Source organism: Ixodes scapularis, unplaced genomic scaffold (assembly GCF_016920785.2).
Source record: "Ixodes scapularis isolate PalLabHiFi unplaced genomic scaffold, ASM1692078v2 PGA_scaffold3__209_contigs__length_174095766, whole genome shotgun sequence".
Taxonomy (NCBI): Eukaryota; Metazoa; Arthropoda; class Arachnida; order Ixodida; family Ixodidae; genus Ixodes; species Ixodes scapularis.
The window spans coordinates 128,064,707-128,353,064 of NW_024609868.1; the positions used below are offsets into that span (position 1 = coordinate 128,064,707).

At 46.4% G+C, this 288,358-nt stretch overlaps 3 protein-coding genes across 7 annotated transcripts; 2 read left to right on the forward strand and 1 right to left on the reverse strand.

The window, feature by feature from the left end:
- The first annotated feature begins 473 nt into the window (after positions 1-473).
- LOC115330913 lies at positions 474-38,637 on the forward strand. 5 transcript variants are annotated; one of them, XM_040206035.2, is made up of 7 exons: positions 474-1,031; positions 6,772-6,810; positions 16,580-16,689; positions 24,304-24,369; positions 29,420-29,461; positions 35,692-35,748; positions 38,526-38,637. In XM_040206035.2, exons 3-7 carry the CDS (start codon positions 16,582-16,584, stop codon positions 38,601-38,603), a joined length of 351 nt encoding a protein of 116 aa, XP_040061969.1. In that variant the 5' UTR covers positions 474-1,031; positions 6,772-6,810; positions 16,580-16,581; the 3' UTR covers positions 38,604-38,637. The 5 variants fall into 5 exon arrangements, with proteins under 5 accessions (XP_040061969.1, XP_040061971.1, XP_040061968.1 ...); XM_040206037.2 differs by lacking the exon at positions 16,580-16,689; XM_040206034.2 differs by lacking the exon at positions 6,772-6,810.
- A 59,202-nt stretch (positions 38,638-97,839) lies between these two features.
- Positions 97,840-243,194, reverse strand: LOC115324315 (complement factor B). Its single transcript, XM_040206040.2, has 18 exons — positions 243,086-243,194; positions 227,545-227,595; positions 222,197-222,400; positions 191,777-191,956; positions 181,788-181,988; positions 177,581-177,769; positions 171,995-172,183; positions 171,290-171,469; positions 168,305-168,493; positions 159,730-159,965; positions 154,429-154,567; positions 150,788-150,907; positions 150,166-150,372; positions 137,668-137,819; positions 126,058-126,178; positions 122,490-122,663; positions 110,755-110,952; positions 97,840-98,242 (listed from the first exon to the last, which is right to left on the reverse strand). Exons 1-18 carry the CDS (start codon positions 243,093-243,095, stop codon positions 97,995-97,997), a joined length of 2,988 nt encoding a protein of 995 aa, XP_040061974.1. The 5' UTR covers positions 243,096-243,194; the 3' UTR covers positions 97,840-97,994.
- Positions 243,195-282,071: 38,877 nt separating this feature from the next.
- LOC120836930 lies at positions 282,072-285,085 on the forward strand. Its single transcript, XM_040206030.1, has 3 exons — positions 282,072-283,277; positions 284,745-284,895; positions 284,993-285,085. Exons 1-3 carry the CDS (start codon positions 282,139-282,141, stop codon positions 285,083-285,085), a joined length of 1,383 nt encoding a protein of 460 aa, XP_040061964.1. The 5' UTR covers positions 282,072-282,138.
- The last annotated feature ends 3,273 nt before the right edge of the window (positions 285,086-288,358 follow it).

Below are 288,358 nucleotides of genomic sequence, written 5' to 3' on the forward strand. Positions count from 1 at the left end.
ACAGTCTCTTGAGCTTTTGCTTGGGGTTCACTGATGTCTCGAACATGCCTTGTATCGGAATTGTATCGAGGTACAAGGCGTGCACCAAAAATGTATTTTGATACTGAAATACAGATACTGAATGAAAACTTGTATCGCGACACAGGAATATACATACTAAAACTATTACTGAAATACTATCGCGATGCCGCCAAACACTGCAAGTTACGACGACAAAACTTCGCACCTTAAAATAGAACGTCTTTAAAATATGCGGACTTCTATGTCCAAACCATATATTACATATAATGTAATTGAATGTTTCAGATCATCCCAAGGGCACTTCATGCAAAGAAAAAAAAAAAAGGAAAATTAGAAATGGTAATTTTTAAGAAAATTCACGTTAAAATCAGTACTGGAGTTTTTTCTTTTTTTTTTCTGGTTCTTCGCGGTGTTTCTGGATGATATAACTTTTCTGGATGATATAACGCAGACCAGCGGAATGCATCGCCACGAAAACTAAGTTTTCAATTTTTGTAGGCGCCCATCTGCCCGCAAAACGAACGAGACGGCCGATCCTGGATTCAAGCGACGATATCAAGAGATAGCTGCACGTCGACGGCCACCGCATCGATACCCAGTTATCAGCGGATGATTGCTCGGGCCTGCTGGCAGACAGCGCATCGGGACAGCCTATCGTCGGAATCTCTGGGCTATAAAAGCGGCAGTCGCTGAACAACTCTTCGCAGACCAGCGGAATGCATCGCCACGAAAACTAAGTTTTCAATTTTTGTAGGCGCCCATCTGCCCGCAAAACGAACGAGACGGCCGATCCTGGATTCAAGCGACGATATCAAGAGATAGCTGCACGTCGACGGCCACCGCATCGATACCCAGTTATCAGCGGATGATTGCTCGGGCCTGCTGGCAGACAGCGCATCGGGACAGCCTATCGTCGGAATCTCTGGGCTATAAAAGCGGCAGTCGCTGAACAACTCTTCGCAGACCAGCGGAATGCATCGCCACGAAAACTAAGTTTTCAATTTTTGTAGGTAAGATTTCATATTCACTCGCTTACTATTTGTAAGTGCGCGGGTGTGCATTTCGCTGGTCTGCTTTTTGCTTTTTGCTTTTTGCTTCTTGTTTGGCGTTTTCACGAAAATGGCTGAAAAAGGTGACTGTCTTTCTTGCCTGAAAAAAATTGGACATGATGCTGCATGTATTAAGTGTTCGGAGTGCACAAATTAATACCACATGGGCAAGTGTTCTGGAATGACAAAAAATGTAATGAAGTCAATGAACGACGTAGAAATTTCCGAATGGCAATGCAACACCTGCAGGTTGCATTCCCAACGACAGTCTGCGACTCCCGAGGCATCTCAAGGGGCGTCAGAGCTGACCCCAAATGAGGAAAAACTTGAAAGGTTACTCAAACAAAATGAATCTATCAGTGCAAAGTTGACCTCCGTCCTTAATAGGATGTCTTGCATTGAGAGGTCTCTCGAGGCGCAGACTGCGAGGTCCGACGCGATGATGCTCAAAATAGAAAATCAGAGTAAAACAATAGCAGGAATCGAGGCAGCCATGAATGATCTGACAGCAAGGTATGAGGAATTGAACGTTCATTTGGATAACCAAGACAAAACAATAAATGAACTACAGCGGAAAATCGGTGAACTAGAGGGAAGGATTTCACAAAGGGATGAAGAGGTTGGTGAACTAAGAAAGGCTATCGACAATGCAGAGCTGTACTCTAGACGGCAGAATATTGAAATCCATGGTATTGTCCAACGACCGAATGAAGATGTTATGAGCGTAATCAACACAGTGGCAACGAAGCTGGACCTAGCACCAGTGACTTCGAACGACATCGAGGCTGCCCACAGGCTAAAAGCTAAAGAAGGAAGAATCACACCTATATCGGTGAGATTCACCGAGAGGCGTACACGGGACTTGTGGGTGAGAAAAAGAACTACTCTTAGAAATGAGAACATTTTTATAAATGAAAACTTGACTAGAGCGCTGAAAAGTTTGTTGTGGTCCACCAAGGCACGTGCGAAGGAAAAAGGATACATGTATACTTGGATGAAGAACGGAAAGATATTCGTAAGGCAGAAGGAGGGAGCGGCAGTGATTCAGATTGAGAGCGAACGGGACTTAATCAAAATTAGGTAACCATGGAATCGCTTTTTGAATCGTTCCGTGAGTGGGACGGATATACGAAAAGTTCCAGAGCTGAGGGAAGTAACGCTGACACTAAACTAAGCTTAATTCATGTAAATGTTAGGAGTATTTACAGGCATTGGGATCAATTAATGTTAATTTTATCTACGCAACTACCAAGTTTGGATGTGCTTATTTTGAGTGAGGTCAGTGCTGATGAGGCAGGTTGTGCTACATTTTCCTTGCCAGGCTTTCATTTTTTCTGCTTGTGCCGAGAACAAAGGAAAGGTGGCGGAGTTATGATGTACATAAATGACAAATGCTTATCAGAAAAAATAGATGTTTCATTTGTACAAGCAGAAGTGTGTGCTGCTATTGTTCACAAAATGAATTTTTCTTATGTTGTGTGTGCTGTATACAGGCCACCCAGTTCAAATATACCTATATTCTGTGATGAATTGGAACAATTCCTTCAAAAATTTAATAACAACAAGTACCTAGTTCTGGCAGGAGACTTCAATATTGATGTTCTGAATGAGAATAAACAGGGAGTACCGCGTTATCTTGATACCCTCGCTTTATTTGGTCTAGAAAATGTCATTCAAAATTATACGAGGGAGGAATATTATGGTAATAAAATTACAAAATCATGTATTGACCACATAGTTGTAAGAATTAGTAATTTGAAAACACTGTCTGGAGTCATTAAGCAAAAGGTAGCTGACCATTACATTACTGTACTTTCAATATTGGGCGAACTTACTGCTGAAAATGTAGATTTAGAAAATGGGTACAAAGTTATACTAGATGCTAAAAAAATCGATAATTTAATACAATCGTTCGATTGGAATTCTTTATGCGAGTTCGATCATATTGTAGCCTATGACAAACTAGTGGACACGTTTCAAGATATTTATTCTAAAGGTGCTAGAAAAATAAAGTTGAAGAAACGAAAACCTGAGAATGTTTGGATAAACGAGGAAATATTAGAATTGTGTGATCAAAAGGAAAGGCTTTGGAGCAGATGTAAGCAAAATCCCGAAAACACAGAACTAAGAAATGAATTTCGTGCAGTGCGCAATAAAGTGACAGCAAAAATACGTTTAGAAAAAGGGAAACATTACTTAGATCAATTCACCTCTTCGAGAAGAAATATAAAAAAGACATGGAACCTAGTAAACCAATTAACTGGTAGAAAGTCTAAAAATAGCGTGGATGATACAATTAAAAAAAACTTTCCTGGATTAGATTCTTATTTAACGTTATCGGAATCATTTAATAAGTGTTTTGTTGACTCCGTAAGAAGCATAAAAAATAACATTTCACTGAATGGTCCCAATCCCGTCACTTCACAGGTCAGATGCTCTAGTTCGGCGTACTTACCTCAGATGACGGAGAGCGAACTTTTGAGGATTATAAATGCTATGCCAATAACTAAAACACCAGGATTTGATAATATTAGAGTACGAGATATTCGGTATAATTTTGATAAATTAAAACACGTTTTAATGAAAATAATTAATGACACCTTTCATACCGGAAGAATTCCTAAGGGCTTGAAGATATCTATTATACGTCCACTGTATAAAAAGGGTAAAAAACAGGAATTGGAGAGCTACAGGCCCATTTCCATTCTGCCTACATTAGCTCATATAATCGAGAAGTGGGTACAACTAACAATGACCAATTTTTGTGATAAATTTAATTTATTTTCTAGTACGCAATATGGTTTTCGACAACAAAAAAGTACTATTACACTTTTAGAAGATTTTTCTGACTGTGTTAATCAAGCACTAGACAATAACAAGATTGCCCTGGCACTTTTTATAGATCTATCGAAGGCTTTTGATACCATTGATCATTCTCTGTTACTTGAAAAGCTTTACAGACTGGGCTTCAGGGGACAGTTTTATAACTTTTTTCAGAATTACTTTAACGACAGACAACAAATGGTTAAAATTATCAATAATATAAGTAGTACAGTTAAAGTCGAATGTGGTGTACCACAAGGTAGCACTCTGGGACCAATTTTATTTAACGTTTACATAAATGATTTGGGTATTCTACCTCTACGATCTAAGCTATTTCAGTATGCTGACGATACGGTGCTAGTTTTACCTTATGAAAACTATGATGATGCTGTTTTAGTCTTCCAAAGAGATATAAATGAACTAATAGGTTGGTTTAACTCAAATGCCATTTCCGTTAATTTTGCCAAAACTAAGTTACTGTGTTTCCGAAATTCTCATAAACGTATTGATATGTCACCTAAAATTTTACTTCATTCGACACCGTGTAATAATTGTACTTGTAAACCTTTGCCATACGATAATTGTGTAAAATATCTAGGATTATACGTCGACGAACATTTATCATGGAATCAACATGTGGAATTTGTGACTAAAAGACTACGTGCCGTTTCAGCATATCTGTACAGAATAAGAAGCTTGTGCAGCGTAAAGATAAGACTACTGGTGTACAGGTCGTTAGCTGAATCAATTCTACGATATGGAATCACTTTATATGGTCACTGTTCTCCATACAAGACAAATGCAATAAACAGAATTTTAAAACATATGGTTAAAAACATCACATACGGAACTACATACGGAACATTAGATATGGAAGATAAAGCAAAGAAGCTCCAAATTTTATTCTTTAAAAATTTTCATAGATACGTTACGTTTATAAATTATTACTACGATGCAACGTTCAAGGTTCCAGTGGACAAGCCTAGGGACCTAAGGCGCAAAGAAAGGTTTATAATCCCCAGAATTTACACGCGATACGGAAAAAGATGCAGAGCTCACTTTATTCCCACCTTATTTAATGAGCTCACTGAGCCTTTAATGAAAATAAATTCGATAAAAGTACTAAAAAAAGAAATAAAAAACTGGTGCCTCTCATTACCTCCATAAACACTGCTTTACTCCCATCACTGTATACTTGCCTCTTGATGATTTCGATAGTTGTGTTCATTTTGTTTTGTGCCGAATTGCTGCTTTGTTTTGTATTAATGTTGGTATCAATGGCCACATTGCACCCGTTCGATTTTTTTTTTTTTATTGCACTCGTTTGATTTTTTTTTTTTTTTTATCATGATGTATTAATATGTATTTCGCTGGATTGTCTGGTCCTACGCACAAGCAGAATACTGCTTTTGTAGGCCAGCATTATTTGTATGTATTTGTAAAGGGAATAAAACACATTATTATTATTATTATTATTATTATTATTTGACGATAACCACATGGCTTTCATTTGATATACTTTCTGTCGTAAAATTGAACGTAACTAAAGTTATCATCACCCCAACAAGGTAAATTATTGTCAAAAAAGCAAGGTTCTAGATTTCTTACAAAAAACAACAAAAAGTATTTTTTTAAGACTTGGCGTCTTTTCTATAATTTACAGAACCGTCTAAAAACATTATTTGTCCTAGAAAAGGTATGTGAGCCTGTAGAATCTCCCAATATGTGACGTGTGACGATTGCCCAAATCCCCAAAATCCGCTTTTCGTCTTTTAGAACTCGAAAACTCGAAAACTAAAAGTAATATTAAACAAAAACGGTTTTTATTTTTTCCTACTGAAGACTTTTGTCTGCGTCTATAGAGTTTTTTTGGTAAAAGCTTTTAACATATTTTTTTTCCCCTTCACGATTTGAAATTAAATCGCCCCCAGACCTCCTCCAGGCGGGCATGAGCAATCTTGATTAGTGGAACTTCCGATATGCAGGAAGACAGCGCATCCCCCCCCCCCCCCCAACTCCTTCCCCCCCCCCCCCCTTTTCCCCAGCGCCTTTACTGGAATGTGTCAATGTTTTTACAGCGACTGCCAATCCTTTCTTTCTCTTTTCTTCTTTTTTGACTCTCTTTTTTTTTCAGGTTGGAATGTTTTACCTTTTTTGTCACTCATACCAGACGTGTAAACTGCGTGGCTGCTGACAAAAATGAGTGGAAAATCTCTATAGACCAATGGTTATCCCAATTCCGCCCATAAATGGACAGAGGCGTTCGTCCGAAAAAAGAAAAAACATGCTTCTCTTTTCTAGCTACTACGCATTGCGTTCCATCATAGGGTTCAGCGCCAGCTTTGTCCTCGGTACGGCCGGAGGCACGCACTCAATCTTTCGAATTTATCCGTCTTACACCGGAGCTTCAGTCACTGGTAGAGAACAGTTCAATCTTCTCTCTGAAAAGGGAGGGCATGCAAGCAGCTGAGACAGGGTCGGCCCAGGAGCGCCTTCTGACGTTTCTGAGCCCAAGGAACGGAATACGCGATTCACGTAAATATTTCTACACCTCCGGAGCCTTTCCTAGCTTTCGGCAGGCGATATGCTGGCCTCACGCATCTCGAGAAGACGGATAATGCATGCAAACTCCCTTTGAACTGGAACGCTGTGCTGATGTGTTTCCTCCAAATCAGTCATCGTCGCTGAAGCCGCCTGCGCAAATACGAAGGCGAGCGAAGTAACGTCTCTTTGGACGAGAATAAGGCAGCTTACGAACGGAACAATTTAGACTTTACAACTGTGTCCTGCCTGTCATACCTGTTGGGCTCGTTGTGGGGGCATTGGCCAGCCATGGCCTATTTCCGTGCGTTGATCTTGCTGATTTTGTTTTCTTCAGACTCTTATGCTGACTACTGTACCGTCGACAAGCGAACGGGTAAGGGACAGTAATAGCAAATACCGCTTGATCATTCAAACAAGTTTAATTAATACAAGCATGGTCACTGACATGATGAAAATGGCTGGGCGTATCTTACGGCTACGCCCAGCCTCCAGCACGTGCTCGTTCTCTCCCGCTGTTGTTTGAGTGCGCATGCACGCCCGAAGCTCAGGAGACGCCGAGGCACCATCGAAGGCAGGAACGCACAATGGAGACTGTTAAAATTGAAATACCTCCCTGCCGTTTTTATCCCATCAAGGAATATAGATGAAACGATAAATCAGCATGAACAGAAGGCCTGTGTTTTCGAGACCTGTGGCAATTGTTTTTATTTCGCACAAACCTAACTCGGGCGTCTATCCAACAAACATGGGGGCTCGCCAATCGTGTTTTATGGCTACGCCTTCGATTCATGAATGAATCAAGATACTTATAAATGTCACGTCTGCCTGATGAGTCAAATGTTGTTGTTGTTTTTTTTTTCTGCAAACAGCATTTTTACTGAAAAATATATGGGGGGAGTATGTATAACATCTTATTCATTAAAAAAAATAATTTGTAGCGGTCATTATTAGTCATCCGGAACATGCGAATCACATAAGACGAATCAGATGTGACAAAGCTTAACTCTTGCGATGTTCTTGCAAAATAAAAACAGCTGAAAAACGGGAGTTAATGCCACATATCGAAAGCGCTTCATGTTTGGCGCCGTTGTGCGAGTGTGCTGCCCGACTCTGTTGTCCCTACTGTTGGTGAATGCTCCACACCCGGTGTAAAATATCTCCGTAGCTACAGGGCAACACAATGTATGCTCCCTGAAGGACACGCCGCCATCACTGTTTCGAAGTTTAGTATCGCGTCAAATTCGCAAGGGGCCACTTTAGAACAGTGCCGCCAGGGGGTGAAATTCGTCACCTGATTTGCGAAATCTGGTGAAAGTATTGTGTTCTTGGGGTCCTACCAAATGAAACACCAAACCAGACAACATCGAGTGAATTCTGGAGAAAAATCTCTCGCGACCCATAGCAGTTACAAGCAGGCAGCATATCGTCCAGCACTGTGCTTATGTCGGCCACTGCCGGGAACTGGACTTCAACATGTCGCCCCGCTCTTCCCTCCGGGTCATGGTGACTACGTTGCATTCGTGTTTTTCGTTGATTTTTAGAGCGGGTTTTTGCCTCTCGCTGTAAGCCTGTCCGGCAATGATTATCTTTAGTACCTAATAGCATTTCGTCTTTATGAACAAAAGCCTCTTCCACTTCCTTTCATAACACATTTTTACTGTTTGCACTGCCGCCATAGTAGATGCATATGAGGAAGCTAGAGGAGGCACAGGAATCAGCTTTAGCAGTGCAGCATATTGAGTGTGTAGAGGACCCTCTAATGCTTAATTCCCTTGGTGACTTTAAAGTGGGTTTGGTGTCTTTTTATTTTTGTTTTATCTTCTTGGGCGTGCGAACGCGCACCGGCATCTATACCTTTCTAATGGCGTGAGCATAGAGCACTTTTTATCGCTCCATATCCACCGAAGAACTCTAATATATGACAGCAAGAGGATGAGAGGTCAATTACTTGTGACAACGTAGATTTCCTTAGTGATAGTGCAGAGCATTTGCAATCAGAAGCGCGAAGTTCATTTATGGTTCTTTTTCTGAATTAAAAAAAAAAAAAAAAGAAGGCCGCAAGTAGTCAACGGAAGGGGGTCACTCTGTGTGTTTCTCGAAAGCATCGTGCTCTGTATTTATAAAAAAAATCTAAAACATTTGCTATCATTTTATGGGGGATCAATTTTTGCGGTATAAACACTCGCTTGAAGCCACGATCGTCCTATTTATTAATTTAAAAACACTTTACATTGTGCCCGGCCTAATCTCGGTAGTCACTCAAAGTGCTTTAATGATTCTCTTTAAATACCTAATTCAATTATTTTATTTTATTTTATTTACACATAAAAGGTGGGCGTGTTTGGATAAAAAAAAGGGTCACAGACAGCTTTCGAGTACCTGAGGTACTCAATACGTAAAGCCGAAAAGAAGCCGTCTGCATAGAAATCATCTGAGTGCAGTATCTTAGATTATGCATTTAGTATTTTCGGCTGCTGGCAACGCCACTGAAAGCAGAAACCGCATTTGTTCAAACAAATGAAGATATGCATAAACAAATCATTCGACTTCAGCTATACTTGCCGGAGGTCACGCACCCTTTCATTACATTTCGTATATTTTACGTAATACAGATATAAGATCTCACTTGACAGTCTGTCACATTTCATATCCCGAGTACGTCGCAAGCAATTAAATGTCTGTGTAATAAATCATTTATTTTCCAAGGTCAAAAATGCGAAACGCGGTTCAATCATATTTATCCGAGTTGATAGTTGAAACACTTTCCTAGTCGGCGATGAACCATTAAAACCATCTTGCGAATACTTAATTTCGTTAAAAAAAACAGCCGATGCAATGTTGTTTTATTTTTGCGTTGTATGCGTCAACAGGGAGGTTCTTCAGAGAGCGATGTTAAGAAAGTGTCGGTGTCTGAAAATCAAAGAGTGAGCACAAAACTTGCAATGTGATCCGTTCTCTGGAATTCAATGCATTGCTAAACAGGTTGTCAATTGGCCTTATCGCTAAGCATTCAATATTTAGTCTTGTTGTTAGTTTATTTTTTTAGAATCTAGTGTCGGTGGGTACGGCGGCAGTAAAAGTGATCCTCCTCCTGCATCAGTTCAGTCGTTTCGCCGCGAAATCTGACCGAACGATGAACATTACCAGATGAAAGTCTCAGTAAAATCGTCTGCTATTTAGGTTCATAACCACATCGTAGCTCTCAAATTGGCCCAGTACCGCAGTAGAGTTTGTGGTGCACCACAGGGGACACATTTGTATCACAAAATTAAGCGAACACTACGTAACACACCAACACAGCCGCGGACGCGCCGAAACCGAAACCAACCAGATTAAAGCTACCCTATGTCGGTGAGTGCTTCAGCGCCTTTCATACTCCGAACATCTAACTGCTGAGGATGCCACTCGTCGATGGGATACATCAACACATGATTATCACCGGAAGACGGACGAAAAAGGATACAAGAGACAAACAAACACACTTCAATCAAGCAACGCCAAAAGCGAAATGTCACGGCGTTAGTAATATTTACGTGCTCGTGCAACGATCAGCTAAACTAATCAAGAGCAGTGAATATGCCATCAACCTTAGTTTTAGAGCGCAGCTCTTAGGCGCCCGTTTCCGGCTTGAGCGGCGTCGGCGTCGCCGTCGCCGTCGGCGTAACCAAGGTCACCCCAAGGTCACGTGACCCCCAGGACACGTTACCCCCAAGGTCACCCCAAGGTCACGTGACCCCCGAGGTCACGTGACCCCTCCCAAGGTCACGTGACTCTCAAGGTCTCGTGACCCCCCCAGGTCACGTGATCCCTCCCATGGTCACGTGATCCCTCCCAAGGTCACGTGACCCCCGAGGTCACGTGACCCCTCTCAAGGTCACCCCAAGGTCGCGTGACCCCCGAGGTCACGTGACCCCTCCCAAGGTCACCCCCCCGGTCACGTGACTTCCAGGTCACGTAACCCCCAAGTCATGTGACCCCCCCGGTCACGTGACCCCCAAGGTCTCGTGACCCCCAGGTCACGTGACCCTCCAAGGTCACGTGACCCCCAAGGTATCGTGACCCCCAGGTCACGTGATCCCTCCCAAGGTCACGTGACCCCCAAGGTCTCGTGACCCCCGAGGTCACGTGACCCCCGAGATCACGTGGCCCCCAGGTCACGTTCCCCCCCTTCCCGAGGTCACGTTCCCCCCCTTCCCGAGGTCACGTGACCCCTCCCCCCGAGGTCACGTGACCCCTCCCCCCGAGGTCAGGTGACCCCCCCGAAGCATATTAAAGAATGATGGGAGGAGGAGGAGAAGGGGTCTACCCTCCCCTCAGTACCCTTCCCTCCTCCTCCTCAAGATCTGCGCTCCACGTCGGCGTACAGGGAGTTGTAAACGGCTTTCACTTTTTTTTAGTGTGTCACTTTCAATCCCTTCGATACATTCGTCTGCCCTCGCACGTCTACCTCGTCCACCTCCTTTTCACGCCTGACCTCTCTCTGAACTTGGGTTATGGCGGAGGCGTGATCACGTGGCCAAAGATCGACACACGACTAGTGGTCTACCGGGAACCATTGTTGGCAAAATTACTTTCAAAAAGTGATTAAATTACATTAATAATTACTTTTCAGAAACCTGCGAAAATGCAATTTAGTTACATTACAAATTATCGCAGACTAAAAGTAATGACATTACATAAAATTACTTTCCAAAAGTAATGACATTACTTTGACATTACTTTTCAGCACTTTGAGGCAGTAATTTGTGTTAATTATAATTACAGTATATGTACCAAAACTCACATCTTCCTGTTTACAGCACACCATCCATATGCGCCTTAAAGTGAACCATGCTTAACAATTGTTTTGCTGGAGCACACGACATAAATATTAAACATGGTTAACAGCTTCCTCTTTAGATGTGACTCAAAGACAGTTGACTCACCGGTTTCGCTGTTCATTCAACGGTGATGATCCTTAGTTAAAAAGAGAGATGTTTCCAACCTGAAACGTTTCCCTTCCGCCTCGGGCGCAATCCAACCCCATTTTCCCACGAGCACTAGTTGACGTATCTCCGGTCATCCCTGTCAAGGAGTCTTGTTCCCAAACATCCAAAGAGCCCAAGTCGTTGCGCGTTGTCACAAAGGGGGCTGGATATTGGCTAGGCAGAAGCGTCGCCAGTTGAGAAGAGGAATGGCGCGAGCTTCCTAAGATGTGTACTTTCCCAACAAACCGGTGGCGGCGTCTGCTCGTAGGCTTATTACCGAATAAACTTCCCAAAGAAAGGCAGCGAGGCATACCGCGACTAACATCTGCTTTGCTCAACTGTCGTCTTTTCCGACTACAAAAAGCACTTTTAGTGCCAAGGATATGGACAAAACGTTCTGGGTCTTTGACAAGGCATGTGGGATTAACAATTCATTCATGTCGTTTGTTGTTCACTATGGTCGAAGCTTACGGTTTGACCTTGCTTGACGAAAGAGCAATAAGAGTGGGTGTTTGTTTGTCCTCTCCTCTTGGGTTTTGAAATAGGCTGACCTCACTGGTGATGTGCCCTTCGCCTTGTAGCATATGAGCCGTTCATCCCGCAGCTAAGAGCGCGGTAGAAGCTACGTGCTCGTTGGAACAGTCACACGTCTATCTTTCGCCGCCTAACCACACTCTCGTTCCTACACCCCCGCAGAGAAAGGGACGGATCAGGGGATGAAAGGAAGGTGGTTGATTGACTCTGGTGAGCTCTTAACTCCCACTGCACTGTCAGCTTAGTGGTGTACGAAGTATAGTATCATAGTGACGGCGTGACGACGTGACGACGTGAGGATGCCTTGCCTGGAGTTAGTGAGCTGGGGTTTTCCAGCAATGTCCTTACACGTAAGCTATTCTCCTCCGCCTTTCGAGCCCGCCTTTGTGCGTCTGTCGAGTTCTTCGTATGAGGATTTGCGCTCAAATGGCCCTCATTTATTTGATCCGATGTCTCTTTCACAACATTTCACCATGCAAAATATTTTTTTTTCTTAAAGCTCGCAAAAAAACTCTCTAATTTGGCAGAAAAGTAATTTCAAGAGTAATGAGTAATTTTCTCGAAATTACTGCCTGAAAGTAATTCATTACATTACTATATTACCAGCTTAAAAAGTAATTCATTACATTACTCATTGCCACGAGAAGTAATTTATTTACAGTAATTCCATTACAGTAATGTCATTACTGCCATCTCTGCCGAGGATTTAGCTTCCACCCCACTTCCTATTCTCTCCCGCGTCGAAGATTTCCTCTGTCCTGCCGGAATAAGGTAGACCAGGAGCGGAGGTGGGGAGAAAATGAGGACCGGCAACGCGCAGTGCGGATTGCAGAAATAAAAACTAGCGTATTTTCCGGACTGCAGTCCGCACCAACACGTGGCTTGCACGTGTTGATTGACAGTGACAGTGTGTTTGTTTTCGTTTTCCTTCTTTTGCCGGTCTTAGTGTTTTGTTTTCTTTTCATTAAATGTTTCACTTCGGCGTCAGCGCTCGTCCTGTGTTCTTCTATTTACTCTGTGATCGTCTTCTGCGCGCTGTGTTACAATTTTTGAAGATATGTACCAACTAGCCTGCATCGCCACCTTAATTCCCGCTAAATTTAGCGGGGAAATTCGCGGTTACGCTTTTTGAGGCTTACTTACTCTTAAAACCTCACCTATAAGCGTTTCACGTTAAAAAAAATATAGTGTTTTCCGCATACGGACATAGTCCGGAGAGTGCGCTGGTCGAGTTTGGGACGAACTTATGAAGCCATTTCCCCGACTCCGCTTATGAATATGAAGTCGGAGGGAACGATGCCCCAATTACATCATGTTCGTGTTCAAAATTATACACTACTTTATGAAACACAAATTGAGCATCCCTGGTTTTAATTCGTACTTACCACTTACCCCTACTATTGTTTACAGGTAGAGATATCGCAGTTAAAAATCTCTGGTCAACTAGATATAGCTCAGATATGCTACTCTGGGCACGCCATGCACATACAATCAAAAATTTGCATTAGTTGTTTTGAATGGGAACGGCTGCCGGTGCGAAGGTATAGCACAGGGTCATACGTATCTAATGCGCGAGGGCATACTTCATTTCATTTCACTGTACATTTGGCACGCCATCGAGCTTTAGGCTTTTGCAGATTAGCGCAACCTGGCCTGTCTCGTTAAGCCAGTTTCTCGAGGTACGGGACCTAGCACATTCGTCCACATCCACGCACAGACTCGCTCATTTGAACGCACTGACGTGAAATATGAACTTCAAAACAAAATCACCAGAAGACAAGACTGATCAGCGATAACAGCACGCGACACGCCACGATAACTGCACAAGGACGACGTCGTGCCCGGGTCGGGCCGGGATTATGGTCTCGGGTTCCGACAACCCCGCCTTACTAAATCTAAAATTTTAATTTTAGGAACTGCGGTAGAAGCTACCAGAGCCGTATATGGGGAGAGTTTGGTCAGTCTATGATCTCACCGCCGTAACGCTCTCCTCCCAAGTGAGCCAATCAGCACGCGGCGTAGAGCGAGAGGCATGAGCGCATGCGCGTGAACTCCCGGCTGCTCCCACCTGAGTGGGGAAGGCCGCCATCGTCGATCATTCTACCGCCGGAATGCGTGGGATCGGCATCTAAATCTCGATTATTGCCTTTTATATCGCTGGCTCTGGCAAGAAAACGACATTCTGTTATTCCTCGGTGGGTTGAAAAGCTAATAAATGAAGATTTTTCGGCGTATGGCCACAAACTTTTATTCAGGCGAAAAAGAAGTCGGCCCGTAGCAGACGACGCGTAGCCTCAGCAGTGCTCTTCTCCGACAGCGTTGCTAAAAAATGGCGGTCGTCTCCTCTCTGCTCCCTTTTTTCTCTCTCGCTCCTTCGGCGCTCTCCTTCCTTTCATTTACTTTTCTCCTCTCCGACGCCTTTGTCGCCACACCCACAGGCCAAACTCTCCAATATACGGCTCTGGAAACTACCTCATAACATCTTTGAACCTGCAAAAAGTAGCGGAAAAGTAGTGCAAGCTATAACTTATGGGGATGATAACGCAGAACATGCCCATGCAGGTTGATGATGGTGGCATGTAAATACAATAATTTATATAGCATATAGCAAGTTTCATCTTCCGCCATCAATTTTGCTCTGTAATTGATTGTTTGTCGCGAGCCAGTTTTTTTTTCTCCTATTTGCCATAATTCGAGTTTTTGACTTGATTAGAAGAAATTACAAATGATGTCAACTAAACTTTTCTGCATTTACCAATTTTCCCTTTCCCAAAAATGTACTTACATGTGAAATAAATTGCTGTATGTCGTTTAATTTGGTTGAATAAGTTCTGAAATTTCATTAACCACGCGTAAATTTTCATATTCACACGATCACTCACGATCACTTAAACACAGTTTCTGAGCGGAAATAATACAGGTCATCGTTGAAACCTCAGTAAAAAGGAACATCATTCTAGGCGGAGGCGTAGAGAAAAACTAACGCTTGTTGGTTAGTCATTAACTTCAAGGATCAACTTTCATCTATATTTATTCAATGTGAGAGAATTGTTGCATCGGCTTTTTAAGGTAGATAACTTGCCGCCTCAATGTGAGAGAATTGTTGCATCGGCTTTTTAAGGTAGATGACCTTGCCACCTCAATGTTAGAGAATTGTTGCACTGGCTTTTTAAGGTAGATGAACTTGCCGCCATCTACATTTCTTTACTGCCAGCTTCGCTCTCTTTAGGCGTCCGCAGTTATAGTCGTTTGACTGCTCGTTGACGAAAATGTGTGAAGTGAAGCAATGATAAGGACATATAGTAGGGGATAATGGCCTTGGCAGCCTAGCCACACAGCTTGGAATAGACATCGCAGAGACTAACCGGCCCGCCCAGAAGGCGTGAACGCCTTTCTGATCCCAACAAGTTGCGAATAATATCCAGCGCTTGGCCATAAAACGAATCCCTTAAAATCTGCCAAAGTCAGAGTTCATATTAAACTGCACTTACGGCAGCCGCGGCCAACCACGAGTGTCCATCGCCTAGTCGAATTCCGCCCTCTTTCCGATGTCTCGTATAACTTTGTCGTAAGCGTCGTTGGACCCCCGCGAGGACGTTTGAATTTTGACAGTTGCCGACAACAGATGCACTGCTTGATTGGATTCCTCGGGTTAAGCATACCTACACACTGTCTCTTGTATTCTATCTGACCACAATGAAAACAAATTAGCAATATTACACTGAACTTGCTGACCGTCAGGTATATTACCTAGGTTTTCTGCGTCTGGCACACGCGAATCTATTGTACGCCTCGATGGATACGTCGCACCGTGTAAGAGCATCTTATACAATCTTGTGCGCAACAAAGACGAGGACAAAAGCAGAGAAGAGGACACAACAAGGCGCAACTTTCAACTGAATTTTATTGAAAACGTGTTCCGGTATATATATAGTCTCAACCATCGTTACAATGACAACAAAAAAGACAAAAGTAAAGGAAAAAAAACACCATGACAGAGCATAACTGGGAAACAACACTATCTCGTTCTCAGGAAAAACAATTCCTTCTCCGATAATGCGATCGACGGCATAGCAACACACATGTCTCCTAAATAATCAATGTGCTCGGCTTCTATGATTTCGCGTGTTACCGCTGACTTGCATTTCCCAATTTTTACGCATTCATCCAACAGTGGGGTGCAACCGCATGTCCTGCAATGCAAGTCAAGAAAGCCACCGTTCTTTTTTTGCACGTTGTTGTTGTGCTCGCGAAGCCGATCATTTAGGCAGCGCCCCGTCTGCCCGACGTAGTGGCTGCCACAGGACAACGGAATGCGGTAAACCACGCCATCTGTACAGTCGACAAATATTTCCTGAGAACGAGATAGTGTTGTTTCCCAGTTATGCTCTGTCATGGTATTTTTTTTTTTCCTTTACTTTTGTCTTTTTTGTTGTCATTGTAACGATGGTTGAGACTATATATATACCGGAACACGTTTTCAATAAAATTCAGTTGAAAGTTGCGCCTTGTTGTGACCTCTTCTCTGCTTTTGTCCTCGTCTTTGTTGCGCACAAGATTGTATAAGATGTCAAACCAACTCGCCCAAACAACCACTCTTCGTGTAAGAGCAACCTACATTGTACTCTTTTTGTGTTTCAGAGATGTTTTTGGCGCGCGATCTCGGCCGAATCATTCAACGCTTCTTGAAAAAATGTTCCGCACTGATTCCGAAACTATCCTTCAAGGCTGATGACGGTATGATCAGAAGAGTAAGAATAACTTTTGGAAACACTATATTGTATTAAATAAAAAAAAAAAATTAAAAAAACGAGGCGCAAGTTTTATGGTTATTTCCTGCAGGAATCGCATCTAAATTTTTTTTTTTAGCTTATTGCTTTCTCGTTTTTGGTTCATATTATATTCGCAAACACCTGCAACGAACATCATTTTAGCGAAGAACCTTGTTTTCGTCCACATTTATAATTACTCGTGACAGGTTAAATATGCTGATGTACAACGGTTGTAAAACACACGTTAAGAATGCGACAAAGAAACATTAGGAAGCTCCAGTCACGACATAGAATCGCTCCACGAGCCAACCATGAAAGCCAGTAGCCGTGGTGAACATAGATAGAATCAGGAGAGCGTGTTGTTTAAACATCTTGGTATCCGAACGGAAAAGGAGTCAAGGGACGCACAAAAACACATCAGACACGGACATCGTTCAACTCGCAACAAGTGCAATATTCCCCCTTCCGGCGTCCGTAGCTCGCGTGGTCTTGGAAGGTCCCCTGCCGGCAAAAAGTTAATGGAGAAGGTACTGGCATAGAAAACAAGTGCGAAAAGAAACAAAAAAAAAACTTTTTAAAATGCGAAGAGAGAGAATTATACTCGATTGCACTGTCTTGCGGCAATACTTACACTGGGCAGACAGGGCGGTGCATAAACGATAGATTAAATTAACTCAAATATAAACTTTCAGTAACAGGAGAGCTTCCCTTAAAAGCGCACCTCAATAGCTGCGAGGGATGTAGGCCCATCTTTAACGAGGCGGCGGCTATCAAAAAGCACCCTGACCGGTTGGGACGAAAAATAGTCGAGGCCTTCCTCATACAGAGAAGCGACAACAATGTGGGTCACATATTCCTTTATTTTAGCAGAAAGAATGACGGGATCTTCGAGAAGGCGATAGGGAGCCTCTGTCGGGGAAGGGGGGGGGGGGGGGGGGGGGGAGGGCTGGGCACGTATGAGCATGGCCTTGAGCCGGCAGGGGAGCTGTCAAGATCACGCAGCTATGCACACCGGAAGAGAGAATAAACTCGTTGCGAGTTGAACGCTGTCCGTGTCTGGCGTGTTTTTGTGTGTATCCTTTTGCGTTAACATACCCAGAAGTTATGGCGAGCTATGCGACGTCAGCACGACGTGCACCTCGATACGGGACTATTTCACAATTGCGTAGGAACACTCACTGGAGTTCTGGGAGGAGCTTCTGGCGCATTCTTAACTTGTGTCTGAATATTAGTAAACCAGTAAAATGCTTCGTCGCTCGCAGTTGCGCGTTTCGCTTCTCGCTACGCGAAAGTAAAGTTGAATATGAACCGGTTTTGTTGATTCGCCAGAAAAAGAACTGGTTGAACCTTTAGTTCATGAATTGTGAGCGAAGCTTCATTGGACAAGTCGGCATTTGCTCAAGTAAACTACGCCAATTATTTTTTAAACATTTGTTTAATATTACTTTTAAGAAGCGGTTCAAAACAATCGAGCGTTGTTTATTCATTTGTCGGAAGCCATGATGCAGTGGTGGCTGTTCCAATCTGGTTGGATTTTTCTTCTCTTTAGGTCACAACTTTTTAATAACGCAACTTCTGAAAAAAAAATATTACTTGCTTTTTTGCTTTTGGTAAGCAAAGCGAGATAGAAAATATAACGAGTTCGACTTTTCTTCATCGTATATTTAACGTTTTGTAAATATTCATGTTTCAAAAACATTAAATAAATTCAAATAAAAAAGTAATTTCTTTTTATAGGGAAGAAACGTAGAGAAAAGTTGGCCATTATGTTAAGTTTTCAAGTTGTATAATTTGAAAACGTCCACCAAATTAGTTGGGCTCCGGCAATTAATATCTTCCATTAATAGTCTGCTATAGTGTTGAATCTATGAGTGATGCGAACAGGTGCCAGGATGTCACCTTGTTGCGTCGTTCCTTCTTAATCTAAATGGGTTATATTGTACACAACGTAATATTCCCGAAAACCTAATTTTTTTTCAAAATGTTGGTCTTAAAATTTAGCACTAACATCTCTTCACTTCATCATGTTTCCCCCTTCTAATCAATAAATAGCATGCTACTCCCAATAGTCAAATTTTGTGACAGGGAAATATTCTCGAAATTTAAACCTTATCAAATTCGCAAAATATTGATTACGCGAAAAAGAAAAAAAGAACTAATTTACAGTACACCTTCATTATAAGAGTTTCTCGCCGCACAAGCACTGTAAACATGTTATGATAGCCGAAATAAAAAGTTTTCTTATTTGAGTGATTTCAGATAAGATCGACAAAAAAGGTGGCTGGTCGACATTTTCAAATGAACTGATGTTTTTTATGCTGTCGTCTAGTGTCTGGTATAAACAAATCCAAACTTAATTTTGACCAGAAAACATATTTGGGGACAGGAAAAATCGTAAGGCATGAAGAGGTTGACAGTTGCATTGACGCGCACTGATGGAGGGGGCACGTTTGAGAGTAAATAACTAAAACGGTAAAATACTTTTCAGACGCAAACTATGAGTACAGCTTGCTTGTAATATAAAGTAATAATATTTATTTAAGTTTTATTCATTTTTCTAAAAATTGCCAAACATGCCTGCTCAAACAATGATTGGCACAAATTGGAAGCCTGGATCTCATGGAATAATTTAATCATTATCATATAACTTTGAGATAGTATTCTACTTATATATGGCTATTATTTGAAAAAAATAAATAAGGTATTTGAATGATACGATAGTCGGCATATATTTAGGCAAACACGGGAAAAAATCAAACAACGAAACATTCCGATGCAAATAATAATAAAAAAAAAAAACACTTTCGATTTTTCTTAAATTTAGGCACCCTGTTATACCCTATTTTGTCATTCATTTCTATTAAAACATGTTGCATTATTTTATTGAGAAAGAAGAAACAGCCCTCCAATATAGGGTCCTTTTTCAAAGCCCACAGTTAGCAGTGCCCTATACAAGAAGTGACCCTGAGTTCCAGTTTGATAAGACTAACACACATTTTGTTATATATTTTTATTCAAATGAAGCCATTGATAACTATAGAAATCGTTCACACACTAAAATTGAGGATAAACTACTGTGTACAAAGCGGTATCATATTATGGACTAGTGATCCGAGAAAAGATCCTGCAGCCATCGGCCACTGGGAACTTTGTTTACTTTTATTTTTCTACGGCACGATATGCTCATCTCTCTTTTCCGCTATCTCCTCTCTCTTCTATATATATCCCTGAATTATACGTGGAATAAAAACATATTCCAGCATTCCCTTTCTGCGTAATTAGTGTCCTGTGACTAGCAACAATTATTTCCTCGCGAAGATCACGATTATGGCGCAATAATTGACAGAAGTAGCAGACGATACTCATCGCTAGTTGTGGCAAAACGGCCGATACAATCTTTTTTCGCATTTCCCCACTCTTTTTCAAGGATGAAAGGGTTCGCTTCAACCAGCAAAATATGGCCGCCGATGCCTGTTTACTGAGCAGTCCTTCCTGTCGCCATCCCACTTACTGGCTTGGCGGGCGATAATATCAGGCGCAAAGAGGCACACCGACAGAGAGCAGAACCCCCAAATACTCCAGCCCCCCTAAATACAAAAGAGCGTAAACACTGTCGCCATGTTAACCTAGGAAAGGTTCACATGGCGACAGTGTTTACGTTTTAGGTAAGGAAAAGCATGGCGTGTGGTATGAGCCGGATCCTTGCACGAGGTGCAAGGTGAGCCCCGAGGACCTGTCTGCTGACCTAGAGTACTTCACGCGAGACGAGCTACAATGTTCGCGCCAAGGTCCCAACCAGAAGGAATTGATCTCTGTCATGCTCGACGGGGAGAAAACATCATGTTAACGTAGCAGCTTGGGCGAGTTGGTAGCTCATATTAACACACACTACAATGCACGATTGCAAACATACACTCACTCCTTACAAGCGAAAAAGAAAGCAAAATTTAAACGAACCGCGCTGTTCGTGCCAAAACGTTCGTGCCAAAGCGCTTTCTGACATGCTCAATCCGAGAGGACTTTCGTGTATACAAAGGCAATCTTCCTGATTCCGGCGTTGGGCTAACGAAATTTTATTCCTTGCGCCCTAGATGAGTCAAATGTATTTCACACCAGGAAGTGTGTGTTTATGTGCGCTACGCCAAATATTATATTTGTATTGCAGCTGTAGACAACGTCACAGGCTCAACATTCAACACTGGTGAAATGACTCAGCATTTTTGTGCGACCCACTAACAAGTCTGTGTCTTTAAGGAGACTGCGATCACTGCCCAAAAGGCCAGTCTCTTACATTTGAGGAACCTCATATCCCAGAGGATGAAGAGATTCTGCTTACAGCATAAAAGTCCGGCGACATTGTAAAAAAAAAAAAGACAATGGATTTAGAGATTTTTCTAAAAGTCGTTTAAGTAACGGTTGAAAGTTGAATATTTCACAACCATATCGAACAAAGGAAAGATAAAGCTATCTACGATGAAAAGCAGCTGCATGCAACGCGGGAGCATTGTCTTTCATTTTGACTTTTCTGAAAACTGGACCATCGTGCTTCCAGACAAAGTTAAAGCGTACCACTGCAGAAGAAAAATTACGATGTTTACATGTGTAGTGACGACCAGGAAATTTACAAACAGCGTTGATCATCAGTGAAGACCTGTGTGACGACGTCGCTCTCACGTGCTTGGCTCTACAAGAAGTGAAGAGTCGGTTGAAGGCAACGTTGCTGTATACTTGCACGTGACGTGCGTAAGTGACGGGGCCGCCAGTCATTTTAAGAATCGCTCCGAGCTTCACCAGTTTGCACAGAATGATTGCCCACAAGCCCAGTGGTTATTTTCTGCATCTGGACATGGGAAAATGCATGCGACGGAGTTGGCGGACTCGTGAAGCACCAGGCCACTCTGAACAACCTGAGAGAACGTTCAATAAACGCAATTCAGACGGCCAGGACAATGGTGAGCATTCCATTTGAGAAACTAGGTGCATCTTGCGTTTCTGAACGAAAATAAGCTTGTTCTGTATCGCAAAAAAAAAAAAAAAAGAGGGGCTGACGGTGCGCGTTTTTCCTGTCATTCAGTCTTGGCACGCATGGCGGCTGTGCAAGTCATCAACAGAAGGAACCTGTGACATATATGTAGCACGGTCAGTCGGATCTGGTTAGAGAAAACTTTATTAAATGGGTACATCGAGGAAAGCCTTAGTGTAAAGTGCGGAATTTATGCCTCAAGGACTGCTAATTTTGAATGCAGGGACATCTTATTTATCACAGTTTTCTTCGCGGGGTATTTAACCTACTATTTTACTTGGTTATAGCTTATATAACGTTTATCTGACCACCATATAAGAATCACGAAACGTTATCCTCGCGCAGGATAAAATATCGCGGCTTGCCACGATCCATTCGTTCACCGACAGTGTCGAAGCTCTTACAGTCCGGCGCGGGGCACCGCTCACCTGAAATGGTTTGTCCCCGGAGATACATAACTAACCTAAACAATTTCAGTGTTCTATCTTTAATTTTGTGTGTGAAAGTAAAGTTCTTTCTTTTATTTTAAATATGAATTATACCGGAAAGAAAAACTTCACACTGCATCGTCTTTTCTCGAATCACTAGTCTCTGATATGATACATCTTTATACGCTGTATGTAAAATGCTGTATATAGTTTCTGCTCACTTTTAGTGCGTGAGCGATTACTCTAGTTGTAAATAGCTTCATCTGAATAAAAATGTATGAAATATGTGTGTTAGTTTCCCTAAACCGGAACTCAGAGTCACTTCTCGTATAGGGCACTGCTAAGTGTAGGCTTTGGAAAAGGACCCTAATTTGGGAAGTTGTGTCTTCTTTCTCAATCAAATAATGCAACATGTTTTAATAGAAATGAATGCCGAAGTAGAGTATGACAGGGTAACCAAATTTGAAAAAAATCGAAGCCGGTGTTGTTGTTTTCTTTTGTATTAGCATGGGAGTTTTTCGCTGTTTCATTTTTTCCCCATGTTTGTCTAAATATGTCCCGACTATCGCAGCACTGAGATATCTTGTTTATTATTTAAGTAATTGTAATATATAATTAAAATACTACCTGCAAATTATATTATAATTATTAAATTATTTCATGAGATACAGGCCTCCAAATATTGCCGTTTGTCGTTCGAGCAGGAATGTTTAGCAATTTATAATAAAAATAAATAAAACTTAAATAAATATTATTACTTTGTATTACAAGCAAACTGCACTCATAGTTTGCATTAAAAAATATTAGAATTCTTCTAACTTTATCCTTTTAGTTATTCACTCTCAAACGTGCCCCCTCCAACAGTGCGCGTTAATGCGACTGTCCACCTCTTCATGCCTTACGACTTTTCCTGTCCTCAATTATTTTTTTCTAGTCAAAACTAAGTGTGGATTTGATTGTACCGGACACTACACAATGATATATAGAAACGTAAGTTTATTTAAACATGGCGACCAGCCACCCTTTGGTCGATCTTATCTGAAATCACCCATTTATCTACAAACATCTTGAGTGTTATTCTCCTCTCTTACCACTTGTATTTGGCGCCTCATATCTCATTCTGTGAGTATACCTATATAAAAATAGCATCTACACTCTCGACACTATGACCTAGTGGTCGTTCTAGGCCATGATTCAAATAAAGCATTATTATTATTATTATTATTATTATTATTATTATTATTTACACTTATTCTATATTTGAGGACCTTACAGAAAAAACTTAAACACATATTTCAAAGCAAATTAAACTGGAATAAAAAAAATAAAAGACGTTTACAATCCCCTGTAATTCCTAATTAGAGCGCAGCTCTAGAGGAGGAGGAGGGGAAGGCACGGAGAGGAGGGTATGCCCCTCCTCTTCATCCATACTCTTCACTCCTCCTCTCCTCCTCTCCTGGTCCCCTACCATTTAGCGGGGAAGTTTCGCTGAATTCCCCGCTAAATTTAGCGGGCAATTTTTCCCACTAAATTTAGCGGGGAATTTTTCCCGCTAAATCGGGCGGGTAATTCTTTCCGCTAATATTAGCAAAGAATTTTTTCCTCTGAATTTAGAGGGGAAATATTTCCGCTAAATTTAGCGCAGAAATTTACCACAATGCAAAGCGCGGTGACGTTACTAGTGACGTCACACCTGACATCACGTGTGACGTCATTATGGGAAACGTTCCACAATGCAACGCGGGGTGACGCCGACGCCGCTCAAGCCGGAAACGGGCGCCTAAGAGCTGCGCTCTAAAATCGAGTGCCAACACTCAGCAGGCTATCATGCAGGTTGGAGAATCAAATTGTGTAAGTGTGTTTATTGTAAGATGTCCACTGAACAATGTGTTCATCCGCTAGACGCAGCTTCCAAGATAAGAGATTGTGACCCAAGCCTTGCCCGAGTACACCTTTAAATTAGAGAATTTATTTATTTCTAATACGCGTACCAAAGGACCGTTAGATGGGTCCTATAAACCATTTATATATAAATATATTCACGTGTCTACATTATTGAATGTCGCATTCGGAGTAACTACCAAAAATACAACTGACGGCTTAATCTGTGGGACTTTTTTCCCATTAATATCTCGATTTCAGTTTTTCGACCACACTTGTTCTATAATGGAGTCCTGCGAACAAAGAATGGGCAAGACAGTTGAAGCGGTGAGTTGAAGTTTTGAACATCGATCACTAACATCTGAAATAGCTTCGAACTGTTCAAAGGTGCAGTTGGGATTACTCGACCGACAGCACCCATGTCGCGCCCATGTCGCGTCTCTGTCCCAACAAGCAACTTTCCACGACCCTCAAATATAGTCAGTGAACCTGTTCTAGACTCGTATGTTCCGCGTGAAAAATGATCGAGTATATACAACCTACTTTTTTTTTTTTACTTTTTTTCAACACGGAGCAAAGAACAAGGTAAAATGATGTAAAGAAAGACCATCGCACGCATGTGCGTCAGCGCTCGGTTAGAACTCGTATACTCACTGATTTAAGACGAGTCTCAGCCGAACGCTAATGCAGCACCCTTGTCCAAAAGTACAACAAATTAGTCAGGTGATTAGAAAGCGGGAGTTTAGTCTGCCAGAGTATGGCCACATTGTTACCCTCTCTAGATGAGCAATGTAGCCGCTGCAGTACGACTCCTGTCCTGGGGTCTTTAACGTACATCACGTGGTAGTGATACGCGACAGCACGCCGGTGTGATGCTCGTCCAGATCGAAACGGAAAAGGGCGAGAATCACACAGAATTAAAAAAAAGAAAAACGAGTTTAACGTTCGTGGTTGGACAGCGTAGGGTCGGTCTGCCTTGTAATGTGCGGCGAGGCTGGTTTACGCTGTAGATGAGAAATTTAGCTTGTTCTGTACACACTAGAATTAACATGCATCACTCAGGGTTGATAAAGCCAGGATTACTCGAGTTCAACTTGTGCTCAACGCTGGCCTCCGGTAAGTGAAGTAGTAAAGGAGGAAGTAAACTCGAAATCACCATAATTTGCATAGTCGAATGCTACGACAATGTGAAATACGGGACATTTTAAAGGTTTTGGTATTTCTTGCGAGACGCGGGACACGAGCCCTCAATGCGAGACGGTCCCGCGAGTCGCGGGACGGGTTGTCACCCTAACGCACACACACACACATGTACACACACTCACGCACACACACACACACGCACACACGTACACACACACGCACACAAACACACGAGCTCACTCACCAAAAGAAAAAAAAAAGATTTTCGGTGGGCATTCCGCTCAATTTCCCGATCTCCAAACGAACCGCAGCGAGAAGGACGAGCCATCCCAGCCATAATTTGTACTTCACAGCGCATAAACGTCTCACAATAGCAAGCACTCACTCGAGCACAGTCCGAAAAACATACACACAGCACTGACTAACAACTCTTTGTATTTGTGTTCGTTTTCGTCTACATCGTATTAAAACAAAGTCTGGAAATTGTTTTGTCATGTTTTCTTCTGCTATTAAAACGAATTTGTAAAATAGTCCGCGGTTATCATTTTAAGGTTAGATAAGGCGATTCTTTTGCCGATAAGGTGAAAGATGGGCTGCTCACACATCCATCGTCAAGTCTGGAATATGCTTTGCTTCAAGAATCTCTCTTGTTAGCTGGTTGTTGCTTCGGTCAAGCACGGTACAGCAACGTAGTTTTGCCGCACACCCGCAATTCCAGCAGTGCAGACCTAAATGTTCTGAGTTGGCTCTTGTGATGCTATTCCGGTGTTCGCGAAGTCGATCATTCAGGCACCGTCCAGTCTGGCCGATGTAGCGTTTCCCACAGGAGAGAGGAATGGAGTACACGAACTTTTCGGTGCACTGTACAAAGCTGGTTTTGTGCTTCTTAGAGCAGCTCTATGATGGGCTCGAAGAAGCGTTCACTTTCTTGCACAAGCTGGAGAGCTTGTTCGGAGCTGAGAATATCACCTCAACATTGACTTTTTTAGTTACTTTTTTTCAGTCCGCGGGAGAAGTTGTGAATATAAGGCACAACAATGGGCCACGTAGACCTCTCTTAATGAAGGTTGAGTGACCTCCCGTCCTTTTATATGTTTCAGGAGGTGTTCTGCAGATGACGTTAATTGGACACTGTGGTATCCTGCTGCTGTTAACCGAGAGATTAGCGCATCGAAGCTTGTTTTGATCAAATGTTTCCATGACTTGTTAAGAGAGTTTTTGAGACAGATTCACGATGCCTCTTTTGACCAGTTTTGAATGAGCGGAGTTGAAGTGAAGTTGCGGCTTTTTACGCCGCGGCTCATATGACCAGCATACGTGATCACTCGATAAAAATATCATTAAATCCGGGAATCTGATCGATTTCATTACTGAAAGCTCGTGGGTAAGCTCCAACGGATTCATGCAGCCTTTGAATATAGATAGAACGTCGGCCAACGTCGTTGGGAACTTGCAGGTCTCCACTGCTAGGAAGATCAAATAATCATCTGCGTATCTAAATATTTTCGCTATGTTTGAGGTGTCTAAGCTTCATTGCAATAATCTATCGTGGTAGGCAAGATAAAGGTCGCTGAGTATCGGGGCGATACACGACCCTATGCATACGCCCTTTTTTTTGCAGGTATGTTTTTCCTTCCCACGTGGCAAAAGCGGTGCAAATACAGGGAAATTAAGTCGATGAACTTGTCTTGGGCGATACCCGCGGTGTTCTGGAAGGCGATGGTACCAAAGTAGTCTATGTTCTCTTCAATGCACTGTAAAAGACGGTCTTGTGGCAGCGAGTAGTAGAGGTTTTTGACGTCGATTGAAAACGCGTTCAGGTTGTTGTCACCATTCTCTATTAAGAACCTTTTTGCTTCGTTTGAGCTCCTAATTAAATAAGGAGCGTCAATCGTGAGAAGGGTTAGCCTTTCTTGGAGTATGCGACCGACTTCTGCCAGGTTCCTTTTTCCGAAACAATAACTTTGAGTGGGCATTCGGTTTTATGTGTTTTTGCACTGAAAAATAATTCCAGGCTTAAACGTTTGCTGCGGTCTATGTAGAAGCAAAGCGTTTTAATTCCAGCGACTGACACAGTTTTTTAGTTTCACTCTTGATCTTATTTAAAGAGACGTCGTTACGGTGTTGGAAGACGGACTCAATTGCCTGAAAGAGCTTTTGTTCCAAAATATCGAGGTGCATCAGCACAAAGCCCCCATCTTTATCCGCTGGCATTAGAGACAATCAGTGCTCTTTAAGGTAGGCACCACCTTCTTTGTTGGTAGGGGTGAAGCCGGCAATTTTCGTCGCAAAAGTATGTCAACTCCTTCAGAGGTGACGCGATCAGATTCAGATTCTGGAGCTAGGTGGGACACTTGCCTGACCATCGACAGTAACACTGGTGCCGACTTTTTTGGTTGTACAGCGAACTTGGGACGAAGGCTGAAGACGCGCTCCACCAAATGTATGTCTCCGATAGTGTGCACAAGGTTACTCGGTGCCCACACTTTTTTTGGTGTTAAGTTACGGAGGTGCCGTAAGGTGAGACGCCATAAGTGTTCTGTCAATCTATTTATTGGGTACGAGTACCCACGCCATGTGCGTCCACTGTGCGTCCACGAGTTTTTAGGCCCACAGGTGGGCGTAAAGGCTTGTCCTGGTTTGTCTGTGCCACTCAAACTGAAGGATCTTGCATATTCTTCTGCCGTGAGCGGCGGAAGAGGCGAAGCCACCGAAAACGGGTTTGACTTTAGGCGGAACCAGTTTAACTCGAATGCAGTATCCGTGTGTCCGCGCTTGGCAGACGCAAATGGTGATCCAGGTGACCAGGAAGCTTGGGTTCAGGGGAAGACATGGACTGGGGCCAGATGTACTAGAAATAAAGCTTGTTAACACCGCAGCTTGAGCTAGGTGGTTTTCCATAATTTGTACTTCACAGCGCATAAACGTCTCGCTATAGCAAGCACTCACTCAAGCACAGAAAAACATACACACGGCGCTGACTCACAACTCTTTATATTTGTCTTTGTTTTCGTCTACATCGTATTAAAACAAAGTCCCGAAATTGTTTTGTCATTTTTTTCTTCTTCTATTAAAACGAATTTGTAAAATAGTCCGCGGTTATCACCCTAAGGTTGTGAGTTGTGAGTCAGCGCTGTGTGTCTGTCTGTGCTTGAATGAGTGCTTGCTACTGTGAGACGTTTATGCGCTGTGAAGTACAAATTATGGGAAACCAACTAGCCTAAGCTGCGGTGTTACCCCCCCCCTCCTAGCCAATCCAGTACTACTCCAGTTGGGCGGAGCGACACGCGGAGACTCCGAGTCACATGCCACTCTCCCAGCGCTGGACTGGCTAAGACGCTTCCAGCATCCACTAAGGTTCATTTAGGGTGAAACGGAGTAAAGCAGCATCCAGATCCAGACTTCCAGCCTCGAGGCTGCCCCCGGGCTCCACACTGTCCAGACGTGTTAAGAGAACAAACCCGCTTCTCTCGGGCGAGGCGAGAGGGGGAGAAAGCAAAGGCGCGGTGAGAAATAGAAAGAAGGATGATGCGTATGCGTGGGGAAAAGCGGGAAGGGCCTTCTACTAGAACGAAGGCGCCGTTTGTGCCTTGGCTTAAAGGCGTAAAGAAAAAAACGATGATGTTTGTGGTGTATCTCTGGAAAGAGATTGGAGCAGCCTGTTGCCATGCGTCGCAGCAAGATTAAAAATGGTTCGCTTGAAATTAAAACTAAACAGAACAAGGTTTTATTTTTTTTTCAGTAGCAAAGCAAGAAAAGTAAAAAAATGGGCATTCATATACGGGAAACGGTAATTTAGGCTCAAACATCAAAATGGGTATTAAAAACCACTATAATCCCACTCTTAAAACACTTCTTAACTAATGATTCGTGCTCATATATAGAAAAGGCACGATAGGGACCAAACGAACAATTTAGGCTTTTGCCTAAAGATCCGGCCACACAATTGTGTGACCAGCCCCTTGTTAGGGGCTGGCCGCAAAATTCCCAGGATTAGTTTATGAGCAAAGAAGTCATTGTGCAGGCTTATGCGCCATTAGGGCAGAAATTATTTGCGAAAAACGAGCAGAGATTCGGGGATTCGCAGTATCTGTTCTGAAAATCGCGCATAAATCGGTTAAAAACCGAGTCACTCTCAACGCTAACCGCTATGATCGCGAATACCTTTTTTTTTTATTCCCAGATTTTTTATCTGTGCAGGGAGTTGTGACTATTATTAATCGCTTCTTTTTAGATGATCTTGAGATGCGCCATGCCAGAAGGATTTCAACAATGGGTAAGAACTTCCTTATTAATGTTACAAAGAATGTTATTCCAGCAAATAAAAATAATTTAAGAGACGTCATTGGAAATGAAGAAATGGTCCTTCCCGGATTAGTTTATTGGCCGCGGCGCGTGACGTGGCGTGAGTGTAACATGATTATCAGCGAGCTCATTTTGTGAAATTTATTCTACTCACGTTTTCCTTTAATATTAATCTTTGCCCGCGCATCCAAGGCGAAATGTGTGTTTCGTCGTCAGAAGTCGAAATACGAAAGGAGCTGTTATATGTAAGAAAATAAATTTCTGCTTTGGGCTTTTTACTGAAGGATTTCAGATGTGGAGGGCTAGCCACGCCAAAACTACACAAGCAAGGGAAGTCCCGCTCAGAGGAAACACCGCCTGTAGTCAGTGACAGACGGCAGTCGTTAACGGGCAAAGGGGCCAGTATACGCTCCGCCTTCGGCACGAGTTTTCTGCCTTCGGTAACACTTTGACGAGCTCGCAGTCAAAGGGCAGTGGAATATCACAAAGTCTGGCAGTTCGACGACGGAGCCATAGAGTGCCCGGTCGCAGACTTGGAGCGCGAGGATCTGGTAGCACAGAGCATCAAAGAGCCATTTCTCGCAGAACCTGGACGTGAGCGCACAGCTTTTGCAGCGGTGGGGACCCGAAACACACTTGTTCGCTCGGGAGAAGTGTGTTTCGGCGTCTCGCCGCAGCGGGCAACCAGTCATGTGGCTCTCCTTTTATCCGTTGCCTGCCGTTCCACCTTATCCACTTAGGCGGCCGCTTCTCGTGGCGATCTGCCAGGCTTTGTAAGTATATAGGAGGGCTATAGCGGTGGAGGCTATAGCGGGCTAAGTTCGTCTGCTTTTTGTGCAGGGGTTGCGGTGACGTCGGAAAGCCGAGCTCTGATTAGCCCTGATTGTAAGGATACTGGGTAGACTTCAAGGCAGCTAGCCATGCGGTCTACCTCGTATCCTTTGAGTCAGAGCCCATTTGAGATCGGCGTTCAGATGTCACCGCAACAGCTGCGCAAGAAGCAGACGGACTTGCTGTCCGCATTTGGTTGTTGGGCTCTTTTTCGTGTACCTGGCCTCCAGCAAGCTCACGATTCTTTCCCCCTTGCTTTTGCTGGGCCTGCACGCTTGAGGGTCATCGGGTGCGGAATCGTCGTCGAAGGAAGGAAGCTCGCGCTCGAGGAGTGGCAACTGAGACTCCCTCTTGCCTTTCTCGTCACGTCAGTGATTGGAAAATAATTGAGTAGAAGCTCTGACTCTAGTATGCGCCGGTTGCTTTTCGTCGGGATTCAGCTGTGGTTTCAAAGGAAAAAAACCTCGTACGGGAGTGACGAAAATAATCCCCCGAGAAGGGAAACAAAAGGGGCAAAGGACGAACACGAATCTCCAAACACAGCTATGTGACTGGCGCGAGACCGAAAAAATCCGCCTGGTCCGGGTATGGAACCCGGGACCTCTCCATATCCAGTGGAGCGCTCTACCAACTGAGCTAACCAGGGGTTAGACGTCAGTACAGCAAACAGCTTTTATCAGCTGCCACCACCAACAAGAGTAAAGGGCTTGCATCTTAAGGTTATGATTATAATGCAATTAAATGGAAAGGTGCAAGCGACCGAAAAAACCGCAAAGGCGTATTTTTCGGTTGTGCAGCAGTCACCTGGCGATGTTTGGAGATTTGTGTTTGTCCTTTGTTTCTCTTGCACCAGGGATTCTTTTCGTCATTCTTGTCCAGCTCGCATGCACCTTTGCATTTAATTGCATTATAATCATAACCTTAAAATGCAAGCCTTTCACCCTTGTTGGTGTTTGACTGGTGGCAGTTAATAAAACCTGTTTACTCAACTGTCGTCTAACCCCTAGTTAGCACAGTTAGAACAGCGCTGCAGTGGAAATTGAGAGGTCCCGGGTTCGATACCCGAGCCAGTCGGATGTTTTCGGTCGCGCACCAGTCACATAGCTGTGTGTGGAGATTTGTGTTTGTCCTTTGTCCCTCTTGTTCGCCTTCTCCAGGCATTATTTTCGTTGTGAGGGATAGCGCGGCACCGACGGTGGCGCCTCAAGTGGCAAAGCGCGGAAAGTGAGCCAGAGCGAGGGGACTTCCGCGGATGCGCGGGAGAACGGGTGCGAAGAGGAAGAAACGGGAGGGAAAGCAAGCGTACGCGGTACTGGCTGCAGGTGACTCGGAGGGCTCTCGAACGGTTTCGGAAGCGGCGTTATGTGGATCGGGGCAGTATAACTTAGACAGAATAAACCAGTGTTATATTGGACCAGAGTACATAACAAGTCGGGGCTCGTCCGTTGCTTAAAATGAATCACCGTCGGTGTTCATGCGACAGGAGCTTCTTCTGACACTGCTGCAAGAAACATACGGGACACCGCTACAGCGGGAGAAGATGGCGGCCCACGTTCGTGAGCTCTTGTTTGTTACTCCGATACGAGACGCGGAAGAGGAAGCGCCGCCCTTCATCGCGGCGGCTGTCACTGAGGCCAGCAGAAAGGATGACCAGGACTCGGCGCGCCCGCGGCTGGTCCCCGTTCAGCCCCCGAAGTTCATCGGTATCGGAGACTTGCAGTCACCAGATGAGTTCCTGGACCACCTGGAGAACGTTTGCCTCGTTCATGGCGTGAAACTCGGGGGCCGGCTCAGCCGGGTCGGGTCGTAGCTGCAGTCCTCCAGAGAAGCGCGAAACTGTGGTTTCGGTTCACAGAGGATTTCGCCGACTGGTCAACGTTTGCTACCGCTTCTCGAAGGGAATTCGCACCCGTCGACGAAAAGGAACGCCTAAAAGAAGAACTGAGGCTCCGAACTCTTCCCAACCGGAGGAGAACCTGAAACAGTTCGTTTATGTTTTAACCTCGTACCATAAGAAGATCGGCGGTACTGTGACTGAGGTCGAAAAAGTCGAGGGGGTGTTGGAGCAAATGCACCCTCAGTTTCAAGACTTCTGCGCAGGCAAGACCTTCGCGAGCCTGAAAAAGCTCGCGTAGGCAGCGGATGGGTTAATGGAAAGAGTATGGCGGCGGGTGCAGTATGTTCCCCCGCCACAGCCCACCAACCAATTTGCGCGGGACCTGGCCTTCTACAGCAAGAGTGCAACGACTCATGCACCTGCTCAAAGTGCTGCGGTGGCAGCGGCACCAGTGCCACCACCAGTTGCCAGCCAGGCCTGGCCCCTGCATCCGGCATCCCTCCAGCCATCATACTATCGAAACCAGCTGAGTGCAGTGGGAGAAGTGAGAATGCTCGGCCAGACTGGCCTGCACAGTAGTTTTCACCAGCACCCAGCAACCAACCAGCCACCACAGTCCCAGTGCCAGCTTTGTGGTGGCATCGGACATATACAACGACAATGCCCCACAGCTAGACGCCTGGGCTCACCACGCTGTTTCAAGTGTGGCCAGCTGGGCCACATGCAAGAGAGGTGCCAGGGAAGCTCTAGGCAGTAGAGGCCACTCCGGCGGGCCAAAACGGTACCATAGTGCGGGTAGCTGCAACAGCCGGCGGCAAGGAGCCAGTGTTAGAGCTTCGTATTGGGAAATTCACAATCAAGGCGCTTTTGGACACGGGGTCGAGCGTCGGCTAGGTGGGAGATGAAGCAATGGAGGCAGCCATAGCTACTGGTGTGGGCGTCAAGGAGGAACGACGAGGCCTACGTCTCGCAGCGGGCTGGTCCCAGATTACGCGTTCAACTAGGTGCAGAATACACTGGGCCGGAGGATCCAGGAAGCAGCGATTCCTGCATATGCCAGGCCTCTGTGGAGACATTGGACTCTAGGGATTTTCTGGATGCCACTGGCATCTCGGTTCATGTGTCCCTGAACTCCTGGACTCTGGACAATTAACCACAAACCCTAACCCCTTTGTCCGGGACGTTGGCTCGAGGGCGCCAGCTGGTCCCGGCTGCTTGTGGAGGTGTACAGCCTGCAGGAGTTGCGAGCTGGGCCATTCTTGTCCAGCTCGCTTGCATAATTGCATTTAATTGCAATATATTCATAGCCTTAAAATGCAAGCTTTTGACCCTTGTTGGTGTGAGACTGGTGGCAGCTGATAAAACCTGTTTACTCTACTGACGTTTAACTCCTGGTCAGCTCAGTTGGTAGAGCGATCCACTGAAAATGAAGAGGTTCCGGGTTCGATACCCGGACCAGGCGGATTTTTTCGGTTGCGCACAAGTCATCTAGCTGTGTTTCAAGAATTGTGTTTGTCCTTTGTCCCTCTTGTTCCCCTTCCCCAGGGATTATTTTCGCAATTCTTGTCCAGCTCGCTTGCACCCCTGCATTTACTTGCATTGTAATCGTAACCTTAAAATGCAAGCCTTTACCCTTGTTGGTGTTAGACTGGTGGCAGCTGATAAAACCTGTTTACTTTACTGACGTCTAAGCCTGGTTAGCTCAGTTGGTAGAGCGCTCCACTGGAAATGAAGAAGCCCGGATTCGATACCCGGAGCAGTCGGATTTTTTTGGTCGCGCACAAGTCATCTAGCTGTGTTTCAAGAATTGTGTTTGTCCTTGGTCCCTCTTATTCCCCTTCTCCAGTGATTATTCTCGTCGTTCTTGTCCAAGTCGCATGCACCTTTGTACTGAATTGCATTATAATCATACGGGAGGCTGGCTATCTACTCAATTCTTAACCTGTTGCCTATAGTAGGATGATCTACTGAATTCTTACCCTGTTATTTGATTTTTTTTTTTAAAGCAAAAATGTTTTTTTTTTTTTTTAACGGATTTCTTCCTTGTCCCAAACTTTTATCGGTTCGGCCGTCCGTTCGTGCATTTCCCACAAACTTTAGCAGGCAATTCACGTCACCTCACCTATGTGCCATTTTAGCGCCCCCCCCCCCCCCCTACTAAATTTAGGGGCCAACTTCACGTAACGAGTCCAATGCACCATTCAGTTCCCTGGCTAAATTTAGCGGGCAAATTGACGTTACGTGATCCGACGCCAGAAATTTAGTTTGCACCTAATTATGGCTCAGAAAGTACTGTCACGTGAGCTATGCACCGTCAGTTTTCATGCAAAATTGAGGGGATGAAATTGTTAAAAATATACGTTTCTTTTTCGTCCCCGAAACGATGGTTTACTGTCTTTTAAACAAAATTTTAACGATCGCTTTTTAAATCCCGCATTTTTTTTTTTTGCATTTGAAGCAAAAAGTCTTTTTGCACTTTGAAGCAAAAAGTCCCTGCCAATATTTTTATGAAAACGCCATTAGACTATACGATAGTGCGAGCCTTGTTCGAGAATAAGACCGTAGTCCCAGATTTTCTACGTCAACCACCCGATACCAGTACGAGGTCGAACGCAAGCGCTGCTTTAATGTTTGGCTGAAATTCGAGTTCTTTCTGATTGAAGACAAGTGCCGGTCGAACGTGGGCCTCGCATTCCACGACGCAGAACGCCCAGGTCTTGTTACGATGAGGTTTTTATTGATAAAAAAAAAAACACCGGCGGGCTAGAAAGATAGGCAGAATGACGATTCAAAGGTAATCTGAAAGCTTGTGTGAAGGATGAGTGGACGGTCGTGGCAAGTGACGTCAGAAGAGGGGACCCGATTTGGGCATTATAGGCGCACCGTCTAACGAAAACGAGCACAGCAGAATCCAGCACTTCACTAGCGAATACATTTTACTCCTCAAAGATTCCATGGCCTCGAAGCCGACAGCCCTTGCGTAGTTGGAACGGCTGGACGCGCGCAGCCATGGGAGGCGTGACTGACGCCATATATTGCCGTGAGCAGCCTTCTCCCTTGTCCTCTCCCTTGGCGCAGCACGGAAGCGCGACGGCGTGGACAGTGCAATGGGCATACTGTCTCTCGGACGCGGACTGACCACGCAGCTAGGCGCGCTGTTCAATGCAAATGAACGGAGTAGAATACAGTCTTCCCAGACAAGTATTTGCCGCCACCTTTTTTTTTAATTTCGTTCTCCCCAGTGTAACATTGTAGATTCTGCGGGAATTAGGAGTAGCATACACTACGTTCCCATAATCCATTGCGCGTCCAGCGCGCGACCTTTTGAGATTTTTACAAATTGTCAATAGATCTCCAGCTTTTTTCACACGAGTCACTAAAGAACAGGGCTTACGAATAAAAACCATGCTCTTGCGTTGTTATCTATTAGTGTGGTTGAAATTGTGCAATGTTAGTGGGTCGAAGTCGTTCGCCTACACGGATGTGAGCAAGGCTGCCGGTTCTTTTTTTATTTTTATTTTTTTTTGTTACAGGTTGAGATGAATCCCCAGCTTACACCAAAGGACGTTGAAGTACTCCAGAGATTTTTCGTAAGTGTCACGGCTATGGTATCAAAACCATCGGTAAAGCATTGACCTAAATCCCAGGATTTCAGGAAAATTATTTAACACCGCCAGACTTGGGAGGAACCCGAACTTGGTCCTCCCGCGAATTTAATCGATTGCAGCGCAAATTTGTTTGTACGACCAGCTTTTTCTAATTTATTTAAACTGTTTTTTAAGGATATCTTTTTGATAATAGCACGACATATATGATTGTATGGAGTACAACGCAATATGCCTAGCATGGGAGAACGTAATGTTAAACATCTTACACGTCAAATATTTCAAGGTACTATACTAATAACCAAAAACTATACAGAGGTCTTCGCCACTTTTTTTTTTTTGTATCAATTCATACAGCCCAATAACTTGTCTCTGGAAAATGTTTTGATCCGGCGACGGTGAAAAAATTAGCACAACCGTCAAGATCATGACGATTTGCAGTCATAGCCGTCGTACATCACCGATATTAAGCCAGTAATTATTTATTTCTTTATTGCATTACTTTCGAGGCCCATAGGAAACTAGAGAAGGAAATGGAAAGTATACAAAAATACAAAAAAAAATTGGCAAATACATCAAAGGAAAAACAAATGTAATTTGCAAGGAAAAACTATAACTTTTAATAGCGAATTTCAACACTGATGCGTTGTTGATTGTGGTGATTAAGGTGGGCAAGTGGTTTTATTCAGCACTGTTATTTTATATTTATGAGTAAAAAATGAAAGCCGTGTACAACTCCCTGTAACACCGAATAAGAGCACAGCTCTTGAGGAGGAGTAGGGAAGGGTGCTGAGGGGGAGGGGGGGAGGGGTCACGTGACCTCAAGGGAAGGGGGGGGGGGTTATGTGACCTCGGGGGGGGGGGGGGGGGGTTGCGGTTACGCCGATGGCAACGGCTACGCCGCTCAAGCCGGAAACGGGCGACTAAGAGCTGCGCTCTAAGACATGTTAGTGCGACATTGAGGGACATCTCCTTTATGGTGGTAATTTGTACGTGACGAGAGTTGTGATGGCTGATAATATTGGTAAAATGTGTGAAAGAAAAATGGTCATTCCACTTTTCCACGTAGGACAAGATAAGCGCCATTTAATATAGTTTTCATTGAGGACACACTTTATAAACGAGAGTCGTTAGAATAAATGAAACGCGTACTGCTATTGTGTACTGCTTCCAGGTAATTAACTAAAAACTCAAGGTCTGGATTATACACTGATTATATATATTCAAGTTCAGTTTGAACTAACGGTTTGTAGAGTAAAGGGTTTAAAGATAAAGACGCCATAGAGAAGTTACGATGGAAATATCCAGCATTTGAGTTGCGTTATTAATTACATAATTGATGTGTGTCTCCCAGAAAGGTTGGACAGTTAAATTAATGCCTAGGTACTTACAAGATGTAACAACCTCTAGGGCAGAACCTGCAATGTGGTACGTGCCAACGTTACACCTGAATGTATGCCCCGAAATTCGCATTCATCTAACAGGAATTAGCCATGAGCTACACCAATTAGAAACTTTGTTTGGCTCACATTGAAGTAAGGAGGTATGTGCACCAGAGGAGATAACACAAAAAAACGACATAATCCTCGGCAAAAAAAACAAAACTAAATTGATAAGGTGATAGAGTTAGGTAGATCATTTGTGTATAAGAGAAATAGCAGGGGGCAAAGAACGGAGGCCTGAGTCGCACCAGAGTTAACCGGACAAGTGAGAATTTGAAATCGTTAGCTGTTACAAATTGTGTTCTGTTACATAAAAAGTGCTCGATCCAACAGAGATTTTCCGGTCAATGTCTAATTTGCTTAACTTCGAAGAGACGCGTTCTTCAAGAATTATCGCGACCCTTGAACAGACATAGAAAGTATGTGGGATGCACGAGATAACACCTTTGACAAACTTCTACAGGGCAGAAGTTTCAAAGAAAATAGTCGTCGCTATATTAAGATAGTCAGTCGGTCGAGTTGGTACTGATTCAACATGGTTGTAGCGCGTTCGACGTTGAGGACGGAAGAGATGTTGCGGCCGACTCCGAGCTTAGGTGAAAGCGGTCTGTTAATTCCCTCGTGTCGCCAGGCTCGTATCGACGAGTGACGTTGTCGTCTTTTAACGGCGGCCTGGCAGGCCGATGGACCACCACAATGGTTTAATGTTGTGGACAAAAAGATAGGGTTTGAGCAGAGAAACACGTGCGGTGTTCACTTGCCTGTCGTATTCGTATTTATCTCCTCTGCCCCTGCCCTTTGTGAGTAACTTTAGCCACGTTTAAGCCGTAGCTAGGGCGGAAAATTACACGACGGTGACTGTTTTTTTTTGTTTTTCTTTCGGTTTTAATTGATTTTGCATTTTACTTGCCGGTAGATTTTTATTGGTGTTCTTTGGTTAAAACCGGAAATTGCACATCCTACTTATCTTTTGGCGTCCGTACTACACAACCCCGCACTAAGCGCTAAGGGGACCACAATGAGCTAAATAATACCTAGCTCCTTAAAAATGAGGTACAGTGGTGAGCACCCCAAGCCAAAGGAAACGCATTCGCGAATAATTGATATTCTTTCCTGCTCTTGCTAGTTTATATGTTTGTGCCTAGGACGCCACACGTTTTAAAACAAAAGAGTCAGAAGAGATGTAAAACTTGAGAAAAAAAATTAAACTTAGACATAATGCTTTAGAATATATCTGTGCGCTCAGATCAAAACCAGAAAGGCTATCCGAAAGAAAGCAAGTGTCGAAGTTTACAAACAATTATCCTTCTTCAATTTCAGATGTGTTCCCTAGAAGGCGTACCCAACGTTGAAGTAATTAAACATGTCATAACCTTCGGACGAAAAGTGGCTGGGTAGCCGCATGATTAGATGAGCAAATAAACAAGTTCACACCACAAACAGTCCGTGTCTTCACTGAGCCTTTTCCGTTTCTTCGCACTGTCCGAAGCGTTGTTTTCGCAATTGTGAATCCCCGGTTTATAGGATAATCCTCGAAAGTGCCTGAAGGTGTTGAAAGAAGAAGAGCGGGGGGAGGGGGGGGGGGGGGGGGGGAGGGGAGAGATAGAATGACGACTTTCGCGTATTGGAGAGGTGCAATAAGCAGAAACTAAGGGCAGTATAATGTTTCATATTCTTTATTTGCGAAAGATTAGAGCCACTCCAGTGACTTCCCGTTCGCCTCATCGGAGCGCTAAGCAAAGGCGTCGGGCACGGTCGAATGGTCCGGTGTTCCCTTCCCGTTGCGCCACTTGGGAAGTCTCGTTAATTATGATTAATTATGCATAATTATGCGTAGGGTTCTGTGTTTATGGTAAATACCAATAAACCCTGAAAATGAACCATCAAGCAGGATTTATCAAAATCGGGGTAAACCATAAGACCAAGAACGAAAGCTGTCCTCGAAGATAAACAAGCCTAAGCTTTACGGAAAACACTTTGTGCGTGTGTGCGTGTATGTGTGCGTGCGTGCGTGCTTGTGCGCGCGTGTGCGTGCGTGCGTGCGTGCGTGCGTGCGTGCGTGTGTGCGTGCGTGTGTGCGTGTATGTGTGTGAGTGTGTGCCTGTGTGTTTTATTTTCGTTTACCCTGCCTGTACACAGCTCCCAATGCACTGTTCGGGAACCTTCTTCATGCAACCGCACATCCTGTCTCCTTTATTTTTCTTTTCGGTACCGGGACGTTCTTCAAGTAATCGGGTCACAATAAGTTACCTGGAAGTTAAATATTGTTATGCCCGTGTCTATATTTTCGTCAATATAAGTGCCGATAAACCTTTCGTTTTTATCCAAAACCAAAGCTTGTTACTGAAAAACATCGAAGTTATGGTAAACGCCGAGAAAACACCCCCGAATTCGTTGAAAAAAGTAAAGCCTCGAAAACACGGAACCATAATTATGATTGCGTGTTCTTATCGTCGAAGCTTAGTCAAAGGCCTCGTTCGGTCGGGTTCCGTCCTCAATTTCTAATGGCCCCATTCTCATACCCATAATATTCTCTCTTTCTTTGTAAATTCATCCGTGCCGTGGTCTTCAACAACACTATTCTCCTTTTTGCAGAAGACCTCTTCGCGTGGTCTGTGTAAATGCTCATTTTGGTGGCGGCGCCACATTCACGTTTCATGGTTATAAAAGACCTTAGAAAAGAACAATACACTGTTCCTCACCGGTAATGGAGCAGCGTTACTCCAGATGCTTCGGCAGCAACACAGCAATAGTGATCATGAGCCCCGAGGTGCCGTTCCCATTGCTGCCTGCTCCCGGATGACCTGCTATTCCGTGGAGGCAGCGAAAACGTGTGTTTAACAATTACTTGCTTGCTACAGGAGGTGACATCCACGGACCTGCTCGGCAAAAGGCCCTACTGCTACACTGCCTAGGGGAGGGAGGCCAACGAATCTTCTACATCTATTCCCTATTGAAAATCGCTTTGATGGGACTTCAGGATTTTTAAATGGTGTGAAAGGGACTTCAGGAATTTCTGAGATGTTTGAAGGGGGCACCGATATTTCCTGGGGGGTTCGCTGACCCCGCAAGAGGCTCTCCTGAAATGTCTGAAGTGCCCTTTACAATGCCTTGAAATGTCTGGAAGCCTCTCGAGAACTTTTTTAGTGGGGTCGGGAAAACCTTCAGGCTTCTTGGGATGTCTGTGGGGCCACGGCTTAGATGAAGAAAACACAATTCGCGGAATTAGAACACAGCTGCTTATTGTTCGCGACGGGGTAAAAAAATAAGTATTTGGAGAATGCCGATAGTATGTGTGTACGGTCAAATTTTTATTACTGCTCGTCTATCGAACACGAGTAGGCTCCTGGACCCGTCCGTCACTGCCCGGGTGTTCGGTCGCAAGGGAGGCCACTGGGGGCGACCGCCCCATGTAGTGAATGGCTGAGCCGCGGGCCGAGTGGTGTTGGCTGAGCGGTGTTTTGAGGCGAACGCCATCTTGCCTGCTCGAGGCGAAATCTGTGCAACCATGAATAATAAAAATAATTTTAAAAAAAAACAAGCCTAGAGCAGTGCGCGCTTTCCAGAAACAGGGACGCACGCGGGAGCGACTCGTTCCGGAAACCGGTTCCTTCACGGGGACGGCCCCAAAAAGCAGCCAACACTGCGCGTCTCTCCGCCCGCCGATAGGGTGCAGGGCTGCCAGGCCAGCGGTCGGCGGGAGAGGGTGGTGTGTGCAAGCGGGGGAAACCAGCCGCCAGTATAGCCATTTTCTCTCTGCTCGTGGGCGGTTCCGGTTAGTCCACGAGCCGCCGCGGATGTTTGGAGCGGAAGGTGAACATGCATGGCTTTGAGGGCTCGCCCCTTGGTTTGTTTTGATCCGTGCAGCTTCTTCCTTGGTTTCGCAGGTGAACCATAGTTCGGCGCTGGCCGCCTTCAGCACCGCTCGAGCGCCATCGTGCTCAGCGCATTCAAGAAGATGGTGGCCGGTGTCAGCTTACTCGCTGCAAAGCCTGGCAGTCGGGGTCAGCGTCCCACCGCATGTTGTGCCTGCGCACCGGGATTATGGCAGTGTGGGTCCTGAGACGGTGGATGACGACTGCTGTCCGGACTTGTTCCTTGCGCCTCTTCGTCCGTCCAACTCCAGAAGCATCCAGCGAGCGAAAAATACGCCGAAGACGCCAGCGCGACGTCATCATGGACGAAACCGTGACTGTGCTTGGGATTTCTCTATGGCGGTGGATGCTGCTTGCGAGTTCGTGGTTTTCGCTAAACGTGCTTACTGAGACTGTTTATGTGTCCGTGAGGTGCACCTGGTCTGTTTTTTTAGCTGAACTACCGTGCTTCAGAAATATACCCAGCGGCATTGTGAGTACTTTAAAAAATATTTTTCTTTGTGATAAAGAAGTCAGTTGTCCCTGTTCGATGTGATCTCTTTCGTCTACAGCTCCTTGCGCCGGGTTTGAACAAACGTTGATTTTTATCACCTTTTTGAGTTATAATGTGCATGTAAAACTAAATATCTGCAATATTTTCAATAATGTTTTGAACTCCATTTTTGTCTATGGTTCACAGCCATTTGGGCGTCTAAAGGGTTGACGGGTTGAAGAGCTGTGGGGCTAAAGGGTTTTTCTATGGAATATCCCTGTCGGGTTTTTCTGTAGGGTATTTTTGAAGGGTCTTGAAGGCCTGTGAGGTCCCATAATCCTTCAAGGCTGACGGGCCCTTTAGAAATGTTTTCAATAGGGTTAGGAGAAGCGCCCTCCGGTACCAGAAACGCATTAACCAGCTGAGGGCCAAATGACACATACTGCACCGTACGAGTACAATTTCGGTCTGGCGGTCCTGGAGAGCCACTTCTTGCCGACTTTAAAAGGGGTCGTTGTGCGACATCGCCTCTGGAAGCGAACGCAGCTACCCGTGGAATTTATAGACTCATTTGTTCCAAAATTACCGGATCTGTTGTAAAACTGCGAGTTTAGATTCACGGTGAACGAGTTCATCCGAGACCAGCTGGCCGGAAGTGATACGTCGACCCAGCAACCATCAAAACGGCCGCTCCTGAAAGGCACTTCAGGAGCAGCCTGAAGGGTCTGGACCGTGCGTCGGTCATCGGTCATCTTGTCGAACAAACAGTTCACTACTCTAAAGAGCTCTATCGTCTCCAGCAATGCAAACGATGGACACTAAGCCTTCACTGAGCGCCGAGCCACGAACGTGCCCACGGAAATGTGAGCCTTTGCCTTCCTCTGAAAGAAAGTGCCATCTTTGCGGGTCGCCGGGACATCTTGCAATTTCGCTGTATGTGAAGAAATAAAAAAAAAAAAGAACGAACGTGTGTTGATTTTTGAAAAGTGGGAAATTTCTGTGCTGCCTACAGCAGTACCGCCGGTCGCGTTAACTACGGCAGCGCCATCAGAAAAGTTGCCTGTCTGGATAAGTGCGGAAGATGTGGGCGAAAAACAGAAAAGTGATACATACATTCCTGTCCTCGACGGAAGGGCGCTATCCTTTTTTAATGACATCGGGTCAGCGGTCTTGGTTATCTTCGACGATATGTATCAGAAAAAAAAAATTATTTCTTCTCAACGGCTGCTGAACTCGGCTGATAATTCGTCTGATTTTTCGCAGTGGACGATTCCGTTGACGCGTTGTTTTGTTGGGAGGCTATTTTAAGCTTATACGTCATACCGAAGGGTACGAACATACCTTATAATTTGAAAATACTGCGACCTAATGTAAGGTCATTGCAGGAGTGAAAATTAAAAAGAAATTGTATACAAACAATTAAGTATCAAGTGCACACCCTACGGCATAACACCAACAACAATTTAACAAAGGGGGAAAAAGGCAGAACTAATAAATTGGTTGTGTACACTGCATACTCAATTGTGACACAACAAACAATACCATACAAAAAGAATATATTGAACTTACCGTTTAAGTTTCTCACTCAAGTGAAGAAATTGCTCCATCATTATTATTCCAATTTTAGATAGTTCTAGGAAGAACAACTTTTAAAACCATTGATTTGACATTGATTCAGTACAATACTCAATAGATAAAAACTTCGGGTACATGATTTAGTAATTAAAGCCATATACTTTTCAAAATGAAGTACGCAGTTTTTGTTTGTTTTTTTGTGTAGGAGATTCGAACGTTTCGGGTAGCGCGTTTGGAATTCAAGAGCTCAAGCCCAATGTCCAACAATAAGGATGTAGGAGAGAAGTTGCGACCGTCACGATAGTAATAAGCCTTGTCGCCTTAGCTTGTATTGCTTCGAGCGCCTTAATGTCACCTTTTAGAGACAGGTTCCAGGCCACACAGCCATACCTAAAGATTGGTCTGACTAAGGTCTTGCATGCGGTAATCTTGACTTCCCTAATTGAACATTTTAAAGTTATTTTAATATATCACAGCCCTTCAGTGCACGAGAGAAATAGAACTAATGTCTCATTCCCATTGAGGACTTGAAGTGAAGAAGATTCATAAATACTCGTAAACCTGACGAAGGATTACATTCCTTTTACCATAGCTTAAAAGACAGGTTTTCTCCTTATTAATGAAAGTAATTAACACAGATTTCTAAAAAAAATTCCATCTGCCATTTTTTGCTTTAATTTAGGAACTGTACTAGTTAGACACTTAACAATGTTTGATCATCAATCCAAATATTATCGTTATGCAAAACACAATCATCAACAAACATATAGTCGAATTTTCCCGGGAAGATGGTCTACAACGTCATTAACATCAGCAGAAATAAAAAAAGGTCCTAAAACTAACCCTATCGAGACACCGGAACCCACCAAGACGTTACTGTAATGAATATCGCCGAAGGAAACAAAGTGAGATCTATCTTTAAAGTAATTAGCGATCGAGTTAATATGCGATTTGTTTCTTAGTTTCATCAGCAGTTTTGAAGGAGTTTAAGGTGTGGAACTTTATCGAAAGCCTTAGAATAATCAATAAAACTGGCGTCTATTGTCCTTTTTTTTCATCTGAGGCAGTAGGAATGTCGTGCTTGAATTAAAATAGTTCGGTGTGTGTAGAATAGCCACGACGAAAATCACGTTGTTGTGAACAAAGGATTTGATAAATATCGAGGTAATGACCTATATGTTTCTAGATGATATGTTCCAGAAGCTTACAGAAAGTTGATGTCGGGAAAATAGCTCTGTAGTGCGTGACCACCTACCTGTCAAGCGGTTTTTCATAGCCGGGATAGCACCATCGAATTCACTATAAGAATGTGCGGGGGAACGGCCGACCGTATTCCATGGAATGAACTTTATTGTGATTTGAAATGATGCACTCGTCTATGTTCCGTCCTTTCTACGCTTTATTCTTTCTGTTTTCTAGTTGAAATCTAAACTTTGTCAGAAGCCTGGTCGCCTCGTTTTTTCTCCCTGCGTCCTCTCCGATCCTTGTGGGTTTCGGCTTGGATTCCCGGTGCTGCAGTACTGCCCTCGATCTGTTCTCAAGTCACAAGTCAAGGAAACCCGATAAAGATATGTCGAAGTATTTCTGTTTATGGTTGGGTTAACTGTGGCTTCAAAAAGTGTTTTTAGTTCAAACGCGTGCTGGAGCTTGCAAAGCGCGCAATGCTAAATTCTTGGCACCATGGGTGCTGCTTTTAACACGATAGCGTTTAGGATGGATGTCGTGCCGCAAAAAAAATCAGGCGTCGGCGTCGGTGGGACAATGGTCCCACCGACGCCGACCGCTTTCCGAACGCTGGACAGCGCGCGCGAAATAGAAAACACCAGTCTTAATGCAATCTTCACGTTGTGTGGCTGCGTTTTCTCTCTTGTCCGCTGCCATGCCAACATTGACATCTGATCATTTCTTTAAAAATACTGGTGCCGCACGCGATCAAAAGCTTTTTCAAGGTCGATCTGAATAATGGTCATTTGACGGTCTTAAGTCTGCGCAGCTTTTACTTTGTCCTACATGAACCTTGGTTCACATGGACCGAAGTTTTATGCCAAGCGTTTGGTAATATCCGATGAATTTGCTCATAACACTCTAAAACTGCTGCGTAAGAATTTTAGAGAAAAAATTATAGTCAACATCAGAGAGCGTTATTGGTTTGTAAACTTTGAAGGCATCTCAACTCCGATTCCCTCAGACCGTGTCCCCGGATGAACATTACACGGCAACACTTCGCTCGTGGCAAAAGGGTTTATTCACTCACTTAAAGGGCAACTCCGCTTCTTTTCCAGTAGTGCAAAACTATACTGTTCTCTTTGTTATCATCTACAAAACCCCCATGGCAAATATTACGACGGAATTCCGCCTAGAAGTTCATTAAAATCGCTGTCAAAGTTTGACAAGCACGAATCCGCTGGTTTTGGATGAGACGTGCGGGCCAGACAACACTGCCCGGCTGCATTTCCGCTTCCTCCAAATTCCTTCTCCCGGCACGTCCGCGACGTCATCAAGCATGTACATCTTTTTTCTTTTTTTTTTCAATTTTGTTTTTTTTTCCCGGGGAGAGCACGGGTGGTGCCTGCGCCGTGAAAGACGTGAGTGACGCGCTCGGCCGGCCCGACGCTCGACTATTGATACTACTGATAAGTCGATCGCCTCGTTGAGCGTGGCTTGTGTTACATCGCATACTTTTGAACACCAAGTAAAAGGAGGAGACGGAAGCTGCTTTTGTAAGAATTTTGAGTGATAGGTTAATCTTCTATAATCTTCTGGGAGGAGAATAGCGACGCCTGTGCTAATCCAGGAGGCACAAAGGAGGATCCTGATAAGAGGGGAGCTCCTTCTTTCCCTTGTATATCACGTGGGTGTACATGCTTAGTGATGCCGAATATACAATGTTGTCCGGCTTTGCCACCGTTTCGGTTTCGATTTGTGATCATGGCTAGAGTAAAATTACAAGAAAAATATTTTATTTTTCGCGAAACAAAGGATTGGGGATTGTTTTTGAGGGCTTCAAAAAGCAAAATCGGCCACTATCTCAAAATTTTTGAAATTAAGCGGAGTTGCCCTTTAACGCCTGGGGGGTTTATCGGGGAACGGTCATCAGCGAGGCCTTGGGGAGGTCCGCCGCCACTGCAGCTGCTCCTAGTGCCAGCGATGGTCGTCCACACCGCGTCTTGGGACGTCGTCGTTTAGGGTCGCTGTCCGGTCCGTTCGCTACTTGACACCGCACTCGCACTTCTTCGCGGATGTCCGCCTTCCGCCGATTCCCGTGACAGCGTCTTCCTTCTTTCCGGTCACCGCTGGACTCTCCTTCGTGACCGCCGCTCGAGAGAACCCCTGTTTCGTCCCGCGTCCCCTTTTAAAGGGCAACTCCGCTTCATTTTTGATATTTAGAAAACTATGTAGCCCTCTTCAGTATCATATAGGAAGACCCCATGTTAAATATCACGATCTAATTCCGTCTATATATTTAATAAACTGGTTAGAAAACTTTCAAATGAGCCAAGTCGCCGAAATCTGCCAACTGTAGCCTGCGACGTGAGGCGCAATCGTCAGCGCAGTCAATTTGACGGAGTTGGAGCGGCCAACGCTGAGCCACTACGTCAGAGGCATGACTAGGTCATTCTTACGTTTAGTTTGTTTTTACTTCTCAGAGCGAAATTGAACGATGACGTCATGAGTTTCTCCTCCCGGTGTTGGCTGACAGAGCATTCACGTGATCACCGTAACGCGGATGCGCTAGTTTGCGCTGCCCTCCGCGCTTATCAGTCTGTTTTTCTGCTCCCCTTCTCTTTCGTCTTCGCCCCTTCCCCCTCTCCCCAGGGCCACCACCGTCCACGCCACGCGAAGCGACCTGCCAGCGTCGCTTGTCCTGTCCCTCGCCCCCACGAGCGCCACAAGACCACGTGGTTCGACGTGACGTGGCCATGACTAGTGATGGGACGAATCTTTGTCCGAATCGAGATTCGGAAAGATTCGGAAAAGTAGCCGAATCTCAAGAGATTCGGAAAAGTTCGTAAAAATTCGGAGCATTGCCATGGTGTCCAGATCACTTTTATGAGTGTTTCAACTTTTCGTGATACCAAATTCACTAAGTTCTACAAAGTGCACAAAATATTGTTGTAATATAATGTCATAGTAATAAATAAACTTTTTCGCTCTGTCTCTAATATTTCGGATGTTTGTCGAGAACGGTAACCAGACATCGCGGGAAAATTGGTTTCGCTTCCGGATTGCGACCAAAATAGGCGTGCTTGGTGCACGTGGAAATATAAGCGCATGTTTTCATCGCCCCGGCGGTTCGGCCAGTTCTGTGACAGTCGGTTGTGGGGCAGGCGGGTTGACGAGAGTTTCTTGGGCACCAGGAACCTCCGGCGTTATCGGCGGGGTGATGGCAGTGACCACCGCGGCTGCTCTTGCGGCGAAACGCAAGCGCGATAAGTTCCTCGTGGATGTCGTCAGGCTTGGCGTGGCCACCCCAGCCCCACCAGCCCGGCTGGATTCGGCGGACGTGCAGCCGGTGCTGCGGCGGGTCGACAGAGCGAGGTGATGTTTTGGCGAAGATCACGTTGTCGTACTCCGGGATTCCAGCAGACCGAAGACGTCCACCGTGCTAGTCCGAGGTTCGCAGCAGTCCCCCCCCCCCCCCCCCCCCCCCCCGCAAGGGATCGATGCCGTACGTGCGTGGTCCAAACCACGACCGGGTTCAAACACATTTCGTGCCTATAATTACGGTCATAGTAGCAGATTGTCTTCAACGTGTGTGCACTGCGGTATTGTTTTCGGAACACGGGAAGCAATCTAAAACTTCTTGCGCTGTACTATTCCCCTGTACTGCATTTGTACCTTTCTGTTTAATGATACGGTATCTGAATTAGTTAGTGTCTGTTTCTAAACAATAACGCTGCGTTGGACACCCCAGTATTGTTTCTTTTTCATCAAATAAAGTTTTCGTATACAGAACTTGCTGCCGAGAACGGAAAAACGATAGTGCGGCGTTTTTCTTCGGCGGTGTCGGTACGCGGTCGAAGTTGGGATGAGCAACACTTTTCATCGCACTTGCGTCTTACGCAGCTTTGGAGAAGACGAACCATTTCCTTGCCTAAATATATTTATTGCGCGTTGCGCCACATACTACACAGCATTTTGCTTCATTTTACTTTACCGATCACCGCGAAATCGCGCAGAAACCGAGACCGTGCATTGATAAGGCCTACGCCAACCACACCGTAGACACACCGATCAGCTCAGCTGGACCTGGGCGCGTGCCAGGGTTTAGAATGACAGTACAGTACATGCCATGTATACGTTGAAGTAAACAGGAGAAATCTGGTTATGTGCAGTAACAGTACCTAAAAAAAACGCAACTGACCGCATTCGCGAGGTTTACGAATGGATTCACGCTGCCGTCTGCAACCAGCGACGAACCTGACGAATCTCCGAATCTGCCGAATATTCGTCGCGAGCAGTTCGGAAATTTCCGAATCTGTCCGAATTCGATTCTCCGGTGATTCGTCCCATCACTAGCCATGACTCTGTTGACACGAGATCAAGGCTTGCCTAACGCAACCGAAGTTTCGGTTTCGGTCTCAGCTGATGTTTAAATTAAAATTACACAAATAATATTCCACATTTTGCAAATCCGAGGACGTAGAGCTGTTTAGTAATGCTTTGTAAAATGGAATCTCATGTGGGCCTAAATTTTTCGGAATTGAGCGGAGTTGCCCTTAGAAAGGTTCCTTCTGCCGGGTACTCCGATCACAGATGGCCTGATGGTAGCACCCGACCTTAATCTCTGTTAGCGACATGACGACGAGTTGTTTAGTGGGTTGATTTAATCAGAAGTCTTGGGTAACATTAGTGCAAAAATGAGTCCGGTTCTCAAGTCCGTCCGTCCTCGTCTCCCCCCTGTTAAAAAAAACACCCCTCGGGAATTATCGCTGTCCTCCTTTCCCTCGGTGCTGTCCCCTTCCCATTCCTCCCTCGCGCTGCAGGTCCGTCCACTACACTCTCGCCTGGTCGTCCCGTTCGCAGCTGCACGTTGCACGCGGCACCGAGGGCGCACCAGCCCCGAGGCGCCGCAGCATACCCAGGCGTCGTGTTGCCGCAGAGGTCGCATTCCTCGTTCCAGAACACTCGGCCTTGCCGGAGTCAAACACTCACACACAACACTAACTCACACTGGCAAAAGGGGTGGGGGTTCTCGCTTCGGCGTAGTTGCCCACGCCTTCCGGTCTCTGGTGTCCCGCCTGGAGAAGAGTCGGCCGCGTCTGTTTTCTTTGCCGATAACAGGCACGGCACTTGAAAAAGCAACAAATCACGTTTCGGCGGGGTCCTCCTCGGCAGTGTGTTCGGGGGTACCCAGGCCATGGGGAGAACAATCGCCCCCCCACCCCACGGCGGCGTCGCGAGACGGCCCGTTTGAATTTTCGCCCTGTCAGTGTCCAAGAACGCCTGACACCCTTTAAAGGGATACTTCAACGAAATTTGAAATATTCCCGTCGTGTTTAAAAATAGGTTGAATATGATCCACAATATCCGTAAATAAACAATTGCACGTTTGTATATTGAGCCTGGTGGCTGTATTTTTCGTTATAAACGGCCCACTCTGGCAAGCGCTCGGAGAAGGCCCAGCGGAGGCCACGTGACATCCAACGCAATCGTGACGTAGGTTGTCTCAGGACGAGCAAAGTTACGGCGAGGCTGACGTCGAGAGGATGGCCTAGTCGTTCCAGCCACCGAGCCGGCTGCTTTTGTACGAATTTTGAGTGACGGGTTAATCTTCTGTAATCTTGCAGGGGGACAATAGCGACTTCTGCGACACACAAAAGGCATTCTCGAGAAAAGGGGAATTCCTCCTGCCCCTCTTCTCTCGTCATGGACGGAGGCGAGACAACGTCCGTCACTAGCTGTCAAGGTTCCTAGACGGGCATTACAAGCGAGGCGTTAGCGACATCCACCAGGTGCTCTTTGCTAATCGTTTAATTCGTTTTAAAATTCCTTTTCGTGACTTTTTGAACAAGATATTGGTATGTTCGATGTGATGCTGCTCCTTTGAACACATATAGACTACAAAATGAGCTCCGAAATTTCGTTGTAGTATCTCTTTAAGGAGTTCCTCCTTAATCCCTCCCTGGCGTGACGTCAGTTGGCTTACGCGCGGTTCAAACAGACTCGGAATACGGAAACCGGGAGCCGGAACCCGTACTGACGTAATCACTTCCGGCTCCCGTTTACGGGAGCTGACGTCACGGTTTGATTTGAACCGCGCGCGGCACGGGTCTCCGTACACGGGAGCTGACGTCACGGCGGTTCCCCAGGCAACGAATCAGCGGCTGTCGTCAAGCCGGGTCGTCGCCCGGGCAGCCGGGTCGTCGCCCGGGCAGCCCGGGCGCGCGGCGCGCTCCGTCTAGACCGGCACTCGCTTTGTTTCGTGATGGCGTCGTCTCGGCAGGATCCCGGCTACGAAGCTTGAATTGCCTCACTTATGAACCTTCGTGTAGAGAGGTGCATCACAAATGCAAGAACTATCAACTGGCGTCGGCTGACTACTTTCGCGGCTGCGTGTGAGCAGTACCTACGGAGCGTGAAGAAAACGAAGATGCGAAAGGGCCGTCCGCGAGCTCCTGAAGCCTCGAAAAATGCTCGAGTATGTCACCATCGTGAGATTACAGTGTTGCGAGACAGATGTTCGAAGACCCCGACGGCCGTGAATTCTTTGAGTGCTTCCGAATGTCACGAGCCAGGTAGGGTGTGCTGCTTTTTATTTTGGATTATTTTCAGGTTATATATCGAGTGGCGTTCCACATGGGCCCGCGCGTCGCTCGCAGGAATACTCACCTGGAGCGTGCGCTCCCGCAGTGAAAGCACGTCTATATCATTTTTAACGCGGCAGGACCACGAGAGCAGCTTTCGTAACAGTCACATGCTTGTCAAATTTTACTGCGTCTGTGCTATAAAAAAATAGCAATGGCATGCACATGTGCAGCGCGTACGAGTACGACACACTCTTTCGGTCCACAAAATCTGGTCACGGTGTTGTGCTCCTTTGAATGCATGTATGAGGGAAGCCCGTTGTGCTTCCTTGTCCTTTGTGCTAGCTAGGGTGTGTGCTTACAAGCTGCTTATGAGTGAATTCTGCACGAAAGCTCGCGCTGCAGAACCCAGGAATCTTGGGTTCAATCCCCACCCCTGCCCGTTTCGATCTGGATGAGCATCGTATCAGCAGACGTTCGTGTTTCACTACTGCGTGACGGGTGTTAAAGACCCTAGGCTACCGGTCGTACAGTACTGCCTAAAAACTGGTCTACAGCGCGTACCAGTGTCGTTGACCTTTTTAACCTTTTAAGTGTCAGGTGTAGCTCGCACGCACAATGGTTGCAGCTAGGCACGTAGCCAGGATTTTGTTTCGGGGGGGGGGGGGGGGGGGGGGAGATTTTGTCGGTCGCAGAGTGCCCGAGGCTGGTAAAACATTGTGTATAAAAAAAAATGAACAAAGGAGTTGCTTCATTACAAATGTAGTGAAAACAAGCATGCCCTCAAAGCTGGAAGCTTGGCAAATTTGCTTATTAATAACATCCCACTGCCTTTCCGGTCTCTTTGCAGCAGCAAGCCAGCCACTGCCTTCCTCTACAAACGGCCTTTCTAAAGGCCACTCATATTTGCATTGAAGATGCCGTTTCACCGGGTTGCAACCACCTCCCGTGTCTCCAAAACCGTGTCAATAAATTATTAAAAGCAGTATCGAGTTCTTTCACTTGTCCCGGTTTTTGTGGTCGCTACGATACCTGTCGTAGATACAGGGGTACCGCTGAACTAGCTAACTAATCCATAGGCTTTCTCGGGTACGTCAAACGCAGCGGCACTCTCCTTTGCAGCTTGAGCTGCTTTCGTCGCGTCGGAGACGGGCGGAAAGTTCATCGCCGGAGCTTTTCTTGCAAGCAAGCACGGAGCGACTGGGACAGTCGCACGCGGAACCACGTGAACGCCGGTGGCAAGGAGGGCGGAGGAGGGAAGCGCGCCTCGCTGATTGGCCGCGGAGAAAATACGGAAACCTACGTCACGACCCGGGAAGGAGAAAGTTGAAGGGACACCGGCGCTGAAGTCAGTATCATTCCTCCTACGCTGGAGGATAGTCGGCACCGACAACAAAACCAACCACTCCAGGCGGTAAATGGATCGGCGATAAAAACGTATGGACACAGATCCCTAACCTTCGATCAGGGACTCCGGCGCGTGTTCCGCTGGGTATTTCTGGTGGCAGACGTGCGTTTCGCAATCATTGGGGCAGACTTCCTCCGAAATTTTGCCCTCATCGTGGATGTCAAGCGCCGTCTTCTTCTTGACTCTACAACACAGCTCAGTATCCGAGGCGTACTATCAAAGGCACTATCGTTAAATTCTACGTTACAACCCCTCATAATGGCTGCTCCATGGGAAAACCTTTTAAAGGAATTCCCAGCGCTAACGCAGCCATGCAACACCGAGGCACCAGTCAATCACAACATCACACATTGCATCGACACCAAAGGCTCTCCAGTCTTCGCCAAGCCACGCCGCCTCGCCCCGGACAGGCTAAAAATCGCTAAATATTAATTTGAACACATGCTGGAACTCGGATTCATTCGTCCATCGTCCAGCGTGTGGTCTAGCGCCCTGCACATGGCACCAAAAAAATCTGGTGACTGGTGTGGTTCTCCTTAGGGCCACTGCCTTTGGGAGTACCACGTTCGCGGCGAGACGCTCTACCGCGAAGCGGGTTCGTACTCGCGTGGCATGCTGCTCGTTGAGCGCAAACAGACACCAGTCACGTTGGTAACGGTGATAAACTGTGTATTTACAATGAAACAAAATAACAACAACACAGCGGCTATAAGCTGGTGAACGCCGTCGGTGTGCAGATCGCCCACGGCCGAACGGTCGTTCACAAATGTACAAAGGACGGGGTAAACGCTCACCGGTGCGCCGGAAGGTTCCCCGTTGTCGCCGCCGCCGAATTCCAGGAAGAAGCGACCAGCGAGACTCCTGTCCGCTGGTTTTAAGATAACGGCGGGGGCGAAGAGGCCAATCAAGGAGCGACACGTCGATCTCCTTTGTGGGGGGTTCGTTACGGAAATCGCCCCAAGGGGGGAGAGGAGGAAGCCACCGGATGGATGGATGGATGAATACGGCTGAGCCCTTTGGATCGGGCGGTAGCTTACGCCACCTAGCCATTTTGTTTTACCATTTAAGCTTAGAATATTTAAATGTGAAATCTATATTCACTCCGCAGTGCAAATAAAGTGAGGCTATGAAGCCACCAGTGAATAAGAAAATACCTAGTTTTCTCTTGATTTCTGCCACCATTCACTTAATCTTTGCTTGGTAATCTCTACAGTCTTGAAATCCACTCTCCCTTCGCTGTCTCTAAAACCCAATGACTTTATTAAATCTATGCTGTCTTCGGTAGGCATAGGGTGAAGCCCCTTACAGTTGAGTATCAAGTGCTCAGCCGTCTCGTCCTCCTCTCCACAAGCAGTGCACACTGTATCGATTTCCTGGTACTTCACTCTGTATGTTCTGGTTCGCAGAACACCCGTCCTCGCCTCAAACAGCAATGAGCTTCCCCTAGAATTGTCATAAATGCTTTCTTTGGCAATAACTCTTTTGTTTAATCTATAGCTTTCCAGAGCCGTCTTTGTCTGCATTCCCTCTAGCCACCGATCTCTTTCTGTGGCCTTAAGTTTCTTCTTAACTGAGACTTGCTCTTCCGTATCTTCGCTATAGCCCAAAAACTTTCCTCTTAATTTCCTAGTGCGCTGTCTCCACTTTGTGTCTACACTCCTCATGTATAAATAGCTGAAAACCTTTCGTGCCCATTGCTCCCCGTCCATTTGCCTCAACCTATCCTCAAATTCTACCTTGCTCACCGCTTCCCTGCTCTCAAATGATGCCCATCCCATGTCTCCTTGTACTCCCTGGTTTGGCGTTTTGCAATGTGCCCTCAAAGCCAGTCTACCTACTCCGCGCTGTTTTATTTCAAGTCTCGCATGCACTTCGGATTTCATGCATAGCACTGCGTTTCCAAAAGTCAAGCCAGGCACCATGACCCCTTTCCAAATCTCTCTCACCACCTCGTACCTGTTGTAATTCCAAAGTGCTCTATTTTTCATTACAGCTGCATTTCTGTTGCCCTTACCTATTATATACTTTTCATGGTCTCTGAGATATTCTGCACCATCGCATATCCATACTTCTAGATACTTGTATTTACTAGCTCTCTCAACTGTAATATTCTGTATCTTCAGCCTCTCAACTTCATCCTCGTTAAAAATCATGACTGCCGATTTTTCGCTACTGAATTCTAAACCTAATTCCTCTCCTTCCCTACCACAGATGCTCATTAATTCCTGCAACTCTGTCCTGTTGTTAGCCATTAGTACAATATCATCCACATACATCAATCCCGGTAAGGATTGCTGAATGTTTTGGCCTAGCTTACTGTAAGAAAGGTTGAATCCAAGCCCACTCTTCTCTAGTCTATCCCCCAATCCTCTCAGATACAACATAAACAGCAAAGGCGATAACGGGCACCCCTGCCTAAGGCCTCGTCTTATCTCTATTTTCCCTGTCGCCTTTCCTTCCCATGTTATAATCACCTTGTTATCTTTGTAAATGTTCCTTAATAGTGCTGTTAGTCCTTCATCTAGGTTTAAGTTCTCCATTATGTCCCACAGGTTTCTTTGGTTCACATTGTCATAGGCACCCTTGATATCCAGAAATGCCAGCCAGAGCTGTCTGTTTTCTTTTTGCGCTATTTCTATACACTGTGTTAGAGAAAATAAATTGTCCTCCAACCTTCTTTGTTTTCGAAACCCGTTCTGTAACTCGCCCAGTATGCCCTCGCAATCTACCCATTCCTCCAGTCTGTTCTTTATAATCTGCATTACCAACCTGTAAATAACCGGTGTCACGGTCATAGGACGATAATACCTAATATCAGACTTATCTCCCTTTCCCTTATATATCATACTCATCCTACTAAGCCTCCATTCATCTGGAATATTTCCTTTTGTTATCATGGTATACCATGATAACAAAAGGAAATATTCCAGATGAGTATACTCACTACCTCCCTTAGTTTTGCCTTAGATTTAGGACCCAAATGTGCATTACCAACCTGTAAATAACCGGTGTCACGGTCATAGGACGATAATTCCTAATATCAGACTTATCTCCCTTTCCCTTATATATCATACTCATCCTACTAAGCCTCCATTCATCTGGAATATTTCCTTTTGTTATCATGGTATACCATGATAACAAAAGGAAATATTTTAGAAAAGTATACTCACTACCTCCCTTAGTTTTGCCTTAGATTTAGGACCCAAATTCTTCACCAGCCTGATAGGGATACCATCTGTGCCTGTCGACGTGCCACTAGGGACTCTTCGTTCCGCCTTTTCCCATTCTCTTTGTCCAAAATCCGCGATGTCACAAACTGGACAGCTACTTCCTTCGGTTCTCCTATCTTCCACATGTACCCGTTCCCGAAATTTCTCCTCCATCACTGCTCCTATATATTGTATCGCATCATCTCCCTCTAATTGATCTCCCTGATGCGACAGTATGAACCTCTGTCTAGCTTGCGTTGTTTCACCGAGTGAGTTCAAGTGCTCCCAAAACTTCTTGGCAGCGTTTCTATCTTTCTTACTTACATTACTCATCCATTCCTCACCCTTTCTCTGAATTTTCGCATTGATCAAACTGGATGCCTCTCGGCGACATGTTATAAAATTGTCCCATTTTCTTTTTACTTCCGTTTCTGACTCCCCACTACGCTTGGAATACCTGTGTTCTCTAGAGGCTTCCTGACGTTTTTGTATCGCTTGCTTCACTTCTTTGTCCCACCAACTTTTTGGTCTATGTCCTTGCTTCCCCTTTCGTTTACTCTTGGCGGGAAGAAGACGAGGCATGGAAGTAAGACGTTTTGACGTCGAGCTCCGTTACCCGTTGTTTTTCACCATAAAAGCACAGATCAACGTACCAAACTTTGGTACCAGAAAACGCCGCAAGGTAAGAGGTCAACGCAGAGACCGCTACCACCGTGGTCACCCCCGAATCCCGGGAGACAGGTCACTTTGTGCGGCTCCGCTGCGGCGGCCGCGCTAAGCCTAACGGCGACTTCGGCAAGCGGGCTCATTAGGATCGGGGCTGATCCTTGGGACGGCAACCAGAGACCGATGAACATGGAAGCAGGTTCCAGTTCAACCCCGCCGCAATGCGGCGACCAACGAAACACTACCAAGGAGGAGACGCCCCATGGTGCCGTGGACCTTCCAGCACTCAGCCGCAAAGCCGATGACACGAGCCATCCCTACAGCCACGGTGGAGAGCTTGTAGAAGCTTCGGACCTTGCCAGTGACGCAGGCTCCCGCAGCAGCTCAGTGGACCGAAGGCAAGTCACGCTTTCATCAGTTAAACCGTCCGAAACCGGAGCGGGACTAATCAGCGCCCCTATAAACGGGGTGGAAGGCATTATGGCTGACATCGCTCAAGGGAGCCCCTTTTTTAATGGCGGCCACACCGAAGTTATGGAAAATTCCCCATCGTCCAGGGAATTCGAAATGACGACAGACGACGGTTGGACACTGGTGGGTAGGAGGAAACGAAAAAAGCTTGCCCCCCCTGGCGGCACCGCGAGCAAGCCCTCGAGGAGACTTACGCAGAACGTGACAACACAGCGTCGAACGTTTATCTTGAGACCTCAGCAACGTGTCCACGTTGCCGAAATAGCACCTCAGAAGATCCTGGAAGCCGTACACAAGGCAGTGGACAGCGGCTGATTTCCACTGGACCTTCGAATTCGTACCAAAGAGGACGCCAATACAATCGCCATCGACGTTTAGAACCCGGCCCTGGCGGACAGAATTCTCGCGGCGACTGACGTTCTCGTCCAAGTTGGAAAGAGCTCCGTGGGCTTTCAAGCCTATGATGCCGCCGGCCCAAACCAAGTAAGGGGCGTCATTTACACGTCTGGCTTGGATGAATCGCCGGAAGTAATTTTGGCCAACTTGAAGTGCCGAACACACGGGATCATATCAGCCCGACAGTTAGGAAAAAGCGGCAAGACCGGAGTCATCACTTTTGAGGGCAACAAGTTTCCATACCAAGTCACATATTTCCACAAGGTATGCAAAGTCGCCCCATACCGACCCAGGGCGGTCGTCTGTTACCAGTGTCACCAAATAGGACACAAAATGGATGTGTGCCCTGACGACTCACAATGGTGTGGACGCTGCGGGCGCCCTCACAATGAAGAGATGTCTGATTGCCAGAACCAGACCCCGCAGTGCCGAAATTGTAGGGGTGAACACGTGGCCACCGATGCTACGTGTCCCAAGACAGTTAAGGCTACACAAAAAATGCGGCGGAAACTAAAGCCCAAGAACAGAAGGCTTAAGGAGGTTCCCAGGTCTCAGTCCCGGGACCGGGCACCCAACAAGAATCAACACGACCAAGGAAGAACGTCGGGTTTTCAAGGTCGACACCGTCCGAAAGAAAAAACGTTGCCGCCCCCCCTACTTGGTGCGGAGGACTTTCCCGCACTCGACTCTGGACGTCCAGATTCGGAGAGGGCGCCCACGCTCGGCTCAGTAGTTGCCGAGCACAACAAAGCGGCGAGGGACCAGACATATGCCAAAAAGGTCAAATCCTCAGCACGGCGAAAGGGGCCCCCAAAGGATAGTTCCCCTCCAGAGGGGACCAGGTGTCAGCCCTCTCTACGAGACCTCACGATCGCCATCGAAAAGCTTCTGGGAGAGGTTTCCGCACTCCGAGATCAACAGGCGATAATGCAGCAGCAAGTACAGACACAGCAGCAGCTGATTGAACAGCAAGCTCTGATAATAACCCGCCTATCGGGAACAAGTCAGGCCATCACGGGAAACCTCACGCGAAAGCAAATGGCATTCGCCCGCCGTCACAGCGGTGGTGACAGTAACCCGAGAAACAACCAACACCACGGCGCAGTGTAGCAAAATGGGAAGGCGCGGGCGAGGTGGCGTAGGGAAGTCCACGTGGATTCTGCAATGGAACTGCAGGGGCTTCACCGGCCGCCTCGCCGAAATTCGACTCCGCCTTGAGAGAGCAAGCAAGACACCGAAGGGCAGACCCCTCGCTCTCCTCCTCCAAGAGACGGACAATGACGCCATGAAACTGCAAGGGTATTACACCTACACTGCACCTACGATAGCCAGAACCCGAAGAGGGGTTCGCAGAAAAGGAAAACCACCGGTTAAAGATATCAAGGGCCAGGCGGCAATCTTCGTGGATAAAGACGTACCTCACGCACAACTGGACACAGCCCCCTTTTGCAATCCGGGCAGGGAGGTAGTAGATGTTAAGGCGAGTGTTGGGAAGACGAAGATTAATCTTGTATCAGTGTACTGTAAACCCGGGGTTAAGCAGTGCGAAAAAGCGGACTGGCTCCGGGACCTCTGCTCAGCGATCCCCTTGGATGAACACATTTATATAGGGGGTGATTTTAACGCCGCCCACACTATGTGGGGTTACGTTCGGGATACTCCTAGGGGAGTCAACCTGGCGCGAGCCGCATCAGAAGCCAAGCTCAAGCTACTAAACGAGTATGACGTTTGTACCAGGATTGGAACGCACAACAAGCAACATGACACTTCCCCGGACCTCTCATGGGCCTCATCGAAGCTCCAGGGAACCTGGAAGGTGCTACCAGACTCTATGGGTAGCGATCATCTACCCATTGAAGTCACCTTCAACGCATTGCGCAGGTCCCAGGCGCCGAAACGAGCGACTTATATAATCAATTGGGACTTGTTTCGGGAAGCACTGCAAAAGGATCAGCGGGAGCACGAACAGCCCAGCCTCACAATACGGATACAAGCAGCTGTTAGCCTCGCGACAAAAACCCGGGAAATCAAGGTGGGCACGCCGACCCCCGACTTACACCTATTAAACCTCTGGGCGTCAAGATTACAAGCCCTGCAGCGGTACTGCAAAAACGGTAAGACATTGCCGCTACGAGTCAAACTAAACTGCGCCACGGCGAAAGCGAAAAGGTACACCCTCGAGCTATGCCGACGAAGGTGGAGAAAACACTGCACCTCCTTTGGAGTCAAGACCGGACTTGCTCGACTTTGGGGCACCTTCCGAGGAATGCAAAATCGTGGCAAGACACGCACGGCAGGACAGAACTTGGCAATCCGAATGGGCCTTACGGAAGAAGAGCTAGCCATCGTAGCGGGAGCGCACTTCTTCCCACAACCAAGTGGCACCAACAGGGGAGCACCGGGACCGGACATCGAGGCTGAAAGACCGGAGGGCGGTGCAGTTTCCGGACGCTCGCCCATGGATTCCCCCTTCACGCTCGTGGAGTTGCTCTCGGCTCTCCATGAGGCCAAGGCTGGAGGAACCCCTGGACCAGATGGGATCTCAAATACGGCCCTTCGAAACCTACCCGAAGACCGGAAACATGAGCTCCTGGACTGGATAAACGAAATCTGGGAGACAGGCCGGGTCCCAGAGGAGTGGAAGGAGTCCTGGGTTGTGCCTATACCAAAGCCCAGAAAGCCCCCTACGGAGCTCGCCAACATGCGGCCCATATCTCTCACATCAAACCTGTGCAAGTTAATGGAGCGGCTTGTCTTGGACCGCATCCAGTGGTACGTAGAGGCAAATAACGTCCTGGACCCACGCCAGACGGGTTTCAGACCCCACCTCTCCACCCAGGACAGCCTTCTTCGGTTGCATCAGGACGTCCTAGCAAAGAAGCCCAAACTAGATCCGAAGGTAATCGTCACAGTCGACGTTAAGAAAGCATTTGACTCGGTGCCGCACCACTCGATAATCGAAGGAGCACGAAAAAGCGGTCTCAGCGGCAGAGTCATCGCATTCATTCGCTCGTTCCTCGATGGACGTCACTATAGAGTCAGAGTGGGCTCTACGTTGGGCCCAACAATGACGAACGGCATAGGAGTCCCGCAAGGGGCCGTTCTATCACCGATGCTATTCAACCTCGCGATGGCAGGCCTTCCAGCGAGGTTGGCCCAAATTGAGGGTATCGGCTTCACCATATACGCCGACGATATTACGCTTTGGACTTCAGGCGGCCCACCAGGCGCCCAGGAACAAGCCCTGCAGGATGGTTTGAACACCGTGGCGGATTATCTGAGAGAAGTCGGAATGACTCCCTCTCCCGAAAAGACGACCTACGTCGTGGTGGCGGACGCAAGTAACAGGAAAAAGGGCGTGAAGAACCTCTTCAACCTATGCCTCGACGGCCGTCCCATTCAATGTCAACACAGCATCCGTGTTTTAGGACTCCCCATCGACGAGGACGGCGGAGAGAGCACCTGGCTTGCACAAGTCACCAAAACGTGGAGACAGACCCTGGGACTCATCAGAAGGGCCACCTCCAAATCGTGGGGGGCAAACGAATGCACCCTCCGCATGTTAGTACATGCCCTCCTCACGTCCAAGGCAATGTACGGTATAAACTACCTACGTGTCACAGGAGCGCAAAAGCGCAAACTAGAGGTGCTGAACAGGGAGGCAATGAGGGTGGTCACCGGCCTCCCCAGATTTGCCCCAATTGAGGAGCTCCACAAACACTCCAAAATCAATACTCTGGAAGATAGGGCCGAAATCCATCGCATCGCACAAGTCCAGAGACTCGAGCGAACCAGACCCGGAAGGGCCATTCTCCAGCTGCTTGGGTATCAGCTAATGGGCCGCCCCGCGATCTCTCCTCCTCCACCCCGGTGGGAGGACGAGGCAGTGGTGGACCATCGCCCCATGAAGCAGAACGTAGACAAAAACCAGAAGGGCAGAAGGAACAACGCAGCCAAAAAACACGCGGAATCCGTACAGGACGTCCGTCCCGGCTCCGAAACAGTACACGTCTACACCGACGCAGCTGTCACAGAAGACGGAGGCGGCACAGCCATTGCATGGTTTTGTCTTAATACAGAATCTAAGGCAAACTTTGCGTTTCACAAGAAACACTCAACCAAAGAAGCAGAGCTAAGAGCCATATTATTCGCCGTGGAAGACGAGTCCCTGACTCCAGAGGGGTCCAAGCACCTACGGGTGTACACGGATTCGAAAGAGGCCCTAGCCACTTGCCGGAAGCGAAACTCCCCCAGCAAAACGGTAAAAAAAATAAAAGCTAGAGCAAAGACCCTCAAATCCAGAGGAGTTAAAATCACCATCTCCTGGGTCCCGGGCCATGCCGGGATCGAGGGGAACGAGAGAGCACACGAAGCCGCGCGGGAGCTCATTCCTTCTCCCTACCCCCCCGCAACAGGCCAAAGTGCAATTCTCGACAACCCTCCGCCCGCACTTATTCAAGACGACTCTGATGACGAAGAGGAGCCTGACTGGGACGAGGAGGCGACCCTTGCCCGCCTCGAGCGGAGAAGGGTCCTGCGCAATAAGCTACCTGAAGACGATGACCCACTGCCAAACGGGTACGGTCGGTGGGCTACAGTGCGTCTTCGGAGACTCCGAACCGGAACGGCCGTCTCCCCAGCAGTCCGGGCTAAGTTCGAGAGATGTGCGTTCAAGACAGATCTAGAAAGAGAACACGCCGACGATGGATCATGCAGACGATGCGCAGCTGGACAACAAGCCACAAGTGCCCATCTCTTATGGGACTGTGTAGAGCTCAGCCGGACGCGGGAAGAAGCCATCCGAAAACTGCAACCTAAGCTGCGGCCGGCGTGCCTTCGGGACTGGATACACCCGAGGGGCGCACCGCAGCACCGCAAAGCCATATTAGACTCGCTTCTTGACTTTGTCGCGACAGCAAGCATCCAGGACTCCATCTGAATAGAGACATTTCTGGTACCCCCCCCCCCCTATCCACACCCCATTCCCCCACCCCCTTCTCTCTCCGATGTCAGTGGACAATTGATTAGAGAGAGTCGTACGCGTTTTACTTCTTTTTTATTAATAAAACATGTTCAATCAATCAATCGTTTACTCTTAACTTTGTCTAGTTCTAGAGCAAAAAGCCTAGTTAGGCTCTCATAGGTCCAATCTGTATACCGTTGCCTTGAAACTGCTGCCTCTATTTTTTCAGCAACTATTTCCAACTCTTTGTCGCTGCAGGAAGTTTGCTTTGAATTATGTTGTCTAGTTTCAGCATTTACTTCTCTGGCAAAATTCAGCTTAATACGTTTGTGATCACTACCAAGACTTTTGGAACCTTCTTCATCTATTTTCATTACTTGTAACTTACCATATATTTTGTGTGACATGAGTACGTAATCTATAGTTGAATGCAGATTGCCAGTTTCCCAAGTTATGTGCCCGTCACACTTCTGACTGGTATACATAAAACTAAGTCATGTTTTTCCACCAGTTCTAGTAATATGCTTCCAGTTGAGTCCGTATACCCATCCAGACCCTCAATATGGGCATTCATGTTTCCCATAATAATTATTTCGGAGCCTTCCCCTAGTTCACTAATGTCTCTTGATATGCAATCAATCATTTTTCTGTTTTCCTCTTTAGCACCTGTCCCTGTCCATAAGTAAACCACTCCAAGGACTGTTGATTCCCCAGCGACTTTTCCTTTCAGCCACAAATGTTCGGCGCACTCCTTTCTGATCCTTTGAAAGTTCATATTCTTCTTAATAAATGCTCCAATTCCACCTCCCTTCCTCGTTCCCTCCATTCTGTTGCATTCTTCCCACACATAGTCAGGGTTGCAAGGTGGCTGCTCCATGTCTCTGAGATGTGTTTCCACAAACCCATACACCATTAAATCCTCCTTTCTTAGTTGCTCCTCTACCTCTTCCCATTTTAACCTGTTTCTACCACCCTGCATGTTAATATATCCAATGTCTGATTGTGCTGTTTTTTTATACCTGTTCTTACGTTTTCTCCTCTTTTTAACCCTGGGTGCCTCTCCTGACTTCGATGGGTTTTCAATTACTTCAGTGCCCCCAGGGCCCTCGGTCCCCCCAAAAAAGCAGTCACCGTGCGGCCCATCCTATCCCCCACCCTGTAACCCGTGGCCTCACTGTAGTGAATGCCATCTGCAAAAGGGCGGGAGCCAGCCTCGTACACTTCTCTGTTTACTTCCATTACGTCGTACCGAAGCTGTCGACTCATACCCTTAATTACTCCGTTGGCTTCGACAACCCTCCTCTCCGTTAACCCGGACTGCCCCCGAACTTCTGGAATGGTGCACACAACCACATGCACATTCTCAGACACGTCCCTCAGCTTACGTATTCCCACGTTTAGCTGCTTTCCGAGGTTCTGGCTCCTACCCTTCAGCACATCATTAAGCCCCGCATGAACTATTACTAGGTTCCTTCCCTCCCGGTTATCCCACACACCCTCACGTGCTGCGGTCATAGCATCCACCATACACTTCCCTGGCTGGACCTCTACGGTTACCCTCTGGTCTCCCTTCACCCTGTTATGTACACCCCTCCTAACCCGTGCTACGTTAGAGCTCCCCACTACCAGTACCCTAGATCCCCCAGGTGCCTGCGCGCCTTTGTCCTGCGACTTATCTCCTGTTACCTGACTGCCCGACGCCTGCTGCTCGAAGGCGCCATTGAGCTGAGGTTCACTCAGCTCTCCAGCGTCGTCGAGCCCGCCTGCCAACAGGCCGGACTCCCGACCACCAGGAACCCCAGCCTGCTGACTGGTGGTTCGTCCCGCTAGAACTGACACTTCCTCCTTTCTTCCCTCGCTACTCTCACTCGCTCGAATTACCCCTTCCAGGCGCTCTACCCTACTGTCACACTCCCTCTTACGCTCCTCTAAACCCGCCTTCCATACTTCCCCCAGCTCTTCCGCCTGCTTCTCGAGGCCGACCCGCTGCTCCCTCTCATGATTAAGCTGCCTAGTCAGCTCCTCTACCTGGGCATCGAGACCCACCCGCTTCTCTCCTTCTGCCTTAAGCTGGGCCTCAATCTCCCGAACTCTACCCTCCCATTCCCCAGTTACCTGCTGAAGCTTCACACAAAGCCGACACTCGAAACTCACCCCCGCCGCCTCCTCCAGGCTCCCGAAACCCGTCTCCTCCAGGTAACACCACCTCCCACACCCCTCGCACTGCACCAACTCGTCCCCACCCTTGTCATGCCGACCCAAATCTAGATAGACCGGGAACAAACCGTCCCTTCCCACTCACAGTGGTAAGCAGCGCCACCTCTCGCTACGCCAGCGCGGCCGCCACGGCGCGCCAAAACGCTGACGCGACAGAATGTTGAGGGATCACAATCCCCACACTCCCCCCTCCTTAGCCAATAGTCACCCGCAAACGGGTGGACCAACACAAACACACAAGACTAAGATAATAAAAAAAAAAGAAAAAGGCCACCAGCGGCTGCAACTGCACGGAAAACAACAGCCCGGCTCATACGTTCATGGTTCAAGAAGTCGTCCAGCAGGCCCTCATCAGGCAGGACAGCGGTACGGCTCCCAGCGGCAGTCGGTCGGCTGCGTCATTCCGTGACCGCCGCGCACGTGGCGGGTCACCTCCTGAACGCCCAGGCCGGGATAGGGCGTCGAGCCCAAAGTGACGATTGTCCCACAGCAGCATTCCGAACGCCCAGGCACAGCCTCAACTTGAAGGGGAATACCTGGAGTTGCACGCACTCCGGAGCCATCCACCGCACTGGGAGGGCGCCCTTGAACTTTTGTTGGTAGACGTCCGTCTCGGGGTCTTAAATGCTCCCGGAGAGTTTGGAGTCGGCGACCTTGTAGCAGCCGTGTTCGTCGACGAGTACGTTCCAGGCGGCCAGGTCCTGGTAGATTACCCCTCGGCTGCCGATGTAGTGCGTGCCCCACGAGCCCTGCTGGGCGAACTGCGCCAGCTCCCTGGGGCCCTTGGGACTTGTCACGGGACGAATGGGAACAGCTGGTCCCTGGTCGGCGAGCTTTCCGACCGCGGCGCGTGTCCCGAAGATGACGAGCGGGCAGTCCCTGACCGGATGACGATCGCGACGGCCCACGAAAACGACGGGTTACTGGTTTGGCCCGCGGCCGGCTGGGGTAGCGGGGCTGCTTGACGAGTCACGCCCAAGCCGTGGTCCCTGGACGCCGCTGAACTGCCGTAGCCAGGAGACAGCAGCTCACGAACGGCGCGAAGCAAAGGCTGGAGGTCCTCTTCGTAGGTGCGGAACGTACTGCGGTAGAATGACCACTTGGTCTCCGACCGCTTGTGACGACGCTCGCACCGCGCTCTTGCGTTGACATGTGGCACACGTGAGCGTAGGTGGCAATAACTGACCAATGGCAGTTACGCGTACCCTTTCCCTCGGAAGCCGTGTTTGGGGGATTCCCCTACGGGTTCATCCGGGAGCGAACGCTGAGGTGACGTATGTAAGTCACTGCTTGCCAGTAAACAATGGTGTCTGGCGCGTTCGCAAAGGCTGCAGGTGTATTGTGCTTTGCACTTCCCTTAATGTGACATTTCGCCACTTACAGGGGCTGCCTCTACGAAAACTTCGGATAATAGTTCCTCCGTCTACGCAGATTGTAGCGAGACGCCTGTTGTTCATCGTCGGCGTTATCTCGCGCTGCGTGTGCATGTTTCTGCGGGGGCTGAGTTTGCTCGTTGGCCCCGTTTTCCCTCTCATGGTAGGGTTTCAGATCGCACACATGTACCGGCCCACCGACTTTTCTTGATTGCAAGTTTGTCAGCTTGTACACGAGTGGGGAGAGAAGTTCCTGCACTCGGTACGGGCCACACCACTTCGGAGCCAAAGCGGCCGAGAAGCCTTTGCTGGCATCACTCAGAACATGGTTGCGTCTGAGGACAAGATCGCCCACTTTGTAGCGGAGATCTCGATGCGAGCGGTCGTCCTGAGCTTTTTGTTTCGCTCGCGCTACCCCGAGATTGCGACGCGCCTCCGAGAAGGCTTCCGTCATCCGAGTTTGTAGCTGCCGCGCGTGGTCCGTTTGCGTCGGCTGCGCGTTGTCCACCCCGGCGCTCCCCCCTAGGACACGGTCCATGGGGTTCGGAAGCTCTCTCCCGAATGTGAGGAAAGCGGGGGTGAAACCCGTCGAACGGTTGAGAGTGGTCCGAAGTGCGAACCCGATCTCGGGGATATATGCGTCCCAGTCACGGTGCCTTTCCGCGAAGGCGGCCACCATTGGTTTGATGTTTCTGTTACATCGCTCCGTGATGTTCGACTGCGGGTGGTACGGCGTGGTTGTTCTGTGCTTTATGCCAAGGGCCTTGCACGCGTCCACGAATACCTTCCCGACGAAGTAGCTCGCTCGATCAGTCAAGAGAGCTTCGGGGAACCCAAAACGGGTGAAAACCTCCATGAGCTTCTCCGTGATCGCTCGGGCTGTCAGCTTACGGAGTGGAAAAAGTTCCGTCCATTTGCTGAAGTGGTCAGTTACAACCAGCAAATACTGGTGTCCTTTAGGGCTCCTCGGTAGGGGGCCGACCACGTCGCATGCTGCCAGAGACCATGATTGCTGGCTCGGAATCGGTTGCATTAGGCCCGGTGGTTTGCCGCCTCTTGGTTTGAAGCTTTGGCACGAGTGGCAGGTGCGGGCATAACGGAAAACGTCCCGTTTCATGCCCGGCCAGGTGGCGATGCGACATAACTTTGTGTAAGTCTTGGAGCCGCTCGCGTGTCCGGCCAAGTGCGAGTCGTGATAGTAGCGCAAAACTGCGTTTCTCAGACTGCGGGGTACCACTACCTTGAACGCCTCGTCGGAGTCGTTCTCGGAGGGTATGTACCTCAGCAAGAGCCCGTCATTGCTCAGCAGATATGAATCCTCCGTGCCCGCACCAATACCAGATACGTCCCGGCACTCGGCGCCTACTACAATACCAGTAGTGTTGCGCCCGGCGGTCGCACCACCCGCCTCCACGGCGTCCGACTCTTCCGCGAGTCCGTCGATCACCTTTCGACAAAACGGATCATTCTGCTGGGCTTTCAGAAGCTCTTCTTTGCTGAACACGATTCCCACGGCGCTCACTGCGTCTAGGTGGTTGATCGTCTCGTCCGGGGTGGTCAGATCTGCCGCCTCCCTTTGGGACTGAGTCACGGCTTCGCCTGACACTGTGAGTGTCGTTGGCTCGGCCTGGGTCTTTGCGGAAATCTGTGTGCAGTCTACGGGGGCTCGTGACAATGCGTCCGCCACCACGTTTGTGCTGCCTTTCCGGTACCGCACGACATAGTCGTATTTTTGCAGCATCAAAGCCCATCTTGCCAAGCGACCAGCGGGTTCGCGAAGTCGGGAGAGCCATATTAGGCTTTGGTGATCTGTTTCGATCACGAAAGTGGTCCCGTCGACATAAATGTCGAAGCGCCGGAGTGCAAAGACGATGGCTAAGCACTCTTGTTCGCTTGTGCTGTAGTTCCTTTCAGCTGGCGTCAACGAGCGGCTGGCGAAGGCCACCGGTCGGAGTACACCTTCGTGCTGTTGGAGGAGGACCGCGCCCAAGCCAAGATTGCTGGCATCTGTTTGGATCAGAAAGGGCTTGTTCAAGTCGGGTAGCTTGAGTTCAGCTGTGTCCGCGAGCGCTCGGGAGGTGCGGCGAAAGGCCGCTTCCTGCTCGGGACCCCAGCTCCAACTCACGGACTTTCGCAATAGGCGTGTCAGTGGTGCTTGAAGAGTCGCGCAGTTTGGGATGAATTGGCGATAGAAGTTCACCATTCCCAGGTAGCGACGGAGGGAGCTCACGTCGGTTGGCGCAGGAAACTCCAGGATTGCCTGTAGTTTGTCGGGATGTGGCGCAAGGCGCCCGCGATCAAGTTCGAACCCGAGCAAGGCGATGCGGGTTTCGGCTATTTGAGCCTTTTCGGGGTTCAGGGTCATTCCCGCGGCTTTTAGCCGGTCGAGTACGTCCTCGAGATGACGTAGGTGATCTTCGAAGGTGTTGGAGTAGACGACAATGTCGTCGAGATAGGCCATTGCGTGTTTCCATTTGGCTTCTCCCAGTACTCGGTCGATCAATCGCTGGAACGTCATAGGCGCTCCGCACAGACCGAAGGGCATTCGTGTGAATTCGAAAAGCCCGCGGTGACAACAGAAGGCTGTTTTTGCCTCGTCACCTGGCTCCATCCGAACCTGGAGGTAGCCTCGGCTAGCGTCCAGGGTGGTGAAGTACCGCGCACTGCCCAAGTTGGACAGAATCGAGTCGATGCTCGGTAGCGGGTAGGCGTCCTTTCGTGTGACGTCGTTGAGACGGCGGTAGTCCACGCAAAGACGTGAGCTGCCGTCTTTCTTCGGGACCAGCACCACGGGGAATGCCCAGGGGCTGTTATATCGCCGGACGACTCCGGTGTCGATCATTTCGTCCAGGGCACGGTCGATGGCTTTTCGTTTAGCCAAGCTTACGGGTCGAGCGTTCTGCCTTCTTGGCAGTTCGTCGCCCGTGTCAATGCGATGTCGCACTTCATTTGTGCAGCCAGGTCGGTCCGTGAACATTGCGTCATAGCGGCGCAACAACGACGATAGTCGGGCTTTTTCTCGCCCTGACACGCTGCATGATTGCGTGAGCAGTGGGTGCGTCATTTCCCCGATGGGGGCGGCGCTCGCTGCCATCGGCGCTAGACTCGGTGTCTTGGGGTCAATGGCCCGGTTTAGGGAGTCCCTCGCTTCCTCTCGACGGCTCGTCGCGTGCGCCAATGGTGGCGTTGGCGGTACGGCCGGGGGTTCGCAGAAGGGTTTCAGGGGTGCAAACGTGCCCTCCTGATAGCCTGCGCTGCTGACGTCGATTACAATGCCTGTTTTGGCAAGGAAGTCTCTGCCCAAAATAATGGGCACCGATAGGCCAGGGAGATGAACGAAGCGTTGTCGTCTTACTCGATTCTCCCATCTCGCGACCAGCCGCGCGGTACCAGCCGAAAGGGCGGTTCCGCAGGCTAGGCGAAAGGCAGTGTTGCATTCTCGGAGTCGGACAGAATTCTGTCGGAGGTGAGTCAACACTTCGTCGCCGAACATCGAAGCGCTTGCTCCGGTGTCGAGGAGTGCCTTGAATGTCTTGCCGGCGATCGTTACAGAAATGAACGGGGCCGGCGTGCCGGTCGGGAAGCCTATTCTGTAGGCGGTCGGCAAAAGAGTGGCCATGGGACCCTCTGATTCTTTGTTAGCCACCGGTCCGTCCGTCCAAGGGCCGTTTACCGGTGGCTTTGCTCGTTTCCCGCACGGTGCGATTCCGTGTTCGGCCGCTCCGGGCACTGGCGAGCGAGATGACCGGGGCGATTGCACCGAAAATATCTTCTGTCGTCGCTTCGCTGGGGGTTCCGCCGTGCGTTTTGGTTTTCGCCGGCTCTGTCGTAGCGTGCATTGGCTCGCTGACCTTGAGGGGGCCTCGTTTCCTCCTGCCTCACTGCCTCGTTGGGGTGCGAGTCGGTGGTTCTGAACTGCGGCGTCGGCCGGCTTGTTCGTCTACCGTAGGAGTACGGGTCGAGCGCACGATCTGAGATTGCGTACGTGTCTCGGCTCCGATCTTCCGCATAGTTTGCGGAATCGTAGCGCCTTGGTGCTCGAGATGGCGTGTCCCCGCTCCACGCGCAGCGCGGTTCGAGGGCCGCTGACGCTGGAGGCGGAGGCCGGTACGCACGGGCAGCAAGAATGTCTCCCTGAAGGCGCCGGGCCTCGGAGGCGAGCTCGTTCAGATCGCGGAAACGGCTGCCTCGAAGATACGCAGCGAAAGTCGGGTGGCTTTGGCGTATGACGCGTTCCACTCGCTCTGCATTGGGAGCTGAGGGTTCTGCGAACTCAAAGAGCTCTTGCATGGCTCGTACGAACTTTAGCAGGGACTCGTCCGGATGCTGGGTTCGCTGTTCGAGCTCCCGCCGCATCCTTCTCTCGTAGTCGGCGGGAAGGAATTCGCGGCGGAACGCCTCTCGGAACTGATCTAGCGTTCCGGGTTGGTCACCGACAAGTCGGAACCAGCGGGCGGCTTCGTCGACGAGCGCAATTGGCAGAATGCGCTCAAGTATTTCACGATCGGACATTCCCATCGCGCGTTGGTACTTCCGTAAATCGTCAAGGAAGTCCGTAGCGCTCGCTCTGTCTGCGTAACCCCGATAAGTCGGGACGGGAATTCGGACCGGAGGTCATTGGGCCTGTGGTGCGAGTGCTGTCGTTCGCAACGCACCTGTCAGACTCTCAATCACACGTGCCGCGTTTTCGAGCAAGGTGTGGTGAGGCGCCGCCGCGGTTTCTCCGTGGGGAGACCGGTAGGCTTCACTTTGTGCCGGCGGCGGAGCACGTGCGTTCAGGGAAGATCCGGGAGCGATGGCGCCCGTCCGCAATGGCGTCGGAACCACGCTCGGCTCCAGGGGTGCGCCGTAGGGCGCTTCTCGTTGGAGGGTTGGCATTTCGGCTTCCCGTTGAAGTGGGGGCCGCGCGAATGCGTCGGCCGCGGTCGCCAGCGTGAGCAAATCCGAGAAGTCGGTCTGCATTGCCACGGTAAGCGCTGGTTGCGCGAGGACTCGTCACTCGGCGGCAGTCGCCACACAGACGTACCAGGGTTCTGGTCGTCAGCCCTTTTGTTGGGCGCCAAATTGTGGTTCTCCTTAGGGCCACTGCCTTTGGGAGTACCACGTTCGCGGCGAGACGCTCTACCGCGAAGCGGGTTCGTACTCGCGTGGCATGCTGCTCGTTGAGCGCAAACAGACACCAGTCACGTTGGTAACGGTGATAAACTGTTTATTTACAATGAAACAAAATAACAACAACACAGCGGCTATAAGCTGGTGAACGCCGTCGGTGTGGAGATCGCCCACGGCCGAACGGTCGTTCACAAATGTACAAAGGACGGGGTAAACGCTCACCGGTGCGCCGGAAGGTTCCCCGTTGTCGCCGCCGCCGAATCCCAGGAAGAAGCCACCAGCGAGACTCCTGTCCGCTGGTTTTAAGATAACGGCGGGGGCGAAGAGGCCAATCAAGGAGCGACACGTCGATCTCCTTTGTGCGGGGGTTTGTTACGGAAATCGCCCCAAGGGGGGAGAGGAGGAAGCCACTCACAGTGGTAAGCAGCGCCACCTCTCGCTACGCCAGCGCGGCCGCCACGGCGCGCCAAAACGCTGACGCGACAGAATGTTGAGGGATCACAATCCCACACTGGCGACCATGCCGGGATTATAGAGCCCTCAACAAAATCACGGTGCCGGATCGGTACCCAATTCCCCACATCCAAGATTTTGCTGGGGCACTACACGGATCGATAATCTTCACAAAAATAGTTCTTGTAAAGGCATATCATCAAATACCGGTCGAACCATCTGATATCCACAAAACTGCAATCGCAACACCATTTGGCATGTTTGAGTACATATGGATGCCATTTGGTCTCAGGAATGCAGCACAAACCTTCCAACGGTTCATGGATCAAATTCCTCGTGGATTAAACTTCTGTTTCGCCTACATCGATGACGTCCTTGTCTTCAGCAAAACACGCGAAGAACATGAGGGCCATCTACGACAGCTCTTCTCTCGCCTCCACAACTACGGTGTCGTCCTCAATGCGGCCAAATGCAACTTTGGCGTCGCCGAATTGGATTTCTTGGGGCATCATTTGGACAAGCACGGCATCCGTCCCCTGCTGGACAAGGTGAGCATTATTCAACAGTTTCCCCAACCACAAACAACAAAGAAACTATGTGAGTTTTTAGGGCTCATAAACTTTTATCGACGATTCCTTCGAAACTGCTCTAGAATTCTCCAGCCACTCAACCGTTTTCTCACTGGAGATCCCGAGCAATCCATCCCACTCGAGTGGAACGAATCTGCACTCAACGCCTTCGAGACAATCAAGAAACAACTTGCCGAAGTCACAACGTTGGCCCATCAGAAACACACCACTCTCCCTTGTCACCGACGCCTCCGATGGAGCAGTTGGTGCCGTACTCCAACAGTTTACCGACTCCGGGTGGCAACCACTCTCCTTTTTCTGAAAGCAAATGACACCCACCGAAACCCGGTATAGTACATTCGGGCGTGAACTTTTAGCAATCTACCTGGGCGTTAAACACTTCCGTCATTTTCTGGAAGGACGTCAATTTGTTATCCTGACAGACCACAAACCCCTAACATATGCCCTAACATCAAACAGCTCCTCTTACACAGCAAGGGAAGTCCGACAGATGGCTTACATCTCGGAATACACTAGTGACATCCGTTTCATCAACGGAAAAGAAAATACCGTCGCCGACGCGCTATCCCGGATCGGTGTCAACACCTTTATAGCTGAACAGACAGCTATCAATTTCCAGGAATTGGCCGCCGCCCAACAGCTCGACGAGGAACTTCAGCACCTTCGCTCTTCGTCAACAGCGCTAGTCCTCGAAGACATTGCAATTCCTGAATGCAACAAAACACTTCTCTGCGACACTTCCACTGGCCATCCTCGACCTTACCTGCCGACACCGTTCTGACGAGTCGTCTCTGACACTCTTCACTCACTCTCCCACCCAGGGATACGAGTGTCACAAAGCCTCATCTCAGCTCGATTCGTTTGGCCAAGGATAAAGTCAGACATTAGAAACTTCGCACGGGCATGCCAACAGTGCCAGCGAGCCAAAATCCATCGCCACACAGTGACACCCGAAGGCAAATTCCAACTTCCCGGTGCCCGATTCAACAACGTACACCTAGACATCGTGGGACCGCTGCCTGCGTCTCGCGACTATCGTTACCTGCTGACGTGCGTGGACAGGTTCACTCGCGGGCCAGAAGCAATGCCTATGAAAGACATGACCGCGGAGACTGTCGCCCACACATTTATTACCATGTGGACCAGCCGTTTTGGTGTGCCGGCGACAATAACAACCGATAGAGGCAGACAGTTCTAAAGTCTTATCTTTCATAAACTATCAACTCTTCTCGGTGCACACCAGATCCGAACAACGGCATACCACCCCTCCTCCAACGGGCTTGTGGAAAGGTTTCACCGACAGATGAAAGCGTCACTCAGAGCGCACACGTCACTAAGCCCATGGACCGAAGTCCTACCAATAGTGCTGCTGGGTATCCGCACTGCCGTGCGAGACGAACTTAAATGCACCTCCGCCGAAATGGTCTACGGCACTACCCTCCGACTGCACGTTGAATTTTTTCAGACAACTGAAAAGAGCAGTGACATAGACTGCGAGAACCACGCCAGCCGGTTACGCTCGGTTCTCCAAAACATCCAACCTATCCAAACCAGGACTCAGTCACGCAAGGTCTTCATAAGTCCCGACCTTCACCACTGCAGTCACGTGTTCGTGCGAAACGACACGGTGCGACGTCCACTACAGTGTCCCTATGACGGACCATATGCAGTGCTGCAACGAACTGACAAAACATTCACGCTTTCAGTCAACGGCCGAACAGGAGTAATTTCAATAGACCGCATTAAGCCTGCACATCTCGCAAACAATGAGCTACAAGAAAATGATGCAACTTCGTTCACTAGCACATCACACACATCGCTCGTATTACCCACAACCTCGCTAGGGGGGAACCATGTAGCGGCTCCCAGCAAAGCGCGAAAGAAGTGAAAGAAGTGCCCGCGCGATCACGGCTTCTCTCGGCGCTCGAGACAGGGCAGACATCGAGGAACAACGGCACCCGCAAGATCGGCTCGTCACGTCTCAGATTTAACATAATGTAAATAGTGTAAATAAATTAGTTGAAGCTCAGTACGCTTCACAGCTTTCATACCTTTCATCCTGGGTTGATCATCAATACAAAGTTGCCATACCTCATGGCAGCACTGAAATTTTTTTTAATTCTTTCTAGCGGAAAACCACCTTCCCCACACATCGCCGCGATTGAAGATGTTTCTGCTTTCAAGGCAGCAATAATTGATTACTTTTATAACTCCTTAATTTGTTCATTATACTTTTTCTTTTGTTTTATTGTTGTCTATTTTTTGCACTGTGAATTTATCATAGTACCTTGTAAAGCCGCTGTACCCACCTTCTCTGTAATGCCCGATAGGCCCTGAATATAATGAAATACATTTAATAAAAACACGTAAAATGGCGGCCGTGCGTGCAAGATCCAAATCGACCGACAGCTCATGCGATTGCCAAGCACTCTTGTTCTGTGACAGTGTAACTTTTCTCAGGCCTAGTTAAAGTACGACTCGCATAAGCAATCACGTGAGACTTCCTGCTGGAGGGTAGCCTTTGGAGGAGTACGGCGCCAACAGAAGTTCCGCTGGCGTCAGTGTGTAGACCCTTTACGAAAGTTAGTCAAGCAACTATGAGATACCGAAACCGCCGCCATTACTGCGTCGTCGTTTCGGGAGCGAGCGATGGCTAGGTGCTTGTGGCAGTACTCCCGGTACCTTTGAATGCAGTCCTCGGGGACGAGTGACTTTGCCTTCCCTGTGGAACCCTGACCTCACTGCAGTTCCGCGTAGCTTTACCCGTACGAAAATGTCAGATACAGGCTGGAATAAAAAACGCCGGTTCCGCCTAGACCCAAAATAGGGGCACCAGTTTGTATCCAGCCTGGAACCGCGCATTTCCAGCCCCAATTTAAGACCCAGGCGGTGCACCGCCGGAATTCCCGCTGTGCTCACCACTGGACTCTACAAAAGAATTTCGTGCTATGCCCTTAGCCGTTACAACTGAGAGAACGTGGCGATTTCAGACCCAGGCGGACTGGGTGTGAAATCGCGACGATCTCTCGCTTGTAACGGCTAAAGGCATCGCGCCAAACACTTTTGTAAAGTCCAGTGGTGAGCGCAGCGGTAATTCCGGCGACGCACACGGTCGTCCAGGCGCCGTCACCAAACGCGGTGCACGGAACACACACACAGCACGCACAAGCACAGTATCCAGTGTTGAGTGCATCGGAAAGTTCCGGCGGGCAAGCGGTATCGGAGTTGTCCAGGTATTGTCACCAAGCACACCAGCGCATCCAGATGCCGAGCCAAAGTGCCATGGTCGGCAGCTTCACACTATATAAACATTCAAAGCCGAGGTCAGTGGATATCCATCCAGGGCAACGATGGGCGTGTCAATATCCGTGCGCCCGCAGCGCGAACGTCGCCGCCGGGCGAGCGCCGGCCGACAGTCGACGAGAGCGAAGGAACTAAACTCTCGAAGCGCTGCTGCCGACTGCAACAGACAGTCAGAGCCGTATATCTCTGGACAAAGCAAGGAGCGCGCGCGCGGAGAACGCCGCTCGCAGCGCCTGCGTAATGGATGCGCCTGTCCCTAACACGTGACCTGCGAGAAATTGCGGAACTTCCCCGACCACCCCCCCCCCCCTTCCTCCCCTCCTGCAGTCACGCATGTGCGCGCCCGCTGGCTGGGAGCAGACCCTACTGGAACAAGGGGAGCGGATCGCATCCACCCATCACCGTGCGATTCCAGTGCGTTGCGTCTCACTGGATCCTACTGGTTACACCCATAATCGCGCGGATCGGAACTGCCCAGAAGTTTAGAACCGCGCGGATCCGAACTGGAACCGCTTCGATCTGACATTTTAGTACGGGTAGCGAATGTAAGATAGAGGCGTACCGCGCCTCGACACCCGCTTCGAGCCGCCAGGTTGCCCGAAGCAACAAGTTCATCACCGAGGCCTACGTTGATCCGGCGTCGGTTCCAGTGTTGAGGTAAGCACTGTTCTTTCTTGTCGCCCTTTCAGACCTAAGCGTGAGCCAACCCAAAGTTAGAAGCGCTCGCATCACGCCGTGAACGTTTCTTATCTGCAGGCGGACTTGTGCAGTCTGCCGCAGCGCCGTACACAAGGAAACGCCAAAAGAGGGCTAACATACTCGCGCATCTTCGGCCTCTTTTCCATTATGAAAGGAAATGTAATATTTTCTGGCTCGTTGCCTTCTCACAGCTTGAGATAATGTTGCGAAGCTCAGTGGCGTACGGACTAAAGGGTACGAGGCGGGAGGTGAGAGGTAAACAGGATCGCTCTTGCTTCGTGCCGGTGAACTTCGCCTCTGTACGCTGTGCTTCATAGTTTTTCATTTTAGCAAAGGCGCCTGTTTTGATCGTATTGTTTTCTGTGCTGGCAAGTTTCACGTTGACGGTTTGACGTGTGCGACGCCCGCGAGCGTGCACTATGTGCACTATCAGCACGAGCATGCTAGCTCAAAAGTTAGGACAAACCAGTCCTAACTTTCGGCGTAGTAAAAGCTTTCGGCTTTTAGAGAACGAATAATCGAATATATGACGCGTCTTTTCTCACACATAGTGAGAACTGCTAAGCTTATGCCTTTTACTTATATGAAAAAACAATCTGGGTGGACACATAGTATGTTTGTTCATTGTACAATCTATGCAGTAAGCATAAGTAAACAATAACGCAAATTTATTTCAGATCCACCACCGGAGTGCTCATCAAAGCAAGCTGCTTCAGGATCCAGAGGAAAACCGCAACGCCAAACCAGGTTGTCTGTGACATCCAACAAAGTGGGGACGTACGTGACGCAAACTGTGAATGTGCGGCGGGTAAATCTGGGGCGTGCAACCACTCTCTGACCATTCTGAAGCTTCTGGCTCTGCTACGAGCGAACAAAGATGATGAAGCTCCGCCTGCTGTGGCCTGCACAGAGTTGCCTCAACAGTGGCGTCGTCCACGGTAAGAAGTGGTCGCCTTCACGAGCCTGCAGTTCGTGGACTGGAGGAGCGTTCGGGAAGAGGGGCTGGAAACACCAATCACGTCAAGGCTGTGTGACGCACAAAGGAACATCGCAAACGTCAACGACAGAGTGGCGTCGACCCGGCGGCTTGGAGATTACCTTTTCTCGACCCAAGGTTTGCCCTTTGCTAAGCGCCTCCGAGCAGCTACCACAGAGACAGTCAAGACAAAGTTTGGCATGGCTCCCCCTGGCAGCCCCTTGGCACACCAACGGTCACTTGTGCCATTCAGCTATGATACTTTCTCCAGCCCGGAACTGGCTCACGTGCAACAAAGGAGTGCCGCACTACCTTCTTGTCCTGCCTTCTTTGAGGACTGCACGGGCTGGGACATGTCCGGGCCCAACTTTACTCTGGAATAGGACCTGCTCCTTAAGGTACCATGTCATTTTTCTTTCTTTTAGTTCCATTTTGGTATTTGTCAAAGTCAAATTTGACGTTCATGTTTACACAGCGTAAAGTCGGTCTGCCAGAATGAGGTGACACTGGTTCACACTGTAGATGAGCAATTTTTTCGGTGCAGTACGACTGCTAGCCTGGGGTCTTTAACATGACCATGCAGTAGTGATACATGATCCCACGCTGGTACGATGCTCATCCAGATCGAAACAGGCATGGGTAAAGCTCAAACCAAGGATTTTTGGGTTCTGCAGCACGAGCTTCCGCTACACGCGCGTCGGGCTGGGTGTGCGCTTTAGCCCACTCGGCCACCGATTCCCCCCTGGTACTTATAATTACACTTGATATTCCAAATATATGAAAGGAAGAAGAAAGGAACCACAACATCTGAGGAAAGTAATCTCGTCCTCATTCATTTTCAGATGTTTGTTTCTAATACAAGCAAAGCAAGCACCAATGAATTAAATATTGCTGTTGGCTTGATTCTTGGCAACATAAGCTAGTTAAAGCAGTATCACCCAATGCCTGCTCATTATTGGTTCGGGTTTTGCTACCCACGCTGGTAAAACTTTTCCACCATTTGCCCTATTCATTTGCACGTAAGCGAATTTTTATTAGCATTGTGTTCGGTGTTCCAAAATCTCAGATGCATTGCCCGAGTGGCTCTAGCGACAACAAAACTCAAGAAGCATAATCGAGGACATCTCAGTCGCTAAACTCTTGGTTCCTTCTTCCTTTCTTCGGAGTTCGCCCGAGTGAGTCCGCCAAGGCCATATTGGCTGGTGGTGAACTGATTGCCAAAGCGTGACCTCATCTTCATCTATAAATAATGACGGGCATATGTTAAAATCAAGCACCAGCTATTGCTCCGTTAGGTCGCTGAGTGCTCTGAGCGGTGCTGTCGGCGACAGCACAAAAAGAGCTCAAGCTAGTTGGAAAATATTGCCTCCGTCCACAGAAAAGCATGAGGCATAGGTTCACAAGCTTGGATTCCGCCAAGACACCAAACCAGAGGCTAAGTTACACGACACCATCCCACAGAGCCGCTAGAGTTGTTGTGCAAGTTAATGCAGGCCCCTGATTCGGATTATCTAACTAGGGACAAGTATTAGCACAAACGTTTGCATTGCGATTTCACAGTTCGGAACTAGGAGTATGAGTGTTAAAATAGCATTAAGTTTTTTGGACACATAGCACCTTAGATGACAGAAGCTTATGCAAATCCTGGTATATTTGTAGCTGCGTTATGGTTCAAAATAGTGTGCACTGGCAAACAATTACTCCCACAATCATTATACACTATCATGAGTTTCTGATTCACGTCCATCAACCCATTTCAATAAAGGCAGCCTGTGACGTGCTGTCAGTTGCTCAAGTCGTTACTTATGACCTGGTGCTCGAAGCTGCTCTTACTGCCTATTCGATTAGTCGATAACCAATTGCCAGTGTATTTGCTCACATAGATTGTGTAAAGGGTGTTAAAAAGGTGGATAGGTGTAAGTGTCAATGTTACACGGGATGCTGAACTGAAATCGGGATTCCACAAAACACGGCGGCAGAAGCGTGCAATGGGACGCTACATACACCAAAACACCGCTCATACAGCGATATCTCAAACGAATGACCGTATTTCTTTCTTTTTTTTTTTTTTAAGGAGGTGCTTTTGAGATATATTGACATGTTGTTTCTACGAGAAAAGTCGAGAAAGAGAGGAAACGGCCTCGCGTCTTCTCCGCCTCGCCGCCTTGAGGTGGCGAAGCGAAGAGAGGAGGAAACGAGATATCTTTACGTCACGTGCCTCGTCGGCCTGGTTCAATCTCGACCTCGTTTTCCAAAACTACGGCCATTCATTCGAGATATCGCCTTACGGGTAGTGTTCTTGGGATTGTAGCGTCCCGCCTACCGCTCCCGCATTGTTTTCTAAAATTTAAATTTCGGTTCACATCCCTTTAAGTACAGACAGATCCGACCATCCTCTTTTTGACACTTGCGTTCTGTTGCGTTCTGATGGAACAGTACTCATGCGTCGGGTGTCATTGATTGTAATCACTAACAAAGTCTGCTGTTTTTTCTTGTTTCTGCTGGTGACTCCCACGGAGGCCGCAGTTTTGGAAATAAACACCCGGCAGCAGGTTAAGAGTCTACTGTGGAAGGCAGCGCGGTGGACCCGACTCACCGCCTCGTCCTTTGGCGAAGCTGCCGAACGAGAGAGCTGGACCCGGAAAGGACTTGCCAACTTGACTTCAAGCAAGGACCTCTCTCGTGTCCGTGCAGTCTGTTGATTCTAATATTTCCTTGTATAAAAAATGCTGTTGAATAGATTGAGTTTTATTTTAGTTGACATTGTTCAAAATAAGAGCCCCGCTTGTCGCATTTGAATCCCGAGGTGCCCGCAATTTTACAGAAACCTATTGCAGTGAAGGCACCATGCCGCAACAAGCTTGCTCTCGTCTGGAAGAATGGCCAAGGTGTCCTGGGCATCTGTTTCTTCTCAGTCGCTTACCATACTGGGTAATGGAGGGTCAAGATCCTCATATGGACAAAATTATTCCCCAGTCTTTTGCTCGGCGCGCCAGGTGCTGGTCTTCGGCTTGCTATGGTAACTCGCAGAATATACATTTTATCCCAAAACTGGAGTACCACTGGAGGCCAAGTGCCTTGTGCAAATGAAGAAAATTGGCACCAAGTGATTCTTTTTGCCGGCAGAAACGAAATCGCTCTGAACGGCCGTAGTGACAGTGGTCGTCATTGGCTCTGCGGAGCCGGATCACCACAAAAAGAGAGTGTTGTCGTCAATCCAAACAGTTAAAAAGTTAACTATCTTTTTTTTATGAATGTAAATGAACGCAACCATCGAGATTTTAAGCACCTTAGTGTTTTATTAAGGCGAAAGCATTATATGTTTTATCGTTCAGTTGAAATTCAAAGTCTTTGAGCGAAAACACGTCGACGACACGAAAGGTATCAAAACGTTTGGTACCTTTCGTGCATGGCGACTTATATCAAACGAAGTTTATAGCGTGGATGCGTCTGGATTGAAAACCGTTCACTCACGCTCACCGGAAGCCTTCTCTCTGAAGACCTCACCTGTAGTTCCTCTCTACTCTCGTTAACAAGGCAGTGTTGGTTCCTGCTTCGATAATCGAAAAAATATGGTTTCAGATCAATTTCAGAATGGTTTTATGATCAATGCAATATGGCGACTAACATCAAACGAAGTTTCTTGCCTGGATGCATCTGGATTGAAACGCCGTTCACTCACGCTCACCGGAAGCTTTCTCTCTGAGGACCCCGCCTGTAGTTCCTCTCTACTCTCGTTAATAAGGCTCGTGTCATGGAGGCCCACGGTGGTGCGCAGTGAGGATGATTATGCAATGAATATTGTCACGAACGACGAGTGATGAGGCGATAATAAATGAAGAAACTAAACGTTTAATGGGGCGAACTTGTGCCCAAGAACAGAAGAAAGTAGAGCGTCGCGGGCGTCGAAGTCGGCGTGACAGCAGAGTCGAACGCTGGGGCGAAAACTGACTCCAGCTTGCCACGCGGAGCCGCTTTTGTACACGCGTGGGCTTCTGGAGCATTCGGCGTAGAAGGTTCGGCGCGTAGAACATTCTACTCTCGAATCAGCAAGACGGTTCACGAATTTACCAGAATACTAGTCTGCAGGAATAAACAAAAAGATGCGCCGCTCCCAGGAATCGAACCCTGGCCCTTTGCGTGGGAGGCAAGCGCGATAACCGTTAGGCCACGGCCGCGTTGACTACTTGGCGCGCGGCAATACATACACCAACTCAACTCTCTTATGTCACGCCGCGTTGGTGGTGCTTCGGGTGCATTTTCGGTCTATAGGTGTGGTCAAAAGAAGCCAGGTGAGGTATGCACTGCTATGGCATTTCAGTAGAAACCAATCCAAAACTTATTCTTGTCAAAACACTGTGGTATTTGTAAGCTTGGACTGTACTGAAAGAGGTTTTTACCTGTTTTTTTTTCTGCTAAATCCGCCGGGGCACATAGGTACTGTGAAAAAGAAAAATCGGGTTCCGTCGCACACCGATTGCCTGCGCGGGAAGCACTTTGTTGAGTTCAGGTGTACTCGTTGTAAAAATATTTCCGATATTCCATCATGAATGATGGACCGCCATCAGGACGCACTGAATATGTTCCGAGCGTCTTCTCTTTTAAACAACAGCAGCCCAAAGAAGACCACGTCAACGGTATACAGCCTGCCACGCACGTTTGGCCTTTCACCGCATTCGGCGGAGTAAAAGAGGGAGAGGGCGTGCCCAGAATGTGGTAGCCATGACAGCAAGCTACAAACGGACTTCTTTCACACAGTATCGGATGCCGCACATATTCCCGTAATATTCTGCAGTTTGTCAAGTATTGTCCATTTTGCTGAGACTTTTAAATTAGTCACACACTGCCACAAAATGAGACATGAACTATATCAACGCAGTAAGGACCACGGAAAATGAGACCGATGTAAAATGAACGCATCCTCGTGAATTTTAAATGCGAGATCTTGAGCATTCGCCTACAGTTTATGCACATGTAGGGCGCCGCTAGGGGCTGCTAGAGACACACTGGTTGGTTGTAGACATCAGTTTGTGTGTACAAGATGACGAGAAGAAGCCGGTTATTGCAGAATATTTCAGTTAGAATTAACTATAAATGAACTCAAGAAAGTCAGCTTGAACACAGTTGCGATGCATCGCCCAACGAAGTGGCAGTGGTGAAATTACCGTTCCTGAACAGTGAACATGATAATGTCGGTTGGTACGTAGAGTACTCATTGCCGTATTTGTGTCTAATACTTGAGCCCTTTTTCAGATCCTTTTGTAGCAACTGGTTTCTGACCCTTGCATACCTTTCTCCGATAGGCATGGCATCAAGTACGACCCTGTTGCTGTCCAGCGCTACGAGAGTTGCTTGCGTGCCCTTGGACACGACGTGTAGAACTTCCCCTGCGGCATCCTTGTCCACCCGGAATGCCCATGGCTCGCGGCATCGCCAAATAGGACTGTCTGGGACCCAACCGAAGCAACTCCTCATGAAGTTGTAGAGGTAAAGTGCCCGTACACCCTGAAGGACGGAGGCCTCAACGCGGCGAGCGCCTGTTACATGACGAGGGACGCTGCAGGTGTATTCCGGCTAAACAGGGACCACAAGCATTACCAGCAGATACTTGGACAGATGACACTCTCCGGGCTGGAGGGGGGGAGGGGGGGGGGGAGGACTTTGTAGTCTACTCTTATAAGTCGTTGATCGTAGAAAGAATTTACTTCTCCGAGGATAAGTGGCTGGCATGCAACGCGGCACTGGACGACTTTTATTTTTCAGTGCGACTTCCGTACTTGTGCAGAAGTATCACATACGTGTGACACATATGAGGGTAAAGGTAAAAATTAAAATTATCTTTAGTATTCTGCGAAACCTGGGGAGCACAGAAGGTTTTATTCGGTCATTATGAGGTGCTATGGGTTGTTTCAAATGCATCGTATGCACAACATACTCTTGGCTCCCCAGGTTCAAAAAGAATTTTAAAGACTACTTTAATTTTTCTTTTATTCTCAGCGTGCATGCATGCTTGCCAGTGTCAGGCACAAGCTCCCAGCGTGCGCCAGTCGGCACCTTTCTGTTTTCATTACCAGTATTTTGTTTATCACACGCTGTCCGCTACCTACATTTGCCGATTGAGGTCATTCTATTTACTGCGTTTATTTATAGCAGTTTTCCAGCGTTTTTGTTGCAGTTTAACGCATTCTGTGTTAAGAAAAACATAAAACTAAATTTACATCTTTAATTTCATTTTTTTTTTAATTTTGATGTTTTTGGTTTTAGAAATTAATTGTACACCTTCATATTAAAATTCATAACCATATGCCAAATAGTTATGTTTATATATATATATTTTCAACAGATTGTGAGGCAGTAACAAAATAAAGGAGTTCAATATTTGAATGCATTTTTTGCAGTTACACTTTCTGCTGCAAATTTCCTACGATGGAATTTTTTGCTCGAAGGTAAAAGTATTCTGATAGCACAATCAAGACGTCTCTGAACTGAAAAAAAATCAGGCTATCTACCTTATTTTGTTAAAGTTGAAGTTCTCATTGATAAAAAAAAACTAAAGTTTGTGGGGTTATTTACGGAGATCCCTCTACTAATAATCGCCGCCCGATCGGTGTGCGCTCCTCCCGTCACCCAGGGAGTTACACACTGCAACGAAAAAACAGTGAATGGGTTCACTGTACCACCCGGTTGCCCGTCGTCGAGAGCGGGCAGTCCAGGCACGCCGACCCTTGTTGTCGTCCGTCGATCAGAGCTCACAGTTGGAGTCCGTGTTCAGGCCTGGGGATCGCCTTTCCCACGCCAGCGCTGCGTAGGCTGGCTGTCCCGGGCTATCAATGCCCGAGTCTCGCTGCGGAACCACCCCGGGATCGTCGTAGCCCAGGTCATATGGCCTGGGCTCGCCGTTTACAACGGTCTTGCTCCAGACCTCGCTGGTGTACCGCTCCGGGGTTCGCCATGAGCCAGGTCAGGCAGCTTGGCTTCGACGTTCCTTGTCCAGCTACCAGCCTCGCTCAGCTTGCACTGTCTTGTGCCAGCTCGTGACTTCTCGGCCGGCCACCTGTCACGTGAAATCTGCTTCGTCGTTCACCCTCGGCTTCCACAAGTTTCAAAAATTGACGTAATTGACGTTTAAAAAATTGACAAAAATATGAGATGCATCAAAATTGATGCATCTCAAATTTTGAGGTAATAACTCTTCCTGAAATATTTACATTCGAGCTATAAAAACTAGATATCCCGAAGTCTCACACCTTCCACTTTATATTCAAGCAGTCAAAATTGTGTTTAATGGCTTCATTTGCATATCATAAATTTCTTAACAAAGAGTGACACATCCTCTTATGCAGGTATGTAAAGTTGTCTTAGAGAGCTGCAATTTGCACTATACACTTACATCTGATGTAAATTTAATTCCGTTCACTACAATTCTGCGGAATTAGAAGTGTCCCATTAGACGTAATTCAAAACGACTTATCTCATTGATTACAATTCACTGTCATCAATGGCTTCTAATTTGAACTGAAGAATATAAAGTATGTAGTTCCCCAGCGGTAACTTTTTGGGCTCGTTGCTCTGTCTTTTATGCATAAATGACTTAGTAAAAATAGCACAAACTCAAGAAATTATATTATATGCCGACGACACTAATGTTGTTTTTTTTTCTTTTTTTTACAGATAAAAAATGCAAATAAGCTTGAGAGCATAGTAAACACTTGGCTCGAAAGATTATCACTGTGGCTGCAGCTAAATCATACTAAAATTGAAGAACATCAGTAAAACAAAATACATTATATTCAAGTCGAGAAATAAAGCACATGACCATAATATTACAATAAAATTTAAAACCGCGATAATTGAGCGAGTGCCCTGTTACAAATTTTTAGGTGCGTGGTTCGAGGAAACGCTAAACTGGTCATGTCACATAAACCAATGTTTGTGGTAAAATATCTAGATCAGATGGTATTCTGAGTAGAATTAAGCATCTCCTCCATAGCTGGCTCAAGCGTCAACTGTACTACAGTCTTATTCATTCACATCTTCATTTTTGCTTGTTAGTTTGAGGGCCCCACTACAAAAAAGCAATCTTAATAAACTCTTTTTTCTTCAAACGATAGCAGTTCGCTGCATCGAAAACACTTTCTAGAGAGCACAACGCCCCTTATGTTTCAACGTATTCCTTATTCACTGTTAAACAACTTTTTAATGTTCAATTTGCAATAAAATAAAAAAAAAATATTATAAATGTCGAAGCGGCATTTCATGCATTTCTCGTAAAAAAAAATAAAAAAAATAAAAAAAATACAATTTCAAGGAAGAAAAATTTGTCAAACCAAAGACGAGAACAAATTATGGATTACAAAGCTTGAAATATCAGGAATTTTTAGACAGATATTTGGAGAGTGAAGATATGATTATAAGTGCTGTGTCGTTTTATAGCTTTCAAAAAAATGCAAAGAAAATTACTTTTTATCAGACTCTCCTCAGTGTTAATTGGTGCCTGTCATTCTGTCATTTTAACTTTGTGATTTATTTAGTATTGTATAAGTAATCATTTCTGTACAAGAAATTATCAGTGTTTTGAATGGTCAATGCGTGACCGCTTTCGATATGTCCGCGATGATTAGTTATTGCAGACATTCTCTTCATTTTTATTCTTTTTTCTGTTGAGTGATGTATAGGGTTGAGGGAGCCTCGTCAGGCGGCGTTAGGTCGCCTTTTGCTTCCTCAGCCTAGACGCAAAGTCTGAATAAGCATAATAATATTATTATTAAGTATAATATTTTGCTCCCCGAAGCGTATCTAAAGCGTCATCAATTCGAGGCCTCAGATAGTTGTCCTTTCGTGTGACGTTATTGAGTTCGTGGTAATCTACACACAAAAAAACAAAAAAACAAAGCCATCTCTCTTTTCTTTACTAGTACAACTGTTAAAGAACAGGAACTGTTTCACGAGCATATGACTTTTTTTTTGCATTTTTGTTAATTGTGTTATTGTCTTGCGCTTTCCAACGGGAGAAATACGGTAAGGTGGATGCCACAGGGGAGCAGCGTTACCGGTGTGAGTCAGATCTGAGTTGAAACGTCTCAAGAAAGATGAGGAGGCCTGTCTTTTGGTCATCGGAAAAATAATTTATGCTACTCTACAATAAAACTTCGCCTCTGGTTGCTACATTATTCAAAGGATGTCGAGAATATATACGTCTAACAAGCTGATGGCGGTCGAAGGAGTGGCGGTAGCAACTTACACGTCCTTAGGAATGACTATGTCCAAATCGGTAACATTAACTACTAAAACGTCGGCTGAAAAAGAGTCAAACGTTGCCACACAAGAAGGCACAACAACACCTGACTTGCCGATAATATCAGGCATAGATTTAACGAGAGCGTCACCGCTGTAGGCTTTGTAGACCGTAATGGAGAGAATAACGAAACTGCGTGCTGGCAGCAGGGTGACTTGTGTTGCGGTACGACGTTGACTGAAATAATGCACGTCAGGCTCCAAACTACTGTCGACGTCTAACGTCAACTCGTATGCACCGCAGTCTATAAAGGTACTGCTTGCATTGTGCAAGCAGTACCTTTACGCATTGTGTTGTCTTGTTCCTACCCTTCGTCCCTGTCGTGAAGCGCTATTATGTTCTCCAAGTACTGCTTGCACCTAGAAAATTCCAGTCAAGTATGACATCATCACTGCATGTGAGTAGCACAATACATTCAACGTAATGGTGCTTTCCCTGAATTTTGATGCGAGCTGGGCGCATCGCAGAAGAAGCAACTGTTCTCCCGGATGCACTTCTTTAGTGTGAGCCAGCATACGTCGTGATCACTTTCTTTAGCTTGCGGCAAATGTTTTTTTTTTTTCCTATGACTGAAACAAACAGCGGCTTTCTTGTCGACTAATGCCCGTAGGGAGGTATCTTCTACTTCACTTTCTTTTACATTCCGCAGCGGCATAGGAGGACCTAGAGTTATGGGATCTGTCGCAGTTGTGCCTTCGGGATCTGCGCTTACCAGTTTCCCCCACAGCTTCGCGCATGTTCGGCGTCAGCAGGAATAATAGGAGTTGGAATTCGCCCACGTGGAGATGGCGATCTACCGACGATTTAGGATGTTTGCAGGTGACCTGTGACGCTGCGGCGTCCTTCCAACTCTGGCGACGGTGAGCGCGGTTCTGCGCGTGGCTCAACGGAGTGACGAAAAGTCCAGTGTGGCGAGTTTTACTGGTCGCTAGGTGCCTGCTCCTGACGACGGCGGCGGCAGTTCCGCTAGACGTATCCAGGGATGTGACATTAGTAGCACACTGGGCGCGTGGTGGTATAAGGTTTCGGAAGGTGATGGCCCCACTGAGGTACGTAGGAGGGAAAACTTGTCACAAAAGTTGGTTGAGGCTGGTCGTGGTAAGGTGAATGTACAGGTGGACGTGCGCTGATCTCGGCGTACGTAGCAGTAGGCGGTGGCAGCGGTGCATTGCTGCCACAGCTTCCGCCTTGATGATTTCGTTGAGAAAGGAAGGTTCCGTTTGGTAAGTTTTTGTAGACGCTCAAGGGACGCGATTTCTTCGCGCACTGTCTCGCGGATGAGACTCCGAAGATTCTCCACAGTGGTCGGGGTTACGGCCGAAATGGTGGGAGTGCCGTTGCTGGTGGACTGTCGGCATTGCCCTGAAACGCGAACAGTTCTTGAAGGCGAAGGCACCCCGAGGAGAACTGGGCTCCTGTGTTTAGTTTGACAAACAGCAGCACTCGCAATGCTTTTTCATGCATGCCTTTGAAAAGATGCTTTAGTTGTTCGGGTTCTAGCATCTCCTTATTGGCGAGCTTGATGAGGAAGAGGATATACTCGATGTAGGAGGTATATGTCTCGATTTTTTGCTGAGTCTGTAGCTCGAGTTTGCGCTCGGCGATATGTTTACGGTTTGCGGACTTCCTAAAGACATCAAGCATGCCCGTTTTAAACGTGTTCCGGGTATAAAACTCGCATTTGTTGTTGGTTAACCACGTCTGGGCGACGGTAGTCAAAGAGAAAATGACGTTTGACAGCTTAAGGTGGTCATTCTAGCGGCTGTGGCGACTAGGTCGTTCAAAAGAGTCAATCCAGTCAATCACTTTATCGTCGCCGATTTCAGTGAAGACACTGATGTCGCGTTGTCGGGATATCACCGTCCAGGTCGGTTGAGTGCCGAGTGTCTGTGTGGCGGTGGAAGCCATCGGTGAGCTGGCCGACGAAACAGATGCACACAAAGGGGCAGCGCTTACGCTGTTGCGAAGCTCCAGAGCTGATATTAAAAGTGGAGAGGGACGGGAAGACCGTTGGAAACCTCCACCACGTATAGTGAGGACGAAGTAAGAGCTTTAAACATAGACCTTTGCTGGCCTAGGCCCGGAGCGTGAATGCCCCAGGATCCCGAGCATGGACCACGCACCGACTGTGCAGAGTATGCATGGCTCAACAATGTGGGTGACGATGGTGACGTATTTATGGCGTTACAATATATATATATATATATATATATATATATATATATATATATATATATATATATATATATATATATATATATATATATATATATATATATGTATTGTGACGGTTTATTCTGCGATCGATCGACGTTTTTCTTTTGGCTCCACTAGCTCGAGAGCCCGCTTCTCTTTCTCCTCTTATTCTCTTGCTTACTGCTACACTTGCCCTCTCCGTCCCCCGGTGGACTGACGGTATTGTCACGGGTCGAGCTCTTGTGTCTAAAATTCCGATGAACGAGGGATGTGGTGCCTAGAGTGGCTACGATGCACCGTGAATGTGAACTTTGTACGATTAGAACTGCGAGTGCAGTCTCGTACACGAAATGTTACAGGACCCACTTGCTGAAGGACTTCACAAGGCCATATAAAGCGTGGGAGAAACGTCTCTGCTAGACCTTCCTTTCTAAGCGGTCGGCGCTCCAGAACCCTGTTTCCAGACTGCATACGAGTTGGTTGAGGGATGGAGCAGTGCGTCCTTGAGTTCGATGCTGAGCCCGCAACAATGCGTCTCGGGCTTACCTTCTCACGTCTCGCAAACGGTGCTCAGAGCTGCTCCAAAATTGCTCTGCTCTCAATCGCCAAGCAGCATTGGTACCTGCTTTGCTGGAAGAACTGGCGTGCATCCGTGCACAATTTTAAAAAGGGTGAAAGCGGTCGTTGACTGCTCCGCAGTGGTCATGGCAAAGACAGCGTAAGGCACAAGTTGGTCGTAATTGTTCTGTTGGTGGTTGACGTAGGTTGCAAGTGCGCCGTTGATAGTATGGTTGGCACGTTCAACGGGATAATTTGTTTGCGGGTAATACGGAGCCACATGAGCGTGATGGATACCATGCAGTTCCGTTTCGTCCACAAATTGACGAGAAAGGAAACACGAGGCGCCGCCGCTTACGAGGACCCGAGGGACTCATTGTCGAAAAATAACTTGTTGTCGCAGGAATTGAACAACATGGTCGACCGCGGTATTTGGAACTGGTCGTAACTCTACCCATTTGCTAAGGTAGTCAATGGCGACAGAACGTATTTGTTGCCATCTGGCGTACAAGAAAATGGGCCGAGGTGGTCAATACCAATAATTTTGAACGGCGTTTCGGGAAGTGGAACAGGTTGGACGCCACAGTTGATGGTGGGCTTCGTAGTTTCTACTTGGCGACATGCGTACGAACTCCTGGCCACCAGTAACGCTCTAAGATCTCCTTAGCAGGTTTATCTCTTCCTAGGTGTCCAGTGGTAAAGTCATCGTGACAGAGATGAAGTACAGCTGAACGTAATTCTACGGGTACAGAGGGCACCGAACCTTGAAATCCACGATGGCAGAGTAGGCCCTGGTGGATACGATAGGCGCGCCGTAGTCGTCGCTGTGTTGTAAGCATTGGAGGTGACCTAAGTCACGACACAATGCCTTGAACTTTTGAGTCTTGTCTTTGGGATTCAGTAAGGTTAAACGAAAATTGGGAAATTGAACATCTTCCTTGTTTACCTCTTGGGCCGGGGCTACTGGGTTACGAGAGAGGAAATCGGTCTCTGTGGTGGTTATTCCCTCTACGGTGACGGATTCCGAAGTGATATTTTTGAAGTAGTAGAGCCGAGCGAGCGAGTTTAGGAGTCAAGTCACGTTTTCTTTTAAGCCACAGTAGCGCTGAATTGTTTGTAATGGCCGTTAAATGATGAACCATATAAATAAGGCCGAAATTGTTGGACATCCCAGATGAGAGCAAGGCATTCCAGTTGTGACGAATGATATGGTTGTTCCGCATCTGTGAGACGACGACTGGCGTAAGCGATGACTCGCTGAGTTTTTGTCGTGGGGTGCTCTTGAAGTAGCACAGCTCCCAGACCATTTTCGCCGGCGTTGGTATGCAGGAAAGATGGTAATTCCGAATCGATATGGGCCAAGATTGGTGCCTGAAGAAGACTTTCTTTGAGATCGTTGAAAGCTCGTTCCTCACTTATGGTCCATTGCCAAGGGCTATTTTTACGAAGAAGACGTGTAAGGTGTGTTGCGCGGCTGGCGAATTGTGGAATGAACCGCCGAAAGTAAGACGCAAGCCGAGGAAGCTTTTTACTTCGGAGAGGCGGATTGGCTTTGGGTACTTTGATACCGCTTCTAGCTTCGCGGGGTTCAGTTTGATGCCGTCTTTGCTGATGACATGACCAAGGTAAAGAACCTCTTCAAATCCAAAAGAGAACATGTTTGTAGTTTGATCCGCAAGTTCGCTTGATGGAATTCGTCGAGAACAAGTTCGAGATTTCGGTTGTGTTCTTCGAACGTTCTACCATAGACAATAATATCGTCAAGGCAAACTAGTTCCATGGTCCAATTGAGGTGACCTAGAACCTTATTCATAAGCTGTTGTAATGTAGCTGGAGCGTTACATAGGCCAAATGGCAATCGTGTGAATTTATAAAGTCTAGCGGGAGTTACAAACGCAGATTTTTCAGCATCCTCCGGGTTCAACGGAACTTGCAAATACCCGGATAACAGGTCAAGAGTCGTGAAGTATCTGGCGCCTTGTAATCTGCCGAGCGAATCATCAAGACGGGGTAAGGGCTAGACGTCTTGTTTTGTGATACTGTTGACCTTTCTATAATCAACACAAAAACGAATAGATCTTTCCTTTTGTGCACCAGAACAACCGGTGACAACCACGGGCTGTTCGATGGTGTGATAACCCCTGACTAAGCATGTCAGCGACCTGTGTTCGAATAACATCGGATTCGGCGGGAGCCAGTCGACGTGAGGGCTGGTGAATAGGTGCATGCTCACCTGTGTCAATCTTGTGTTCCACAAGATGCGTGCATCCCATTTTGTCGGGAGTAAGGGCCACACATGTGCGGTGAGTCATAATGAAACTCTTGAGTAAGTCGACCTGATACTCGTCGAGGGATGAACCAAAATTAAAGACATCCCAAGGTACCTGGTCACTCTTATTTGAAGCTTGTGCTGGTGGTAGTGCTTGATCGACAGTTGCTGTCAAAAACTCTGGCGAAGGGAAGAGGAACGACTCGCCGACGCGGTGTCCTTGTTTAAGCTTGGCAAGGGTACGCCCAAGGTTCATCATCAGGATGCTGAAACAACCATCAGTACACGTAGTCAACATTCGAGGTGCTGCTACTTCGCAATCAAGCCTCGAAATCGCAATGCTTCATAGACAATGTTCCCGTTAGGATATAATGGGTTTGCTTTCACATTGACCCATATGGCTGTTCCTTGCTGTATCACCGTCGTAGCAGCAATGTGTACGTCCCAAGTCTCTTTTTCATGCACAGAAGTCAATTGTTTAAATACATGCGGTAATCTTTTCATTCCATCTACTGCACAAGACGCACACGACCTCCAAAAGTTCATGGAATTGCGACAAAACCCCCTAAGCAGAGAATAAATAAAAAATGCCCATAGGCTCATAAAAAAATTCCAAAGCCGCCGAAATGCCGCAAAGCTATGACATGCACCATGAGCATGCGGTTTCCTAGTAATAAGGGGGCTCTCCTGAATACCGGCAGAATCTTTTAAAGAAAACAAGCCGGCTTTAGCACACTAACCGTACCCAAGAATCACAGGACAGACACAATTTGAGACTACGACGAACTCTTCAACGGATGTGCGACCGAATACTGTAATGCTTATTCGAACTTTTCTCGCAGTTGGTAGGATAGCACCATGGGCCGTGATAGAACTCAACTTTTGAAGGAAGGAAGGACTTATTGACAGCATTGACAGCTGCCCCAGTGTCAAAAATGTCGTCCACAATCCCCAAGTGTTCGACCAGTACAGGATGCAAAGGAACTGATGTTAACTGGCTTGCAGCTGATACAAGGGGTCTTTGAACATCTACATCCGGCCCTGCCCCAGGGGACCGGGCGTGCCGTTTCCCGACGAGGTAGAAGCAGTCGCGCATTCGAATGACCGAGACGCCCGCATCGGTAGCACGACCCCTTAGCATTTCTCCGTGAATGGGGAGACGCAGCATGCGGGCGTGTCCCTTGCGGTATTGACGATGCTTGTACTTGGATTTCGTGGGGTGTTGACGGCTGCGTGCAATTGGTAGCTCACTGAGCAGGGCTCATTACCATGACGTGGCCGACAGCTGCGCGTATTGTGTCCGGTATTGCCAGGCGAACAAACTTTTGAACCTCGGGGTCACTTATAGCATTCACGAACGCGGCGGCACCGACACAATTTAAGGTATCGGGTGTTGCTCCCTGAGATGATTTGTAGGTAAGGCGTTCTACACTTGACGCAAGTTCCGGAAACTCTCACTTGATTGTTAACGTCGTGACCGGAGCTCTGCGTAGTATACTTGTTGTGGGTGGTCATCACGAAAACGATCACGTAGGGTTGCGACTAATGCTGTGTACGTGGGCCGGGTGCCTTCAAGTGCATGGAGTACGTTGAGCGCCGGACCATCAAGTTGGGCGATGACAGCGCGTGCCTTGTTATCTTCGGTCCGATGGCTTGCATCGGCAACTATGTCGACCTGCTGCAGGTAAAGATCCAAGGGGGTTTCACCATCGAACGGCTTCAACTTGAAACGGGTGCAGTGACAGTCTGGTTTGGGGAAGGTGTCTGTTCAATGGCGGCGACTGTTGATTGTGGCGGTTGCCCAAGTGCTTCCAAAACAGCGACTCGTTGACAGATGTCGGCATAGTTTGCAATAAAATCGTCTGACCGTTGCTGCGCAGCGGCCATGATTGCTTCCGTTTGTCGTTCCAGTAGTCCTTCCAGAACTCCGAGTGTCACCACTGTCGTCTGAGTGTCTATTGGTGCCATATTCGATCGCGAACCGGTGTCATCTCGTAGATGGCTCGAGGGAGATGGCTCACCGGAAAGTCCCCCTCTTGACGGCAGAAGTCCTTGACGTGTTTCAGTCCGCATCCCACCATTGCCACCAAATTGTAATGGTTTATTGTGCGACCGATCAACGTTCTTCTAGCTCCACTAGCTCGGGAGCCCGCTTCTCTTTCTCCTCTTCTTCTTCTCTTGCTTACTGTTACAATATATTATATATAAAAGGAAAAACGTGTTTTGCAGGACGACGAAAAGTGTAAAAGAAAGTAAATGTACTTCGCAGCTTTTAGTGGAGTTTTATCACATTTTGGTCGACGTTTCCGCCCGAGTCCGGCCTTCATCAGGACTGATGAAGGCCTGACACGTGGCCCTTTGTGTAGCATTGACAGCAACCCGGTCACAAGTAAGCATATTTGAAGCGCACTTCCTCGACACATATATGCCTCAGGTGAGTGAAAACTCTCTAGTTAGTACATGCCGCGACACCAGTTGCATCATTTGCCAAAATTGTTAGCACGAAAACGGCGCCAGCAACTTCGGCAAACAACGGCATAAATATAAACCGTGTTCTCAGATTGCCTATAAATAGCTCCCATGGAATGAAGTTATGCAGGCAGCTGGCACCCTGACGAATCTGTAACGCGCCCACTCTTGAGATTACGCACCGAGTAAGATAAAGACGGGATAACGCCACCGCGCCTTTGCGCGCCTTCGATTACTATGTGGGTACATCAGGAATCAGCAAGACATTTACAGAGCACCATACAGTCATACCGTGACGCAACTTTGTGCCCGAGGTATCAGGATTGCACTAGGTCGATCTCACAGCGCCTGCCATAGGCGACGATTGCCCTCATTTTTAATAAACGCCTGCTTCTTTCTATCTCTGTAGGTGTACAATAAAGTTGCACAGGAATGCTTTTTTTTTTTTTTACAGCGATGTTACAGTGATAGTTGTTAGTGGGGCACTTCGCGCTTCCGCGCCGTCAACCGCGCTCCATATTGACGCGGGCCATTTTCAATACTCCGCCCAAACATTCCACGGGCCGCTCATAACAAGATAACAAGCAAGCAAGATAACATGCATGGTCATGCATGGTAGCAAGGTAACGTGCGTGGTCAGTAAAACAGTCCCCGCCGTGCAATGTGCCAGTTTACTGAGATAGGTGCCCATGGTGACCCAAAATTAGCAGACAACTATTCTTCAGGGCATACGCCGATAAAACTTCCTTTGAATTTTACGATGCATTCTGTATCAAAAGGCAATTGCGTTACTGCCCCGTCAATACACCAGACAGATACAGGGTTTTATTTTCTAAACGAATAGCCAGAAATATGGTATTAATAGTGAGTTTGTTTCAATAAATCTTTATTTGACAGTTCATTTCGTCTCTTGTCCCTGTTTATTTGAAGCTTCTCGCTTAGCAAGTGTAAATAATTGTACCGAATTTAGGTACAAAAACACGTTCCCCTTTTACCCAGACAGCTGAAACGCTCTCTGCTTAATACATCCTCATTGCTTCCAAAGCTCTAAGGACTTTTCGTCCGGTGTGTTGCTCAGTTTGACGCGACACTCGACTCTCTGGTGCGCACTCGCACCTTTACCTTTCATTCAGGCCATCTTCTTCAAAATGACATCTTAGCGGCTCTGACATCTCACGTCAGCTATCGCTGTTTTTTACCTTACGGGTTGCATAAGTATTCAGATTTTGCTCTTTTTACAGTTTGTCTGCTTAGATTAAAGCCGCTCACCCGATTCCTGTGACTGACTTTTCGCCGTGGCCTGTATCCCTGCTTGGCCAAGAGCACTAGCCTCTGCAATAACAGCCCGACCACATTCAGTGTAGTGGCCTCAGTATTTGACAAAAAAGCAATTACCACAATAGATTTACATCCCTTGTCTAATCATCCATGAAACGCTGGCAGGATATTTTAATGAATTATTCTGGACAGGAAACCATACACACTTTGATTAATACAGATCAAGTTTATATAAAGCAAATGCACAATACCGAGAAACATCTGCAGAAGTTTGTTATTTTATTGTCAACATTGCCACAGGCAAATTCAAGAGTACTTACAAATTGACTCAAGTCGACTAGTGCATGCAGTCATACAGCCCTACAATATTCGGATACTCAGCGGGATAGTTTTCGCGTGGTGTCTCACTAATTGGGTAACCATTTTCAATGCACAAGTGTGCTATATGATATATAGCTTACTTAAGGAAATTGTTTTTGCCAATCACTAGGCGCAAAAGGCCTATGCCATAATTAAACATAGTGAGACTCGGTCACGTATAGATACTATTAGAAGAAAGGGTACACTGTCGCTATTTTTAACAACATATTTGAAAAATAGAAACCCTAAACAAAATTGAAATAATGCATCGTACCCGTTTCAACGTATAACCACCGGAGGGTTGAATGCATTCAGACAAGAGATTGCAGAAACTAATTGGTGTGATATGTTTGGTTCAGAAGATGTAGATGAAGTCTATGGACATTTGCTAAAACTATTTCAAAGCATTTATAGTCATCATTTTCCGGACAAAGTGTTTAAGAAATCTAAAAAAATAAAAAGGAACGTGGATAACACCTGATTTACTTGAAAAAATTAAAACAAAGAACGTGATGTAGCAAACATTTGTTAAATCTAGAGACCCGCAATTTCTACGGTCCTTTAAAATATATTGCAACCAACAAACAAAATTATTACGTTCAGCTAAAGCTGAGCATCATGATAAGGAGTTTAAGGATACAAATTGCCGCACGGACCTGGTTTGGCAAAAACTAAATTCAGTGTTAAATCTTGGTTCAGCCCATCAGCCAGTTAATAATATTAACCGGGACGGTGTGCATCTGAGTGGTCTTTTCTTAGCTAATGCTTTCAGTTAATATTTTGCGAATTTATCTACTACAAACGTTAATACTGATCCTTGCAGATACATAGAACTCGGAAATAGTCATTCCATGTTTCTTGAACACAGATGCTCAGGTATTTTCTTTACATTTATGCAATTAAAAAACAGCTCTAGCTGCGATTGCGATGATATACAAACACGCCCACTAAAGTTCGTTATTGATATAATGGTGTCATACGTAATTCATATTTGTGATCTTTGTTTTTCGTCTGGAGTATTTCCTACGGCGATGCAGGTGGCGAAAGTATCTGTCCTTCACAAGAAAGGAGGTAAAAATAATTTCAGCAATTATCGACCAATTTCAATGCTTCCCTTATTTTCTGAAGGCCTCGAAAAAGTAATACAGTCCCAATTTGTTCAATTTGCGAATAAGCACGATTTACTTTCATCTTCGCAGTTTCGTTTCTGAAAAAAAAAAACGTTCCATGGAATTATCCCTCTTGTCCCAGAAAGAATATATATTACAAAATTTTGAAGAAAAAAAAAAGAATGGTTGCTGGCGTGTTCTTAGATTTTACTAAAGCCTTTGACTTCGTGGATCATAACATTCTGCTTTGTAAACCTAATTACTAAAGTATTTGAAGGTTGCCATTATTACTGCTACATACATACTTGAGTCACCGCTTCCAATATATTAACATTAGTGGTCATTCCTCCGATAGAAAGCTATTATTTCAGGGGTTCCACAAGGAAGTATTTTAGGACCCCTTCTTTCCAACCTGTATATAGACGATATTGTGAATATAGACGCTGTTGCTAAATTTGTAATTTATGAAGACGACGCTACTACATTTTTTTCCTCTTTAAGCAACGATGCAATTGTGGAGGATGTTAATTTTACTTTGTCGAGGTTGGCGGCGTGGGCAAAAGAAAATGGACTAAGTATTAACACTGAAGAGACAAAGGCTATTTTCTTTCGTCCGAAAAATAAACAAATTTTTATGCCAAGGCATTTAGTATTTAGCTCAAGTCCGATAGAGATCGTGGATAATTGTGAAACATTAGATGTTGTTGTTGTTGTTCTTTTCTGAAAATATGTCATGGGACAACCATGTAAATTATTTGATTTCCGAATTATCACGTGTTGTTGCTTTAACATATCGCCACAGCCAAATTCTACCAGTTCGCGTAAAATTAATTATTTACCACACTCTGTTCTACTCACTGCTGAGTTATTGTAACCTTATCTTGGGCACAACAACGGCATCCAACCTGAACAAAATTTATCTGCTTAAAAAAAAATGTCGAGAGCCATCTTCAACGCACCTTATGACTCTCACACTGAAACCATGTTTAGTAATCTGCAAATATTAAAAATGCGTAAGCTATCAGATTATAAACTTCTAATCACCATTAAGAAATAAATAACAACGAAAGTATGCTATTAAAGGATATAATTACATTAGAAAAATATTACGGTTTACTTGACCCGCTCTAATGAATATTGGAAGGTTCCATCATGCAGGTCAAATTATGAGCGGCAAAAGCTCCGGTATTTAATTCCAAAGCTTTTAAACAACTTTGAAGAAAAAAATAAAAATCTAGACACGATACTTTTTAAAGAGTTGCGTAACATAATTTTACATATTTGAGCGTTCTGTGTCTTGTTTCTGTTATCCCATTTGATAATGCATAACTTTCTGTATATGATTTTTTTTTTTCATTGCACGAAAACTGTGTGCCCAATGCCTGCCGATGGGGCTGAGGGCAAGTCAAGCTTTTTGTTGAAACTTTTTCCATTTTGCTCCACCATTTCTTTAAATGAAAATAAAGGTTATTATTAATATTAATATTATAAGCACGAACGATTTCATAGTTTGAAAATCTACCAACATCCGCACGCCGCTTAGACTATTATACCATACTACGAACGTTGAAATCATTCAAATATTAGGCACAAGTTGAACAGAGTACTTTTATTACAAATCCCAATTGAATCTTTTTTAAAAATAAATGTAAATTTAAACGAAAAAAAAAAGACACGGATTTGGCGCTCGTTTTTTGGCATTGCTAATTGCTTCCGGCTTGTTTCACAAGTTACGCACGCTGTAAGCAGCTATGCCTTTTTATCGTCTGCGCTGGGCAGAGGCGGCTGAGCTGCATCGCTGACATTGCGGGCTCTGCTCATAACTTCATTGATCCAGGGAACGTATTTGGCCACGTTAGTGTAGACGCCTGGTTTCCCTTCGCTGCACTTGGGGTCGCCCCAACTGACGACTCCCACTTGGGTCCACACGGTCTCATCGTCGACGACGCCCTGCATGAGGGGGCCCCCACTGTCTCCTTTGCAGGCGTCTCCCCTGGCTGAAACAGAGAAGAGAGCGTCAGCCCCAATCCGGAAAGGAACGGGAACTTACGTGGTATCTACTGTGGGAGTCGCTCGATCACTTTCCCCTAGCAGGCCGTAGGCCTCATACGCCACAGCGGAAGTCGCCTGTCTTCTAGACGGAGCGCACCGTATAGTGATAAGGGCTGCCCAGACACAACGGAGCAGATGGCCTGTTTCCTCGCAACAGATGAAGTGTTTTCTAAAATCACGGCACTTGCCGTAATCCGGCCTGCTTTCGTACGTTATTCTTTTCGCAGGGGGAGGTTGGGAGGGGGGGGGGGCCCTCCTATTGTTTCTCTCTTTGGAGAGAAGATTAAAGTGTGCTCATCACGTTGGTGCAGAAAGCCATTCACACGCTCTCCTCTCCGTCATGAAGGCCTCTGCCTTTGTTATTGGTTCCAATCTCCCGAAAACAAAAAACAAGGAAGAAACGACAACAAGGAGGCGAAGAGAAAAACCGTGCTGTTTGCGTGGTTGGTGTCCAAACTAAAAACGAACGTGCGCAAAACAACTTTCGCGGAATATGCCGTGAGATAGAAAACACGGGGGATGCAATGTTTGGACACCCTGCAGAAAAAAAGATCGCCGTTTCGCTGGCCCCATCCCAATCTACTAAAGGGACACTGACAGGGTATTTATGCTCGCCGAGGTTTTTAGTTGCACGCGACATCTGAGAGCCCAACTACTCATAACCGAATTTGCGGCTAGAAATTCGGTTTCTTTCCGCCCGAAAACCGCCGATCGACAACTGGCCGGTTTGACTCGCGCTCACCCTTTTCCGTGGTCACGGGCCGTTTTCTAAGGTTTCGACGCGACCACCAAATTTAATCAAAGTCGTGGGTCATTGAGGGCACGCAGCCCATACTAAAAATAGAAAAAAATGTGAAACCCATTTTTTGTGGCTTGCAAAAAGCTGCTAATATGTTGATTGAAAAAAAAAAATGGTTGCACAGACAACCGGAAGCATTCTGTGCGTTCACTGCATAATTCTCAACATGGCGTCGTTTCGCCTTTCGTGGGACTCGCGGGTGGCAGCGGACGACGGGCGTGGGGCCTCCGCTTATGAACTGTCGTTCACGGTACTGGCGAATTGTGTCTTCTTCGAAAGAGAAATTTTTGACCGATCAAAACAATTGGTATTCATCCCGTACGACACGCCCGACCAGCAAGCCGATTGCCCGAAGACGTCACCGAGCCGTCGTCCTTTCTCGTGGCTCAAGACATCGCTCGCTCGAACGTGAAGCACGAAGTGCGTACTTCGAGTTGAATACGCACGCGTATGGTTTCTTTACTTGGTGCAAATGTGGCCAATGCGTGGTGCTGTCCGACCTCAAGCCGGGAGTGCATGTACTGGAGGGAAATCGGCAGCAAACTTTCCGACATACAGTCGACCGGATGCATTACTACGAACGAAAGAGTTCCTTCAGTAGCTCATGCAATAAAGAAAAAAAAATCCTTTATTAGCTCAATGAAAAGACGTCCGCTTCACACACAGCGGACACGGGTTTGATCCCTAGTCTGGGCGTACCATTTGTTTTCAAACATTTTGCGATGATTAATTTTTTTAGATCGCAGCTCTTAGGCGCCCGTTTCCGGCTTGAGTAGCGTCGCCGTCGGCGTAACCAAGGTCACCCCAAGGTCACGCGAATCCCCAGGTCACGTGGCCCCGCCCAAGGTCACCCCAAGGTCACGTGACCCCCAAGTGACCCCCAAGGTCACGTGACCCTCAAGGTCACGTGAACCCCCAGGTAACATGACCCCCAGGTCACGTGGCCCCCCCCCCCCCGTCACGCGACACCCCCCCCCCCCCGAGGTCACGTGACCCCCTCCCCCCGAGGTCAGGTGACCCCCTCGGAGCATATTAAAGAATGAGGAAGGAGGACGAGAAGGAGGAGGAGGAGCGGTCTACCCTCCCCTTAGTGCCCTTCCCTCCTCCTCCTCAAGAGCTGCGCTCCAATTCGGCGTTGCAGGGAGTTGTAAACGGCTTTCACTTTTTTTTCACAATTATCACTGAAAAAAAAAAACAATTGCTGTGTACGATACGTCGCTGAACTAAATGGTATGGGATTCCATTTTTGACACCTCTGCCGCACAATGCCACTTTCAGACATGAGGCAGCTCTTCACTAAACATCTTCGGAGTATTCTTTTCGAAGCCGATCACGGGAATTCCCCATGGGCACTCACTACTAATGCCCAACACTTCAATGAACAAAACCACTCATCTTGAAGCACAGAACAGCGAGCGGAACGCACGGCGAATGGATCGCGAACGCATTTCGTCTGCTGCACCCGGAAAAAAAATCGCCCGGTCGGGTGTAGCCACGTGACTTCCGCCACTCACTCTCTCCTCTCCACATCTCGGTGCGGTGCATGGGTTTCGGTTTCAGTTTCGAGCAGTTGCGTGTTTTTGGCTTTATTAAAAAAATATGTGACTCTAGCAAAATATTAATTGGGTAGTATTCCGACACCATAATAAACCGCCTGGCAAAAAATGAAAAAAAAAATTTTGGGGGGGGGGGGGGGGGAGTGTCAGTGTTTTTTTAAGGGGACCGCTAAATCTCTCCCTGGAGAACGACCTTCCCAGGTTTTGGGGTGGCGGCCACGCAAAAGGGGGCCCTCGATTAGGCTCATGCAAAAGAACGGATCGCGACTCAATCTTGTCATCTGTCAATGATGTGTGCGCGAGTCCATTTGGCTCTCAGGTCGGTTAGCACTGCGAACTTCCTGTGTCCGCGGCTCGCTCGACCGCAGGGTCTTTTTGTGGACCCCTGTTTCCTAAAAAGAATGCTGTTGGATACAGATATATTTATTTTGGCATGGAGTTAACGACCCCGGCGTTCTGACTAGTTTTTCTGGTAGCCGTCGGCCATGCGGTAGGATGGGAATCGGGTTCTCTCCCCGTACGTAAAGGTGCGCACACACTCACTGCCTAGAGGCTCTAGCTAAGCTTAGAGCATCGCCACTCCACTCTCCGACTGCCCTCCAAGTCGATTTGGACAATGAGGAAAAAAAAGAGAGAGAGATGTATGTCAGTCACAACACGACAAAGTGAACCTGGACCTTGGTCCTTCTCCTCGTGGCAGGCTTCTGGCGGCATCATGAAAAAATTATATCCGTCACATCGCCTGATGTGGAACCCATGTATCTCAAAACACTTCCCTATGTACCACTCGAACTAACAGCACCATCCACCCTTAAAAACTAGCGCATTTACGCTCATTCCGCAAAATCACCAAACATGCAGGCTTTTTTTGTTTTTATTGCATGCTATCAAAATATCCGAATCTTTGAAACTAAACAATTTGACGTGCTCTCCTCCTCTGCTTAAACTGATCGTCTCCATTGCGACACCATTGCGCCTCCTCCTATTCTTCATGTGCGCATACGCGGTTCGCGGGACGAGGGACTCACTGAATGTGCCGCAGTCTTATTCACAGTGCCTCGCTAAAGAAAAGAGCGGAGTCAATAAAAGGTAGCTGGGCACAAGCGGCAAAAAGTGAAATGGGAAACTGGGCTTGAGGAATTAGAGCCCGATTCTTCCGCGGGGAAGCAGGGTGCGCTCTGAGGGAAAGGAGGAAACGAGAGCACGCGGGGATGTTATAGCACTGAGCTACAGTGGCTTAAAGGGGGGGGGGGGGGGTTGTGTAACGAACGAAACCGGAGAAGCGGCACAGCGTTAGAAGACGGCCGCGGGTGGCGTTTCCGCTTGCAGCACCGTCGTTCCGGCTATGGCTCCGGCTTGGCTGCTTGATCAGCTTGGCTCCGGCCAGCTCCGGCCGATTCGCAGCCAGCTGTCGACCCTTGTGTCGACTACACTGTCGTCTGCTAGTTTCACATTTCTATTCACCTTCAAACACAAATCATGTCGTTGGTAGTTCACTGAAAACAAATAATTGTTTTTGATGTATTTATATCAATTATGAAGCGTGATAGGGTGCCTCTATCTGCCGGCCGATTGAGGCACCTAACGGAGCTGCGGATCGAAGCGCCACTTACACCGTCTTCCAAGGAGCGGCCGTTCCCGATGCATTGGTGGAGGCTACGCGGTTACTACACTGCCCCCTTTAAGCCACTTTAACTGAGCTCTGGCTAGAATGATTAGTGGGTAGATGAAAAACTTTGTCTATATAGGCTTCACTACTCTTTCTGCTAGCATGGTGTACCCGAATTGTGGTTATGTATGGACGTCGAGATGCTTATGATCTTGATGTTCGCTCATGGAATTGTCTCCGGTAAACCGTCCCAAGATATCTCATCGGCCTGGATGCTTTCAATTTGGTCAAGAACCAAATATTTCGCATTTCGTCTGACGATGCCATTCCTTTCCTTGTGCTTACAGAGTAAAAACGTGGCCCGTCGTCATTCCAAAATATCGTTCCTGATTTCTTTAAGTCTGTTATCCAGACTTTTTACAATGACTCTGGCGGATTGCTAACTCTATGACGCCTGTTGAAATCGGTCGCCTCCTTAACATTTGAAAATTAAAACAGCGCAAGGAATTAGGGGCCACATGAAGAAAGACGCACATTAAGCGCTGACTCACAAGTAAGTTTTAAAGATCGATACAGCGCCATATATATTAGCACACTCAAGAGCAAAGAGAGATAAAAAGGAACAGAAGATCAGCTTTAAAAAAAACACATCTCTTAAAAAACGCCAAAAAGTCGCAAAAAGTAAGGCGCACAACACAAGCACAGCATGGTACAAGAAAAGCAATCTTTTTTTTGAGAGAGAGAGAGAAAAATTAAAGGACTGATGACGGAGACATAAACTAACATTGCGATATCCAAGGCATCAAGAATTTCACGTGTCACCTGGTAAAGGTGACGTTTTACAGCCTCACATCTTTGAAACTCAAGCACGCAATAACTGTCACGGCAATGAGTGCCAGGGTGACCAGATATCACCGAGGACGTATTGTAAGCACATTCTCTTAAACTGTCATTAAGACCGCGGCCCGTTTGGCGCACATAACGCTTGCCGCAGGACATAGAAAGTGAATAAACAACCTTTCAACACAAGTGACGAAATTATCAGAATATGTCATCTTGCACAAACTAGCATCTCTAACAGGGCGATTGACGGCTCTGTGTGAAGTAGCCGGCCATGCCTTCACGGCAGCCAACATCTCCGATCTCTTCTTTTGTTTCTTTTTTTTTGTGTCATTTAATAAAGAAAGAAAAAAGACGGCTCTGCTCAACCGTGACAGTTTGTCAGGAGCGGACAACAACACGTCCGCAACACATCTGCCTGCAATTCTTTCGAGACTGAGCCAAATCAAGAATATAGGAAATGCCTCGAAAGTTTTCCTTCCAACGTGGTCTTTTTTTTTTTTTTTTGTAGTTACTTCACGTGCCACAGACCCCATCTCTTCTTTTTTCTTAGTGGGGACTCGAATACCTTCATCAACATGTGTAAAGTAAATCCAGCGAATGTGAGGCGCTCACTTTGCTTATATAAGCAAGGTTGAATTTCGTGAAAGCAAGACTTCCACGGAGCATGTGTCTAGCAAGTCCTTGGAATCACCCGCTATACAATTTTTGAGTGTGGTGACTCAAACTGCAGCCATGCATGCTGCCTTGAGCTGCCGACATGGCAGAAGGTCGCCGTCTGGAGCTGCCGCCGGTTGTTCTAGACAGATATCTGAAGCAGGAAAGTGTTTATTGAGGATTTGTTTAAATTTGCAACCTTCTCGGCAACACATAAGCTGTCTTCACACCTGTGTGGCTGTCTAGAGGGAGTGTCAGCTTAGCATTTGCTTGGCGTTCAGTTTTTCTGTTTTAAGATAGAGAGGTTAGGTACTCTTGGATGAAGCAGCTCTGTAGGGACCGGTATACCTGAGTCCGAAACTTTCTGCTAAACAGGACTTCAGGACTGAATCCACCACTCAGTGGTTTGGCACAGTATGACAAAAGTGCGTTATAGGGGTCAGCCGACTTCTTGAACTTCATTTTTGCTAGCTTCACGGCAGCTTTTGCTTCGCAGTTACTTCGAGGATATTTGGGGATCGTATGACGTGTCGAAAGCCCCAATCTTTGCTGAATGACACGAACGCCGATCTAAATTGGGGGCACTTATCTGTTACGACTGTTGTCCGCACGCCATGTCTAGCAAAAATAAACTTTGCTTTCATAATGGTCGTTTCTTGTTTTTGATCTTTGAGGATGTCCACTTTAAAGTAGAAAAAAGATATTCAGTGACAAGAAGGTAGTTCTCGCTTTCGATGTAGGGGTAGTCAATGGCCACCTTTTGCCACGGACGACCTGAAAGCGCTCTCGGGATGAGCAGCTGATTTCTGTGCTGCTGTAGACAATCTGAACACTGATCAACCATGTTCGAAATGTCTCTAGTAATGCCAGGCTACCAATACAATTTTTAAGTTCGCTTTGAACACTTGACGACGTCCTCATGCTCATCGTATAGGAACTGTGGTAGAGAGGGCCTCATTAATATACGTATGAGGTACCGTGAGATTTTCATTATAATGCCAGCTTGTAACCTAAGCTTGTTTTTCAACTGCCAATATTGCGCGGCAATCCTGGGGGGGGGGGGGGGGGGGATTTAACTTGCTCTTGGCCACCCGTCGATAATAAACTTTTACAAGGCACCCTTGACGGGATCATTGTTTGAGGTGCCGACAGTTGTTCAAAACGGACGTCTGGGGCAGGTACGCGTTGAATGAGATATTTCTAAAATTCTGCAAGCTCCACGGCAACACATGAGCTGTCTTCACTTTTGTAGGGGTTGTCCAGAGAGAGTGTCAGATACTTCTAGGTCTTTTCCCGGGACATGCTCCATCGTGAAGCCGTACCTCATCATGCTGAGACATATTCGCTGAGGCCTGGGTGTAAAGTCGTCCACGAGTTTTCTGGTTAACATTGGTGTCAGAGCATCGTGATCTGTCTATATGGGAAAAGTTAGCCCCACGAGGTAGTCTTTCAGCTTTCCGCCAGCCCAGGCAATCGCAAGTGCTTCGTTTTCGAACTGCGAGCACCCTTCTCCCCTGTGAGTTCATAGTATTGAAATGTAGGCGGCTGCCCGGATCGTTTCATCTTCCTGGAGCTGTACTACCGCGGACTTTATTAGCAATAACACGGCGGCCGTGACCGTTCCGTACCCTCAGCGCCACACTACTTCCGATGTTTGATCCACAGACTATTGTGGGTGCCTCTTTCGGTAAGGAGATTCCCTGACTCGCGGAAACGAGTCAGGCAAACGTTCTACAAAGGGGACATACGGAACTAAGCACATTAACACAGCATTTCTCACACACGAAAAGAACATGAACAGGCGTCTGTTCAATTAATAAATATAATCTATCGAGATATGTATACAATCGTCAGCAACAAGTATGCTTAGCTCGGTATGTCTGTTGGTTGTTGGGCTAACTCGTTTCCGCGAGTCACGAAATTTCCGTGCCTGAAGAGGCACACACAGAACCCCGTGAAGCAAACATAGGTAACTGCTGTGGCGGCTTCTTCTTTGCATCTAGCAGTCCACTAGGGGAGAGTGTGATCACAACCTGGAAGAGCGATTCAGCCGTTAATATTATCGCTTTCATCGGGGAGGAGAGTGCCAGGACTGGTCTAGATGTCAGATTCTAACCGACTCTGTAGAAAGCTCGTTAGTGAGGAGTCTCTGAGGCGAATTCTGCATCCCTATGATGTAGCTCTTGCAAGGGTTGAAGCACGTTGGCCAGGTTTGGTATGAATCTTGCTAGAAAGTTAACCATGCCTGGAAACCTTTTAGAACGCTGCTCTTAGGCCCCCGTTTTTGGGTTGAGCGGCGTCGCCGTCGGCGTAACCGCGCGTCGCATTATGGGACGTTTCCTACAATGACGTAACACTTGACGTCACGTGTGACGTTACGAAGGTAAAAATGTATCGCTAGATTTGGCGGGAGATATAGCGAGAAACTTTTTCAGCTAAATTAAGCGGGGAACGTTTTTCGCAAAATTTAGCGGACAAATTTCCCCGCTAAATTTAGCGGAAAAATTTACCGCTAAATTTAACAGACAAATTTTCGGCCAAATTTCGCGGGAAAATTTTACCCTCATGACGTCACACGTGACGTGATGTCACGTGTGACGTCACGTGAAATTTAGCGGGAAAACCTTTCCGCTAGATTTAGTAAATTTACCAACAAAAATTTCTCTTAATTTAGCTGGAAATTTAGCGAAAATTTCCAGCTAAATGGGAGGGGAGCAGGAGATTAGGAGGTGATGATACAGAGGGGGAGGAGGGGCATGCCCTCCCCTCCGTGCCCTCCCCTCCTCCTGCTCAAAAGCTGCGCTCTAATTCGGCATTACAGAGAATTGTAAACGTCTCATATTTTTAGCACTGCGGGGTTCTCTTGAGAAGGCATGTTTAATAAACTGGAGATCTTTTCTGTCTGGGATTTCACCTCTGTGATCAATCAGGTGTCCCAAAAACAGAATCGTTCTTGAGCGAGAACGCACTTCTTGGCGCCTAGAATGATCCCGTTTTCTTGCAGTCTTGTGAAAAATTTTTGGAGACGAATGTTATGTTCCCTTCTGTGCTTGCCCAAATAAAGATATCGTCGATATGGCATGTGACCCCATGAGCCTATCAATAGTTTGGTGCAGTATTCTCTGAAAGTCCACAAAACGCCAGACTGGACGATTAAATTTGTATCGACAGAAGGGTGTAATGAAAGTCGTTAGCATGGTAGACTGGGTGCAACTCGATGTGGTAAAACCTGGAGTACTATTAAGATGAGAGAATAATTTTGCCTGTACGGGGCTGTTCTTTGCTCCGGATTGGTTGACACTTCCTTAAAACACTTTTGTTAAGGGATGCATAGTTTACGCAGATGCAAACATCGACATTCTTTTTTGGAACCACCACGATGGGGGAGCACCATTATGTTGGTTCCTGAACTTCGGCTATAACACCTTCCTCCATTTTCGGATTTTGTTGTTCGACTGCTTTCTCGAGTGTTACAGGTGTACGTAGTGGCGACGACCAAGGAACTGAATAATCATCCAATTTTTGCTTTATTTCTCATGAGTATACAGCCCCACCCATGCCTTTAAAAACCGAAGGATGTTTTTCGATTAGATTAAGGACTCGTGGAGTCGACACTTCGTTTTCTCCTTGAAGAATGTTAGAAGCTTCTTTGAGGTGAGCGCCTAGAAGTCCCTCGTTGACGTATTTTATAACGTAGAACTCTCCCGCCTCATCAGCGTCTTCGAAAGTTACCTGCTGCATGCCGAGAACATAGATGCGCTTTCTAGTTGGTACAAAAAGGCCCGTCCTTTTCGGGCTGTTGGAGACTAGCCGGATCATGTAGCTTGGAGAGCAGGGGCTCTGACGACAGAGACGTCAGCCTCAGTGTCTAAACGAAAGTTCACCTCTTCGCTCCTGACACAGTGTGAGACTCGCCAAGGAGTCCATTTGCTGGATGAGGTCACATTTTCTGTGAGCTGAACGTCTTCGAAGAGCTGCTTGGTAGCTGTCCTAGGGTCTGAGGTATGACGCAAAATGTTTGCCTTTGGTGTGTAGACGGTTGCAAAGTTATATGACTTTCCGCATTTGTGGCAAATACATTTTGATGCTGGGCAGTCCTTTCGTTTATGGATGACGCGGTTTCCGCATCAATAGCGCGCATAAAGGACTTTTGCAGCCGCTACCTCCTTCTCTGCTAACATCGTTTTCTTTCCAAAGACTTTGAGGTGTTCGACTTGAACTTGATCAAACGGTTTTGCATCCTCCTTTCGAAGGGCATGTTTTGGTTTGCGACGATATCAGTTTTATTTTGCGAGGAGGACTGCTCCTTCGAGTATCAATTCACTCTCTAGTTGAAGTTTCAAGGACGCTCGTTTATCACGAACGCCAACCCAACATGGTCGCGAAGAAGCTCATTGGTGAGTTGGCCGTACACTAACGTCTTGATAATCGTATAAAGCGCCGTGATAAAGTCTGCGACAGGTTCACTATCTTTTTGGATACTACTGTGTAACACAGCTCAGTCGTAACATAGACTGCGTTTTTTTCAATGATGAAGTGTGCCTCCAAAGCTTGGATGGCAGATGAATAGCTGTCAGTTGTGTAGGTCACAATGTAGAGCGTCACTTAGGTGCATTCTGCCTTGGGTACAATCAGGTAAATGAGGAAGTTTACCTGATCAGCCTAGGCTTGCCGAAAACGCTCACAGCGGCGTTTACGTTTTCTGCATTGTTCTGGTTCAAGTGAGAACTGTTCAGGAACACTGAGTTGATATGGCCCTCGAAGAGGTGGCTGGCTCAGGAGTCAACGCGAAAACAGGACTGAGCGCTTAGGCCTAGTCCCGTAACAGTGCAGCGTTGTAGCCCAAAAGACTTGATCACCCTTTGTCAGCTCGGCTCTTCACTTGCGATTGCGACGATAGCGGATCATTCCCAAAAGTTCTGACCATATGATTTGTGATAGATGTGTTCACTCAACTGTGTACACGCGGGATGATGTGATGGATATAGTTTGTCATGAACCAGCCCGACGCCCGCCTAAAAAAGGAAGACCGAACTCCGTATCCGCTTCGTCGTATTCTCACTGGGATACACAATAGGCAGAATGACCCTTAGTTTTTCAGTGCATCTGGTGGATGGTGCTCTTAGTCTAGGTGGCGCATAGGGCTGTTTTATTGAAGTGGATTACTTTACACCATTAACTTATTGTGACGCTGGGCGCGCTTCCATTCATAACCACACTGATAAAAGACTTCGCGCGGATTTTGTCTGTGTCACCTATAGAGGGAAAGCGCGCTTTCCTGCTAATTTCATTCCACCTCGTTCTGCGCGCTCTATCTACACCACCTGTTTCTGCTCCTCTCTTCTTTTTCTTTTTTTTTCCCCCTTTCTACCCTTCTCCGCTCCGTGCTTTTTCACACCCCTGCTGCTTCGGATCTTCCTGCGTGCTAGGTCTGTAGCTCAGTCAGCAGCGTACTCGGCTTCCACGCCGGTGACTGGGGTTCTATCTCTGGCACCGGTTACCGTTTGATTCAAGGTCGTTTAGCGGTTACGGACTGACCGAAGTACATATTTCCTGCTTACCCAACTTCTGAGGTTTTATGGCCTTATAAAACTACCGTTTTAATAACGAAAACGTTTGAGAGCAGTGCCCGATGTTCAAATAAATTCCCCATGCATAAACCCAAAACATTCATAAAAACCCGTATACATACTGCACGGCTGTCTTAAATCTGCAGTGCTAACTAGCGTAATTTTTTTGTTTTGTTACTTTATTTCGCCCACTCAAGGCCTTTTGCAGCCGTCGCTAATATAAAGGTTGGGTTTCGCATGGCTCTAGAAGCACTGTACTTCTCTTCTACCCGTGAAAAATATATTTAATAAGGTGCTCTAAGATTGGTCACTATTTCAAAGCAACGTTTTACTGAATCAAGAAAGTGTTCACGATACGAAATCTTTACAATTTGTATAAATTGACTAGAGCTCGTCATTGTCCTCGCTCAGTTAGCTTGTCGAAGAACATAAAGTGCCAAAAGGGCGACATCTCTTGGGCGCCATTTTAATAAAGTTACACGATACAATAAATCCCAGCAGCCATAGACCGTTTCATTAGGGTCATAGCAGAGAGGGTAAAAGAGAAAAAAATGCACTCCCCCTCTCACCCCTCATGTCGTCCGCTCCGCCGAGTGGGCTGTAGCTCGCGTCCGGCTGGAGTGCAAACTTTCTTTAAAATCGCGTCATTTTGGAACTGTCAAGCGCAGATGCGCAGATTTTGGTATGCCAGTTGTCGTGTAATATTATGCTAGATAAAAAGACTCACAGGGTCTAATTGCGCTGTTACCTGTGTGCAAATAAAAAAAAAATAGAGAAAACTGTGTCAGATTGGCCGTTCTCTTTGGCGAAAAGTAAAACCGGTTGCTGTACCTTTTTTACTATACAAAGTTCGTACTGGTGTAGGCCTTTAGCGACCATGAGTGGAAGTCTGAAATAATAAATAAAACGTGCTCTCCTGCCGCAATACACGCAGTAGTTGAGGGTAGTACTGCCGGCTGACTCAACTGCAATTTAAGTAACGGAAAAAGGATATGCTAGTTGATCATTTAGCGAAATAGAACAACAGAGATCTATATAGCTGATTTTGGAGTAGCCACAACTACTCTAAGAACGCGAACCACTTCACAACGGCAGCCACGAGCGAGAGTTCTATGTTCCGTACTGCCCGCCGCTACAGCCCAAAGATGGAGAATGGCAACCTCCCGTTTTGTCGTGTGCTAGCGGAGTCGGGCGCGTGCCCTCTCTCTCGTTTTACCCCGCCGAACCCGCTGAACTTCCCGGATGTGTGGAGAGGGCGCTGCGGTCGAACAAAATGGTGCCGCCCAGAGAGCGCTAAATGGAATGATCTATATTAGCCCGCAAAATAATGTTATATACAGATTTGTAAAAAACGCACGTGGACTTTATGTGGATACTTCGAAATAATCATATGGGGCAGAACAAGGAAGGCGGGAACGTCACTCACCTTCAGCATACTTTGCGCACATCATGAAGTCGTCGTATGTAGAGTTTTCAAACGCCTTCCGGCAAGTTTCCTGCGTCTGAATGCGTAACTTGAGTTGTTTCAGCCGAAAAACTGGCCTTTTTTGCTGCTCAATGCCCCAGCCAATCACAAAAGCGGTCTGGTTCACAATGTAGAAGGGCAGCCGCTGCGACAGGCGGTCTATAAAAATTCAGAGGGACAATTAATTGAGCTTATGTTACATACAGAGAGTCAATGCTTAAAGGGGTACTCTGGCGATTTTTGAGCTACCTCAACTAACTATATTTTCTGACTCCCCGGCCTTTACCCTTTCATGTATGCTACTTAGTATCGCGAAATTCATAATAGTTATTGCGAAATCGGCAAATGAAAATGAGGCAAAAACAAACATTCAAATATACCCGCCCTTTTCGGGGCCGTGACGTCAGTGGAAGGCAAGCTTGCCAGTCGGGCGAGCAGTCTAAAAAATAGAATATGCCAATCATTTGTTCCGTGCTGGAGCGCGGGGACTGGAGCGAGCTTCCAAAGCATTCATTTGACACCACGAAACTGCTTCGAATCAGTTGGGAACACATTCTACAGTCCAAAGAGTGAACCCCTGCACTTCCACTGACGTCACGTTTTCGTTGTTGCCAGTAGAAACTTTCACTTTGAAAAACACGGTCAGGACCAAAATTGTAAATTCAATAACTTCGTGAAAAAAAAATTATTTTGACCTAATATTTGGGATACTATTTTAGTGATGTTTATTGACGAGTTTAGCAAAATTTCTAGCAAATCGGGGACCATGAAGAAATCGGCGGAGTACCCCTTTAAAAGGATTTCGGATCAAACAAGATGGCATCGTCATAATCAATTTTTGAGGTTCAATAACGTTCCCATTAAAAATAACTTCTTCTAGAATATTAAATTATAAATTAATTGCTATGTGAAAAACAAGTCGTCTGCTTTTTCTTTTTTTTTTGGGAGGGGGGGGGGGTTGAGGTGACGTCATAAAGACGCCGAGTTCTGATTGGCTCTGATCGAAGGATAGTGTGTAGACCTCAAAGCAAGTTGCGTTGATGTCTACCCACTATCCTTCCAATCAGAGTCAATCACAGCTCGGCGTTCTGACGTCACCACAACCCCCGCAAACGTAAGCAGACAAACTTGCGCGCCGCAATGCTTAGTTTTTCAGTCTCTGGTGATTTTAAAGCCACCTTGAAGTAAAATCACACCAAATTCAGACACTTCATTATGACCAATAGAATTAAGATGATGAGGACCTCGTCCGGGAACAAGTGTACGAATGTGACTTCTACGCGGATTCGCACGTGTTGGAACAATTGTTCCAGTTTCTCCTCTATATTGAATGTGGCCGTTTTGACATTGAACCAAAGCCAACCGCGTTTCCTGAATTGCATTCAAACGTCTCGTTCATTTTCCAATTAAATTTGTTTGTTGTACTCGATGATATTCAGCCAACCATAAATCTGAACACAAAACAGAGCTATTATTTTTATAAATTACAAAACCTAGACGGACCAGCCTTCGTCCAATGCTGTTTCTGGACAATCTTTAAAATCGTGTGACTTTTAAAGGCGATACGAGGCGCACGTTGAACTATAGCCTTTAATATTTCATCGGTATGTAAAATATTCGTAATTTATAACCAGCTAGATGTCTACCGACTTCTTCTACCAAAAGGTTCACTTTTCAATATTCATGTGGTGTCGAGGATATTATTAATGATTGCCAACTATGACTGATATAGAAAATGAGTCGTAAGTTGCAGTTATCTCTCTTTACCATTGTACTAAACTATAAGCACATGGAATGGCACGGCTTATCGATTTGAGTTATTTACTAAATGTGAAAGATATCGACGGTTAATAAACACCTCCCTTAGTGTTCGATCTTTTTTTCCGAAGGCCTTCTTTTCTGAACATAAACGCCTTAACCTGCTGTACGGTGTACCTCTTTTGTTTTGTATAGAATGGCAACTTTTATCATGTAAAAACTGACGTCTGTCTCTAGGCTTTCTACATAATGCTTTTTTATTATTATCTTCAGTCCTCAGTTTAAAATCAAGAAAGCCTAGATCTGTGTCAGAGTACATGATGTAAATTTAATATGTAGGTTAGAACTGTTCGCTCAGTTAATAAACTCGAAAAACAATTGTAATTTTTCTTTTTCTAAATTATAAAGATGTCCAGAAAACGTTTTGAAAAAGTGGTTTGGGTTGAAATTAAATTAGAAGACGTTCCTCTAAAGTCGTCATGTATGTATATATATATATATACTGGGTGTTTCAGAGAGCGCAGACCAAATCGCTCCTGCGAAAACTACACACCGCAACCAAAAAGGGTTTGTGGCGTTTTGGTCCTCGGCTAGGGGCCTATTTAGGAAAATTATTAAAGTCCGGGTTAATTAAGTTGTTAATTATTTTTGCGTAATTAACTTTTTTAATGTTGTGTTTCAGGGCATGGTTTAAATTAGAAAATTGCTCAACATCATCAAAATGCTCTAAATCAACAAATTGCAGAACGATAGAAGGCACGCGAAGCATTTTACGGCTTTCTGAAAAATCGCACAAATTCGACCGGTATTTAAGTTTCGGTTTGCAATCGGAGCGCATCTCGGCCCCGGCGGCACCGCGACCCGTGGAGAGATAGTGCAACCAGCCTCTGCTGCGTCGCGCGATGGCAGCGCAGCAGAGGTTGGTTGCGCTATCTCTCCACGGGGCGCGGTGCCGCCGGGGCCGAGATGCGCTCTGTTGCAAACCGAAACTTAAATACCGGCCGAATTTGTGCGATTTTTCAGAAAGCCGTAAAATGCTTCGCGTGCCTTCTATCGTTCTGCAATTTGTTGATTTAGTTTTTTTCGATGATGCTGAGCAGTTTTCTAATTTAAACCTAGCTCTTAAACACAATATTAAAAAATTAATTACGCAGAATCAATTAACAACTTAACTAACCCGGAACTAACCATCTCAAGCCCCTTTTGTTGTGATGAGTAGTTTTCGCAGGAGCGATTTGGTCTGCGTTCTCTGAAACACCATATATATATATATATATATATATATATATATACAACGGGCATGGTGGCGGGGGGCCGAAGGCGTGGGTATAGAAGAAGAAAAGAAACCTTAGTGAAAACAGCAACAACGGACGATTTAATCTTCGACGGACTCGGCCTTCGTCAGGAAGACTTTCTTCTTGACGAAGGCCGGACTCCGGCCGAAACGTCGAAGATTAAATCGTCCGTTGTTGCTGTTTTCACTAAGGGTTCTTTTCTTCTTCTATATATATATAATGAAAAAGGGAGATCGTATTGTTGTGCTATGAATCTGTGATTAGTGGGTATTTAGAAATGTGAAATGATTAGGTTTCATACTTAGACGCATGAAAATATTTAGCATATTCTTACTAAAGGCCAGTTCAGTGTATCGACGCTATCCGGAGCAACTCGTATTCCTTCATAATGTGGTACATTGATGTATATTGAGACTACGCCCATTTTCACTTGTAATACTTTGAAATATAGTCTATTTGTATAAAATGTATTATTTTTTTTTAAATTGACAGAGTATTTTATGTGTTACCTGGCCTTAGCTGCAGTACCTCTCTATATATTTTTTTTACCTATTTTAGAAATAGTGGGTCTACCTCGGTGACTTGACTTGAGTACTTTCATTAGTATATAAAAATCTCAGTGTCTAAGATTTTCTTGTAGAAAATATTTAAAGCTCTCCATGCTGTTTTTTTTTGTAGTTGTTTTAATTCTTACTTAATATTCACCTCTAAATTACGTCTGGGATCATTACCTAGCTTCCTATATTATTTAGTCCTGTTCAGTTGCCTAGCTTTTCCGTAAAGAAGGAGAGTGTTAAATATCTCCTACAAGAAAATGCTAGACCCGGGCATTTTTATATGTTAATGGCAGTGCACAATCCAAATCACCCTGGTAGACATATTATTCCTGGAGTTGGTACACACACAGAACACACCTCAGGTGTCATTGATGAACAAATTAGGGGTACTGAAGCTACAGCACCGTCATACATTAAAGACTCTTCCCATTTTCTTCATTTCATTAATGGCACAAATATTCGTTTCTTTTATAAATATATAGCTGGTGGCAATGAACGTGGTCTCATTATAAACTAATATACCACATGGTGAAGGAATAGGAAATGCTATGGTTACCGTTGAAGACGCTCAACTGGCCGATAGAAAGAATGTGGTAAATATGTTTATGCATTTAACTCCATAACTTAATAATTTTACATTTCTGAGTAACCACTACACGCAGATTTATAACGGATTCATGGAATCGCGTTTTCAGCAATCATATGCGAACATTTACATTAGGGTTCTATAGAAGTATCTACTAAATTAATTTACACACAAACCATTCTTATAAACATTCTTTCCACGATATACTTAAAATTTGATATAACGGTAAGGGCGAAGTTGTCGAATTTATTAATTTCGCAAACAGTTTTAACCCACATATTAAATTTACATAAAAGTACCCAAAAAGCGAACTAAACTTTCTTTATGTTTAACTCAGGATAGCAGAAAATCATTAAAAGGTGACATTATAAAGAACACTGATAGACGCCAGTTCTTACGTTGTGAAAGTTGCCGTCCTATACAGAACAAAAAAATGTATACCTTGCAGCCAAATTTTAAGATTAAAGCGTTTATTTTAAGACGAGGAAGCCTTTAGAGAAAAAGTCAGTACTTTTTCTCTAAAGGTCGAAAAGCCGTGCTTAGTCTGATTGTTTAATATCAATACTAAAGAGAGATGATTATAAGTTCTCACTAATTATACCATATTTATCATAGTTCCAAACCTGAATGTCATTCTACGCCATTTGAATATTCTACACATGGACAAAACATTAAAAACCATAGTTCCAAAACGGCGGTGTGTCGCCTATAAAATTCTACTCAAGTTTATGGATACGCTTAGGCAGTCTAGAAACTCTATTGTAAGTAGCACGGTCCCTTATTGGGTGTAAAATGTAATAATATTCTGTGGAATTCGTGTTCAGACTTATTTGTTGCTGACTACATTTTGAGTACAACAAACAACTCTAATTGTAAAATAAATGACAGGTTTAAATGTAACTAAAAATCTCGTTAACTGTTCAATGTAAACAAATGAATATTTATTATGAATGATTTAATTAATCAACCCTATTATCAAAAGAATGAGTATGCCCCTTGAGTGTAACCCCTAGTCCAGGGCCTCATTAATATATAAGCAATGGGATACTGGAGCAAGTGCACGAAAGCCTATGAATCTATATAAAAGTCATATTCCTACTCTTGTTTCCGGACCTGACCTCTCCAACATTAAAATATCGATCGCAGATCTTCACGCCTCCAGCAGTTTTATGCGCCTTAAATTACTCTGTCAAATTATCCAATCGAAATAACCAAGATTTTATCGGGGAAATAATTCGAAAACTCAGAATTTGATTCACACACTTTCGTTTCGTCAGTCGACAAAACCTGTGACGCAACAGAATGCTATAGCCACTAATTGTGACGTTACGTGTTTCTCGACTCCCCTCCTTACACACTTCGAGCGTTCTCCGAAGAGGGAGAGGAGGCAGCGCATAGATGGCGAGAAGGGCGAATGAAGGAGCGCCCGAAGGAGACGGCCTCCTCATCCTGTTGCATCAAGTCTCGTTTAGCGAGTGAGTTGCAATGGGGGAAGTTCTAGAGGCGCTTAAAGGGACCATGAAGGCAGTTTCGAAGTTTTATTCGACGATTGAAATGGATGTCAGCCACGTCTCAGATACTGTTGACCAAGTTCTAGCCCAAACAGAAGTTTGGGTGTCGCACCAATCAAGAAAACAGGCCCGGTAATAATAGCACCGGGAACGATTCCTGAGACCCCATCGAGGCGGCGGCAGAAAGGTGAACTAAAGTGCGCTTTCGAGGTGTGACGACAACGGGCTCCTCGTCTAGCGATTGGTTCAAACGATAGACGCACTCTTGGTTTCGATTTCGGTGGTGAGATGCGATGAAAAAAGTTTATTTGAACGTTGGATAATATTTTTAAGTTGTAGTTGGGAAATAATAGGTTTCATACCGTGTATAAAAGCATAATCTGAAGCGATCCCTCCGTTTGTCACTGGTTGAACGCATCCCGCACTGCTACCTCGGGCGCGTAACAAGCATCGAGCAACCATGGACAAAAAAGAAAAAGAAGGTACGAGCGCCGGGAGCGGCGGACTTTTGGCTTTGGTTTCGTGCGTCGTCTCGTGTTCGCTTTGCGAACTGGTGTCTCACCAATCATGCCGCGTTTATGTGCAGTAGTAGGTTGCGCGAAAGGTCGGCTAAAGACGTGCGGTCAATCGGGCGACGTTAGTTTGCATAAACTGCCGACCGATGCAGCAATGCTGCGCATTGCTGCATCGGTCGCCAATTCAGAGTTCTGCGTCCTTAGCAGCATCTGCCGTTCAGTCGGCGTGAGGTCGCTGAACAGGAGCTCAAACTCGTTTGCGAGCGCGGCGTTGTCCGTCCATTTCTTTCAGGTTTTCTTCACAGACCGCCGTACACTAGAGCGAACCACGGGAACCACACTGAGTGTGCACTAAATCCTACCGATGCCGACAGTGCTCCCTGACGTCACTTCTCTTTCCAGAGGCGAAAAATGGAAGAAATCTGAATGTTTGTTTCGGTTTCGCAAATTTATTTGCAGGTACAGAAATAAGAGTCACAACGTTCTAGAAAAAATTGTGTGGCATGCCAGGACCCCAATGCTTGCGGAAACACCTTCTTTTAAAAAAAAAATTAAATTGCCTTCATGGTCCCTTTAATATGCTACATTCTTCAAATCTCTGGCGGCAATTTGGTGGACACTTTTACGAAGGAGTCCCGATATCTGTTACAAGTTTTTACAGCGATAGCTGTTAGTGAGATACTTCGTGGTTTCGCGCCGTTTACCACGCTCTATATCCAGTCACTTTCGGCACCTTGCCCAAACATTCCAAGGGCCGTTGATTAGAAGATAACAAGAAAGCGAGATAACATGGATGGTCGGAAAAACAGACCCCGCCGGGCAATCTGGTGGTGCACCGGGATAGGTGGCCTGAAGCCGCGACAGGTATTGCGACCTCACGCCAACCACATGACCCTTGCCTAACAAAACTACTTTTTTTTTATTTACAAGGTGTATTTTCCTTTTAATTATATTATATAAAATCAAGTCATATATTTATTCAGCAGATATTTTTCATGTCCCAAGCATTCTTTTTCCCAGACTTCTTCGCGTAGCGTTTTTATACCGGCGAAAATAAACGAGGTAATTAAGAGGTTTTTAGCTGGACTGGCGAATTCCCCCCGGGTCCCGAAACGTTTCCCGCTTGAACCTATGATCGCCACAGAAGACGCAAACTATCAAGGACAATATTCTATATCAGCAATTTCCTTTCAAATTGTGTACAAAAATAAATGAATTATAATTCAAAAACTTTTAGGAAATATTTAAATGCTGGTGAAATTATTCCCTCAGACGAAACGGGGATGCGTTGTAGTGTAATATTTTTAGTTCTTGAGTAATTGACTTCTAAAGAACCAAAGACGTATTTTCGCATCTCGGTGATCGTCGCAGATGATTTGAAAGGCTCGCCAGGCTCAGATACCTTTCGCACCAGAATAAACTGTTACGTGGCTTTTGAAACTACATTAAAATCGTCACATGTTCATAAAAAGGTGTTATTGTTTTTAAAAATTATTGTGAAACGTCAAGACCCTAACCTCTTTACAATAATGTGCCTGGTTTAAACGATAATAATATGTGTTACCTTTTGTGTTATTGCTTAAAGTATATACAAAATTAAATCTTAAGCAGAGACATATTCAGAGAGTATAATATTGTTATAGTCAAATAAACTTATTTAAGAGAAAAACAGATTTGAATACAAGAGGAAACAAAAAAAATACATATTTCAACATCGTTTTAAGCCATTTTTTTATTATTTTGTGTTTGTTTGTTTTTTTGTAGAAAGCTTTTGGTGTGGTCTAAAACCACCCAATAAAATCAGATCTGATGCTATATACTTTGGATATATAAATTCGTACATTTAAAAGTACAAAATGTTTCAAGCTTTAGTATAAGATGCGAAGCTTGGTCGTTGTCATCTATATTGCTCTCAGTGATTCATTCATTCTTGACACCTTCTCAAAGTCTTTTTGGGTTTAATTTAAGTCACAATTAAATAAATTAAACCTGATACAAGCACGGGATCTGAGGTTTAATATATGAGGGTTTTTCTACACGCGTGCAATTTATTAACTTAGAGAAATAAAAAATCGAAATTAAAATACTTCCCCATATTGTCTCATGAGAATAAAAATCCCGTGGATAGTTCTCTCCAAAGATTTTATGCGTAATGATGAAGTATTCCGGGGGGGGGGGGGGAGGGGGGGGAACAAAATAGTCTAAATGTGCCCACAGCCCAAAAACGAATTCTCAACTTTTTTCCAGACATCCTATCTCCACGGACGATAAGTCTTGTAAGAATGTAGGCTTGTTTAGACCTACTAATAGTTGTTTTCTTAAACTAAAAAAACCTGCATACACCGGGCGCAAGTACAGATAATTATACAAGATATCTTGTAACATAAGCTCACGAGAATAGTTCATATGATCGAAAAGCGCTATTAAAGTCGGTTACAAGTTACAGCATTACTTTCGATGCTTCTATAACATAACATTGAAGAACTCGTTCTTGTTATGAGCGTTCATCCATAAGTGGCATAACGTAATGCCCTTGGCAAAACATACAGCCTTCCGTTCTTTTTCATTGGCGTCGATGTAGACGGTCATACGTGACATACGTTCTCTGGCGGCATGCGGGGAGTACCAGGTGCGGGTCGCGCACCTGGTACTCCCCGCACCTGGTACAGATGCTCATGCAGCAAGCTTTCGTAAACAAACTGAGGAAGGCAGAACTTGAAGCTACTCAACCTGCCGATGACTTCCTTCATCCAGTCGCCCGGGAAGTGCCGGCAACTATTCTTTCTAAAAGTGACGCAGCACATATAACCACTGCTGCGACACAAAATTGAAAAAAAAAGAGTAGAAAGCTTTTAGTCCTACCAGGAACATTCGGTAGGTCGTTTGTGAACGGACGCTCGAAATTAGGACTGTCCCTCAATTTTATGTTAAAACAATTTCCTAGGACTTAAGTGTGAGCCTTTAACACATTTTAACGTCACTTTTTGGTCTCAATAAATGTTCTTGGGAACTTGCGTTACTAGATCTTTTTAGTATTTCTATGTATACAGTCACCTCAAACCTGACGCCGTCACTCGGTTACCCTGGTATTATTTTATTGCCGGCTACTAAAGCTAAATTGGTCACAACACCGACCCACTTTCCCCGCTAAGTTTAGCGAGAAAGTTGATGCTGCATGACCTGACTTAAGGAGACCTATTAACCATAGTTAGTTTCCCCGCTCAATGTATCGGGGTCTTTCGTAAAAATATAGGTTCTCTCTTAACTCTCCCCAAACGACGGTTTCATGTATTCAGAATATTTTAGGAGAACGCACCTTAAATAGTGCATTTCAGCATCATAGTACTTTGAAGATAAAAGGTCCTTGCCCCTTTTTTGTTATCCCAGGATTATCCTAGGATTCCACTTTCAGGGGGTAACGCTTAAAACTGTTGATTTCGAGTATCTAATCTCTCAAAAATAATTTTATTACGATTTTTTTAATTCTTATGTAAACAAGCTGCGCATATTTATGATTCAATCTGTATATTTAACATAACATGCTCAATAATTTGGTAAATGGGTGCTAACATACACTATGAGCAAATGCCAAAAAATAATAATCTGGCAGAAACAAATGGCTACGACCTACCTTCGCATCTTGAAATAGAACTTCAAGCTTAGGTGAAACAGCGCACAAGATTTACACACAGAAGACAGGCTCACAAAAAAACACACGTACACTGCGCGTTTTTGTTTATTGTGTGCCTGTCTTCTGTGTGTAAATCTGTGCGCCGTTTCACCCAAGTATAAACAACCAACTCGCCCAAGTCTCCGTCCTTTTAAGCTAGAACTACAAATAAATTAATTTTCGAATGTACAAACTTGTATGTTCAAAAAATATATTACATCTTATTTTTAATGCAATTTTTAGAAGATAGCGAGGCCATCTCATAAAAAGAAAAACAAAACTAATTTAAAAATTCACATTTTTGTGAAGTTAACAAAAGTTATCCGAACCATGTACATATGTCAACGAGGCTATCCTTTGCATTTTTCACAATAATAAATTAAAAACAACAACAAATGTTTATGAGCGTTTGGCACTATTATTATAGCTTTCAAAACCTCGTAAAAAGTATCTCTGTTGTGTGGAAGGTATTTGAACCTGATGCTGCTTTCAAACGCGTGACTTGTGACGATCCCACTAATTCCGAAATTCGCTTTTAGTTTGTTTAAAAGTAAATAATTTGTGATCTAGAAAAATAAAGCAAAAGCGATTTTCAGTTTCCTTCTAGTGAAGAAATTGCCCAGACTATATGTATTTTAGCAGTTTTTGAGACATTACTCTTTTTTTTTTTCTGCGTGATTTAAAACGAAATCGCCGATATATTATATGCAGGGTATTTGATTCTAATTGCAACTGAAGTATTGTAAAAGAACCGTAAAAAGTACATACTTTATATGGTCTGTGTAAGTGAGCTACACATCAGAGGATTATAATATAGTGGGCTTACGTGAAGACAAAGCGTAAAATTAAGTCAAATATTGTTAATTAATTATAATTAACGAAAGCATAGGTATGGTTCCAATTAGACACTTCTTTTGTGTCGTCAAAGCTACTATAAAGATTAATTCTAGAAAGACCGAGAGTGAGAAGCTCATTGGTGCGCCAAACTAACCAGTCGTGCCACCAGTGCAAGGCTGGCGGTGGGAAAATTATCCGCGCAGTTCCTGCGTCTTTCATCATCCTCGTTTTCTTTCTCTTCGCCAGCCTTAAGCTTGTATCACAAGCGATAACTTCAGCTCCATATCTCGCTTCCAGCGCGCCCGACGCTTTTCATCACTTTACTGATTTGGCAATCCACATTATACGCAAATTAAAAAAAAATTAAAGGTTTCGAATATATAAATATAGATCTAAAGACATACCGTTAGATTACTTTATTAATATAATTCTAGTCCACCGATAGTGTGGCCTGAACACTTGTCAAGTACAGCTACTGAATGGCGAGTACACTTCCAATGCAGTCCCCCTTTACCTTCAGCTTTCAGTTATACTGGTTATGCCTAGAGTTACGTACAGCGTTTCGGAACTCAAATTTCCGAATGTCTAGTATGCGCCGCCATTTTGTTACGTAGTGCAGAGCGGGTGCAATTGGCGACCGTTAAATTGGAAAAAGCTCGACTTCCTAAGATGCAGATACGCTTGGTAAAATGCTCAGGCCGTATATTTTTGCTCTATCATTTGACTACTCTTAACACTTCTGGAGGCACTTCTGGAGGACGTAAATCGTTTGCCTTGATTTCAGATAAAGATTCAGATAACTGGAAACGAATTATATTAGGTAACAAGATGGCTGACGTTCCCTTGCGCTGACCCGCAGATTAGTTAGTGGCTCTAGGGTGTCACTATACCCTCGTGGTGTACTGCGTACATTTGACATTATCGTCCTTCATCCAGGTACTTATTCCGAATTGGTTCGTACACTCACCGTAAGATGGAGGCAAACAAATTGGTCTCGCAAACTCGTTGAAAGTGATAGTCTGGTTCAGGCGCAAAAGCGCTATGTCATTCTGCTTAGTTGCTTCAATGTAGCCGTCGTGTCGAATAATTTCTTCAACGAATACTTCTTGTTCATGGCTCGTATTCTTTCTATCCGTGAGTCCTGCAAATAAAAACAAAACAAAACAATGCGAGGTACGAAACAAAAAGCATTTCTGGCGTGTTTTGTTGTGAAGTTCCCGCTTAAATACAGTCGTCTCAATCATACGTATACAAGGCGGGGACCCAAAAGTAGCCGGAATAAATTTCGGGGGGCGCGCCGTTCGCACTACAAGCTTCCGCCGCTAGCAGAACTTAGCGGCACCCCTTCCGAGTCAGTTTGCCGACCGGCACCGTCTGCTGAAGTTCTCGCGCCATGTTGTAAACTGTTTCTGCATGCAGGCGCTTTAAAATCATTCATCGTATATTACAAAATCTGATTTGAAGGACCTTTGACACCCACAACACGTTTTCCTCTTAAGTAGGGGACGAAGCGGTGCAGTGCTATTTTTGCTAAACGATAGTTGCACTCATAGACCAGTGTGTGCTGGGGTATTCTCGTGATGGAACCACACCTATCCCTTTCCCACAATAGTACCTACATGACAGCGGAAACCTGACGCCGACCATCTGCGGACAGAAGGCGCCATCACGGGACGGAAGCCAATCCACGCGTGGGAAACCGGTGAACAGCGAAAGCACCGTCAAGCAGCGGATGAAGCGTGCAAGGCGGAGGAACGTGACAGAGGAGTGGAAGCAGCGCCTAGCTCGGATGGCCGAAATGCGACGCAAGAAGCGGCCTGCGATAAAGGCTGGGGCGAAGCAGGCTCCGCGAGCTCGCTTCGCCGGAAAAAAGTAAAGGTCCATTAATAGATCCTTACAAATGCGTTACCATGACCCTTGGCAACTGCCACACACGCCAGCGTTAGTGTTTCCCAAAGGGGGAAGTGTCTGGCGTTTGCCAAGCGTCATGCCAACGTATTCCCTTAAAATTCACCCATAGATCTTCCTTTAATTTTTTACTTACTGAGTTGGGCAAGCGTCACAAAACTACCTGATCAAACACTCGATTAATAGTTTCAACAGAAAGAACAAACTCGGAGTAAACAATGCCCGAATTTGCTCGACGTTTTAATCAATTGAGGAGGTTGAAAGTCGCCTAGGGCCAGGCTGGTCGTCGATCAATAATTCATCGGCCTTGAAGCGAGAAAACCACGCATAGACCTTCGATTTCTTCATAGCGTTTCCTTTGTAAGCTGCCTGAAGCGCTACAAGAGAGTTACACCGCCTTTTGTTTCTATAAAAAAAGAAAATATTGTTGCACGTTCTTCCTTCAAATTGAGACATTGCAAAAAACGAGGAATGATTTTGAAGCGATTGGGGAAACATTTACAACATGCCCCTAGAACAATAGCGAGCGAGGCCACTCGGCAAACTGACTCTGAAGGAGCGCCTGTTGCGTTGCGCTAGGACAGCTCAGCAGAGGTTGGTTGCACTATTTCTCCACGGGGCGCGGTCCCGTCGGGGCCGAGATGCGCTTTGATAGCAAACCGAAACTTAAAAACCCGTAGAACTTGCGCATTTTTTTTTTTAGAAAGCCGTAAAATGCTTCTCATGTCATCTATCATTCTGCAATTCTTTTATTTAGTGTTTTTCGAAGATGTTCAGCAATTTTCTAATTGAAACCATGCCCTTAAACACAATATTAATAAAGTTAATTACGCAAACATATTTACGAACCTAATTATCCCGGACTTTAATCATTTTCCTAAATGGGCCCCTGGCCAAAAACCAAGACGACACAAGCCTTTTCTTTTATTTATTTTATTTTGCGACGCGTAGTTTTCGCAATATCGAATTTGTCCACCTTTCGTGAAACACCCTGTATATTAATATTTCAATTTTTTTTGTTTTGCTTGAAGGTAGGCGAGAGAGGAGGAGGAGAGTATGGCGGCGAGAGCCCTGTTTGGGGGCGGCGAGAAGCGCCAAGCCGCATTCCGTGAAGCCGCGGCCTGTCACGTCCCATAATGCACTGCGCGCGGTGTTGCATTATGGGACGCCGCAGACTTACACACCAAATCAGTTTCTCCGTTAAATTTACCGAGGAATAGAATAGGTGTATAGGTCTGTACCGTTCCGCAATGTAACGCGCGCAGTGTTACATCATGGGGCTCTTAGGCGCCCGTTTCCGCGTGCAGCGTTCACGCCGACGGTGACGCCGATTTTGACGCCGACTCCGCTGTATGCGGGAACGGCGGCGCCTAAAAGCGGGCTTAAAAAATGAGCATATAAGCCTTTGGTTTTGTAAAAGTAAATACGCATGTATAAAGCAGAACTCGATTTGCGATAAAACATTAAAAAATCTAAACATATTTTCATCGAAGACACTCTGAGCAGCTTCAGATAAAGTTCTAGTTAGAAAATCCGGTCGGCATAAGTACTCTCGATGAAAATATTATATAGTACGCTAGAGGTTCAGCTGGCGCTAATGTGCTCTTGCAAACTGAAGCAGACAGCAACCAGTCGAATGTTGACTTCCGGTAATGCAATTGTACGGGGAAAAGCAAGTACGTTTTTTTTCTCTTAGATTAATTCTAAGAGTAAATATTACGAATACTCATGACGTAACCAGAGCAATTACACGTTTACAGTGTTGATAAATGTGCACACCATTCGGCACGGCCCACATAAAAGTTATGTATGGTTTGTTTGTTTTTTCGGTGAAGAGAGAAAATTTACGCGCGTTTTCAGGAATGCACAGGAGCACCGAAAAGTAGAATTGTTGCTGTCTGCTTCAATTTACATCCCGGAAGTCGCATAGACACTAGCGCCAGTTGAACCTCTAGCGTACATTATAATAACTGTATAGTGCTTCCAAAGGCTTGTCCGGGATTGTCAAATTTAAAATTGGAAAGGGGGGATACACATTTTAGCGAGAGGCTCCAGACAGATCTATATTAAATGTTTGTTTATTTATGTATGAAATTCTGAGGTACAATGGCTAGCCCGGGGGTGTGTTAGGATTGTACACATCAACACGCTACACTGACGCTGCTAAAGCAGTGCCATAGCCTCCTCTATACTCATAAAGCCTGGCAGTTCGACGACGGAGCCATAGAGTGCCTGGTCGCAAATTTGGAGCGCGAGGATCTGGTAGCACAGAGCATCAAAGAGCCATTTCTCGGGGAACCTGAAAGTCAGCGCACAGCTTTCGCAGCGGCGAGGACCCGAAACACACTTGTCCGCTTGGGAGAAGTGTGTTTCGGCGTCTCGCCGCAGCGGCGCGCCAGTCACGTGGCTCTCCTCTCATCCGTTGTCTGCCGCTCCAGCTTTTCCATTTCGGCGGCCACATCTCGTGGCGATCTGCCCGGTTTTGTCAATATATAGCAGGCTATGGCAGGGCCCGTGCGCCGACGATTCACTTAACGCAAATCTGTTTGAACGCTACCCGCACCAGATGTAGGCAGACATTGATTAGTTTGTAAACGGAGTGTATAATGTCACGAGTCTTTTCTTACCGAGACGAAGTTTAAACTCGTTCACGCTCTTCTTGCGATAGCCGTCGCCTTGGCGCACGAAGAGGCAATGGGCAGCCGTTAGAAGCCATTGAGAAGAGATGATGGTCGCACCACAAAAGAACTGAAACGGGCGAGGGAATTGAAAACTCAAGCACACAATGCGGTAAAAGCTCATTTGTCAATGCTGCAACCTTAATCCCTGCCTCCAAACATGTCTCGCCTCGCTTTATTTCGTAAAACTTAGTGTCCTAACTTAATCGCATTCGATTAATTTGTCACCCGCCCTTGTCACGCTTTTTCTCGTCTCGGCCATCGGCGCAAGGTTTGCATTCACAATTTTACCACGACAGCCTTTTATTCGCATTTTGTTCCCTGTGCATCCCAGGACTGGAACCACCTTCCGGGGTCGATTGCCATCGATATGCACTCCAAGCGTCCACCTTTACAAATAATTTTGTCAGTGGGCCAGCAGCAACTGCACCATCAAGATGCCTAAGTTTTGTGTCGTCTCGTTCCAGGTTGGTAAATTTGCACATATTGAATTCAAAGGGAATGACTTGTGTTGTTTTGTGCTGCCGGGCTCCAAGGCATGCTTTGAGTTGTATCTCAAATGTACAAGATTGCCTTTGCGTCCATTTCTACATATGTCGACCGTGTTAGATTCAGGGTGGGGATATTGAGTCTAGCCCTGAGCCAATGACCAAAGAACAGGAAGCTCTACTAAATAAAGTTCTCGATATTTTAACGACACGTCAGGCCAAAATAACATCCTCCAGGAAGTTAGAGACATAAAAGTAAAACAAAGCGGCAACGAAGATTCACTAAATGCGCTCACAATACGGCCAACCAGCTAGAAAATGACCTTTCCGCTATAAAATCAACCGGCGTAAAGAGCAGCGTCAGTTCAGCTCACTGGATGGAGTCTGCCGCCGCCGAGATATCTCAGCTCAGAACACGCTGTGAAGACGCTGAGAGCCGAGTGCGCCGAGCTAACCTTCTTTTCTTCGGCTTCCGCGATACTGAGAGAGAGACTGGGGTACAAACCGAAAAGGCTGTCCTTGATGTATGCCTCGAAAGATTAGGTTTACAACTTCCCGCTGTTGGGACCGAGCGTTTGACCCTGGTTGGTGGTGTGTCGACTCATGCCAGGCACGGGAGCGGGAGTGGGGCAGGAGACTGGGAGCCGATCAGCGGTAACGAACTGTACAGTATGTACAGATTTAATTACATCCTATGTACAGGTTAGGCGGCTGATCGTCAGCAGCGTTCATCTCGGTTGCGAGTTCCAGCAAAAAAAAAAAAAAAAAACACCACGCTCTTGCGCGCGCTCTTGCACCAGACCGTTTTCTTTCTCGTTGTCTTGCTACCCCCAGGTAGCTCGAGGCTGTAGGAGCGTCCTTTGTCCGGGACGTTCAAAACTACGCCAGATGAGTAGACTTCCCGGCGCTGCCAGTTCTGTCGGGGCAGCCGAGGCAGTTCCTTTCCTTCATGCCTCGGGAAAACGAGGGCGCCAGGTGTGACCGGTCCATCTCGCCGATCGCCGATACTTGGTGATGAAGCCGGACGCCCGCAGGGATACAACAGCTCCTCCGCCGACGGGTAAACGGTCTTGAGGTTGAGGGGTCTGCAACCGCTCTGCCGAAAGCCGATGGCTCGCTGCTGTCTTCCAGGCCCCAGAATCGGCGCTGCTACTTTTTCACCTCTCAAACATGCAAGCAGCGCATGAATCACGGAATCACAAAACATCACACAACAGAAATCAGCAAGCATTCACCCCGCCCGGAAATTCGCCAAGTAAAGATCACCCTAATTAATCTCACTGTCATCAAATTCTGCCGTCCGAGCGCGGCTGACCCACCAAACAAGACATCGAGAAAGCACTAAAACACTAGAATGGCTAGAAATCTCTCAAGGCTTTATAGCGTCTGTACAACCCCCTTTCAATACATGCGACTGAGAGTGTCTGCATTCGAGTTCAGCTTCCCCCGCTTGTATGTTACTCGGAAGTTAAACTCCTGAAGTGCTAAGCTCCACCTTAGCAGCCGTCCGTTTTTTGGCGACATTTGCTGCAGCCAGGTCAGGGGACAGTGGTCCGTCTCAAAGGTGAATGGAGCTCCCGCCAGGTAACAAGACAACTTTTGTGCGGCCCAGACTAGACAAGCACACTCCTTTTCGGAGGCGCTATACGCTTCCTCCCGTGTTGTCAGCTTGCGGCTCGCGTAGAGAATGGGCTCTTCGTCCCCTTCTTTTTGGCACAGAACAACCCCCATGCCCCGGTCACTTGCATCGCACTGCACAAAGAATGGCTGATCATAATCAGGTGCTCTTAGCACCGGCCGCTCGGTGAGCGCCTTCTTTAGGCTCTGGAAAGCCTGCTCCTTCTTCTCGTCCCACCCGACTTTGTTGGGCTCGTTCTTCCTGAGAGCATCAGTGAGGGGACTGGCTACCTGAGAATAGTTCGCGACATATCGCTGGTAATAGCCAGTCAAGCCCAGAAACGAACGAATCTGCGTCTTTGTTTCGGGTCTAGGGAAGCTCCCAACGGCTGCTACTTTAATCTCTGAGGGTCGCCGACAGCCCTGTCCGATTACATGCCCCAGGTAGGTCACCTCCGCTTGCCCCAGTTGGCATTTTTCTGCCTTTACTGTAAGGCCTGCTTCGCGTAGTCTGCGAAACACTTCCCGCAGGTGCGAAACGTGTTCTTAGCGGCACTGACTCGTTCTACCCTCTCCTCTATGTTAGGGATAGGGTACGTTTGATCTCGGGTGATCGTGTTGAGTCTACGATAGTCTATACAAGGGCGGGGGTCTTTGCCCGGCACCTCCACCAGTATGAGTGGAGAGGTGTAGTCGCTCTCGGCGGCCTCGATAACCCCGAGCCGGAGCATGCGTTCGATCTCTTCAGCTAGTATGTCTCTCCGTCTTGGAGAGACCCTGTACGCCTTCGATCGCACTGGAGTACTCTCGGTGAGCTCAATATCGTGGCACACGAGATTAGTACGGCCAGGTCGATCGGAAAACAACCCCTCAAACTCACTGATCACTTTGCGCAGATCGCTCAGCTGATCTTCAGTAAGAACGTCGGTCTTTACTGCCTTGGCTATGACGGTGTCTACATCATACTCTCCCCTCTTCCCCTCCCAAGTAGGAATCTCCGTGGGGACTTCCTCTGGGGTGTTCCAAGCAAGGCTAACTATCTCTTTCCTCCCCACATAAGGTTTCAACAGGTTACAGTGATATATCCGTACTTTCTTTCGTTTCCCCCCCGACTCCACAGCGTAGTTCGTCTCAGAGAGCTTTTGCAGCACTTTGGCTGGACCTTCCCACTGCACCTCTAACTTGTTTTTCTTGGAAACCCTCAGCAGCATCACTTGGTCTCCCACTTCAAACTTACGCTCCCTGGCTCCCCTGTCATAGTAGAGTTTCGCCTTCGCCTGCGCCCGCTGCATGTTCGCCTCAACTACTTCCTGTGTCTTATGCATGCGATCTAAGAGCTTCAACACGTACTCCACCACAGTCGGGTCTTCCCCTTGGCCTTCCCACGACTCACGCAACATGCGTAGTGGCGAGCGCAGCGAACGCCCATACACAAGCTCGGCCGGGCTGAAACCCGTGGCTTCATGTGGCACTGTGCGCAATGCGAACATGGTTGCCGGAAGACACGCCTCCCAATCTACTTTCTGCTCGAAGCACAGCGCGCGCAGAACTCGTTTGAAAACTGAATGCCATTTCTCTACGGCGTTTGATTGAGGGTGGTACACGGAGCTATGCACAACACGAATGCCACATTTCTCCAAAAATGTGTTCGTGAGGGCGCTAGTGAAAACACTACCCTGGTCTGATTGGATTTCAGCGGGAAATCCAATCCTCGCAAACACAGACAGCAGCGCATCCACGATCTCGGCTGAACTCAACTCTTTCAGAGGACATGCCTCTGAGAACTTCGTCGCGGGACAAAGTAGCGTCAATACATACTTGTACCCTGACTTGCTCACTGGCAATGGACCTACCGTATCTATGACCAGGCGGCGAAAAGGCTCTGTGATCAGCGGCACTAGTCTCAGCGGTGCTTTGTTCTTCTCGTGCGGCTTCCCCACACGCTGACACGCGTCGCACGACCGTACAAAGTTTTCCGCGTCGCGGAAGCAGCCTGGCCAGTAGTACTCTTGTAACAGCCGGTCCTTCGTTTTCTTAATGCCGAGGTGACCTGACCAAGAGCTCCCATGAGACAACTCTAAGAGGTCCGAGCGGTACTTCTGGGGCACGACCAGTTGGTCGAGAACCCTGCCCTTACGATCTTTGTAATGGCGGTAGAGTACCCCTGCCTTGATCTGATACGAGACGTTCCGTCTGCTTATGCCATCTTTGGCGGTATCATGCAGTACTGTAAGGCTCGGATCACTCTGTTGTTGCTCAATGAGAAGCTCTCGGTCAACCTGTAGCAAGGCATGAAAGCTACGCGACGAAGGGGAGAGTACGAGTCCCCCCTCGTCCCCCGTTTCGCAGCCAGGCACAATCTTTCCCTCTTCTATCTCCGCCGCGGTATCGCTTCTCGCGAGTTTCCCGGTTTCCCCGGCGGCGCTCCCGTGTCGCGTTGACCCCATTTTGTCCGTAGAAGTGGTCTCCGCATTGTCGGAGGAAGAGGGCCCGTCCGAAGTTGACTGACAGCTCGGTGGAACTTCATCCTCACTCCGACACACCACTTCCGCAGCTATTTGGCGCGCCCTGGCTCTCGTTAGCGCCTGCACCTTCCTTTCGCTAAACACTAGGCCCCTTTTTCGCAGCATCTGATCGGATTTGTTTGAAAACAAATAGGGGCAGCTGAGCGGCAGATTGCGGGAAACCGCGGCCTCGGTCTCCAGCTTCCCAAAGGGACCTTCTACACTAACGCGAGCAATGGGGAGGCAGACCTTTTGATCTTCGACTGCCTGCTTAATCCATGCACATTCCCCCGTGTAGTCATCTGGCCTAACCAGAGACGGGTGCATGACATCGATGGTTGCTGCGCAGTCGCGAAGAACTCGGCACGGGCTACCATTGACTCTTAAGTCGTGTACATAAGGCTCTAGAAGCCTCCGGTTCTCCTCGTCATCGACGTAGTGAAACACCACTTTTGGCTTCCGACATCCCGCCGCGATGTGCCCGCTCTCCTGGCAGTTATAGCACACCGGCGGTTTGCGCTTTTCAAACGACTTCTCTCTTTCGGGTTTCCCCTTCTCACTGGATCTCGACTCTTTTGGGACGTCTTCGCTCGGAAGCTTTTGTTCAGGTTGCCTACCTTCCCCATTACGTTTACCGGCCTTTGCCGCAGGCCATTTGCCGGTTCCGTCGGGCTTCTTAGGTTCCCCTCTGGCTTCCCTCTCGAGCGGACGCTCCTCTCCAGCTTTTCTACGTGAAGCGTATTCCTCGGCCAGCTCCCCCGCTCTCTCGACGGTGTTCACGTCAGGCTTGTCTTGAAGCCAGAACCTCACCGCGTCAGGGAGGCAACGGTAGAACTGCTCAAGGGCCACGCATTCCACTACCTTATCGTGCACTCCGTACACATCGGCGCTTTTTAGCCACTCGATTAAGTTTGCCCGCAGGTCGTACGCGAGCTCCGGGTATCCTTGTTCGGGCTTCTTACGCATGCTACGGAATCGCTGACGAAAGGCCTCTGTGGTCAGGCGGTACTTTCGGAGCAGACTCGCCTTCGCCTTCTCATACACTTCAGCGTCCTCCTTGCTCAGACGCGCGACAACGTCCGCGGCTTCACACGGGAGGAGCGTCAGCAGTCTCTGTGACCAAGTTTCGCGTCTGAAACCCAGTTTTTCGCAGGTACGCTCAAAATTCACCAAAAAGAGGCCAATGTCCTCGCCTACTTTGAACGGCTGCATCAGTTTAGACATTTTGAAACTCTCGACCTTCCTTTGACTTGACCCCTCTGAGCTAGCCCGCCCGCTGTCGAGCTGCCGCTGCTCCAACTCGAGTCTCCGAAGCTCGAGTTCCTTTTCTTTCAAGTCAAGTTCCCTCCTTCGGTCATGGTTTCTCTTCTCTACTTCTTCCCAGCTCTCAATGATCTCCTCATTTTCTAGATCTAAAGCCCGAATCTTAGCAATGAGTTGTTGTTTTTTTATGGTTCTTACTACTTCTAATCGCAGTTCCTCTGATAGCTGAATCAGTTCCGGTTTCTTCAATTTCGCCCACTCCATGTCTATCGTGAATGCCACCCACGCTCGGAATATCCCTCTACTGAGAAGTACTCTAATGTCATGCTTCTTCAGTAGCCACTTAGGTACCCAAATGTCACCGATAAATTCCTAGCTATAAGGAACGACACTTGGCGAACCTCCGAACGAAAATGAACACCCACCCACCTCCGATGTCCGACGCATGTGACCCGATCTCCACCGCTGCCTACCAGTTGTTGGGACCGAGCGTTTGACCCTGGTTGGTGGTGTGTCGACTCATGCCAGGCACGGGAGCGGGAGTGGGGCAGGAGACTGGGAGCCGATCAGCGGTAACGAACTGTACAGTATGTACAGATTTAATTACATCCTATGTACAGGTTAGGCGGCTGATCGTCAGCAGCGTTCATCTCGGTTGCGAGTTCCAGCAAAAAAAAAAAAAAAAAACACCACGCTCTTGCGCGCGCTCTTGCACCAGACCGTTTTCTTTTTCGTTGTCTTGCTACCCCCAGGTAGCTCGAGGCTGTAGGAGCGTCCTTTGTCCGGGACGTTCAAAACTACGCCAGATGAGTAGACTTCCCGGCGCTGCCAGTTCTGTCGGGGCAGCCGAGGCAGTTCCTTTCTTTCATGCCTCGGGAAAACGAGGGCGCCAGGTGTGACCGGTTCATCTCGCCGATCGCCGATACTTGGTGATGAAGCCGGACGCCCGCAGGGATACAACACCGCGTCATGTATGGGAAGGGCTCATCGCCTTGGCCAATTCAATCAGCAACGGTGTCGCCCAATTATTGTTAAAACGGCTTCTTAGAAAGACAAAGAGGCGGTGCTTTCAAATGCCTATAAATTCAAGGGCACCAACTTCTCAGTAAGTGAAGATTCTATCCCTTCGGTGCGTCTAGCTCGGCGTAAACTACTCCAGTTTGCGAGGACAGGGGGACGGCCTTTTAAACTGCGGTTTGACAAGTTCTCACTGGAAACAAATGCTATGTCTATGTACCTGCCTCTGACTCTGTTTTTGAATTGAACCCCCGGGAGCCGGAGCGCACTTTGTTTGCACATAATACCGGAGCTTCGATCCAGCTCTCGTTCAACTACTCTACCACACTTTAATTTGCATCCACATAATGCCTCTAATCCCAATCAAACTCCGCAATAACTTGCAGCGAGGGGTGGAAGCTGTGATGTTATCACTTTTACTAATATTATTCCTGTTATTTTTACTAACATTAGAAGCGTCATGAACAAGAACGATGACTTATCTTCCATTATTGATTCTTCTAATGCTGACGTTTTTGTTCTTTGTGAGACCTGGTTATCAGGCAAGATACGTAACAGCGAGATATTAAATTGTCAGAAATATGTATATATATATCTATATATATATACCGTCATGACAGGGCTGAAAGAAGCGGTGGCGGCGTATTGATTGCGGTATCGGAAAACACACCGTCATTTCATATCAACGTGGTACCTGAATTGGAGCTAGTGTGGGTTGGTCTCAGCTTAAAAAAACAAAAATACATTTTAGGCGCGTGTTATCGCCCTCCCCCTATAAGTGACAATTTTGTTTCTAAACTTCACGATGCAATCAACACAGTCATTTTTCGCTTTCCAAATGCTCCAGTCATTCTTTTGGGCGATTTTATCCTTCTATAGTTTGGTCAGATGTTTCTACTCATTTTAGTTCTTTCTCGTCTGAATGCAAGGAATTCGTGAACTTGTGTATTGATTTTAATCTCTCACAAATGGTCACCCAACTTACGCGTATTGCTGCTTCGACCTCTTCTGTTTTAGACCTCATCTTAACAACATCGCCTGAGCTCATCTCTTCGTCAACTCATTTGCCAGGTCTTAGTGATCATTCCTTATTGCATTTCTCCTTAGATCTACCTACATGCTTTAGGTCAAAAGAAATTAAGCAAATGTCTGATTATGCACGAGCTGATTTTGATTTCATTAATAGGAACCTTTGCCTTTTTCTTGATTCTTACCCGGATTGTTTTGATGATCGCTCATTTGAGAATAACTGGTGTTTACTTAAAAAACAAGTTGCGTACCTCATGAAAGCGCACGCGCCCCCCCCCCCCCCCCCCCCCGCTTCGCTTAATTTCGTCCTCTCCTAAATCGCCTTGGTATAACGTGTTTTTAACAAGGCTAGCAAAGAAGAAAAAAAGGATATTTCGTGCTCCAAAGCTATCACACAACGAACTGCGATGATCGGCGTATCGTACTGCAGCTGGTATGTATAGAGAAGCACTCCTAGATGCAAAATCCCATCATTTTAATAATACATTACCCTCCTTGTTGTTAAACACCCCGCGTCAATATTGGAAGGTTATTAATCCCTCTTTCTCTTTCGAGCTTTTTCAGTCACGCACCATTCACTTAGCTGTGTCTAGAGATGTGTGTTTGTTCTATGCCCCTCTGTTCTCCTTCTCTTAGGTTTATTATTGTTATGTATTTTGGGGCGTATAAATATATTGATAAATTATATTCGATCACTGATCAATCTGAATTCTCGATCTGCGGTAAGCTCGTGTTTATATTCCTATTTAGTATCTTTTTAAACAGATATGCACGGGAAATTTTAACTCATTCTTTATAAGAACTTCTTATAACTACACAAGAAGTTATCAAATTTGATCTTTAAAAGTATTTGTTTGTTTATTTGTTATTTGTTTATTTGATGCGTGCTTGATTGTTTTTATACTCTCAGGTCCTGAAGACATTACAGAGAGGAGTGGATGTGAAATATGAAATCGTTGGCGTGTTTCCTGACATAGGTGGCTTCGGAGGTTGGTGGTTTCAGTCGTTTGATGTTTTCGGGATAAAGGAGTCAAAGTATATGTTCGTACTACACGCTAGCGTTCCCACCTTAACCTGATAATCGGTGTGAGATGACTCGTATGGTGCGCGAATAAAGGATTTATCTTTGAAAATCAGGGTAGAATTAGAAAGTTTATGAAAGAGACATATACGAAGGTGTCTGCGGGGTAAGGCCAGGTCAGGGAAGTCCAGGGTTGATTTCATTGATGAATCACTAGCAGTATGATAATATTTGAATAGAACAAAACGGGCGGAGCGGCTTTGAATTACATGCCCAAGATCCCAAATGGAACATGCGTACTTAAGTTTAGGTCGAAGTAGAACTCTTATTGTAGTTTAACAGGGGAAATAGTAAAAACAAAGTGGCGGCGTAGAAATCCCAGCATACGATTATAATTATAAAATACGTAGTTTATGTGCATGTTCCAAGAAACGTTACATGTTGTGTGAATACCAAGCTACTTGTATAAAACCAAAGATGTTAACAACATATCATTGAAAACGTGTGCGACAGGGTTAGTTTTTTTAGCAGTCTCGAGACACCCACACTTTCGGATTTAGTAATTAACGTAAAGTTTCATTCGCCAGTCAACGCAACAGCGTGAAATCAGGTTAAAATCAGACTGCAGCGTGGCATTGTCACGTGGATTGCAAATAACACGATCTACGACACAGTCATCCACAAACAGTCTAACAGGGGGAGTAATTCGTTTAGAGAGGTCATTAACGAAAATTAGAAAAATAAAGGTTCCATAACAGACCCCTGTGCTACCCGAGAAGCTACATAAAAAAAATCCTCTAGATCGTAATCGGTTAAACAAAAAGCATTGATCCAATCGAAGGTGCTAGGATCGGTCTAAATATAGCTCAATTTAAAAGTCGCTCGTTCGGTTTCCCTGATCGGGCGTGTGTTACCAGACAAGGAGAAGTGTGTCGAAACCTGCGTAAACTGTTCTCAACCACTTCACCGTGACCATTACTTTTTCGGAGGACCTTCGGGGTTCTAAATGGGGCTCTGATTGGGATGAGAAATGCGACAACTCATTCAAACTTCAAAACGAATTCAGCGAATAAACCTAGGCTTACACGCTTTAGAAGAAATATGATTAACGTTAGAGGTAGTACACAATGTTGAACACCACTGTGAGCTGACTGCTATAGTTTGTCTCACCTTGCCATAGACTATTGATATCCAAGCATGCTAAACGCGCGAGCTAGTTGCTTTGAATGAAGCCTCGGCGACTGAACGAGCGTTCCTGCAGCCAGTGCTCCAGTGTAGACAGCCAAGGCTACCCACTCGCGCTTGCACAGCCTTCGCAGCTAGTCTATGTTAAGCTCAGACGAAGTATAATCGCAACGCTATGGATTTTGGCACAATATACTCCGTTCACCCTTGAGCTGAGACTGCAGCTAATGCCACAAGCACGAGATCTCGCGGTCGCTGCTTTGAACCGTTCTTCCGCAGAACGAGCACTCGCGCTAGAAGTACATGCATCAAAGCCAGGAGCGCCGGCGAGCCCCCGCTTGTAGCTTTGGCTGCACTAGCGGTACTCTTCAGCTGTGGGGACAGCAAACGTAAATTTCCTGTTTCTTTCTGATCAAAGAAATTGAAGATGACGATTCGAAGGCCGCTCCTCTTTCGACGAGCAGTGGTCAGAGCGAAGCACTCGTGCCCAGACCGTGCTGGCGATGTTCAATTTATTTGTTTGGTGTGTTAGTAAACACCGAGCTATGGGAACAACTAGCTCAGTAAAGTGCCCCCTGTAATTTTATCTCCTGCCCAATAATAAACTTCTTGAAATGGCCGTTAAATAGACCGAATATGTGAGAAGTGCGCGCTGGACCCGCTTAATGAAGTCACTGTGAAAGCGTTTTTGTGATACAATATTATTGACATCTATTTCATTTTCTCACAAAGTCGGCTATCGCACGAACTATTGATGAAGGTCAATAGGCAAAGAGTTAATATAATAATCTGGCACTCGGCACTGCGATCAATTGTGATGTGTAGCAGCATGCCAAGATCATAGTGAGGTGGGACTCTGCTTGTAAAATGTATGGCGCGATCAACACAGAGGCGATGCGACTTCAATAAAAAGAAATTTCCGCGATGTGCTACCGCGGGTACTTTGACCAGGTAAATATAGGCCTTTTATGTGATTTATGAGCTTATACATTGCCCGCTGTGGACTTTGTATACTGTGCGTTTTCTTGGCATGTGTGTAACGGTCTTTCGCTACACTCGAGCGTGACGCTTTTCGCATTAAATCCATTTCTTAAACCCATTTTGTGTTAAAAGTAACGTGTTTTAAAATTGCACAAAATTGATCGTCTTAAAAGTGAATATAATAAGAACAAACAACACTGTTGTTATTGCTAGACCATAAAGATTTTTCCCCTTGTCAAGTATTTAAAGATAAACTATGATGATCACATCAAGTAGAACCAGCACGGTGGCCATGTCAACGAGAAGTTTAAACCACTAACAGCTCACATTTACTATACAAGACGATGTGTCCAGGCCCCATTCAATTTTAAAGGACAATTGTAAAGTAGACACGGGAAGGCGGTATAACAGTGCATTGATTGCAACACAAACAATAAAATTATTAAAAAATAACCTCTTCGTCGGCGGCTGCTCGCATCTCGACCATCCAGGGCCAGGAGTCAACGGCCTGTTCACCTCCGTAGATGCGGGCCTGAGGGCTATCATCTGGGATCTCCAGTCCTGTCTCGGCCGTGTGCTTGCTGCTCCGGCCACACACCGAATAGTCTGGTAAGGAAACGTTAAGAAAACGCTTCAGTCGTAACCGCGTCCGTTCACATGAAATCGCTCGGCAACGAATGTTGACGTCGACAGTTCTAAACAGAAGCGTGGATTAAAAAAATCGCAAAGTTAGTAAACTAGAAAATACGTGGCATATTTTTGTCTTCATTTTTGAATATTCTACGAAGCAATTATCATTAAAATATCACTCTTGAGTGCGTGCACTGCTATAAATATTCATTGTGAAATGCATACAGATATGCGCCAATAATAAATGCTGCGGTAGTAGCATTTCTTTTTTTCTCTTTCAGGTTTTAGTGCCTAGTTTGTAGATATCATCGCACTCAAATGCATCTCATCAGTTGCGTGTAACAGAGGCAAAAGCACAGGCGCGAAGGCCTGACTTTCATATTTGCTTTTTTTTCACGAGCACTCGCGAAAAGAAAGCACATCTGAAAGCCACGTGCCCGCGCCAATGCCTTTGGCTTTGCTGCACACAACTCCTCAGATAGAATACAGTCCTTCGTACGCGATTTAAATTATATGCAGTTCATTTTCTACTAGAACTACTATATCTTTATGTAATGGGACCTGGAAGTTAAGTAATCATTTCTTAATTGCAACACTATTATTATTGACTGTGGTGGATATCACGGTAACTATATGACCTGATTAATCATCCAATTAATTATCCAAAAAACTGTTGTTATCTTTTCAAATATTTATTTTTGGTGGAAGGTGTACGCAATAATTGAGCAAAGTGAACCCTACGAGAATGGAACTATCTCATGCGGAGTTTGTCAATAAACGGCATTATTACGGACGAATGCTGAAAAAATATTGCAGAAATTTCATTATCTTAAAGAAAACGAAGATTGATGAAGAAAACAAACAGAAAACGTGAGTTTAAATACCCCACGCGGAGGCGCAGCTCATCGTCAGAATAGCTCATATCACGTGTGCGATTTCCGGAAAAGAACTTATGCATTGAGCACTTGAGTTTAAAAAAATTGAAGTCTTCAGATAGCGAAACTAAGGCCGTGTTCCAAAATTTACTTGATCTTACTCTAGGGTAAGGGTTTTGTACCCTTGGCGTTCTCAAACCTACCCGCGTCCAGCGTTTTTCAATCTGTGCTATCACGTGACACGATCCGCCGGAGTAACTCGGATCCATTTGGGTAAGATTTGGAACACAGCCTAAAAGAACATGAGCACAGGAAATCGCACCCCGGCCAAACATCAATGCACGCTGCAGGAGCGGCTGGGAGCTAAACGCTGGAGCACATGTCAGAAAAAGTGAACCGAAACTAGAAGGGTTATTAGAGCTAATTTATTTTAAAGAACGAACAAGGCGGGAGCAGTTGTGTAACAAAACCCTGACTACGGCGAGCAAGTTGACCAGAACACGTATTTTCGCCAGTGCTGGACGGAATACTCGAAAAAAGTATTTAAGTTAAGTTACAAATTCATAAAGTATTTAAAATACTACTCAAGTTACTTTCACTGTAAAATATCTTGAGTAGAGTACAGACACTTAGAAATCTATTTCAATTACTTTTGAAGATACTTCCGCATCACGTGTCGACGTCAGTGACACTGGTGGCCACATTTGTATCGACGTCAGTGACATACAGTTACGCAAATCTAGTTTATCAGAATGGCTTATTAGCACGCAACTGCACAAAACGACACATAAAAAAAAATAAAAAACATCGTGGGTTTATTATATGCAGTCCAACTATAAGGAGCTGCAAGATATCACTTGCACATTTTACAAAACATTTCTGAGACAAAAAAAAGGTCGCTTCAGCTATAGTGACACCGCTGATGTTAAACGCATCGTTTAACTACGATCCATATTACCTATATGGGGAGTTCACTATAAGGTAACTTGAGATACGGAAATGAGTGAATGGATAACAAAGAGAGCCTACATAACCACGACACTGGTCGCACCTTCTTGAAGTACGTTGCTTTGAGAAAAGCATTCAACATTGGGGGACGCTTCGTTAGCATTTTGAGAGGTCACCCTGCTCTTAGTTCGCTTTCTGTCCTGTTCTCTGCTTATTAATGTTTGCTTACAGACAATATCTGCGAGAATAATGACTGCCAAACGGAAAACAAAAACAAAAACAAAAAACCCACAGCGTTCTGCTGTAGCGGGGTTAAATGTACAACAAGCAAAAAAAAAAAAGTGTATTTTTTTCTGTTTACTTGTTATTTTCTTTTGTTCTTATTTTCTTGGCACTGAAGTTTTCATTGTTGTCGTGAGTCGTTTCCCGTTCTGCGTTGCGCCTCACTGTGGCAATCGTTACTTTTGCAAAACCACCCCTTTTGTTTGAGCATTATTTTGGCGGAAACTCTAGGAAACAAAAGGAGCCTTTAGAAAGGCAAGGGGGAAACCTTCCATGTACGAACTTTGGGGAGAAATATGAGTCACAATCGAAACAAAAGCGATGTTTTCACGAGCTCAATCTAAGTCACCGTAGTTTATCGGAGCATCCCCAGCATTCCTGGACACTAGAGTTCCTGTTTAGGCTCCCTAGGGGAGCCAGAGTTGCGCGTTCATCTCCGTAGCGCCGTCTTTCCTGCACGGCATGTTGATCCCGCTCGTCAAGTGACTGAATTCGGCGAATAGCGGCGCCGCGCGTTCGAGGCGCGCGGCGCGCTCAGAAGCAGGGGAACGTACGCCGGGGCGCGTGCAACGTCTACTTTCCTGCACGGCACTTGATCCGGCTCCTCACGTGATCGGATCTCGGCGAATAGCGGCGCGGCGGCACGTGGAAAGCAGACGCGCAACTCTGGCTCCCGTAGGGAGTCTATACAGAAACTCTACTGGACACGGTCTCCTTGCGCCCTCTCTTGGCTATTCTAAGCAAAACGCAGTAAAATGATAATTTCAGCCGAAATTCTGCAGAAATCCTTAAGTTTCCCGGGATATTTATAGAAGGCACTAATACACTCTCATTTAATAGCTACTTGAACCTCAGGATTGTATACTTTTTATTCCTGGGCCCGATATAATATTGTTGCATTGGGTCCTATGGGTCACTTTGACAACATTTTAAAGTTCTTCTCACTGAAATGAAGAGTCGTAAAGTTCCCGAGGAATATAATAGCTGCCTACTGATAGCGCACACCGCAGTTAAAGTTTCGGTAGTTTAATTAATACTTTTTATTCCTCGAGACTTTCTAATTCGGCCCGCATTTTGACCCTGTAAAGTTAGCGCTCCGCCGTGCACCAAGAAGCTTGCGACCAAGCTATCTTTACATAGGCTTATCGAAAAGTGATCCGTACAATGCGTTTGTGACAGCATATTGACTAATAATGTGGCGGTTATAATAGGACTATATAATAATTAGATGTTCACAATCAAAATTTGTGTCCAGGATTTCAAATATAAGCAATTGTTATCTAGGGACAGAAACACTTGCATTGTATATATTTTGCTTTGAATTTGCCTGTGTGTGTAAAGTTTTAGCTCGGTTACAGACACAAACTGAAGAAATTCTTTCAGTCGTGTATAACTATAAATATAACTAGAACGGCGCGCCGCTGGAAGTTCGATTGTGTCTTTTTATCCTGTCTTATTATATTTATACATATATACGCGTATAAATAAAGAACGCAACGACGACGACGTTGAGAGGATGACACACTGGGCGACGGCGGTGCCTCAATCTGAGCCCTGGTTCCTCGGAAGCGGCAGCTTCTACTTTGACTGGGCTACCTCCTTGGAGCTAGATGCTTCGACCCCAGTGGACCCCAGTGAGCAACAGCGCCATCATGTTCCAGGGGGCTCCTTCATGCACCGATCGAACGGCGTGCCAAATCCCCATGGCTCGCTGCTGACCCGCCCAACCCGCCTCCACAACATCTGGACCTCTGCGAATCGGACTGCTATCCTCCCCAATACCAAACAATCCAAGTCGTAGTCATCATGCATGTATATACTCATCACATTATCATGTTCACTAGACGCGGCACCGCGGACCTGCGTGTCGTGTAGTGGAACACGACACGCAGGGTCCGAGAGCCGGTGACGAAGAAGAAGCAGCTCGCCCCCGGCGGCTTTATTTATAAGTTATAACCAACTTAACGAACACGTGGCGCCCTCTAGGTTAGTGGCGCTACTGTACATCTCTCCTTCTAACAAAGACCGAAGATACCAATTACGCCTAAAACCTAAAACCATCAACTCTTCCCAACACCACAACAACACCACAACGTTGGAAAGAGTACATCTCCTCTCGTAACACAGACCGTAGTTGTAGGTTCAGTCTTTTGGGGCGGACTATCGCCCGACCATATCGAGACCTCTGAACTACTTCAGACTCAGGATCCAAGGGTCTCTGACAGACGACATCAGGGGTTGCTGGACGGCTGAGAGTCCGCTGCTGCAGACCAAGAGGTCCATAAGCAAGTGATTCGTCTGACTCCCGTAGATCAGGAGGTTCTGGAACAGGCGCCACTGGAGGCTTGTACGGCACCAGATGCTTCCGGTTCCGCTGCAGAACTCCTCGGGGTGTCTCCACCACGTAAGAACGAGGTCGCTGTGCTTCGCTCAGAACCTTGGCACCGCACTGGACGTCCGTGACCCAGACATCCCCGCCTGTAGCGAGCGGACGCAGTTCCTTCGCCGCATGTCGACGATTGAAGTCGGTGGCCTGCCGACGCTTGTCTGCCTTGTCCTTGTTGAGAAAGACCTCCGTCGATGGCCACTCGGGTCTCAGCTTCTCCGACGGCTTCGGTAAGCTGGTCCGCAGCCGTCGTCCCATCAACAGCTGTGCGGGGCTGAACCCAGACGGCCGGGGGTGTCTCTGAAGACCAGTAACGCCAGAAAACGGTCGTCGTTCTTGGAGAAGAGGCCCTTGATCGTCCGGACCGCGCGCTCAACTTCCCCGTTGGACTGAGGATAGCGCGGGCTGCTCGTCACGTGCTTGAAGCCATAGTCACGTGCGAAGTCTGCAAACTCCTGAGCCGCAAACTTCGGGCCATTGTCGCTTCGGATGAGCTCTGAAATGCCAAAGCGTGCCACTACACTTTTCACCGCCTCGACCACTGATGAGCACGTTGTGCTTCTTAGTGTGATCACTTCAGGGTATCGTGAAAAGTAGTCAATAATCAGTAGGAAGTCCTGGCCGTTAAATTGAAACAAGTCAATTCCCAGCTGCTGCCAGGGCAGCTCGGGCGAAGGTGATGGCAAGAGAGGCTCTGCACGTTGGATTCGTGTAGTCGCACACTGCTCGCAGTTATCCACCATAGACTTGATCTGCTTGCTGATTCGTGGCCACCATACAGAGTCACGTGCTCGAGCACGGCAGCGGTTCACACTTTGGTGACCCTCGTGGATGATCAGGAGGACCTCGTCTTGAAGCGACGACGGGATGACTAGGCGACTCCCTTTCAGGAGCAGCCCATCGCACACTGTAAACTCGCCACGGTGCTTCCAGTACTTCAGAAGGTTGACTCCCACCTTGGGTTTTACGGGCCAACCATGGTTGCAGTGCTTCATGAGCGCCATGCACTCACCGTCTCTAGCCTGCTCCTGGCGGAGCCTGCCGAGTCCAACGGGCGACGTGTCTTGGATCCCATGAACCACATTCTCCACGAAGAGTTCCATTGTGCCGACCACCGCTGACGCTTGTCCCAACGGTGCCCTGGATAGGGTATCGGCTGTCGCCAACAGCTTGCCAGGAACGTGGAGTATCTTAAACTGGTACCTCATTAACTTGAGGCGGAGGCGTTGAATCCTTGGCGGGAGGACATCCACATCCATGCTGCCAAACAAAGACTTCAGGGGAAGGTGATCCGTCTCTACCAAGAATTGCAAGCCTCGGACGTACTCATCAAAACGTTGAACCGCCCAAGTGACCGCCAAGGCCTCCTTTTCGGTCTGGCTGTACCGTTGCTCAGTGGGGTCAAGGAACGAGACGCGAAAGCCACTGCTCTTCGCTCTCCTGAGCACTGGTCCTGCAGGAGCACAGCACCAAGTCCGAACGAGCTGGCGTCAGCTGACACAATAGTAGCCAGCGCCGGATGGTACCTTGCCATGCAGACCTCTGAAGACAGCACTTCTTCAGCTTCAGGAAGGCAGACTGCTGATCGAGTCCCCAGGTCCAGGCGCTATTCTTGCCCAGCAAAGCTCGAAGAGGTGCAGTCGTGTCCGACAAGTGTGGCAAGAACCTGCCCACGTGATTCACCATTCCCAGAAGTCTCCGGACGCCTCCAACGTCGACGGCTGGTTCCATCTGTTGAACCGCTTCACACTTCTTGAGGTCCGGTGAAATCCCATGCTCGTTCACGACGACACCAAGGAAGTCGACGCTTGTCACGCCGAACTTGCACTTCGACTTGTTGAGGGTCAGTCCTGCCTTGCGCAGGCGCTGCAACACCTCCTTTAGGCGTTGGTCATGCTCAGGACGATTTCGACCAAAAACCAAGATGTCATCAATCATATTGACCACGCCTGCCTGACCTTCCAAAATGTGAGTCATCACACGCTGGAAATACTCCGGCGCCGATGTGATGCCAAAAGGCAGACGGCGGAAGCAATAACGCCCAAAGGGTGTTATAAAAGTTGTCAATTCCTGGCAACTTTCTGTCAGCTTGCCTTGATGAAAGCTCGACGTAGCATCACGCTTCGAGAAGATCTTTCCGTCGCCGAGAAGGCCCAAGACTTGGTCAACCGTAGGGAGAATGTGGCGCTCCCCGAGGACCACTTTGTTTAGCTTGGTAACGTCCACACATAGCCGGTAGCCCCCCCGACGACTTTGGGACCACAACAAGTCCAGTGCACCACGGTTTTGGGTTGAGGACCCGCCGGATGACCCCGTCCTTCTCCACTTTATCCAGTTCTGCTTTGACGGTGTCTTGAAGTGGAATCGGAATTCTCCTTGAGACCGCCAACGAGAATGGAACCGCGTCAGGTTGTAGCCTGATGGTATATTCACCGTGAAGCTCCCCGAGGCCTTGAAACAGCTCGGCTGGGACGTTTACCCCGTTTTGGCACAGAGGAACTTCCGGGATATGGTTCACAAACTTCACGACTCCAAGGGCTTGAATCGCAGGAAACCCCAAAAGAGGCACAGTCTGAAAACGGACGACGTAAAGCCTCTGTGTCACGCATTTGTCCTTCCATGACGAGTTGGCCATGAACGTTCCTAGAACTTCCAGCGGGTGCCCACCAGGGCCTGTCAGCTCGCCTTCCGGACGCTGAAGATGTGCTGGGATGCCCGAAAACGTACTTGGAATGACGGACACCTCAGCACCACCGTCCACCTTGAAGCTCAGCGCAAGTCCGTTGGCCTTGACCTCGACGAACTTGCTTCTGGGGCGGGTCGCCGTGCTGACAGCACCAAGTTCAATTGATGCCAACTTGCCTTTCTTTGAGCGGCAAACGGCTGCAAAATGCCACTTCTTGTGGCACAGGTTGCATGAAGCCTTGCTCGCGGGACATTCCGTGCGCGGATGAGGAGACCGTCCACAGTAGACGCAGAGAGAGGGACTTGACCCGCATCGATGTTCAGCGCAGTGGTCCCCGATGATACCGCTGACTCTCGGAGTTTTCGTTCTGTTTCAGAATCTTCATGCTGACGCACCAGAACTAGAGCTTCCTCGACCGTCAACCTTGAGTGTCGGCAGAGTCGGTCTGATAACTTAGTATCGAGCAGCCCGACAACAAAGCGGTCCCTTATCAGACGGTCCTCGACTTCCGGTGGGCGGTAGTTACAACGCTTCGCCATGTTGCAAAGTGCCGTGTAAAAAGCATCCGCTGACTCACCGGACTGCTGCGTAGGTCTGTGGAAACGCGCGCTTTCGTACAGTTCGTTCACAGGGTGCACGAAGTAGCTGTCGCACTTTTCCTTGACCTTGGCGTAGTCTCCGAGCTCGTCCTCGCCAAGCCCGAGTGACGTCAAGACGATGCGGGCTTGAGATCCCGTGCAGTACAGCAACGTCCGAGTGCGCACTTCATCCTTTGCCGTGTAGAGCCCCGAAGCAAAAGAATAGTCTTCGAACCGCGGGATCCACTGCGGCCATTGACCTACATTCTTGAAATCGAACGGCTGCGGCGGCTGTACGACGAAGCTGCTGGCTGCGGTCATTGTAGGTTTCTGCTCCTCACTGGCCATTCCGTAGTGCAACCGTCGGCGTCGAAAGGATCGAGACTGCCGCAGTCGGCTGGAAGGCGCAAGATGGAGCGGGCCGCCACTTCTGACACCATGTAGTGGAACACGACACGCAGGGTCCGAGAGCCGGTGACGAAGAAGAAGCAGCTCGCTCCCGGCGGCTTTATTTATAACCAACTTAACAAACACGTGGCGCCCTCAAGGTTAGTGGCGCTACTGTACGCATGGTACGGGCTGCTGCCTTTCCGCGGTGCCGCGGCTCTCCAGAGCCAAATAAATAAAGACTAAAACTTAGGACTAAAGAAAAAATGCTTTGCTGACCAACAGCCGGTAGCGCCTTAAAAGAGAGAACAATAGTGTTTCCTCGTCTAGTGGATACAAATTACAAAACTACACCATAAAAGTGGCGCACATCACTGAAATGACATACGCAGTACAGAAAATAACAGATTCTCTTGAACGTAAAACGGCAAAATACACATAATTGGGAAGATTTTTTTGTTTCTAAAAGCCAAATTCAGAAACCTAAACTAAACTAATGTTTGCTAAAACTTGGGGCATATCGTGTGCATCGTATCAAAAAAGTGTCAAACGAAAACACCACGCATCAGATTTGACGTTGTTTCACACCTCGAGACACTGGCTGGCTCTGGCGCACCTACCGCCGGCGTAACATAGCGCGTAGTCGTGAAATGTCTGCGACTGATGATGATGATAGCTTATTTAACAAAAAAAAAAAAGAAGACTCGGCGCGGACCTCCTTTTCGGCGCTGTAGGCGTTCTGTCTAATGCAAATGAGCGGAGTGGAATGCAATCCCCCGGGTAAAGTATTTGGCCAGACGCAAATGGTGAATAGGGTGGGAGGCCGGCGAGATGCACAGGAGAGGAGGTTCAGATAGCGGTCGCGCGCTTTCAATTCTCCGTTTATCTTGCTCTAGGGTGCCTACATGTCTGTATGTCTGAGGGTGAAGACATCCATTGTTGCCCTGAATGTGCCAGTGCGTGACGCTCTGGCGCACTCGGTGCGTGGCTCGGGCGGTAAAATGGCGTCTATGCATTAACCAAAGCTACGCGCCCGAGCTGAGTGACACCAGATTGCGCGCGCTTCAAAAAGCACAAAAAAAAACGACTGGGCGGAAAAATGGCTGAGATGTCACCACTCAAGCAAGTAAGTTACTCAAGAATTAAGTTACGGCCGCATTTTCGGTCTGTTGGGCGATAACCACGGAAATAGGTGTTGGCATGGAGATTTTGAGAAACATCGTATTATACATAATAATGTGTAATAATAATAATAATAATAATAATAATAATAATAATAATAATAATAATAATAATGCGATATGATCCTTTCGACCGAATAGTAGGACATCGGTTGAAGGTGGTAGAGCTGCAAAGCTTAGGAACGGGCAATAAAAACAATAGACCGATCTCACCAAGCGATCGGCGCATGCGTGACGCCGCCATAACTTTTGTTCACAAAACTCAAAAGGCAGTGCTCGAGAGGGCTCGCGCGGTAGCATGCTCCGCACGCGCAGAGCTCGAGCAAGGTTGTCGCACGTGGAGAAAGACTAAAGTTCCTTCGATGCATTACAGCAGCAGCGGCGTAGTTAAACTGACTGGAGAGATCGGTCCATTGTCTTTCGCACGTCGTCTATGTACGTGGCAATTTGACTCCAATACTTCTACCACACCGAAGGGCACCGCACAATATATATTGGTTCGCTCCACTTTCATGCACGGTTTACGCATGGTGATTGGATGAAGTTACCTAAGCGGTACAATCACACTGGTGAAAATCTGCCAAGGTTGCTCTAAAGCCCATTCATGTTTTAAAAGTAGCGCAAGGGGCATCGATGCACGAGGCACGTGCAACGTGCAGCCCTTGGGAAGATCATGGCGGCATAGCGCAGTACTGAGCTTGATTTCAGACGCCATTGTCTTCCCAGAAGTGGCGCTGCGGCACGTGCTTCGAACATTTCCACAACGATGAATGGCGCCACTTCTCCCAGGATAGAGGAGCTTTAGGTTGCTCTAGAGGTCCTGTATACGCTCTCTACGGGAGCCAGAGTTGCGCGATCACGTGAGGAGCCGGATAAAGTGCCGTGCAGGAAAGTAGAGGTTGCACGCGCCCCGGCATACGTTCCCCTGCTTTTGAGCGCGCCGTGCGCCTTGAACGCGCGGCGCCGCTATCCGCCGAATTCAGTCACGTGACGAGCGGGATCAACATGCCGTGCAGGAAAGACGGTGCTACGGAGATGAACACGCAACTCTGGCTCCCGTAGGGGAGCCTATACAAGAACTCTAGGTTGCTCAAGGTTGATACGCCACGTGTGGTGAGAATCGGGAACTAAAACAGCGTGTCTCAGAAAGCTGGCCATGCTAGCAACAGGATTTAGTTGCTCGAAAGAATGTTCACGTTTGCTCGTGCCACGCCACTTCATATTGAAAAACTCGGAAAATTGCGGAATGTCAAAAACGTATTTAAGATAGCGAGTACAAGATACTCACGAGTGTAAATAAAATACAATATCGAATACTTTCGACCAAACGTATTTGCAATATACCAAGCTACTTCAAAAAGTGTTTGAAATACAGTATCTTGAGTAGAGTATTTGAGATAGGTACAAGTTTGATTTGCACGCATGAAAGAGGGGCGAAGAAAGAGCGAGAGAAAACTCGCCGAAGACATTCAAGCCTGCTTGCGTGTAGGAATGCTAAATTATTCCTACACGCAGCGCATTCTTACAAGCAGCGCGCCCCGTATTTCTTTCACACATGGCGCTCCAGCGGTGACTTCACTTCCCCCACTGCGCATGTGCGACGAACCTCGCCGGCTTCACGACTGCTTGCATGACAAAGCATCTGCGTTGTTGTGCTTTTCTTTGTGTTTTAGTGCGGTCAAAGGTCAAAGCGTGTTCGCTTTGACCTTGAGAGCCCCCACCGGCAACCGTGACGAAGCATTTGCCTGGCTGTGCTTTTTTTTCTACAGGTGCGGATTATACAAGGATACTTTGTTTTCAAGGTCGATCAATACTAACGAGATGTGACGAATTCTGTGAATCATAGATTAAGTTAATGCCTTCTGTTTGATACAAGATTACTCGCGCGTTCATAAGGCAGTGATTTTTCAAGGCGAGCGAAATAGAAGGATAGTTTTGAGTGCCCCAAGTACAAACTATGCAAAAAAAATTGGGTTGTGTATGTTTATGCTGCCTAGAACTGTGTCTACCTCAACGGGCGATGGGCCTCCTGGCTGTAGATGAGAAATTTAGCCAGTGCAGTACAACCGCTAGCCTGAGGTCTTTAACGTGCACCACGCAGTAGTGATGCACGACAGCACGCCGGCACCAGTGGCCGGCACAATACTCATCCAGATTGAAACGGGCAGACGTGGGGATTGAACCCAGGATCGCTGGGTTCTGCAGCGCGAGCTTTCGCTCCAAGTGCTCCGAGCTGGAGTGCGCTAGCCAACTCGGGCACCGATCCTCCTACAAACTATGCTAAACTTCGGTCGCTGCATTTTTATTATTTTCTTTATTTAATCGAAATACGCTCGTGGGCCTAATACGCCAGGTGCGCACTACGGTCCGAAAAATACTGCAATTGCGGTGTTGGTTGATGTGAAGCTTTCCTCTTTTACCGAAATACACTCCCTTTACAGCGCAGAAATGATTTTTTGTATGATATAAATATAAGACATATATATATATATATATATATATATATATATATATATATATATATATATATATATATAACGGGCATGGTGGCGGGAGGCCGAAGGCGTGGGTATAAAACTGAAAAGAAAAAAACCCTTAGTGAAAAACAGCAACAACGGACGATTAAATCGTCCGTTGTTGCTGTTTTTCACTAAGGGTCTTTTTCTTCTCAGTTTTATATATATATATATATATATATATATATATATATATATATATATATATATATATATATAAGTAACATTTTTATAACGCATAGTTTGATAAAGAGAACTGGAGACTTTAAGTTCAGACAAAATGCTGCACAGCCGAACAAGATATTTGTAGGGCTAATACGTGATCCAACTCCTGAATGAATTTTCCGTTATATTCAAAGTATGTCCTATTTTCGATATCGAATTTGCATCGTCTTCATGAATTGACTTGCAGAGAGCCGAAGGTGAAGAACTACGCTCACCTTATTGAAAACCAAGAACCCCTGGTGGTAGGGATGAACATACCTGTGGTGCCGTTGGTTAAGTGGTCAGCCAACCACTGCATTACAGCGTAATTTCGCAAGATGAACACATGATCCGTATCCGTCGCAAGTTGTTTGAGCGCACTGTGATCAGGGCTACCGGTGAGTCCAATGCAGTAAATATCTGCATAGTGACGTTTCCGAAGATTCTCGACATCTTTGGCAGGACTGCCACCCAAGTTTGCCTTGCCTGCGAATATAAGTAGAATATCATTACAAACTGAGCAACGGTTGTTAAAGGTGTTCCACCGTTGATTTGTGTCAAAAGCTACACTACAAAGCCCCAGCGGTGCCTATTTATGTCCAAGGAGCTCTGTAGCGAATCCAAAAACAAAGAAATCGGATCACACAACTCATTCTACAAACCATTTATTTTGCATTACCTAATACTGCTTGCTCATGATCTCTTAAATGCAGATATCTGCTCCCATCACAGATTTAGCTTCCCTGTGATATTGGAACTTCATCTGGAACTAATACAATTATTGCTGGAAACGTTCTAGAAAGGCTCTAGGCGCGAAAGCCTATTCCAACGACAGAATTAGTTAGTTCTATTTGCGTCTTCTACCTCAATAAGCTAAAGTGGTCTTGTAAAAGCTACTCACCGTCAGTGATAAAAAAGATGCTGAACTTGAGTTTAAATCCGTCCTTTTTCAAATGACGGTCCACGATCTCCAAGCTAGTCGTTATGGCCTTGACGGCCTCTCTGATCGCCGTACCGCCGGCTGTTAAAAAGAAAACACATGTTTAAGCACATATCCATTCAATTATCAATGGTTACAATTGTGCAGAAGCTTGTTAAGTTGAAGGCGAGTTTGGTTATCGATTATATAAAACAACCGAGCAGAGGACAACAGATTCGCCCTTGTTTTTTTTCTCTTCGTGTGCCTCCTCTGGTGTTGTTGTTGTTTGCACCGCAGCTGCCCATGGCTAAAATTGTAAAATATTATCGTACTTCGATTGGGTAATTACTATAGGTGAATAGTTTCGAAAATAAGACGGACCTTAAACAGCTCTCGTTTTTACCACTAAAATTAATGCTATTTTTATCGGGTGCGCAGTTGAAATATTTTGTATTGATTGCTCCTTCACCACAACGTCAACGAGATGTGTAGCTCCTGACCTTCAAAAGCATGGCACCTGTGACTCCCGTTCTCACGAACTTCCCCACAGCCGCTGACAGCTCAAGAAGTGCAGTGTGTGGCGAATCAAGGTAGCCTCATTGTTGCTACGCAGCTTGTCCAATGAGATGGCTACATTCGCCCATAAGAACGCTAAAAATGCAATCACGAAGCAATGAGCTTAACATGATAAGCAGCACCCTGCGTTACTTAAGTTATCAGTCACTATAGCGGGCGTTATCTAAGAGACCGTACTGGGTCTCTGAGTAAATGACATACACTCGTCCGCGTTGCACGTAACTACTACAATAAAATACAAAAATACACTAAGGACGTTGTCGTTGATTAACCTGATTCCAAGCTGTTATGTGAAGAAGCAACTTTTTTCTTCAGAAATTCCTATATGTGAACGAGCCTCGCGAAAAAGACTTAAATGAGAGGACTTGGACAGTAGTTACTGAAATCTGACGATATTTTTTTACTTACGAAGAGGCCTTACATTTTGGCAATTTCAGTTGGCTGGGAAAACTTCGCCACCCAAGAGTCCAGCTAAATATTTTCTCTAACATAGCTGCAATACTCTATGGTGTAAACGTTGATCATTATGCAGGACGTCGTCGGTCACTAAATTCAGTGGCTGATTCAGTTTCTAAACTTTTTAAAATGGCAACGGTAGCAGCTTCACTTCAATTGAGTTATAAAAATCGTACCAAATCCCGCGTCGTTATAGCTAATGCACGAGAACCTGACGTACTTATTTTTGTTTTCACTTCTCTCGTTTTTAATACGTTAGCAATAGAACGCTCGTCTTCACGAGAACCCGCCGGTGTCGGTCCGTGCGTCCGTTTGTCAGCGCCTTGCCTGACGTCGAGAGGTGAGCGGGGTGGTGAGGAGGTATCGTGTTTACAGATTCAATGTCTTACTACGGCGGCAGCGACAGAGAAAGAGGGTGACGCGTGCTGACGTCAACGTTTCGGACCAATACGAGCGTCGCACGGCTGGCGCGGAGCCAGAGAAGAGCAGACGCCGCACCACTTCGGAATGCGGCCCAGCTGAGTTTCCACTGAGGCGATGAACGCGGTCCGTTCCACGAGTGACCGAATCGAAGAGCGACGACGGGAGAAAGCACAGGCTACGCGTCGGCGGTGTAAGGCCGAGATCGAAGAGCGTAAGCATCGCTTGGCTGCTGTCGCGGAGGCAAGGCGACGGAAGCGTGAAGCGGAAAGCGAAGAGGAAAGACATTAACAAACGGCAGGAAAGCGGTGATAATAGAATGTCAAGGTGTCCTAAACGAATGGAAAGGGGTACAAAAAGGGGTGAGAAAGAACCAATGCTAACGCATGTCCATCAAATGAATCCCATTGATCGTCGAACAGTTTTTTTTTTTCTTCTCAAACTAGCTCCCTCCGTAGTGCACATGTTTTAGCTCTACAACGCTTGAACCCCGTCTTTGACAGCGATCCCTTTTATGGGCTCTTTCCACCACCGAAAATGACATCCGTTGGTAATGTTGTAGTTATTGATGTTGCAACTGTAGTTATTGTTGATGTTGTCGTCGGCGTAGTGGGGCGCAGGGTGTCCGTCGTCGATGTTGCCAACTCCTTGGAAAAGATGGCCCGTCACAAGCGGGAATCGAATCTGGGTTCCCTGCACGACATGGCCGCCCGCTTTATACTTATGGCTTTTGTAGTAGCCGATGGCCACTGCCCGCGCTCTCTGAAAAAATACGAAGAACTAGCAGCCAACCAAATGCCGTCGTAGCACTGTTATTGCCAAGAGCTCGAACCGTGCGACGGCTCGCACGCGCTCCGGAACAAAAAAGAAACAAAAGCGTTCTGGAGCAAAATGGTCAGTTGCCTATTTTGTTTCAAACGATTTCGTTCACGGACCCCACGGTGTGTGAACGCGACGTGGATGCACAAAGACTTCGTCGTGACGTGTCGCAGCTATCGCTGCGACTATACTGCGAATTCACACAGCACTGCTCCAGTTTTTGTTTTGCAAACTTGGGCAGCGCAGTAGTCAATTTCTAAAAAGAACAGCACTTGAGCCATTGAATCCAGCTTCTCTTTCAAAATCACAATAAGCGGAAATTGGGATCCTCAATTGCGCTGTGGAACTGAGAATGACGTTCTACCCTGCTCACTGAAACAACACCTGCTGTTTTCTGTTGTTGTTTTTTCACGAACATTTTTAGGTTTGCTTAGTTTGCTGCGTAGATGGCCGCAATGGGCTCTCCCAACTGCTTTGCGGGAGAGTAGTCGCTACAGATTTTAAGAGTGTACGTATACAAAACGTGTTGAGTAATCTTTCAGAGTCTATACGTCGATACGGTACTAGAACCCGGCTCATAATCTTCAATTACAGATAGTTGACGTAGAACTACGTCTTTGTCCGCGCTTGTAACGAGGTGAAAACTGGGAGTTCAATGTGACGAAAACTGGGTCGCGGAAGTCACGTCACACCGATAACGCCGCCGCGCAGTGCACACGCGCGTCCTTTCTCGACTGCTGGCACGCTCGTTAGCTCGCTTCAACGTGACGCGCTCCTATCTCTGATTGAAACGGCGATAGACGCCACTCCGGCAGCCGCGATTCCACAAGCTTCGCTCATCGCTGTGGACAGCGGCCGAACTCGCGTGCTCTGCGGTACAAGCAGTTCAGGCGACTCTCGCGCGCGCGACTCGGCAAAGCGTTAACCCCCCTCTCATTTCTTGTGCCACCTAAAGGGACTGGATGCTTGGAAAGTAGCGCTCCTCGTATGGTCGCCATTTTGGCTGATGAAGTGAGCGATTTCTCCTTGACCTCCTAACTTCTTGGCGAGCCAATCTAAATGCGCTGTTGATGAGTAGCTTTATATTAAAAGTTAAATTGCCCTACAAATGAACATCACCAGTGTCCGCGTGCGAACAAGTTTTTTAGCACCTTATGAAACACAAAATTGCCCCTCAATTTCGGTGATTATTTTATTTTTTACTTTGAAATACGTTTAATTTGTTTTAGCTTGTCTGCGCTTGTCGCCGTCGTATGTTGTTGATTTTTTGTCTTAAACTTCAACTTCTCGTGCTACCCGCGCGTACGATTTATACGGGGATTATTTTTCTAAACAATCCGTCGTGCACGTACCTGTCTTCTCCGTTGCCACGGCGTCCAATGCGAGCAGAGCAGCGTCCGTAGATTTGACATTCATTGGGCTGAGCATGAGCTTCGCCGTGTTGTTGAACCGAACGGCGCCCACGCGGTGTCCATCATCAGTGACGTTAATCTAAATAGAAAGGCGTTCCAAAGTAAGTTGCAATGTACGACCGATAAATACTTTTATCATGCAAGATGAAATAGATTATTTCCCATAGTTACACCATAACTATTAACCGTGTACCGAATTTGATTTTTCTAGCGTCAGATATGCTGCTGCACTTGTGTTGTTGTCGTTGTAGTTGTCGTCGTCGTTGTTGTTGTTTTTGTTGTCGTTGTTGTCGACGCTGTTGTTGTTGTCGTTGTTGTCGACGTTGTTGTCGCCGTCGTTGTCGTTGTTGTTGTCGTTGTTGTTGTTGTTGTTTTGCGAGTGTGCGTTGTTTTATTTACAGTCTGCAGTCAAAATAAATATGTTGTGCGTGGACAACTTAAAGCTAATATTTTTATTCCGTTTATTTTTACAATTTTTTTATTATTATTTTTGTTGCCAACATCAATCAAACAGGTAATAATCAATGGAGCTAAAGCGGGAAACGTCCCGGAAGACACTAATTTTTTTGTGTCTATTTATTCTTACCCTCGAACATTCAATGGAACGACACTTCGTTTCACTGTGTAGGCCAAAACTGAGGAAGAGAAGGAAATTAGAGCGGACGTCAAAACACCTGGCTCTGGTTAGAGCGGTTGGGGAGTAGACGCAAAGCTAGCTGTCTTTGTCTGTACTCACCGTTTAAACGCGTTTGAACGCGAACACCCAATGCCGGACGAAAGACGTTCGGCGTTCAAACGCGTTCGAGGATTGAGTAGAGACAGAGGCTTTGCGTCTACCAACTTGTCATCGCAAGCAGCTCGGTGTTCTGACGTCCCTCTCGTCTCCTCCTCTCCCTCAGTTTTTTCCCGGCAGGAGAGTAGCCATCGCTATGAGCTAAAGGGACCAATCAAGCAGCTCCGAACATACTGCCCCGGGGCAGTGAATAGGAGGCACCTCGGTCGACCGCTGGTCCTCGCGGCTGGTGGTCAGAAGGTTCAACTTTGGGAAGGCCTAGCAAGCAAGAATTTAAACGCGAGCACTACGTCACAATTCGGAAAAGAGCTCGGTCATTCTAGATCGAGATTGGATCCAAGTATTGCGGTCTCGGGCCATCTCGGAGTTGCAAAAATTCCCCGTAAGGTGGCGCCATCTGTTAAACCAAACTTCGTTTCTCGCTGGGTATTTGTCGCCTTTGTCGCAGAAAGTGCGCCCTGACCTTCCACCTTTTGTTTGTGTGTGTTGTGTGTTCATAAAAGTAAAATTATCAAATGAAAGCCATTGCACGCGCACGAGACAGCGCAGTGCCCTCTCGTGGTTTGCTTACGCAGAACCGCAGCGGAGATGTCGCTCATGCTAAAAAACAACGATGCCCACGATGAATGGCGACAGTGGTGGCGTAAAAAAACTGACTGGTGATATCGGTCTATTCGTACAATACACGATGTACACAAACGAAAACCGACTTAAGTTGTGGCAGTGATGAAATTAACTGTGTTATTTAAATACACCAGTCGCACTGGCCGTACAACTTTTGAAAAGAAAGAAACATAGCTGTTGAGAACAAAGTGTGTCCAGGTGAATTTCATTGTCCATGCAGACGTTGAGCGACCTAAGAACTCTACTCGGGAACAACTTTTCTTGGCAATGACTCCAAAGGTACGGACACGTGTTCCCTCTTCCCTTTGTGAGCCCTGAATATAGCTGTGCGCGCTCTCCTCAGAAATGCCAACAAAACTGGTCTCCGAGTTTAGTGTATGCTATTTCCTATTTCCTGTGCCTACAAATTGCTACCCATAATTCGGTCTTTGTTTAAGAGAATTTCAATATTCTGTGAGGAGGCTCGGGTAAGTGAGATTATTTCGGTCTATGCAGCAGTTTCGTCAAATTTAGTTTCGCTTCTGTTATACATTGTAACATGGTCAATATTCACATACATCGTGGATTTTTATATTTGGGAAGTATGAAACGCGGTCTCGGTGTGAGAATTATAGGGTGCATTGTAGACAGCACTCAACTTTTGAGGTAGGGAAGTATTGTTACGATTGGATGCCTCGGCTATAACCCAAACGAGGCTGCAATGTTTTTGTGGCAGGGAAATGAACCATGGGTCCCCAAACCCCAGCCCGTGGAAGTCTTCCGATCGGCCCGAGTCCAGTTTCTAGCAGACCTGATGCTAGCGGCGCAAAAAGAAGTGCACGTTAAGAGACGGCGCCTCGACGCGCTTCAAATGCGCTAACTAAGAAACAAGAAAGAACGGTAGGAACTGCGTCGTAACCAGGGTCCACTCGCCATATTATTAATTGAGCTTTGTCATCTCTAGCATTACCCTTCTTGGTCCCCTGCTCCCTGTCTCTTTAACTATGTTAAAGTTCTATCGCGTGCTCGTGTACATGGCTCTTACCGCTCATTCACACCGGAAGCGGATCCGCGTTCGCAAAGCGGTTGCCAACGCGGTTGTATAAACTCGTGCAATTGTACTGTATCTTTATACAGCCGCGTTCGCAACCGCCTTGCGAACGCGGATCCGCTACCAGTGTGAATGAGCGGTTAGTGTCCTCTGTCACAACTATTGCATATTGTCAGTATTAGTCCTTGCTCATGTGCCAAAGTTTCCATGCGCTTTGATTCATGCCTGGTTAGCTTTCTTGGTCACAAATGTTCTGTAATGTCATAATTAGCCAAAAATTAAATTTCGATTTGCGGTATACATGTATTAATCCAACTTAGGGTTTCTTAATACTCTAACATTCATTTCGGGGTTTAAATGCTATCTAGGCTTATTAGCTTAAAATCTCTTCCTTATAATTACTATTAACGCGATAGCGTTTAGGTTTTTATGCCGCAGAATATCCGGTGTCGGCGTTGGCGTCGGCGGGACCGGAAAATCCCGGCATGCACCTGCTGGCGTCACTCGTGACGTCACGTGTGACGTAACGAGAGTAAAATGTATCCGCTATATTAGGCGGGAAAATGTTCCGCTAAATTTAGAGGGAAACGTTTCCGCTAAATTTAGCGGGTCGATAGGGTCATGGCGTCACAGCCACGCGTAACGTCACATGGAATATAACACGTGCCATCACACGTGTGACGTCACGTGACACGTGACGCTATGGACTAGTCCCGGCACACACGCTTGCACGCCCAGGAACGAGCGCGGGTTTACATGAAAAGGCTTTACGGACGGCGCTCGATAACCCTATCGCATTCCACTCTTAATGAGGAAACTTAAACATCCCCCAAGTGTTTTCTTTTTTTTTTTCTTCGGCCCTTGAGGTTGTGACAGATCTCTAATCGGGCTCTTTAGCCAAAAAGTTTGGAGGACCCTGTAATAAAGCAATGTAATTCTATATTGTTCACGTCAACCGTCACTGATTGGTAGTGGAAGTCTCGCACTAATTTACGATTATCTAAAACAAATACAACAGGTTACTTTGTCCCATGCCCCGCCTCTCCCTCTTATTTATTCATTCGTTTCGAGTAATAGACTGCGATACACTGTGATTTCAGTGTATCAGTGATAGACTGAAATTAATACACTTACACAGATACACAGTGTAAGTGTACCTGTCACGATTATCGCGGTCTATTCTTGGGGATTTTCTCGAAGATCAGTGAAATGCTCATTGGTAAAGCTTCAGATACCGATCAAGGCAACACTTCGGCAGATTAATGCTCACGCAAAATTTGCAAAGATAAATTTGTATAACAGAGTTTTTCAGAGTATGTTAGTTTAGTTTTTGTGGCAACACGTCTTGATATGTTGGAAGCGAAGGTTCAGATCGTATATAAAGACTTCTCGAAGTGCTTTTAGAGTTGTATCTGATGTGAAAATCGCATCGAATCCCATCGTGGGTCAGATATTCCTTGCCGATCGTTGCTGCAAAGACTGCGTTCAGGTTGAGCAGAAAGTTTTGATCACTGTTGTCATTGCTGCTGCCATCAGCGTCGAAGACTCCGACGGAGCGAGAGACTGTCACGAAACCGCATGCTCGCAACGCGGAAGGTAAGAGAGGAAGTTGAAGCGCGAGATGCCGAGAGCCACGTCTGCAAGTGAGTGCGAGGAGACGCGACGCAGCAAGATGCCGTAGGCGAAGCACGTCACAGACCCACCAATCATGGCGGCCTTCCCGAACGGGGTGGATCCGAGAGTCCCGCATATAAATCGATTTATCCACGAAACGGTAGCGTCATTTACAAAACAAATTTTAGCACAAAGATACGAACATATAATAGTCCCTAGCCGTATAGTTATCTCATGTTTTAATTTTGGATTGTCTTAGCCTCTCTCAAAGTTATGACGGATAGAAACACGAAAGTTATGGCGTTACGTGAGCCGACTCATCGAATTTCATTTGATTGCAAATGGTTCTGCGATCGCCTGTTTTTACCCTGTCGTCAATAAAAATAAAGCAGTGTTTTTGTGGTATCACCAAAGTAATTGCCAGTTCCAGTTCAGCGAAAGTTCAGAAACTAATATGGACGGGGTCCATAATCATTTCATGCGTCATACGACGAGTTGACTTCAGAGGGCCCCTTTGAAAAGCGATTAGCACGGCGTTGACAGTTCCTTCGTTTACACTAGGTATTCGAGCTCCATGCATGTCCCCAAAACTACCCGTCTCTATAAACCTTGCATACTACACTTCAATTCTCTGAATATCTGGCGCTTTCTGCCTATACCCCTGTGTTAACTATCATTCAGCTTTAACGGGCGATTTACTTTCGCTGTACAACAAAACACGCTGGGCTTTCTTCTTCAATCACACCTTGTTCAAACAGGTGATCATAGCGCCGCCTGCAACAAAACATTAAAAAAAACGCGATCAGTCGGCATACGAAAACAGTACAACTACCGTGTTTCTACGAATCACATATATTTTTTAGAAAGACATTTAGTTTACCCTGTATTTCGTCCAGTGGAATTTACACCGAACATCTATTATTCATCTTGCTCATCTCTATACTCTGCTGCAGGGCAAAGAAAGAACTGCGAGCTCCTCCCGCACAGCCCTGCACTCTTTCCACTTTAGCAGAGCGAACGCTGGAGAGGAGGTGATGGGACCCTCCTCCTTTCCCGTCTCCTCTCCAGCGTTCGCTCTGAAGTGGAAAGAGTGCAGGGCTTTTCGGAACGAGCTTGTTCCGGGGATTCTTACCCGGCAGCAGAGTATAGCCTTTCGAGTTGGCTTTGTTCGTTGCACTACCTTTCTGGTGATCGCCTTTGCCAGTCCAATTCCAGTCTTGAGGTTGTTGAGCCCAATGCTCGCAGAGGCGTCAAATGCGAAGTACACGATGTGACGAACACCTCGCTCGTTCACGTTGATCGATCTCTCCAGCTGTTCGTCGTTCTTGTTCAACTTGGCGGATTCCTCGGCAAGGCGCGTCAGCTGGTTCCTCAAGCTTTCCTCAACGCTCCGAGGCTTGTCGAAGTAGAACCTGCCTGGAATAAAGAAATAATGTGTCCGTTAGTTCCAGCCTGATTCCTTGTCTCAAATACGGTCAGCCTGCAAGTAATCATTCTTCTTATAACTTGAATTAATATTCGGGCGCATAATCAGGATTGCGGGACGTTATGCGTTCTCTAGTTTCTACGTGGAATAAAAACAAAATATTTATGTACACAATCAAACTCGAATTCAAATGCGTGCAATGAGTCCGACATTGTTGCAATGCTCGGGAATGTTACAGTTATTCATTACTCTGAACAAAATATTTAAGACATTGCAAAAGAAATCCATGGAACGCAAGTCGAAAACGTATGTCGACACTAGGTATAAAAAACGTGTACTATATACATTCATAAGATTCTATTCGCCTGGCCCGGGTTCTATACCCGGACCAGGCGGAGTTTTTCGGTCGCGCACCAGTCACTATAGCTGTGTTTGGAGATTTGTGTTTTTCCTTTGTTTCCCTTGCTCCACTCCTCAAGGGATTATTTTAGTCATTCTTGTCCAGCTCGCTTGCACCTTTGCATTTATTTGCATTATAATCCTAACCTTAAAACCTTAAAATGCAAGCCTTTCACCCTTGTTGGTGTAGACTAGTGGCAGCTGATAAAACCTGTTTGCTCTACTGACGTCTAACCCATGGTTAGTTCAGTTGGTAGAGAGCTCTACTGGAAATGTATATTTAGGTCTCGGGTTCGATACCCGGACCAGGCGAATTTTTTCGGTCGCGCACCGTTATTTAGCTGTGTTTGGAGATTTCTGTTTGTCCTTCAGGGATCATTTTCGAGATTTTATGTAGTATTTCTAGATGTCGTAATATTGCCGTCCTTAATTTTTTCTTGAGAATAAAACAACTACGGCAGATATTCGGCTGAAATCACTGTTAACACAAAATATGTTATATAGCTGGCACCAGCCGCGTTTTCTTGTTCTTGGACGGAACCAGCAAACGGGAGTGCCACCCGAACGCTGACGGAGCGCTCGTCTTCTCAGCGATTGGACGCGAGTGCCAGACGAGCGTCATGCTGAGTAGGTACTTAATATTCCTGCAGGTTCCGTCACGTGACAAGACACCAGACTCCGGCTACTCCGGCGATGCGTGTTACTCCTACGAGGGCTAAGCGAGCGAGCTTTCCAGGCTTTCAGCATTCCTTCCAAACGCGCGCGCTTGTTCTTTCACTTTTTTTTTTAAACGCAATAGCGTTAAGGCTCTTGTGTCGCAGAAAAGCCGGTGTCAGTGACGTGCTGTGAAAATCCGGATTGGTCGATACGGTCATGACGCCACAGCCACATGACTTCGCGCGGGAATTTCAAACAACCCACAAACTTTCACGTGAAACGTGAGGTGCCGCGTGGAACGAAAGTGGTTAAAAAACATGACACGTAATGCGAATTAAAGGTCGCCACATGGCTGAAATAATTTGACTTTATAAAGTTATTCATTTGACTTACAGGAGCGATGGAACAATTTTTTGTATTGTGCGCAAATACCTCATTGAACGGAACCCAGACATTGATGACCTATCAAGCACTCGTTTGTTTTTCACCACAAGCAGAAACAGTCGAACAAAAAAAAATTAAAGAAAAACGAGCAGCGTTCACCCCCTCAACTCGCAGCCATAACAAACGGCCACATGATCTGCAGCCAAATATATGCCGCCAAAGTTAATCATAACCACGCGCTGAGGTCGGAAAAGAGCATGTCACGCGCTGAGCTCCAGACATTGTTATGGTTCGGCCATTGTTGTCATTGCAGCGATTGTACACGGACCGCTACCCGAACGTTTCTCGAGCTGTTGATTATCACGAGCATATATCTAGTGCTCACGCAATGCTCGGATTAAATCTATGAGCCGCGTTTATATGTCGCCACTAAAGGATGCTGAGATCCCCCAGTTACGTCATGAAATTCTGGGAAGGAGAGATTCATAGAAAACGCTCGCTTTTGTCCTTGAAATTACACCGCAAAAAAAAAAAGGAATTTCTTGGCCATTGGTGTTGTGTGTCAGTATCCTTGAGTCGCAGTACTGCCAGTGAGCTCGTATAAAGTGAAAAAAACATTCCAACTGAATATCGTTTCACGGCCCCTTCAGAGAAATATTTGAAGAATTTTAGGAGGGATTCGAACCCATGACCCTTCGGTTGCGAGACAAGCACGCAACTCACTAGGCCACGCAAGGCACTTTCTCTTTATAGTGTAAAAACACACAAAACACGTCGAACACAAGAAAACAAAGGTTAAAACGCCAAGGGCTCAAACTTGGACCCGTTGGCGGCGATAAACCTTTTTCATACCCATTAGCCTATCTTGCAGGCCAATAGACTCAGGCGGGCTCTCAGTTTTTTCAAGGACACTTTTGACCTAAATTGCAAGCTCAATGAAGAATACACCCGCTGATTATGGTTGGACGTCAGCGTGTCGCACCACCAAGCATGATCGCCATAGACTGTACAGCCCTAGCGCCATAAACATGTCATATGGCACGTTGTCCGCCTTCTCGATAGGGAGAAATATAGTGGTGAAATAGTCAACGCATAGATCTTTTCTCAGGGTACGCTGTAAAACATCCCAATAAAAAAGAGCGTCCCAACAGTGCACGAACACGTGTTCGATAGTTTTCTGCTGTCGGCAAAGGAGGTAGTTTACGCCCCAAGGGAAGTACAACCCACGCTTCAAAAGCCACACCTTCACTGGCAGAGTGGAGCTGTGCAGCCAAAAGAAAAACGTTTTGATAGCCGGCCGGCACACCAATTCTCTTAACACGGGCTAGTATATATTGTCCAGGCCCCGAGACGCACCGCAAATGGTACAGTGGCACAGAAAAAAGGACATCAAGAAGGTTTCGCGTCAGTCGTTTCCACGTGACAGTCGCCAAATACTCAAGTGAAAATCTTGCATTAAAAAAAAATCAAGATCCTCCTTTACGAAATAAACTAGTTTTGCCGGGGGGCCAAAGTCTGAAGTCATAACAAAATACTGTAGGGCTTCTGTTAGGCGGGGCTGTATCATAACTAGCAACAGTGGGTTTTGTTGATCCCACGAAAAAGTAAAACGAGGAACAGTTTTTCAAACAAATCGATGGCCAAGCTTGGCCCCTCTTTTAAGGACTCGGCGGAAGAGGTTATAACCGCAGATGGGTTTACTATCCAACGATCAAACAAACAGTGAAAAGACTCTGTACATCTTCTGGATGCAGCTCCTCGTACACCACAGCACTTGCAGGGCACACCATAGCTTTGAGGTTAAAAATACATTACATACAGTCGCACGAGTAAAATCAACAAAGTGCGGTTACGCCACCGAGATGTCTTTTTCTTAAGGTCTTCGACGACGCTCTGCGAATATGGTGTTGTGCTCTTCATGTGCTGCAACGGGGCTCATAGGTACTTGCACGAAACAGTGTTCCATCTTTTCCCTTCAAACTGCACTGGCGTTGTAGCCCTCGCACCGTGCTATAATCAAGAGCATTTATCTAGGTTAACTACAGCCCCGTTGCCCTACACAACGAAAAGCACAGCTTTAAAACTTCAGTAACACTTCTCTTGTCAACACAAAACAACGCAATGTTCTCCGCGAGGGACAACACTTTCCTTTCAATACAACCTATAAAAAAACGCTTACTTTCTGGCTTTTAGTCACACTTAAACGAAATGGCACTAAATGCAATACGAACAATAACGAGGAGGAGGGACATCCCTGCCTTACAGGGGACGACACCGGTATTTTTGGGCTTAAACAATTATTGCCAGGTGCACCACCTTGGTGGTGCACCTGGTGAACACCATACGGATCCCCTCAAATATAACCCAACATCCGCCCTTTTTCAAACAGCCGAAATAGCATCATGGTGAACACGATCAAAAGCCTTCTGCACGTCTACTTGGATCATTGCTACTTGGCCGCTGTCACTACCAACACATCCTAAAACTGTCCGCGCTACAGGAATTATTTGACTGCATTGATCTGCCCCTAATCCCACAAGTTTGGTGCTCCCCAACTAAATCTCGAATAGCGTGCTGCAACCTACTAGCTAAAATGAGCGCGCAAATTTTATTGTCAACATTTTACAATGTAATGGATCGGAACTCTGTTACACGTTTTGCCTACGTAGCCTAGGTCGTCTTTGGTATCAACACAATATTCGTCCGTGCAAAAGAATGCGGCAAAGCCCTACGGGTGTACACTTCAGGAATCACCTCTAAAAAAAGGGGGAGGGGGAGAGTGCATTCTTAAATTCCTTAAGAAATTATCCGCTAAATCCATCAGGCCAAGGTGTTTCCCGGGACGACAAGCCATCAAAGGCACGCTCAATCTATTCGAGGGTGATCGGCTCTTCCAATCGTTCTCTTACATCATCCGATACCTACGGTGCTCCTTCCAGTAACGCTGCGAGCTTATCTTCGTCTAAAGTAACATCCTGTGTGTCATGTCACTTGATATTAAGCACCCCGCTAAATTTAACGGGGAAGTTGATATAACTTCAGGTGATAAAACGTGGTCACGTGACCTCGATTTTCCTCACTAAATTTGGCGGTAAAATTGGCTTCATGTGAGGTAACATTAGACGTCACGTGACATCAGTTCCTTTTATAAATATAGGAAGAAAATTAACGTCACGTGATTTGAGGTCCCATGACTTGGTCACGTGAGTTGTATTTCCCTGCTAAATTTAGAGTACAGATTGAGATCACGCGAAGTGCCAAGAACTGGGTCAGTTGGCACTGAAGCATTATGAGAAACAGCAAGCAAAAGAACAGACATAAGAAGGGCAGTACAACAGGCGAGCACTCGACTGTTGTGCTTGTCTTGATGTTCGTTTTTTGCGCGCAGTTTTCATTCTGTCTCCACTGAATTTAGCAGGGATATTGGTGACGGTCCTCCAAGATTGTTTTCTCGTGGAATTCAGCTTATAAACCACATTCTGTTAAAAATTCCGAGGAAACATAAGCACTTCTTATGAATTGTGTATGCAAAAGCATGAATGCCATCCTTCCGCACTCTAAGTTCGTCTGCTGCGTACTGGCGCGGACAGCCACCTTTCGCTACTGCCGAGGTAGCGGCCGACGGCCCAGCGCGCGCTCTCGTGAAGTGGCCGCGCCGCGCTGAGCTCGGCCGTGCAGCCTCTCCTGCGCTTGCCAGTGCGGGCTCGCCACGTTTTCCCCCTTTTCATCGAGGACGATCCTCCTTGTCCTCCTTCTGCGTCGCGCCCCCCGCCGCCATGTCTGAGTGAGGCCCACAAGGCGCACCTACGCGCGTGCCTGCGTGCCAGGCCGTACTTGTTCGCTATTGCATGCAGCAAACTAGTTTTTTTTAAAATAAATATGAAGGCCATTTATTTTTTATTGCACTTGGTTTAGCCGTTCAGCCCATTCCGCCCGTTCAGCCGATGATCGCACAGGAACAGAAAGAGAACAAAATGCACGACCTCTCGCTCTTGGCACTGTTTCATTTGCTTCATCAGTCCGTAACGTTGGTTGCGTTCTCAACTTAGGTTAAATAAAGCGATTTTTTAGATCTTAGGGTTTTACAAGCCCAACGAACTAAGGTCATCTGGCACGCCCCAGCCAAAAAGTAATCGCAGATTCATTTATACCAACTGCAGATATTTTGATGTGCAACCAAAATCGCAGATTGACCTCCGTCAGATTGCGGGCACCTCGGCCGGCCCGCCAAACAGGGATTCATAGGCCAGTGCATTGGCTCATAGTCACTAAAGTGTTTTAATGTCTCATGTTTCGGTTTCATACCATTGCCACTTAAAAGCCACTGAGGTGGTTGGGAAACAAAATACAGTTGAGCCATTCCAACAAGTCACAGTATGATTGTGAAAATGATTTCTGCAATTGATAAAATCATTCAATTGTTTTAGCATACCTGACGGCATCGCAAATGGCTGAACCTCTTTCATGACGCATTTCATTGGATCGGGCCAGGCATATATACCCACGCACGGTCGAACTTGTGCAAAAGTAGTTGTGCTGCACCCGCAGCCTCGCGCTTGATGTTCTGACATCTCTGACTCGCTCACTGCGGGCATCCAGGCATCTGGCACCCAAACATCTAGCTCTTTTTCTGTGTTTCACGTGGCGTTGCAAGCGGCACACGACGGCAACTGCAAACCAAGCCATTCTTGAACTCTTGTCGCCATCTGTATTTTATATGAAGAAACTGCAACTTGCCGTAACTCAATGGGAAATGTTTTAGCTCTTATACAAAACCTCACGTGTAAATATCGATATAAAAGTTCTCAAAAAATGAAGGACGTTTACAAATCCCTATAATGTCGAATTAGAAAGCAGCTCTTGAGGAGGAGGAGGAGAGGGTGCGGAGAAAAGGGTACCCTCTCCTCCTCCTCCATACCTTCCCCTTCTCCCCTCCCCCTCCCTCCTCTGCTTCTCCCCCGTTCATCCTCCCCCTCCTCCTCCTCCCCCTCCCACTCCTCCCCTCCCTCCTCTTTCGTGATGTCACTTGTGACCCTAGTGAGCCTCGTGACGTCACTTGTGACCTTCGTGACGTCACTCCTGACGTCACGAAGGTTACACGTGAAGTCCTCGTGAAGGCCGCCGTGAAGGTCTTGACCATCGCCGTGACCTTCACTCGTGACCCTCGTGACATCGCATGTGACGTCACGTGTAACGTCATTATAAAAAACGTCCCATAATGCAACGGGCGGTTACGCCAATGGTGGCGGCGACAGCGACGCCGCTCAAGCCGGAAACGGGCGCCCAAGAGCTGCGCTCTAAAATGTAATATCGAAGGAACCCTCGTAACTTAATGTCTCATATTTCCGATCAGTTGACGTGATTCTAATTTTATAGGACAATGAAATATTACCATTTTAAATTTTATTTTAGAGCGCAGCTCCTAGGCTCCCGTTTCCGGGCTGAGCGGCGTCGCCGCTGCCGTCGCCGCCGGCGTAAACGTGCGTTGCATTATGGAACATTTCCCATAATGACGCCACACGTGACGTCACGTGTGACGTCACGAGCGTTAATTTTTTTTCGCTAAACTTAGCGGAAACTTTCTCCGCTTAATTTTGCGGGAAAAGCTTTCCGCTAAATTTAGCAAATAATGTTCCCGCTAAATTTAGCGAAAAAAATTCCCCGCCAAATGTAGCAGGGCAATTTTGGTCAGAACTTCAGCTTGGGCGAGTTGGTTATTCATGATACTGCTTCACAGCGCACAATTGTATCTGATCTTGTGCGCTGTGAAGCAGTATCAGGACAATTTTACCCTCGTGACGCCACACGTGGCGCCACTCAAACCGGAAAACTTTTCCCGCTAAATTTAGCGAAAACATTTGTCGCCAAATTTACCGGGAAAATTTCACCCTCTTGACGTCACACGTGACGTCACGTGAATGAATGTGACGTCACGTGAAATTTAGTGGACAAGCTTTTCCGCTACATTTAGCGGAAAATTTTACCCGCTAAATTTAGCGAGAGACTTCACCTCACGTGACCTTAGCACCAATTCCGTTTCTCCGCTAAATTTAGCGGGGAAATTTTTGCTAAATTTCCCGCTAAATTTAGAGGCAAAAAGTTCGTAAATTTCCCGCTAAATTTAGCGGGAATATTTACCTGCTAAATTTAGCGAGGAATTTTTCGATAAATTTAGCGGGATATTTAGCACAAATTTCCCGCTAAATGGGAGGGGCGCAGGAGAGGAGGGTATGGAGGGGGAGGGGGGCACACCCTATCCTGCGTACTTTCCCCCCTCCTCCTCAAGAGCTGCGCTCTAATTCGGCATTACAGAGACCTGTAAACGTGTTTTATTTTTTTTATTTACATATCTGTACAGTTTGTTGCTTATTTTTCTTACTTTATTATATGCAACGGACCGCTCACGTAAGTTATCATGAACAATTGGACGTTCTAACGGTGATGACTTGAGCGTGTTGATACCATATTCGGAAAAACAGCCTGGAAAAAACTTTTTATTTCTTCCCTAAGCTCAGGCTCTTTTTCCAAGAATGAACGTTATGTCAAGTAAACAAATTCAATATTAGATATTAGGGTCTATTAAAACAAAAATAATAAACTAACAGCTATAAATGGACGTAATATTATAACATTAAAGTATAGCCAAAAAGTTGTTCTTTCATTTGACATTAACTTTAACACTAAAATATATGAAAAAAATCATGAACCGTCAAAAAAGAAGCAAAACGGCCTGCCCGGTTGGGTTGCACCTTAAGCAGACTCCCGCGCTGTAAAATTGGGCATTGTTTAAGAAGCAGAAATACTGCAATGCCCAAATCGACTGTTTAGGTTGGCACGCTTTTCACGACCTCGTCTTGTGTAAACATGGCACAGCACAAAATGAACTCACCTATGCAAAGCGGCGGTGGCGCGGACCACTTTCCGTCATAGTTGCACCTGATGCTTTGTTCTCCGCGGAGTTGAAATCCCGGTCTGCAAGCGAAGCTCACGTTGTTTCCTACTTTGTAGTTGTTTTCCAGCTTGATGCCGTTGTCAGGAGCCCCTGGATCGAGGCAGAAGCTTTTCTCGCTAATCGATGCTGCAAGGAAAATTTAAAGTAAGTACAGTAAAACCACCCTTAGTCCCATGTTTCGTCACAAATTATTTTCTTATACTCCCTTATAAGGAGAAATCCTGACAACGAGGACATGCGCTATGGCGACAGAGTGTCTAAGCGCGTGACTAAAACTTCTAAACTATGGGTTTAAGGGAATAGGGGCGATTGAAGGGACACGGATCTTCCCAAAGACTTAATTTAAAGTGCCTATAAGTGACACGTATGTCACAAAAAAAAATACTTTTCTTGAATAAACATATTTTTGAGTAGAATATTTACGCCGCAAAACTCAATTCGGATAAAACTATGCTCTGCCCTCGCCCCACTGCAGGCCCCATATGTACCCTGCCTGGGCAGTTGAAAACATGTTTTGGCAGTTTTTTGTCCTAACAAACTCCCGCGATCAAAAGATAACGGGAGAGAAAAGTCTGGGGACATTTTTAAAGGTACATTAGCTCTCCCCATGGTGTCCAGTGGTGTTTGAGAGGCCACCCAATGTTTCTGGTGGTGGCTGAGGCGGGCCGTGGAATTACCGTGACGAGCAAAGTATAAATACAGCTCTAATATCGGTTGGTATGTCTGAGATTGGCCAATTTTCACAAAGAATTCAAAGAAAGCATGCGCAATAAGTTCGGCGCAAGTATGCCGCGACTGTGCTACTTGTCGCTAAGGGCTACATCGCATCTATCGGTTATTTCTTGGTTCATCACTCGCATCGCATCGTCTACTGTTGCCCAATTATTAAAAACGACACTGACACACCACAAGACATTTTTTTTTACCAGGTAATTTAATATGGTGCTAGGATACTACCCAACCTATATTAGCTACAGAGTCACGTATATTTTTAATAAAACCAAAATTACGCAACTCTTCGAAACAGAACCCGAAACATGAGCACGGAGGCTCATGGCCGCGACATGTGGACGATGTGGCCCAAGGAGGAGGGAGATATGTAGAGGTGGAGAGAGTTGCCGGAAGTCACGTGAGTATCGCTCTCTTCTCTGTTTGTTTGTTTGTTTGTTTTTCTCGGTTTTTTTGGCGTGTGAAGTAGACGACGAGGACATTACGGGCACCGTTTGTCGTGCGATTGTTTCGCTCTTATTTCCGTCCCGCTCGCTGTTTTGTGCTTGAAGATCGATTGGCCGGTGCCACCAACGGCAGCTCGGAAGTAGTGGCGGTCCCTTGTCCGTCGGAACGTTGGTCCCCGTGCGCCATCATCGCGTCGTCCAGCCCGCGGTACGTCTCCATATTGAGAATGACGTAGAATACGTGTATTTCCTGTGATATGTGCAACATCCTTTTTTTTTCACTCATTGTCTTTGCAGATTTTTGGAAGCCACAAAAAAAATTGTGTTATATTTTGTTTTTCTATTTTAATAGTGAACGTGTCATTTTCATGACTCAAGACTTCGAATATATTTCGAACGTTAGTTTGAACAGCTCGTGAACCTGGAAAAAAAGTGAGCGGACCTCAAACAAGACAATTCTCAACCAGCTGTTTTCGTGCTGAAAAAAAAAACGCATTTCGAGCCACAATTTGTTTACTGCGTGGTTGGGCTGTCATTAGTCATGTTTGAACAACAACCTCGGCGAGCATAGATACCCTGTCAGTGCTCTTGAAAGACCAGTTGTCTCTTGGTGCTTCGCACGTGTAGTGTCCCGCTGAAGGCTGGCCTCTACCGCTGTCATCGCTTTAACCATGAACTCGAAGAAAACTAGCAATGATTACACTTTCCCTATCGGGACCCAACGACGCGCGAACGGAGAAACGCGTGCCCTACGACAAATGCTACGTACGTAAGGATCCCCGAGGACTCCTAAATATAAGCGGGAAAAGCGAGTGCAGTGACGGTGAAAGTCTTATTAACCAGCTAAGAAGGCCAGAGGGCTGTATCTTCAACGTCACCTAAAGAGGCAAGTCGCAGATTGAACGCGAGTGTCAGCGTTCAGCGTTCGGCCGGGGCTCGAGTCCAATCGATGATGACACGAGTCTCGGACGAACGCTGACGCCGAACTCGTGCCCAACTCGTGTCCTGCGCTTGTCTCTGGTATACGTGACGTACTAAATGACGCGCCACGACTCTGCTATTTCGAAGGTATTTTAGAACCCGCCTCCTCGCCACCCCAATGTCCGAATTTCCATTCCGTTTCCCAACCCCCTTGGGGTATAACGTAGCGGGTATGAGAATACTTGCTCTTCTAGAACATCTTGTCCGAAAATTGGAACTTTTATCAAACCGTCCCTTTTTCCGCGCGTACCGCACTACCGGAGCCTTTGAGGCATGCTTTTAAGCGCGTGCTTCAAATTAAGGCTCCGGCAGTGCGGTACGCGGAACACGGGAACGGTTTGCTAAGTTCCCTCTGGGTGAAAGCTTGCCAACTGTTATATTATGGGATATGTCTGCGCTTTCCGTGACGGTTGTTGGTTAGTCGCCTATACCAATCATGAGTCTGCATAGGTCTCGCCAAGCATTTTTAATACTTTTCCCCCGCAACTTACGATGGTGAACAGATTGATTGATTAATACATTGATTGGTCAGTTGCTTAATTGACTGATTATTGATTAGTTTGTGGACTGCATCTTTTATAAATTATGTGTTGATTAACTGATTAATTGATACATTGATTGGCTCCGGACTCATTTTAGATTTAGTGATCGGTTTGGCTGATTAGGGGGTTAACTGATTGATTGATATTTTTGAATACTTATCGAGTGATTGCTTGATTAGTTGATTTACTGATCGATCGATCTATATCTGAAGTTCAGTGCTCACCCTCCGAAACGCAGCGGGCCACGTCGCCTCCCCACTGACCGTCGCTGAAGCACTGGCGCTCCGGAGAACCTAGTAGGCGGTAGCCTTGGAAGCAGTGGAAGGACACCGTCGATCCCACCGCGGTGGAGCTGCCCGTCATCCAGCCGTTGTCGGGGGCCACCAGCGCACCGCATTGAATCACTGTGGCAGAAAAGCAGAAGATTGTGATATGAAGAATTGTGAGAAATCTTGAAGAATCGGTGGGTCGGGCGTGTTAGCGCATCTGGACGAGCATCGCGTGCAATTGTGTATCAAGTCTGCTAGACGCATGTTAAATACCCTAGGCCTGCTGTGGTACTGAAGTTGCCGAATTTCTCATCTACCGCGGAGACAACAGCTGCCCGCTGCGACTCACTAACTAATGTATAAACAAACACAAAACAGAGTTTAAATTTTGATTAAGAGCCCAGCTCGCACATTCATCTTATTGAACAGACTTAAATTTTCCCCTAAAAAATATCACCTTATTCATAATTCTGTGTGAAGTATTACAGTTAGATTGTCAAGAAACGCGAACTATAGCGTGTTTAATTCTTGTTTTAGTGATTTGTGCATATATTCTTCGAAGTATTTATTGACGCCTTTTACAGTAAGTGCCGTCGCCTAGAAAGCTGGCTTCAAAGCCATCCCAGAGAGTTTGTTCCAAGAAGCTTCATGCATACTCACAGTGGCATTTGGGCGGGCGGCCGAACCAGCCTCCGCTCTTGCAGGTGGTGCTCGAAGGACCGTCCAACACGTAGCCCTCCTCGCACTTGAAGTACACCGTAGTCCCCACGGAGAAAGACGTGGCATTCGTAGCTCGGAATTCCGGTACAACTACGTGAGGTCCAAAGTCACGCCGGGTGCAGTTGTACGCTGCGTATTATGAAAATAAGGAGTTACCTCTACAATAAAGTAATCTCTCCCGTCTGCAAGCCCGTACGCTAATATCAAACTATAGACCCTTTCTGCGAGGGCGCCGCCATATTGAATAGCGGAACAGCCGGTATGCGGGAAAACATCGTTTCGCTCTCGACACACTACTGAGAGAAGTTCACGTTTCAATCGCGACTGTCTATCATTCTTGCTTTGGCTTTTCTACATCATTTTATTGTTGCAAACTGCATTGCCTTACTTTTTTTATTTTCTTTCGTCCCGGCTACCGGAATTGTCAACCACATGGCTGGGGTCGAGGGTGAACGAAGAAGGCACATAATGTACAGTGTGTTTTTGAAAACGCGGGCCAAATCTCTCCTGCAAAAGCTACGCATTGCACAGAAAACAGGTTCATGCCATAGCGGTCTGTACCAAATGGCCATAAAAAAAATTATTACTTTTCAATACATTTGGGTCATTAACTACTGTTTAGAACTTAAACTTTTAATTATTGACTTTAAAGGTACGGTTTCAATTCGACACTTCAAGCCAATCATCCGAAACTACGAAATCCACCCATACACCGCCTCCTCCACACTCACAAAGCCTGGCAATTCGATGACGGTGCCATAGAGTGCCCGGTCGCAGATTTGGAGAGCATGGATCTATTATCACAGAGCATCAAAGAGCTCTGTGCTACCAGTCAGTGTGAGCCGAAACAGACTTGTTCGCTCGGAAGAAGTGTGTTTCGGCGTCTCGCCGCAGTGGGGCGCCAATCACGTGGCTCTCCTCTCATCCGTTGCCTGGCGCTCCACCTTTTTCATTTCGGCGGCCGCTCCTCTGGGCGATCTGCCAGGCTTTGTCAGTATATAGGAGGCTATGACCAGTATTACAATGATATAAGGTACGCGCAGCATTTTACGGCATTCCGAAAAATTACCTAATAGGCCAATAGGCTTCCTGCGCTGAAGCTTTGGACAAACTGTAGCGCCCTCATTTTGGTTAGTACAAGCTCACCTGATCGAGCATAGTACTACTTATGGCAAGTTTGTCGAGCTTTTTCAATTCTATGTGGTGCTAAAGAACGAAAACACACCTTTGGACGCCAGAAATCGGCCAAACTCAACGTCGCAAGAGAATCAAAAGTGCCAAATTCATGACACCGCTGCTAGGGCACGCGTCTCTTATCTCTGGGTGGTGACGTCGCAACACCTGTGTCGCGACGCTTAATTTTTTTTTTTTTTTTTTCTTTTTGATGTCTACTTTGGAACGCGTGAAATGGCATCTCTTGGCTCACGCTCTCAGCGTCTTAGCTTTGACGGCGTTCGAATTTTCGTTGTCTTTGTATTTTCATCGTGATCTCGCGCTCCGCACCAGAGCAGGCACGCTTCTGCATGCGTGACAGTTTGAGACGCTACTATTTGTACTACCCAAAACAAGTCCTAACAAGTCCCATTCGCAGCACCTATAGTATAGTGCCTGGAACGCGTCTCCGACTGGTGTGTTTACCGCGGCCAAAAAAGTGGTCCCTCGATTTCCGCCTGATGACGTCATCAAAATGTCATGCTGTCGCCGGTCGCGACCCTGGCGGCGTCCCGACAGCTGTGGTGTATGTAGCAGATGCCTGTTCTGCTGCAGGTCGCTTTCCACTGTGACAGTTCACGGTAGCTCTAGCAGCCGGATTTGGGACGTCTAAAGGGACGCCATGACGACAGCGACACTCGCGTTCGCTCGTGCTTTTCGCCAGCATTTCTACGGCCAACCGCCAGGATCGCGACAGGCAACAGCATGACACTCGCCTCATTTGTTGCCACATCGGGACCACTTTTGATGTATGGGCGGGATAGGACGCTAAACACACCAGTCAAAGACGCGATCCAGGCACCATACCTATAGGCAGCGCAGGAAGCCCATTGCTATATTACCCAAGCATCAAGTAGAATGCAGGGATTGGTGTTCCACGCGCCGCACGTGCTGGCGTCAGCAGTAGTAACTTTTCTAAAGCAAATACCTAAAACAAATGGCATCTTGCACGCGTTCGTCAATGCTTTATTTTGATTATTTACTTCGATTTTTTTAAACGGAGAAGGCGTGCGCGTGTGTTGCGTGGAACACCAACCCCCAATTCTCCTTGATGCTTGGATAATACAGCAATAGGTCAATTTGGCCGCGTTTCTAGGTCTCGGTTTCTTATCGGAACGCGTCTCCGCGCTAGCAATTTCACCCGGTGCAGCCAAAACGCGCAACCTGCCTGCGCCGCTACGCATTGCACGTAAAAGTTCGTCTTCTTGCTAGCACCGACGTCACAAAGGCAAACCTCATCTGGCCAGTCCGGGGGCTTTCTTATCTATAGTCGTCTCTACGTGCGATACGTGGTGGCGAACGTATACCTCGCGTGTTCTGGCCACAGGCCGCGGGATTTCCGGCGCGGAGATGCACTCTGTTAAGAAACCGAAACCTACCTTGCGTAGCAGCGCGAGAATGTCACATAGGAAGCAAGAACAAGCTCAAGCCAAACTCATCACCGAAACTCGAACACCGGCTAACGCGCTCCCTCTGCGTGGGACATTAAAAAAACACATCAGCATACCTAATCAATCAGGTAACTTGTATCTACACACTATTTTTAAAAAAAGACGCCTTGAAGTTGCTACTTCAAACGCAGAAGTGCTTTGGCGGGCTGCAATGTCCAACCGTCCGCAATGTCGCGCCGGGTCACCCTAATCCACAGCTGACGCTTCGACGTGTGCAGTCTAGCAGAGGGAAACCTGGAAAAACTTAGAAGCGCGAGAACGCTCGCCTTCGTTGCTGCATCCGACAGCGGAACGAATCCTGGAGAAAAGCTCACCGGAAAAAAGCTCACCGGAGAAAAGCTCACCGGAGAAAAGCTCACCGGAGATAAGCTCACCGGAGAAAAGCTCACCGCAAAACCGACGGATCCAGAGAAAAGCTCACCGGCCATTGAGCGTATGCGGAGAAAAGCTCATCGATTTTTAGAGTGCAGCTCTTAGCCGCCCGTTTCCGGCTTGAGCGGCGTCGGCGTCGCCGTCGCCGTTGGCGTCGGCGTAACCGCGAAGTCACGTGACCCCCCCAAGGTCACGAGACCCCCAAGGTCACGTGACCCCCAAGGACCTCGGGTTCCTTCGGGAGGACCTCGGAAGACCTTGGGTTCCTTCGGGAGGACCTCGGAAGACCTTGGGTTCCTTCGGGAGGACCTCGGGTTCCTTCGGGAGGACCTCGGGTTTCTTCGGGAGGACCTCGGAAGGACCTCGGGTTCCTTCGGGAGGACCTCGGAAGGACCTCGGGTTCCTTCGGGAGGACCTCGGGAGGACCTCGGGTTCCTTCGAGAGGACCTAGGGGGGGCGGGTCACGTGACCAGGGGCGGTCACGTGACGATGACGTCATCAGTGACGTCATCAATGATAATGACGATGACGATGCTGATGCCGATGACGTCATCAGTGACGTCACTGATGACGTCATCATCACTGATGACGTCATCGTCACGTGACCCCCGGTCACGTAACCCCCCGGTCACGTGACCCCCCCTTCCCCCTAGATCAAGTGACCCTCCCTTTCCGAGGTCAACTGACCCACCCCCCCCCCAGTACCCTTCCCTCCTCCTCCTCAAGAGCTGCGCTCTAATTCGACGTTACAGAGAGCTGTAAACGGCTTTAATTTTTTCTTCTTTTTTTTATATGGAGGCTGTTGGATCATGCGTAACATAAGTATATCAATTTATTGTTAATGAAATTCGTAAGCTTTGTAGAAAAGAAAACTCCATTTTTTGTAATATTTGTTAAGCTTATTGGCTATATTGCTCTCAAATTAATAATTGCGGGCGAGTGTTTTTGTGGCTTACTCTCTTGGAGACGAAAGCCTAACGGCCTAACTGAAAACTTAATGAACCTGAAGAACAGCAATATGTTCGAACACTTAATAATATCTGCTTAAAACCTAAAAATCAAAACTGTAAATGCCGAAAAACCGAAAGTGCATGCGCAACAACGCGGTGCCTGAAATTATCTTTGAAGCTTTTGTTAACCTTTTAAAACAGGATAAATCAGTAAGTAGGATACCGAGGCTTCTTTCTTCCACGGACATGCACGTTTTCTAGCCGTTCGTGTTGATGTTTCCATACGTTGCCTTTGTGTGATAGTGCCCTTCTACGGCGAGCCACTCATGACCTTCAGAGCTGCACACTGGCACCGTTGTTACTCGTGACCTATATAAGAAGTAGTCTTCTGTAAGTAAGTGAATCGGGCGAGTTGGTAAACGTTATACATGATGAAAACCGCTCAAACGACGACGACGGTGTGAAGACAACAAACACGACAGGACGCAGCTGTTCTCGCAACTAAAGGTTTGTTAGTCAAATTAACAGAAATAAAACAGCGTAGCCGACACAGATTACATCAACAAACCCCTACTTATCTATTAGGCATTACACAATACTTGGAGCTGAAACGGTTCGCACACCGCTATTCATATTAGCTCGCAAAAAAAAAGTATTTTTATCTGACAGAGCTACCGACTGCGCACTGTCAGCTGTCGATAAATTGTTGTCTTTTTTACTAATGTACGATGTTCTGATTTTACACACCCCCCCCCCCCCCCTTGCGGCTTCAATAATATACAAAATGGTTTATTACTAATTTCTGAGGAATTAGTAAATATTTACAATGAACTTCAAGAGTATTGCAAAAAAATATTACGTATTTTTAATGAAGTGACGAATGCGAATTGTGTTAAATTGCCACGTTTGACGCAGAATCCGCCAAGTTAAAAACAAAAAATCGGTGAGCTTTTCTCCGCATCCGCTCAAAGGCCGGTGAGCTTTTCTCCGAATCTGCCTGTTTTGCGGTGAGCTTTTCTCCGGTGAGCTTATCTCCGGTGAGCTTTTCTCCGGTGAGCTTTTCTCCGGTGAGCCATTGAAAATTTCGGACTCCTGCCTGCTGCTGCTGGCTACACACGCACAGTGGAAACTTCAGAAAATAATACGAATTCTAGGGGCGGGATATTTATTACAGATTACTTTAACGCCCTCCGCGAGTTTCATCCTGCTACACTTGTTCAGCGAGTTCTTTATGCGAAGGTTAAATGCACCTCCAAAATTTTCCTTCGGTGAAAGTTTGGCTTCGCTAAGGTTGCAGTCCATTCAAAGAAGCCACTTACCCAACATAGCTCCAGTTTATTTTTTTCTTTTATTAGTGCCAAACGGTCATGTAAACTAATAGCACGGCTAAATGTGCTCGTAATGGGTACCAATATAAGCGCTAACATTTGGTTTTATTTTATCCATAACCCGTTATGAGGAATACCCCAGAAAGCGCCGATGTTATGTTCGCACGAACTGTGTCTCGTGGTGCACATTGACTGGCAACAGTGCGCACTTACCGACGCACTGTGGGGGGTCTGCGTCCCATTCACCATTTTCCTCGCAGAACAGGATGTCAGAGCCCTCGACTCGGTAGCCGTCGTCGCAAGAAACGAACACGTCGTCCCCCAGGCCGTAGTAGTCCCCTTCCGATTTGGCTCCAGACACTGTACCGTGGTCCACTAGGAATCCCTCGCAGGCAATGGCCGCTGTTGAAGGGCAGGAGTGAGTTGTTTATTGATGACTCTTCTACAGTTCGGTACTTTGTGTTTCTTTAAGTCTATCCGTCTATAACAACTCAAATCTAGTCTATGACGACTCAAATTGCTTTCCATTCTGCTTTGGCTGCGTGTGCAAGGTCGAAGCTCACGAGACACCGGAGTGTTTTTAAAAGAGAAGTTCGTGCTGGCGGTGGGACAATTGAAAGACCTCCCAGCCCTTTTTATCCTGTCAGTGACAATATTACACATAAAAGAATGCTTCAACGAAATTGGAAATATGCCTGTCTTGTTCAGAAATAGTCTGAAATGATCCACAATACCCGTAAATGACAATCGCACGTTTCTTCTTGGAGCTTGATGGTTGTATTTTTTGTTATGAACGGCCCAACCGGGCAAGGGCTAGGGCTGTAGCCAGCGCAGAGCATGTGACATTAGGCGCAATCGCAACGTAGTTAGTCTCGGAATGAGCAAAGCTGCGGCGAGGCTGACGTCTACAGGATGCCATAGCCGTTCCAGCTGCCGAAGCGTCCGAAGTATGCCAGCGATCGGGCCACCGCAACTATAACCGCAAAGCTGCTTCTGTGAGAATTTTGAGTGACGGGTTAATGTTCCAGAATCTTGTAGATGGACAGTAGCGACGTCTGGGACACACAAAAGAGAGTTCCTGTGAGAGGCGAGTTCCTCCTTCCCCTCATCTCTCGTGGTGGCCGTAGAGCTGGTGGGATGGCGTCAGGTTCAAGGCATGTATAGTCCCAGGTGAGACAAGCATCCTTATTGCTTGGAAAGGTTCCTAGACGGGCATTACAAACCAGGCTTTAGCGACATACACTAGCTGCCCTTTGCTGATCGTTTAATTCGTTTTAAAATTATATTTTCTCTTTTTCAACAAGAGACTGGTGTGGCCGATGTGACACTGCACCCTTGAAAACGTATAGACCAAGAAATAAGCGCCGGAATATCGTTATAGTATCCCTTTAAAAGGGAACAAGGTCCGTGGCCGTGTCTGCAATAGCCATCGATAGGGTTCGAACAGCCGAGAGGTCTTTCCGTTATACCCCTTTCAGCACGAGCTTACTACCTTCCATTACACTCTGGAGCTTTGTGAGCTTCGAGCATGCACACGCAGGCAAAGCACGGCGGAAGGCAGGGACGGCGTGCTGGAGGCCGACCATCCTAAAGAGGCGCACTGCCCTCCCTGTAGAACCCATGGAATGTGGACTTCAATTTACGACACTGCTGGCTTTGATATGCACAACATTACGGCGGCGGGCAGTCACGTAATCACTACAGTGCTCCTCACGTTGAATAAATACCCCACTTGAAGCTAATTTGCTGATTCGCAGTTTTGACCCAGCATCGGCAAATTTCGAATAAATGAAAGTTTTTTTTTTTTTGTATTGCATTCCCAAAAGTTCATTTGTATTGGCACCATTTGTGAGCTTATATCGAAGAGAAGAGTGCAGGTGAAAATTGTTAAAGAATGTATTGCAATGCTTCTGCCAGACAGCCAGCACCAGAGAAGGCCATGATTGAAGCGTGTAAACGAGCCATGGAGAGCAATCCACGTAATCCACAGGCAAGGCGGAAAGGTCAGTAGGCTTACTATAGCTTCCTCTCAACCACCTTGTAATCGTAACTCTTCCCTTCTCATACTGGCCCCAACAATCACCCTTTTCAACGCCACATTGAACACCGCGTTGAACAACGTCGCGGCTACGCATCCTGTCAGGCGTCCGGCGCGGGGAACCTTGATGACCCTCCACTATACGGAGCCTGTCCCCGAGCGCAGTCATCCCCATATGCTATCCCAACTCTACCGTCTTAACCACTTCCTCATCCGTTAGCTGCACGGGGTGGACCACCCCACCCCGGGAAGCACAACTTCCGTTCTGGCTCCATCTATCACCGTCTTTACCTCAAGAACCGTAGCAAAAAAAGGTCCGGCTCCACGCGGACCCTTACTAATTTTTCCCCTTTACGTGAAGAATTACGATATATGTAGGTACATTTTAGATTGGATCCATGCTATGCTGTCAAGACGTACACGTTTCAAACTCCAAAAGAATTACTACTTTCTGCGACAACCAAATATCGTAAGAACTACTTCGTGCGGTGTATGAACAATGCGCACAACTTGCTTTTTTTATGTAAAAAAGGGTAGGGTGTCCCACACTCTCCGTATCCAAGGAACCATGCTACCGACCTCAACACCGACATCCTCCTGGTGCCGGCAAAGGATAACGATGACGCGGACCGTCATTTTTATCAAATTTGTTTTAATCACTGCGCATGCGCGACATCGGGGAAACTATACTGACGTCACGTCGCTAGCGTATACTTCCTTGCCGGTGGAATACGTCTTCACCTCTCTATTCTCTCCACCGTAAGTTTCAGGTTCTTTGAATTTCAGTATCCCTAAAAATGCGTTGCTTAAACGTAAAATCCGTAAAAATGCGATCTGAGCAGATAGCAAATAAATCGCTCCCATTTTTTCGACGATTGCGGTGGTTAGCTATCCCCGCGGCCCGTACATTGCGGCAAATCAGACCCGCGTGCCTTATTTATTAAAAGTGCGACTATTACTCGAGCAAATACGGTACTGTCTGGGAGTATGGAAACTTGCCCCGTCAAATCTTGCATACCACAATTAGCACATGGCCGGAAAAATCCGCTACCTTGACCCACGATGCTTTCTTGCGAGTTCATTTTGTCGACAATTGTTGTACAGTGGCGCCACCTTCCTACTGTGTAACGACGTTATTGTATGCGCAGCTACAGCCTCTGGCAGTTTATGGAACGCAGGGCATGGCGAGCCCCGACTTTCCTCGCTTCGTAGCCTATGCGGTGCGCAAGTTCGTCTGCTTTTTTAGTTGGGGGTCCTGGTGACGTCGGAGCGCTGAGCTGCGATTGGCTCTGATTGAAGGATGGTGGGTAGACCTCAAAAAAAGCTGCTTTCAGGTCTACCCACTATCCTTCCAGTCAGAGCCAGTCAGAGCGCGGCGTTCTAAAGTCACAGCAACCCCCTGCGAAAGAAGCAGACGAACTTGCCGTCCGGATAGGTATGCGGCATTGACCGATAAGGACACTGAAAAACGAATCGCGCGAAGCAAGGTGTACGTGATCGTGATAGGTCTCGCCCTGGTTTTTTTTTTCTCTAAGTTGTCAGCATAATTATAGTTCCTAAATAATTTTATACAAGCCGTCAAACCAAAGCGCATCACCAATATCTCGTTTCCCCTTGAGTCAAAGCGTAACCGACGTTACGTGCCGATGGGCCAATCAAACAGTGTCAAAAGCGCAATATCACAGCGATCGTCGTTCGTTTTGCGTGCAGCGTCTCCAGCAAATTTAATCAGGCACACGGAGCACACTGCGACATTCGCTTTTAGTTTGTGTGTATACCGTATTTACTCGAAATGATAGCCGCACTATTTATAAACAAGGCCCTTGCGTCTACGTTCCCACGGAACACATACACAGCCAGTCATTATGTTGCGCATAAATAACAAAGCGAATTAGCGAATAGCGAATAACATAGCACGATTCTCCATACAAATGAATCTTCACGGATGGTATCTTTGCATGAAGACGTTATCTTTGTCCTGTAAACAGCTGTAATCATGCTGTTGATCGTGGTGATTGGCAGTCTGCGTGCTCCGCGGAAACGCGAACCCACAGGTTTCTTCAAAACAGTGCGGCTATTACTCGAGTAAATCCGATAGTCACTGTTAACTTCAGACGAGCAGGGCGTGCCTTGTTTTTGGTTCGTGAGTCAATCTGCAGCGTTCTTATTGGCTTACGTTGTAATCACACTGGCGAGTAGGAGCGGTAACAAGATGCTCGCGATCCGCCACGCTCTCAGTTTCCTGAGCTATCTGCACCCATGTGTTCGTGTGTGGTCTAACCTCGGCTGAGCTCTGACTTCGGACGAAACCGAGTGCGGTGTCATCGCAAAGCATTTTGCGAAGTGACTATGTTCAGAAAAGAGCTTGAGAACGTAACTCACGTTTGCACAGTGGTCGCGGCGATGACCAGAGGGAGTCGGCGCCGCACCTTAAGATTTGCTCTCCAATCAAATCGTAGCCCTCATGGCATTCGAAGAGCATCAGTGTTTCCCGAGGACAGCAGCGGCCCTCGTAGACTTCGTTCGCCAGAACTGCCAGCTTGTTGCCTTTTGCAGACACCCCAGGATCCGGACAGAAGATGCCTGAGTAAAGGAAAGCTGCCCTCAAACAGATGCACTTAAACCGCGGACGTAGGGAGAGGAGGACGCGACATACTACCGGCCCCAGCCAGTCAAACGAGAAAATCCCGAATGAAGCCGGAACGTCGCGGTCGTTGAGAACGCCCCCATGAGTGACCGAGGGTGTTCTTCCCGTCCAATAAAGTCTTTTGGTTTTGTTCGTTTATGGTCCTCGTTGGAAACGTGCCCCTCGGAACCGGAAGCCGTTCCGGCTTCACCTCCGGTGGCGTCATGTCGCCTCCTGAAGCTTCCTACCTCGATGCCTTAAATGGTTAAACTGCTCATACATCATGCGAACAACACGGTATTCGCTGCAGACATGATGACAAATTACCTCCGGACAAGCCTCAACCATGTTCGAAGCATGTTTGCTAAGCTTGACACATGTGCATGCTTCGAGCATATCTGCAGAGAGATGGCCAATGTGACAGAAGCGTCGTACAAAGAAAGGAACACGCAGACAGCGTCTGCAGACTGTCTTTTTCTCGATGCACTAGCAATGCGACCTCGGCTTTAGGACTGCCACATCTGTTACACTTTGTACTGAATACACCCCTTACCAAAAACACTATGACTTTACGAACGATAGAATAGTTATGTAATCGTTTTCTGGCGCGTACGTGTCATGTCTAGAAAACCGTGTGTTCAGATAAAAATGAAAACGTATAACTTGTGGGAGGCACCCCTAGGGCGCCACTATCCAGTCGCCGCCGCCGTAACCCGCCACCACGCTCTGCGCCGGGGAGACGAACGACGGCTCGACGCGCGCGCCGTACAACGGGTGCGTTGCCTCGAACCCCGAAAGTAGAAGAAGAACGTCACAAGTGCTTAAAAGGTCTCCTGGGTCGAGGCCGGTCATGGACAGCCGCACTTCGAACTTTTCGGTGTGCACCTAATCGTCCCGTCCTTCCAATATTAAATGTAGCCACTTGTTTTTCAAAAACCTTGCTTTGCATCATTCCTCTAGGTTCGGCAAGCAGCAAGGCAACCTTCCCAAAGACTTTAATCCATTCAAATATATTCGTAAAACCATAATTCTTCAAGGTCATGAAGGCAAAACGAGAAACTGATATATATAGACGTTTGCAAGCAGTCGCACTTCAAAAGCTAGTCTGGCAACCGTGGATGGAAACCGCTTTGTTTGGGCGCCGGTCTGCAGACCCTGGGTACGCCTCAGCAATGCTTGGCTGTCACACGATCTACCCACAACACCAGCAAGATGGCGGCGCCCAGGGGCCGTACCTGCACACGTCTATAGTTCATGCAAGTTTGGTCAAGCGTATAAATAGTAGTATTAACGATTTTGTTTTTTCAGAGCAATCTTAAAGACCGACCTACACTTCGCTCTTTCCACTTTTCGCCGCTGCTGCTTTCCTATATCCACTCTTTTTTTTTTTTTAACCTTGCCCCAACTTGGTTTTTTTCGCAGCTTAGGAAAGACGAGAACCAAGAGGATCATCTTCTTTGCAGAAAACCGAGGTTGTAGATCGGCCTGTAACGTCATCGCCACAACCAGCGTTCCTTCAGTTGTCGTTGCCCATAGCCGCTTCTCCTGTTTCAAATTTGGATCGTACCAGTCAATCTAACAACTCTGGGGCGCCTACTCTGCCACAAAGCACTTCGGAGAACCAATCGCTGCAAATATGTTTAGACCTAAAAAGACGGTCTGCGCAGTGACGTTGAGCACGGTGAAACGCCGTGCTCAGTGCCCCGACGCAGACTGATTTTGTTAGGTCTTGGCATATTTGCAGCACCTCAATTCGCCGAGCCTTCCCTGTATATGACAGCCATTGGCTCACTTAAGGTGCAGGAAAGCGGCCTTCCGACCATGGAGGGTCAGTGGTTTTGTCACATTGGACGCTATGATTCCGTGGGAGACACCTGACATTTTTTTATTACTCCGTCCACCCCGCGCGTTGACTGTTCTTCTTCTTTTCTTTTTTTTTTTTTCTTTTTTTGCATTTGCGGTCGTGAAAGGAGAGTTTGATAAGAGGGATCTGAAATAAAATTCGGGGCTTCTCCGTGACTTGCTTTAAGCGTATCGACGTTTGTATGTACGGCGTTTTTACGAAACGCCATTTCACTTCCGGTACAGTGGCTGGAACGAGTCTCCGACTGTCAAGTTTAGCGTCCCTTTCTTCCCAGGTATCGAAAATGGTTCCCAAGTGGCAGCAAATGTTATCTCAAAAGCCTGACTGTCATGCTGTCTAATGTCGCGTTCGTAGCGGTTGGTCGTGGAAATACCGGCGAACAGCACGAGCGAACGTGTGTGTCGCCCCCGTCACAGCGTCACGAAACTTAGCGGCCGAAGCTTTCGTGGACTGACAAGCTGAAGTGCGACCTGCAGCTGAACAGGAACGGCTCGCTAGAGACAGCAGTGAGAAAGAAAGCATGATTTCTTTCATCCAGTCACTGCCAAAGCCACATCATGCGCTGGCTTTGGCAGTGCTATAGCCTCCTCTATACTCCCAAAGCCTGGCAGTTTGACGACGGGACCGTAGAGTGCTCGGTCGCAGATTTGGAGCGCGAGGATCTGGTAGCACAGAGCATCAAAGAGCCATTTCTCGGGAAACCTGGACGTCAGCGCACAGCTTTCGAGGCGGCGAGGACCTGAAACACACTTGTTCGCTTAGAGAAGTGTGTTTCGGCGTCTCGCCGCAGCGGGGCGCCAGTCACGTGGCTCTCCTCTCATCCGTTGTCTGCCGCTCCACCTTTTCCATTTTGGTGACCGCTTCTAGTGGCCATCTGCCAGGCTTTGTCAGTATAAAGGAGGCTATGGCAGTGCACTACCAAAGCCAGCGCACGAGCTGAGTGGGACTCAAACCGCGTTTCCAAGACGCTAATACCCCCCCCCCCCCCGGAACAGTTTTTGCAGTACTTTCTTTCACGCAGTCTCAGTTGAAATGCGGTTCTATAGCAAGCCGCCCCAGGCGTCTGCCCCAGCCACCACCAATGTTGTGACGCCGAAAGTATCGCGGCCGGAGACAGCATGATACTTGTTGACGTCACCATGGCGGAAATCGAGGGACCGCTTTTTTTTGGACTCAGTAAGCACACTAGTCGGAACGCGTTCCAGGCACAATACTTAAACTAAGCCGCGTCTCAGCGTGTTGATAAGCAGCGTCTGCCACTTTCCCTATAGGCCTGTTTCTCTTGGTGAGGGGACGCTCTAGCGTCCGCAAGACTAAAGCGCCGGATATCCTGACTTATTCAAGTATACCGTCATCTTTTGATCCAGGTTCGATCGTGCCGCGGGAGCTTCTGTTGGATCTTGGCTACGCGTCGCCATTTTTGGCTCATGGCATATCCCACATCCAGACGCTCACGCTCCTATTGGCCTGCTGTGGCTGCAGTGACGGGCCGCCGTTTGCGAGCACGCTCCTATTGGCCTACGGTAAGAGCCGGCGCCGCGCCGCCGCGACAAAACTAGAATGGCGGCGACGATCCGCCATTTTTAGCTCAAGTGCACCCCGGCATGCACCAGCTTGGCGGTACTTTGTAACATTATAAAGTCCATTCAGCGCTTTACGCAAGACGTGACCACGAAACACTGTTCTCTATTAAGTAGGCTAGATCGCAGTTCGAGGCTTGTCACGCTGTGGTCGAGCTGCACCACTGGCAGCCATCACTTGACACCAGCCAATGCATCCATGGGAGAAACGGGGAAAACTGCAATTTTTATAGGTTGTTCTGGACGAGGAAACTTTTATCCTGTTTTTCGAGAATGATAGTTAATATTCTGAGAGAATATATTAAAAGCGTTAGAATATATTGCCAATATTTTAAATAGTTTGTGGTTGGAGGCCGATTGCGACTTTGTTTGGCGTACACTGTGACGCGGTTCAATGAAACAAGGGTTGTCGAGAATCAATTTGGAGTCGTTTGTGATCTCGAAGTCATCAGAGCTTAGCAGACAAAAAGTTAATAGGACTTTACTGGGGGCATGCGTACGGTTTTAAACGGTTGTACAGAGTACGTCTGGTACAAGCCGTTGCTTTAAACTGCAGAGAGGGCTTCTGTGACGAACTAAAACTCGGAGCGTGTCGTTCATTTGTTGAACTTGCCTTTTAATCAGAACTAAAGCAAGCGACGTCAGCACAGTCGGTGGTGCTCCGGCACATTTTATTTTTATTAATCTGCGTTCGAACGCCGGAGAAATGCCGACTGGATATCCAAACAGCCGGTATAATGATCGCAATACGCCATAAAATACTCTCTGAACAACGCGTTCAGCTACAATATTCCAACTTTTGTTCGTTTATCCCATAGATTTGCGTGCATTGCCTGCTGTCAAGCACTGGCCGCCGGTGGTGCTACCGAAGGGCTCCCGATCCATAATCCATCCTACTACGAGAGAGATCGGTGCCGCCAAAGAGGCGCTGCAGCACTCTGTAACTTCCGCCAGTGGCGTCACAAGGTGTGACGCCACTGGCGGAACATAATGTGGCCGCCGCGTCGGACAGAGAGTCATCGTGCACCTAAATGTGTTTCTTCCACCGTGGGTACAACAAGAAGCGGTGAGCGAGGAAATGTGGGACCACCGCTGGGAGAAACAACCGGAACGGTCGGTTTGGAAGGGATCCCATACTTGGGCGCCATCTATCCCCGTGTGAGTGAAGCGCACTCGGTGCGCTTCACTCACACGCCGGCTCGCGCTATGTATGGAAATGAACCACCAGCCGATCCTCTTTTTGTTATTAAATGCGTTAGAATGTATTTCCCTGCAGCTGCATGCGGCCGTCTTTCGTTTGGTCGGTCAGGGTTTGAACTGGACTGGGTTCGAGACACCGCGGCGCGGTTCCCACCGTGCTCTTTCGTTCCGTTCGTTCGCTCGTTAGGTTTACGTTTCCTTTTACGGAAAAGGAAAACGGTCTTCTCGCACGCTTCCAATTTCCGATGACGCGGCGCGGACACTCGGGAGGAAAGATGGGCTCTTCGAGGACATCAGTACGCGGCTGTTTGCTGCGATCGAGGGGAGCAGTGTTGGCTACATCCGTAGCAGCCGATGCCCGAGAAAACAGATTGGCCCTCCGAACACAACCGTAGGCGGATCGTTGCGACGTTGGAGTACCCAACCTTCACTGAGTAGGAACCCCTGCTCTAGGTGTTAGCGAATTTCGTCGAGAATCTGCGCGTCGACAGCAACAATTTGGGTATCATTTTAAAAGTATTATACATTCCCGACTACTCGAGCAAGCTGGAAGACACTGCATCTGAGCAGATTTCGAAACATAAGTAATCACGTGAAATCACCCCTGCTCGCGCTGACTGCTTCAGAAACGCAGGGCGTTGCTCATAACCACACTGCCTTGAACGCGTCTCCAACTGATGAGCTTAGCGTCCCATTCTGCCCAAGTATCCAAAGTGGTCCCCAATTGGCAATGAATGACGTCAGAAGAGCCTGACTGTTATGCTCCCGGATGTCGCAATCCTAGTGGCTGGTCGTAGAAGTTCCCCAAAAAACAAAGACAAACGCGAGCGTCGCTGTCGTAGCAGCGTCCCAACTCCTGGTTGCCGAAGCTTCCGTAGTCTGCCAAGCTGGAAAGCGACCTGCAGTGAACAGGCGTCTTGCAGATCTACCACGGCTGCGCTCACACCGCCAGGAGTGCTGTGGGCGACAGCATGACACGTCTGTGAAGTCGTCAGGTAGAAATCAAGGGACCAGTTTCTTAGACGCGGTAAACACACCAGTCAGAAACACGTTCTATGTACCACACTTAAAATGTTCCCACGCCATGATTTGTCAATCGGCGTTATCAGCGTTGCCAATTTAGCGGTTTTGCCTCTAAATTTCGCGGTTTCTTGAGTTGTCTAGAGAGAAAAAATGCTGTTCTTGCAGTTGGCGAAATTTTGAGTGCTGTCAAGTCACGTTAGCGTGTTTCATGGCGGTCTGAAATGTTCCCCAAGTTACATTTATAAATCGTAAATAGCTTCATTTCTGTGGCAAGTTAAAATCATGGGGACGGAAATTGCGGTGAGGGCAACGCTTACGACGCCACGGAGACATTACGGGGGCACACGTTGAAACATAGAGTTGAAACGGTCATTCTTGGCCCAATCCGTGATCGGTTGTAAGGGTTGAGCATCCCTCCATCCCTCCGCCACGGAGCTGACCTCACAGCGCCACATCGCGAAAGCGCGCAGCGTTTTCTTCGCGTGATGCGCGCCCCGTGGAGAAATCCCCCGCGATGTCTTTCCCGTGTGAACATCGCATGAATAACCCATGCCAGCAAACAAATTGTTCTGTGTATGTTTATACAGCCGGAAGTTAGTCTGCCTCAGTGGGCGTCTGGTGTCTCAGCTGTACATGAGCAATTTAGCCAGTGCGGTACAACCGCTAGCCTGGGATCTTTAACGTGCACCACACAGTAGTCATACACAACCGCATGCCATCTGGATGCTCATCCACGGCCGGACCGGAAGCGCGCGCACTCTTTCTCTTCTTACGGCCTTTGCAATTGGGGCAATCGCCACCTCCCGCCGCAATTCGCGGGGGGCGCTGTCACCTCACCCCTGGGCTACCCTTTGTCGTTTGCACAGAAAGCGTCTGACAGTGTATCTCAGCGCTGTCGCAACTTGCGGCCGAGATTTTTATAGCCTTTGACATCTGATGCTTACGTTTAGACCTTCAGCCACTATCTAATGCGCTTCTGGCGAGCCCAAAACGGTGAATATTTGACGCACATCTCCGAGAGATTCGGGTGTAAAAAGTAGTAAGTAGAGACAGCGAATGCAATTGCGGAAAAACTATACTCGTCTTTACCTCCAGGACTTCTGTTGCAGCTCAAGAACAGGCGGAGACGGACCCTTCTACGTGGAGAAACTTTAAATGATAAATAATTCGTACACTCTCGTGAAATGTAACCAGGCCAATTTATGTATTGCCGTCGTCTGCATCATCATTTCATAGGCCACACATGAAGTCGGTCAGCTGCTCTAGACGAGGGTGTAGTAGTTTGTACAATTTTCGCACAGTGCATATGACAGCCTGAAGTGCTCCCTCGAGGGCTTGTGCACATATCCAGCAGATTTTTCGTTTCTGTCCGTGACTTGCTTTGCGTGGTTAATCAAAAGTATTCTGAAGAACCGTTGCCAAAACAACAACCTACGAAGCTCCAACACCAGCGCAAAGCAGCTCGAAGGGACTCTCCGAATGGGGTGAAGTGGGGCGAGGTGGTTGCGCCCGTGGTGGCAAGCAAGTGAACTACATACGGAGAAAAAATGCCATTGACTCCCGGGCGATTGCAAAGGCCGTAAGAAGAGAAAGAGAGCGCGCGCTTCCAGTCCGGCCGTGGCTCATCCAGATCGAAACGGATAGGGGTGGGTAGACCCTTTCCGGAATTCAGTCTTTAGCTACACGTGCTCCGAGCTGGTGTGCGCTAGCCCACTCGGCCACCGATCCCCCACACATGCCAGGATTTATACGTTTTTTCTAACATGTTTGAAGCCCCGGCAGACCGTTCAACCCTCGCTGTATCTATGTGAGATGACCTCAGAGCCACTTCGCAGGTATGAAATGTGTGGCGCTAGGCACCATCCTTACTCAAGCAACTTTTCATTGCGGATATTTCTATGCAACGCTTGAGAGTGACCAGCTTTGTCACGATGACTTACGAAAATATGGTTCCAACTTCCAACGTCAACAAGGTCCGCTCGACGCGTCTCAGTGGAAAGGCGCGATGCGTTCAGTTGCAGCAGGCGGACGCGGAGCATTGCGCAGAGCGTTTGCGCCATGCTTGCACACTCTCTTGCGTTGACACGAAGTCAATCGCACGTCAAAAGCCAATAGGAACGCTCTATTGTCGCTTCCGGCTCACCAATAGTGAGCAAACTCCACGGCACCGTGGCGCGCGTCGATGTGAGTCAAAGTGGCAGATCTTGCGACAATTCCGCTGGCTTCCGCGGTTTCTGTCCAGCTTGAACCATCGCTACCTTGAAAAAATTCTGCTGGTCCCGTGAACCCCCCCCCCCCCCCTTTCTTTCCAAACAAGCAAAAGCAAGAATAAGGAACCGGACGCGCGTCGCTGACGGGCGCCGGTAATCACGTGAACCTCCCATTCTTTCCTCGGTTTCTGATTGATCTAATGGAAGGCGTCGCGGTGGAAACATGGCCAACTTTCTGGGACATTCTGCGGAATAAAAGCTTTTCGAGAAAGCATCACCATTCTAGTCGATTTGCGTTCCATATGATACCCAGGTAGTTACAGCCCTCCGGATTATTGCTATCTTCTTTTCAAGAAAAGCAGAAATTTACAATCCTGGGAATCTAACCCAAACAATAAAAAAAAAAAAAAAATTTGTAGAGTTGTGGAATAAAACCTCTACGCGTCCAAAAGTTTAATTCCTGTTTATTGATATCTTATGACTATCGTCTAAAATATTCCTGGGGAACATTGCTATGTTTGTCGTTGTTCAGTAGATATTCTCATTTTTGTGCAGTCGCCGAGGGTTGGCTGTCCAAGAAAGTTGGGGATGGGTTGAGTTAAGTCGCACTCGGTGGCGCATGCAACCCCTTCCTGCCGCAGTTCCGCGCTAAAACGCGTTCAGGCGCATGTGTGCGTGAGCGATACCACTCAAGCGCAGATGTCTGGACTAGGCTTTGTGGCTGCTTGCGATGAGTCGGCTGCTATGGCAACCAATGTTCGCGCAACCCGTTTCTCTGGAACGCAAGAAATAGAACAGAAATGGGACGCTCTGTCTGGAAACAAAGTGCCAGCCACAACGGACATCAGACACTGCAAAAACGAACTCGTCAGCTGAATAATTCACTAAAATTCGCCAATTATATTTTTGAATTATTAGAACTTGATCATGCGTTAAAATTCGAGGCTTTCTGAGCGTCATCGGAAACAAGTGAACCGAATTATTTAAGGGTGACATAGGACAAATACAGCATTATAAGGCGTTAAAAAAACGAGAAAAAAAAAACCGCTTATTTTGATCTTTTTTTTTTCTTTTTTTTTTTCCGATGGTTTATCGAAGCGCTTATTTGCGTCAGCGGTCTTGCCTCCACTTGGCGGAGCAGCGAATCGGCCGCCTCGGCCCTCTCGTAGGATAGGAGGAATCAGGCTCTGGAAGAAGTATGGCTTACGTTCGTTGCGCGCCTCGGCCACCGGGGGGCAGGACGGCTGACGCAAAGACGCGCTCCGATAGGAAACCGAAACCCAGAAACACGTCCTAACTAAGCTTTTTTTTTTTCTATCGGAACGCGGCAGAACTCTGCATTCTTATGCAAGTATCTTTCTAAAATGACTTGATTGAGTGGTTTTCGGTGATGCTCATCGGGTTTCTAATTCGAACCATATGTTTATCTTCACTAATTAATACGTTTCTTAGTAAACCTTAGTTATTTTCATTGCTCATTAGTATGTGCGTCTGTTTTCGCAATCTCTGACATCCGCCGTGACTGGCAATTCGTTCCCCAAACTAAATTTTTTTTTTGTGTGTGTGTTTTTTTTTTTTTTACTTACCCTATTTTTAATAATTTTTTTAAAGTCTTCGCGGAAACAGCCAGTATTACGAATCATGCGAGCTTCGAACTTGAGATCGAACCAGCAACGGGCGCTGGTTGACCTCAATGTTTACTAAACAGCGATTTCTTTCTCTCTCTCTCTGTTATAGATCATGCGTGACGGGTGTCCAGAGATAATTTTCTCATCGTGTCTGCGGACCGTGTCTTTGGAATGATGTATAAGCAGTGTGAAGGCGTCTTTGACCGCAGGTTGTGGACCACAGGGCCATAATGCACTCACTCCTGCAGGTGGGCTTCGGCTCACTCCAGAACCCGTTGTACTGGCAGGTGGCACTAGCGGCGCCCTCCAGCTCGAAGTCTTCGTCACAGAAGAACTCCACCACGTCGCCGGGAGCGCAACAGCCGTCGTGTTCGATGTAGCCGTGCTTCAGCGTCCCCAGGTTTGGGCAGTCCAGCTCCTCTGAAAACAATTCGTGCATCTTCTTGACCCCAGTCCGCGGACACAATAAAGGCATACGATGTGCAGAGTGTTTGGGGATTGTCATGTGACACCGTGACGGCATGTGACGAAAAGGTGCATGTGGCGTGCAACGTGACGTCATATTGCCACGACAATACCGCTTGCTAAATTTAGCATAACGCGCCGCCAAGTTCAGAGGCAGAAAAGCCTGCTAATTATGGCGGGCGTACGACTGCCTTTCGTGACGGTTTACTGCGGTTTTCGTCCCACGTGCTCCGAGAACTAGGAGCATTTCGACATAGCAGTCCTGTATAGACCCTTTTACAGAAGGGGGGGGGGGGGAGGGGGGGGGGGGGGGGCAGGTGGCCGAGTGTTAGCGCACCATACACTCTCAAGAAAAAGGGTGTCAAAAGGTGTACTCTTTACATCCTTTGTCCCATATAATACACCTCAGAATTTCAATTCGACGTACAGTGCCCTACAGTCGAACATTGGACCCGAAACTTTACGAGGGGCTTGATAGCCGTGTGGTACAACATTTTAAATAGCTAAAGTACGTATCAAAGACCACATAAAGAAAAAACCGAGTTTTTACAGTAGGGCAAAGGAAAGGGAGAGAGAGAGAGAGAGAGAATAAACTTTATTGAAATCGGCCCAGCAGTTTTGCTTTCGGGCGAGATGGGGGAGAATGGGATTACCCCCTGTCCCGTCCCACCCTCAGTCGACGATGATGGAGGTAACCCGAATTATTTTTTTCGTGTTCAGTAAAACGTACATTAGCTATTTTAATAAGTTGCACCACACGGCTATCAACCCCCCTTAGAATTTCGGGCCCTCTGTTCGACTGTAGGGCGCTGTATGTCTAACTGAAGTTTGGGGGTGTATTATATGGGACAAAGGGTGTAAGAATACACCTTTTGACACCCTTTTTTCTTGAGAGTGTAGCTCAGAGGGCGTGGAGCGTAAGCTCGCGCTTCAAAACTCATGGGTTTCGACCTGGATGAGCATGGGGCTGGCGTGAGGTCAAGTATCACTACTGCGTGATGCACGTTAAGGACATTAGGCTGTCTTACTGCACTGGCCGCCTTTCTTATCTGGGGAAGGAACACTGGACGCACACTGGGGCTGAAAATAACTTCCCGCTGACTGAACCTACACACAACACAATTACAACGAGAGTGCGTCAGAGCGTGGACAGTCTACAGTTAAAACTTCGGTTTCGGTCGAGTACGTGAAAGGGTGAACCGAAATCGGCTTTATTATTATGCTATCCATTGAGCAATAAAGATGACGATGGCGCTTTATTTTATCTTAGTCTGATAATATTGCCGCGCGCAGGGTCACGGACTTCTAGAACTTTCTTGTTTATTCTTGCTCCGTACATAACTTCTGTCGTTTATCCCTGCTTATGTTGTTCTAGAAAGTGTGTGTTCATTCTCGCCCCGAGCGCGCTACGCTCGAACCTTCTCCGCCGAATCTTCGAGATAGTGACTCACTCTAGATAAGACGCCGCTCGCTACATTGTCGAGTCAGTCTCGCCTCAGCGTTTGATCGTGCTGCTTCGCCGCCTTCGACGCCCGCGACGCTCTGTTGTTATCTTTCTTTTGTACCCTTTTATTTTTGGCACAAGTTCGCCACATTAAACGTTTATTTATTCCTGTTTATTTCTTGTTTATTAGTCACCACCCGTGACATTTTTGGTGGAGGTGCGGGGTAACACCTTATGCCTCTTCGCCGTACCCCTCCGAGGACCCGTTCGGCAAGCCCCACTCCAAGACGACCTTTTGAAGAAGAGACAGGGCCCCGGGCAAGCCAGCGTCTCCGAGGACAACCACCAGAGTTTGGTCCACTGCCGGACAACGCCAAGAAGCCACCCAAGCCGACAATGGACTCCACGGCGCAGCCGACGGAAATCCCCCAAGCAGCACCGTCCTACGTCTTCCTGCCTGTGGTTCCCCGTGTGCCGACGCCGTTCCACGGTGAAATTTATGAGGATGTAGAAGACTGGCTGCAGCACTACGAACGTGTAGCACGCCATAATGGATGGACCACTGAGCAGCGCCTCCAAAACCTCTACTTCTCTTTGGAGGGTACCGCGAGGCAGTGGCTCGAGAACCACGAGGCGTCGCTTACGTCGTGGGACACCTGCATCGCCGGCCTGAAAGACACATTTACGAACCAGACACGACGACAGCGAGCGGAAGACCTTCTGCAAGTACGAACCCAAGGGCCCAACGAAACGGTCACCAGCTTCGTTGAAGACGTCCTCCGCCTGAGCAACCGCGCCGACCCTCAGTCCACCGAGGAGAAGAAGCTGCGCGTGCTGATGAGAGGAGTGAGGAGTGACATCTTCGGCGGCCTTGTTCGCAACCCACCAACAACTGTCGGGGAATTCGTTACCGAGGCAACCAACATCGAGCGTGCCCTGTCAATCCGAGCCAGCCACTACAACCGACTCGCCGGCACGCCTGTTGCGTCGACGCTGACACCTTCCCGATTCGACGAAGGCGGCGCCCGTGCTGACAATATTCGTGCAATTGTCCGCGACATCGTCCGGGAGGAGCTCCGGAAACTGCTGCCTGCTGCCAACCAGCCGGCTGAGCTGTCGATAGCCGAAGTGGTGCGCGAAGAAGTCCAGCGGGCAATTCAACCGGAGGCTCCTGCCAGCGTAGCACCACCCGAAGAGCCCGCCCTGACCTACGCCGCAGTGGCCCGACGGCCACCGCCTCCTCCTCCAGCCTATGTTGCGCCGCCCCGACGTCGTTCTCCTGCGCTGCAGCACGACCGCCGCCGCGACGACCAGGCTCAGTACGCCGGCCAAGAGCCCCGCGCACCTCGGAAGACCGACGTGTGGCGAACACCCGACCGACGTCCTTTGTGTTTCCACTGCGGGGAAGCGAACCACACCTACCGCCAATGCCCATACCGGCGACTCGGACTGCGGGGGTTCCACCCAAATGACCCACGCCCCCGTTACGGTGAACGCCCTCGGGAGATCGACGAGTACCTTCGACGACCTCAGTCCCCCGAGCCTGCCTCCCGCCGAGAGTTCCGGTCGCCATCGCCACGACGTCCGGCTTCGCCGATGCACCGACCCCGACGTGAAAGCCTATCACCCCTCGCTCCTCGCCGGGGAAACTAGGCGCGGCAACCCCTGGAGGTGGAGTTGCCGAAGACGACCGATGTAAAGAGCCTCCAAGAACGACGGAGCGCTCCCACTCTCCCGACGCCACGCATCACAACGACGCTCCTGCATCGGTGTCCAACAACCTGAACGTTGTGATCGACGGCCTCGACGAATCGGCACTCGTGGACACCGGAGCAGACTACTCAGTCTTGAGTGGGAGGCTCTCCCGCCGCCTTCGAAAAGTCATGACGCCGTGGGATGGACCACAAATAAGAACCGCCGGAGGACACCTGATTACACCAGTCGGGAGATGCACCGCTCGCGTCGAGATTCACGGCGAAACATGCCCTGTGAAGTTCGTCGTTCTGCAAGACTGCTCGAGGGACGTCATTCTCGGAATGGACTTCCTGTGTGAATACGGCGCCATCATCGACCTTGCGGAGAACAAGCTGACGCTTCGGAAGCCTGTGCCATCGGTGGAAAATCCCAAACCTACGTTAGCTGCAGCGCGAGTCCTCGTCAGCCACGTAAACCTGCCGCCGCTGTCGAGTGTCTTTGTGCCCGTCGGGACCGAAGGAGCCACCTGCGGTGTAGCACTGCTGGAAGGAAGCGTCCAACTTCTCCTCGGACGAGGGATTGGCATTGCAAGAGGCGTAACAGAGCTCCAGGACGGGCGTACCGTAGCCCTTGTCACCAACTTCCGGCAAGAGTCGCAGCACCTTACGAAGGGTACAGCCGTGGGCTACGTCGAGGAAATTCAAGACTCAGCCGCGATCGCCGTGATCTCAGGAGACGCCTCTCCGACGCAGAACAAGACAATCACGTCCTCAGAGCTCGACATCGACCCGTCCCTCCCAGCCCCACAACGACGACAACTTCGTGACCTTCTCGCCGAGTTCAGTGAGTGCTTCTCCGCGTCGTCGAAGGTGCGCCAAACGACGGTTGCGAAACATCGGATAATTACTGATGACGACGCACTCCCTGTGCATCGGCCGCCGTACAGGGTCTCCGTGAAAGAAAGGGAAGCCATCCAGCAGCAGGTACAAGAAATGCTCAACGACGACATTGTCCAGCCCTCAAGCAGTCCGTGGGCTTCACCGGTAGTCCTGGTGAAAAAGAAAGACGGGACTCTTCGGTTCTGCGTGGACTATCGCCGACTGAACGCCGTAACAAAAAAGGACGTCTACCCGCTGCCACGGATCGACGGCACCCTGGACCGGCTGCGCCACGCCCGATACTTTTCGTCGATGGACTTAAAGAGCGGGTACTGGCAGATTGAGGTCGACGAACGAGATCGTGAGAAGACAGCCTTCGTCACGCCGGATGGACTGTATGAGTTTAAAGTAATGCCGTTCGGGCTGTGCACAGCGCCGGCAACCTTCCAGCGCGTTATGGACACCGTCCTTGCCGGCTTGAAATGGCAAAGCTGTCTCGTCTACCTCGACGATGTTGTGGTGTTCGCAAGCGAATTTGACGAGCATCTGAGACGACTGCGAGCCGTGCTACAGGCCTTCAAGGCTGCTGGGCTGACCCTCAAGCCTTCCAAGTGTCGGTTCGCCTATGGTGAGCTGAAATTCTTGGGCCACGTCGTGAGTGCGCAGGGTGTAAGCCCTGATCCCGCAAAAACGTCCGCTGTCGCCGAGTTCCCGAAGCCATCAGACAAGAAGACCGTTCGAAGATTTCTTGGGCTGTGCGCCTATTACAGACGTTTCGTTCGTGACTTTGCACAAATTTCTGCACCGCTGACGCATCTGACGAAAGACGACGTGCAGTTCCAGTGGGGAGAGGAGCAAGAGCAAGCGTTCGGCGAACTCAAGCGAAGGCTCCAGTCGCCCCCTATCCTCGGACATTTTGACCAGTCGGCGGAGACTGAAATCCACACGGACGCCAGCAATACCGGTCTCGGTGCGGTACTCGTTCAGCGACAAGAAGGGGCAGAGAGAGTAATCGCTTACGCAAGCCGGGCGCTGTCTAAGGCAGAACAAAATTATTCAACGACCGACAAAGAATGTCTTGCTGTTGTCTGGGCGATAACCAAGTTCCGCCCGTACTTGTATGGGATCCCGTTTCGCGTGGTCACAGACCACCACGCCCTCTGCTGGCTCGCAAACCTCAAGGATCCGTCCGGACGCCTCGCCCGCTGGAGCCTTCGACTGCAGGAATTCGACGTAACCGTTGTGCATAAGTCCGGCCGCAAGCATAATGACGCTGACTGTTTGTCTAGGGCTCCAGTCGAACCTCCAATCTCCGGCGCCGACGACGATGACGACTCCTCTTTTCTAGGCGCAGTTAACGCTACCGACATGAGGGCACTGCAACGCGACGACGCAGAACTTAGCTCCGTGATCGACCACCTCGAAGGTCGAGGAAGCTCTGTCCCACGGGTCTTTTCTCGGGACCTACCGAGCTTTGTCCTACGGGGAGGCGTGCTCTTCAGAAAGAATTTCGGAACCAGCGAAACTCCTTGGCTACTGGTTGTCCCCGCCAACCTCCGAGAAGAAATTTTTCAAGCGTGCCACGACGACCCAACAGCCGGACATCTCGGCTACAGCAGGACCCTTGCCCGGATTCGTGACAAGTACTACTGGCCAAAGCTTCCGAAGACCGTCCATCTCTACACACGATCGTGCCATGAGTGCCAGCGACGCAAGAAACCGCCGTCAAAGCCAGCAGGTCTCCTCCAGCCGATTACCCCGCCAACCAAGCCCTTCCAGCAAATTGGAATGGATTTGCTGGGTCCTTTTCCACCGTCGACGATGGGGAACCGCTGGATAATCGTCGCCACCGATTATCTTACACGATACGCCGAGACGAAAGCCCTGCCATCGGGAACAGCCGTGGAAGTCGCCAAATTTTTCGTCGAGTCCATTCTCCTTCGACACGGCGCACCTGAAGTACTGATTACAGATCGCGGGTCATCCTTCATGGCCCAGCTGACGCAAGAAGTCCTTCGTCTCAGCCACACCAGCCATCGTCGCACCACGGCGTACCACCCGCAGACCAACGGGCTGACGGAAAGACTCAACAAAACCATCGCCGACATGATTTCCATGTACGTCGACGTAGAGCACAAGACATGGGACGAGGTGCTGCCGTACGTCACGTTTGCGTACAACACAGCGGTTCAAGAAACCACGGGAATGACACCGTTCCAACTGGTACACGGCCGAACGGTTACCACGACGCTCGACGCCATGCTGCCTCACGTGCCAACCGGTGATGTCAACGACGACGCTCAACTCATCTCCCAGCGCGCGGAGGAAGCTCGTCAACTGGCAAGAGTCAAGATTCAAGACCAACAGCGAGTCGACGCACGCCGGTATAACCTTCGTCGCCGGGACGTCCACTTTCAACCCGGAGACCGGGTATGGGTCTGGACACCAATACGTCGTCGCGGTCTCAGCGAAAAACTTCTGAAACGCTATTTCGGACCCTACAAGATCATCCGGCGCCTCGGCGATCTGAACTACGAAGTTCTACCCGACGGAACGCGCCCATCTGCAAGACGTCAGCCGCGACCCGAGGTGGTGCACGTCGTCCGGCTGAAGCCGTATTACGAACGATAGAACTTTTTACTCTTGTCGACGAGTGAACTGTGAACTCTGAACTCTGAACTCTGAACTCTGAACTCTGAACTGTGAACTGTGAACTGCGGCTCGCGATTCTGCTGTCGTTTTGTTTTTTTTTGTTTTTTTTTTTTTTTTTGTTTTGTGCTGCATCGGGACGATGCGCTTTTAAAGGGGGGGATAATGCCGCGCGCAGGGTCACGGACTTCTAGAACTTTCTTGTTTATTCTTGCTCCGTACATAACTTCTGTCGTTTATCCCTGCTTATGTTGTTCTAGAAAGTGTGTGTTCATTCTCGCCCCGAGCGCGCTACGCTCGAACCTTCTCCGCCGAATCTTCGAGATAGTGGCTATGTTCCAAATCTTACCCGAGTAACCTGCCTCCTACGTCAGCGGGTAATACCACGTGACATCGCGAGTAAACGATCCGCGACTCGATTTTGGAACGGCCAGGATAATCACCTGGATACTACGCGGATTGGCTTCGTCTTGGGCGACGGCAAAAAGAAAACGCAGCAGCGATGGCAGAAAATAGCAGACGATCCTTTTGATCATGGAGAAAGCAATCGAAGAACGGTAATGTTAATGACGACGCGGTGTATTTTGAGGTGGATCCACCAGCTCCTTTTACTCACCTTCGTTTTGAGCTGTATATTGAGATCAAAATTACTTACTCCTTACAGCTAGACATAAAAAAAATGTGTTTTTATTAATCAGCGCGATCGCTGCAATTCTAGTCACGGTACCCTAAACGCATATATTCCACGCATTTTAATTTGCACCGATTATGTTTTGCAGAAATATATTCCACACGGTGTAGCGGTCCAGCGCGAGGGTGCTTTCTCCAGAATATGAAACTCACGTTCGCTTTGACGCGAATGTGATTACAGTGAAATTTTCGAAGCCTTCACTGCTTTACAAACGTTATCCTCTCATTACACACACTCTGGAGGAAACAAAAATATTACATTATCATATAACGAGTTCAAACATTTTCGGCCTTGAACGTGAGATTACGGCATCCCCCAACGCCGAGGACGAGGATGCGGAGAAGCTCCTGTTTACGCTCGCACTCAGATAATAACAAGTACACGTTCCCGGGGAAGGTGGACGGTCTGGATGTAATGCAGTCAATTCCTGCGTTGACAACAGCAAATCGCAATAACCACACATGCTGCACCTAATTCTTTGTCATTTCGAACGTCCGCCACCAAAACCAACGGAGCAAGCGAGCTTTGACGGCTGTCGGCGCAGAAAGCAGACGACGAACAGATCACGTGACGTATTTACTCGATTTGATCCGACTTTACCCCCCGATCGAGGAGGGTAGCGCGAGTAATTACTCCGGAGTGAACAACCCGCTTCTGGAACGCGAGTTCTGACGTCATCGAGTAAGCTCGAGTAAGTTTTGGAACGCCACGGTACGAAACTTTTACTCCGGAGTCGGATCGAGTAAATTTTGGAACACAGCCAGTGACTCACTCTAGATAAGACGCCGCTCGCTACATTGTCGAGTCAGTCTCGCCTCAGCGTTTGATCGTGCTGCTTCGCCGCCTTCGACGCCCGCGACGCTCTGTTATCTTTCTTTTGTACCCTTTTATTTTTGGCACAAGTTCGCCACATTAAACGTTTATTTATTCCTGTTTATTTCTTGTTTATTAGTCACCACCCGTGACAATATAAAAGGCTACGTATACATGAGTCCTTCAGAATGCGCTCCGAATGAGCGAGATTCTATGAAACGTCAGCTGCGTGCAGTACACAAGTTACGTAAACACGTGACAAACATCTGTGTTGCAGGGTCAGAACAGGCCATTCTTTAGTGGAGATTCTAACCGTTGAGAAGCTTTAACTTTTCTTGTATTTTCCTGAACTAGTTGTTACTTGTTTATGCAATGGGAGGTTAGTCAGCCAGAACATGGCAACATTGTTATTCACTGTAGGTGGGAAATTTAGCCAGTGCAGTACAGCCACTAGGCAGGGGTCTTTAACGTGCACCACGCAGTAGTGATACACGACCGCACGCCGGTACGATGTTCATCCAGATCGAAACGGGCAGGTTTTGGGTTAGAACCCAGGATCCCCGGGTTCTGCAGCTCGAACTTTCGCTCCACCTGCCTCGAGCTGATGTTAGCTAGCCCATTCGGCCACCAATTCCCCGGTCTTTCTTTTCGGTGGTGGTTAATAAAAAGAAAATAATAACAATCGTAGAAGAGAATAACAAAAAGACTACTGCTCCTCAACGGTTACTAAGAAAAGAGTGGGACGGTTTCGGAGTGTTGGGATCCTTACGTCTTAGCACATCGTTGGAATCCAACATGTGCACGTTGCTGAAAAGAAGCAAGCAATTACCGCTACTTGTTACACTCCCCAGAAATTCCCAAATACGTTACTCGCTACTGGGATTTAGAAGAAACGTGCTAATGCAGCTAAAAGGAAACACGTTATTTCTATACATCCTTTTATTGAAAGCACCGGAAGGAGGCGCTGTTAGCAATTTGCGTCTCAATTTACGTCCCCGCGACGCCCGGCCAAATTGTAGGACAGACATAAGAGGATAAACAGATCAAGCACCTCTGGCAGTGCTGCAGTACTGGAAAACCAAAGTAGATGCCGCGATCCCGCTTCGAGAGAGCAAAATAACAACCAAAAACTGTACGGACTGACGAGATCGGAGACGATGCAGCCCATTCTGGGCATTCTTCCTACGCCTGTAAAACGGTTGAATGACGTACATACATGACTTGTGACACCAAGAGGCTGCCAATTCGAGCTTTCTATTTCCGAACAGGTGTGCTGTGTTTTTATTTATTTATTGTTTGCTTTTTTCTTATTTCCGAATTGGCGTTGTAGGTTTTTTATAAGTGTTGTTTGCACCCTGGGCGGCTCCCCAGCCCAGTTGCCCGACTGAGGGGCACAGGTGGCGAACTTTCCGCGCGGCAACGGAATCAAGCCGGTCACGCGCACATCGCGTACGCCGCCTTGATAAGACGGATCAGAGGCGGCGGCCACGCAGTCGCTGTCTGGACTCAGGCGCCGCCAGTAACAGTGTTGATCGTCTCATCCATATTCAATTCTGTTTGTTTCTTGTTGTTGTCTTTTTTTTGTTGATCTTAAAAGTTGTGGAACAGTGACGACAGCATGAAGGCATCAGGATACTGCCCCTAAACATGAAGAATAGAACGCGCTGTGGATGAAATGTGTCGTGGCGGATTGGGAGTTCGACATAGGACTAGACCGAAAGGTTCGTCACGCGAAGACGCAAAGCCGAGTCCCAAGTTATCAGGGAGTTTTCGTAGATCGTTTTCGCCGTCCCGCCATGCTCTCCACAGCCCGCTACACTGTTATAGTCGGTTGCAAGCTAAGAAAAAACCGGAAATGCCTCTCAGAGGAAAATGTAATCCTACGCCGAGAAACGCCAGCCAATTGTTTTCATGACGTCACGATTCTGTGGACCAATCGCGATCCTTTTGAAAAAAAAAAAAAACTCAACATGGCTGCTGGCCTTAGCAACGCGATGCTATAGTTTCTCGTGACAATTATTCTGCTTTTTTGCACCGTGTTTTACGTGCCCGAGGTTACGCCACGAAATCTTGATGGTATCGGCTTGCGTTTGCAGCAGTTTTTGCGCGACAACGTGAGAATCCAGCGACGCTATCGCCAACGAAAATTTCGAAGCGGGCGCGAGGCTTAGCACTGCTGAGAGGTATGTTAGACGGTATGTTAGACAGTATCTTGGACAGAAAATTAATTGGGAAGACGGTACATTGGACATGACTTTCTTTCTTTACTAAACAGCTATTTCGTTGACAAAAACGTATTCTAACTTATTTAAATGTCCTGAATGAATTAAATAAATATTGTAGTAGTTTAAGACAGGTTTCCTGGAGGAAGAAAAAGCAACGTTGCTAGCGAACTACATTCTCGACGGCGGAGGCACTTCAGATGGGCGCAATGCGCTTGTGGGTGGAGCTAAAAGATTGTTCTTAGGTTGCATCCGACTATAGAAAATTCCATCAATCTACGTGGAAAAACCGAATAGAACATGTCCCGTTTTCTGGAAATGCATACTATGATCTGTTTGCTTTCAAAAACGGGAACTGTACCATATGCATTGAAATCTGCTATTTAGGCAATAAGTATGAGCTTATCCGTATAAATAAAAAAAGCCTTACAAGACTACAGTTTATAGTCAGTTCAACTAATATAAGCGAATTGAACGCGCCCAAAAGTCCCGGATATCCAGCAATTTTTTTGGAACTCTATCAGACCGCGGAAGTACAGTGCCCGTGAGCCGTGTTACGCCGCGCGCAGGAAGACATCTCTCACCCGCGCATGCGCAAGCCGCTTCCGGCCGGCGTGGGCCCGCGAGCTGCGGAGTGCTGCTGCCCGTTCGGAAGGCGAGTTCGACGTTGTTATCGCGTCGTCAGAGGCATTCAACGGTGCGTAGACGGCTTTGTTTTCCAAGGTACGTATACGTTAAGTTGTTCCTAACGCGGTGTTATTTTACTATCTCTAAGGGTGTCGTATATTCGAAGTTCGGGATGCCCAGCGTGTAGCGTCTCGTCTTCCCAGCTGCATAAAGCTAGGCCTTTTATAGTTCCTGATTCGGGGCGGCATACTGCCCGACCCTACTTAGTAGTTGGGCACTAGGAGGGCACAGTTTCCGCAGTCCTCCCGCATTATTATGCCAAGCCGCTGTCAACATGCGTGCTTCAGCGCGTCGAATTAAACTTGTTTCGCCGCCAAGTTCAACCTCGCATGGTTCAAAGTTTAGCGCTTGATCGGGGAGGGGGATGGGGCAATTGGAGGATGAGGGAAGATTGGGTTAGAAGGCGTGAACATTGGTCAGTTATGTTTTAAGGAACGAAGTATTTTCATAAGGTCGAAAGCGTAATATATTCTCGATACAGCGTTTGAGAAACGGAGCTTGTTTTTAACTTTCTTTTTTTAAATGCGTCTGAAAGCATAATGGAGCACTGCGTTCCTCTGCTACTCGACCGTGTGAGCGATCTTGGCAGCTTGCTAAATATGCGGTGAAATAAGGGTGGCACCTGCTTGATGCAGACAAATAGTGCAGGCTTTTGCATCTTAGGAATAGTAACGCATTTTCGTGCGATATTTTGAGTCGCCCAGTAAACTTATCCGCGCTGAGCCAGTAATCAATCATCGTCGTGCTAATACACGTGTGCGTGCCGCGGATGCTCCGAGCGTTTTGCGTACTAAATTAATGCCATTTATTTAGGACTGATATTTCCTAAATAACTTGAGCTTCTGATAAACGAATTTACTTCGAAATTACCCCGGTCGAGTTGAAACCTTTATTGTAATAGGTGGTATTCACTGGACGCCACATCGGAGCTCTCTGAACGCTGCACATGCTCAGAGCGAACTCCCGCTTATGGCCTGAGGACACCCTTTTTATGTAGAGTAATGCTACATGCACGACGTCGTGCAGCTCAACCGGAAGTGGCTGTACGCACGACGCGCGTTGATGTTCTTTGATTGGACGACCCGAATCCTAACCATAGTGGCAGAGCTTCGCTCTGCCAATAAAAATTACTGCAGAGCCCTCAAACAAATATTTTCGCCCCATCATGACCTAACCAACCTCGCAATTCACGAGCCCTTTCGTGAATATGCGACCAGAGTCGCGCATTATGCATGCAGCCTCACACATTCAGAAGCATGCTCGTGAATTGTAATTGGGTTTTTTATGTCAAGTTCACTTTTTTTTTTTTTTTGAGGATGGGATTTGATTTGTTTTCATCGCTTATCAAGTTCATTCAGCTCAACGGAGTGCGATTTCTCCTTGTGAATTAAAGGAAAATACTGTGTATATCACCGGAATAAAGCGATAAAACTCATGGATATATATCTTAATCGGAAGAAACTGAGAATCTCCTCCCCAGATAAAAACTGAAAAGGTGTGCCATGTTTGAAAACAATATAACTCCTGAAGACCTAGGTATTAATGCTCTCAAACACAATTGCAATCATAAACGTTCAGTTCAGCGTTCTTTTATGACTAAAAAAATCGACTTTTTTCAGGCAGAAGCATCTTCGACTGCCACTGGATGGCACCAGGTGCTTCGAAGGCGTCAGCTTCCTCTCTGTCATGGAGCTGATGTACGCCACTTACGTAAAGTACCCTGCTGAGCTGCTAGCCGCGTTGAAGTTCGTTTAGAGGTAACTATAGATGTGCCTTTCAGTTATGAAAATGTGCGCTGTGAATTTGCTTTGGAAAAATGTATCATATGGACAGTTCTAATTCCTTCAGGTGGTAGAATTGTCTAGTGGATATTGCATTTCATGAAGAAATAAATAGGCGATTTTTTTGTCTGGGAAGCAGCAATAATTGCTAAATACTTTTTGACAGCGTTAATGACATAATAGGCCGTTAGCAATAAATTATGTAGCTAATCTGTTATCGTGTCCTTGCCAACATCTTAAGCAGTTTGGCATACTTTTGAATGATGGTGTGCTCTTCAACGTATTTCCGGCAAAGCCAATTTGGCTCAAAATTAGAAATTTCGAAGACTGTAATCGACTTATTTTTCGCAAGAACCTAATTTTCGCAAATCGCCTACAGGTTGAAAAAAAAAAAAAAAAGGTCCCGCGAACAATTCTGGTAAAATGTAAACACATTGGAATCTATATTAAGATCCCACCGCATCGTGAAAATTAGAACCCGGAAATTATTCCAAAACTTCAACTTTGACCTCAGTAGCGAAATATTGAGCCCTCGAAACATATTTCGTTTACATCATATAATATGGTACAAGTAAAAAAAGTTCAAATTCTGTTTTCATTTGGCAATGTGCAATGTTTCCGAAACTTATAGGAACACACCAACTGTTCATTACCTCATAAAAGTGCTAACTTGTCGGTGGCCGAACGACAACTATAACATGTTGCTTAATGCAACAATTTTGTGCGCTACGTCAGGGATTGATGTAATCTCCAGAGGTAATACAGTAGCGTGTTCCTTTGGTGAGTACTGTACATATACAGGGCGTTTTTTTTTTATTCTTACAGATTTGTTTAAAGAAAGCCATGAAAGCTACACTTATGCGGTTTCTGCGAGTGAGTTGTACGCCAATGGGGACATTATGTGGGTGGCTAATCTTTGTGATTAGTCGGCTAATTATTTAAAATTTGTTGAATAACTTTTTAATTAGTGAAAAAAAACGATTCAGCTTATTGGCATCAGTTCTCAGTAATAACTGGACAGATTTCGGATCTTGTGTCAGCACACAACGCTAAAACATTCTACAACCCGAGATGGAGGCTACAAAGAAGCACGAACACATCCGTCTCAATTGAAACGTATGTCTTCGAAGCCTCCATCTCGGTTTGTGGAATGTCATATTAACCAGCTCGCCTGCCTAGTGAAGTTGTACGCAACGATACTTCGGTTAAAAAAAAGGGAATTCACAGTACCAGTAAATGCAATATTACAAAAAAACTTGCCTGAAGTGCTTATGCAGAATATTGTGGTTATTATTAGAATGCTGAAGATTCATGTCTTTTGGTTCATATTACTTATTCTAACTGATAAACATAGCCCGGTCACAGGTATATTCGTGTGCCCCTGCAGAACAAGGGCTCATGCATTTGAAGCCGATCGATACTAAGGCGGGTTAAAATATAAGTTGCATGCACCGTAGGATGCACAAGTTCTAGTATTGGTTCTATATGACAATATATCTGAATACCAGATTCATACTGATTCTTTCATTATACTGCAACATAATAATATGACTTACAGAGAAACGGTCCTCCCGAGCAGGTCACGCAGTTACTGCAGCACATCCGATTAATGTGAGCAACGAATATTTTCAAGCGAATTGTGAATAAGGGTGTCTAGAAAGCAGCACGTTAACATCAGGCCTTTGCCTTTCTTAGTTCGAAGTTTCAACAAAAACATGGTACAACACGTTCCAGGTTGCTGTTGAACGTGCCAAACAAACACAAACCCTAACGCTAATATGCTGCTCTACAAAACACATTTCTTTCCGAATTGCTGCCGAAAGTTAGACACTTTGTTTAATGTAATTGACAATGCCTCAGCGAAAGTGTGACCAAGCTGAATGAAACCCTTAATATCTACATGGGAATGCTGCAATACGTTTGAGGAATCGTTATGCCTCTGCTACACCGAGCGTCTTTTTTTTTTTTTTTTTTCTTACAGATTTGTTTAAAAAAAAGCCATGAAAGCTACACTTATCCGGTTTGTGCGAGTGAGTTATACGCCCAGGGGGCATTATAGGGGTGGTTAATCTTTGTGATTAGTCGGCTAATTAATTAAAATTTGTTAAATAACTTTTAATTAGTGAAAATAGATATATGGTTCCAATTAGAAACTTGCTGAGCGTTATCGAAAACCACTAATTCAGTAACTTTAAGAAAGACTTTGAGCGCGTGAAAAGAGCAACGGTGCGCTGAAGTTACTACTCGTGGAGCAGGTACAAGGCTGGGGCTAGATAAGAGACAGAAAAATCGCCCAGGCGCCTTAACGCGACAGCTAGCTTTGCATGTGCTCCACGAGTGGTAACTTAAATGCACTACTACGCTTCTCACGCGCTGAAAGTCTTTCTCAAAATGACTGATTTATTGGTTTTCGATAACGCTCAGCAAGTTTCTAATTGGTACCATATGTCTATTTTCACTAATTAAAAAGTTATTTAACAAATTTTAATTAATTAGCCGACTAATCACAAAGATTAACCACCCCTATAATGCCCCCTAGGCGTATAACTCACTCGCACAAACCGGATAAGTGTAGCTTTCATGGCTTTTTTTTAAACAAATCTGTAAGAAAAAAAAAAAAAAAAGACGCTCGGTGTAGCAGACGCATAACGATTCCTCAAACGTATTGCAGTATTCCCATGTAGATATTAAGAGTTTCATTCAGCTTGGTCACACTTTCGCTGAGGCATTGTCAATTACATTAAACAAAGTGTCTAACTTTCGGCAGCAATTCGGAAAGAAATATGTTTTGTAGAGCAGCATATTAGCGTTAGGGTTTGTGTTTGTTTGGCACGTTCAACAGCAACCTGGAACATGTTGTAGCATGTTTTTGTTGAAACTTCGAACTAAGAAAGGCAAAGGCCTGATGTTAACGTGCTGCTTTCTAGACACCCTTATTCACAATTTGCTTGAAAATATTCGTTGCTCACATTAATCGGATGTGCTGCAGTAACTGCGTGACCCGTTTCTCTGTAAGTCATATTATTATGTTGCAGTATTATGAAAGAATCAGTATGAATCTGGTATTCAGATATATTGTCATATAGAACCAATACTAGAACTTGTGCGTCCTACGGTGCATGCAACTTATATTTTAACCCGCCTTAGTATCGATCGGCTTCAAATGCATGAGCCATTGTTCTGCAGGGGCACACGAATATACTTGTGACCGGGCTATGCTTATCAGTTAGAATAAGTAACATGAACCAAAAGACATGAATGTTCAGCATTCTAATAATAACCACAATATTCTGCTTAAGCACTTCAGACAAGTTTTTTTGCAATATTGCATTTACTGGTACTGTGAATTCCTTTTTTTAACCGAAGTATCGTTGGGTACAACTTTACTAGGCAGGCGAACTGGTTAATATGACATTCCACAAACCGAGATGGAGGCTTCGAAGACATACGTTTCAATTGAGACGGATGTGTTCGTCCTTCTTTGTAGCCTCCGTCTCGGGTTGTAGAATGTTTTAGCGTTGTGTGCTGACACAAGATCCGAAATGTGTCCAGTTATTACTGAGAACTGATGCCAATAAGCTGAATCTTTTTTTTTTTGTTTTTTTTGTTTGTTTTTTTGTGTGTGTACAAACACAATCCCTCTTGATGCTAGGACCAGACTTGGAGGCTCATGGTGTGTGCACGGACTGTCCAAATTAAGGGCGTGTCTCGGCTTGAAAGTATACTATAGACAAGATTTAGAATTTGTCCGGATTGGATTACTAACCGATAGAGAAGTTAAAGAAGGAGCCAGGAATTCCTTAGCTTCTGTTATACATCCTCCTCTAAGAAATCCCACCCATTATTTAAGTTATCTTTTTTTCAGGCGACTTGTGGCAATGAACCCGCAGAAGGGGTCCCGGCAGTCGTCAAGAAAAGTTGCTCTGGTGCATCTGAAGGCGCAGGGAGCCCTCCAAGAGTTCTCGAAGTTCCAAAAGAAGTGGAAAGAAACTTCGGTGCTTGTTTAGATTAATCTTTATTTTCTATTGTTAATATTACAATTTGTTGTATAGGCCAAGATGGTTCTTTTCGAGATGTAGCATGTCAGCATAATTTTTGGTCACATTGTTTTAGGAGACTGCTCACTTTGATATTTTTTTACGGCTGAGCTGCCCCCCAAAATATTTGCGGCACGAACTGTGTTTTTTTTTTTTATTGTGTATCTGCTCTAGTCATTTAAAAGAAAAATAAATGTAAATATTTTTGAAGCAGCAAACTGTTCAGTCTTCTTTGCGATGGGTCCGTTGCTATGGGTTGGAACCAAAAGGACCAAGCGTGAACTTAGTTTGATAACGATTTTTTTACAAATGTTTATCTGCCTTTATCCCCGTCACTACATGTACAATGCTCTCTAAACTTGACGTAGAATGGGAACACTTTCTATGGCATTCCTGGCTGTTTGTTCTATTGAGTGTATATGTCACAGATTCATTGTTCTGTTTTCAGGAAAGTGCTCGCATTAGATACGACAGTTCAAATTTTCCATACATACAAGTTTGGGGAACATTTGCGCAGTGCAGGTAATTTTATGTTGCAAAGACGTGCATCAAGTTGCGCCTGCAAACTGCCAGGACATTCCTGTTTTGCATGTCGCATATCAACTTTTTCAAGGAGGAGCTTGGCATGTGACATACAAAGCCCGGGTGTACTCGTGAATAGCGGCAGTAACATAAAATGGGGCGAGTACTATCACAAAAAAAGACTGAACTTTTTCCGTACGTACAAAAAATGTAACCTGTGTCGTTTTGGAGGCATTGGAACATGTTATGTACTTCTTAAAAATGGTACATGTTCTGGCATGGCTTGCAACAAAACATGTGCTGCTGTGTGCCACGATGGTACATTTCCTGTAGCATACAGTACTTGTTCCGTGATGATGGTGCAGGGAACTTGTTGTGGCTGCCCATACAGCAACGACATGTCCCGTACTAAAGAAGTATGGAACATGTTCTGTAGTCCGGTAATACAGTACATGTTGTGGCAACAAGGTTAGCATGCATGTGTCCCATATTTTGACAGGAGTTTTTCTAACAGTGTACGAAACCCGGAACTCTACAGCTAAGGCCGTCGGCACGCAGGCACACTATCAGCGTCTATGTTGCGGAGTGCTTAGCGGAGGGGGAAACGCGGTCCACGAAAACTCCCTATTCTCCATTTTAACGATTGAGGCTTACTGTGACTTCAAGACTCCGGTGCTGAAAGCGCGTCCTTTAAAAATTCTTGAAATTATTTAATTCGAGACAAATGAAATATGTTAGTTTTCAGAGGCGTTTCGTTTGGATGAATATTTATATATAGGCAAGGGGAAGTAAAACCAGGGGACTTGTCAACTATCACCACATCAGTGTTGACAAGATATTCAAATAGCCTTGAAGTCAATACAGTCGTTAACTCGCTTTCATGCACCGGGCCAAGGTCAGGGTGACACGTAATGTATGACCGATTGTAGGTCAGCAATAAACTCCACCAGTTTCATCTGCATTTGGTCAACAAATTCAGCTATGCTGGGCTGAGTCGCACATGTTCCGGAGACGAGCAAAATATCATCGGTTAAGCCTTCCTGGCGATAATTTTGTTTCCCTTTAAAGACTAAGAGAGACAGATGTACCCGTCTGTGGCGGACTAATAGCTGCGTTTGCTCTCGCACGCCTCTCGATTAGTTTAGGCAAAGTGCAGCTATTTCCAACGTTTTTCACGCGGTACCTAGCTCTTGACGAGAATGTATTTTCGGGTAGCAAATAGGAGTTCAGAGAACCAAATGCTGCCATTAGTGATTTGAGGTAATCTTTCTTCTTAGAGTGTGGCACACGGTAAAATGGGGTTTGTGAACGACCTAGGTCAAGGTATGGATTCTAGCACTGACAGTGGCGACAGAAAAGGGGGGGGGGGGGAGGCGGGGTTGTCCCAAACAGAAAGCTATGTACCTGTGATTCTTCGCTCTGTCCCAAAATGTATGGGTTAAACTGTTTGACCTTACACGTCTTCGCCTGCACCCTGTCTCTACCGACTTTTTAAAGCATTCACGAGTATAATTCTTAAATGAGATGAAGCTGGCCAGGGCATGTAAACAAAGGATGAAAGAAAATGTCTCAAGGCGTGACCAAACGAACCTTGTTCTTTTTGTTTGTTGATGACTTTTCCGGAAAGAGGGACCGTTTACCTATATAGAGATCAGAGAATAGGCTCAGTGATAATCGTGGATAAGGTGCAATACCCTGTACACATCTTGCTTATTGCATATCTGGCGACTTATTGCCTTGAAAGTCACAGTTCCGTGCTAGAGTGAGAGCCAGATTCTGTAACTTGTGTGTTAGACATTCCCCTCCACAGCTAACAAAATGCCGCTGCTCGTTAGACTATCAAAACGAAAATGCATTACGCCTTTCTTTTCTTGAAAATTGAACTAAGTAGTTGCTTTATTATAGAAAAGACTAACTTGATACCAGTGACACGTTAAGTGCACAAGTCTCGCTAAAAGTCTTCCTTTATAATATTAAGAAGACACTTTATTTTGCTATTTCCATACATTGATGGAGGAAACAAGGGGGAAAACCGGTATAAACAGCTTAACGGAACCCCTACTCACTTGCAGTTCCATTCACAGAAATCAAAGCAAAGCAACAGCGTAAAGGGAAGCAAAGAAAAAAAAAAAACATAGAAAAGTTAAATACAAAAATCAACAGGTCTCGTCCATTGATTCATTCGTTTTTGTCCCACTTTACTTCACTTCGTTATGTTGCAATGTAATAAAAATATTAAAAATAATATCAATGTCGTTTTCGAAATATCGATATTTCTACGAATATCAGAATTTTAACCCTACAGGTGCACCAGTAATACAAAATACGGGTTTTTATTCCCTTATATTGCCAGTTACGTATGACCTCAGGGACTATTGCAAAAGATAAAAAAACAAGTTGTGTACCTCTGAATATGGTATATAGGTGCTTTCGCAGCAACAGGCAGATCTTACAAAACGGCGGTTTCTGATAACGTCAAGCCAATATAGTAGCTCCAGTATCGATTCCATGTTACGCAGGAGGAATAAGATCATTTTCTTGTTGCACACTTTATCATTGATTTGTGTCTCCTCATGTAAATTTGTAACATCTTTTCATTCGTGCCATGCATAAAACTAGCATTTCTTAAATTTTTTGTGCACTCCGCAATATGTTATTGCACGCTACCAGTGTTCTAACTAAGCTGTCAACGAGTGTAAACGAACAGATCAAATGATGTCCAACAGATGTCCGTAGTTCTGTAGAACGTTTTAGCACGAGAATAGACCATTTTCAAGACAACATCGAGCAACACTGGCGCTCGCAATTTCTTGGAATCTGAGTTCTCGCCGAACGCCGACGCAGCCCTCGTGTCCAATCAATGCTCAGTGTGCGTGCCCAAACAAGGGCTGATTCGGGCACGCAAGAGTTTGCAGTTCTGCGTGCCCGAGTCAACCCAAAGCACCTTTCCTGATCTGAAATCGCTCTTAAGACTGCACTCGAGCCAGTAGCGGTGCGACTCCTCCTTCACAAAGTGGTGACTGTATGTTCCTTGTACATTCCTCCTTCTTTTACTTTTTCGACAAATGATTGTAATGCGTTATTACATAAAGTTTCTGAGCCTTTTCTTTTACTTGGCGATTTTCACGCGCATAAGTCTTGCGGGGTAAAGACCACATTGATGCCCGTGGTTGAATACTCGAGTCAATTTTAATGTCGCATGTAGGTTGTCTTTTAACTCTAGAGAACCGACTTATTAAGGCGAAAGCCCTATATGTCTCATCGTTAAGTACTTAAGCGAAAAGACGTCGGCGACGCGAAAGGTACGAAAACACGTCGGCGACACCAAAGGTACCAAAACGTTTACTTGATATCTGCGAATTTTAATATTTTGCCGGAATGTCTTAGCGCTCTTGTCTCTCAGCTGGCGTCGAACCTGTAAACTTTCGTTCAGTAGTACGACGCTGTACCCTTTCAACGTAACGGTACCCCTCCGCCACGGCGGAGAGAAACCGCCACATCCATAAATCATGTGTCTATTTTTACAGCATCGGGGCTTGGGCTTTCGCCTTCAAGTTTTCTTAGGGATAACATACGAGACCCTGTGAATTTTTTTTAGCTCATCATCATTATCTTTCTGATGCATTGCTCTTTCCATCGGTAGTGCATCCATTTTTACTTCTTTTACGTGTGTAGCAGGCACTAATCTATATGGAAGTGAGCACTTTCCTATTTTTTTAAGGAACACCATTCCCCAAAAGTGCATGTCAACGCGGACTGTCCGTTTGAAGCTTGAGAAAGCCAATTGGTCTGTTTTTACTGAAGCGACACAACTTGCATGCACGACACTTGATAGACTTTCTGTCGATGAAGTAACAGAGCTGTTAAGTAATTTTATTCTTCATACAGCGGTGCTTGCTATTCCTAAAACTACCACGAATTTTCCGCGGCGGCCCAAGCCGTTGAGGAACGAAGAGTGTACTGAGTCACGGAAAAAACAAAACAGAGATTGAGGTATCTTTCGCCGTTGCCCCACGCAAAGTAACCTCCTTTGCTTTAAACAACTGAAAGCTCAAGCAAGATACATCTGACCTCAGTTAAAACGGGAAAATTTCCAGGGGTTCTTCCTTTAACAGTAGTGCAACACTCAAACAAGTCTGGGATAAAGTTAATTGCATTGATGGGCGACATCATGCCTTCTCAATCCCGCTCCTCTCCCACAATGGGATTTGTCCGAAAGCCTAGAAGAGCAAGAGGGTCTTCTCGGTGAGCATTTTGCTCTTCTATCGAGCCCCGAACATTATTCATCCGCCTTTCTCGCATACGAAGGGCGTGCAGAATGATATGCTGTGAAGACTTCAGGTGGCGCCCATGAAGACCTCTTACGATACGTGAACTCGAAATGTTTCATCACTTAACTAAGTCTTTAGTTGCAGGACCTAGTGGCATACACTAACAGATGCAAACATATCTTCATCCTTCTACGTTAGTTCTTATATTGTACCTTTTGGATCGTACATGGCGCGAAGGCAGATTCCCTTCGACATGTGAGGTAGCCACTGCCATTCCTCTTTTAACACCTGGCAAGGATCCTTCCTCTGCTTCTAGCTATGGCCCTATTGTCCTTACCAGCTATCTGAGCAAGACTTTTTAGCGTATTGTATACAAAAGACTTATGCACTATTTAGAAAAAGAAAACATCCTGGACGTCGTTCTACAATTGACCATTTAGTTCGTCTTGAAACCATAATTCGTGTAACTTTTGTGAATACACCGTTGTGCAAATCACGTTTTTTTACGTGGAGAAGGCATATGATACAGCATCGCCTCATGAAATTTTCTGTGATTTGTATGAAGTTGGGGCTCAAGGTAGGATACTTGCTACCGTAAAGAACTATTTTTCTAATATAATTTTTTTGTTTGTTTTTGAAGCTGGTAACGTTTTTCTTTCAACAGTGGTTCTCAACCATCGATGTTTCGCGGACCCCTTGTGGATCGGCGGAGATGATGGAGGACCCAGTTCGTGGTGAGGGGAGAAAAAATGTATAGGTTAATTATAGCAATGATATGTAAATGGATCTAACTAGAGCTAATGTGAAGTATACTTCTCTTATTGACATACACACAAGAAAACTCGCCCGAAATTTGAAACATTTCTTCGTTATCTGAAAAAAAAAGACTTTTATTGCCGGGTTCGACTGATGGGGCAGGGCTTCGCGGACCCCTAGAATGCACTCGCGAACCCCAAAGGCTCTGTGGACACCCATTTGAGAACCATTACTATAAACAATTCGTCCAGAAAACCGGGGTCCCTCAAGGGGTAGTCCTCAGCGTTACTCTCTTTTTGGTAAAGATGAAGTCAATAGCCCGTTCCTAACCTCTCTTTGTGCAATATTCACTCTATATTGAGGACCTTCAAATCTCTGTGTCATGTCATCATACAACCTTCCTTAATGTGAACGGGGGCTTTAAGTTGCTATCAACAATCCCTTAAATTGGGCAGATGAAAACGGCTTTGGTTTCTCCCCGGAAAAGTCTGTTACTGTCTCCTACTCCCGTATAAGGAAAGCCTCTGCAGATCCTTTTCTATATATGCGCAAGACCCCCATCCCTGTAAATGTAGACCATAAGTTTCGAACCTCACTTTGGATCGTAGGCTATCGTTGGTGCCTCACATAAAAAGTCGGAAGTTGAAATACCGAAAAGCACTGAACCTACTTAAAGTCTTGTCCCACAAAACAGGAGGCTCTGACCGTCTATGTCTTTTGCAAATCTATGGCTCTGTAGTCCACTCACGCCTAGACTATGGCAGGTTTGTGTACGGCTCTGCTAGACCATGAGCTGGACCCTGTTCATCATTTGGGACTTCGTTTGGCAACAGGGGCCTATGGAACATCGCCAGTGCTTAGTCTCTATGCCGAAGCAAACGAGATGTCCCTTGACAGACGACGATTCTCTTTGGGATTTATGTATGCATTAAAGGATACGGTCAGTCGTTCAGCATCCAGCCCAAGAGGCTGTCAAGGACACGAGATACCGGAGAACTTTTGAAAATGAGCCTTGCATTATCCCTCCATTTCTTAGGAACTACTAACCTGGGCACAGTCTATTGGTATAGACAGTAACCTGTCAGTTGCTTCGGTTCCAAAGAGAGTGGTCTTCATGGAAATATAACTGCATGCACTGTGATTTTTCACTCACAAAATAAGAAGGATGCGCCAACTGTGGTCATCCGTCAAGAATTTTAAGACGTTTATAAGGAACATGATTGTTGTTATCACTACTACACAGACGGCCCAAAAGCGGAATATTTTGTTGAATGCGCCATAATTGGTCCTTCAGTAAGAAGTGTTCGAAGGCTCAATAGGCTCAATTCAGCCGTAACAGCTTTCACTGCTAAATTGCACGGCCTACTGCTTGCAGTGGATCATATTGTCCAAACAAGTAACTCCCCTTCAGTGATATACACAGACTCACTAAGTGCCTTAAAAAATCTGACGTCGCTCACAACCCTAAAAAATGAACTCTATAGTTTACTTTAAAAAAAAGTGTAGAAGCAACCAGGAAGGTGTGTAACGCTCTATTTTGCTGGGTTCCAAGTCCTGTTGGTATCCCTGGGAATGAGGAGGTGGATCGTGCTGCGAGCGCCTGTGGTACCAGTGCTGTAGATATAAGTAGCCTTCCGTTCAGAGATTACTATGGTTCACTTAAGTGCTGCGTTATATGATATATCTCACTGGCATGCAGAATGAAACCAACAGGTTTCATTCTGCTTGCCAGAATGAAACCTGTTGCAAAACAAGCTGCATATGATAAAGCCTTTTCTTGTGAATAGGAGAGCACAAGGCATAAAGAGAGGTTTTATGAGGCCGTTTTCTTTCGTTTACGCATCGGGCATACGCGTCTTATTGATGGGCACCTCTTGCGCGGGGAGGAGCTTCCTGAATGAATATTGCCGGGAAGATTTGAGTGTTTTATGTATTCTTCTCGAATGTCCAGCCTATGATGAAAAACGACGCCGTTGCTTCTCGCAGCTCTACAGGAAACACCCTTTTACACCTAGGTGTCTTTGAAATGAGACACTGCTTCCAGATACTCAGGTTTTTGAATTCCTAAAAAGCACCAACCTTTTACGCAAAATGTAGTTTTAGTTACTCTAATGTCATGTCATCTATTACATACTTTTCATGTTCATAACTTCAATAACTTCTATACAACAAAAGCTCTTTTCATCCTTAACCCTTTTTTTGTAATAGTTAGGTTTCTTGGCGCATTATAGCCTTAGTTGCTTTTGCGCCATAAAACCGCAATCTTCTATTACAACCAATCACCATGCAAGATTTAGTCGTTTTATGTTCGTATAAGTTAGTGTCTGGCTAGAAGGCAGGTAAGGCAATGGTGATAATTTCCCAGAATCCAGTAACTTTAGTTCGGCCTAGGGTTCCTTCATGTGCGCTTTGCCTAAAACGGTGATGTCTGACCGTCTTGCACCAAACACTTGTTTTTATTTTTGGTATTGAAGCGCGTAAAAAAGCGTCTTCCTGCACGCGCTATTGGCGTTGACTGTGTAACGGCGACATTTTGTTTTCGACGATTTCTTTTTATTTTAGCTATGAGCGCGGGTTGTATGCATCTGTTACTAGTTCGGCCACGTTTCAAGTTTAGATATGTGTTGTGGAACTTCGTGCCTTTTACTTACAGAACGTTTATTGAAAATGTCTAGCGGAAGTTGATCCGTATTGTTTATGATAGGGGATACGGTTCATTCGTCACATGCACACTCGTCACAGGACGATTGGTCACAGGACGATTCGTCACACAGGAACATTCGTCATAGGATGACTCGTCAAGCGGCCAACCGGTCCCACAATAGTTCGTCCCCCAAAAAATGTTTTGCTCAATTTGGTTCGCGCGGACAAAGTGGCTCACCTCATATCTTAGTATGTGCTTGGCTTCTGAAAGGCGAAGAATTTGTAACAAACGTTTTAGCTTCTGGTTCGGTCCCGAACATTGAATGTTGGTTTGGCCTGACAAAGTCGGTCACCTCTTATCTTAGCATGTCTTTCGCTTCTCAAGGTCAAAGAATTTGTAACAGACGTTTTAGTTTCTGGGTCCGTCCCAAACGGTGAATGCGGAGGCCATATAAGAGCGACTTTTTTTGAATTCGGACTACATTCAAGAGGATGGAGGTGATAGCAACAGAGAGAGGTGGAGCCATGCAGCTGCACGAGGGGTACTCGTACACATGCAGCAGAAAGAATTCCGATACTTATTGATTTTGTCGAATAGGGTTATGCAAGGCACAAGTAACAACTGATTTGGCTGAGTCGGATTATTGCTCGTTCAAGCCAGCAACTGGGATCAACCTGCTGAAGCCTCGTAATATAATGAAAGTAGAAGCGGAGTATTGTAAGATTAGTTTTCCTAACCATTGGTTTATGTGACAGTGGGAAGGCGTGAAACTCCTCATCAGCGAATGTGGGTAGTTGTGAAATTTGTGATTTACTATCGTCCCCTGCCCGATCGATGCGACCAGTTGCCCGCATGACGAGTCATCCTGTGACCAATGTTCCTATGCGACGAATCGTCCTGTGACGAGTGTGCATGTGACGAATCGTCCTCATCCCTTATGATAGACCATGTGATGGATCGTCGCAGTTTTCATCGCTGTAATTCTATACTGGTTGATCTACGCCTGATGTAACTGATGACAAAAGGCATTCAAGTGCTATGAAAAATTTACAAGTTGTGTATGATACGCTTGACTACGATGAGCTGTTCGTCTGTGCGGCTCCGAGCCAGTCCCACCTAGGAAAGCCTACAAGTGCCTGCACATTTATTAAACAAAAATTTGTTCAAAATGTTAATTGGCAGGGGTGCAAACAAACATGCAATCCCATGTTTTGACAGGATGACATATTTTGTTGATTATTTTATTTGCTTGTGTGCTTTGTTATTTGCGACTCCAACTAACTATAAGTGGCGCCACTCATTTTCCAAAACGGCGGGTTTAGTGAGGGTCGGAGATGCGTGCCGCTGCTGAGCCTGTCTAGTGTGCTGGCGAATTCACTGAGCGACACAAATTATTTATGGTAACACGAGGAAGCTAGGGTGTTATGAGCGCATGTCACCTCTTTATCCTGAAAACAAAAACGGTATTTAGCGTAATGCTTAGCCCAGGAGGCACGTTTTAATTCTGGAGCGAAACCAAAACTAGCCTCTATTTCGGATTTTATTTTTCGATATAGGTCTCAATTTCGAATTCTTTCATAACTCATGATGCGTCTCACATCGTAATTATTTAGTTAAATTGTTCGCGGAAACTTTATTTTCTGACATACATGTTCGTATCAGGCACTTCAAAATATTTCGGAGATTTCAGTGTCCCTTTAAAGACAGGTTCTTTCACACACCTTAGAGATAACATGGAATATTGTAGTTGTTGAAAAAATCAATGCTGATATTTGTGCGTTCTCGCTGCCTTTTCTCGCTCAGATAATTGTCCCGTGAAATAATGAACTGCGGGCCTTTTAATGGGTTTTGGAGTATTTCGATGATTAATTGCTTTAACATTATCCCCAGCACAAGAGTAACAGAACAAATCAAATTTTTACAATATGTCCACAAAACGTATAAATTAATAAACGCTGTCCTCACTACGACAACCCAAAGACGAAATCCGAGTCAGACAGCTGAAGTGTGCGTGTGTTTCTTTTTTTATAGCAACGCGTGACCATAGAACTTTATATTGCATCCAGTGTTTGACTGTTTGTCTATCTTGATAACTATGTCAGATATTTTCATACGCTAAAAAGAAAAAAAATGATACCTTTCTAAAATGACTACTGTGCTTAAATGGCGTATTTTTCTGATCGTGGCATTATTGGGGGCATACATTGCCGCGATTTGTATTAATAATAATACTATTAAAAATCAAATATTTTAATCCGCAATCTTTTAAGGTATAAATAATTTTAGAAAAAATCGTAATGGTACAGACAAGCTGGTGGACAAAATAAACGAGTTAGCTGAGTTTGAGACGTCGTCCTGTCTATTTTCTGTCCCTTCTACGTTTTAATGTTTCTTCTCTACCCCAGTCTCAGGTTAATTCAACATGGTTCATATAATTTGTTGCTTATGATCTAATTTTAAACACACGAACAAGTATGACAATCAAAAGTGCGCTAATTATATATTGCCGCGCTCACAGCTGGCCAAATAGGCAGCGCGGTCATGGCATAACGGTTATCGCGTTCTCCTTCCACGCAGAAAGCCAGGGTTCAATTGCTGGCCGCGGGTACGCATTTTTGTTGACTCAAATATGATGTTCTGGTAAATTTGAAAATCCTGTTGCCTGTTCTAGGTGCTAAAGTTCTCGTCGCCGAACCCTCTGGGCCGATTGTTCCAGATCCCAACGCTTGTGCTTTAAAGGGGCTCCGCATGGCGATCCTCGGTCAGCCTCGCCCCAGCGCTCGATCCTGCGGTTTCGCCGACATCGACGCCCGCGACGCTCTGCTGTTTTCTTTGGCCCTTTTTATTTTGGGCACAAGTTCGCCCCATTAAACGTTTAGTTTCTTTCGTTATCATCGCCTCATCAATTGTCATTCGTGACAATATCATCACTGGTGCCAATTGCAGCATTTTTAGTCACCAAGTTATAAAATGAAAATTGTCTAAAATCAATCAAAGCATTCTCGTTAATGCGAGAAATTCATGCAAAATTACATTAATTGTGGGTTTAGCATATTTTGTTATCAAAGTCGCGACTTTTGACACTCGGCAAGAGTTGCAAAGTCGCCGCCAATATCCTACCAAATCCCCAAAATAGAAAAAAAAAAAGATTTTTTTAAGCTACCAATCTTTTCATAACATCTAGTTACTTTCATTTTTACGCGCCGTCGTTTTGCCAATCTCAGGCTTTCCAGATCGAAGGAACGCCTACCTGCTTGCATTTCTGCTCACTGCAGCACGTTGCGTTGGCGTTGGAAGCCGGTAAAACAGTTGTGAGTTTTAGTGTGTTTGCATTAGCTTTGCGTGTTCCACACTGCGCGTGCGCGGAGCCCAAAATTGCGGTCTTGGATTGGCGCATGGCGATCAGGCACACGCACAACGTGGGGCACGCAACTCTAACGCAAACGCACAGCGTTAGCGTTTGCTTCTATACGCAATACTAAAACTCTCCATTAGGGCACAATCCAATACCGGCTGCAGCACTATACGTTTGGACAGTGCAGGGGGTTGTTTGCGTTCGGAATTGGCCTTTCGCGAGCCATGATCGCGCGCAGTTCCGCCGTGCCCACTGAACAGGAGAATCGGGGGACCCTCAAAAGAGAGCTTTCCGTTACCGCCGCGGGAGGGCGAGCAACGAGCTGGAGACGCGAGTATTTACTCTTTGGTTGTTCCTTTGACAACGATAGCGTTGTATCGCATAAACATTCTGTATATGATAAAGTGTACTGCCCTGCAGGTCCTCTTCCCTGTTGACCTGCACCGAAAAATTCTATATGCATGTCTATCTATTCTCGGTCAATTCTTCGCATCATGGTAATCTTCAGTCTGAGAATTAGCCACCGTTCAAACACTGAAGACACCATGGCAGATTACAGGGCTTGGAATGGCAGCCATGTTGCTAAGATTAATCGACTTCACAGAAAAAAAAAATTGAAAAGGGAGAACTGTAAGACTTTCATCGCGGCGGAAAAAATCCAGACGTGAGGAAAATGTGGAAATTGGACGAAGCCCAAGAAGTGCGCAGTCATCAGTGTCTATCGCTCATCTTCGGTGTTTTTCTTACGCAGACTCGTGCGTAGCGTTGATACTCTACTCAAGTTAAAGCTGGGTCACGCACTTGTGTTTGCTTACCACAAATTGCGTTACTGCTTCTTGTGATCTCTAAGAGAGAACACTCTGACCCTGGGGCGCCATCTATCAGGTCGCCCTGGAACTGCATTTCACCAGAGCGAAGGTTTTGCAGTGTCTGTGAGATCAAAGACACGTACTATGTATTAAACATTACCGTGTATAACACTGGCAAAGAATTTCAAGTCAGTAGCGAGGGAATAATGACCAAAGAAAAATAGAAAATACACGGAAATCGCAAGTGATCCTCGGCTGCCTGATAGGTAGCGCTAGTGTGTTCTCTCGTCGTAAGAGATAGGAAGAGGTTGAAGAGCACTTGGTCATAAGCAGTTGCATGTGTATAAACCTGCCTTTACTCTGTCGTATACACTTTTGCGGGTAACTTGGTATCTTACAGATACTTTTGAAATTCAGCATTTAGTAATCTAGCTCAAATACTTATGGTAAGTACCTTATATTCACTTCTCAAGTCCCTTGCTAGTTACAACCATCCTTTTTTTCCCGGGAACAATTTAAATTTGTCACTTCTCAAACCAAGCTCCATGGCCTGAGAAGTTACATATTTCAGCATTTTTTGCTAGGCTTTCTGAGATTACAAGCATTTCGTCTTTAATATTCCGGGTGCTTATGTGAAAAGGAGAGCATTTTAAAAGAAATTTATTATGCGAAGAAAAAGTTTTTTTTTTTTGGGTAATGACAGATTTATATTTTATTATTTTGTAGTTATGTTTTCATTGAGTTCCCGAAACACTGCTGTAACTTAGATGTGTCTTAAAGGTAATTTGAGTTACTTTCTTTCGTCATTGGTGCTATACTCGTTACTAGTTTACCCGGTACTCAGTGACTCAACTTCTAAATCTGACTATTTGATACAAGCCTTACGTCGGGTCTTTTGTGACCGTGCGGTAGAAGAGTTTTGCCAAACTGCAAGTCCTCACCTTGGCACATCGGAGGATCGGGTATCCATTGGAAGGATCCGTTCCTGAGAACGCAGGTCAGGTCTTGATCGCCCTCCAGAAAGAAGCCTTCTTCGCACGCATAGCGCACTATCGGTCCTTCGCCCGTGCTGCTGTCCCGCAGGACGAAGTAGCTTCCGTTAGAGATGACGGGAACATCCGGGCAATCCAGCGGAGAGCTGGCAGCTGCGATTAATCAAAGTCACGCTTAGACATATTTTCGTTTTGCAGTTTAGAGCTTTGAATGGGAAATATTGAAACAAATCTTCCGATTGAGCAGCTCGTAATATTGGGCAGCACAAGACTGATCAGAATGCTAGAACAAAGTTGTATAGAATGAATCACCGTGTCAGCTATATCACTTGTAGATAAGAAAAGCTTAAAAGTTATGCGTTCAAAAAGATGTATGGCTTTTGTTGACCGAAAAGGCAGTCGGTTCAGAAATGTTATATCTGTGCCATGAATTTTGTTACAGTACACGTGATATCTCGTTAATATGGACACCTTCGTTCTCTCTAAAAAGCGTTTATAACGTGACTCGTCTATAAGAACGAGGTAAAACGGCATGTGTTTACCCAGTTCGTCGTCAAAAATGTCTATATAAAAGGGCAGCCATACTAAGAAAATCCGTTTAACGAGACATAACTTTATCTGTGAGCCTATATGCACATTCACAACCTTATTAGCGCGAATGTAGACGCTTTCAGGCAGATTTCATGGGCGCCGCCATCTTGACGTCACGTGACCCTGCCGCCATAGCCGCCCTTCAGTTTCTCGCCGTTCCTCCGCGTTGCGTGCTGCACCGGCCACTACCGGAGCTTTGTTTCCGCGTTCTTTTACGTTCCAGATGAAAATCGTGTGCTTTCTTTAGGTCTTTTTGATATTTCGAGCTTTCATTTAATCATTTTATATCTATATTTTAACATAGCTGTTGTATTTTCTTATTTATGAAATGCAATCGGACAGCAAATCTATCGACGATACAACATTATGGCTTCAGAGACCATGAATTTCATCCCATTCTAAGGTTTTTGTCGCTAATAAAGGGCAGTCAACACCATTGCGACATAAGTAAATTTCAACTGACGCAGTAAGGCTATCCAGTCGTGCTTCTCGCTGCATGTGCGCGCTCGTTTCCGTAAAGCCGACCCGCATGTAAGCGATTTAGCGTGCGACGAGACGAGCGAAGGCGACAGCGACGAGGGTCAGCGACGAAGATTTCTCACTGTCGCCTGTTTCATCGCTCGGTTTTTTGGGTTTCTAGAAAACGTCGCTCGCCGCCTTGGTCGCTTGCTCCCGTCGCTTCCATGCGGTTTGCCTCGTCGCGCGACTGCCCGAGCGACAGCGAAGCGGGTCACCGTCGCTTGTCTCGTTGCTCGCCCAATCGCTTGCATGCGGTTTATACTTAATATCGAGGCGCCAATGGTTCAATGGTGTGTGCATGGAAATTACTTGAGTATAAACCGCAAGTAAGCTATTTGGCGAGCGACCAGATAAGCGACGGCGACACGCTTCGCTGTCGCTCAGTCAGTCGCGCGACGAGGCAAACCGCATGGAAGCGACGGAGCAAGCGACCAAGACGGTGAGCGACGTTTTCTAGAAATTCCAAAACCGAGTGACGCGACGGGCGACAGTGAGAAATCTCCGTCGCTCGTCTCGTCGCACGCTAAATCGCTTACATGGCGGGTCGGCTTTACGGAAACGAGCGCGCTCATGCAGCGAGAAGCACGACTGTGATAGCCTTACTGCGTGAGCTGCAATTTACATATGTCGCAATAGTGCTGACTGCCCTTTATTAGTGACAAAAACGTAAGAATAGGATGAACTTACATGGTCATTGAAGCCTCATAATCTTGTTTCGTCGACCCATTCGCTGTCCGATTCCATTCCATAAATAAGAAAATGCAAGAGCTATGTCGAAATATAGATATCAAATGAATAAATGAAAGTTCTAAATATCCAAAAGACCTAAAGTAAAACCAAGATTTCAACGCGCAACGCAAAAGAACACGAAAACGAAGCTCCGGTAGTGGCCTGTGCATCACACAACGCGGAGCAACGGCGAAAAACTGAAGGTCGGCTATGGCACTCCGGAAAGCGCGCGAAGGGCGCGCTGACTGGTGGCAGCTCGAGTAACTGAATCGCTGAAAGCGTCTATCCGCGACTCCAACTAACTATAGGTGGCGCCACTCATTTTCCAAGATGGCGGGTTTAGTGAGGGTCAGAGATGCGTGCCGCTGTTGAGCCCGTCTAGTGTGCTGGCTTCACTGAGCGACATAAATTATTTCTGGTAATACAAGGAAGCTAATGTTTTATGAGCGCAGGTTACCCCTTTAACCTGAAAACAAGAACGGTGTTTAGCGTATTTTTTACGGAAGGATGCGCGTTTTAATTCTGGAGCGAAACCGAAACTTACCTCTATTTTGGATTTAATTTCTCGATATAGGCTTTAATTTCGAATTATTTCACGACTCAAGATGTGTCTCACATCGTCATTATTTACTTAGAAAAGTTGTTCGCGGAAACTTTATTTTGTGACATATTGTTCGATCCAGGGTAATATTTGTAGTTGCTGAAAAAATCAGTGCTGATATCTGTGCGTTCTCGCAGCCTTTCTCTCGCTCAGATAATTGTCATGGGAAATAATGACAATTATTCCAGCACAAGAATAAGAAAATAATTCTAATTTTTATAATATGTCCACGAAACGTATAAACTAATAAACGCTTCTCTCACTGCAACAACCCAAAGACGGAATCCGAGTCAGACAGCTGAAGTGTGTGTGTGTGTGTTTATAGCACCGCGTGGCGTGTAGGACTTCATATTACATCCATTGTTTGACTGTTTGTCTATCTTGATAACTATGTCAGAGTTTTTCATATGCTAAAAAGAAAACAGAATTATACCTTTCTGGAAAGACTATTATTGTTAAATAGCGTATTCTCGCGATCTTGGCGTTAATTGGAGGCATACTTTGCCGCGATTTGTAATAATAATAATAATATTAAAAGTCACATATTTGAATAAGTAATTCTTCAAGTTCTAATATAATTTGTTGCTTATGATCTAATTTTAAACGCGCGAAGAAATATGACAATAAAAACTGTGCTAATTATCATCACTGGTTTCAGTTGCTGCATTTTAATTACCAATAAAAAAATAGTCTAAAATCAATGAAAACATTTTAGCGAATGTGAGAAATCCATGTAAAATTACATTAATTGTGAATAAAGTATATTGTGCTCAAAGTCGAAACTTTTGACAACCGGCGAAACGCCCAAAGTCGCCGCCAATAACCTTCCAAACCAAATGCCCCCCAAAAAATAAAAAAAATAAAAAAAAGCATTTTTTTAATTATTAGTTTTTTCATAACATTTATTTACTTTTGTATTTGCTCGCCGTTGTTTTGCCAATCTCAACCTTTCCAGTTCGAAGGAACGCCTACCTGCTTGCACGTCTGGTCACTGCAGCACGTTTCGTTGGCGTTGGAAGCCGGTGAAACAGTTGTGAGTTTTAATATTGCGTATACGAGCGAACTCAAGCCCTGTGTGTTTGCGTTAGCTTTACGTGTTCTACACTGCGCGTGCGCGGAGCCCGAAACTGCGGTCTTGGATGGCGCATGGTGATGGGGCGCACGCACAATGTGGGGCACGGAACTCTAACGCAAACGCATACCGCTTGCGTTTGCTTCTATGCGCAATACTAAAACTCTCCAGTAAGGTACAATTCCATACCGGCTGCAGCACTACGTTGGGACAGTGAACAGTCTTGTTTACATTCGGAAACGACATTTCGCGAGCCATGATCGCGAGCAGTTCCGCCATGCCCGCTGAGCAGGAGAGTCGGGGGACCCTCACTAGAGCGCTTCCCGTTTCCGCCGCGGGAGGGCGAGCGTCGAGCTGGAGACGCGAATAGCTTCATATGGACCGTATACAACCCGATGTGGCACACTTATGTAACTTATTTGGAAGACACCGCTGACATGGCACTTTCCTAATTATTTGTTCGGATTTCTCGGTCAACAAACTTTCATTTATTTTTAAAAGCATTTCGAGGATTATGCGGGGGAATTAAATTGTATAAGAGAACAATTTTGTTATTCGTGTACGCTTTTAATTACATGTTATTTCACGTTTGCCCCCAGGGAAAAATAGAGCCTCGAAATGTCGAGAAACTAAATATTTTAGTAGTTACACCTAGTTACCAGAAAAGTAAAAATAGCGTCGATACAATAAGTAGTGTAAATTACTAATAACTAATTTCAATGTAACAAAGCAAGTGATAAATTAGCTACATTTTAAATGTACTGGCGGCGGTTTAGGTGAACTTCCTAAAAACTGAAGCATTCGATAAGCCAACTTGATTTTGATTGTTACAAAATAAGAACAAATGTTTGAAGACAGCAAACAACAACAATATGTCGAAGTTTAGCCCTGGATGCCAAAAAAATAGTTTCTTGTGGTTTTTGTTTTCCATTGCGATTCATAATTATGCTTCGCAACGTCGCGCTAAGAATCGAGTTCAAATTTATTTTGCCTTGTATTTTCAAATGTTCAGGATAGACTGTATAGAATCTTTTCGCACTCATTTAGACCTTTTGGCTAGGCAGTTTCGTTGAAGTGCCAAGCACACCTTACATGAACTTAGAGAACTTAGAGTAGAGGCTATATTTTTCCACGCGTGTGTCTGCGTAGGTTCATGTGACTGCGTTCGCCAAGTCGTTGGTGGGATAAACTTAGAGTGTTTATGTAATAGATTTGATCCAGTTAAGAAACTATTAAAAAAACGAACACACTGGGTTCATGGGATATCTAAACTCTAGCTGAGCTTACAGACCATGTCCCCGATAGCGAGTGCTAAATGTGTGGAAGAAAATTGATTCTGTTCTGAATTTTATATATATTTAAAGACTTTATTTTAAGAAAAAGCTGCAAAATTTCGCGAAGAAAGAACAGTGATGTGTTTAGTGAGCCACACGAGACCAATGTCGCATAAAGAAACCATACATCAACATGTTGCCACTAGAATTGAAATTATCTCTCAATTACTTTTAAATCAAGTTGTGGTAACTATGAACACATTTCGGTTTTTAATTTGCAATAAGATTGTCACTGTTTTTTTTTTTTTTAAATATGCTAAAGAATAAATAGAAAAAATTATGTGTAAGCTTGAGGAGTCAGGAGTCTGAACACATTTTTTATTCGCTGCTTGTGTAAGCGGAAATATTGAAGCTGATTGTCTAGATTTCATGAAATAAACTACAAAAAAACACGAACTCATAATTCAGAATAATTAACAGTAATTACGTTTTATAAAATTCATTCGCTTACCTGAAGAAAGGAACTGGAGGGCAAGGAAGACTCCCAGCGCTTTACAACAACCTACAAAATAAATTGTAGATATTATACACTGTATAGTGTAAAATCATACAAGCTCGATCATGCTGACAAAGACCCTTGAGCACAGAATGTGTCATAGGCCTTCCAGGGAAGAAAAGGAGTATATCGGAACGGTAGCGCCTAACGAAGATTCACTCTCATTTCTGACACGCGCCGTTAGATGGCGCATCACGTCAGGACAGGCGGACAGGCCAGAGTCGTATTCGCGACTCCAGCAAAACGGACGCCGCCAAGCGGGAAAACCGGGAACCAGCCGGTCCAGGTCGCTCCGCGCCCCTCCGCGTCTCTGGTGGCTTTCGCGGAGACGTGTTGTCGGCGCGGTGGCGAACAATGTAATTTGACGAAGGTCCGAATATTTCTTAAGTTCGCCTGAGTGATCATTAGTGTGGTGAAACCTCAGTAGATTGTTTTCTTCTATCACGTGTTTGAAAGCCCGTTTACTCCACAGCACACGGTCGCGTGCTTTCGATTTCTTGGATGGGGAGGAATCACGGAGAAACTTTTTGATTTCTTGTCTGTCTCGAATCACATTCAAAGTGACGACTGCTTGGTGACTGATACTGGAGGGAACATCAATGTTGCAGTCAAGTGAATGGGGAGGTTCGATAGCTGGTTTTCTTGTGTTTGGTAGTGTTCGGTTAGCTTCAAGTTTGAGCCACCCACGCCGGTCGGTGCGTTGGCTCTTCATCTTGGCTGCTTTTCACCGAAAAAGCCTCTGGACCACACTGAAGGAGTTGGGCTGATTTCGCAATTTCTTGATTCAGGAAAACTTGCTCGCTGCAAATGATGAATGAGGGAAATTATCTGTTTTCAAAAGGTGGGAGACAAGTCTCGCAACGTTAGATGCTGTCACGGCATTTTGACCTATCGCGCCTCCAATATTTATATTACGAGGACGTCGAAGCCAGCAGCAATATACGTCTACATTGGTCAGGTGGACCAGCCATAAAAAAAATACTAAATTTCTTCGTTCAGGATTCGAAGCAAGGTTCAATGCAGAGAGGTTCTGCGTGGATCTTCAATGAAGACTCTCTTCAGTTTGTCTCCGTGCTGCCGCGCGAGCGAATCCGAAAGACGCGACCATGTTATGATGGCTGAACCATCCAGGTGGCTCAGTAACGTTCGATTTTGCACGCGCGACGTTAGAATGCAAGCATCTGAAGATGCGCGAAAACAAAACCACTAAAAAAAAATAAAAATTAAAAAAGAATTATGCAGCTCACGACCGCAGCGTCCCTTAAACATTCCTTTCATCTTTGCCTTCTTTCGTGGCTTCCACGAGCATGTATGTTTCACTTTACGTGATAGCGAAGCCGAAGCTACTCGCAAAAGCACGTCCTCCTGAACGATGCTCGCACTGCACGAGCGCGCGTGGTTGACAGGGACGCTGTAAGCTCGCAGCTCGCTCTTGTAGCCTCTGTTACGCTGGCACTTAGACTGGAACGGAGTGGAAAAAACTCTAGTGGGGAAGCGCATTGACGCATGCTCGAAACCCGAGCCAAATATTCTATTTTGCTCGCCTGGAGCGCTGCTCAAAACTTAAGAGCTACGGGCCTATAGAACCATTTGGCTAAGTTTAAGTAGTATGTCTTCGTCTGTCAAATATACTTTTATTCAGCAGCTCACCTAATAGCTAGTCAACTAAGCTCATATTTCAACCCGAAGGATATACTAATATCGCTTTAGTGGGACCCCCCCCCCCCCCCCCCGCCCCCATAGCACGTAATAAGACGCTTTCAGGCAACATTTCATGGGCGCCGCCATCTTGACGTCACGTGACCCTGCCGCCATAGCCGCCCTTCAGTTCCTCGCCGTTTCTCCGAGTTGGGTGCTGCACCGGCCACTCTCGGAGCTTTGTTTTCGCGTTCTTTTACGTTCCGCATTGAAATCGTGTGTTTTCTTTATGTCTTTTCGATATTTCTGGCTTTCATTCAATCATTTGATATCTATATTTCAACATAGCTCTTGTATTTTCTTATTTATGAAATGTAATCGGACAGCGAACGTACCGACGATACAAGATTATGACTTCAGAGACCATGAAGTTCATTCCATTCTAACGTTTTTGTCGCTAATAAAGGGCAGTCCACACCATTGCGACATAAGCAAATTTTAACTGACACAATAAGGCTATTCAGTCGAGCTTCTCGATGCATGTGCGCGCTCGTTTCCGTAAAGCCGACCCGCATGTAAGCGATTTAGCGTGCGACGAGACGAGCGAAGGCGACAACGACGAGAGTCAGCGACGAAGATTTCTCACTGTCGCCTGTTTCATCGCTCGGTTTTTTTAGTTTCTAAAAAACGTCGCTCGCCGTCTTGGTCGCATGCTCCCGTCGCTTCCATGCGGTTTGCCTCGTCGCGCGACTGCCCGAGCGACAGCGAAGCGGGTCACCGTCGCTTGTCTCGTTGCTCGCCGAATCGCTTGCATGCGGTTTATACTTAATATCGAGGCGCCAATGGTTCAATGCTGTGTGCATGTAAATTATTTGAGTATAAACCGCATGTAAACGATTTGGCGAGCGACCAGATAAGCGACGGCGACCCGCTTCGCTGTCGCTCAGTCAGTCCCGCGACGAGGCAAACCGCATGGAAGTGAAGGAGCAAGTGACCAAGACGGTGAGCGACGTTTTCTAGAAATCCCAAAACCGAGCGATGCGACGGGCGACAGTGAGATATCTCCGTCGCTCGTCTCGTCGCACGCTAAATCGCTACATCCGGGTCGGCTTTACGGAAACGAGCGCGCACATGCAGCGAGAAGCACGACTGTGATAGTCTTACTGCGTCAGTTGCAATTTAAATATGTCGCAATAGTGTTGACTGCCCTTGATTGGCGACAAAAATGTAAGAATGGGATGAACTTACATTGTAATTGAAGCCTCATAATCTTGTATCGTCGACCCATTCGCTGTCCGATTCCATTCCATAAATAAGAAAATACAAGAGCTATGTCGAAATATAAATATCAAATGATTAAATGAAAGTCCTAAATATCGAAAGGACCTAAAGTAAATATAAAATTTCAACGCGGAACGTAAAAGAAGACGAAAACGAAGCTCTGGTAGTGGCCTGTGCAGCACACAACGCGGAGCAACGGCGAGAAACTGAAGGTCGGCCATAGAGTAATATACACAAGGTAAAGAGCGGACACTGCCATAGGCCCCAGCGGCCCAGATAGACCAGTGACAAGTAGCGCTCCTAGCGGGCGGTATTAAGTATAATGTGATTCCGTTTCCGGTCAAGTTAGTTTTGGGTTTTGGTTTGGGCGTTTCTGCTCCGGTTCTCTGGTATCCTTCTCTCTCTCTCTTTCCTCCCCGCCTCGCTCGGCTCTCGGGAGCACCTTGACTCCCAAAGCCGCCGTTTTTTTTCGCTTTTTTTTTTAAATACTGACGCACTTTTGCTTTATTTTTTACGATAGAGTCCATGCAAAATGTGTCAAACAATATTTCAACTTACTTCACAAAGCAGAAGTATATATATTTCTTGTTCTTTTTCTATTGTGAACTTGAAGTTACACAATCGCCGCATTTACTCCTGGCTGGTGGAGCATTTTGGGGTCAACAACAGTAAGTGGTTCGAACACATTTTATTGGACCACATTCATGTATACATGATTTACTTCAGAAGCTCTGTATGTTTTATACGAAAGAGATTGATACTCACAAAAATAAATGAGTATGAAGGACTTCGGCATATCGTATACTTCGTAATAGATTCTTAGCGGAACCAAGTTAACAAAACCTTTCCACGCAGAACATGCTGTATGATACATTCACTTTCACGCCGACTCGGGTACGGGAAGTAAGTGCATAAATAAATAAGTCATCGCTATAATTACCAGTCATAATAGCATAATAACAGTGCGAAGCACACGCCGGATAGTACAAATTCCCGATTTCCGCCAAATGTAAAAAAACACCAATTTGCATAGCCTCGAACTCACTGCGGGCGAGCCATTACCAAACAATGAGAACTCTATTCGAAGTCTGACAAGATTCAACGTCCCTAAACATTCCCCGAAATTGTTCAGAAAAGAAATATGGCTTCAGAAAAAAGAGGCTTAAAAACTATGGACAGTGGATACAAAAGTGGATACAATTTCTTTCAAATATTTTTAGCCTCTATACACTATTTTATATCGAAATTTTGTAGAAAGTGGACAGATATTTTTGTTAGGGAGCCGTGATACACATTCGCTGGAAACAGGGGAAACAAATATTTGGAGAGCAAGCTGCACCGCCCACTTAATAAGCACTTTTTGTTTTTGGTTTGGCAACCACCTCTGTTAATACACTATTAACAGTTAAACCTGTCTCGTTCTTACTAGCTACTGAAGAGTGCAACTGAACTTTGTCCGAATTCCGGTTATGAAATCAAACGTGTCAACACAAGCGTATTCTGCAAAACAATTTTAAAAACCCTTTGTGGTACTCCTCTGGGCAAAGGCTAAAACCATCCAGACCTCAAAGTGTGTTATACAAGGCGGCACACACTCCTCGAACATGTGTCACACTCTCTATTATGGGAAGAAAGTGATTTTCTAGTTGCTGAATGAAATGAAAGGCAGCCTGTGATGGTAGTACTAAGTTCCCTAAAAATTTTCCAGGCACGTGGTATGCCTTAGGAACAAGACAGTACTGGTGAGGACTGGTCAAGTTATTAGACTCATCCGATAGCAGCTGAGAACAGCCACAGCTGTAAGTTGTCTGTTCAAGCAAAAGCTTAATCAAATAGCCCCAAACGTAAAAAAAAAAGTGGACGAGTCATCAATTATGTTAGACCTGATGTCTGATGCCAGCTCAGAAATATCCTCTAGTGGCGGAAGTTATCAATTGGAAGACATTCCACTATGTCTGAAATTAAACTTTCATGGTGCAAAGATATTTGCAACTCCTTTAGGAGGTCAGCCTTGTCATCCTCTACGTTTTCATTGTCCGACAGTTTGAACAGTTTCTTTATCCAGAGGTGTTTTGGTCCTGAGGTGAACTGATGCACATTTTGGTTTGTGTTGCAGCCCAGCATTTGTCATATATAGCTTCAAAAACGTTCTCGAGTGTGTCTTGCTGCAGGCGTCGTATAAGTAAGAACTTAAACTCATGGCTGCTTGAAAGCTCATCCCAGATCATGAGGACACTCTTTATAGTAACTTGCCGCCCAATGATGGCTTATGGCTGCCTCCTACTTTGGAACTGCCATGCTGAAATCCATCCGAGTTACTGGTGGAGAAAATCAAGTATTTCAAATTCTCCCTTCAGAATGGCATGACGCGACTTCTGCCCTGTCTTCTTGAATTTTTTAGCTATTTATACAATCAAAAAGTATGCACATCCTATCACAGAAATAGGCTGTAGCCATGGCTGCCTCAGGAAGTTCCTTGGCATAAACAAGGGATATGATTGCAAGAAAGAGTGAGGCACTCAGTACCTGTGGGGCACAATTTTCTTCCATGTTACAGAAATGTTCTTGAAAAAATGTGTCTCTCAGTAAGTTTCGGAGCCAATTGCGAGCTCATCTCATGGATAGAACAATAAAGTTCAACAATAGAAGACCACTCAATAACCTCATTTCCAATGCAAAGTTTGTGGGCCTGGAGATTGCTCTTGGTTGTTTTGGGAAGGTGCGGAACATCAAAGACAAAGTAAACGTGTTCGTTGTCAACTTCAAAAAATGGCATATCACCACACACACCAACCTTACGTTTGAAGCCCCCTAACCACAGACCACAGCCTTTACTGTGAAGCCAACAGTCTTAAAGGGCCGATGCACTGATATGTGTATTTTGCGCAAATACCGCTTAGAACGAATCCCTGACGTTAATGATCTGTGAAATACCCGTTCGTTTGCGCCACACGCAATCGAACGCGCAGAAAAAAATAAAGAAAAACAAGCAGAGTTCGCCCCCTCAACTCGCAGCCAGAACAAGCGGCCCCGTGATCTGGAGCCGATTATATGCCGCCAATGTTGATCATAGCCATGCGCTTGGGTTGGCAAGGCACAGGACACACGCTGAGTTCCAGACATTGCTATGGTTCGGCTGTTGTCGTCATTTCAGCGAAATGACACAGGACACTACCCGAATGTTTCTCCAGCTATCGATTATTACGAGCCCAAATCGAGTGTCCACGCCATGCTCGGGTCCAATCCATGAGCCGTATTCAAATATCGTCACTGGGCGGTACTGCTACCGCCCAGCTACGTCATCGGGTTTTTCGAAGGAGAGATTGAATGAAAACACTGGGTTTTGTCCTCGAAATTACAGCGCAACAAAGGAATTTCTTGGTCAGTGGCGTTGCGTGCGAGTATCCTTGAGTCCCACTAGTGCCATTAAGCTCGTGTAAAGTGAAAAACAATCCAATTGAATATCGTTGCACCGCTCCTTTAAGCTCCCGAATGCGAGAAATAAGGAAACTGCGTTAAACAGAAGACGTTGGAGTGTGCGCAACAGTGTCTGCAAGGGGCTAAATGCACCTCCTGGAAATTTCAGACAGCATAACAACCAAGGCTCTATCTGCAATGTTAGAGGCTCGTTCAACACCGTCATCTGTAAACCCATGGACAATGTAATGTGCAGGGTCATAAGTTAAATTTTTTTTCTAAAACAATCTCATCGAAAATCAACATGCACACAGGTTGAAGTGCAGCCAGACAGCCCGGCAGAAACAACAACGCGAGAAGCTCGAACCAATCGGCTCCACGAATTCAAGCCGAGCATGCGAGCACGCGGGCGGTCATGCGTCACCTTGATTGATGCAAAGTCGACCGAACATGATGCAGCAGAAAGCACAGACGGACGGCACGAACGACACAGGCCATGCAGAATGATGCAGAGGCGACGGCGTGCAGGCAGGCAGGCCATGGCAGGCGCCATTCATCACGTGGTTTTTGTGACGTATTTGACTTTAAACTATTTGGTGGTTTTAAGTACTTTAAACAATTTTAAAACATTACCATTTAAAAAAGAAATACTTTTCACACAAAGATTTTTAATTAATTTTAACCAAATTACAGAAAAGCGCCACGTAGTGGAGGGTATGAAACGCACTATCTGGGCCGCGAATCGGCTCCTGTGTCCTCTCTTTACGTTTACTATATTACTCTATGGGTCGGCTATGGCGGCCCGGAAAGCGCGCGAAGGGCGCGCCGACTGGTGGCAGCTCGAGTAACTGACTCGCTGAAAGCGTCTATAATACATAACCCGCTCGGGCCAAATGACCTCTCGATTGCTACTAAAACCTGAATTGAAATACGAGTATCAGCTGCTTAGTGGGGCGCCGGCGGGTTAACATGGTCCTTGGCTCAAGAAGCGGTTGCTTAATTTTCGTAATTTTTCTGCAGCCTGTGTTGTTGGCCGAGCAGACGACTGGAGTTGTTTCGTAATGCGGATACGCACAAAAGCTCGATTTCGCGGACAGATAAGTCGCATGGTCGAGGCATGCGAGTTAGCTGAAAAGTTACTCTCTGTGGAACAATTCTATAGTCATCGCCGCTTTCCTTGGATGATAAAAACTGATTAGTATATTACCGTCTCTCCGGAGCCCATAGTTTCGGTTTTGAACGAAATCTCCCAAACAAAAGTTTGACACGAAAAGAACAAAAAAAAAAAAACACCGGCAAAACAAAACTATGCTCTGAAAGTTTATCTGCACCGGCTACACTTAACCGTCTCAGTTCAAATACCTATAAAATTGGGCATTAAACAAAAGAAAATCTGTTACATTGAACGCGCCACCAGTTCAGGCGGCCCGGCCGAGCCGCCGCGACCAGGACTCAGCCGTTATGTTTGTTTGGTGGTGGCGCCCCCTATAGGTCGCTGGAGTCGCGAATATTGGGAGAGTTTGGCAAGTGCGTGTGGCGACGAAGGCGCCGGAGAGGAGAAAAGTAAACGAAAGGGAGGAGAGCGCCGAAGGAGCGAGAGAGAAAGAAAAGAGCATAGAGGAGACGACCGCCATTTTTTCGCAACGCTGTCGGAGACTTGTCGGAGAAGAGCACTGCTGAGGCTACGCGTCGTCTGCTACGGGCCGACTTCTTTTTCGCCTGAGTAAAAGTTTGTGGCTATACGTCGAGAAAACTTCATTTATTAGCTTCTTAATCCACCGAGGAATAACATTATATAATTTTCTTGCCAGAGCCAGCTTTATAAAAGGAAATAATCGAGATTTAGATGCCGATCCCATGCATTCCGCCGGGTGAATGAACGAAAATGGCGGCCCTCCCCACTCAGCTGGGAGCAGCCGGGAGTTCACGCGCATGCGCTCATGCCTCTCGCTCTGCGACGCGTGCTGATTGGCTCACTCGGGAGGAGAACGTTAGGGCGGCGAGATCATAGATTGTCCATACTCTCTCCATATACGGCTCTGGGACAGGCCTCAAAACGCACGCACGTTCGCTGCCTTTTTTGACATTGGCCAGAGCCGTATATGTAGAGAGTTTGACCATTCGCTGGGATGTAAAGGAGACAAACGAGGAGGCGCCATTGGCCGCAGGCGGGCTGGGCGTGTTCCAGGGCGTCTTCAGAAATTCGAATGTGACCAACCAGAAGCCGGAAATAATACCCTGGCGGAGGTCGCGAGAAACAAACCTTATAACTGCATCGGAGGAACTCTCGGTGACTGAAAATATGGTACACGTGATGTTTCAATCACGCTCATTCAAAATCATGGTGGAAGAGTGCAACTAGCAGAACGATCGACATAATCCGTACGCCAAGCGTCGAGGGCCGGGAATCTGCCGTCCAAGCGGTCACACTCTGTCCGAGCAAAACGGAGTTCGAGCGGCGCATTCGTTTCTTATACATCTTCCTGCATGATCATGATCGAAACATCACGTGTGCCCTATTTTAAACCACGAAGCACCACCGCTAGGGGATTCTTTTCGGCTTCTGGTTGGTCAAGAGGGCATGCCAAGCCCTCTTTCCGAGTCTGGCGCATGCCCTGGCTCTGCCCGCGCCTCCCATTGACCAAACTCTCTGTATACACAGCTCTGACATTGGCGTGCAAACGCCATTGTCTTCGTTTTAGCATAGTCTGACCCCCAACCTGGATAGCTCATACTGATGAAGAAGAAAAAAAAAACACCTGGGTAGCTCAGTCGGCAACGCCCTTGGCGCTCGATTAACAACCCTTGAGGTTGTTAGTTCAAATCCTTCCGGGGGATAAAGTTTTTTTATGTGGTTCCCTATCCGCTCATTCACACTGGAAGCGGATCCGCAGTAAAGTGGTTAGTTGGGCGAGTTGGTAATGATTGAACATGGTTAAAATTGCGCAATTTAACCATGTTCAAGCGGATCCGCGTTCGCAAAGCGGTTGCGAACGCGTTTGTATAAAGATCCAGTGCAATTGCACGCGCACTCGATGACATCAAGTGCGCGTGCAATTGCACTGGATCTTTATAAAACCGCGTTCGCAAACGCTTTGCGAACGCGGATACGCTTCCAGTGTGAGTGAGCGGTTAGGGCGAAACATCTTTCGGTGTCGGAACCTTGTTACAACCAGCTGTTAAAGGTGACCATTAGAACCAAATGTTACAGACCTCTGTGGAAATAGGCTGAAAACTATAGGGAGTTATCAATCACTTTCGAACAAATATATCACAGAACGTCCGTGAAAGGTACAACACTGGGTTTTTTGCAGGTGAGTTATACGGGAAGGTGGACATTATATAGGGGGTAATCCGAACGATAAGTCGTGTAATTAACTAAAATCTTTGAATTAACTATATATTTTTGTGAAGATAAACATGTTTTCAATTAGCAACTTGCAGAACATCATCGAAAACACACGCTTCCCACGCGCTTCAAGCCGTTCTAAAAATGACTGATTTAGTTGTTTTCGATGACGCTGAGCAGCTTTCTAATTGGGAGCAATATGTTTATTTCTATGAGATAAATTTAATTAGTAACTGTAGTTAATTATTCGACTTCGTGAGGAGTACTTCTCTATAATATGTTCCCCCGGCTGTATAACTCACTTGCACAAAGCGCATTAGCTAAAGGTTAAAGGGAGAAATTGGCGAAGGGGGACGTCACCGGAGATCTTCGGTTGCTGGATGTTACGTCACGGCGTCGCTCCCTATAACCAGCCAATCCAGTGCGGCCTCCGTTGCTATGCGTCCTATCGCCGAGCCTTTTGAAATATGCACCCTGCCGCCATCTGTCGGCGCTGGCAGAAGGTGTTTCGTAGCCAATTTTCACAGCCAGTGGGGTTGTTGCGCCATCCCAAGGCAGCGTTGCGAACGTTATATACGTGTGCTCCACACCAATCCAAGCTCAGCGCATATACCAGGGCACTAATGCTGACGCATTAAAAAAAACTTTGCTTGCCGATAGAGCTGATTAATGACCATGACTTCAACAAACTGAAGTCAATTAAAAAATGTTTATTGATCTTATATTCAAATCTCTTCATAGCAATTTCTCCCTTTCAAGTATTCACACGTGCGATACATTTATTTTTCCATGCCGCTGCTTTTTCTTAAATTTTGTTATTTACGTTTTTGCAGGAATACTTTTCAATTAAAGTTATTCAACCTATTTTTAATCCGTTTGAGGTTTCAAAAGTTGTTAAGAGCTATTTCATCTCACCAGTAGGGCAGAGCCATAATTTATATTTATAAACTCAGATATTTGCATAAATGGTCAGAAAACAATTGACCAATACACAACCATCCGCAGCACGCCCGCAAGTTAACTCTTATTTCGGTAAATATGTCAAATTATTTTTCAACAAAATGCCAAGCTATTTATGTCTTCTCTAAGAATCAGTATGTTATATATGTCTCCTCCAAGAAATCAGAGAGTTTCGCTCAAAAATTATATTTGAGCTAACAAACATTTGCGCACGCTTTTTAAAAACAGCATATCACAGTATCCCACACTACGTTCGGTAATTATCATGTTGGTAGATATGTTCGCTGAAGCCTGAATCTAAAGTTGCGGGAAAAGAGATTGCATAGCCGGCATAAATATCCTGACGATTCAGCAGTAACAAACATGCAAAATAAATTTCTATATTGACACAATATATTTCGAAGTTAGTTGCATCCGAATGAAAGCAATTTGAAGCGCTTTTTTTAGTTTATTTGGAAGATTGTAGACATATCTAAATTATCGGTCTGCGTTAGTGAAAACCTATTATGCGTAAATGATTTCTCGGAAATCTTAGTCTTTAACATCGAACACATATTTACTTTTAATTACGTGTTTTTTTTTTGTTTTGTTTTTTCAATAAATATGAAAAAACACTGCTTTCTTTCGGATAAATGTCGTTGTGTAGACGCCTAACTCAAATTATTATAAAAAATTATTTCTGATTTATTATTTTTCTAATATGTTCAATTGCCGTCTCCAGCTTCAAGAACAAAACAAATTTTCTTGAAGCTTGTGCCACTATACGCATAGCACACTTTGTACTGCTCTTTTAGCTGACAGACACGACCGACATTAACTAAAATTTTTCTTACCTTTTCTCGGCCCCTGCTTATGTTAACGCGGTACTATACAACTCGGTTTGTGAAAGGTAATTTCATAAAACAAAATCTCTGATTTTTTTTTCTGTGCCTTGTATTAAACTGTTTTCGAGTTCATAATGTCTATTTGATTTTTTTTTTAGCCTTGTGGTAAGTTCAGCAGTTAAGCAGACGCTGGAATTACACTTTATTTTCTCCAATGCCTCTTGTGTTATTTTGAAAATATGGCTACTCCACGCTTCTTTTTGAAACGTCTTTTAAGTACTTTTGATGGGACCTCTTTCTCGCATAACAGTGAAAATTTAGGTTTCTGTTGCTGCATGTCTTGAATTGTGGATTGTGTTTGTTTGTTTACAGTATTAAGCTACTTCTAAACGAAATTAATGACTGTGTCCTTGAAACGAAAGTCATGACTAGTGTACCATCCTCGCATTGAGACTTTTGGTTTTGTAATTTACAGAAACAAAGTCATTTTAATATCCCAACCAGTGCAGGATATTACTGCATTCAACCCTAAAAGTATAAGGCTATTCTTATACAGAGTACCCCATTTTACCGCGAAGGTTTTTTTTTTTTGTCTTTTGTTTTAAGATGCAAGAATATTACAAGTTTTGGGTCTTCACTATGCCTTTATAAGGGTACGCCAGAAAAATGTTACCAATAAAAAACTATATGTCCCCAGGAACAAGTTAAGTCTCTTTCGTTCTAAAGTGAAAAATGTCCGTGCGTGTGTTTGGGACGTTTGATTTAACGAAACCAAGAATCAGGTCGCAGACAATCCTAGTCACTTTGCTCTCAGTTTTTGTTTTGTCCTATAAATTCCCCATTAGCCCAATGGGATGGTTTCATGTTGAAAAACAGCGCGACTGGGACGAAGAGCCCTTTGTAGAAGAATCATTTCTTCTACAAAGGGCTCTTTTGGATGGTTTCATTTTTCCTAAGGAAAAGCTTATGTCTGCATTAATCCATTGAAACATTCTGGTTTTTATTTGAAACTCTTAATCGAGGAAGGTGTTTCTGTCGGTACTGTCGCAAAGCAAACCCGTCACCTAGCATCGATTTCATGGTAACTTATATTGTGGTAGCAAGCTCATTTTTACGATTTATTTACTGTGGGTGAAATTTATTCGGTCTACGCTATATGTTTCATCTCACCCTACGAAGTCCTGCACTGAAGTCCTTGCTCCGCAAGGTCTAATCAAGAGTCCTTTAGACACCACGTGTTCTCTCGCTACTGTGTGCCCATCGCGCGCGGATCTGACACCCGCGTCGGAGTAATTTACGACTTGGGTCATCATTCAACTGGAGAAAAATAAATTTCTATAAAATGATCTTTCGGCGTTTTTTTCAAAGGGGAGAAGCGGCTTCAACGTCTATTGATCACAAAGCATTGAGATGGACGCGCTTTTACCGTATTTATTAACACTAAATCGTGGTGATCTTCCTGAATTTTCAAAACTTATTATATTTGGTTTGCGCATAGTGAAAAAAAAAACTTATATGCAAACAGTTTTGTACTCCTCGATGAGTGTTTACGTCGCTATTTTAAGTTTCATTTTTAATCCATTGCCTTACGTGAAATAAAGTGAATCTGTGAATTGAAAAGTAAATTGCATGTTAACATTAGTCCCACGTATTTGTATTGAGAGGGTGTGTTTAGCAGGATTTTTTAAAAGGGTTCATGAAACGAATTTTAGGCTGGGATAAATCAATTTAGATTGGGATTTTACTAACAGCTCATCGTTCAGTGGGCCAAAAAAAAGAGGTAGAAAGTCAAACGCCTGACTTTCGGTACGAAAATTTAAAAACACATTGGACTATTTGTACCTCCTTCCCTTCGTAAGCTCTCTGCCTTTTCACTGTGGTACATCCGCGGTCCCCAAAGCGCGTCAGCGTGTCCAAACGCACGTCACACGACACCGGACCTCACTTTCCCTTCACCCCTAAGCTGCAGCATTGCAGTGGAAGCTCCGCGCTTTCCGGACCAATCAGCGGCCTTCGTTTTATCGCCTGACCTCATTCTCTGCGCGTGGGTATGCGTGAGAGAGCGTGATCACGTGACAAAAGGGTGGCTGGCCCAACGAGCACGTAGCTTCCACAGCACTGTCAGCTTCGTGGTGAACGGGTTGGGGAAGGCAACTTTTGTCTGAATTTTGAGCGACGGGCTAATCTTCTAGGGGAAGAATGGCTGTGTCCGGGTACACAAACGAGCATCCAAGCAAGAGGGGACTCCCTCCTTTCCGTCTTCTTGAATTGTTTTGTACAGTGCGCGATTTCTGAGGAGGAGGAAAGCTAAACAGGTAAAAGTTAGAAAATTGTTTTAAAGGTGCGCTGAGGAGGTTTCTGAGATAACCTGTATATGGCGATAACTCACTCTGCTGGCTCTCAGCATCCTAGAAATTCTTAAATCATGACGATACGGCGCCGATTACCTTATTAAGAAAGCAATCAAAGATTGCAACAGACTGAGCTCATCTCCGGCGATGGAAAGAGCATGTTCCGAAACCAGGACCACTGTCACCGCTGAAAGCGCGGAGTGATATCTCGAATGCGCGTGGCTCGTTGCCCATACAGCCCGGACTACGATTAAACCCAGCGAGCGCGGGCTCGAAAGCTGACGACTAAACATATCACCCCGGCGGAATACGAAAACAACATAGAGCGCTGTGTTTGAGACGATTATTTCAGTATTATGTTCCCTCTCAACGAAAAAAATTACATTTGACTATTCTTATTTTCTTTTATCTTCTACAAAAGCATACACATTTTGTAATAACAGTATTTGGAATCTCAACGAAATGTCGCGTTTTTATAGGTAACATGTCGTCCTGGCTGCCGGAAAAACGTTCCTTCAAATGCCGGAGATGACCTCGGTGTGTCCGATGTTTGATTGCTTGTTAATAAAGAAATCGGTCGCCTATCGTTATGATTTATGGGTTTCTAGGATGCTTAGAGCCCGCAGAGTGAGTTATCGCAATATTTAGGCAATTTCAGAAATCTCCTTAGGGCACCTTAAAGGGCAAGGAGGCTTTTTCTCCCAGCCATGCATAGTGTGTGCACAATTATCCAAATTACAAGACCCAATCGTCACACCTCGCAGAAACAATGTGAATGTTCTTGATTCGAATACCTGAACATTGCACATGCTTACAGATACGTTAAAACACAATCATCGGCTAACAAACCAAAAGCATCCGCCACCCATGTCATTCTTAAAACGACAAAAAAATAAACACTCATTCAAACGCCAATCTTCGTCGAACTCCCCCCCCCCCCCTCCCCCCCCCCCCCCCCCCTGCAACTCTTGATGTTGGGAACGGACATTCTGTATTTCAACTGTTGCCTTACATCTAAATACGTTTCTATCACTCACAAAAATGTTACTATTGTTTAATAATCTTCTCGGCTTAAGAAAAAGCTTTCCGCGAGGCCTTCGCAGGCCCTCAAACGCCTTCGCAGAATCTAGAAAAACACCGTCCTTCTATCAATTGTTTTTGTAGAGTAATAAACCGGGTGTATTTGTTGCGTAATTCTTGACAGCAAGGTGGCGTCCGAAACCATGGTTGGCTTCTCTTTTTGTTTCTAGGAAAGTAGTAAGAAATAAGGCCCTTCATGGAACATCGAACCTAATTAAGGACTAGCCAGAGCTGGTAGAGAAATTCTATTACCAAAGAAGCCGCATATAACGTGAGAAAAGACTTTTCCGCAGTCTGCAAAATATATTTCTTTGATGCTACTTGTCTTACAACGTTCATTCAAGTGATGAAAATCTCCCTGCGAGAGTAAATACGTTAAACGAATAACAACTTCGAAGGCCTAGCCCGCCACTGTTTTCTTCAAATACTGATGAGAAATAGAGGAAACCAAAGAGTTTTTTTTCCTCACAGCCCAAGGCATTAGCAAATACGTTTCATGAAAATCATGCGGTTTAGTACTTTTTGAGTTAATCGCGACACCTCCGCTTTTTGTTTTCGGTAGAATCGTTGAGAAAAAGAAACTTTGGCAGACCAACCTGCTTGCATGGCTTCGTCCTTCCTCGTCGCACGCGTCTTCTGGGTGAATTGTCGCCGGAGCTCTACGCTTATCTGGCTTTTGGCCTCTGACAAGCAGCGTCGCCAAGATTGTCCAACCACGGTGGCGGTATCCCATTACAGAAGTTCTTTCGGGAGATGTACGAGGTGGAAAATATTGCAGCGAGATAATTTCGTCGAGTGTCGCAATCATCTTTGTGTCAGAACTTTGTTGAGGTAAAATGCGCCGACGTGTTGCTTCCGCCTTTATGGAAGATTGATAAATCATTCAAAAGCAGACTGAAAGTGTACCCTCTCTAGGGTTGAAAAAGCACGTAGTATTCTTCGTTTAGGACTGTATGGCGTTTACCATTGGCTTTTCGCCAAAGTAGGGAGCTTGCGGAATGGCCTGGCTCGCGGTTATTTTTTGTACAATATTCTTGACTGAGAAGCGACAAAGTTGAGAGCATAGGGACTTCATGACTAGTTTTGGAGTATACCACCGACAGTGGTATGAACACTGATGTTAAACTCGAACCCAACGTTTCAAAACCAGTTCGGTTTCTTCTTCAGGGGCGATTGATCTCGTGCGTGGGAGCAGCCTCGTCTTTTTTGGAGTCAAATAGTTTTCCATTATCACTTCCCAACCAGACAGACGTCTGTCGAAGATGTTTACCTTCGAACACTGATGTGAACGTGCTGTAAAAGCCCGCTTCACCATCAGGCTTCAAAGACTTCCGCGACCATGGGACATGGTACCACATTAGGAGGACCCCCAACCATCACTTCTTAAGGCCCGTTTACCAGTTTGCCTTAGCTCACGACCCGGGCGGATCCAGAACTCCGTTTGGGGGGGGGGGGATTCTCCCATTCTTTCATGTCACCGCGGGGTCCCCTCATGTCAAACTGCCCTCCGAAAGGGGGGAGGGAGAGGGAGTCGATTTTGTTTGGGGGGAGTTGCCGCCCCCGTCGCCCCCCCCCCCCCCCCCCCCCCCGGAGTTCTCGTGATCTCTTACGGCGAGAAAATAGAATGGCAGAATGGCGTCATTTACGAGGTGACCCTGGAACTTCATTTTACCAGAGTGAATGTTTTGTGGTATTTCTGAGATCAAACGAACACACTGTCTACTATAAGAAATAGTCGTTTAAAATATTGTCAAAAGTTTTTCGAGTAAAAAAATTGAGATCCGTGAAAGACAATTATAAGAAAACTGCAAGCGTTCCAGGGCTACCTAATAGATAATGCCAGTGTGTTTTCTCGTAGTAAGGGATTTTAAGAGGTTTTGAGGCACACGGTCGTGAGTAATCGCGAGTGTGTTAACCAACCCATAGCCAGCAAGGCCGTGGTACGGGACTTTCTACGTCACCTCTAGAAGGCCAGTGCCGGGCACTGATTGGATACGAGTTTTAGCCAAACGCTGATGCAGCACTCGTGTTCAATCAGTGCCCAGCATTGGCTTCCGGTTGGTGACGTAGATTGTTCGGCCAAGGGACGGGCGAGAGAAAGTAAAGAGACTCCCCAATTCATTTGAGTTGTTGAATAAATGTTGAATTTTGATTCGTGATTCACAAACGGTAACATCTTGTTTACAACTACACGCTAAAAAAAAAGAAGAAAAAGTTTGCCAGCGACCATTCTATTTAGTGTAGTATACGTGGAAAGCAGTCTTCAAGTAGCGATAATCAAAATTTGTATAAAAAGTATTGTACAGTTTTTATCGAGGAGTGACGTCGATTTTCCAGCCAAATTTAGCGAGGAAATACACGTGAGCTCATGGAGTCAGGTCATGGTGTCACCTGGAACCATGACGTCACGTGACGTCTATTTCCTCGCTAAATATAGCGTGTAAAGGCACCGACGGACGCATGGGTAGACAGACTTCTGGGGTTTGTGGGCTTCGTTAGAGAACATATCATTATTTGAAATGTAGAACGCGATGTACCTTTCCCTGTTCATTAGGTTCAATATTTAGACAGTGAAATGTCCCAGTTTTCATACACCGATAAACAGGAAAGAATGTTCAGAGATCTGTCTGATGCAGCAGCCGCGTGTCCGGAGCTTCTGTCGACCCCTCTGCCCTTCTCGTCTGTCAGTGGAGCCGCTGACCAAGAACTCCAGATACTTCCCCCCAACCGGCACAGCGGAGGGACGCGAACAAACTTGTACGGTACACACTATACAAGTAATCAAATTACTAGTCATGTCCTACAATTTCGATTTTTTTTGTAAGTGTTTGAATACTTCTACCAGCAACCGCCAGACTTATCTTATTACATCTTGAAATTGAACCTTTCTGCCAAGCCTGGCACGCCATCAAGGGTAATATTTTTATTTGCAAATAAACAGCCGAACGTTGGCGACTGCCAACGTTCGGCTGTCTCTCTGAGGTCACTAAAATATCTTTTTTTTAGTATTCCTTCCGCACACACGTGTAGTTCTATGTAACGTCATATTGATAAGTCGCATTTGGTAATTTCAGTACTTCTATTCTCAGGGACATCTTTCGGATGCAGTTCAGCAACAACGAAAAAAATATTTGGGTGCCTCAATAATGTAAAATGGGTCTTGCAACATTTTTTCTTCTACTTTCAAGAAATAGTGTTAGGAAATAACCCCTAACGTTGAAAGCTTGCGGAAACATCCATTAGTTTTCCCCTAATAGCAGATGCAGAAAAAATAAAGGAAAGAGACAGTTGTCGATATCTCCTCAACTCGCAATATAAACAAGCGGCCACGTGATCTGATACCGCCAGTGTTCATCACAGTTCTGTTCTAGGCGGCTAGGGTTTGGAAAGCAAAAGCTTGGGGTGAGCTTCAGATATTCTTAGAGTTGGGCTATTATCATGTGTAATTGACATGAGCCGTTACCCGAATGTTTGGCGGTGCTGATTGTCATGAACCCGAGCACTCGACTAGGGGTTATGAAAATTGCTTACGTCACGGTGTCACGTGACTCTCGGTGCGAAATCGTGATGTCATGTTACGTCATGCTGTCAACAATGGTAATACATCTAGTGAATTCCTCAAATTAAATCGAGTCGACGCAGTGAGTCACGTGACGTCACGAGGTCACGTGACAACATGTATTGACACCATGACTTCACGAAAACCCACAACTTAGCATACTTTTCAAATCTGTATATGACGATTTGATCCATAGATAGAAATACTGCAGCCGCCAATTCTTTATTCCCATACGTTCATTTTGTGATACTAACAAAAAAGAAAACAGAAAAGAAATATTACCGTGAACCGTTTTGAACCGGTTACCGTTATATTTTTTTTCGGTTCGGTTCCGGTTCAGTTTCAAGATGGCGGCGAAGATTTCGGTTCGGTTCAATTCCGGTTCGGCTAAAAATAGCGGTTCTGTTCCGGTTTTTGGTTCGGTTCGGTTCCGGTTCGACACCCTGATCGGCACTCTCTTCTCCGACAGTGTTGTAAGCGCCGCCATCCTGGTGCTTGTGCAGCGCAGGCGCAACTGCCGATCGTCATGATTCAAAAGTGCGACATCCTCAGCATTAGATTCGGTGTTAGGAAGCTCATGTAATGTTGCTTTGCTTTGTCGCACACCGTTTAAAGTGGAGGACGGAAAAGTGTTTCTTTTGATATCAGATTAAGCTTCAAATAACTGGCAACCATGATTTTAAGCCACAATACGGCCAAGTGTCGCTACTCTGACGCGTAGCTTATTTAATGGCACTATTCATGCTCTTGTTCAAGAAGCTTGTAATACCTGGAGGGGCCATGACGTAAGCCCCGTGGCTTCCACAAGCCACCACCTTTTGACACCTGCCTTTTCCTCATTGTTCCCGCTGGTGCCAGTAAATTATCTACGGTTCAGAGTAACGACACTTGGCCATATTGTGGCTTAAAATCATGGTTGCCAGTTACCTGAAGCTTTATCTTAGATCACAGGAAACGCTTTTCCGTCCCCCACAAATGTTTGCACAACCCGCGACAGAGCATTGCAATATTGCATCAGCTTCCTAGCACCGCATCTAATGCTGAGGGAGTCGTACTTTTGGATCACGACGATCGGCAGTTGCGTTTGCTCTGAACAAGACCCAAAATGGCGGCGCCCAAAACAATTTTGGGGAACGAAGTGCCGATACTTTAAAGCTCATTTAGTGACTCTAGGCATAAAGCGAACTCGGGTGTATTATTTTTCTCTTCGTCTTTATCGTTTATTGATTTCGATCATATCGGATAATGAACACATTATATCACGCTACGCGTGTGTAATTATTTGTCTTAGATTTATTAACCTGACCCAGTACTTAAACCATTCATTTATCGATAGTAAATCTTCCAATATATTTTTTAAATGTGAAGGTAAAAAGACACGGAGATTGATGATGATACAGACGCCAACGCCGCCCTCGGAAAGTTTTTGAACACTAGAAATCAGCAGTTTGTCTGCCATCCGCCAGGTAGCGCAACAAAACACCCAAACAGTTTTTAATTGTTTTTAAAATTAGCTAAGCTCTACACCTATTAAGAAACCAAAGCAAGATCATTGTGAAACTTTAATACATCGCAATGTATATCTATTCCAAACAATAAATGTTATTAGATGCCAATAAATCTGTTTGATGTCCAAAAAAGATATGCGTCAAAAACAGGCAAGTTTGAAGAGCTCCTGGAGCGTTATGACTTTGAAAATGAAAAAAAGCCATCGTCCACCTCTTGGGCAACCATTGTAGCTCTAAATATTATAAACGATTTTATCATAGTTTAATTATTTCCTGAGCGGCATTTGAAGTACCATGACTCGAAGCACAAAAAAGTGCTAAGTTTGATATGAAATATCTAAACAAAAACATTTTACACAACATTAAATTTTTTCTGCATATTACCAATTATAAGCACTACATCTGTAGCTAATTTCATTGCCCTAGCGCTTGTCATTAAAAACATATGTGTGCTGAAAAATGTCAATTTTAGGGCAATATTTGGAGGGATGAAAAAAACAAAGTAGTGCGAATACCAAAAAAGTGTATCGTTACATTCTGCTCCGACATCATCTTAACAAAACTGCTATATTGGAACCGTGGTATCTTTAATGGATCGTTCATAAAACATGAACTAGCGGAGCAAGTGAGGGTCCGCGCCATCATATTCGCAACGCTACAAACGCGCATGAACAGTAAAAACCAACACATACATAATATCAAATGAAAGAGGGTTGCATTGCCTTTTGAAAGATATCAATCTCACAAAACAGTATTTAAAAGGAGATGAGTAATGACCTGCCAAAAAGTACCTAAACTGCCACATTCAGTGGGACCGTGGCCTTAAGAAAACATTTATTTATTGATTTATTCGAATACCTACATTGCCCAGTTCTGGGCATTATTGTAGGGGGGTAAGGCAATACAAAATAATAGCAGACGATAAATAGAGAGATACACAAGAACTATTGTGATGCAGAAATAGTGGACATGACATTTTAGGAGAAAAGTAAAGCACTTTGTACAATATATTAAAACAAAGTATAGTGACTGGCACTATTAGAAGAGCAAAGTGAAAAATAATTCCGACAGTAAGTTTTTCAGGGCAGTAGGAGAGAAGGAAGGTGGCCGCAGAGATGACATCAGTTGGTAAATTGTTCCATTCGTGTATTCGTGGAAAAAAAAGAGTGCTTAAATACGTTAATTCTGCATCTATATTCACGTACTTTTAAGTAGTGATCTGTACGCGGCGACACATAACTGGGTTCCTTAATATAATATTCTTTCTCGATGCCGGTTCTACCGTTTAGTATGTTGAAAACTAAAGTGAGCCTAAGGTACAGTACCTTCTTCCGGCTTTTAACAGAGGCCATCCCAGGTTGCGGCGTATTTCAGATGATCTTTTAGAAAAATCGTAATTGGCGGAGACAAACCGAGCTGCCCGTTTATGAATACGTTCGAGTTGTTCAATGGTGTGACGGGTATGCAAATCCCCATGCGGCGCATGCATATTCCAAAATGGGACGTACATTCGATATGTACAATGTTTCTTTGAGGTTAGTAGGTGCCTGACTAAAATTGCGTTTCAGAAAGTTTAGCGTGCGGCTGGCCTTAGATGAAAAATATTCAACATCAGCATTCCATGACAAGTTACTATAAAATGAAACTCCCAGATACTTATATTCAGGTACAACAGTTAAACTCGTGACACCTAGGAAATGTTCTGTGGCCAGAGGCTGTCTTTTGTTAGAAAGTCTGACAACGTTACATTTGTTCAAATTTAAGGTCATATTCGTGTTTGACACAGTGACATCACAGAATGGAGATCGTCGTGCAGTATTTGAAAGTCAGCCTCACACATGATGTCACGGTGTATACCACAATCATCAGCATACAGTCGGATGTGGCTAGAAAGATGACCAGCAAGATCATTTATGTACACTAAAAACAAAGAGGGGCCCAACACCGATCCCTGCGGGACACCTGATAAAACACAAAGATTTGACGAGCTCACGCCGTTTAAAACTACGCATTGCTTCCTTCCAACAAGATAAGGCTCAACTCGGTTAAAAGTGAATCCGAAATTTTAACAGCTGCCGTCTTTTGTAATAATGAAGTATGAGATACCGAGTCAGAAGCCTTCCGAAAGTCCAAAAAGACAAAATCGACTTGGAAACCATTGTTAATTGAAAAAGAGAGGTCATGGGTGAATTCTACTAATCGGCGTCGCAAGAAAATCCCGCTCTCAAACCATGCTGCATGGGGGAAAAGAATACATTATTTTGTAAATGATTGAATATATTCGAGTAAATGATGTGCTCTAGCATTTTACAAGAAACACTTGTTAAAAAGATAGTCCAATAGTTGCATCTGTTGGTTTTATCTCCACTTGTACGTACTGGGACCACGTTGGCAATTTTCCAGCCAAGAGAAACTTCGCTCTGTTCAAAAGACTTTTTAAGCAACACGGTTATGTAAGGGGCAAAAGAAACAGCACAGTTTTTCAGAATGAAGTTGGAAATACAATCTGGGCCCGGGGCACTGCTTGCTTTGACATTTTGCAATAACGGCACAATGCCACTCTCCGATAAGTCGATGTTATCCATTTGTGTAACTACGTTCGATGTCGGTAATTTATGTACGGGTTGACAGGCTGAGTGAAAACTGATTGAAAATAAAAATTAAAGGTTTCAGCCTTGCTCTTTAGGTTCGTTCCGTAATTGACATCATCTATGACATCGGGGATAGCTATGCTAGGAGTTTTATTGTTTTTGACATATTTCCAGACCTCTTTAGGGTGTCTTCAGTTTGTCGGGTAGAGTGTCTAGATATTTATTTTGTGCCTTGCGCATTTCTTTTGCTATGATTTTGCCTAAATCCTTCATTTTGGAAAATAATCTAGGTTCTTGTGAACGACTACTCAACAAACAATCCTTTTGGTTTATCAGAGTTCCAATTTCCCTATTCATCCATGGTATATCGTTCCTTCTTTTTCCTGATATGATGCGTGAGGGAATGTATGTCTATGTCAAAGATAAAATTTTCGTTTTAAATAAATTCCACGCAGAAATCATATCCAAGTTCGAGCTCTGCGATTGGAATACAGGAAAAAAAAATCCAGTTCTTGGGGTCAGCATTACGTAGTCGCCTTTCATTAAAAAAAAAATTGCGTGGTTGTGCATTGCGCCATTGTATTGCATTACAAGACGTTCATGTAACGACATCATGATTGCCTATTCCTCGTATCATATTCACGGAGGAAACAAGATTGGGGTCATTGCAAAAAAAAATATCTAACAGATCAGCGCTGCTAGGACCCAGTCTTGTTGAAGTCCGAACAAACTGAGATAAGGAGTGGGCAATGACAATTTCACGGAAAGCAGAATAAATAACACATATAGTCCCGATGATTGGCTGAAAAGAGACCCAGTCTATATTTAGGATATTAAAGTCACCGACAAGGAGTGTGTATGTTGCCTCCAGCCTTATATAATTTACTGCCTAATTGAAACAAGGGTTGGCAAGAGTTATAGCCAGGTGGCAATAAAAAGAGCCTATAGCCACAAAGGAGCTATTACCCAGCATGGTTTTACACCAAACAGTTTCACATGATTCACTGTCAACATTGATAGGGTTCAAATCCCGACCGAGATGCCCGCAATATGACGGAGGCTTATTGCGGAGAAGGCGCCGTGTAACTCAGCTTTCGGTTGCACGTTAAAATATCCCCAGGTGGTCGAAATTAATCCTCCGTCCTCCGCTGGGGCGTGCCAGATGCCCGTCGTTGGTTTGGCACGTAAATCTCCCAAATTTGACTTTTTAACATTGATAGGGACACTGTTCGAACTGTTGTGAACAAGCACAGAAACACCACCACCGTGTGTACTGCAGTCTTTTCTATATGTAGCGTAATTAGATGGGAAAATTTCACTATCTGCTAGAATACTATCCAGCCAAGACTCAGTTCAGAAAACTATATGAGGCTTTCTTGTTTCCAAAAGTGAAGCGAATTCCAGACTTTTATTGTTTAGACTTCGGCAATTGACTATAATACATACCAAGTCCCTGCGAGCTGACACTCTGCTTTGGGTCGCTGTAATCAGTGGCTGCTAGCTGTCTAATCTAGTGAAGGCATCTGTTTCGCTATTATACATGAAAAGTTGCCCATTCATTTTAAGCTTCTTAAAATTTAATTTGAACTTTTTTTCTACGTTGATGGGCGAACTGGATGAGCTTTTGCCTTTGAAGGGGAACTTTGTTCGAATAGTTTTCACTGATTGCAAACTGGGACCCCTTTAGTCTAGCAGCGACTGTAAGTACACGTTGCTTGTTTTTGAATGACAGAAACTTTATTATCAGAATTTGATTCTTTGCTTCCGTTTAGCGTCCTATTCTATGTGCTCTCTCGATAGCTTCGGGTGCGATCGGAACTTGCAGTTTTTCAGAGCAAAAAGATAGTATTGTACTCACGGACTCCGCCCATGTTTCATTTTGATTAGCTTCGATACCAAAAAAGATTAGGTTCTTTCTTCGCAACCTATTGTCTAGGTCATCCTGGTAATCCTGCAAGTTTGTACACGCAGTAGAAAGTTTATCTGAATAGTCTACAAAGCATGCTACTTCGTCTTTTAACGGAAACACAAACTCAATGTTGTCTTCAACTTGCTTAATCTTATTCGTTTGCTCTGTCACTTTCTGTTCAAGAATCTGCTGTTCAGACGGAATAAGCTGAATTTTATTAGGGGTCTCCGACTGTTTCTGCTGAATCACTGGTATTGTCATGATAACCTCGAACATTTTATGTACTTGCTGCTCAGAGAAAGGTCCAGGATTTTGTTCAATATCACCAGCAGGAAGCGGCAAGTTTCAAATAAGGCGCGAACATCGTAAATAAAAGACAGTCATGTGACGTATAATCATGCATACAAGCGAGATGGGCTCTGGCGCCGACTTTTTAAACGCTCTGCCCTTGACAGAGAAATAAGAGTAAAAAGTCAAAGTCGAATTGGACGTTTGAGTGATTTATACAGCGTAAGGTTGGTCTGCCAGTAGGGGCGACACTGGTTTACACTGTAGATGAGCAATTTAGCCAGTGCAGTGCAACAGCTAGCCTGGGGTCTTTAACGTGCACCACGCAGTAGTGATACACGACCGCACGCCGGTACGATACTCATCCAGATCGAAACGGGCAGGGGTGGGGCTCGAACCCAGGATCCCTGGGTTCGGCAGCGCGAGCTTTCGCTCCACGCGCGTCGAGCTGGGTGTGCGCTTCAGCCCACTCGGCCACCGATCCCCCCAGAAATAAGAATAACCAACCTGAAGAAGTACAAAACGTAAGTTTCTTGCGGCCATGTCGGCTCCAGATCCTACATTAGCGAGGTGAGGCAGCTGCTTATGTACGTTTATGCCATGTCGAAGTGCCCACGGTTGCCAGTTCATGTAATTGACAAGAAGTGACGGTATCCAGCGGCAGGCGGCTATCCCAGGAGGGCGGGAAAGCCGAGCAAACTTGATGTTCATGGCCGATGTCCTATCAGGTAGGCAAGAAAGTCGGGCAAACTTGATCATCGAAGTCGATGCAATCTGTGACGACACCCGCGTCCGCAGTTTACCGTAATTAACATAAAAATATATGCAGCTTCTTCTTCATACAGGGCCCACCATTCCATGCACCACGACTGGTGAGGGCGGCTGAGGGACGGGTATATGAGGCTTGACGGAGAGCACTAGCTGTTCTGCGTCAAAGACTTTGGCTGCAGTTTCTAAAGGTTTTGTTTAAATGTTATACCAGCAGTTGCCTTTTTAAGTTGCACTATTCCTGTTGGCTCCCCTCCTTTTGGCAACATCTTCCTTTTCTGGATAAAGTGTGTGTTTAAGCTGATGTTCTCACTCCCCCATGACTGGTGCCTGCACTACAGGCAACACTGAACAGGAGCAGCACATGACATACCAATGTCATATGCTGCTCCTGGTATCTCCGGTATCCGAGATGCACCAAGAATGGCGTTGATTGTTGCGCTTGTTTATGCTTGTATTTTTGTGTACTCTGTTGGGTTACAGCTACAGAGGAATATGTACTCTGCCATGGAGGGAAGGAATGCGGTGAAGAAATTCAAATCGGTGACATTTAACCGAGCAATGACTTAAGTATAGTGCTGTATAGATGTCAGGTTCGTCCGGGTTCGTGAGAGGAAGGCTCGAGAGTCTAAGACCAATTCATGAATAAAAAATATGTTAAAGTCAAGATATAAATAAAAAAAAAAGAAGCAACGTTAGAAAAGCAAAAGAAAAGAAACCATTCGACCGTTCAAAGCCCGTTCGGTAGGCAGTGTACGAGCAGTATACGAGCTCGGGTCGCTGGTGCCCTTGAATGCTGGCCCCTTGATCGTTAATGAAGAAGTGGGTGCCGCGATGTCGGAAGGAAGTTGGTTATTTCGGGTCCAGGTATTTCGATCTCACGACGGTGCCAGTTACGTTGATGGTCACCGTGCTGAAGCCGGGACGAAGCCGGTTACGTTGATTTTCAGCGACCCTGTCGCCGGGACGGAGCCGGGCATGTTGATTTTCAGCGTGTTAAAGCAGGGACGATGACACGTTGATGTTCAACAACACTGACGCCGGGACGGAGCCGGGTAGCGCACCGTTCGAGCAGCCGACCGTCGCGGCTCTTGGCTCAGCTTCCCATCTCGTCGCACCCGCGATACCGACCTTCTTCCCCTCCACTTCTCTTCCTTCCTTTTTTTTTTCCGAATCATGACAACAGGTCATGGGCACAATGAACCTTTTCCGAGTAACGAGCACCATCTGGGGAGTTGTCTACTACCCACAAATGAGCAACCAAGCCTGCCTTTACGCGTTAGAACACATTGGCACTGTGTCGTTGTATCGGTTTTCATTGCTTTATATTCCTCACACCACCGATAATTAGAAAATAATCGTCAAAAGAGACCCAATATACGCGACGATTAGGTGCTGAATATATTGAGCGTGCGGCACAATGCCCTCTAACAATGGCGACGGAGGCAAGCAGGAGCAGGAGAGGGGGTGTACGCGTGCGCAGAAGCTTAATAAAAACAGCTTCTCTTGATTTGGTAACTTGTTTCTTTTGTTTGTTTTAATAGAAACGAGGAGTGTTTTGAGATGTCTGTTCTGCACAGCTACTCTAGAACATTTTTTGAGTGTTCTCTCCTGGCAGATATGATGTGGGGAGGCAGCATGTACCGGGCTTTGTGTCTAGAGCACAAATTGTCCCTCTCCTGCACGGTATATAGCTGCCAATTAACAGACTAGACGAAAACAATTAGCAAAAACAAGTGCAATCATTTAGAGTGCCGTCCATGACACACCTCGCATATTGTCACGAATGACAAATGATGAGGCAGCGAATAACTGAAGAAACTGAACGTTTATTGGGGAGAAATTGCGCTCAAAACAAAATAGAAAGAAAGGCTAGCGTCGCTGGCGTCGATGTCGGCGGAACAGCAGGATCGAGCGCTTGGGCGAGACTGACTTCGGCTCGCCACGCGAAGCCCCTTATGTACAAGCGTGGGCTTCTGGAATAATCGGCGTAGAAGGTTCGACGGGTAGAACATTCGGACCTAGAATAAACAGCATTGTTCTCGAATTCACCAGAACATTAAACTGTAAAAATAAATAAAAGGCGAGTAACTCCCAGGAATCGAACCCTGGCTCTTCGCGTGGGAGGCAAGCACGATAACCGTTAGTCCACGGCCGCTTTTTTTTTTCTTTATTGCCACATATTTACACACATTTACAAACGTGACAGGTAAAAGAATAACGCCGGCCAGTCCCCGGCAGGCGTACGTGATTTAAAATTCTTTCATAACAACCAGCCTTTCCAGAACAGGCAGCCATTCAGGCTGTTCACTGAGCATTCCAAACAACTCTTTTAAATGAATGACACTTTCTATAAAATAGTCCCTGGCTTGACGAGGTTTCACTTCAGCATTTCTTACATCCATTCTACTCCGCCATAGACTGTGGAGGCCCAACAGCATCAACATGTCGTAAGGCAGTCCACCCACATTGTCTATTGGAAGGAAGCGAATCCCGTACGCAGTTAATGGCAGGCTCTTTTTTAAAGTACGTTGTAGAATGTCCCATAAAAAAAATAGCATCGCAACAGTCTAAGAAGATATGTTCGACAGTTTCTAGTTGTCTGCACAATAGGCAGTCAACAGACCAGGGAACGAAAATGCCTTTCTCCTGAAGCCAGGGCTTTACTGGAAGCGTTCCGCTGTGTAGTTTGAAAAAAAAAGTTTTTACGGATGGCCGTACCGGCATTCTTTTAAGTCTTTTAAGGACATCCTTACCTGGACCCTCACTATATAAGGAACGGTACAATGGCGTCGGCAACACCGTATCAACCAAATCTTTATACAGACGCTTCCCCGCGACAACGCTTAAATATTCCATAGAAAAACGCACTTTTAAAAAATCAAATGCCTTAGCCACTTCGTACAAAAACCCGCGTACTCTCCCACACTGCATGTTTCTAGTGGTAATGATAAATTCGGGTAAGGCATCACTCAGTCTGACTTGCAACGTTAGTCCACGGCCGCATTGCCTACTTGGCCAGCTGTGCGCGCGGCAATATCAAATCTTGCGTCGTGTGGCCTCAGCGGCCTCTGTTCATTTTCTGCTCATTATTGCCAGCAGTGCAGCTACGGATAGTGAGGCTTCAAAGGCGTAAATTTCAAATTTAGTTGTTTTTTTTTTACATAAAGTTAGCATTTTGACGGATAAAACAACTTTTACAAAAGTCTACAGACATTTTGGCAGTGTTCCCTTTAATGTTTGTCGGGTTGCAACAGAGATCTTCTATTTGAGAAATTTCACTGATGGGAAACTCACTCTCACATAAAAATGTGCCTCTTCACATAAAAATGTACTTCTAGATGCGTTCAATAAAAAGTATGTGCTAATATATATGTTCCCTGTGTATCTGATGTACTAGGGCCTAGGCTGTTTGTGTTTTGAACGCTTACAACATTTAGGCTGTGCAAAATACAGTCTAAAGGTTGCGAGTGTCCAAAGTCAATGCAACCTAAATCCGACAAATAAATTGAGAAAGTATTGCCTGAACCGTGTAAATTATTCCAGAAAATACACGTTAATATTGATTGCTACCTGGGCTAGTGAAAATTGTGTTTTTATAGCGTTGACTAGCCGTCTGGCTTTTCTGCTAGCCCACACACTACAATTCATTACCTGTACCTATTACTTTATATTACAATAGTGTAGTGCTTCAGTTACTAATTTTGACCTGTAATGATCCTAGTAATCAATTTCGATTCTTTTTTAACTTGAGGTAAACTAAACGAAAAATTTGTTCTACAAAAGACACCAACCTGCATGTCAATCTCTCAACTACGCAAAGGACGTGCTTCTTTTCTCGAGCTCGGGGCTGGTACGATTTGTCTGTATACTGCGTTGGCACTAAATTCAGGTTTCGGGAAGATACAGCCGCCGATAACACTGGCATCATCCATTCGCTCCCTCTCAAAAAGCATTACCAGATGGCTTGTTTCCTGTGCTCAGTGTGCCGGAAACAAGTTTCTGGACAACAGTATGCCAAATGGGGTATTCTTGTTGCAGCGGTTATCAAAATTAAAAACGCAATTTCGCCAAGTGCTTTTTTGGTTTGGATGAATGACGTCGACTAGAAAAGAACATTCTCTTTTCATCTGGAACATAGAGCGAAAATCCTGTCTTCGAGAACACGGCTACTAGTTCCTGTCCAAAGTCAATGCCTTTGTTTGCTGTACTCCGCGACAACTTTTCTTGGCAATGCAGTGGAAGGTACAGGCCCGCGTCCCCTCTCCCATTTTGAGTGTACGCAGGCTCTCCTCCTCCCCCATTTCCGGGGACAGGAGGAGAGCCCGCGCACACTCAAAATGGGAGAGGGGACGCGGGCCTGTACCTTCCACTGCATTGCCAAGAAAAGTTGTCGCGGAGTATAGCACCGTGGTTTTCACTCGCCCTTGTTATTCGCTGTGGAACTGAGCCGCCGGCTCTGTTCAGCTCAGTGCTCCAAAGCTTTATATTGTGAGCCTGCAGGTTATCAACACAGCTACTGGATGCAGTTCTGAGCCGCATCCGTAACCAATATGAGATGATATCTTGTTGATCAGGGGTCAGTGTATTGTTTTGGCATGTTTTAACCCTGACTCTTCGATGTCAAACTGCACATAAGTCACACTGCATAACAAACAAAAAACTGCTAGTATTTTTTATTGAAAATGCTAAAAACGTATGACACAACGATGGGAACTTTGGTGGTTTCTGTGACGCAACCTAAACCATAGGTGGTACGGTTTCGTGGGGCACACAAACTCAGAAGATATTCTAAATGTTCCTGACGGCTTAGGCCCAAACAACTTCAATTTCTTACTGCTTGGGTGTTTCCACAAACAAGACCAACAATAAAGCGCTTAGGCTCATAGAGGATCGAGCTATTTCCAGAGTCTATTCTTTCAGCGTCGGCTGTTGTTGAAATGGTTGTAACAGAACGGTTCAACTTCTGTGGATGAGGAATTCAAGGCATCCTTATAGAAGAATGGCATCGTATGGTTTCTTGTTCCTCCCATTACACCCAGCTTTCAAAAGGGCTGCCAAGCATACGGGACAGATGATAAAGCAGAAGTTCAAGATGACTTCATTGGGTGACTTTCATTAACAAATGGCCAGACTGCTGCTGCCGTACAAAACAATGCCACATTAGGTAATGGGCTGTAGTCCTGCTGAACTTTCATTGGTCCGGAAACTCAAGACTGCGCTGGGCTTGCTGCGGTCAGATTTTGATGTGAAACATTGTTTGGCTATGTGTTCTTCATATCGTGAATCCTAAACGTAAAGTTTGAATAAAAGCGTGGCTGCAAGGTTCGACCCGGATTAGTTGATGGGTGGGAGAGGGGGAGTGAGGTGCTCGACGCTGATTGGTTAACCGGTGCGCATTATGGGAAAGGAGCTCGCAACTACGGAAGGCTCTGGAAGATCGCCAGGTTTATCAGCCAGATGGCAGTAATATCACTTAATTCTAGGAACAATTGAGTGTACACATTGTACGCATTAAGGAGGTAACAAACGTTATAATCTCGGTATTGCTGCCGAACCTGGAGGTGGCATCATCGGCACCCTTTGAAATAAATATGCCACGGCCGTGGATTGACAGTGAGCACTTACCCTGGGACTTGATGTTTCGTCACTATTCGATTCAGTCTTCAGTTATAATGAAAAAATGCAATGGATATAATACACAACCCTGGACATTCGCGGCATGACTGATCTGAGCATTTATTCTTTTCATCTGAAGTGTGTCTCTTGCTTAGTCCCTGCAGCGTGTTCTATGTTGAGGACGGGAGATATATGGTGCAACCGACTAATAGCTTAGATGAAAACATTGTTTATTTTCGTGCCTTCAAGCTCGTGCCGACGAGAACCTCTGTCGTCTCCGTCAGTGCCGGGGCTGAACCAATGGACCGCCACAGAGCTCACCCCCTAGAGACGTCGCCTGGAGCTCTGAAGACTGCGGGGGATGGAGCGATTCCGTTGCAGTAGCGGTAGTGGCTACAGAAAAACGTTGTTGCTGTTGACGTGTGTGGCGAGCAGGGTGACGCGGTAGAAAGTACGAAAGGCAGCGTTGGGAAGCATGCAGAGGAGTTGATGCTCAGGGCAGACAATAAGGCAGCAAACAGCGGGAAAATCGACCCAGTCGTGCTTAGGGGCTCGGTTCGATAAGCTCCGGGTGTCCAGCCTCGCACTCGTGAGGAGACAACGGCTGGCTTTAGGGTCGATGTAATGTCACTTCCGAAGATGAAGAACTGGGAGGAGAGCGGATGCTTCACGTAGCAGCGATGAGGAGGCCCTGATAAGGTAGCAACGTGTCTTGTTGTGAACAGTGTGTAAATGTCTATGAACAACAGCATCTTAAGTTTGTCTTAAGTGCATCTTCATCCCTGCTGTTTTCGGCTCTTTTATGCCTTTTAAAACCATGAACCAACTTGCCCAAATAACCACCTTGCTGTCAATGAACATTCACTTGCTGAGCCGGCTTAGCGAGCGAGGCGTTTTCGCAAACCATTTGACGTCTATCGACTCACTCGCGTGGCCTTATGACTCAGCCGTTTGAGTCAACGTGTTTTAATAGGACTTCGGAATTGGCGGCTACATGAGGCACGGCGTAACGGCGACCCGACGCCTTCTTGAACGATAGATGGATGTATGAATGTTAATGGCTATACTCATTATAACGGGCGGTAGCTTGTGCCACCTAGCCTAAGTCTAAAACGACAAAAACATGATTCCTCCCGCCCTTTAAAGACCAATTTTTTCCCCCTCACTATCACCAGGCAGTGTGGGATATCACCAGGATGACCTTCGGGGAATCACCCCCTGCCTCTTCCCCCCGGCGAGGGAGTCGCCAATTTTCCTCTGGTCAAACCTTGTCGGCGTTACCCCAGCACCAGACCCACTAGGAGAGAGGGTTGAGATTTTGGCTGGAGCCACGCGGGAGGAAGTCCCAATTTTTCTCTGCCCCGCCTGTCCCCAGCTGTGCTAGTTAATTGTCCATCATTCAATTTTCCCTAGATAATTTCCACCAATCTTCTAGTCGCTTCTTTGTCATTGTAATCCTTTTCGCTTCCGTCCTTCCATCGTCATGAGTAAAATCCAGGGCCCCGGCCAAATCCGTTACCCCTTCAGGGAGGGCAGGGCGAAGCCCCGTGCACTCCAAAACGAAGTGCTCTAGTGTCTCGCTATCATTATGGCAGGCAGCACATAATGTGTCTGTTTCCTGAAATTTAGCCCTATACGTCCTCGTCCTCAAAACTCCCGTTCTCGCCTCGAACAGCAAAGCACTTCCCAGTGAATTGTCAAACACATTTTCCTTTATTATTTTCTGCTTTCGTGACCTGCACACTGTTAGAGCTAATTTCTCATGCATTCTTCCCTCCCACATTTTCCCCTTTTTCAACTGATTAACTCTGTTCAGCCCCATCACCAGTCTGTAGGTATACAAATGTAAGCTTTCGGGTTCGGTTTGTCCATTTTGTGCTTAAACTTTTTATGTATAAATATTTGAATACCTTTTGTGCCCACCACGTATCATCCATTTCGGTTAACCTTTGTTCAAATTTCAACTTACTAATTGCCTCCCTGCTATCTAAAGACCACCATCCCACCTGTACTCCCTCATTTGGTGTTTTTCCATGTGCTCCCAGTGCCAACCTGCCTACGCTTCTTTGCCGAATTTCTAAATTTAATTGAACCTCTGATTTTTTGCACATTACTGCATTGCCAAAAGACAGTTGTGATACGTACCATCCCTCCTTTCCATATACCTCTCACCACGTCATATCTATTATAGTTCCATAGTGCCTTGAGCTTTATAATAGATGATTTTTTCCCCTTTTCTAATTATATTCTCCTCGTGTTCCTCTAGATATTTTCATCTCTCATTGAGCCAGACTCCAAGATATTTGTATTTTCCTACATGGCCTATTACAGTTTCTTGTATCCTCAGGGAATCCCTCATTTCGTCGTTAAACACCATTACTCCAGACTTGTCACTACTAAAACTCATGCCCAAGCTGTCCCCTTCCTTTCCAGATATTCCAGCTAGTTCCTGAATATATCCTGGTTATCTGCCATGAATACTATGTCATCCGCATACATCAGTCCTGGTATTACCTGTACTACACTTATCCCTCCTTTGATATAACTCACATCAAAACCGAGTGGTCTAGCGCACACCAGCTCGGAGCACGTGGAGCGAAAGCTCGCGCTGCAAAACCCAGGGATCCTGAGCTCAATCCCGCCCCTGCCCGTTTCGATCTGGATGAGCATCGTACCGGCGTGCGGTCGTGTATCACTACTGCGTGGGGCACGTTAAAGGGATACTACAACGAAATTTCTGCGCTAATTTTTTTTTTGTCTATATGTGATCAAAGGAGCAGTATCACATCGAACACACCGATATCTGAAAAAAGTCAGGAAAAAGAATTTTAAAACAAATGAAACGATTAGCAAAGAGCACCTGGTGGATGTCGCTAACGCCTCGTTTTTATACCCGTCTAGGGACCTTGAGAGGTAGTGACGGTAACTGTCTCGCCTCCGGCCACGACGAGAGAAGAGGCGAAGGAGGAACTCCCCTCTTTTCAAGAATCCCTTTCGTGTGACCAAGAAGTCGCTATTGTCCTTCTACAAGATTATAGAAAATTTACCAGTCACTGAAAACTCGTACAAAAGCAGCCGCTTCGGTGGCGGGAACGACTAGGCCATCCTTTTGACGTCAGCCTCGCCGTAGCTTTGCTCGTCCCGAGACGAACTACGTCACAATTGCGTTGGATGTCACGTGGTCTCCACTGGCTGTTCTCCGAGCGCTTGCCAGAGTGGGCCGTCTAGAATGAAAAATACAGCCATCAGGTTCAAAATACAAACGTGCGATTGTGCTTTACGGATATTGTGGATCATATTGTCGGACACCAGTTGGACCAAATGGTTATTTTTACCCGGGAAGGGCCTCAATAACAGAGTCCACAAGCAAGAGTTCCTACATCTGAAGTGGTCCCGGCTCCAAAGTGGTCCCACTTTCAAAGTTGTCCCACTTCCAAAGTGGTACCATTTCCAAAGTGGTCGCACTTCCAAAATGGTTTATGGAACTGGTCCCACTTCCAAAGTGGTCCCACTGTGAATTTCCAAAAAAGATAAACGGACAGCTCCATTCCGGCGATGACGGATTGCAGGCTCATAATTGTCTCCTCTGTGAAGATTACAAGATCCTGGCCAAAATCCTGACGAGAAGATTGAACCTCAGACTCTATTGCGTGGTCGGGGACAACCCGACTTAGGGGCTGCGGGGTCTCCCCATCGCTCGAAATCTCCACGCGATGCGTGTTGTCAGGAAACCAACTGGAGAAGGCCATCAGACCCTGGCGGTACTTCGGCTTGACATGAGTCAAGCCTTCGACCGGATTTCTCGTGAATTTTTGGAGGCGATGCTGAAGAGATCCGGTGTCGGGGACGTCATGTTGGACTGGGTGGCATTTTGCTACCGAGACAAAACAGCAAGGCTGCTTGCCAAAGGTGAGACAGCGGAGTTGATACAGATAGAACGCTCTGTTTGACAGGGCCGCTCGCTCTCCCCCATACTCTTCGTTCTCCAGCTGGAACCTCTCTGCCAGGCCATCATCCAGGACGCTTCGATATGGAGGCTGCTGCGCGGCAATGAGCAACTGATGCTGCTCGCTTACGCCCACAATGTGACCGTGATACGTGCCTCCAAGATGCAGGTAAAGGCCGCGCTGAACCATGTCACGGTGTCACGGTTTTCTCCCGAGCTTCCGGAGCGGAACTTAACCGGCGAAAGTTCATCGGAGCCTGGCTCGGGAAGTGGGTCATGAAGGTGGATGATTTCGCAGAAATCGTATGGATGACGACGGTGGAGGGCTACCTGGGAGCCCCCATCGGTGAACGTGGACTGTCATCGGAGAAGTGACGCCTGAAAACAAACGAAATTCAGGCTAAACTATCTCTATGGCTAAAAAGGCGTCTATTGGTTTGAATAGGGCATATGTGCGCTGTAAAAAAAGGGGCTGTAAACCTTACACCCATTGTCACATATACGACACCCCAAAACTTCAGTTCGACGTACAGCGCACTGACGTCGAACTGATTGGCCCAACTTTTGCGAGAGGGTTGATGACGGTGCGATATAACATAGTAAACAGCTAAAGTACGTATTAAAGTCGGAATCCTACCCAGCAGTTCTCTACTGGGCGTAGGCCGCCTGCTGTGCGGAATCAGCCGCCAGAAAAATCCACCGGAGCTGGGCGACGTTCATCTAGAGGTAGTCAATGGAGAAAACCCGGCGCAGTAATTTCTTCCTGGGTCTGGAAGCGGGAGGACTAGGCCTTGTCAACGTGGTGCTGAAGCTGCATGTCCAATGGTTTCTGCTCTTTAGGAACACAAGGGAACCCATCCCCCTAAGCGCCCTCCACTACCTTGGGTACCTGTACCTTGGCCGATGGATGGTGAGCACTACATGCGCTGTACCACCAGAGGGGCGAAACTGCGCTTTTACGCTGAAATCGCCAGCTCCATCGAGTCCTTTTCTCTTGGGAGTACCTCCTCACAGTAAGCCACAAGAAGATGTACTGGGACACCATCAGCAAAGTTCTTCCAGCGCTCCCTTTACAGGGATCTTTCGTCCCCCGTCTGCGCGGCCGGGCTCTTCAGGAAGGTAAGGAAGCTCCAAGTCCCTGCAACGAGCAAGGACTTCTTCGTGCGGCCACACCTCGAGGTGCTGCCGGTGAAGGTGCGGCTGCAGTCGAGGGGCATCTTCGTACCATGGTCATACCAACTGCACTCTCTGCGGGGCAACTAAAATACTGCAGCACGTTTTTCGTCAAATGCACAAACGCCTTTCTTCTTTTTTTTTCTTTTTTTGAGACGAAATGAGATCAGCGTTTTAGGTGGATTTCGAGACAGAGTGGGTGACGTTTATATATGTGGACCTTGCCGGTACTGACAGCTCGAACATGGACCGGCACTCGTGCTGCTGGAACTCCACGCCATTTGACAACCACTCACGGCGATGGTGGAGTGTCGCAACGACGCTCGGCCAACCTGGGACTACTTCACCTCAGGACTCAGGTGGCTTCTCTCGATGGCGGCGGGAGACGAACAGCATTCGACTTCCGGCTTTCGAATTGTAAGGACGTATCGGAATGAGCTCCGTCGGAGCGGCATCAACGGTTACTGATACCCGCAGTTTTTCTGCTTCTAGACAAAATATACCTCGAAAATTATAAGGGAGCTGTCGTGCGTGCACGCTCGGAGAAATTTCTGTGTGGAGAGCAACCCACCAAGCGAGCGCTCGCTGACGAAAAGAAGCACGCATTGTCTAGAGAAATTCTAGAAATAGAATATAGAGGAACAATCAGTAGCGATAAGACAGTTATTGAAGGAGCGTGCTTTGAATATTATCCACAACTCTTTGGTGAAAAACGGACCCCCATAAATTTTGATAAGCTAAACGATTTTCTACCACTCAAGCCGAAATTTCATGAAGACGTCAAAACTTGGATTAAAGGTGATATCACCCAGAGCGAAGTGGACCACGCAATAGAATCCCTCGCAAGGCAAAAGATGCCTGGACCTGACGGTCTCTGTGCTGAATTTTACCGAACGTTTAACGACACAATTAGCCCTTAATTGTAGCGTATTTTTCGTGAGGCATACAAGAATCAACGACTACCATTGTCCTTTGCGGGAGACCATAACATCTCGTTACGAAAGTTATGGGATGCAAAGACGAGGCATAAAATCACGGGTTACAGACCAATTACACTGTGTAACACGGATTACAAAATTTTTCCCAAGGTCCTTATCCGTAAACTTCAAAGCATAATCGGCACTCTAATCGAACCCTATCAGACTTACATTCATGTCGCAAAAAGCATTCTGGAAACAGTGGAAGAGGGCCAAGTATAGCAATGATACAGCGACAGCTTTCGACAGAGCCCAACATGATGTCCTGACGAGTATATTAGCGCACGTCAATGTAGGAGACGTTATTCTAAAAGGAGGAGAATACATGGCGTATAAAAGGTGTACCACCAGACTTGTGTTAAATAATCATGGTTCTAAAAGCATTGCTGTTCTAACGTCAGTGAGACCGGGCCGTCCCCTGTCACCTTTCTTGTTTTTGCTATACTTCGAACCCTTTTGTGTGAGTGTAGCGGCCAGCAATCACACTCGCGGTTTTTCTTTAAATAGCGTCGAGATTGAAGTCTCTGCATATGCTGGCGATGTTGCCGTTTTTTGTAGTGATGCAGTAAGTCTTATGCAAACGGTTGTGCTCACCAAGGAAATCCGTAATGCCACTGGCACGGCGGTAAACTGGGGGAAATGTTATGGAGTGTGGCATGGCATGTGGGATTTAAAGCCTTGGTTTGTTTTTGTTTTCTTTGTTGTCTTTTTTTGTGGGTATAACCAGGGAATGTACACCATGTATTTATCTCGGGGTGCCCTTGGCGTATTATAAGAGCAGCACGCCGTATACTGGACTGAAGTAGCGAAAGTTTTAAAAAGTAAGAGACACATGGGCAAATCGTGGCCTGTCAATATTCCAGAGAGGTACAGTGTGCAATATTTTTCTGGCAGCAAAAATATGGTTTATTTTGCTAGTCTTGTCATGTCCGCGCGTCAACATCCAGAAGTTCCACAGGGTGCTCGCCATTTTTATTTGGATATTGCGGTGGGAACGAATGAGAAGGGACAGCTCTACCGGAAAGTCGAAGACGGGGGCCTCGACCTCTCGCATCTTTTTGTTAGAAAGCTCGTTTCGCACTTCTTCCTGCGCGACAAGAACCACCCGTTTTTACGCAACGTAATTCAGGTGAAACTCGCGAACTCCTTACCGAAAATATCGGTGACTAATCAAAGTACTGAGCCCCCGAGTCTTTTCGGGTACTTGAAAGACGCGAAAGAGGCCGCACTTTTTTTGCCGGACTTGTGCGTAGTTCGACTACTCTACTCAAGTTACTGTATTTCAACTACTTTTCTGAGAAGTTTACTTACTGTAAAATACATTTTTATTTCGGTAATTAGTAGTTTATTTTAATTACTTTTTCAGAGTAACTTCTACTGAAATTACAAATTACTTTACAATTTTAGTGGCAGGTCTGCTTATGAACAAACATTCCTGCACAAAAAGAAATAAAATGGAAGATCAGCCGATATTTGCAAAGAGGGGGACGCATGTGGCGTAAGCAGGAGAAGGGGGGGGGGGGGGGGGTTTGGAGGGTCTGAAACCACCTAAAATTTTCACGGCCCCCCCGCCCCCTCTCCAACACACACGCACACACACTGCAACAACTCTGCTACGATGCGCGGGGACTAGACAGGCATGTCGTGAGTGAGGCCCAATAACTGCAGAATTAACGCCAAAGACTGGCGTTTCTTCGTGTCCCGAAGCTCCAGGAGACTTGACGCATTTGAAGAAAGGGCTTGTCCTTGGTTCTCCCCAACGTACGAACCCTCGCCCACTACAGGAAGTGTACACATTCATCTTCACTCAGAAGAGGAAACAAAATGCAGCACCCGCTCTGAAGCTCACCTGGTGCTCCCGTAATTTGTGCTGTACTTGAAGAATCACATGCCAAAGGGCAACGTAAAGGTAACCTCTTTGCGTTGCCTTTCCTCTCAAAACTCGGAACATGCAGGTCTTCCAAGATTCGAAGATCGTTCGAGAGATCTTAGTTTTCCGTTTAAAAAAAAAAAAATAATAATAATAACAAGTACTGTTGGAAAGTACCATAAGCGCGTGGTACGTAAAGTACTGCTTCAACTACGTTTAGAAAACTTGTACATTAGTTGAAGTACATCCTCTGAGCATGTACTTGACAAAAGTATTTTTCTTTGGTACTCTCCAAGACAGGTCAACTCTCGACTTAAAAGTACATTCCCCAAATTTGAAAACAAAAAATGGCGTATCATCATGTGAAAACGCGCTATCGTCTTTTAAAACGCCATCTTGTCATTTCGTTGAGTGAAGAAATGGCAGCTGTAAGACCGATAAAATAAGTGCCTCATAAGTTGATTGTGTTAAATAGTTCGCCAGAAAAAGTAAAGCAACTACTCTGTGGCGACATGACTTCATCCAATATTTGCCGCCATTTCCGAAGAAAACTGATGCACCTCCGATTACCGCTGGAGCAACGCATGTCAGTAAAAAAAACTGTATATGGGATGAAAGGGCATCATGAATGATAGCGTTAAAATGTACTTGTACTTGCCATTGATAGTGCATTTTATTTATACAACTCTACTTCATGTACATTGCATCATGTGTACTTACTACTTTACTTGAAGTATATATGACCTTTCATTTACTTTGTACTTTACTTCAAGTACTTGTTAGATGTACTTTACGAAACCCTGTAAACAAGCAAACACTATCTGCGAAATCAAGCTCAGGCAGTGCTAAACCCCAAAGTAGAAGTGATACACACGAAGCACATCGTTGTCCAAAAAAAAGGAGCAAAACAATTGGGCACGCAGAGGCAGAGCCAACTAATAAAGCATATCTGTGAAAACACAAGCTGCTTTATATTAGCTAGCAGAATTTCGCTAACAGATCAAAACCTATATACTTTCTTATTACCATAAAAAATGTAAAAGTAGCTTCAAAAGTGATTTGCTACTTTTTTACGGTAGTCAGTCATTTACTAAATTACATTCCATCTCAGTAAGTTCTACTCTACCCAAATGACTTTTGAGGCCAATACTCAATAACTTAACTTAATTACTTTTCTGAGTAACTTGTACATGTCTGGTTTTCGCAAACCCGGTTTTCAATGGAATACCTTGAACCGTCACAAAAAAAAAGCTCCGCCGAGACCTGGTCGAGCTTATTTTTCCCGCACCTTTGTATCGCTCGCTATACAGCCAGGGTCCCGGGCAAGATGAAGCTTTGTCGCGTAAAAAAAATGTGTGTCCCACCAGCTGCTAAGTCATTTTTCTTTAAGTTGCACAGTGGCAGGCTGCCTGTCAAACCGAGGCTAAAAGAAAAAAGAATTGTTGTCCCTTGGTGGGTGGATTGCCTCCTCTGTAAGCCATCCGAAATCATTGAACACGTCTTCACCTACTGTTGGGACGCTGTGTTCTTTCGAGACATTCTGCAAAGACCTTTGAAAAGGGCATCTTATTAACCCAGCACACTATTCGGTACCTTCCAGTTGAGAAGAGCGACAATGTCCCATGTATAATGTTTTCATTGTGCTTGGACTGCTCAGTATTTAGAAAACGAGGATGGAACCCCGGCATGCGAACCCCAAGATCACGTCCTCGATTTTGTCGCAGAGGTTCAGTCTGTATAATGTCGAACTGCAGAAACTGCACCCGACTAGGCGCACTTGTTTGGCGAAATTAAGATCATCAGAGAACTTTAGTTTCACACACAAGAAAGTGGGAACGAGGTGTTTTCATGACATAGCGTTGTGTGCTGCATTGTTGAGTCCAATAAAGAAAGAAAAAAAGAGTGTGTAGGGACTGGACGCACCGCTAAGTGCGTCCAGTCTAAGAAAATAGAAAAAGAGAAAAAGACGCGCTTGTGCTATACGCTCACCTGCTCACGCGCTCAGGAGGATCAGTTCCTGACGAGACATCACCGACATAGAACATTGTTTGGAATGCCCGTCTCCGGCCTGGGGGTTTCTTTAAGAGCAGACGAGCTCCGGTGTCCTTGAGACGAGCTCCAATCTCCTTCAGAGGAGAAAGCTGCGGTACGGGTGAAGTCAGCCGCCATTTTCCACGTCTCTTCCTTGGTTCTTGAGGACGCGCTCTAACGTGCGGCGCTGCGTCCTTCCCTCGCGTCGGTAAGTCTTTTCTTTCGACGATTGACGTTGACCCAGATGCATTGATTGGCGTTTTGTTCAATTCTTTTTAGACCCCTGGTAGGTCCTCGGCGAGGCTAATGTCGTGGCTCGGGTTTAGAATGTTGTCCAACACCTCAATCTGTCGCAAGTGGTTTGCCTGCAGCACCCGCAGCACCTCGATGTCTTCTGCCAGCCATGTTCTGATCAGTGGCAGACAGATGGCGAATATGTTCGCTATACGACTGTCGGCGGCTTCTTTTTCCTGGAGGAGCACCTTTGCCGACTCCAGTCTTCGCGCCAGGTTGCGGTTGTGCGCCGAGAGACGCGCGATTTGCAATTTCAGGCGGCTAGGGCTCGAGACGTCTAAACTGGGAGCGATGTGGTTGCGCCGCAAGATGTTGTGAGTGACCTCTGCTACTGGCATCTTCGCTTGAGATCCTCACGAGAAACAAAAAAATCGAATGATGCTGCGCGTGATTTGCGCGAGGGACGTGGCGCGTATTTTTCTTTTTTTTTTTTTTCTTGAGACTGAACGCACTCAGCAGTGCGTCCAGTCCCTACAAGAAGAAATCAGAAAGAAAAGTAGGAAGACGGCTGGGGTGCAAGATACATATGCTGCACACAGATAAACACGCGGACTTGGAGATCGGCGAGATATGTTGCCCTTGAGTATAAATAAACAAGAAGACGCCTTTCATAAACGAGAGCCGAACTTTACAGCGTCAATTATAGCACTGCAAGCGCAATTCTATATTAGGGATTTTGCTGAGCCTGAGTGTACTATTACACTTTCGCTACGTGCTCATGAAAGTAAAAAGTGAAAGCGGCTCAGTGTACTCAAATTCAAATTCGTTTATTTTGCCACAAACAGTACATTTGTGACAGGGGAGCTGGAAAAAAAGCTGCAGGCCTGCAGCTTGACGAGTCCCAGCGCCCCAGAACAAGGTAAGAGCGTCACTGGCACATACAGACAAAAAAGAACGAATATGCGCACACATACATTTGCAGACACCTATACAGAGGATAAACACAAGAAAAGCATATAGAATTCAACTTCTCAATCAACAGTATACAAAAAAACTCTGTAATTCAAGACGAAGGCTGTATGTTTTATTGGATCATATTTTTAGGAGCGAAGCTCCTTAGCCTTGCCCGGCGTCCGTGCTCACATCGATTGCCATCCCCTCCGTCTTCTTAAAAAAAAAATGTTTGCGCAGTCGACAGGATTCGAACCTGTGCGGGTGGTGGTGGTGGTATAACTTTATTTTTCAAAAGGTTAGGAGTCCGACGAGTCCCGGTCGGGGCCCTTAGTCCAGGGCTCCGTTGGCTTCTCCAATCCGGCGGGCACGCTGAACCAGCTGACGCTGGTCCTCGAGCTCTGGGCTGGACAGGGCCGCCTCCCAGGAGGTTGGGGTAGACGAAGGAGCGGGAGTGATGCCCTTGCCCGGAGGGCTAGGGCATTCGGTGTGGTAAACGGTGGGGCGGGGATTCCCGCATACCGGATAGGTGGCCGGGTAGCGGGTTGGAAAACAACGGTGTTTGTGAAAGAGATTAGCAAAAGAAAGAGTTTGGATTTGCCTCCAGTCCATCGCTTCGGCCCGGGTGAGTTCGGGATGGGGAGGTGGAAGTGTTCGGCGGCTAGCACGGTAGTATTCTGTGACGAGTGCGTATGTGTCCAGGATGGTGTCTGTATGTGTTGTGGGTGCATTGAAGTCGGTCGTGTCCTGTTCGGTGTTCGTGTTGGGGCCCTCCCACTCCGTCCCGTCCGGCAAAGCCCGGTTCATAGCTACAGCTCAGGCTAGCGCATGAGCGCTCTCATTGCCGGGTAGACTGGAGTGTGCTGGGGCCCACGGAATTCGGATATCTGGTGTAGAAGACCAGTCCGTGGGTATTGCGCTGATTTAATGTGCCGGGCGTGATGAGATGGTGTTCCTAGCATACGCGCGACAGGCAGCTTGGGAATCGGTGATGATCGCAATCTTGTGGGGAGTGTCGGTGTTGTATAAACCTGTGCGGGGAGACCCCAATGGATTTCCAGTCCATCGCCTTAACCACACCATCGCCTTAACCACTCGGCCACGACTGCGGGACGAGTAGGGGGCTCTGAGATCTGGTAGTAACTCAAGAGCCGGGGATGTCATGGATGAAACGTTGCATGTAGCTCCTCAACGTCTATACAGGAGAGGACGCTGCGGTCAAATGCTTATATCATCGCGTTAAACTTTTCATCCATTGGCTCAACGTTTGTAAACGAGAGGGCGCTGGGGTCAAATGTGTATATAACCACGTTCCATACCACACATTCTCTTTCTGACATCAGCACTACCTATGAACAAAATCAGTATCATCAGAACCACCAAAGCTTTGCCCCAATCAACATCATTCACCACGTGGAGATGCGGTCATCTTTTTCTTCGCAGATAAAAAGTACTTTTTCATTTACGTTTTTTTTTTTTTGCGTACTTGTTTGCTTATTATGGCGTCATCAACAGACCTATTAAACCAAGTCATGGTAAACTAACTTCTTAAGTGCACTTTATTTTGTTTTGAAATATAGTGACATAAAAAGTGGCACGAGATCTTAAACCACAGTACAAAGCCAACACTTTGTCAGCAGTTCGCATATCACAGATTGCTTGCATTATCCTTGAAGCGCTCCAGTAATTCCATTTTCATCGTACGGATGAACAATACCTTTGCAGATTGCAATAAAATGCTCGATAGGTCATTTTTTTTAAATACCTTCTTGCTTTCTAGCCTTGAAATGCAACGTGGTACGGCTCCCTGCAAACAGATTATACTGCGCTTCGGCTTGTATCGCAAGATATCTCTCCCGCTTGCAATCGATAAACGTCCCCCGCATCATTCAATTCGATTAGCCTTTTCGTCTGTTCAATAAACCAATTTTTCTCTCCTTGACGCCACGCGCAGAGTGAGCGCCGCTCGGCGAAACTTGTCGCCAGCTTGTAGTATATCTTCTCGATGGAGTTGACTCTTTAACGTACATGACCACACTCTACGAAGAAATGGAGGAAAGAGGTAGCAACGGCGCGTCTTCCTCCCTTCTACTGACGCGCCCCCAAGCGGACACAAGAGGAACGAAACGTTTTTCTCCTTCTCCTGGCAGTCGAGAAAAAGCTTTTCGCCCTCCCGACTTATCTTTTTTCGGTTTCGTTTTACGAGCACGTCGCGCACGTTGTTTTATAAATTTTGTTGAGTTGATTGAGCTTCAGCGGCAGCGAAGGCCGCCTGTAATTTCCTCTTCTAGTTCAAACCTGCAGAACATTTCGGTTGCATTGACGTTTTTATCACTGATTTTATCAAACCAGCAAACGAAGCCACTAGAAACAGCGAAGTCCCGGAGCAGTGCCAGGAGCGCTACGTAGTACATTGGGTAAGATGGCCGTCTCTGGATTGCGGGACCCACGCCGAACTACAGTCCTACAGTAGCGAAACCACGCGGAACAGCGTCGACGTTTTCGACGTTATGGAAATCGCAGGAACTGCGTCCAAAACATGCAGGTTTTGCTGCCTGCTGCCCGGGTGCCTGCCGTGCTGAGTTCGGTTCTGTTTTCCGATGTCGAGTGCTAACTGGCGTTCAACGTGGTTCTGTATTTCTGCGTGTCAGCAACATAGCAGCAATATCGTGATGGCAGTGTTGTGGGTCGTGAACAGAAGACTGGAATTATTGCCGATGTGACCGTGTGTTCCGTATCGGTGGTGTAACAAGATGAGATGGCGTAAACTGTCGGGCATTGATGCCGCTGGTCGGGCCGTTATCGGAGGGGCCGGGGTGTCGCAGGATGACATTCCGCTTTACATTAAAAAGTTTAAAACCACTTGAGGGATTCGGCACGTCCAATCGATCGACTTGCGGATAGTCATGTTGGAAAGCTGGTCTGAACAGTATAAGCTTCTATCGTACAGTGGCCAATGTGACTGTCAGCCGTCTCCTCGCCGAAAGCGATTGCGCTCTGGGGAAAGGACTGAACAGTACAAAATTATGACGGAAAGTACGTATATTTACAGTGTGGAATTTTAGAATTAAAAAAGAATAGTAGGTAAAATCGAAAAAAAAAAGCTACCCTTTATTTTGCTGTTGAAATATACTACTGTTCCTCGAGAAACTGCCCTTTAAGTGGCGCGCTGGGATGAGCGCTAGAAGTTTTCGAGCTCGCCACGGCGTAGCTCCGTACACTTAACACCTGCCGCAAGTCGCGGCTTTGACTTCATTAGGTTGATTGAAAAGCGATTTCTCTGCCCGTGAAGCATCACTTCCAGCTGAGTAATATCCGCTCTACAGAAATGAATTCAAAGACGGCAATTGCAGCTAAATAGAAAAACAAAAGCTACAGTATAAATACTGGCTACGACGTGCCGTACGGGGAAACAAACTAATGGCTTCGAACCGCATTGGAGCGGCTAGATTTATTGGGTTTCAAATAATTACGGCATGATCGAGCGTTTACTTTTTATTAAGATATTTTTCCCCTGAGCCATTCAAAATACTCTCAGAGGTATGACATTGCTGAAAAAAAAAAATGAACATCCTGGGAATATTTTTTATTGCTTAGGGAGTCACCGAGAAATTCCGTACGTTCAAAACGACCAGTATAAAAGACGGAAACGAAGAGCTCGGGTGCAGTGTTTGGCTAGTGTGCCGTTGTGTTGATGTTTGTATGTGCCATGTATGTGCATGCGCTCAATGTATGTTCACTTGATGCTCGTAGTATGCGTAATGTGTCTACATGTGTGTGTAGCAGAGGTAACCGAAGATGCCGATGTGTAATGGTGGCCTGAGGAAATAAAAATGTTTTTGTACAACATGAATTGGGCGGTACCCAGCGCCACCTAGCCTAGCTACTTACAATTACTTTGCTTGACTCTGCCATTTGGTGGCAAGCGATTTAACCTTCTCTCACGCTATGCGATAAACTGCGGCTTCGAGTTTGTTCTTTTGAGAGCGGCTTTTGGTTTCGCGGATTTGTTTTCCATTTCTCCGTAATGTGCGGTTGACGAAGGAATTGTGACTCGAAAAACAGCAAAGGTAAGACGTAAAGGGCGCGAAGTAACTGGGTATCGGTTGTCTCCGTTTAACATCGGAGTGCTGACGACGAGAAGACCGAGTACCAGCTTTCGAAAAGGAAGTTTCTGTACCTGCGGGGGAATCTGGTTTCGGAAATAAACACAGTTCGCGGAAAGCTCGTGTTACGCTTTTATTTGCTGCTCCTCCCGTCCCGTACAAGAGACGTAGCGTCGTCGTTAAGCCTCACTGAGCTCGATTTTCTCGATTCAGGGCCGTTATAATGAGATGCAGGCGACGGAGGAACTATTTGCTCCAGAGCGTCAGGGACAAAAGTTTATCCCTTGTAAAGGAACATAGGTTAAAAGACCGTTCCTCCCCATAGGGAGGACAATCGATACCCTTTTTTCTAAGAGTGCATGTGAACATCTCCTTATAGATAGTAAAAAAAAAAAAGAATAAGAGTATAAGAATAATAGTACTTGATACTAATGTGGTATGTATTAATAACCGTTGTAAAATAGTTCTGAGCAAAATCATATTTTAAAGCGTCATATCATGAAACTTGTGTCGTTCAGAGAGCCGGCAGTAACTGACCATATCCGTCTAAAATATATAAACAATTTTAATTACTACTGAACGTCTTAAAATCACGTATTTTATTATTTATCCTCATCATCGTCATCACCATCATCATCATCATCATCATCAAAGAAGTGCCAGCACAGTGACCAAGGGTTAATTCCTAGAAACTAAAATAAACACTGTGGGGATATATATGTACACAAAATGAGTCTTACAGGGTTCGCCCAGTTTAACGTACGGCACTGGTGCTCAAAGGGAACTCGACGCCCAGGGAAAATCGTTCCGCCCGGTTTCCCATCACGTGGCCGACGGTTACCGGTAAGAGCGTTTGCCACGCGGGTTTTCGGCAACGCTTTGCCGAGCACGATTATCCCAACATCCGAGAGTGATTTTTGGGAAGCATGATGTCCCCAGTGTCACGTTGTGGTTGAGCGGGCCGCGGGCGCACGGGGCCCGCGATGCCCGCCGACCGGAGAGTCTTGGAAAACACGCGCGCCTCATCGTCCTCGGGCGCTCGGACACGCATGTGTACGGCCCGATCTGGTCCACAATGGTTATCGCCTTTTCGGTATCATGAAAACTTTTTTGTATAGACACCATTTTGTGGTCATCCATAAGCTGGAAGCTGCTTTCCAGGCGGGGAAGCGATGATCTTCAAAAATGAGTTTTTTTGCAGCGCGTGGAAAGCCCGCTCCACAGGAGGTTCAAGTGAATTGGGCTTCAGCGGGAATATGTATAAAAGGTGAACATACCTACCGCCCTCTAAGTAGCCGGTATCATCAACAATAAATACAGCGCAAATCAATATGGTACGCCGATTGTATCTACAGCCTTTGCCAAACGTCCAGGGCGGCTTGCTACAAACTGCATCTTAGCCGAGACTGGGTGAAACAAAGCTCTACAATCCTGGGAAGCGCGAGCGCTTGAGACTCGACTTGAAACGCCACAACGCTCGTGCGCTAGCTTTGGCGGTGCTTTCTTTCGCCCTGTTTTAGCTGAGACGCTGCTTTAGAAAGCCGGCCCAGAGCCAGTCGCGCGCGTGGTAGGGGCGGGCTTTCTCTCATACAATGATGAAGATTGAGATAAAAAGAATAAGTGAACGACAGGCATATAATGATCGACGTTTTCTTCATCACTTCAACGCTCCGTGCTCTGGACTTGTGATGAAAAAGGGTGCATATGCACCCACAACGAGCACCCCTCTCAAACACTTGCATGCTGCACGTGCTTGAAGTTGGATGGCGTTGGCTGTTGCTATTTGTCTCTCCAAGTGGGGCTATACTCCGTTTCGTACTTAAAGGGGTCATGAAACGATTTTCCTACTTCTTCCTCCTTAGCTTTAATCCTCAACTCAAATGCGAATTGTGAAATCACGTGGTCGTGACATTCCTTCGGCACCGGTGCGATGACTCCTAGCTTCCACCGTGCTTTTTATGCACACCATAGAACTTGTCATTCCCCTGTGACAATAAGTTCCGTCAGAGCACTCATTGGCCACGAACGCGAATCCAAATATTCGTCGACGGATCGATTGTTGACGAGCGCATACGTCCGTGTGACGCAGTTCTCGTGTCCAATGCGTGAGCTGGGTTCTGCTGACGTCAGTTTGGCGCCGGTGACGCGCTTTTGGAACCGCGGGTGTATCATACTGAAAAGGCGGAGAGCTTTCGAAGGCAAGAAGGTACAAAATAGTCCGCTATATTTTCAAATGTTCGTACCAAAAAGGTGGCTTTTAATTTTCTAGTCTCTTTCTTTTACCCAACTAAACGATATGCAATTAGTAAAGTCCCAATTTAAAATCATTCATCCCGACCCAAAATTCGTTTCATGGCCCCTTTAAAGGGGTATTCACACGAGGGAGAAATCCCGGGGATTTCTCCCCGGCACGCGCATCCCACGACGAAAACGTCAGGCTTTGCGATGTGCAAAAGCCTCGCGTTTTCATCTCGTGATGCGCGCGTGCCGGCGAGAAATCCCCGGGATTTCTCCCTCGTGTGAATACCCCTTAATGTGCAAAGCTGTCAATGTGCTGGCGCGAGCGCGTGACTTCACCTAATGTCCCATTCTCTCAACAATATGTGGTAATGAACCGAAAGAAAAAGCCACACGCTCGAGCCAGCAGCTTGGACAGTGTTGTACTGGTTGTGCACTGGATGGAAAACCGAGTAAAAGTACTTGCATTAACCTCACATCAGCGGCCATTATGATGGTTTTGCTGCTGAGCGGAGACCCATGTGTAACATACATTTTGCACCATTACTTTTGTCTTTCTTGTCAAGAACAACTCGGAATGACCACCATCATGACGCGATAACGTGAAGTACAGGGCTTAAAGTCCGTACATGGCCAAAGTTCTGGACATTCCGCGAAACAAAGTTTTTGAGAAATATCAAAATTGTAATTGATGTGCGTTCTATGCTACTCAGGAAACTACAGTCATCGGGGACTGGAACCTTTTTTTAAGATACGCAGAAATTAATCATTTTGCAATTGTAACCTATGCGGAGACTAAGTCGTCTGCTTCTTGCGCAGGCGTTGCGTGACGTCAGAACGACGCCGAGCTCCGATTGGCTTTGATTAAAACACAATGCGTGAACCTCAATTCTAGGCGCCTTGAGGTCTACTCGCTATTCTATTCAATCAACCATGAAGAGCTCGGCGTTTTGACATGATCCCAACCCTTTTCGAAGAAGCAGACCAACTTTCGTTTCGCATACGATTCAATGCTAAAACGAAATATGTGGCGCCGTAGAATAAAACCTTTACGCATACAAAGGTACATTACTGCACATTGATATTTTAGGATTGCGATCTAAAATATTCCCAGGCAACATTGCGATGCTTGTAGTTGTTCAGTTAAAATTACCATTTGAGTGCATGCGCCGAGGTGTCAATGTCTAAAAAAAGTGGTAAATGGACAAGAGAGAATGCGTGTACACGTGTCGGGGCCAACAGTAAAATGCTGTCTGCAACACAGGGAGCACGACACACCAAAAATATCGTGTCGCGTTACACGCAGCGTCATGTGCCTCTAAGAAACAGCGGTTCTCGAACTGTAATCTGCGGACCCCCAGGGGCCGCGGTCCGCGCATATTCGAGGGCTCTGAAATGACCAACTGAACCTGTCTTTTTACGGGAAAAGCAGTCACAATCTTCAGTGTGCATGACAAGATTGATGCAGTTGTTGAGAACCTGGATGTTTGAAGCAGCCGGATGGAAAACAAAGTTTTAGACTCTTTTCTCCGGTTGATGAAGCCAATCAGACAGCGTCAAATGCGTACCATCGTGGCGTTCGTCACGTTTATGTCCGTGTTTCATCGTCCCTGAACCAATCATAAACGAAAAATAAAATGCCCAGTGACTTGCGCTTTTGACGCCGCTTGATTAGTCCTATTAACTCGTTGCGTCGGCTACGTCTGTACTTAAAGGAGCTGTGCAACGATATTCAGTTGGAATGTTTTTCACTATACACGAGCTTACTGGCACTAGTGGGAGTCAAGGATACCCGCACGCAACGCCACTGGCCAAGAAACTCCTTTGTTGCGGTGAAACTTCAAGGACAAAAGCAATTATTTTCGTTCAATCTCTCCTTTGCAAATTTGATGACGTAACGTGGGGATCGCAGAACACCCAAGTGACGATATTTGAATGCGGTTCATAGATTGGACCCGAGCCCTGCGTGGGCACTCGATTTGGGCTCGTGATAATTACTAGCTCGAGAAGCATTCGGGTAGTCGCCCGCGTCCAATCGCGGCAACGACGACAATGGCCGAGCCATAACAATATCTGGAACTCAGCGCGTGTCCTGTGCTTTGCCAACCCCAGCGCGTGGCTATGATCAACATTGGCGGCATATAATCGGCTCCAGATCGCGTGGCCGCTTGTTCTGGCTGCGAGTTGAGGGGGTAAACGCTGCTCGTTTTTCTTTAATTTTTTTCTGGGACTTCTATTGCCTGAAGTGAAAAACGAACACGTGTTTCATAGGTCATTAACGTCGGGGATCTGTTCTAAGCGGTATTTGCGCAAAGTACAAAAATTGTTGCATCGCCCCTTTAAGCTGAAACGAAGTACACAGTGTCCTGGGTATGAGACAAGGTCGATCGACTTACTTCGACACCTTGATGTCCCTGTGAAGAAAGCCGCGCAGATGCATGTGTTCGACGGCCAGGATTAGCTGAGCCATGATCTGCACGGCGTCGATCTCCAGATACGCTTCCTTGGTGACGACGTGCATCAGGTCCAGTCCAGCGATGTACTCCATGATGGTAACGTATGCCTCCTTTAAGTATGCCACAGGTAATACGTCACTTATGAGGATATTATAAAGCCAAAATAAAACTTTTGGCAACGTGCGGGTTTAACAAAGAATGCGATTGTTGCAATGTGCTTGGTGGAATCTCTATGCATTACTTTAGCTACCGTCTTAATTTGACAATTTGTTCGGTTCATCGTGCCCAGCATAAGGTGACTTCGAATAGCAACGGAGTCGGCTTTTAAAATATAGACCATTCGAAGATATAAAAGTCCTCAGACCAGCACGCGCATGTTTGTCGCTTCGCAAAGCGAGCAAATCTCGCGCCATACGCACGAACATTGAAAATAGATCCTGCCAGGAACCCTTTTTTGGAAACTTTTTTTTTTGAAACGTATAAAAAGTGAAAGCCGTTTACAACTCCCTGTAACGCCGAATTGGAGCGCAGCTCTTGAGGAGGACGAGGGAAGGGTACTGAGGGGAGGGTAGACCCCTCCTCCTCCTTCTTCTCCTCCTCCTCCCCTCATTCTTTAATATGCTCCGGGGGGTCACCTGACCTCGGGGGGAGGGGGTCACGTGACCTCGGGGGGGGGGGTCACCTGACTTCGGAGGGGAGGGAATCACGCGACCTCGGCGAGGGGCCACGTGACCTCGGGGGGTCACGTGACCGCGGGGGTCAAGTGGGGGTCACCTTGGGCGGTCTCGTGACCTTGAAATGACCGAGGGAGGGGTCACGTGACCTGGGGGTCACGTGACCTTGGGGTGACCTTGGGAGGGGTCACGTGACCTTGGGGTGACCTTTGGGGGCCACCTTGGGGGGTCACGTGACCTTGAGGTGACCTAGGGAGGGGTCACGTGACATCGGGGGTCACGAGACCTGGGGGTCACGTGACCGTGGAGTGACCTTGGGAGGGGTCACGTGACCTCGGGGGTCACGTGACCTTGGGGGTCACATGACCTGGGGGTCATATGACCTGGGGTGTCACGTGACCTTAGGGTGACCTTGGTTACGCCGACGGCGACGCCGACGCCGCTCAAGCCGGAAACGGGCGCCTAAGAGCTGCGCTCTAAAAGGGGGGGGGGGGAGGAGCCGCCTGCAAGTCACGAGTGGCAGGCTGTAGAGAAACGCCTAGAGACGTGGAGGCCCCGAGACGAACGCGTCCGTCTGCGTGGGGGCCGGGGCGGGACGAACTGAGGCTCTGGTCGCTCCGGTCCTCCCGGGGCTGGAGCAGGGCTGGGCGTGTAACTCTTGGTCGGAGGACAGGGAACGTGGGAGCAAAACCGGGGCGCTGATCCATTTGTTGCCTCCTTCTTTTGGGGAGGGGGGGGGGGGGGGAATCTCGGATAAGCGTTTGATTCTGCTGTTTCGCCGACATCGAAGACTGCGACGCTAACCTTCTTTTATTTTTGTTTTCGGCAAAAGTTCGCCCTATTAAGTGCCGCGTTCACACACTTGCAACTGAGTAACACCGAGAAAGACAAGACCGGTTTTTAAGCTTCTTGCGACGTTTTAGGACCGGGTGCACTTTGGTTGCCGTTTGGGGCGGATCGAAGATCCAATAACGATCGACGACGTCACGCGCAGAACTTGTCTTGTCGGTGCCACAGTCTATGGCATGCCAGCTCTTTACTAGAATTGTGCGAATATTCGAATTTTTGAATGGCAGTTTCAAATATAGCGCTACATCAAGGGTAGGCAACCGGCTGCCTGCCCGCAAGGCATAATTACACGTCCCCCGGCACTCCACCCACAATGCCCCCCCCCCCCCCCTCCACCCTAAACACACACCAGGAAAAAGGTTATGCTAGCTTGTAAACCCGGTATAACCGGACGTATATGAACTCGGAACAAGTTCGAGAGAATTCTCAGATAGAGTTAACTGATCAGCTGGTCCCCAAACAGACAATAAGCTGAAGAATGCCCTTGCAGGTAACTGGCCTGCCTGAATTAAAAATTTTAAATCTACAGAATCTGGCAGTAACGTTGGTGTCCAACAAAAAAAATTATAATGATTTTTTTTCACCGAAAAAATAAACTGTGCATCACCGAACGCTCATTATCCAAAAGTTATAAGGAATTTTCTGAAATTTTCAACGGGAAAATGGCGGCCGATGGACCGTTTAGAGAACAAGGAGCTCTACGACGCCAGTTACCGAAAACGAGCGAAAAGGGGCCCCACTTTCTTATTAAAAATTTCAAAAAATCGCTTCTTGTTCGCGCCTCTAACGCTACGTTTGGGATGAGAATGAGCGTTCAGTGACGCATAGTTTATGTTTGCAGTTAAAAACCTTGTTATTTTTTTTTTTTTTGCACCTTGTATATATTTGGGGACATACTTTTTTCAAGATTAAGAGTGTGAAGTCAAACGTGGGTCTTGCAAATGGCAGGTAGGCACCTTTAAAATGGTTTACGGCTTTCAGCTGGGCGTTTTAATGTGAATGTTCGCATCGGTGGCAAGCAATAATGAACACACAAATTCTTACTCGGAGGGGAATCGAGCAGTATTACGTAAAACATCTTTGCTTCGTTTTCTCTCTCTTTTTTTATCGTCTGCTTGGCGGCGATTAGGCCAGCACCAGTAAAAAGGTTGCTGACCTCTGCGCTATTTAATATTCTCTGAGAAATAAACCGCGATATTATTTTTTTCTCTCTTTTTTTTTTTTTTTTTTTTTTTTTACTTTTGAAGTGTTGATTGCAACGAGCCACGGCTCTGCAGCGCGCTAACCCCGTTGAGTGCGCCTCTTACCGAGCACGGGTGCACTGCGGAGAAACCATATCAGCGAAGCTCGCTTCCGCAGGTGTGGCTTCTCCGCAGTGCACCGCTGCTCGCTAAGAGGCGCACTCAACGGGGCTAATTCATCCCTGGAGGACAGGAGCGTTGAAGACACGGACAAGTAGAAGAACAGGGCAGGACAGGACAAAGCGCTACAATCAACTGGCGGTTAGGACTAGTTCCGGCTGGGTTTATAGTGACAAGTGTTTCGTGTGGGCGTCGTTTTTGCAATGTCTGATTTCTGTGAACAGCGTGCGGCGGTTAAATTCTGTTTTTTGCTCGGAAAAAGTGGAACAGAAACTATTGAACTGTTAAAAACGGCGTACAAGTGTAGTGTCCTTGATTTAGCGAAATCGACTATACGGGTTGGCAACAGTGGTGTATCAGAAATGGCGGATTAAACGAACGTAAATTACCACGCTGCAGTCCTCAATCCAAGCAATCCCTAAATACTCCAGCACCACAATGGTGTCAGAAGTGCCGTCCGTGGTAACGGAAGACTCCTAGAACCCGTGCACCACGAAATCATCGGCGAGCACCGCCACAGCAATCAACGGAACGGGTCAACATGGCACACACGCTGCCCCCGTTTCCGAGCTTCAACGTCCAAGCGACGGATGCCAACAACATCGGCCTCGAGTGGGCCAAGTGGGTGGACAGGTTCGAGAACTTTCTCGTTGCGTATAACATTACGTCGGACGTACGCAAGAAAGCGCTCCTCCTTCATTACGCCGGTGAGGAAGTGCATGATCTCTACCGGTCTCTCCCGGACGACTCGTCATCGGCAACTGTCAGCAGCACCGCGCAAGGCGCAGCGAGAACGTCAACATCTGAGTACGACGCCGCGAGAGCAAAGCTCGACGCTCACTTCGCACCAAGAATCAACCCAACATTCGCCATTTATCGTTTCCGACAAGCACAACAGAACGTCGGTGAGTCCCTCGATGCTTTCTATGCGCGGCTCCGGCAGCTGTCTCGTCATTGCAACTTCCCAGACGTTGATCTCGAGGTAAAGAATCAGATCATCATCGCGACCACATCCACGCGCCTGCGGAAGTATGCCATACTGCATTCGCTGGACTTGCCGGATATCCTCAAGCAAGGACGCATGTTCGAGGACGTGGAGCACGATGTGTCTAAAATCGAGCGGAGCGCCGACAAGCCAGTCCTCGCAGTACGAAAGGATGAGCAGCATCGCGGCAGCAAGCCAAAAAGAAGTTTGAAACCGCCTCAGCGACCAAACTACCAGGCACAACATCACAGCCTGTCGACAGATTGTCACAACTGCGGTGGCAAATGGCCACATGGCGGCGGACGATCAAACTGTCCTGCATGGGGAAAAACATGCAAAGCCTGCAACAAGATCGGACACTTTGCCAAGGTGTGCCGTTCATCAAACAAGACAGTACAAACTATCAGCCAGACCCGCCAAGACAGCAGTTCAAGCGGTGAAGAACACGTTTTTGTAGCAAAAACATTGCCTCCAGCAAGCACGTCTCCCAAAGCTGTCATCAGAGTCGACAATGTTCCAATCACCTTCGTGATTGACACGGGTGCAACCGTGTCGGTTGTTGGTGAAGATGAGCTCCGGAACTGTCACCTAGATGAGAAACTGGAGAAAACATCCGTAAAGGTTTTTCCATACAAAGCAACGTCTCCTCTGCAACTTCTGGGAAAAGTCTCAGTCAGCATGATGTACAAGGAAAGGTGCAGTCAAGAGGACATCTTCGTCACCCCAGGAAGCTGCGCACCACTCCTAAGCTTTGCAGCAGCATCAAATCTTGGTCTTATTCGAATCACATACCAAGTCGAAGACTCTCCAACAGGAAAGTCGATCGTGGAATCATTCCCTAACTTGTTCAAAGGAGTTGGCAAACTCAGAGAGCAGCAAATCCACCTCTTCGCGGATGAAACTGTTCCTCCCATCGCTCAACCGCACCGACGCATTCCATTTGCAGTGCGAGCACTTGTGGAGACAGAACTCGACCGTCTCCTGTCAGAGGACATAATCGAGCCAGCAGTTGGACCCACACCATGGGTGTCTCCAGTGGTTATTGTACCGAAACCACACCACCCTGATGAGATCCGTATGTGCATCGACATGCGCCTTGTGAACACTGCCATTCAACGAGAGCGACATCTGTGTCCAACAGTTGATGACATCATCGTAGCTCTCAACGGAGCAACCATTTTCTCAAACCTTGACCTGAAAAACGGCTATCATCAGCTGGAACTGGACGTGTCTTCGAGACGACTAACAACATTTTCAACGCACACTGGTTTGTTCCGCTACAAACGTCTTAACTTCGGCATCAGCAGTGCAGCAGAAATCTTCCAGAACACAATTCGCCAAGTGCTAAACGGCATCCCAAACGTCCTAAATGTCAGTGATGATATTCTGGTCTTTGAAAAGACGAAAGAAGAGCATGACGCCGCTCTAGATGCAGTCCTACATCGACTTCAGGAATCAGGACTAACGCTCAATGAAAAGAAGTGTCACTTCCACCAGCGAGAGCTGACCTTCTTCGGGCTCATTTTTTCATCAAAGGGTGTTAGCCCAGACCCTAAGAAAATCGAGGCTTTCCTACAAGTAAGAGTACCAGAGTCTCCTCAAGAGGTGAAGAGTCTTTTGGGAATGGTCAACTACTCGGGTCGGTTTTTACGAAACCTTGCTGACCTTACTCAGCCACTGCGTGAACTGACGCTAAAGAATGCAACCTGGGAGTGGACTGAACGACACCAGAAAGCCTTCGACGAACTGCGGCGCGTCATGTCAGACGCATCTACCCTGTCCTACTTCGATCCAGCCAAGCCGACAGAGCTGGTTGTAGATGCAAGCCCGCACGGACTTGGTGCCATTTTAACACAACGAGATGGTGCACAGGTCGCAGTGACAGCTTATGCAAGCAGAGCATTAACACCAGTCGAAAGCCGCTACTCCCAAATCGAGCGAGAAATGTTGGCAGCAGTATGGGGCATGGAACACTTTCGGCTCTACTTGTGTGGTGCAAACTTTCTTTTATTGACACACCACAAGCCCCTGGTGAGCATCCTGGGAAACCCAAGGTCGTCACCATCTGCCCGCATAGAGCGCCTTGCTCTCCGCATCCAACAGTATGCATTTGACGTACGACACACTGCTGGAAGCAGCAACCCCTCGGACTACCTTTCAAGACACCCAGTGCCACAACGGGAGACAGGCACTCGCATCGCCAAAGTTCCTGATGAGTATGTCAACTTCATCCAACGCCAGTGCATCCCAAAAGCCTTCTCGGTCGAGGAAGTTGTGGAACAGACTAAGGCAGACCAACAGCTGCAGCTACTGGTGAGAGCCATCCAGCATCCTCTACGTAACGACTGGCTGCTACCAGAACTAAAGCCATTTGCAGCTATGAAGGCAGAACTCACTTTTATACCAGAAGGTCTCATCCTTAGAGGGACACGCCTTGTCCTTCCAACTGGTCTCCAGAAACGTGCAGTGCAACTCGCACACCGAGGTCACCAGGGAATCGTAAAGACGAAACAATTACTACGAGAGAAGGTATGGTTTCCAGGCATGGACAACCTTGTGCACATGCTGGTGAAGAGTTGCCTTCCATGCCAAGCTGCAGTACCCCAAACAACCCAAGAGCCACTTGCGATCACTGAACCTCCCAGCAGTCCCTGGGAAAAAGTATTCCTTGACTTTGCGGGCATCTTCTACTCCGATTCCCTCAGACCCTGTCTCCGGATGAATATGACACTTCAATACTTCGCTCGCGGCAAAAGGGTTTATTCACTCACTCATTGCCTGGGGGGGGGGGGGGGGGGGGGGGTTTCGGGATGGGGGACGGTCAACAGCGAGGCCGGGGGAGAGTCCGCTGCCACAGCAGCTTCTCCGAGTCCCAGCGGTGGTCGTCCACACCGCGTCATGGGGACGTCGTCGTCCAGGGTCGCTGTACGGTCCGTTTGTCGAGTCCGCCACTCGACGTAGTGCCCGCACTCCCTGCGCCAGCGTCCAGCGCCGTCCGAGCTCGCCTCCATGACCGGTCCCTTCTGAAGTCGGCAGCCCCAAGCCCCTTCCTTTGTCTCCGTTCCCCTTTTAAGACCTTCCCAAGTCCTTGTCCCGCCGACCGTCCAATCGGGAACCGTGCTGCGAGCCGACCCTCCGACGTCAGCGCTGGGTGAGGGGGCGCTTGCCCCGTTCCTCCCGGAGAGCTCGGACGTTCCGCGACAGGACGGCGACAGGGAACGGGAAGGTCACGGGGAACGAAGGAGCGCCCGACGGTACGGCGGCGGGGACCGGCAAGGTCACGGAGCGCGGAGGAGCCAGGGAGAGGGTCCCCACAACTTTTGTGGTCCATTTCCCGATGGGAAATATGCAATGGTGGTGATAGATGACTTTTCGCGATACCCTGTGGTACAGGTCCTCAATTCGACAAGCGCACGCAATGTACTGAGCAACCTCCGAGCAGTGTTTGGACAGTTTGGCATCCCAGAACAAGTGAAAACGGACAACGGGCCACCGTTCCGTGGCACAGAGTTTGCTGAGTTTGCCCAAGAGCTGGGATTTCGACACCACAGAGTCACACCGCTATGGCCTCAGGCCAACGGTGAAGTGGAACGATTCATGAGGACATTAAAGAAACAGGTGCACACCAGTGAACTCGAAAACAAGGACTGGAAGGCTGAGCTAGATACCTTCTTGATGTCTTACAGATCTACGAAACAAGGCACAACAACAAAAACGCCTTACGAATTGCTGTTTGGAAGACCAATGAGGAATCTCCTTCCCCTCTATGCAGCCCCAACCCCAAGAACAGTGGACTCAGAAGGACTGAGGTCAAGAGAGCTTGCAAGAAAGGCTTACAACAAGCATCGAGCTGACACACGGAGAGGCGCTCGTCGACATCGCTTCTGGGTGGGTCAGCGAGTCCTGTGTAAACAAGCCCAACACAACAAATTTACGTCGTATTACGATCCGACCCCTTATACCATTACCAGCATTCATGGATCTCAGATCAAAGCATCCCAAGGCAACCGAATGATCACACGGAACGTTAGTTTTTTCAAAGATGCCTCCAGGATCAACCGAGTGCCACGCAGAGCAGAGACCGACCTAGATGACACTATGCCACCGTCCAGCACGGACAGTTGCATTTCAGCACCAGGGCCATCAGTGCCTGCAAGACGACAGAGCCCCCTTCATCGACGCTACCCCGTCAGAAACCGCAAGCCACCACGGCATCTTGCTGACTTTGCAACATAATCCCTTTTAAATTCTTTGTGAAGAAGAGTGAACTATTACAAAATGAAAGAACTCATCTCAGCAAGTGTTCAGCTGAACATCGACAGCACGTCATTTAATTAATTTTGTTTTGTTACTTTGCAACATTTTATTTGATGTATTAGATTCTCAATTTCATCTTTTCACAAGGAGGGTAACTGTAGTGTCCTTGATTTAGCGAAATCGACTATACGGGTTGGCAACAGTGGTGTATCAGAAATGGCGGATTAAACGAACGTAAATTACCACGCTGCAGTCCTCAATCCAAGCAATCCCTAAATACTCCAACACCACAACAAGGACGATTCCATGGGGAAAACTCAAGTGTTTGAGTGGTTTTCCCGTTTCAAGAATGGTGACATGTCAATTGATGACAAACCTCGTTCCGGTCGTCCTTCCACGGCACGAACACATGAAAACGTTGAAAAAATTCGTGCAATCATCAACGAAGATCGACGACGGACCATTGACGAAATTGTGGAGCTGTCGGGAGTGAGTTGGAGTTCATTGCAGCGAATTCTGACAGAAGATTTGGGAATGAAAAGGGTGGCTGCCAAATTCGTGCCACGACTGCTGACTGCTGAACAAAAGCAAGGTCGCGTGGAAGCATGCTGTGCTTTGAAAGAAGAGTCCCGAAGTGACCCAAACTTTTTTTCAAAAGTTATTACAGGTGACGAAACTTGGTGCTATGGTTACGATCCTGAATCAAAGCAACAATCAAGCCAGTGGAAGACTTCAGGTTCGCCTCGCCCCAAGAAAGCTCGTCAGGTGAAATCAAACATCAAAACAATGCTGATTAGTTGTTTCGATGTGAAAGGAGTCGTCCATTCAGAGTTTGTTCCGCAGGGTCAGACAGCTAACCAGGCTTTCTACTTGGAGGTTTTGAAAAGATTGCGCAACAGTGTGCGGCGGAAGCGGCCCGATTTGTGGAAGTCGGGTGACTGGTTTTTCCATCATGACAATGCCCCGGCTCACACTGCCTTGTCTGTACGACAATTCTTGACCAAAAATGGTATGACCCCTGTTCCTCACCCCCCACACTCACCCGACCTTGCCCCGTGTGACTTTTTTTTGTTTCCTAGAATAAAAAGAGAAATTAAAGGAAAGCGTTTTGCTGACGTTGCGGAGGTGAAGAAAAAAACGACGGAGGCGCTGTCAAGCATCACAAAAGATGAATTTAAACAATGTTTCGACACATGGATTAAAAGATTAGACAAGTGTATTAGTGCAAGTGGACAGTACTTTGAAGGAGATTAAACGTTTCTACTTGAAATGGGAATAAATAAGTGCAAAAAATTTTAGTTCGGTTTCTTTTGGGTCCCCCTAATGTATGTATATATATATATATATATATAAATATATACTGTAAAGTTATAAAGAAAAAAAGGACTGGGGAAATGAGACTAGACAAAGAAAACAAGAAAAAAACAGCTAGAAACAAAAATTAGAAAAAGAAAGAAGTTTAAAGAAATATTTAAAAGAGAAAGCAAGATTAAAAATTTTAGCGTTTAAGAAAACTAAT

Bases quoted from the DNA above. Each gene is read 5' to 3' on its own strand.
- LOC115330913 (XM_040206035.2), top strand. From the start codon at position 16,582: ATGTTTTTGGCGCGCGATCTCGGCCGAATCATTCAACGCTTCTTGAAA. The intron at 24,370-29,419 runs GTGAGTTGAAGT...GCTTCTTTTTAG, and splicing joins TGGGCAAGACAGTTGAAGCG to ATGATCTTGAGATGCGCCAT. The intron at 29,462-35,691 runs GTAAGAACTTCC...TTTTTGTTACAG, and splicing joins CAGAAGGATTTCAACAATGG to GTTGAGATGAATCCCCAGCT.
- LOC115324315 (XM_040206040.2), bottom strand. The intron at 137,820-150,165 runs GTATGTTCATCC...TTTCCTTACCAG, and splicing joins CTTAACCAACGGCACCACAG to ACTATTCGGTGTGTGGCCGG. The intron at 98,243-110,754 runs GTGAGTGACGTT...TCTCTGTTTCAG, and splicing joins GTGCGCAAAGTATGCTGAAG to CCAGGGGAGACGCCTGCAAA.
- LOC120836930 (XM_040206030.1), top strand. From the start codon at position 282,139: ATGGCACACACGCTGCCCCCGTTTCCGAGCTTCAACGTCCAAGCGACG. The intron at 283,278-284,744 runs GTGCAGTCAAGA...CTACCTTTCAAG, and splicing joins AGCATGATGTACAAGGAAAG to ACACCCAGTGCCACAACGGG. The intron at 284,896-284,992 runs GTGAGAGCCATC...TTATACCAGAAG, and splicing joins ACCAACAGCTGCAGCTACTG to GTCTCATCCTTAGAGGGACA.